This window comes from Schistocerca nitens, chromosome 2, assembly GCF_023898315.1.
Source record: "Schistocerca nitens isolate TAMUIC-IGC-003100 chromosome 2, iqSchNite1.1, whole genome shotgun sequence".
Classification (NCBI taxonomy): domain Eukaryota; kingdom Metazoa; phylum Arthropoda; class Insecta; order Orthoptera; family Acrididae; genus Schistocerca; species Schistocerca nitens.
In genome coordinates, this window is record NC_064615.1 from 476,977,486 (window position 1) to 477,265,843 (window position 288,358).

Here is a 288,358-nt window from a genome sequence, read left to right on the forward strand (position 1 = left end):
TTTTAATCCGCCAGGAAGTTTCATTTTGTATTCTGCTTGTATAGTGACTTTTGAATACAGTGACTATAGTTTTACCCTCCCATTTAAGAACGATGTTGATGTTTGTTGCTTTGATTCTACCTAAGTTCGAGTCTCGGTCCGGCACACAGTTTTAATCCGCCAGGAAGTTTCATTTTGTATTCTGCTTGTATAGTGACTTTTGAATACAGTGACTATAGTTTTACCCTCCCATTTAAGAACGATGTTGATGTTTGTTGCTTTGATTCTACCTAAGTTCGTATTTATTACATTCCAAACTGATTTAATTTTTTTGTTACCTTTGTTTCTGTTGATGTATGTATCGTTGCTTGTTTTTCATGCTACTGTATTTACTTTCTTATAACTTTTCTGTAATTGTTTACGTACTCTTTCAGAACTGGATTTTGCCTAGCTGATTTGATTAACTTTCTAAATTTCTCTGAAGATTTTCTTATCCTCTGTGTTATACAAATGTTAGTTCTGGTTGTACTTTAATCTTCTTAAAAGAGAATGCAGTTTCGTAGTTATGTTTGTAACAAGCTAAAAATGACTCAAATTTCATATCTGCGTTGTCATATTTATCCAAATCTCAGTTTGAATTTTTTTAATGATGAATTAAAAATCCTAATTTTGTCCTCATTTATAAATCTTCTGTGAAAGTATTTCTCGCTTTTCCTAGAATCTGTGCTGATTACATTATTTACACTAAATTTTATTGCTTCATGATCTGAGAATCCCGTGTCAGTCACTTCTACTTTATGATCAAAGGTTTGCAAGTCAAAAAATATGGACAGTGGGTGATAAATTGTGTGAATATAACAAATTATTCAGTTTAGATATGATCCGACAGGTTATTTTAAAGTTTACATTGAAATCACCAACCACAATAATATCCTTTTTAAAATTCCTTGAATACTGCTCGAAAACGCCATAAAGTTGCCTGATGGGGATCGGAATATGCACACAATGATTATTTTGGGTTCTTTAACTTTGCAAACAAAATACTCAAACACTTCTTCAATGTTATCTATGTTACTGAAATTAATTTCTTTGCATTTAACTCCTTGCTTAACATATATACATGTTCGACCATAAAAGTTTCTCTGCAGAAGCTACTAACAATTTCAAATCCTGTTATTCTATCAGTACGAGCTTGGTTTTCCTTTAAACATTGTTGACTCGCACATAAAACTGAAATATCCTGTAGCTCATCAGGCAAAAGTACTTCTCACTCAGCAGTCTTATTAGTTATACCCTCAACAGTCTGGTAAAATATAGCTAGGGAACTGTCGCACTGATCACCTTAATTTTTGGTTGCTGCTTGCCTTCAATAAAAATTCCTTATAGTAGCCTGGCGGTGACACTCTTCTTTTACTTGACACGCAGGTGGTTTTTACTTTCCTGCTTCAGGTTGGGTCGTTGATACTGTTGTTGCTGGTGACTGTGGTGTAAACTGTACTGTTGCTTCTGAAGATAATGACTACTTTGCCTACTGGAAAGTAGGATCTGTTAGAGTAATGGGATCACTCTCCGTGCACCTACCTAATTGATTTATGATATCTTGGATTTAATGGCATAGTAGTGTCTTACCCTTAGATGTAGACCATGTTGTGTAAAGTGTTCACTGTCAAGGGAATCTACAGAAAAGAAATGTGAGTTCGGGAATGTTTTAGGAATCTCTTCAAACTCTATTGGCCTTGAGAATTTCATCATTCACAATTTAAGTGGCTATAAGGTCGTGCCTGTGAGGAATCCCAATGACAATTACTGGTGTTCTCCTAGTAGAGTTCAGAATTTCTTTCAAATTTTTCATGGTTTTGAATAATTCGTTTTTGTACATATCATCAGCAGACCCAGTAATCACTGCACATTGTAACGAACTGGAGATATTTTCAGAATTGATGTTTTATGTGATTCCTGCCAAAGGTGTCCAAGGTTTTACAATGGAAGCGGCACTTACGTGAAAATCATCACGTAAGATTCCAGCAAGGCCACGTGCATGGCTGTCAGAGTATATCATTACGTTATATCTGGAAATTTGCGTACTGAAATTCGTATTTATCTACACATGTTTGTTTGTAAAGTTTGCTGTACCTGAAGGTAGCTCTGTCTTCTGTACACTCCATCTATTGAACACTGTGTTTTTAGACACATGACAGTATGTTGACCTATTGCGTTCAGTAGATATTTCAGATTTCTCAGTATTCATTTCTGTCTTAACGACTGTTTACTGATGAATGAGACATGTTTTCACACTGTTTGCTATGCGCTAACTTCATTGACCTAACATGTTCAGGACTGTTGTCATTAGTAATGACGTCTAAATTGCTACAAGGGCTTTGCATCATTTTTCAAGCATTAAGAACACTGTTCATACATTTGCTCATGACACTGTAGAAACGTCTATACATTTTCCGTTTGTCCACTGGCGAACATTCAGTTGCGGATTGACTACCTTTGCATGTAAACACGCCTCACTCATAGTTTGAGTAATTTAAGTTAACGTCACCAAAACAACCTGTCTGGTACCATTTTTGTGATATAGAACATATTCAGATACCTGTATGAACAATTTTATGACATAATATCGTACACTTTATAGACACCAAGAAGCAACTTTCACTGAACAATTTACAGAAACATCAATGCTGGACGCCAGATCCATTTCATGACCGAGCGAGGTGGCGCAGTGGTTAGCACACTGGACTCGCATTCGGGAGGACGACGGTTGAATCCCGCATCCGGCCATCCTGATTTAGGTTTCCTGTGATTTCTCTAAATCGCTTCAGCCAAATGCTGGGATGGTTCCTTTGAAAGGGCCCAGCCGACTTCTTTTACCATCCTTCCTTAACTTAATCTGATGAGATCGATGACCTCGCTGTTTGGTCTCTTCCACCGAATTCCGCCCCATTCATCCATCCATATCATAGCGAAATGACTAAGAAGTTTCAACCATTAGAAGATTATTATTGCATCCATGGGGCTAATGTTTTGCTCAGTTAACACTGTGAAGTCTTCGTCAGATCAGATTATTTGATTTATTGTTCTCTCCAGAAATTCATACTGCTAAGGATCTTGTGTCAGGTTCAACCGGCAGTCGTTACTGAATAAGATCTCAAGGCTACTGGACAAGTTATGAAATTGGAAGTCATTTTCCTTCATGAATTACGCAATAATTGTAATAAACATGGAAACGTAAATATTGTGATATGCTTTACATATTCACTAGTTTTTCTATACCTGTTCATTAACAAAACAAATCATACACTGATCGCAATATTGCATCTAAGCTGTTCATAAATGGAATATTACTGAAACCCCAAGTTATTATTAGCGTACCCGTTAGTAGGTGTTTCTGCAGCATGTAGAATAAGCAACATGCGTAATAAGTATGACAGTAATAAATCAATCAAGCTTCTTTTAGTTCAAATGGTTGAAATGGCTCTGAGCACTATGCGACTTAACTTCTGAGGTCATCAGTCGCCTAGAACTTAGAACTAATTATACCTAGCTAACCTAAGGACATCACACACATCCATGTCCAAGGCAGGATTCGAATCTGCGAACGTAGCGGTCGCTCGGCTCTAGACTGTAGCGCCTAGAACCGCGCGGCCACTCCAGCCGGCAAGCTTCTTTGATTGGTATTGTCTTACCAACTAAGCTTTTCATGTTTGCTGGCAAATAATAGAAAATTTGTGAACCAAAATAACCGCATAGCCTATATAAATTTATTCTTATTCATGTAACTTATTCCGTGAATTTCTTTGGTATAAGAAAAAGTGATATAATGCGTTCGTTAAAATTCATGTGGGAATAAATATCTGAGAAGCAGTAATTGTTATTCACAATTGCTGTAACGCGCTTCTGCAGAACCTTCTTGGATTAATTTCTACAAACAATTCAGTTTACAAGACATCTAGACTCGGCAACTTTTGCTTAGCTTTAAGAGTTACACAAATTACAGTTATGTATTATGTCACGGAATAAAATAAATTTTAAGGCACCTATATCTGGGAACATTCTCATTGTTAACAAAGATTAATTTACGCCACACAGCAGTTCTATCAAAAGCTTCTCCAAAATGAAGTGCATTGTTGCTCAGTACGCTTAATTCCCGTCGAATAATCGTATAGGTAGCTGAATTTTTAAGGAATATCAATTTCATGGCCTCCCATTATGCTTAATTTGCAAGTTTCTGTTAATTTTGTTGCTCCCAAAAGGCGCTGTCTCGCCTTAAATACGACGCCAAACACCTGAAATCTGACTTAATACTTTGTTCCAATATCTTCGTTATCAATGGTCGTAAGGTACCCAGCATAAAAAGTAATGACACTGTAAATATTTCTCAGTGGTTATGACGCGTGCTGCTTTCCCGAAGTTATGAGGCAAGTTTAAGCTGTGGGCGCAGACATTCGTTCTCCGTTCCCGGTTTTATGAGCTGCTTAAATTCTTATTCGCCCTGTTTTGCGTCGAAATGAGTTTTTGTCTCCGAACGGGGCCGTAAAAGTAACTTTCTTATGTAAAAGGTAGAAGTTGATACTGACTCAGAAACATCGGCGGCAATTTGATAGCACGTTTAGGAATCCGGTAGCCAGCTAACTCAGTGAGAACGTTCTCTCAGATACCAATAAGTAGATCGGTAGAATCATCTGCCTGAGCCGTAAAGGAAGTTTCCCCCAGGCACCGGATCCCTATAAGAGCAGGTCGCTTTCATTGACGTCAGAGAAGAGAGCACCAGAAGCAGCCAGTGCAGCTTGTCGTCAAACCTCCATTTCTATCACCTTTTTCTCCGTCATCGTCCATAGCTCCAAACGGTTAATGTTATCAAAAAAAAAAAAAAAACACACAGCGAAATCTGCCGACATGTTACAGACAAACGGGGCGAATAATTTTACGAGTTTCTTGTTACTAATTACGAACTGAAATTCTGGCGTCATCCTGATATCACACACTTCTTTATTGTTTTGTCACCTTTTTCAAGTCTATTTTCATTATGTATGTCATTTGAGTATGTCTGGATGGTGAAACATTTATAAGTAGCCCTTCTATTGGGACATCCCATATGAATTCTCTTACAAGCTGCAGTGTCTTTCCGCCGGGAAATCACTGATTTAAGACAATTCAAGACATGTGGTACTAGGCGAGACGCGCCCTTCTACCAGTGCAGGGAATTACAAAAAGCTGACTTCTCCAGAAGACGACCAGAGCGTCACTCATCGAATCGTAGCGGAATTTCAACGCAGCTAATGTGGAGGAAGTCCGAGAAGTTTTTGTTTGCTCAAAAATATTTTGGATCACACGCGTGACATACATGGTTTGTGTTTTACTAGCCGCAAGCCTCTTTCCTTGTACATGTGACCAGAGGAATTAGTTGCGCATAGCCAGCTATGTAAAGGACGTTGCTGGCTCACTGTATTTCAGCAGAGCACGGTTTAACACTACGAACGGGGACACTGTTGGTTGTGCGCACTGTTCAGTTTGTCAAAATTTCTCTAATGGTCATTTAAAGTTCAGAAAGTGCACACATTGTCAGTTTATGGCTGTCAATTCGCGTACCCTGCAGCAACACTGTTGAACGTCCACTGTCGTCAGTCGCAAAAAATTCGAGATCTGCTAGAGGCAGCTGGCAACTAGGAGCACTGCTGACTATCAACAACTGTAAGTTATGGCTTGTAGGTACACTGGCGACAGTGGAACATAACTGTACGCTGATCTTGCTGGAGGCCAATGGAAGAACTGAATCGATACGACAGAACACAGCTGTCTTCACATGAACAATTTGAAAACTCTATGTCCGTCACGAGCAGCCGTACAAACCAGTCAACAACGTGGTGTGCAAATTAGGTTAGATCAATATAACCGTGCGTTCTTCACCAACGAATGCATCGTTCGTCTGGCATCTGTAGATCGTCGTTGATCGTCGCATCTTATACAATCAGCCCTACTGGTTGATGTTCTGGGCTGGTATCATGTACAAATAACAGATGACTCTCACCAACACCGGGAGTAATTTGAGAGCTGTCCAGTATCGAGACATGTTCCTCCAGTCTATTGCCCAGCCCTGCAATCGAGGTTTCGGTGAAGCGTTGGACTTTCAAGGCAAAAATGAACGAGCACATCGCGTCCAAATCCTGACCTTCATCGAGAAGACAGGAATCAACCGAACTGAATGGCCTACGTTATCTTCTAACGTGAACTCGATTGGCCATGCTTGTGACCACGATAAACTTATACTGCGTCGTTGCAGGAACCCCACTCGATCACTGGCTGAGTCAGGAAGGCCGCCGTTGAGACGCAGAACTCGCTTCACCAGCAACGTTTAAGTTACCTTGCTGACTGCACGTCAGTTAGTATCCACGCTTACAATGAAAAAAACATGTTGGAGAAACACGATATTCAGTATTATCCTCATACAGACTTTGTTTTCCGTTGCTTTATTTTGGTCATTGCTAAATTTTCATTTCACATTTCTAAGTTATTTGTAAATATACAGGTGGCGTCTGAGCTGCAGTGCGAAAATTCGTTCTGGCATCTGGTACCAGTTCTACACAATATAAAGTACTTGAAAACGACCAGTTCTCTCTTTTAATGGTTTACTAATTGTATTGACGTACATATGGACATGATCGCGAACGCATTTCTGAATAGTTTGATGATTCTTCTACGTCTACATCATTCTACATTTACATCTATAACTGTACTCCGTAAGTCACCTTACGGTAACAGAAAGCACTTCATATATCTCTCACTCTTACTTCACCGTTTTCGTGTTTCAGTCGACAGTGCTCCACAGAGAAACGAGTGTTGGCAAACCTTCGTGTGGCTTCGAAGCGCTCTAACTTCACTCTTTCGTCGTATTTTTCTTTTTTTTTTTTTTGGGGGGGGGGGGGAATATGTAGGTGGAAATATAAATGGTGGTTGAATCTCTACAAATTTATGCGCGTTATTAAATGACGCGCAATGCACTGATCTGCTGTCCATTGTATGTTCTCTGTTTTGCATTGTTTTTCTTAAGAAGCTCTTTAGTGCTCAAATACGTTTCTCACAGGGGAATAAGTATTTGGAAATCAGTTAAAATTGCACTTCAGAATGTATAGGCTACCTGATCGAAACTATCGGGACACCCCTACCAGTGGACATTAATGTGGGGTGTGTCCACACTGCCGCTCGGGATTACCCGACCGGTCTTAACCGCTGCAGTCATGGACTGTGCGGCTGGTCCCGGCGGAGGTTCGAGTCCTCCCTCGGGCATTGGTGTGTGTGTTTGTTCTTAGGATACTTTAGGTTAAGTAGTGTGTAAGCTTAGAGACTGATGACCTTAGCAGTTAAGTCCCATAAGATTTCACACACATCTGAACATTTGATTTTGGTCCACACTTTGCCTGAACGTCGCTGCGGACACTCTGTATTACGTGTCTGAACGTTTATTGGGGAATGGCAGCCGATTTTCCCTCAAGAGCCGAAACCTGAGAGGGTAGTAGGACGCTGGGGCCTGCAGTGAAGTCGACGTTCTAACTCTCCTCGAAGTCATTCCATTGCGTTCAAGGCAAGTCCAATTCGGGAATGTTATTGTCCACAAGTCAATGTCTCTCATATGCTTTTTTATACCACGATGCATTGTCATGCTGATAGGCTCACCGTCTCCGAACTGTTCCGCTACTGAACCCACTACACAACGTTTTAAAATATGATCATAGCGTGCCGCATTTAGTGTTTTCTGAAGCGAAGGAGGGAGACCACGCCGTAAACACGAAAAATAGCCCATACCGAAACACTGCCCCGTCCGTACTTCTGTGTTGGCACGTCATCCTAGCATTCGCGAAACTCCATCCATTCCATCGAATTTCCACAGGTTACAGCGTTATTCATCATCCCAACTCAGTCATTTCCAAACATCCACTATCCTGTGGCGTCGCTCTTTACCTCACCTCTACCGTCTCTTAGCACTGGCTGCTGATATGCGTGGCTTTCACTAACAGAGCGTTTCCTCACGATATTGAAAAAGAACAGGAATTCTGAACTGCAGAAACAGTACAAGCTGCGGACGTGTCTATTTACAGTAGAGTTGGAACAACATAGGTCATAGACTATCGTTTGGGAAAAGTTTGTGTGTGTGTGTGTCTGTGAAATAAGAGTGGGCATGCTTTAGTTTTATACGTCATCTACAGCCTATTGCCAGTGATAAGTAATGACAACCTTTTTGATTTCCATATAGAAGACGGTCGTGTATTATTTCCGGCCAGGTAGTAGGTCATGCCATCCTTACATTGTGACAAAAATTTGAACTAAATTTGCATAGTATAACTCATTTGAATGCAGAGAGAGATGTTCATTATTTTCATGTAATCTGCACAAAAAGACAATTTTCAGAACGTGCATTCCTTTAATGAAGTTGTTTAGCACTCCATCAGAAAGTGGAAGCCAGACGTGGGACCTTTGCTTTTCGCTGGCAAGTCCTCTACTGACCGATCTATTCAAATTCGATTAACTTCAGCCTTCACTGTTAAATGTTGGGGGCGCTGATTTCGGGTATATAAGCAGTGACGCCAAACGCTCCAAGACAATCACCTGCGCACTATACGTTGAGTTGCGGTGTAAGTAGATTTTGTGAAGGTATGTTGCAGAAATTAGACTGGAAATATACTGCGAGAAGAATTTGACTGAGCACTGAAAGACGTAAGTCGAGACAAGGCCACGGGGGTAGACGACATTGCGTCTGAACGACTTACAGACTTGGGAGATCCAGCCGGGCAAAATTTCTTTAACAGCATGATGCTACTGCCCTCAAGCTAAGAACCAGTTTGCCACTGTTCGCAAAAATACAGTTTGATTTGGTTAACTGGTCCAATCGAAGCCCTGGCCTTACATCTTTTGAATATAATTACTTTGAATGTTATTAGATTCGGTCGAACTCTTGTCAGAGTTATCTACTTCCTTGTGTATATAAAATCTTACAAAGGAGGCATACACGCAACTGGTAGCCGCCTTTGTTCGTCTTTAGCCGACCTGAAGTACAGTCTGTCAGATAGGAGCGTGGTCGGCACTAAACACAGGTGGTGTGTAATGCCGACAACCCAATAAATGGAACCTTTGTCCTTCATGTAATGTCCACAGAGCACTAGCGTACTTTGAATACTTCACCAAGATACATAAGAAGAAACAAGAATGCAGCACACGCGTCGCTTTTGAGGCTGTGTCTCTGTAGCCACGTAAGAGGACCGAAAATGGGTCATGCCGCGGCGCCTAAATATATGGAGAAATCAGACTCATTTGCACAAAAGTTGGTAGAACACTATAAATTGGTTATACAAGTGGATGACATTGACAATGCGCTGCACTCATGTCTCTTCTTCTGTATCTCAGCATTCAAAGTAAACTAATGCTTTATGGACACTGCATGAAAAACACAGTTCCCTCTATTGGACTGTGAAAGAACTAAGGCGACATCTTTTACCATCTGTGTGTAATGCCGACCAGGCACTTACTTAACAGACTGTCCATACTCACATGCAACAAACGTTACTGCAGTAAGATCCGCTTCACAACCATTTACGGGTCTGTCGAATACCGTACGATAGCGCCAGCCGTCCACATGTGCCGTTAGCGGAACCGGCTAAGATGTCAGACACAATTCTGCCCGCACTGCATTTGAGGCCCGTAATGTTCCGGGAAAAAACAATAATAACTTCAATAATTATAGCGGAACATTCGAGGCGAGGTATAACTGAGTTATGATAAGAAGCGATAAAGTGGACATTTACTTATCAATACATTCACACACGTACTAAAAAATTACCTCAGTTAACTCACTACACTTATAATCATTCTCCGTCATTTGTACTGGGACAGCATTTTGGGTCGTATCCACCACACAAATCATGAAAAACATAGTATAGACTTGCACGAAGCACATTTTATGCGTGATACGCACGTTTGGTTTCTAATAACTTCATCAACATTTTAAGAAAATGACTGTCAGAAATAATTTGTGACGCAGGCCACGCATAATTCAACTTATGTACCAATAGCGGAACTACTGACTAATACAGTACCAGGGAGTAAAGAGTAATGAAACCTTCACGAGATGATATTTCTCTCTCGCTCTGCAAATCTGAACCTTGCATGGGGGCTTAATTAAATGAATTGAAAATAATTTTAAATTTTTGCTTTAGTAGCTGTCTGTCCGTTTACGAAGTCTCGTAAACGGTTGGCCCTGACTGTTATTATTACGCAATCTGACTGCTTAGAACAACAACAAGGAATGAAATGGAAATTTTCATTAACACAATTAATTAATTAAGTCCCCAGCAACTATAAAACCTACGAAACCAAAGCACAAGTGTAACTGTTCTGTGTGTGGGAGTATGACTCAACGTACGCATCTGGCACGGTTCTTCTTCAACAACACAAGAAATTTTAGATATCATTTATACTGAATTAATTAAAGAAAATAGAAATACCATAATTACTCAAGAAAACCAGAATTACACTCTAATACAAGAACACAAGCCAGATGCTTTGTTGACTGAACCTGTAATGACGCATTATTTAAAACATGGAAATAATGAAAAATAAATCAAGTTTCGTTACCTTCATATATTGACCAAAATCACTCTATACAGTATATCTCCACACCGACTCGCTATTACCACATCTCAACAAGAACTTTTCAGTACCACATCTCAGCAAGCACTCCCTACTAGCACATCTGAACACGAACTGACTACTACGAGCTCTCCCCAAGCACTGACCTCTAGCACATATCAATAATGACTGCCCGTGGAGGCGGCGGAACAATGCTCTCTAGCGATCTCTGGCGCTGTGGCTCAGTGTAGCCACCTTTCATATGCCCTTCCTCCACGGCTAGAATTTGATGGTATTTTTGCCAGCATTGGTGGTGAAAATACCACCAAATTCGTCAAAAAAATACAGACAAAAATAAAAGATAATATTAATACGTAAATATCATATAACTAGATAAAATTTTGGCTTTGCACTGACCTTTCAATAACCTATTATATAGAATACAGTAAGCAATACAAATTTTTTCATACATTTGACTTTACATAACAGTTTACACAAGTATTATGTGGTTAAACAGTTCAATCAATAGCGTCAGCAATGACGAATATGTGCAGGTAAGAGTCTCATAACTTTTCACAAACAGTAATACACAAAAAATTAGTTTATACAAATATTCACATAAACGCTTTCCATAGCTCAAGAATAAGCAGTTGACAGTTCCAGCAGTAGCACCCAGCAATGGTCAACAGGTGCAAAACCAACAAGTGACATTTTTTTAGTAGAAACAGTCCATCAGTGGCACCCAGTAATGTTGAATAGGTGCAGACACCAACAAGTAACACCATTTCAGTAGAAGCAGTCCATTAGTGGCACCAGCAATGTTGATCAGGTGCACACAGTAACATGTGACTTCATTTCAGTAGAAGCGATCCATCAGTGGCACCCAGCAATGTTGAGCAGGTGCAGACACCAACAAGTAACACCATTTCAGTAGAAGCAGTCCATTAGTGGCACCAGCAATGTTGATCAGGTGCACACAGCAACAGGTGACTTCATTTCAGTAGAAGCAATCCATCAGTGGCACCCAGCAATGTTGAGCAGGTGCAGACATCAACAGGTGACATCTTTTCAGTAGAAGCAGTCCATCAGTGGTACCAGCAATGTTGAGCAGATGCACACAGCACAGGTGACATCTTTTCAGTAGAAGCAGTTCCATAAAATCTAGTATCACTGATCACACTGTTCATCAGAGTTTATAAGCAGAAATTAAACATGTCCTAGTGGCACCAATCATGTAGAGAAGGTACAAGTAACAGTCCATAATTTTTTTACAATCACTGATCACACAGTTCATCAGCAGAAATTAAACATGTCCTTGTGGCACCAATCATGTAGAAAAAGTGCAAGTAACAGTCCATACTATTCACCATAACTACTGAGACAGTTCAGTCATGAACAATAGTTTGAATGCACATACAATTTCTTTAACAAATTATTATCAATGCTCTTACACTAAACATACAAATCATAATAAACACACAAATGATATCAGGTAATTGTCACATTATCTATTACAGTACACAATAACAGTTAACCTATAATATTTATGGGTGTCAGTGCAAGCCACAACAAACAAGTGAAATAATATTTAGGAGATAGGTTGGGATCACTTCTCTGGGATTATAAAAGGAAAACACACAAAACACACTCACTCATCTTTCATCCACATTAGTGCTACTGTGTAACTGAATAGTGTTAACTGTGTAAATGCAATTCTGTCAAAATTTTATGTTCATCATGTGTATCAAGTAGTAGTGGCAGCAATGTATAACAGTCAATAATAGTTAGTCAACGTCATAGTCATCATGTCAAGACCAATGTTTGCCAAGCCAGATCAAATTGTACTGTTGCTGAACAACTGTCAGTGAGCCAAGATATGCAAATACTTCCTCTCTTCAAAAAAAAAAAATGTATACTGCTTATTGATTTAACAAAGTGTGTGTATAGACAATCTTCCTTCCACTTTAGTGTTCTAGTCTGCCATCTTCATCCTCCTTGTTCCATATAAACCAACAAAAACAATATGCTCCTCATTTACTTTACCTCTTATCCACCAAAACTCCAATAATCATCAACTTCACATAATCTCAATACCTCAATAATACGTCGATACATATAAACCTCAGCACCAATATCATTTCACTTCCATAACAACTCTTTCCTCTAGTCAGTCTCCTCGAACAAGTACAGATAAAATCCTAGTGCAAACTTCAGTTCATCATCCCATGCAATCCGAAGACACAGTGTCCACACACAACCTCTGTATAATCCATCTGACCCAAATCTTCTACTCATTATAAATTATAAGATACATTTTGGTTCCTTGTCCATCATTAAATAAAAGAAATGCATACATGACCTCTAACAGACTTTAGTTCGAATAACTCTCAGTAATTAAGTACGATTACGGAGTGTGAATGATCATAATATTTCACAGTGTGTACACCACTTCAAGAATCATAGCAGAAGCAAACATGTGGAGTATTTTTTGTGTCAAGTGTCACTTCCTATTTCAATTGCTCACGAAAAATGCAGTGTAATACTGTCAATGGTCTAAACCTAGTTTTGGTCTGTCATGTCGTTAGCTTCCTTCCTATTAGCATAAATTTATACAGCTTCCATAAAACCTCAGCTCATGTGACTTCTATGACTTTCTTGCACCAATGTCGTTCGTAGAATTACTGCAGTTCATTTTCTTATCTTAAAATATAAGGCACTAAGCGTAAGCAAAACATGCAATAGCGAGTAAATATACCAGTAGAGAACAGAATGTCAACAAGTGGATGCAGCACAATTCCTACAACGAGGCTCTGCCAAGCGAACAATCTATAATTAATACCACAGTGTAACCTAAACTCTATGTTCGTACACTGTACATCAGCATTGCTATATTCTAAATTGAAGAGTAGTTATGACAACAAAACAGAAATGTGTAAATATGCAATCCATACGCACAGCAGCAAACATGCCTTACACAATAAACAGGTCATTAGCATCACATCAGCATAAGCAAATAAATGTTCATATGTAATCTTAATAAGTAAACATGAAGGCGCAAGCAGATAAATCACAAAGTATAACCTACATACATAACCACAGTCAGCACAATTAATCAGATGACAATTATAATTTAAATAAATAACCACAGCAGGCACATAATAGAAAAATATGACATCAGTGAAAAAGCAGTGCAGCCAAGCGATGCATAATATATACAAATAACAACCCTGTTCATTAATTAATCATTGTCAAAATCAGTTAATGTGCGTAAGCACGTCGCTTCACTAGTAAATTCATAGAACATGAAATTAGCACAAAGTATGAATCACGTAATCGCGAGCAGCAAATTACGTCTAAAGTACGTACCTAAGTGAATTTATATTACCTGAAAAATAAACTCAATTAATAGTTACCCTTTTTAGTTTATTACTTTTTTCTTCTTCAAAATTACATTCTTCCTGAAATTTTCTCCACAGTAAGTCGTCTTAACGTCGGACATGCACAGAATTTACCTGAAGGTCTTAAATATTTTACACAACCGTATCCTGAAAAATACTGAACGTTAATAACATAATTTTTGAAGTCCTTATAGCTTTATACAGAATTTAATCCGAGAAATTAGACTGTGTATTTGTTTACGGCTGTCAGTGCATTCACACTGAGCGCTCGATCAGCTGTAGGCGCGTGACGTAGGAAGTGATTGTTTGCGGTCAACGACTGCCTTGTGCGGCGCGCAGACTTCATTGTTGCTTTGAGTATCTGCCGCCGCCGGAACACGGCGCGGTATCCTTGTATTCTCTGCATGTTTACATGTAGCTGTTAGTTTCTCTAAAGTATGTCATTCCACAAAAATTTTTACGTTCGATATGTGATGTATTCCCTTAGAGCGTCGAGATTTAAGAGTTTCTACTTCAACAGTGTTATCATGAATAATTTTGCGAACTCTATATGGACCGTTATAAAGCAGAAAAAAATTGCGACATAAGCCTTTTCCTTTATGAGATAAACGGTGGGACTTAATTAACACCTTCTGGCCAACTGACAAGATTTTTAAACGACCAGGACGCTTAGCTGATTTCTCTCTTCTAGCAGCCGCCGATGCAATATTTTGTAGAGCCAGGTTGACAACTTCAGAATGCCGCAGTTTCCGTGAAGGCGGAAAAGGAACGATTTCAGAAATGCGATTTGTTGGTACTTTATTTTTTAATATCAATAGAGGCGGTAAAGAAGTTGAGTCATTAGGAAGTTCATTCAGAATGTTTTGAAAAATATGAAGATACTGATCCCAAGTTCTGTGATTCTGATGACAATAAAGACGGCACAATTTATTGATTTCCTTCATCCACCTCTCTGAAGCATTAGATTGAGGGTGAAAAAGTGAAATGAAAATTGGTTTAATCTTCCGACGCCGTAGAGTACGAAGCCAAATTTTAGAGCGAAACTGTGATCCATTATCTGATATAACCTTATCAACATGACCAACTTCTTTAAGAAAATGTTTGATGAAAGCGTTAGATACTGAACGAGCTGTTGCTTTGCGTAACGGTGTAAAACACACATATTTTGATGTCAGTTCCACTGCTACGAAAATGTACGCAAAACCATTAGTAGAACGAACCACTGGACCGAACAAATCGACTGCAGCCATCTCCTTTAATTTCGCTGGAATGATAGGAAACAACGGTGCTCTGTGAGAAACAGTTGGCGGCTTAGCCATTTGACATAATTTGCATTTGGCAAGAACAGATCGAATACGTTTTTCCATATTATTGAAGTAGCAATTTTCTCGCAATTTATGAAAGCATTTTCTGGGACCAAAGTGCGCATAACTGAAATGTGTAAACGAGGTGTGGCCAAATCATCCAATCTAACAAAGCGTCTAAGAAAATTACAGACACCAAGTAAACTACGAACATCACGTTTTGTGGAAGGAACAGCATAATTACGAATAGCATCTAGTTTCTCTGTATCAGGAAGAATACCTTCTGTAGGAATAATGTGACCGAGAAATTTCACCTGAGAACGACCAAATTCAGATTTTTCCAAATTCACTGTAATGCCAACTCTTGCAAAAATATGTAATAATGAATCCAAAATTTTGTTGTGCTCACTCCAAGAACGTTTAACAATAAGAATGTCGTCAACATATGAAGTAATATTGTCACGAAGATAAACAGGTAAAATTTCGTTTAAATTACTAATAAATGCAGCAGAAAATATAGTGAGTCCAAACGGTAATTTCCAAAGTCACTTTTGGGTAAAACAGTCATATCCGGTTATTCTTTACCTACTGTCTAGATAGATGGATAGTAGAAGAATTGTTTATATAGATGCAAAGAATAGTGAAAGAGTAGGCAGCGGTGCTGAAAACTAAAAGGGAAATAGCACCACTACAGCTCGGGGCCCTATGCTCGCTACGGCACATATTCACTTAGAGTAGTGAATCCCCTGAGGACTTTAATAGCTGCACATAATTTCCAGTTTGTGACACTGTGGCAAATCTGGCGGAAGTGCGCACGTAAATCGATCCAACCATGAACATGGACGTATCTCATTCTTAGAATTACGAAAGATCTCAAATTTCCGAACAGTCAAGAAGTGTTTATAGTCAAAGTTTTCGCCTCGTGGCGACAAAGACCTACCGCGTCTGTCCCAGTTTGAATGTCGATTATTGTCAAGTTCGCGCGCCTGGCGCTCTCTTGTTGCGTCCCGTAAATGAAACAAATTATCTTCTTCAAAGCCCTCTGCTATCTGTGATTCTAAATTTCTTCTGCTGTCTTTTCCTACGATTTCACCTTCGATTTGTTTGACTTGCTTTCGTAATGCCTCTACTTCCCTTTTAACGCGTTCATTAAACTTTCCCTGATTTTCAACATGCTTATTTATGTTCTGGTACTCTTCGGTTTCTGCAAATGGTAATGGAGCTGTATCATCTGAATCTCTATCCCCATTTAAACTAAGATTTGTCAATTTATCTGAAATCTCCTCAACTCTTTCCGATAAGTCACCTAATTGCTCTTTCTGTTTATTTACGTCTTCCGTAAGTGTCGCAACTCGGGTTTCAGTATTGTCACATTTAGTAGTTAACTGTTCACACTGTTGCGTTAAGTTATTTATTCTGTCATTTGGTACGGATTCCTCGATTCTCTCAAATATTTCTTCCTTATCGTGTGCACGTTGTAAATTTAACTCTGAAAATTTTTGTACTATCACGCGATCTCTCTCTTCCTGTTCTCTATCCTGTTCCCTTTGTCTAATCTCTACTGCAATTAATCTATTATTGTGAGCATTCAAAATCGGTTGTACTTCTTCTCTGATTTCTTTCTTTAATTCATCTTTCATATTTTTGAAACATGTCCCTATTCGTGAGTCTAATCGTGTTTCCATTGTTCCTATCTCAGTTTTTAATTCAGATCCTAACTGTGATCCCAGTGAGTCAAACCGTGTTTCCATTGTTTCCATCTCTGTTTTAATTGTTCCTATTTGTGATCCCAACTGTGACCCCAGTGAGTCTAACCGTGTTACCACTGTTTTTAATTCAGATCCCAAATTTAATATTACACCCATCAACTGCTCCGTATTAACTTGTTCGAAATTCCTTTCGCCCCTAACATTTCCCGCAAAACCAGTTTCGTTCGTCATAGCTGTAAAGCTATCTGTGTTCAATACTATTCCCGAATTTTCTATCGTTAATCTCGTATTCTGAGAATTTTCTGATTGAGAAAAATTTTGAAATGGTTCCGGACTATTTTCCCGACTTATTACATTGTTTTCAACTCCATTATTCATCATACTGTTGTCCTGTGTTGGCGAGTTCGCCATGTCGACAATTTCGTCATTCTCACTATTCATCATTTTTGCCTTTTTCATTGACCGCGTAATCATTTACAAAACATACAAAACTCGTCACTATATGAAAATTACACACAATGACACTTTATCTCCAACAATACCATTCACACGAAATGTTTCCCTCAAACACGATTAATCGAACAATTGAAATAATTGCACTAAATTGTCAAACCCATAGACAAGACAACAACAAAAATTTTGAAAAATACCATTAGAAGAATGCCAATTACCAAATCTACACATGCAATATAGACTACAATTACTAAACTACAAATTACTACAACAATACTACTGCCTACTATTTTTACAATCAGAAGAATTCCAAGGGACGATCCTGGCAGGGTCGCCACGTGCATGGGGGCTTAATTAAATGTAATGAAAATAATTTTAAATTTTTGCTTTAGTAGCTGTCTGTCCGTTTACGAAGTCTCGTAAACGGTTGGCCCTGACTGTTATTATTACGCAATCTGACTGCTTAGAACAACAACAAGGAATGAAATGGAAATTTTCATTAACACAATTAATTAATTAAGTCCCCAGCAACTATAAAACCTACGAAACCAAAGCACAAGTGTAACTGTTCTGTGTGTGGGAGTATGACTCAACGTACGCATCTGGCACGGTTCTTCTTCAACAACACAAGAAATTTTAGATATCATTTATACTGAATTAATTAAAGAAAATAGAAATACCATAATTACTCAAGAAAACCAGAATTACACTCTAATACAAGAACACAAGCCAGATGCTTTGTTGACTGAACCTGTAATGACGCATTATTTAAAACATGGAAATAATGAAAAATAAATCAAGTTTCGTTACCTTCATATATTGACCAAAATCACTCTATACAGTATATCTCCACACCGACTCGCTATTACCACATCTCAACAAGAACTTTTCAGTACCACATCTCAGCAAGCACTCCCTACTAGCACATCTGAACACGAACTGACTACTACGAGCTCTCCCCAAGCACTGACCTCTAGCACATATCAATAATGACTGCCCGTGGAGGCGGCGGAACAATGCTCTCTAGCGATCTCTGGCGCTGTGGCTCAGTGTAGCCACCTTTCAACCTCGATTTCTCGAAAGCGCTGGAGAAGCACGTCGTACTTGAGACAAATGCGACCCGTAACGGATTCCTCTTCATTTCAGAGTATCAACTGCTACCAACGTCCTCAATTATTCGCTGGACGTATTCCAATCTCTGCCTTCCTCTACAGTTTTTACCCGCTACTGCTCCCTCTACTACCATGGAAGATATTCCCTGATGTATCAGAGGATGTCCTACTGTCCTCTCTCTTCTTCTTGTCAGTGTTTTCCATACATTCCTTTCCTCACCTATTCTTCGGAGAACCTCCTCATTCCTTACTTTAAAAGTCCAACTAATTTTCAACATTCTTCTGCAGCACCACATTTCAAATGCTTCGACACTCTTCTGTTCCGGTTTTCCCAAAGTTCCTGTTTCACTACCATACAGTGCTGTGATCCAAACATACATTCTCAGAAATTTCTTCCTTGAACTGAGGCCTATGTTTGCTGATAGTAGACTTTTCTTGACCATGAATGTCCGTTTTGCCAGTGCTAGTCTGCTTTTGACTTCCTCCTTTCTCCGTCTGTTACTGGTTATTTTGCTGACCAGGTAACAGAATTCCTTAACTTCATCTACTTCGTGATCACCAATCCTGATGTTAAAGTTTCTCTCCGTCCTCATTTCTGCTACTTATCATTACTTTCGTCTTTCTTCTATTTACTCTCAATCATGCATGTACTCATTAAACTGCTTATTCCATTCTGCAGATCCTATAATTCTTCGTCAGTTTCGCGAGTACAGCACTCTCATCAACAGATCTTGTCATTGATATCCATCCACCTTGAATTTTAATTCCACTCTTGAACATTTCTTTTATTTCCGTCGTTGCTTCTTTGATGTATAGATTGAAGACTAGAGCAGAAAGTCTACATCCCTGTTTCACAATCTTTTTAATCCGAATTCTTCATTCGTTATCTTCCACTCTTATTATTCTCTGTTGCCTCTTGTACACAATGTATATTACCCGGCTTTCCTTTCAGCTTATCCCCATTTTCCTCAAAAATTCGAACATCTTGTACCATCTTACGTTATCGAATGTTTTTTCCAGATCGAGAAAGTCTAAGGATGTGTCTTGATTTTTTAGTCTCGTTTTCATTAACAACCTCAATATCAGAATCGCCTCTCTGGTGCCTTTACCTTTCCTAAAGCCAAACAGATCGTCACCTAACACATACTCAGTTTTTATTTCCGTTTCGCTGTGTACTATTCTTGTCATCAACTTGGATGCATGAGCTGTAAAGCTTATTGTATTACAGTTCTCGCGCTTGTCGACTCTTGCAGTATTCGGAATTTTGTGGATGATTTGTTTCCAAAACTTTGGTGATACGTCGTCAGTCTCATACATTCTATACACCCACGTGAATAGTCGTTTTGTTGCTACTCCGCAAAATAAGTTTAGAAATTTCGATAGAATGTTATTCGTCCCTTCTATCTTATTCGATCTTAAGCCTTCCAAAGCTATTTTAAATTCTAATACTGAACCCCTATATCTTCTATATCGACTCTTCCTCGTCATGGAGGCCTGCATGTACTCTTCCCACCTACTTGTTCTCTCAACGGTATTTAATAGCGGAATTCCTGTTGCATTCTTAATGTTACCGCCCTTGATTTTAATTTCACGGAATATTGTTTTACTTTCCTATATGCTGAGTCAGTCCTTCCGGGATTCATTTCTTTTCCGGTTTTTTCATATTTTTCATACAGAAATTTCGCCTTAGCTTCCCTGTACTTCCTATTTATTTCATTCCTAAGTGACTTGTAGTCCTTTCCTTCTGAATTTCCCTGAATGTTTTTGTATTTTCTTCTTTCATCGATCAACTGAAGTATTTCTTCTGTTACCCATGGTTTCTTCGTAGTTAACTTCCTTGCATCTATATTTTTCTTTCCGACTTCTGTGATCGCCCTTTTTAGATATGTCCAGTCTTCTTCAACTGAACTGCCTACTGAGCAATTCCTTATCGCAGTATGTACTGTCTCAGAGAACTTCAAGCGAATCTCTTCATTTCTTAGTACCAACGCATCCCATTTCTTTGCGGATTGATTCTTTCTTACTAAACTCTTAAACTTCAGCCTACTCTTTATCTCCGGCATATTTGTCGGTGTATATTTGTTCCTCCGATTTTCCTTTCCTTCGACCTTGAACCCCAGTTCCAACCAGTCCTTCCGAATTTCAACGACCCACTTGGTTGTTGTCTTTCCCCTTGTCCTCCCTGTTGTTTCCCACACTCTCTTCGTCATTCTGTCCATACTCATCCTAAATTGATGTCCAGCAAACCTTGCCCTTTTGAGTCTGATTTCCCCGGATATTGTTCTCATGTTCCGGTACAATTCTTCCCTAGGTCTTCACATCCACCTCTCTCCACCCCTTTTTTCTCAGTATTTTCTGTCACTGAAGTGTGGACAGCTGTCACTGAACTGTCCACAGTAACTCACTCTCTGCCCTACCTCTCTATTCATAACGAGTCCTACTACCGTTATATCATTTTCCGCTGCTGTTGATATTACTCTGCACTCACCTGACCATAAATCCTTATCTTCTTTCGATTTCACTTCACTGACCCCACTATATCTAAACTGATCCTTAACATTTCCCTTTTGAGGTTTTCTAGCTACCCTACCACGTTCAGACTTCTGACATTCCACGCCCTGACTCGCAGAACGTTAACCTTTCGTTGGTTATTCAATCTTTTTCTCATGGTCACCTCCCCCTTGGTAGCCCCCTCCTGAAGATCCAAATGGGTGGCTACTCTGGAATCTTTTGCCATTGAAGAGAACATCGTGACACTTCTCAGTTACAGACCACATGTCCTGCGGATACACATTGTGTGTCATTAATGCAGTGGTCTGCACTGCCTTCTGCATCCTTATGTTGTTCATGATTCACCACCTACACCGCTGCAAAGCGAGCAGTGTGCCTTTTAATTGAGGCAAGTATTACGTTGTGCAGTGAGTTTATTTACACTACTGGCCATTAAAATTGCTACACCACGAAGATGATGTGGTCCAGACGCGAAATTTAAGCGACAGGAAGAAGATGCTGTGATATGCAAATGATTAGCTGTTCAGAGAATTCACACAAATTTGGCGCCGGTGGCGACACCTACAACGTGCTGACATGAGGAAAGTTTCCAACCGATTTCTCATACACAAACAGCAGTTGACCGGCGTTGCCTGGTGAAACGTTGTTGTGATGCCTCGTGTAAGGAGGATAAATGCGTGCCATCACGTTTCCGACTTTGATAAAGGTCGGATTGTAGCCTATCGCGATTGCGGTTTATCGTATCACGACATTGCTGCTCGCGTTCGTCGAGATCCAATGACTGTTAGCAGAATATGGAATCGGTGGGTTCAGGAGGGTAATACGGAACACCGTGCTCGATCCCAACGGCCTCGTATCACTAGCAGTCAAGATGACAGGCATCTTATCCGCAGGGCTGTAACGGATCATGCAGCCACGTCTCGATCCCTGAGTTAACAGATGCGGACGTTTACAAGACAACAACAGAACAGTTCGACGACGTTTGCAGCAGCATGGACTATCAGCTCGGAGACCATGGCTTCGGTTACGCTTGACGTTGCATCACAGACAGGAGGGCCTGCGATGGTGTACTCAACGACGAAACTGGGTGCACGAAGGGCAAAACGTCATTTTTTCGGATAAATCCAGGTTCTGTTTACAGCATCATGATGGTCGCATTCGTGTTTGGCGACATCGTGGTGAACGCACATTGGAAGCGTGTATTCGTCATCGCCATACTGGCGTATCACCCGGCGTGATGGTATGGGGTGCCACTGGTTACACATCTCGGTCACCTCTTGTTCGCATTGACGGCACTTTGAACAGTGCACATTGCATTTCAGATATGTTACGACCCGTGGCTCTACCCTTCATTCGATCCCAGCAGGATAATGCACGACCGCATGTTGCAGGTCCTGTACGGGCCTTTCTGGATACAGAAAATGTTCGACTGCTGCCCCGACCAGCACATTCTTCAGATCTCTCACCAATTGAAAACGTCTGGTCAATGATGGCCGAGCAACTGGCTCGTCACAACACGCCAGTCACTACTCTTGATGAACTGTGGTATCGTGTTGAAGCTGCATGGGCAGCTGTACCTGTACACGCCATTTAAGCTCTGTTTGACTCAATGCCCAGGCGTATGAAAGCCGTTATTACGGCCAGAGGTGGTTGTTCTGGGTACTGATTTCTCAGGATCTATGCACCCAAATTGCGTGAAAATGTAATCACATGTCAGTTCCAGTATAATATATTTGTCCAATGAATACCCGTTTATCATCTGCATTTCTTCCTGGTGTAGAAATTTTAATGGCCAGTAGTGTATTTAAGCGTGGTCCTGTGACACTCTGTCTGTGTTCGCCACCACGCAGTGCTCGCACCTGACCGTGCAGTTCCCCGGCGACTGTGCAGCGCGGATTACCCGGACGCCCGCAGTGCGGTGTTTGCGAGTCCTCGGGGGCGCCCCTACCAGTCCCCAGCCGCCAGCCGCCAGCCGCCGGCCGCCGGCCCAGACGCCGCGTGCGCTGCGGGGGCAGCCGCCGATGACGCAGGCGGGCCGGCAGGCGCGCCCACCGCCAGTAAACAGCCTGTTTACGCCTACTTACGACCGCCTCGCCCGTAATCTGCCTCCGCATCGATCCAGATCACAAACACCGCCGTCTGCTCCACGGAGGCCGTCCGTCTCGCCGCGAGTCAACACGTAACTTAATGAACGCCGCGCGCTTCTCCACACTGCCTGAGTCATCTGACACCAGCCGAGTTTATTCCAACATGCAATGGACGAGCCAAAAATAACGGCCGATTGGCTCGATGATATGTTCGTCTATAGTGTTCACCTTCCTATTTCGTGAACGGTTTGAGATACCAAAACAATATTTTCGGCAGTTAACAGTATGCCGTAACGACAGATAATTTTCTAGTCTTAACTATGTATCAGTCGCAAGAATTTTATTTTTAAATAGAACGATATACTTCTTTACAATATTTGAAATCTCTTGTCACGACCAGTGTAGTGACATAGCACTTGCTAATGTTGCTGTAGAAACTTTTCGCAACTTGTGTCTCTGGTAAGCGCTGGGAAACAGAGCCGATGTGGCTGAAATCCGCTATTGTGGTGGAAATACCTCCAAACATTCTAGGCCATTTTATGAAACCTTTTGGTTGTTTGCTTGTTTGCTTGTCTGTACTGTGGAATGCAGGGCCCACAAGAAATACGTGCCCTGCAATGAACTTGTGATGTCACGTTATTCACCTGGTCCGCCATACACCGCGAACGCCAGGCTCCGTGCAGGGCCCAGGGAAAATCAATACGCCAGTGAAAAGGTACCGACTTAAGGTCTTAACTTCATCGTGTGTTATAGCGGTATTTAAAAGTGTGTTTAAGTATTATTAAACTCATCTGGAACGATAACTGTCTCTACGCCGAAGACTACCGCTGGCACTCCTAATATCTGTAGTGTCACATTCTGTGGCACACGCCTCATGGCCCGCATCCCTGCCTGGTCACACGTAGAACGTATACGACGTGTGTCGAATAGCCTGCAGTCAGTGTGCGTACGCGTCTGCCTGTGTAGCCCTGTGATCAGCCCATCTTCCTCCCATGCAGAGCATCCAGTTCAGTTCCCGGCACTCCCAGGAATTCTTCCTTGTGGGAGAAGTGGAACAGGGTGCAGTCAGCTTCGAGATACTAATTGAGGAGCTACTTGAATGAGCAGTGGTCTCTGCAAGGTCTGAAAAGTGAACAATAGACGGGAAAATGATGTCCCGACCCTATGCCCCTCCAAACCGTATCTCCGTAACTCCGTACAGAGGATGACAAGGCGGCCGGTCGACATCACGTGGCCTTCAGTGCCTCATCGCTGAATTTAATTAAGTAGCTTTTTATATGATGACTCAGCTGTGCTCCAATATTATGTGCGAGTAAATACGCACACCGATGTGGAACTCAGAGGAATAATGTCAGAAAAGGAATCTAACATGATTTCCCTAGCCGATGCACCAGGCAGTTGCTCGAATTATCAGGACTCTTGTGCCTTTCGGCAGCTTGCGTGTCACACAGAGAACGAACAAAGCTGCAACAGACGCATCACGCGAAGTAACTGTTTTGTCTACGGCGTTTAACACAGTGGTGTGAAACGTATCGCCAAGCAGTGCCGGATAAGCCAGACGAGTGCCATGCGCATGCTGCGTTTAAATGAATTGCGAAATTTTAACCTTTCTTTACACTAGACCTTCGAAGATTGTGTTTACTAACCTCCTCTGGAATTTATCGGTTTTGTCTTTGACGCCTGAGATTGAATAGAAAGGAAGAATCGGATGTTACAGCCATGCGATGACGAAGATGACAGGAAGCATAAGCTCGTACTGACGGAGAGTGACGTGGTACGATCACCGTGACTTTTCAAAGGCAACGAATCTGACATTTCCTCATAATATTTGAGATAACCACGGAAAGTCCAAATCTGGAAACTTATATGCTTTGTGATGACGAACCACTCTAATGTCAGTTTACACAACATTCACTATTGGGCAGATCCAGCAATAACGTCCATGGAGCGTTAACGTTGGGTGAGGTATCCTAAGAAATTTCGCTGTTGTCTATTCATTTATCCCAGATCTTGAAACAGAATTACGTACGAACACTATCTAATACACACTCCGTATTATGATCCAGAAGAGATGTCTCTGGATTAGAACTGCAAATTTTCTCCCAAAATGGCTGTCCAGCTGCCTCCTATTGCTATGGTGCAAATATCGAACAAAGAAAAAAAAAATTCGAGCGTTGGAGAGTATGAAACGCAACCATAAAATATTTTTCCAAGACCTTATGTATGACCCCTCTTGATTTCTGCTTGTCAGGGGCGCTAAACAACCAAGTCCCAACCACGCGAGATGATATGTGTTAACAAGTAGCCACGATGTGTGCCACTCGATGCTCCACTGGCACCATCTTGTCTGGTCATCTGTCTCTCTAACGGTGACTGGAGATGTGCACTGCAGCGGAAGGGAAAAAGTTTCAACATCTGGTGAAGTGAAGCATAAGATCACGACTCGTATAAGGAAACTGAAAATGTCGTAGGTAAATTATTAAGACGAAAACGTTTAGTTCGTGGCCTTTGGTTTGCCATTCAATTACAACTACGAATATTTTTTCTTATCCGGAAGCAGCTATTTTGCGAAAGAGCGCATAAATCCTACAAGTCTCCGGGGATAGACGGATGAGATGACATTTCAACAACGCGGAACCGAATGTTAATTTCCTCTGTCCACAGTGCGGCTTTACTAATTCTTTTTCTTCTGAAGGACGGACGTGAGAGGTGGCATTGGTGTGTGTGTTTGTCCTTAGGATAATTTAGGTTAAGTAGTGTGTATGCTTAGGGCTCAAATGGCTCTGAGCACTATGGGACTCAACATCTTAGGTCATAAGTCCCCTAGAACTTAGAACTACTTAAACCTAACTAACCTAAGGACATCACACACACCCATGCCCGAGGCAGGATTCGAACCTGCGACCGTAGCAGTCCCACGGTTCCGGACTGCAGCGCCAGAACCGCTAGACCACCGCGGCCGGCTGTGCTTAGGGACTGATGACCTTAGCAGTTAAGTCCCATAAGATTTCACACACATTTGAAATTTTTGTTGGAAATAGTTTCTGACATGCTAGCGTGCAATATGCATGTGACCATTATCATGGATCAGATTGTCACTCGCTGTACAAATGACAGCACCGCGAGCCGACTGCAGATGGCTGACGGACGGATTGGGAGGCGTGCCACGTTTCCAGTCCGCAGAAGACGAAGTCCAGTCGTCCATGCGTGCAGGTCTGCTGCCGCTGCAGTCCCCTAGCGACGATACACCACTGTAGGTGGAGTAATATACTCCATCATGAACTACTACCCACTCAAAGCTGTGGCCACATAGCGTGGTTCAGGACCCGCTCAACGCTGAGTTTGACCACATCCCATCCATTGGCCCCACATATGCATCACTACTGTGCCATCCCGCTCTATACCACCCGCAATGTCGCAGTATGAGAAACAGATTTCCAGGATACCGTCCCATTTTGCAAAAAAAAAAAAATTGTTCAACTGGCTCTGAGCACTATGGGACTTAACTTCTGAGGTCATCAGTCCCCTAGAACTTAGAACTACTTAAACCTAACTAACCTAAGGACATCACACACATCCATGCCCGAGGCAGGATTCGAACCTGCGACCATAGTGGTCGCGCGGTTCCAGACTGTAGCGCCTAGAACCTCTCGGCCACCCCGGCCTGCCTCCATTTTGCACCCTTGCGACTTGTCTGCAGATAATACGAGTTTTGACGGCAGTGTAGTATACCACTCCGCTCTTAAACGGTTGCACTTCCCCACTTCGGTTGCCGATTATTCACTGATTTAGATCGGCGTAACGATAGCATTTCTATTCAAACAAGACAGGATGATGCTTTGCTGCGTAGAAGCTGTATCTCTTAAGTTTAAATGGACAATGATACCAATTCACTGTGTATCGATTTGTTCAAGTCTTTGTTTAAGGGTATCACAGGTTTCACGAATTGTAACAGCGGGTTCAAACAAAATTTATATTGACACAGCCCACTTCCATTTACAATGATACCTTATATTTTATACTTACTTACGTGAGGAGTTTTCTTTAAAATTAGGAAAGCCTCTCACCTGCTGGTGACATTTAGTGAGATATGGTGGGAACCCTCCCTATCACGTGAGGTTTACCACGTAGCCTGCTTAAATACGTAACAATCATATTTTTATTCCTTTTGAAGATTAATTATAACAATTTAATAAAACTATGTTTTATTTAAAATGTCCATTAAACAGTGACTTTAACACGCGATTAAAAACACTATTTTAAACGTGCCTACTCCGAGTAGTATTCGCACTTACAGAGACAGGGGGTCAAACAGTCTCCACGAAAACAGTATTACCCGTTTTGATGGAGTCCTAAAAAAACTGACAATTAATTGGTATTTTATATGCTGATCAGCCAGAACATTATGACCACCTACCTAATAGCAGGCATGTTCGCCTTTGGCACGGATAACAGCGGAGACGTGTCGTTGTTTGGAAACAATGGGGCCTTGGTAGGTCGCTCGAGAGAGTTGGCACCACATCTGCACACACAACTCACTTGATTACCGTAAATTCCGGGGAGGGGGCGATGAGCTCTGACGCCAGGTTCAATCGCATTCCAGATTTGATAACCTGGTTCAGATCTGTCAAGTTTGGGGGGAGGGGGCAGCACATCAATCCGAGCTCGCCATTGTGTTCCTCCAACTACTCCAACACGTTCCTGGCCTTTTGACATAGGCATTATCTCGTTGAAAAATGCCAGTGCCGTCGGGAAACATGATCGTCATGAAGGGGTGTACGCGGTCTGCAACCAGTGTACGATACTCCCTGGTCGTCGTAGTGCGTTGCACAAGCTCCGCTGGACTCATGGATGCCCACCTGAATGTTTCCTAAAACGTAACGGAGCCGCCGCCACCTTGTCTCCGTCCCGCAGTACAGCTGTCAACGAGCTGTTCCCCTGCCAGACGACAAATTCGCGCCCTTCCATCGGCATCATGACGAAGGTATCGGGATTCATCAGCCCAAGCAACGCTCTGTCACAGCGCCAAAGTCCAGTGCCGCTGGTCACGTGCCCATTTCAGTCGTAGTTCCCGATGTCGTGGTGTTAACATTGGCACGTGCGTAGATCTTCGGCTGCGGAGACCAATCGTTAGGAGCGTTCGGTGCTTGTGTGTTCAGACACACTTGTGCGCTGTCCTCTTGTCCAGTTTTACCAAGCTGGCCAGCCTATGACGTCCTACATCCGTAATGAGGCGTGTCCATCCAACCACAAGACGTCTGGACGTTCTTTCATCTTGGTTTCACCGTGCATTGAAGACACTCCTCGGGCACCCAACAAGTCATGGAGATTCCGTGCCGAGCTTCCGGGTCATCACAACCTGCCGTCGGTCAAACTCAGAAAGACAGCGCAGCGCGCCTTCCCCACTCTACACACGGACGGCACGCTGACTGACACTACGGGCACCTGGACGGGTTTATGTCAAAGTAGATGAAACACGTATGTATTCATCACCAGCGATGGCGAGGCATGACAGAATCTCTGACCAGAGAGTTATTTATCGTGGCTAGTCTGCGCTTGACCGCGCGAGTGTTCAGTTGCGTGTATCGAGTCGGCAGGAACAGTTGCGAGTTGTACTCTGTCAGTAGTGGAAGTCGGATACAGTTGCGTGTACCGAGTCGGCAGGAACAGTTGCGAGTTGCACTCTGTCTGTAGTAGAAGTCGGATACAGTTGTGTGTGGCGAGTCGGCATGCGTCCGCGGTGTGCTCTGCCCACGAGTCTGGTCAGGAATGTGGTGGACGATATGTATATTATTGTAGAAGGTAATGAAGCAGCATTGCGCTCAGCTAATAACGTATGTTAATTGTAATTAATTTGTTCAAAAAAATGCCCCAATAATAATTTTTTGCGCACATCTAGTAATGTATGGTAATTGTAATTAATTTGTTCAACAAATGCCCCAATAATAATTTTTTATAAAGTAAATCTTTTAAAGAAAAGTAATCGTTTCAATTTAAAGAATTTTTCCACTCTTTTGAAGAAAAAGCATTCATTTCAATTTAAAGAATATTTTCTATGCATTTCCTCCAAGAATCAAAATTAAAAATAGGCCAGCATTGCACGGAGCTGTGCCGAAAAATAAGAGCAGATATAGATGCAGTGTTACTGAGGTAAGAATTTATCAGGTTTAATTATTTCACAGGGCCGAAGGTCAGCGCAGCTGCCCTTATAAAATTTATCAGGTTTAATTATTTGTGTTCAGATGTTACATTCAGTTCATGGTTCATTATTTAATTAATATTATTGTGGGTTTAATGAGCAATCATCTTAACGTTAATTTTGTGGGGAGTTTACATTTGGGCCATTATTATTCTTTAATTTTGCAAGGAGGTTACGCTTGACTCTCATTTTTATTATTCAGTTTTGTGCGAAGACAACATTTGACACATTTTTTTTATAATCATTGACTTCCAATTTCTTGCGGGGAGGCTACATAGATCGGTGGCCATAACGTTCTGGCTGATGAGTGCATACGTTAAATGTCACTGCAACTTTACTTTCTTTGCAGATCAAATACAACATTGTTTGTACCTTCGTTTGAACTCAATGTCTACGTACCTCTTCAGTCTTTTGCTTTACATGATTTGGTTATGTAACAGAATTATTGTGCCTGATTTTGGGCCTGTATGATGTCGCACGTTTGTTGTAACTCTTCAGTGTTAGTCTGTAAGCAAACTCTAATTTTCTGTCTCCTTCTTTGATTGCCTCTCCAGTCTATTGGGTCGGCACCATTTTCCTTAGCATTGAAATTTGTCAGTTCTTTCAACTTTCCCATGTTTTACATCCAAGCATCCGTCCCTTTTTGACCGTGTTTCATATGAATATTCTGTCTTTTCATATGAGACTTTGAGACCAGTTTTTACAGCGATTTCATGCAAGATCTCCAAAATTGTTTGAGCATCGTTCCTATATCTAGCTAAAAGGGCAAGGTCATCGGCAAAAGCTAAACATCTGACTTTCTAGTTGTACACTTTCTGGTCAAGGTGTATTCCACTTGCTCCGTCCAACTTCAAAGCTTCTTCCTAGGTTATCTTTACTTTTCTCCAGAATGGTACTGAAAAGTATTGGGGATAATTCTCCTTTACTGACCCCTGTTTTTATTTCAGAGGGCCCAGAGATTTGTCCAAAAAGCTTAACTTTCGTGATGACGTCTGGCGGAATTTGTTTTACGTTCTTAAACAGTCTGCGACTAGCGAGTGTCATATTACCCAGAGCGTTCCTCTGGTCTGCCGTTTTAAAGTAGAATGACATCACAGAAATCAATTTGATTTAGTTGTCCGAAACTGAAGTTGCTTATGAGAGAGAAGTGTATACCTCCCTGTGTGCGCCCTTCGTGAAGAGAAGTACCAGGGGACCGAGATCTAAACTGCTTTTTGATCTTTGAGTCGCAGGAGAATAACGTCGTTTCGTCAGCTGACGGAACGCGCCTCATCAGTTTCGGCACGAGTAAGATCAGTGTCATTTGTTTGGATGAGCGCGGGACTGCGGCGCTTTGCGAGAAATACTGCTGCCTTTAGATGCGATGGGGGAAGCAGCTGCCATGTTCTTCCCTTTAGATTGTTTCAGCTACTCAGAACGATCGTAAAGAGGAAAGACAGAATAAACTCCCCCTCAGATATGGTGCTAAACTATTCATTCAATTTCTAGTGATAATCACTATCTTTGCAACATACACTCCTGGAAATTGAAATAAGAACACCGTGAATTCATTGTCCCAGGAAGGGGAAACTTTATTGACACATTCCTGGGGTCAGATACATCACATGATCACACTGACAGAACCACAGGCACATAGGCACAGGCAACAGAGCATGCACAATGTCGGCACTAGTACAGTGTATATCCACCTTTCGCAGCAATGCAGGCTGCTATTCTCCCATGGAGACGATCGTAGAGATGCTGGATGTAGTCCTGTGGAACGGCTTGCCATGCCATTCCCACCTGGCGCCTCAGTTGGACCAGCATTCGTGCTGGACGTGCAGACCGCGTGAGACGACGCTTCATCCAGTCCCAAACATGCTCAATGGGGGACAGATCCGGAGATCTTGCTGGCCAGGGTAGTTGACTTACACCTTCTAGAGCACGTTGGGTGGCACGGGATACATGCGGACGTGCATTGTCCTGTTGGAACAGCAAGTTCCCTTGCCAGTCTAGGAATGGTAGAACGATGGGTTCGATGACGGTTTGGATGTACCGTGCACTATTCAGTGTCCCCTCGACGATCACCAGTGGTGTACGGCCAGTGTAGGAGATCGCTCCCCACACCATGATGCCGGGTGTTGGCCCTGTGTGCCTCGGTCGTATGCAGTCCTGATTGTGGCGCTCACCTGCACGGCGCCAAACACGCATACGACCATCATTGGCACCAAGGCAGAAGCGACTCTCATCGCTGAAGGCGACACGTCTCCATTCGTCCCTCCATTCACGCCTGTCGCGACACCACTGGAGGCGGGCTGCACGATGTTGGGGCGTGAGCGGAAGACGGCCTAACGGTGTGCGGGACCGTAGCCCAGCTTCATGGAGACGGTTGCGAATGGTCGTCGCCGATACCCCAGGAGCAACAGTGTCCCTAATTTGCTGGGAAGTGGCGGTGCGGTCCCCTACGGCACTGCGTAGGATCCTACAGTCTTGGCGTGCATCCGTGCGTCGCTGCGGTCCGGTCCCAGGTCGACGGGCACGTGCACCTTCCGCCGACCACTGGCGACAACATCGATGTACTGTGGAGACCTCACGCCCCACGTGTTGAGCAATTCGGCGGTACGTCCACCCGGCCTCCCGCATGCCCACTATACGCCCTCGCTCAAAGTCCGTCAACTGCACATACGGTTCACGTCCACGCTGTCGCGGCATGCTACCAGTGTTAAAGACTGCGATGGAGCTCCGTATGCCACGGCAAACTGGCTGACACTGACGGCGGCGGTGCACAAATGCTGCGCAGCTAGCGCCACTCGACGGCCAACACCGCGGTTCCTGGTGTGTCCGCTGTGCCGTGCGTGTGATCATTGCTTGTACAGCCCTCTCGCAGTGTCCGGAGCAAGTATGGTGGGTCTGACACACCGGTGTCAATGTGTTATTTTTTCCATTTCCAGGAGTGTATTTCCCGGCTGACTCTTAATTCAACTACTGCCACGGGGTGAGGAGAAAGAACAAATCCTGGTGATACCAGCATTATGTGTATTTAGATGTTCGATTAATCTGAATGGTTTGCAATGTTCCAGCGATTCTATTCGAACTCTATGCTGATGTACCAACAAGGACCATTTTCGCAGATAAACATGCAAGTACGTAATGGATGTTCAGTTTCTCAATGTAGTTCGTCGCACTCACACGTTATACATCCGCTGTAAGAACAATTTCATGCATTTACATTTTTGGTGGCCCACAATATTGACTGGCTAAATATTATGACGATACGTTGCATACAACTTCCACAGATATTGTTTATCATGTAGTCAAGACTACGTAATGTAGCCAAAATCGTGGGTAAAATTGAAATGTAGTTTGTTTATTAACACTTTTCTTTTCACTAATTAAATATGAAATATGAATCGGGATTGGAGGTGACGATCCTATCCTTCTTTTTTAGTATTTTAGGTCCCCGTTAATTAATAGCTGGTAGTTAATAAGCGAACTATTTTTTATGCTGGTGCGTTGTTTGTATCAGTTATCCCCGCAACCGTCCAAGGATAAGATTCTATTAATGTTCCGCGCACACGCGTTTCACAATTCTATAAAATGCAGAATTACGTAAACTATAGCTTTCCGTTGCGCACAACTTTCGTGGGCTCCACAACGATAATAGTTTACCAAGAGTATTTTTCCCAGCTAATACAAAGTTCGAATTATGTTGTCGGATTCATTTTCACCTCACCCGACAGTAAACGTCTCTGATCACTTCGTCACACGTAATGCATTTTAAACGTGCTTGAAGAGTCTTTAAATAATCTGCTTAACGAATTTCGCAGTCACGTACCACTTTTTCATCGACTAGCCCGATCGCGATAGCTGAAGGTAGAGAGCTCAATAATGTGTTACATGCTCTTTTATATGTATTAAAAAACAAACGCGCCCCTGTATCTTTCTGTCCCGCTTGGTCTTTGCTACTTTGCCTTTTATTACTTTTTATTATATTGCTTCTTAGTAATACTGTGCAGTTATTAAAGTTTCGTATTACTTTCACCTTTTTAATTCTTCCCCGATGACGCTAATTGACACGCCTGCCCGCAAAGTACCGATATACATGGCTCTGTGTGTGCGCATTTCTACGCATTTACCAGACTTGACTCACTGTGGTAGTTCAGTAATAACTCTGGGTCGCCGATCTTGGTTCTTTTATGTCTACGTTTGACTTCGTAGTGGCGCTCAGCCGGTGAAGTTACGTAGCGGTATTTGACAGTGCCTTGTTAAGTGGATCAGCAGCAGTTGCATTTCTGTCTGCCTCGGTCTGAGGTCTGCTGCATGGACTGTACGTCTTATTAACATACGGACTGTCACATCAGCCCAGCGCTAAGATACTCTATTCCAAGCTCGCCTGGTAGAACTTTTTAATAACTGCATACATAGACAGTAAAATTAGTCTGACGTCGTTTCACTTTGCTGTATACATTAAATCCCACAGTTTTAGCTTTTTCGTTACAACCAGTTGTCTTTCCGCTTATTTCTTAACACTACTGACGTTACATTCCTTGGAGAGCAGGTCTCTGTTGTGGAAGCTGAAGAGTAGTGTGACCCACGGACGGCTGCCACAAGAACACTATTACGGTGCGACACCGCCGTAATTCAGCGGGAGAATTCTTCCTCTCGACACTTGAAGGAGCGTTACGTGATCCCAGCGACAGCCCAATAACTGCTGTCACCGCAGGCGACGCCCGGCCGCAGGGGGAGCCCGGCAGGAGATGACAGGTCGCGGCCTTCATCCCGAGAGCGTCTCTGGCGCGCGCGTCTCTGGGGGCGTCAGCGGGGCTTCCTGGGGGATGTGCCTGTCACTTGTCATCAATCGACGGCGAGAGGACGCTACAGCGAGAATGTAAACAAACGCTACTGACGTGCCTTACATCCATAGTTTTTAGGAGTGACATCTGCCTCAGAAACATTATTATACTATTGAATATCTGTTCGTTTTTCTGAGTAAGACCATTGTCAACAGTTAGAATAAAAACTAGTTCATGGAAACCACATTTAACACGATTATCATGTCGAAAAAATAAAGTTGGTTCTTTTCAGATGCGGTACATGCACGTATACTTGTCCACATTGACATTCTTACTTGTCACACCATGCTGCTAGAAGAGCTAAAACAAAATGGTACAGCGCACTGATACGGTCAATTCTTCTTCTGCCTTGCGTTTTCCCATTCCTCTGCGGGGTCAGCATTTGTGTTTATGTTTGTCAATGTTAGCAACAGTTGGTGGCCAGATGCCCTCCCTGTCGCCACTCTGTTAGCCCCATGGCATGGAATCTGTGTATCCCATATGTCTGCGTCTAGCTTAAATCTCATTTGAAGTTTGAGAAGTTTTCTGAATGTTTGACTAGCGTGAATATGAGGCAGAACTCGGGTACCACTCAGGTATTCACCTGGTAGGACATGGAAATTCGCGTAAAAAATCACATACAAGCAGGCCAGCTCACCAGCCCTCGTTGTTAATCCGCAAGGCGCAACCGATCCGGGATAAGCTCACCTCCTCGAATGCCGGAAGCTGTAACGCGCTTTTTTTTTTAAAGATTTATTTAATCCAGGAAGCGAGGGCAAGAGGGCAGGGGACGCCTGCCGAGACCCGACAGCAATGTCCCATTCCCAGCCTCCCAGAGCCAAGAAAGGAAAGGTCTTACAAGGTAAATAAATAAAGCTCTCTTGATCCAGTATATATAAAGCTCTGTTGTCCTGCCCTCCTTCTGGGCCTTAAAAAAATAGTGCGTTAAAGCTTCCAGCATTCGGACAGGCGAGCTTCCCCTGGATCGAAATTGCCTTGCGGATTAACGACGAGACCTCGTGAGCTAACCCACCTGAATATCGTTTTTTACGCGTTTTTCCACACCCCACTAGATGAATATCTGACTGGCACCCACGTTTCGCCTCAGATACACTCTATGCAGACACTGCAGACGCCTGCCGAGGCCCGACAGCAATGTCCCATTCCCAGCCTCCCAGAGCCAAGAAAGGAAAGGTCTTACAAGGTAAATAAATAAAGCTCTCTTGATCCAGTATATATAAAGCTCTGTTGTCCTGCCCTCCTTCTGGGCCTTAAAAAAATAGTGCGTTAAAGCTTCCAGCATTCGGACAGGCGAGCTTCCCCTGGATCGAAATTGCCTTGCGGATTAACGACGAGACCTCGTGAGCTAACCCACCTGAATATCGTTTTTTACGCGTTTTTCCACACCCCACTAGATGAATATCTGACTGGCACCCACGTTTCGCCTCAGATACACTCTATGCAGACACTGCAGACGCCTGCCGAGGCCCGACAGCAATGTCCCATTCCCAGCCTCCCAGAGCCAAGAAAGGAAAGGTCTTACAAGGTAAATAAATAAAGCTCTCTTGATCCAGTATATATAAAGCTCTGTTGTCCTGCCCTCCTTCTGGGCCTTAAAAAAATAGTGCGTTAAAGCTTCCAGCATTCGGACAGGCGAGCTTCCCCTGGATCGAAATTGCCTTGCGGATTAACGACGAGACCTCGTGAGCTAACCCACCTGAATATCGTTTTTTACGCGTTTTTCCACACCCCACTAGATGAATATCTGACTGGCACCCACGTTTCGCCTCAGATACACTCTATGCAGACACTGCAGACGCCTGCCGAGGCCCGACAGCAATGTCCCATTCCCAGCCTCCCAGAGCCAAGAAAGGAAAGGTCTTACAAGGTAAATAAATAAAGCTCTCTTGATCCAGTATATATAAAGCTCTGTTGTCCTGCCCTCCTTCTGGGCCTTAAAAAAATAGTGCGTTAAAGCTTCCAGCATTCGGACAGGCGAGCTTCCCCTGGATCGAAATTGCCTTGCGGATTAACGACGAGACCTCGTGAGCTAACCCACCTGAATATCGTTTTTTACGCGTTTTTCCACACCCCACTAGATGAATATCTGACTGGCACCCACGTTTCGCCTCAGATACACTCTATGCAGACACTGCAGACGCCTGCCGAGGCCCGACAGCAATGTCCCATTCCCAGCCTCCCAGAGCCAAGAAAGGAAAGGTCTTACAAGGTAAATAAATAAAGCTCTCTTGATCCAGTATATATAAAGCTCTGTTGTCCTGCCCTCCTTCTGGGCCTTAAAAAAATAGTGCGTTAAAGCTTCCAGCATTCGGACAGGCGAGCTTCCCCTGGATCGAAATTGCCTTGCGGATTAACGACGAGACCTCGTGAGCTAACCCACCTCAATATCGTTTTTTACGCGTTTTTCCACACCCCACTAGATGAATATCTGACTGGCACCCACGTTTCGCCTCAGATACACTCTATGCAGACACTGTTCAGAGAAGTCACTAAACTCTCCCAAAGATGTAAACAACCATGCATGAGCAGCGCCTTTAGACAGAGAGGGTCCGACAGCCGATCAGTTCGTCATTCCACCAGGAAGTAGGTACATGGCTCGTGTAGCCTGTAGTTCAACCATGCCTATGCCACCATGTTGAGTAATGCTCTTCGTGCAGCCACAGGACAACGTGTTACTACTCAAACTGTGCGCAGTAGGCTTTATGATGCGCAATTTCATTCCCGACGTCCATGGCGAGGTCCATCTTTGCAACCACGACAGTATGCAGCGCGGTAGAGATGGGCCCAAAAACATGGCAAATGGACCGCTCAGGGTTGGCCTCACGTTCTCTTCACGGATTAGTGTCTCATATGCCTTTAACCAGACAATCGTCGTGTTTGGAGGCAACCCGGTCAGGCTGAACGCCTTAGACACACTGCCCAGCGAGTGCAGCAAGGTGGAAGTTCCCTGCTATTTTGGGGTGGCATTATGTGGGGCCGACGTACGCCGCTGGTGGTCATGGAAGGCGTCGTAACGGCTGCATGATATGTGAATGCCATCCTCCTACCGATAGTGCAACCATATCGGTAGCATATTGGAGAGCCATTCGTCTTCATGGACGACAGTTCGCGCCCCCATCGTGCACATCTTCAGCATAACATCGCTCGACTAGAGTGGTCAGCATGTTCTCCAGACATGAACCCTACCGATCAAGCGTGGAATAGATTGAAGAGGGCTGTTTATGGATGACGTGACTCACCAATCACTCTGAGGAATAATCCGGACAAACAGTGCCTTGATGAACTTGGATAGTATGCGAGGATGAAGTCTGGCATGCATCAATGCAAGAGGACGTGCTACTGGGTATTAGATGACCACCACCTCTTAAGGCCTCGCTGTATGGTGGTATAACATGCAACGTGTAGTTTTCATGAGCAATAATAAGGGCGGAAATGATGTTTATGTTGATCTCTATTGCAGTTTTCTGTACGGGTTCCGGAACTCTCGGTGGTGGGCCGGTCATCCAGTCGTTCGGGGGTCTGGACCCATCTAACCTCACCCAGGCTGTGTTACCACCTCCTAGGCTTGGCGGAACACGCCTCGGAAGACCAAGAGGCGCGGCAAAACACACTGGACGACTTGGGGCAGGATCCCACGACGGCAAACCAAGCCACCGACACAGGGACACAGTTGGTGGCGTGCCCCTGAGTTCTGGGGAGTAGCAGCGGCAGGCGGGCGCAACATGTCGCAGCCGAGGCTAGCGTCACGTCGCATCCGCCCTACACCGCCTCTCAATCCAGAACCTGGAGGGGAGAGGTGTAGTGTCCCCGATTGCGCAGCTCCCCCTGCGCCATGCACCCTTTACTTTCGCTTTGGGTTGGGAGACATTTAACGTCGTCCAGGACGTGAGAAGCTACAGGAGCCAGACCGCAGGGCTCTGGGATCGTCGTCTGACTTACCCTCATGCCCTCGCCCGACTGCCAAGCTCTACTCAATGGAGACAGGTGGCGTGTCTCTCGTAACGCAGCTTCCCCTGCGCCACGCACCCTTTGCTTTCGCCTCGGGTTTGGGGCGTTTAACGTCCTACCTTGACGGGAGTTTGTCCTTTCTTGACACAACGACAACCCTCACCTTTCCACAGCTGGGAGATGTTATGAAGTTGTGATGATGTTGAATTAATGATGTTATGACCCTGGTCGTGTGTTGTGGAGTTTGACATCATCGAGACGGTGCGGCACTCAAACCCGAGTTACGTTCCCCGGAGGGCCTCCACACGTACTGGGGGATAACGGCCGACCATGTCACACCCACCGCTTTTGATAATTCACGGTGGGCCGGTGCGGATCAGTGAGGATTGCACCCAGTTAAGGGTTCAAATGGCTCTGAGCACTATGCGGCTTAACTTCTGAGGTCATCAGTTGCCTAGAACTTAGAACTAATTAAACCTAACTAACCTAAGGACATCACACACACCCAGTTAAGCGCTAGCCTTTTAACGTCATGCATGGACGGCCCTTCCCGTGTTAGCTTCACCCCATCTAAGGGGCTACCGAGCGCCGGGGCCACGTCAAGGCCACGGGATAGAACATTACGGTCCCCGCCCCACTTAGGTTCCTCTGAGCCACAGACTACTTCAGAACAATCTGAAGATTCCCGGGAATCAGGGGGTCTCCTGGCGGTTTTAACCCAGTTATGGGAGGCAACACACCTCCACCAGGTGGCGCCACGCAGACCGCTTTCCCGTGCGACGCATGGTTTCTCAGGTGGAACTATAAATCGAAAGCGATTTTGCAGAACATAATACAGCACCATGCCCTTCAACTAGTTGACGGCGTTTGTTCTGGCGGTGGGAAAGTAAATAGTACCTGTGCGTAGGAGTTCGTCCGGCATGATAGACTCTGGCTGTCGTCGCGACAGGGGCGCCAGCATGTGTTGTATAAGACCCCAGCAGCTGCCCGACGCAGCACATGTCAAGCTGTGCGTGTCCGAATCGACGACGCAGTACAGGGACAAAGGGTGGTCCGCAAGATGGATGGATTGGAGTCGCTGGCATATGGCTTATTTGCTCGGCTATCACGGCGGGACGTTGGTAAAGTGAAATATTGCGCAGTATTTCGTTTCCTGCGTTAGAAGGGAAACAACGGTGCAACAATCCGTGCTGAGTGCTGGTGGAAGTGTTCGGAGACAATGCATCATGATGTGGCGCAGTGGTTACAAGGTGCAGACGCTTCCTTTGGCGTCATACATGCCTGAATGATAGAAAATGAAGTGGCAGACCATGTCTCTGTGAAGAACTGGGAATTGCTAGAGAAATGCATGCACAAATGTTTGAAGATCGGAGTACCACAACAGAGGCGATACTGGGAAAGGTGAAAAGCAAATGTGAATCAACTGGCAATATCTTGCCCTATATTTTGAACATAACAAACTTCACCGCCTTCTGGGTTTGGCGATTGCTCATGCCCATTAAAAAAGCATGCCGAATCGAAGCATCAGCAAAACTGTGTCTGTTCCCTCTGCAAGCCACCTTATGGTGTGTTGCGGGGGGGGGGGGGGGGGGGGGAGGTTACCTTTTATACCACTGTCCACTGTCACTTCCCCATTTTTCTGTTCCAGTCGCGTATGGTTCGTGGGAAGAACGATTACTGGTAAGCCTCCGTGTGCGCTCGAAACTCTCTAATTTTATTTTCATGGCCTTCTCGCGAGACACACGTAGAAGAAATCAATACCATTTCGTGATGCAGAACACATTTATTGCAGCTTGTGGTACTGAAGTTGACTGTGCATCTTCGTGACGCTTCCGCGCATACTAAGTGAGCCTTCAACGAGACGTGCTGCTCTTCTTTGGGGCCTCTCTGTGTTCTCTATCAGTACTATCTGGTAAGGATCGCATACTGATGAGAAATATTCAAGTATTGGTCGAACGACTGTTTTGTAAGCTACCTTCTTTGTTGATGGACTAAATTTACTGTGGATTCTTCCAATGAATCTCACGCCAATCTAAATGAGTACTTCAGCTGCGTAGTCACCACAGAAGAATACTAAATGCATCACAATGACTCCGAGAGAAAGGAACAAAGTCAGCGCCGCCAAAGAATGCCATGAGCCAGCTATCATTTGAAAATTTGATACTGAGTGTTTTTGGGACTGCCGTGGTGTGGTGTTAGCAGGTTATGCTCGTAAGGGGCAGACTCCTGAAGGAGCATGCTACAGGTATCTCCTGACCGGGTTACGGGAAGCTGTCAAGACAAACCGTCGCTGGATACTGTAGAAGGGGTTGGTTTTGCCCAGTTTTCTCAGGTAAAGAAACCATTTTATGGCAGGCATTTGCAGAATGACAACGAGTTGATTTTCGTTGTGTGACATTCCCTGAACAGCGAAAACGATTCTTTCGAATAAGACGTCCTTTAAGTTATCCATCGTGTCACAGGGAAAAAGTGGGTCTCACTGAACGGACGGAATGAACAGAAGGAGATACACCATCACGAAGTTTCGTGGTCTTACCATCATTTTTCAAGGTGATATTTAAAACTTTGAGACTGCCCCTCGAACGCTGTAGCTGAGGTCGAAAACACAACTCAGTGCCGAACGTAATTGATAACGCTGTACATAACTGACATTATATACTAACATAAATAGTGATACATCAGCTTTTTAACCGTTGTACGCCGGTAGCTAGAAGTACTTGTACGTAAACTCATTAAAAGGAACGTCTAGCCAATATCTAAGTACTAATATCATTATGTCATCTTTGCCGGAAACTTGTGAAGGACATGCTGCCTCAAATATGACCGTGTTACAAAACCATTGCTGCGCTGAATGCAACCCTCTGGCGTATGACAGTATGTCACCAGACAACTTGCCACGTATTTAACAGCGTTCAGTAATTCGTACTAAAGAAGTAAATTAAAAGCAAAGGAAGCCAAACTGCTCATAAGACCACGTGACGATCTGCACACTTCAGAATAAACTAACAGTGATACGTAAGTGTGCAGAGAACCAGTTTTTCCAAAGATGGAGCAAGCACCAAGATCTTGCTTTAGTTGTATCTCATAGCTTCAGAGATATTATGTAAAATCGACTTGTTCCTAATAATGCAATTGCCCGCATCTCGTGGTCGTGCGGTAGCGTTCTCGCTTCCCACGCCCGGGTTCCCGGGTTCGATTCCCGGCGGGGTCAGGGATTTTCTCTGCCTCGTGATGGCTGGGTGTTGTGTGATGTCCTTCGGTTAGTTAGGTTTAAGTAGTTCTAAGTTCTAGGGGACTGATGAACATAGATGTTAATAATGCAATTACAAACACATTTATGAAAACGCTTGTTGCTTATTGTTTAACGTAAGTTAGGGTTAAGTTCCCATTAACCAGAAGCTTTTGTTGAACACAGCAGTGGTATTTATGGGCATTGTCCTCCTGGATGGGGCATGTTCTTGACATGTCTCCGACCTTTTAACTGACTTAGCCACGAAGTTATAGGGGACCAGCTATTTTAAGTGGCCACAGAATCAGGGAGCAGGGCGGCATTTTTCACATTAAGGAATATTTCCAGAGGTGAAAGAAGCGAAAAGTGATCGATGAAAGTCACCGAATCGCGAGGGGCACTCAACCACTCAGCCATTGGGTCACATACACCATATAACTGGCACACACTGAGGTGACAGACGTCATGGGATGCCCCCTAACGTGGTGTCGGACGACGGTTTGCTCGTTAGTACAGCAACTAGACATGGTGTGTCCGCAGATCGTGGTCTTGAGCGTAGTGTTGTTGCGTCTGGATCACAGGATCCCGGGTTCAAGTCCAGGATGGATCAGAGATTTTCTCCGCCCGGGGACTGGTTGTCTGTCTTGTCCTCATTATTTCATCACCATCCGGGAAAGTGTCGAGACTGGACAGTGAACAGATTGGGGCTTTGTACGGGTGCTGATAACGATGCAGTTGAGCGCCCCACAAACCAAATATCATCATCGTCGACATGGTGCGGAGTCAACAAGTTGTTGAAAGTCCTTTGCATAAATACTCAGCCATTCTGATTCTTCAACCGTCCATGATGCGAAAGTGTTGACGGTTCAGGATTTTTTGCACGAACTGACCCGGTTACGTGCCATTAATGTTCAATGGGATTCATATCGGATAATCTGGGTGGCCAAATCATTCGTTCGAACTGTCCAAAATGTTCTTCAAACCAGTAGCGAACAATTGCGGCCCAGTGGCATGGAACATTGTCATCCATAAAAATTACATCGTTTAACGGCTGCCAGTGGTCTTCAACTAGCCAGACATTACCATTTCTAGTCAACGATCGGCTTAGTTGGATCAGAAGACCCTGCCGATTTCATGTAAATACAGCTCACACCGTTATGGAGTCAACACCAGTTTGTACATTATCTTATTAAAAAGCAGACTGCATGGTTTGAATTCCCCTACGATTTACGAAATGGAATGTCCCAAGCGTCTAGCTCCAACTATCATTCCGCGATCAAAGTCTATTAATTGCCGTAGTGCAGCTATAATCACGTCGGAAACGTGTCCATACGAATCACCTGAGAACGAAGGACACCTCCACCAATGCACTGCCCTCGTGAAGGCGATACTGCCGCCATTTGTATATGTACATATAGCTATCCCATGACTTTTGTCACCTCAATGTAATGAGTCACTATAAAGAAGGTATAACTTTTTTTTTTCTTTTTCCAGCAATTTAAAATATCACACTTGGAAAGGTGCTTGCTTCGCAGAGTGTAAGGCCTCGAATACTCAACGTAAGGAAGTGTAAGGAGACACAATCATCAGTGTCAAAGTATTCCGTTCCTCGATTCCTTTCTCGGCTTCATTTACTAACAAGAAATGCGACATAGTATGTCAGACACAAGAGAACAGACAAATTAAGAGCATAACATGAAGTATTTGACCTAGAGGCCGGTTCATAATGGAGCAGAAATTCGGTCAGGTGGCGAATGATTTGGGAGCACTACTAAACCAGAAAACAGTTTTGGCAAAGTGTGGGTTTACACTCGGTTTAGTTAGTGGTCGGGGGTCGACTATTGTGAAGTGTTCACTGGAAGATGGTTTAAGTGATTTCCGTATTCAGGTTTCGGTAACGCCCTATAACATCCTAACCCATTTAACATTTTGCGTATATACTGTCACATCCCCAACTTCTGACGTCATTGAACCCATTATTTTCTTCACCTTTATGGCGTAGGTAGCGCTCATTAGTAAACCCAGTGGCATAATGTTGATACTTTTAATGTCACAACACAGATACGATCAACTCATCGTAGTAATATGTTAAAAATGTAAAAATATAAAAATGGCACTCTGATATTTTTGATTTTCTCTCTAGTTCCCGTTAGTCGAAATTCCAATTTCGGCATTGCTAACTCAGCGACTGCGGATGCCTTACTTGCTTTATTATTGTAAATAGGAGATTTCACAGTACGCAACAATTTAGCCATGTTACCAACCGACAAGAAAAATCCTGACCCAGGGATACAGTGTCAAGATGATGTTACCACATGCATGGGTGTCACCAGCCAACGGGACGTCAATCGTGAACTGCCAACGTGCAGTTTGCCAGGTAAATAAATACGTTGTGTGTGGTCTTCCGATTGTGAGAATTGTGGGGCGTACAAAGTAGCTAACATGGTTGTTCAACAACAGTTCGATTGGCCAGAAGAACAATATGAGCTGGCCAATCGGGTGGGTGGACACGACCAAGAAGACACCTCTGGAGAACGCTCGGAGATAGCTTCAGAGAGACGTTGAGAGAGGAAAAGGGACATTTTATGGTTGATGTCTGAGATCCACTGCTGTCTAACGTCGGCCATACAGTGCCGCCCATACAGCGCCTACAGCGCCGGCCGCTGCCAAAAACACGCACTGCCAGCCGCATTCGCGCCGTCGGACACTAGCATGCCTGCTCGCTGCCTAAATGCCACCATAAGACGTCGCTAGCCAATTCCATTGCGCCTACAGTGTCGCCGTCAGCAGCCTGGCCATTACCTGGTGATGACATCACAGTTGTCTCAACGAAGTCCGTCTTCCAGTTCCGTTTCTCCCTTCGCAACCACGAGTCAAAACTCTGCTAAATACCCAGGTAATTTTGTTACTGATAACGGGCAAACGACTATTTCGTTACATTCATAAGAGTAACTTTTAAATTTTACTTGTAAAATACACAGAGACACAGACAGAAAAAGTCATGGAATAACGATACGCTCAAATACAGGTGGCGGTAGTTTCGTGTACAAGAGGTATGAAATGGCAGTGCATTGGCGTAGCTGTCATTTGTAACCAGTTGATTCATTTGCAAATGTGTCGACGTGATTTTGGCCGCACGACGGGCATTAAGAGACTGTGAACGCGGAACGGTGTTTGGACCTGGACGCATGGGACACTCCCATGTTGGTCCAACTCACCGGTTACAAATATACCAGAAAACCTCTCAATTGATTCAGTGTGTTTTGCTTAGTCCGTTTTGGTGAGTTCCTAAAAACCCCAACAAAAGTTTAGAATGGGACGATGGGTCGCATAAATTTTCTGCACACAGACTCCTTCGTAGATGAGCTACAGTTTTCTAGACCCCTCCCAAACTATATTCGCCTTTCCTACAACGAATCTTACTTGCTCTTTCCGTTTCATGTCGCTTTGCAACTTTATTCCTAGATATTTAATCACGTGAATGATCACTAACAATGTATTTGAACATAACATTATTATTTCTTCTACTCATATGTATTTTCTTCTATTTTCTCAACATTAGAGAAATCTGCCAATCTTAATGCAAACAGATATCCAGCTCAGTTAATCTTGTTCGCCCTATTGCCATTTAAAGGCGGCACTAGAGCGTCATCAGTAAACAGTCGCATACTGCTGTCCACCCAAACCCTCAGATATTTAGAAGCAAGAGCGGCCCTATCAGAATCCACAGCGGCAGTCCTCACAACACTTTGGTCTCCGATGAAGCGTCCTCGTCCAGGAAAACGTAGTGGTTTCTAAAAAAAGTCATCGAGTCACTGATGAACCTCAGACTCTGTACCGCATGCTCGGACCTTCGTTAACAGTCTGAAGTGTAGCACTATGTCAAAGGCTTTCCGGAAATCTAGGAATATGGCGAAAATCTAGGAATATGCAATCCTCCTATTGCCCTTCATCTATGGTTCGCTATATATCGTGCGAGAAAAGGACAATCTGAGTTTTGCAGGACCGATGTCTTCTAAATTCCAATTGGTTTGTGAATAGATGCTTTTCTTTCTCAAGGAAATTTATTACATTCGACCATAGAATATGCTCAACACCTCCGCAGCAAACCGACGTTAAGTATATTCGCCTCTAATTTTGGGGCTCTGTTTTTTTTTTTTTTATTCAATGAATTGCGTCAAAGCAAATTCGTTTCTTTAAAGAAGGCACTGTGAAACGCGTCTGCTGTCAGGCGCCTATCAATCCGTGTATTCACGAACGCATCGGTGAGCACTTGTCTGTCTCAAAGAACAGTTAGTTATTAGTCTGCTAGAATAGCTTATCTTTGGGTGGAAACTGTAAGGCACTTCTCAGTGTCACCTAAACTTTTAAGTGAGTCAGCCGATAGAAAGACTTGGAGGCAGATCATTTTCGCGAGGCTGCATCGTCAGCGGAAAATAGGGTGTACTCTCTTCTGAGGCTTGGTGCCGCGAAAATCGGCTGATCTGTTTAGTGTAGACGCTTCGTCTTGTGGTGGTAAAATAGCCACACTGAAACGACTTCGTTCTAGATTACGCTGTGGTGGTTGCTTGTTTGCTAATTTCCGTTGCATCTGAGTGATTGTGCTTCATGGACCATCAGATTTATTGAAGCGAGATACTTAGCAGTAGTATTTTACGTGGATAATTTCAGGCCTTTCTTCGAGTTCACCACTTCTTTAGAACACGCGGAGATCAATATCCAATTTTTATTCAGTACTTTGAGCTAGCAAAATTCTTATCTGATTGCTTTTCAAGTCAAAAAAATAATATTATGGGAGTTAATGCTAACATACGAGGTATTTTACATTGTTTTTTGTGTATGGGTGGTCATGTAAAGACACGTGGTCAGTTGAAACATGAGATTTTATATTCAGTTTCTGAACAACATGTATTAAGTAATCATGTAATTTGGGATTCTCACGTAATTATTTTTTACTGCTCTGTACATTACTCTATACTTCCATACGTGTTCGTTTAAGAACTACGTTTTTGATTACGGTATGTTGGTAATTATTACTTCGGACCGTCTGATAGGAACTGAAAAAATGTAGATCAGAGCTAAACATAACATGACAGGTACATATAAAAAAACGTGCATTGAATATGATAAATGTTATGTTGGGCAAAATGGAAGGAACTTAAGAACCGATATAGAGAACGTATTAATGCCACTGAAGCCAATCCCTCGGCATTCAGTGTTCATTTAAAGAAAATACAAGCGTTCTACTAAGGATATTAACAAAAACATCACTATCCTCCCTGAAAAGGAAAAAGACAAATGATTAAATATTCTAGAAGAACTGAGAACATACATCCACAACACAAAACAACAGAACAACATACTTAATGAACAAAGAGAGTTTCGGAATGAGGTGTATATACAAAATTACAGCAGTGTTTTAATCGAATAATTTTGGTTTGGACTCTATGTCCTCCTAGTAAAATTGTCTAATTTGACGTGATATGTTGGATTATTTTGCAATTTTGTACCTTTTGTATATTCTACCTTCACATATTAACTGTCGGAAAATTGTAATTTACATATATGAATGCATGTTAGAGATGTATGTAAATATGGTCTTACAAATAACCAAAGATAAATAATGTAGACTCTTTGATCTGTCAGTCGCATGCTTACGCTACACGACAGTGAAGTCAAACGTGATAAAAAATTGGCACTGCCTACGATTTGATAACACTAACATACATGACAACCTGCATACTATGTGACAGCACAAATTTTGTATTCTTTCGTGTTAACTAATAAGAACGTGGAAACTTTTAACATTGCAGTGCGTCAGCAATTGTGAATAATTTAATGATTATAAAGAATCCGCCTCGATATCACAGTGGATAACTCAACACTGTCTATCATCACACGCATGTACTAGCCTGAAACTTAGCGTCTAAGTACATCGGCAATGGCTAGTAAATCACATATTTATGAAATCTTACAGCTAGTTACAAAATCATATTTACATTCCTTAATCTACTGTGACTCAGCTGAAAACTTAAACTACCAGCTTGGATTTTTCAATTGGTTACTAATCAGTTACTCTTAAATCATTTAATCAAAATTAATTACATATTAATGACAACTTTTTTAACGACCTCTAGGTCAGGCAAAAGCATCGCAACATGGCACATCCTTAAGTCTTACACTCTATATTTACATACTGTACAAATTACCCATTCTGTGGTATTAATCAATCCTTGGTTGGTACAATTTCAAGTCTACAATTTTCCGTATACCTAATAGTTTTCCAGAGCTTGGATACTCTAAGCAATAAACATTTGTGTGAGGTATACCAATGACTTTATATGGTCCATTATAAACAAACTTAAATTTAGAGATTTCATTGTATATCTCGCTCGATTTCTCATGAGATTTTACAAGTACTCAGTCTCAGATTGCAAACTTAGCAAAACGCGCTTTAGCGTCATGACGACGTATGCGAGCATCGGCTTTTAGCTTCATTATTTCTCGCAAATGATCTTTTTTCACACCAATACTAATGTCAATCCGTGGAGGGAATCTGATTATCTCTTCCACTTAACTTTTACTTCTGTCATCTAACAAGATTTCCTCTTTAATTGTTCCCCCGTATTCGTCATCAAGGGGTTCAGATTTGGTTTCCACTTCCGATTCCGAAACATTTTCTAAAGTTTGGAATTCCATTTCTGCTCTTTGTTGCGTTTCGGCGGTCGCGTCTTTCATGCTAGCCGCCTGTCCCAGAACAATGGGTTCCGAGGTACGCGTTTCCCACTGTTCGACCGATTGTTCCGTACCCAAGTCTACCAAATTCTGGTAATTGTTGCCTTCACTCATTTTACCAATTTTCAATATAAATGCCAAATCTCAAATCTAATTAGGATTCCTCCCACTACTTATTCTCGTTGACGTAACGCGCTGTTCGTAACCAGTACTTTGTTACGAGATTTCCACAATGCAAAATTCGTGTCCAGAACAACCTCAAATCCGAAGATTGTCCTGTCACGGTCGCCACGTGTAACCTCCTCCTCACTTATCGACCTTAATGACAGTGAAAAATTAAACCGCGTGTACCTAATGGAAATTTGGGAAAAGCAATCGTCACCGAAGTTAATCTGTCGATAAAGAGGGAGGAAAGGGTTACATCCAAATGAAAGGAAAAATGCAAATGAAACTGGTGGAAATTAATTTTGAAAAGGTGTAAAGTTAATAAAGAAAGTAAATGTGCGGCCGTTACGTTAACAATTAACTAGCGGTAATTAGTTATTTGAGATTTGGGGGAAATTACGGTCGCCAGTCCTATGGACAATTAGTATAGTAACTGAAAAAGAAAGGTTATTACACATATAATTAGCACTAGAAGCGTGGCAACTGAAGGTTGACACGTGTAGTGTGAAAACTGAAAGTTTGTCGGAAGTAATAAATTTCGCTACACTCTGACTTAATTTAGCATAAGAATTAATAAAACCGGAAAATTGAAAGTTAGTTTAGTGACAGAAATTAATAGTGAACTTTGTTTCTGAAGCACATCGAAATTCAGTAAAATACGGTTAGTCTTGGGCTACCTCAACAATCATTTCAAAAGCTACTTGAATCTACGCAATTTAGAAATAAGAGATTTAACTTTGAACTTGAATTAAATGATCCTGAACAATTAACAATAGTAAAATTTAGTACGTACCAAGCTGAGCTGCAGTCACAGGTAAGCTAAAATACGGTAACAAAACTCGCACTCTTAATTTGTGCTTGTGTAATCTAAATGTTGTAGCCAGCTATGAATACCTTAACTGAACTTAGAAATTAAAGCAGTGAAATCGAATAATATTACTTTAATGCTGGCGTTTGAATTTCAACGACACTCGGGTTCATTCCGGAAAAGGAAGGGACCCTGCTTCGTAATGCAATTGGGACAATGAGCAACATAGGTTCATGCTACGTTGCTGTAGTTTAGTGAGAAAAATTTAACAGTTTGAAAAGCTGAGGTCTGCCATACAGTCCTAAAACTTTACGTGCTACCATTCTTCCTTGTTGGTTGATTGAAGGTTTGAAGTCGTCGATCGAGGAGGTGGTGACAGTCACTCATTGTCGGCCGTCGCTGTTGCAGAAGCTGGATATTGGCGTGCCTTCTTCTCGACACGGTCTCCAGCCGAAACGGGCTCTTGATGTGTGCCAGCTAACGCTTCCCGTCCGCGACACCATGTCAGAAACTAACGTAGCAAGTCGAGCGCAATTACATGCTGCCAAACCCCGAAAGCGCGGCAACTCGCGGGAGCGTCACACAACACACCTGCTCCACTGCCCTCCTCCAGCCAGACCCTCTCTGCTCTGCCCGCGCTCCACGCGGCAGAGTTAACACTACCAAAGATCCTAAACAATTTGGTTCTTCACACGACCTATCGATGTATTCGTTCGATAGCATAGTTTTCCCTAGGCAGGACCCAGCGTAAAAATACAAATAATATTTAAAAAACAAACCAATTATACAGCGACATAAATTCATAAATAAATATATACATTCAAATAGTAAAACAATTACAATATATAAAGACACAGAAATGTCATATCTTCAGGTAATAAAATAAGGAAAAAAATTTATAGTACAATAGATGGAAATAGGAGAATATTCATTTCCGGCGTTACAAATGCGAGACAGCTTTCCTAATGACCCAGGTCGAATACCATTATAAACTTGAGTGTCTTAATAAAGTGAATCATGGACGGTGGGAAAACCCAGAAGGAAGAGAACTGAAATGTTTGGGATCTGGTATATCACAAGGATCGTGGAAAGTAAGCGGACCGGTTAGAAATCAAGAGATTCTTCACAGAATCGGCGAGGTAAGGAATATCAGCTAAGCGCTGACTGGTAGAAGGGACAGCATGATGGGGAATGTGTTAAGACATCGAGAAATAACTTCCATGTTAGTAGAGAGAGCCGCAGAGGCCAAAAAATCTACAATTAACTGAGGATTCCGGGTTTATGTGCTAATCCGAAATTAGCCCAGCACAGGAAATCGTGGTGACCCGCCTCAAACCAGTCAAATGACTACAGATAAATAAATGAATAAAGTACAACCACCTCATGCCGTCCCAGTTGCCAACATATCTGTGCGTTTGGGGATTAAAGGGCAGATGCCCATATGGAAAAAGTCTCATCATATTTGAGGCCTGTTGGATGAACTGTAACAAGATTAAAAATTAGCCCTGTTGGACGCTGCACTTCTATCAACAGCACTAAATAAAATGCTATCCCTCTTATCCTAAGAAAGAAATGATTATTAAATGAAGACCCTAAGCTGTCGATAGGCGTTGAAATACATCAAAGGGGACAGTTGAAAATGTGTGCTCCGACAGGGACTCGAACCTAGCATCTCCTGCTTACATGACAGACGCTCTATCCATCTGAGCCACCGAGGACACAGACGATAGTGCGACTGCAGGGATTTATCCCTTGCACGCTCCCCGTGAGACCCACATTACCAACTTCATAGAGTACATTCGTAGTGCCCCTGCCCATTACACTCATAACTCGCGGCAGACAATCTTACCGAGTCCCGTAAGAGTTCGGGCAAAGCGTGTGCATCCACACAGAAGAAGGTCAATGGCCGGTTAGCCTTAACTATATGAAGATGGTATCCGTGCACACGTATTGGCCGAACTCTTACAGGACTCGGTAAGATTGTTTGCCGCGAGTAATGAGTGTAATGGGCAGGGGCACTACGAATGTACTCTATGAAGTTGGTAATGTGGGTCTCACGGGGAGCGTGCAAGGGATAAATCCCTGCAGTCGCACTATCCTCTGTGCCCTCGGTGGCTCAGATGGATTGCCCTCCGTAATAAAAAAACTGAATCAACGGCGCAACACTGAACTTGAACTCGTGTCATGGGACATCCGCAACGAACAAACGCAACGAACTATATCGAACAAATGAGATCAAAAAATAAATATGGATAGAGCGTCTGCCATGTAAGCAGGAGATCCCGGGCTCGATTCCGAGTCGGGGCACACATTTTCAACTGTCCCAGTTGATGTATATCAGCGCCTGTCGAGAGATAAGGGTCTTGATTTAATTATCATTTCATTCTAAGAGAGCTGCACGTTCACAGATGGTATCTGTTCTTTCGGGCAAGTCACTGACACTTTTGTTAGTAATCACTGCTTCACATACAAGACAACACAATGACACAGCAATAATCTACATTAATTGATTAACAGTGTAGGTTTAGATAAAAGAAAGTGAAATATACGCTTTCTTCCATTCCTGTCAGAATATAAAACATTTTTTGTACTGATTTCTGGAAAACCGATGCAGTGATCACACATACAGATTTGGTGTAAACTTGTGAACTGTTAAGCCGCGACAGAACGATGTTGCAGCCTTTTTATGGAACATACCGTTAATTTTTCTGATACTCTGATTCTTCGTTAGACTCAAGCTGAAATGACTGAATTGTACAACTTCAATTATTGTTACGCAACTATAACTAACTTTATTATTCCAGCAGCAAACAGTAACTGGACGATGAGCGTACAATGATAATACGTTGAAAGCGCTGGATTGAATTTCTGATGCATATTTCGAAATAAAAGAAAAAAGTGACTCTATGTGACTGGTTCAGAGATGCAATATTAATTGGACTCTTGACTACAGAGGGCAGTGTTACAGCGATAATATTCGTATTCCTCGATCTTTTACATCAGTTTTCCAAGCGGTCTTCAGAAACAGTTGCTGTAAAGACTATCCATTCTGTCGACGAAGAGACAACATTTACTTATAATTCCCCTCCGGACTCGGAACGCCGGCTTTCTCTCCTGAATTTCTCAACGGACTGAGTCAGCACTCAGCGGAGATAGGAATGTATTTCCATTTTCCCTTTTCTTCTCCAAACAATGGTAACCTTTCGATCTGATATTACCCTACAGTGGCTCTCACGAAAGTATCAAGTTTGCTTACTGCTACGGTCTTGCAGCGGAAATTAAATGAAAATGCTGTTTCTTCCGTTATCCAAAACCTAAATATTTACGTCTTGATTCGAATGTTACCTACAGCCACAAACAATTTGTAGTTTTCGCTTCGGGTGACTACCTACTGCACATCAGATACATTGTCTCTACAGAGATTTAATAGAGATCGCACTAGTACAGAGCAAAGATACATTACATATCGAATAGTGAGTAAAAGAAAATAAAGAGAGATGGGAAGCAGAATCACACTACTTTGTGTAAGACATTTGCTTAATGTGCTTCTGGCTCTCTCCGATGACATCAGCTCACGTACTTCGCAAGTTCCTGCTTTATTTTTTAGTGGATGGCGCGGAATGTATCGATGGCTTTCCGGAGGCCAAGGAACACATTATCAATTCATGGTCCGTTATCTCGTCCTGTGTCTTATGAAAAATCCCTGAAAGCTGGATTTTTAACGAATCCGTGTTGGTTCCTACAGATAATCAAAGGATCTATGTGGTTACAGAGACATTTTCAATTCTCAAACGTATATATGCACACTCGAGTGAAAATTTGTGCCAAGGCCAGAATTCGAACCCAGTCCTCCTTCTCACTAGGCAGGTGTGCTAACCACTAAGATACCCTAGCACGTTGGCTTTGCACAGCTGCGCCGACTAACACAGCACTCCTCCCTACTCAGTCCAAATTCCCACTCACGCTGAGCCCACTTGGTACGTGCATCATAGATTTTTGAGATTTAAAAAGGTCTCTGGAAGCATATAGTTTCATGTGATGAAAAGCACCTGTGCCTGCGTTTCAGGCAGGATCCCTCTTTTCATTTCACGCTGAGATGCTACTCCAATACAGTTGGAGACTCTTTGAAATTCTGTTCGAGTTTGGAGATACTACCTAGTGGCCTGAGGCGTGAATGGAGTACTGCGAGTGCTACTCTCGGTCATGTGGCCCATGCAGAAGAAAAGATCTGCGGTGCGACTGATCACTGGCGGCGCGTGGGTTGCGGCCAGATGGCCGGTTGGAGGGTGACCATTACTTTTCGGTCATCTGAAGAGCTCTACTCTACAAAATCCATGCTCGCATAACCCATGTGTGTTGTTGGTTGCTCGCTGAGTACGCACAAGCCATCGACACACGATATCTCCCGCCCCTCAATGTTCATCTCGACGTCCCTGGAAGGGGCTGGATCTCCACTGGTGGCTGGGGTAGCTGGAGGGAGGAGAGAGGGGGGCTGATGTCCGCCTCCATAGATGTTGGCGCTGATGTGGCGTGTGGAGTAGCTGAGGGCTCCTCTAGGGAGATGCCAAGTGATGGAGCTGAGATTGGCTGGCAGTGTCCGGAATGGGCACTGTGGAGGACTCTGCCTCTTGTGCTTGCAGCAACTCTGTATCTTCAAGTGTCAGCTCACCCATGTCCAGCCCAAAAGATTGGAAAGGACTACAGGAAACCAATACTGCCGGCCTTGGGTTAAGAATAGGACCTACATGGGATCTTGGAAAGAGATATGGTGGCAGCTGGCTCACAGTGATTGATGTGTTTGGCCACGGAAATATTTTGCTGGAGCTCACCTATCCTGAGGAGTAGAAAAATAAGAAGCCAGATAGAGGTGAGAACCTCGCCCAAAGTGTGATGATGGTGGAGCTTGAACTGCTGTAATTTAAACGTACAATCAAAGCATTTGGCTAGGCCATTAGAAACAGGGTGGATGGACACAGTGTGTATCATTACTACGCTATTTACTCCGCAGAAAGGAGAACTTACCATGGACACCATGCATGACATCATTTGAATGGTGTCCCCTGTGGATGTGGCACATATGTGTGAGACATAGGGGAAACCACTGCAGACATCTATGGTGATTAACCAGGAGACCCCAGAAGCTAGGACAGGTGGTAGCAGCGTCTTGACAGTGATCACTGTAACCAAGCCCCAACAGTAGACATGTTAGCTGGCAAGGTGCCTGGTGGGCACAATGCCCCACTGCCCTAAGTGTAAGAGAGACAACACATGCTGCTGGAGGGCCTCTAGGATCACGACCCTGGTGCAGTCATGGTCCACCTCCAGCAGGAGAACACCATTGCTGGTGAAGAGCTCATTCCAGTGATATCAGTGGGCTTTGTTCCCCAGGTGTCGCAGCTGCTTGTGGTCTAGCTGGCAACTATGTTGCACCAGATGGAGGACCTCATAGATCACTGGGTCCTCAGCACTGCCGCTTCAAAGGCAGCTTCAAGGCCCAGGAGCAGATGCAAGAGGAGGTGAGCATCAGCAAATTGGGTCACTGATTGGTAACGAGTATCTCAATTGTAACTTGAAAGAAATAGACACCCCTACTGAAGGCAGCATGTCATTTTGGTTGGAATATTTTCTGAACACTTTGTAAAGAGAGAGTAAGGGCTTGTAGTCTGTGAATAATGTGAAACTGTACCTGTAGGCACAGTCGTGAAACTTTCTTAGGCCAAATATGATTGCTAGAATTTCTATCTGACTGTAGCTCCGCTATGCTGCAGAGAGAGTCTTAGACGCAAATGCAGCTGGTTGCTCCGCCATTTCAATCACTTGTGAAGGGCTGCCCCCAACCCATAGGCCTATGCATCAGTTGTCAAGATTAGAGGTTAGGTGGAGTCATACACTGTGAGGTATGTGAAATGGTGGAGGGCTTATTTCAAATCCAAGTAGACTTAACACATACTGGGATCCATTGCCACTGGAAGTATTTGCACCGCCTCAATATACTATGGGTTTGCGTGGCTGCCTGACACATTAAAAACGTGACGCAAGTATTCCACTTGGTGAACCAGAAAACAATATTTGTCTGCATTGCATTTGAGGCTGGCCTGTTGAAGGTGCAGGGGTTGTCAGTGCGAGTAGATTGGGCATTAATGGTTTCCTTAAAGTCTCCACAAGTTTGCAATGCATAGTTTGGTTTTTTTCTACAATAATGATGGTTGTCGCCCACTAGCTGTTGCGAATGGAAGTGTGAATACTGTCGTCCAGAAACAGCTATAGCTCCGGCCTAATTTCGTCTCTGAGTGCGAAGGGAGCATTTCTGTCTTTCAAGAACTTCAGTGTTACTGGTGGGAGAAGAGGCACACGTGCATTGACAAACAGTTAAGGTTTGTGCGGACACTAAACTACAATTGTAAACAAGGTCTTCTAAGTAGGAGTTGGTGCCCAGCAACTTGACGGTGGGGGTGCAGTCGTGGATTTCTAAGCCAACAGCGTTGAATAGATACAGACCCAAGATGCTTCAGGGGCATCGAAAACTAAACTCCTGGCTGTGAGAGTGTGCAAATGCTACTGAACTTGGACTGTAAACTGTCTAAAGTTCAATCAATTACAGCCTCTGTCGCAAAAATTAAGTCTTTCGACCTGGTTTCGACACTTCTATGAGTGCCTTCATCAGAAATTAAACATTCAAACTGTCCTCTAACGTAAGTACAAAAATTATGGGAAAATTATGTTATATGCAAATGTAAGTACTGACTAACAGTACAAGAAAGAAACAGTATTTACATGCCATGTATAAAATAAATATCAAGCTACAAAGCTTTAGTCACTATTTTTTAAAAAAAAAGAATACATGGAAAGGGAGCCACTAAGGGCTGTTCACACATGTCAGGCCACAGATGGCAACAGACTGAGGTGCCCGCAATAGCAACTGCGGGCTGGTTAACATTATACCAACAGTGCCATCTAGTAGCCGGCCATATAAGTAGACTATTTAACATTTAAAATACAGACAGAAGAATGTTAAGATGAACATTATTTAGTACATGAAGCAATAGGTAATGTTTTATTTGACAGCAGCAGACATTGTAACTTCTTGTCTATGTAAAAGCTTAGAAATATAGTTTTTTAGACTGAAAACTGACTTTCTGATGAAGGCACTCAAATAATTCTCGAAACTAGGTCAAAAGACTTAATTTTTGCGACCGAGGCTGTAATTGCTTCAAATTTAATTTGTAAACGGTCGCTGACCTCGCAGCCATGTTTAAAACTTTATGTAAACTGTCTGTTGACTTCATTGCTGTAACTACACTGCGAATAGTCCAAAGATTGAAGGTGAGGAGTCCCCACTTGGTAACAAGATTGCCAATCTATTATGGTTGTGGAGGACCCGAAGTGTATCTCCATCTCGATGGGCACATTGTTGATAGCTGCTGTGAGTGATAGAGATTGCTCTTTCCAGTGATGTACAGACTGAATGTAGGATACGTCCAGAAATAAGGTCGACACTGTCTTCCGTCCATGCGTCCAACAGTCCATACACGCACACTCAACAATCATTTTGAGTGCTGCTTGGTAAACTTCATCCCAATGTTCAGATTTATTTGTTGAAGACTTAAGGTCTGAAACTGAGTCCGTGATCATATTATGGCACTTTATTTTAAAGGTCCGCCTTAATCACACAAACTTTTACGCTGCACTATTGCCGGGTGTCGGCTACTGCCATCTTCAGATCATAAAATATTCTGATGGAGGTATCAATGTCAAATTATACATGTAGGTAGATTTCCCGCAAGAGGTGCACTTAACACACTGCTAGTGGCTCTGGTGTCTTTGGCGCCTAATGAAACACTGGCTGCAGAAAGAGGGCTGTTGAGGGTATCGTCTTCCCGCTTAGTCTTTACCTGCATTATATGAATCTGACCGGGACGGGGGGCGTGATTGGGGCTGAAGGCGATGCATTGGTTGAGTGGCGAACACTTGCGATAGGTCCTTAAGGGTGGCTGACGATTCGAGAGACTGTTCAAAAGCTCTAATAATAGGGACACATTTTTCTAAGGAAAGGATTTTCAATTCAAGGAGATACATGTATAGTCCTTCATTACGAGCATGCACGAGGATCACGTCCCAGACCAAGAAAGCCACTTACGGTTACGTAGAAGATTACTAAAGGGGGCAGTCGCAAGATAAACCTTGGAAGCAGGTGATTCATTCGCAGTCAGACCCCCCATTAAGTTCATGGCAGCTGATGAATTTCTACTGAGCTGCCGCGACGTGCACCTGGTAGTCAAAGTATTCAAACAAACAGAACTTTAATCTGGCATACAGCAGAGCATGGAGTTCGACATTTGCAGTTGGTAGTAAATGTCTGGGCTCACGAATGCCAGAAAGAAAGCGTGTTGCTGGGTTTAACTGTGATGCTGTGGGCTAAGAAATACGGTTCCATGCACACAACATTGTTTTCCAACAGGTTCGACCTTCTAGTCGAACTGCTCGAGTGGCGGGACTGCTGCTGGGGAGTCTTTGCCCATAGAGTGGATCCTGGAGAGGCAGTTCTTAGAGCTCTGGAGGCGACATGAAGATGGCTGACTGCCACTCAATGAGGAGTTCGTGGGTGCTCTGCAGCTGCTCCAGCAGTAACAATACTTGGGGACAGACATTCCTCGGTTTCTTCATGCTGCGGTCTGAAGCGCTGCAGTCATGGACTGTGCGGCTGGTCCCGGTGGAGGTTCGAGTCCTCCCTCGGGCATGGGTGCGAGTGTTTGTCCTTAGGATAATTTAGATTAAGTAGTGTGTAAGCTTAGGGACTGATGACCTTAGCAGTTAAGTCCCATAAGATTTCACACACATTTTTTTCTTAATGCTGGAAAAAATGTGACAAAAGTAGGACTTGTACCAAAATACTATGTACTGTGAGACACTGACTCAAATCATCGCCAACTGATATGCCCGTGAGACGCCTGCGCTAGCAGGACAGAGCGGATTAGGTTGTGGAAAGAGGCCAAAATGAGCTGTGGTCAGTTGCACTCAACATACAAACTTTATTTATCAACACACAGTGTTACAACAAGGATGCAAAACACTCAAAACTTTAATAGACCTCCTTTGATTAACTTTAGATCGGCTGTAGGCCACACCCAAAATCCAAGACACAAGGCTAAAGCAAGAAATTGAAATACAAGGTTCTTCTGGAGGTTTCACCCTTTTATATTTTCTAAATCTTCAATCTAAACAGGCTGAAGGACTTAGCAATTTAATTTGAATGGAACTTGGCTGGAGGCCGCATATTAAGCAATAAGAAGATTTACAATCAAAAGGCAGAAGGCCTTGTCTTAAAAAATTTCATGCCAAAGGGAAAGACAAGAACATCAATTTAAGAAAAATTAAAAATCGGCTGAAGGCCACACATCAACCAGATAACGAAAACTCAAACAGGGAAGTTACTATGTAACAGACATGGAACGGCGCTCAGAAGCCCGCATCTCGTGGTCGTGCGGTAGCGTTCTCGCTTCCCACGCCCGGGTTCCCGGGTTCGATTCCCGGCGGGGTCAGGGATACTCTCTGCCTCGTGATGGCTGGGTGTTGTGTGATGTCCTTAGGTTAGTTAGGTTTAAGTAGTTCTAAGTTCTAGGGGACTGATGACCATATATGTTAAGTCCCATAGTGCTCAGAGCCATTTTAACCATTTTTTTTTTTTTTGGGCGCTCAGAAGTTTCCACAGGTCGGCCTGGAATTGAAAGACTAACGTCCGTTTAGGCAAAACAGGCAGCCTGACCAACAACTTCTAAATCGGAAGGTAACCCAACCGACAGACAGCCGACGAACCAACCAGCTACCTGATTTCGGTCACCAGACCAAAAACACTACAACCAAAATGCCAAACAGACCAGTAAGACTAGTCTTCAAATATTGGTTTGTTAATAAGCCAAGGCACGATAACTACTGACATACATGAACATCGCAACGGCTGTGGAACTACACGCCTTGGCGGACAGCACCAACACGGTAAGAAAACATTCACTCGCTGCTCTGTCGCAGCCGACCAACTGGCTACTGCAGTACGCAGACAGCATTACAGCATTTAAAGCATTGCTCAGTCGAACTGACACAGGGTACACAATGTTGCACGAAACACTGCCACAAGAAACTCGAACACTCGTAAAACGAATCACTGATGAACAACTAGACAAATCACCAGCGGACACAAAGACATACCCGAAGGACGTTCGGTGACGAAACACACGTCGTCTGACCAGACGACCGACCAACAACCAACCAAGGTCGTTGGCACTCAAACCATGTGCGTCCGCTGTCCGTCGGGAACTGGGAGACACGGCGATTCGGGCACACTGGCTCGGACCCAATCATGCAGAGGTAACTCTTGCCCATTGACCACGACGCCTCCGCTCAAGAAGGAACCGAGCCACATCCACCAAGGTGACCCAGTGACGAGGCCCAGAAACGGTCAAAAGACCAAACATACATTGCCGAAAGAGGCGACCAACTGAACGACCGACCAACGGTAGATGCCGCTGCCACCTCAGTCCGTCGGACAGTTCATCCTGCGTCGCGAGCGGTCGGTGAGTACTGGCTGCCGCGCCTCCCTAGCGCTCCGTCCCCGACTGCTGCTACGTGCCGACTGCACTTCTGCCGCGTTCCAATTCCACTACTCCAGGTCCGATCTCCAACTGACTGCCAGACGCACGAGCCGGGAATACTATCGGCCGCCCAGAGATGGTACGACAGTGCACTTACCGATACGCGCTGCTGCTGCCGATCACGGGCAGACAAGACAGCAATTCAGTAACACCAGTAACTGAAATTAAAACCACGAGGTGGCCGTACGGTAAAAACAAGATGTTAAATAAAGATGGCACGAACATGAGCCACGCACGGCTCAGTTCGCTTAAAGGAGTGCAGGAAAAGTGCCCAGTCATAAAATGAATAAGACATTTATTGTAAAACATATAAACGATCATCTCTGATGGGAGGTAGTTTGGAACACAACTGGAAACAATTCACTCCTCGAATATTCAAAGAACAATAACAATATCTATAGGCTTAAGGCCTGATAATGCCGCAGTAGATCGATAGTTGCGACATCCAATGTCCATACGCTAACCGTGCCACAAATTCCTGAGAGGACGAACAAGAAGGAATGCACAAAAGTTTAAGTCCAGCGTACTACCGATGAAAAACAAAGACAAACATTACAAAGTGCAATTGATAGCAATAGCGTTGATCACGTCTCCTCGTTGTAGAGTCCACGACTGGAGTAGGTCCACAATTGGCAGGTCCTGGAGGTGAGGGTCGACATAGCGGCGGCTCCAGAGATCCTGATTGTGGAAATACTTTTACAGTGAGGGGGTGTGGGGGTGGGGGTGGCCCTGAAAACTCACTTGGAGTGAACTGAACCTGCTGAAGCTAGCCGCTGTCTTACAGCTCTGACAACAGTTTATAAGCCTGGACGATCTTGCCACGTAGTGCATATTCCTTAAGCTCAAGGAAATGTAAGTCTGGGGTGCTGATTCAGGACTGTACGAACGATTTGGTAAGACAGTGCAGCTAAAATTGTAATTGAGTTCTATGGTCACAGCATCATTGTAGGGACTGCCGTTACTGTGTTGCATGCAGAAGTTTGTCTTCTTCTCCAGCCTGACTCCGGAACTTCAGGCTTTCAAGCTAGTCAGCGCCGTGTTGTGACGTCCTGAATAGGCAGTTACTTTACGCTCCAGCCACGCACAGCCTGTCCCAGAGAGCTGTGTACATTACTTTGCCTGCAGATAGCTGTGTCTTGAGAGTCTCGTATTGGTACTGCATGCACCGTCTTTTGGACTGCAGCTCTGTGCTCATAGAGGTGATGGTATTCAGAAAATTATCACCTTCAGTCCCGCATTGCTTAGACAGGGCTCGAAAAATTTCCATTCAGTAGTGGTTCTGATTTTGAGTAAATGTCTGTAGGATCCATTCCTCACACTGCCGCAACAAAGATTGCATAACATCTCGTGTAAGACAATACAGCCGACATTCAGCTGTGCGCACAATTCGTTCGTGGTAGCCCGCCAATCAGCGCAGTTGATGCAGACTTTGTCTTACCAGGGATGGTAGCTGAACATAGTCTAACGAGCATAGCTTGTTGTGCACATCCTTTTCATCACTACTGAAACACAGCACCCACCGCCTCATACTACTCATGTTTACCCCGATGGTCTCCAGATGTCTTTAGAAAGCGTCGTGATAGGCGCACTTGTACAGCACTGAGAAATTCAATGAAACATCTTTGTATTTATATGCACTTCACTGTCAGACGCCATTTAGGAACGCTCACTTGCTGTTGTTATCTGTCGCAAGACCACGAAACAATAGGACATTAGTGAAAAAGTCTCAAAATTAACACTAACATAACGTTTCTCCGACACTGAAAGTCAACATAGAGAAATAGGAATATTAGTATTAGACTGACAGTTGCATTTTGTTTGTACTGACATAATCACGTACGTTAGCTCGCTTAATCTCCTTACTAATCACCAAATTCCATGTCCTGCACGTATTAAGTTAACTGCGTGATCACATCATGAAGACCGGCTGCGGGGTGGGGTAAGATGTCTGCTCAGCACCATAGACGTCTGCAAGAGGGGGTGGGGGGGTGGGAGAGGTAATGTGGATGGGAGCACTCTTCATCTTCCCCCCCCACCCCCCTCACGTGAATCTCGCATATATGTTTTACTTAGACACACTAACCGCAGTGGTTCCCAACAGGTGGTCCGCGAGCTATGCCAGAGGGGTCCGCAAGAAGCTATTAGAATAAAAAATATATGTTAAATATATTTGGTATGATAACAATTTTTTTGTTTTGGCTGCTTCCTGCATGAGCAGAGCTTTAGCGAACGCTAACTTCTGACTCTTAATTTGGCTTTTTTAGGCCCTTGATAGTGTGATAGTTCCCGGGTTCGATTCCCGGCGGGGTCAGAGATTTTCTCTCCCTCGTGATGGCTGGGTGTTGTGTGTTGTCCTTAGGTTAGTTAGGTTTAAGTAGTTCTAAGTTCTAGGGGACTGATGACCATGGATGTTAAGTCCCATAGTGCTCAGAGCCATTTGAACCATAGTGTGATACGACAAGGTACCAATCATGAGGGGATCCCCGAGAAAATTTTGTTGGGAACCCCTGGGTGGAATAGTTTGACGTGAAAGCTACTCTTAAGCTACCTCCAGTGGAGAAGCTGGAGGTCGGAATGACAGTAAGACTGCTGTACCGTGAGTGAGCCGGTGCACGTCTCGGCTGTCGGGCGGCGAGTAATTACGGCTTCGGGTGACGGCGCGATGTGCCGCGCGGGAGTCAAAGAACAGAGGGGCGCGTGCGGGGGCGGCGGCACCTGCGGCTGCTCCCCCGCGTATCGCCGCTTTGATCACGAGCCGAGGCGCCGCGGAGAGGCGAGGCGCGGCGCCTGATTAGGCAGGGCCCGTGCCGGGCCTGCAGGACGGCCGCCTGTCATTGGCCGTCGCTTTGAGGAGCGGCTCTGCTCGGCTCCTCTCGATGGCCGCCGGCGCCCTGCAGCCAGATAACTCACTTCCGCCACACGAGCCGCGCACCACTCCGCTTCTCCTGTCCCACAGGCCCGTCACAGCTCCTGACGCACTAATTCCTCCAACCATCACGGCGTATGCCGCAATGAGTCTTGCAGTTCTTTCTCCCTGTTCATTCTCTCCTAGAATTCCGGTATGTGACCTGCCACTTGTTTGTGGTAATGTTGTCTGGTGTCACCACATTCACTTGACCAGACTTTGAAGACAGTATCTTGCAGGTGATCAGCCTGCATAATATTCTTCCTAAAACTCGTCGTTTCGACCACCCTATTCGGATCTTCCTCAGAAGTCTTCCAGAGTTCCTGTCTCGCTGAACACTGAGGAAGATCCCCACAGAGTGTTCAGAAACGTAGAGTTTGTAGGAAAGGTTGGCCTAATCAGAAGCCTTATCGTCTTCAAGGGTGACTGAGCACTCAGGAAGATTCCAATAGTGTGTTCAAAATGTCAAGCTTGGAGAGGAATAGTACACACTATAATCAAGAAATTTGTCGCGTTCGCATGTGACGGAATACTGAGAAAGTAGAGGATTTTAAACGTCGAGTTTCTACAATAGACTTGTATTAATAATGTTCCTTCCTGAGTACCTGAACACTGGGGAAGATCCCAGCACAGGGTTCAAAACGTCATGTTTGGAGAAAAGGATGTCTACCAATCAGCAGCCATTGGGTGTTCCTGAGTGGTCGAACATTGGGGAAGACCCGAGCAAAGGTTTTGAAACGCCGCGCTTGGACAAGAACAGGATGCGGACTAAGCAACAGTCTTATGTTATTCCCATTTGACGTAACACTGAGGAAGATCCCAGCAGAGGTTTTGAAACGCTGAGTTTGTAGGATAACATGAGGCCTAATCAAAAGCCTCAGAGGTTCCCAGAGGTGGCATTACACTGAGGAAAATGCCAGCGGAGGGTCCAAAAGGTCGAGTCTGTAGAATAGGGCGAGTCGTAATGAGAAATTTCATGGCGTCCCGTGGCAGCGGAACACTGAAGAAGATCCCAACTCGGAGTGCGAAAGGTCGAGCTTGGAGAGTAGTAGGACGCGGCCCAGTCGTTCAGAAGATTTTATCGTCAATAGTGGACAGAAGGCCAGCAGGCTTACATAAAAAACAACTGTTCTTCTGTTCTCTGCTGCCATGTTTGTTTACTCATAACAGTTACGTAAAGCAGCCTGTGAGAAAGTCTGCAAGACCGGAAAGCATTTTTGAAAATTACAATTCTCACTAACTGACCATCTAAAAGAACGCTCAAGCAGACTAAAACTACAAGTACTGCTGATACGGTGGCAACGTGATCTACAATCCACACATATTCATATATTTTAGATCAGTATTCACCTAATTACCGATTCTAACACTAGACATTCATTACGCCTTCCTTTTAGCACCCTGCTAAACTATCAAAAAAAAAAAAATGTTCAAATGTGTGTGAAATCTTATGGGACTTAACTGCTAAGGTCGACAGGCCCTAAGCTTACACACTACTTAACCTAAATTATCCTAAGGACAAACACACACAGCCATGCCCGAGGGAGGACTCGAACCTCCGCCGGGACCAGCCGCACAGTCCATGACTGCAGCGCCTAAGACCGCTCGGCTAACCCCGCGCGGCTGCTAGCCTCTCCGACCTGGATCCTACACCAGTTCGCGAAGTTACCTATCCTCCTCCAGCATCTAGAACACCTTCGCCGTCACACATCTTCCCCTAAACCTGAGTCCCAACATCACACTTTTTCCTCCAAACTTGAGAAATGCACCTCCATCAGCAGTTCCCATCTTTCTTGCATCTCCCATCGCGTCCTACAGAAACTGCAACCACCTCCCTCTATAACACCTCGAGATAATCTGAGAGATCTACCTCCCATGTCAATTACCTCGCCCGTGCCCTCCCAATGGAAGCCCTCGAGCATATGTAAACAATGGCGTCACATGGTTTTGGTCCTTATGTAAATAAATCATGCACGTGCGCTCTTGCTAATGTAAACAATGACGTCGTTTTGTCTAAGACTAGAAGTTACGTCTGTGGCTCCAAACCAGTGAACAGGCAACTGTGGTGAGTACTGGTACAGTGCACCCCTGTGTACTTTGATTCCCGCACGGCACCCGAAGCCGTAATTTCTCGCTGCTTGAGACCCAAGGCGTGTATCGTCTCATTCACTCACGGTACAGATCTAACCGTTATTTTAACCTGCAGCTTCTCGCAAAACTACGGCTGTTGACTCCTGTCATGACAGTTGACCAGGTCCTGGAGGAAACATCTAAATCTAATACAAACGCTGCATTTGACCTATACATCAACGCAAAATGACCGCTTCAGGAATCAGGAGTTAACTTGTAAACAGTTTTCATCGAATAGGTATCCACAAATCATTCATTGTGTTGTTCTTGTGGTCTTCAGTCCTGAGACTGGTTTGATGCAGCACTCCATGCTACCCTATCCTGTGCAAGCTTCTTCATCTCCCAGTACTTACTGCAACCTACATCCTTCCGAATCTGCTTAGTGTATTCATCTCTTGGTCTCCCTCTACGACTTTTACCCTCCAATGCTAAATTTGTGATCCCTTGATGCCTCAGAACATGTCCTACCAACCGATCCCTTCTTCTAGTCAAGTTGTGCCACAAACTCCTCTTCTCCCCAATTCTATTCAATACTTCATCATTAGTTATGTGATCTACCCATCTAATCTTCAGCATTCTTCTGTAGCATCACGTTTCGAAAGCTTCTATTCTCTTCTTGTCCAAGTTATTTATCGTCCATGTTTCACTTCCATACATGGCTACACTCCATACAAATACTTTCAGAAACGACTTCCTGACACTTAAATCTATACTCGATGTTAACAAATTTCTCTTCTTCAGAAATGCTTTCCTTGCCATTGCCAGTCTACATTTTATATCCTCTCTACTTCGACCATCATCAGTTATTTTGCTCCCCAAATAGGAAAACTCCTTTACTACTTTAAGTGTTTCATTTCCTAATCTAATTCCCTCAGCATCACCCGACTTAATTCGACTACATTCCATTATCCTCGTTTTGCTTTTGTTGATGTTAATCTTATATCCTCCTTTGAAGACACTGTCCATTCCGTTAAACTGCTCTTCCAAGTCCTTTGCTGTCTCTGACAGAATTATAATGTCATCGGCGAACCTTAAGGTTTTTATTTCATCTCCCTGTATTTTAATATCTACTCCACACTTTTCTTTTGTTTCCTTTATTGCTTGCTCAATATACAGATTGAATAACATCGGGGAGAGGCTACAACCCTGTCTCACTCCCTTCCCAACCACTGCTTCCCTTTCATGCCCCTCAACTCATATAACTGCCATCTGGTTTCTGTACAAATTGTAAATAGCCTTTCGCTCCCTGTATTTTACCCCTGCCACCTTTAGAATTTGAAAGAGAATATTCCAGTCAACATTGTCAAAAGCTTTCTCTAAGTCTACAAATGCTAGAAACGTAGGTTTGCCTTTCCTTAATCTTTCTTTCTAAGGTAAGTCGCAAGGTCAGTATTGCCTCACGTGTTCCAATATTTCTACGGAATCCAAACTGATCCTCCCCGAGGTCGGCTTCTACCAGTTTTTCCATTCGTCTGTAAAGAATTCGTGTTAGTATTTTGCAGCTGTGACTTATTAAACTGATAGTTCGGTAATTTTCACATCGGTCAACGCCTGCTTTCTTTGGGATTGGAATTATTATATTCTTCTTGAAGTCTGAGGGTATTTCGCCTGTCTCATACACCTTACTCACATGATGGTAGAGTTTTGTCAGGACTGGCTCTCCCAAGGCCATCAGTAGTTCTAATGGAATGTTTTCTACTCCCGGGGCCTTGTTTCGACTCAGGTCTTTCAGTGTTCTGTCAAATTCTTTACGCAGTGTCGTATCTCCCATTTCATCTTCATCTACATCCTCTTCCATTTCCATAATATTGTCCTCAAGTACATCGCCCTTGTATAGACCCTCTATATACTCCTTCCACCTTTCTGCTTTCCCTTCTTTGCTTAGAACTGGGTTTCCATCTGAGCTCTTGATATTCATACAAGTGGTTCTCTTTTCTCCAAAGGTCTCTTTAATTTTCCTGTAGGCAGTATCTATCTTACCCCTAGTGAGATAAGGGTCTACATCCTTACATTTGTCCTCTAGCCATCCCTGCTTAGCCATTTTGCACTTCCTGTAGTTCTCATTTTTGAGACGTTTGTATTCCTTTTTGCCTGCTTCACATACTGCTATTTTATATTTTCTCCTTTCATCAATTAAATTCAATATTTCTTCTGTTACCCAAGGATTCCTACTAGCCCTCGTCTTTTTACCTACTTGATCCTCTGCTTCCTTCACTACTTCATCCCTCAGAGCTACCCATTCTTCTTCTACTGTATTTCTTTCCCCCATTCCTGTCAATTGTTCCCTTATGCTCTCCCTGAAACTCTGTACAACCTCTGGTTCTTTCAGTTTATCCAGGTCCCATCAACTTAAATTCCCACCTTTTTGCAGTTTCTTCAGTTTCAATCTGCAGTTCATAACCAATAGATTGTGGTCAGAATCCACATCTGCCCCTGGAAATGTCTTACAATTTAAAACCTGGTTCCTAAATCTCTGTCTTACCATTATATAATCTATCTGATACCTTCTAGTACCTCCATGATTTTTCCGTGTATACAACCTTCTTTCATGATTCTTGAACCAAGTGTTAGCTATGTTTAAGTTATGCTCTGTGCAAAACTCCACCAGGCGGCTTCCTCTTTCATTTCTTAGCCCCAATCCATATCCACCTACTATGTTTCCTTCTCTCCCTTTTCCTACTATCGAATTCCAGTCACCCATGACTATTTAAAGTTTCGTCTCCCTTCACTATCTGAATAATTTCTTTTATTTCATCATAGATTTCATCAATTTCTTCATCATCTGGAGAGCTAGTTGGCATATAAGCTTGTACTACTGTAGGAGGCGTGGGTTTTGTGTTTATCTTGGCCACAATAATGCGTTCACTATGCTGTTGGTAGTAGCTTACCCGCACTCCTATTTTCTTATTCATTATTAAACCTACTCCTGCATTACCCCTATTTGATTTTGTATTTATAACTCTGTATTCACCTGACCAAAAGTCTTGTTCCTCCTGCCACCGAACTTCACTAATTCCCACTATATCTAACTTTAACCTATCCATTTCCCTTTTTAAATTTTCTAACATACCTGACCGATTAAGGGATCTGACATTCCACGCTCCGATCCGTAGAACGCCAGTTTTATTTTTCCTGATAATGACGTCCTCCTGAGTAGTCCCCTCCCGGAGATACGAATGGGGGACTATTTTACCTCCGGAATATTTTACCCAAGAGGACGCCATCATCATTTAACCATACAGTAAAGCTGCATGCCCGCGGGAAAAATTACGGCCGTAGTTTCCCCTTGCTTTCAGCCGTTCGCAGTACCAGCACAGCAAGGCCGTTTTGGTTAGCGTTACAAGGCCAGATCAGTCAATCATCCAGACTGTTGCCCCTGCAACTACTGAAAAGGCTGCTGCCCATCTTCAGGAACCACACGTTTGTCTGGCCTCTCAACAGATACCCCTCCGTTGTGGTTGCACCTACGGTACGGCCATCTGTATCGCTGAGGCACGCAAGCTTCCTCACCAACGGCAAGGTCCATGGTTCATGGGGGGAGGTCATTGCTCTATAGGTCATGTAAATTACCAGTTTGCTTCGTTACTTGTTTCTAACAAATGATTTACAAATTTACGGCTTTATTCTATGAAACACTGCGTTCTTATACACACATGGTCATCAGTCCCCTAGAACTTACAGCTAATTAAACCTAACTAACTTAAGGACATCACACACATTCGTGCCCGAGGCAGTATTCGAGCTTGCGACCGCAGCGGTCGCGCGGTTCCAGACTGAAACGCCTAGAACCGCTCGGCCACTCTGGCCGGCCTGAGAGTGGACACTGCAGCAGACGCTTCGCCATAAACATAAATAAATCACCTTAGCTATGAGTGCAGTCAGCGGACATCACTGTCTGCATGTTCTTATTGTAACCAACGTGAGATTCTACTCACTGGTGTCACGGAGCAATTGGAACGTGTATCATGTCATTAGTTCAAATGGTTCAAATGGCTCTGAGCACTATGGGACTTAACATCTATGGTCATCAGTCCCCTAGAACTTAGAACAACTTAAACCTAACTAACCTAAGGACAGCACACAACACCCAGTCATCACGAGGCAGAGAAAATCCCTGACCCCGCCGGGAATCGAACCGGGGAACCCGGGCGCGGGAAGAAGCGAGGACGCCATCGCACGACCACGAGCTGCGGACTCATGTCATTAGTCATCAGAATATTAACCAGTGATGAAATATCCGCTCTATTTGAATCCCAAGAAAATAGGTACCTTCTCACGAAGTAATTTAAGGTGATATCTAAATTTACCCAACATACAAAAATTAACTGCAGAGCTTTCATGCACGCAGTAGTAGCACACAAGTAAGTATTATGTCTTGGAAGCGTATACTTCATTTCCTCTTCTCATACTGATGCCCTTGTTTTAGTATGAAGTGAGAAAATAAACACAAAACCTGAAGTTTCTGGGAAGCTTGTAACTCATTTCTTCTTCTCATATCATAGCTTTTGTCTCAGTATGAAGAGAAAAATAAACAGTGTAGGGTTCTGAAGCGCCACATGACACCGGTTCTTATCGTAGACCCTATCGGAAACGCAAAAAGCTGGGAGCTCTTCATTCTTTTGTGCAACAGTCTGTTTCCTTTCATGCTTTAATACCGCTCGCAGATTCTTATTTAAGGACTTGCGTGCATCAAGTTCTTCAGCAGAATGAGCCTGATGTTATTGTGATAATTACGGTATGGAAAAAATTCAACAAAGACGATTTCCCCTAGAGTAGTGAAGATATTTGCGCATGTCTGTATTCAGCAGTGACTGCCAGCTGCCACAACACTTTATACAGAATTCGTGCTGTGAGGGCACTTCAGACTTCATTCAGTAAGTCGTCAGGAGACGTAAAATTAACGTCGCTTTCCGAGTCATATTCAGTCAAAAATGAGGTGTTATTAAGGTAGTTGTGTGTTCTAGCAATTACACTTTGATAATTCCCATGTGAGTATTCCGATAGCCAAAAGAACCCGTTAGTGTGAAACCATCGGGAATTACATTAATATCAAACTTCAAGAAGTCGAGACAATACGTGGACTCTTCTCTTCGCTGGGTAACCTCTTACTGTTATTTAGGCATTTTCTCTGTCCTAGGCGTAATGCAAATGGAACTTCACATCCATGAGGCGCTTCCGCTATTCTTGACAAACATCAGCAACTTGTAATCACTGCGAGTAACAACTGTGTGATGATAACGGTACACGCTGTCATTGGATGTGGTGGTATGCTGTCAAACTGCTTACAGTAACATTAATGGTGGCGCACATAATCTAGCGATGTGGTGGCGTCGTCGCTTCTCTTTATTTGGCTTCAGCTTGAGTTATCTAATTTAACGATGATATACTCCATTCACGAGCTGCTAATGATACAGTATGACTACAGAAATCATCGTGCGGGTATTACATTAATTCTACAACGAATTTCTTGACAAATATTAGCATCAGCTATGTAGCTGAAATGACTCACTACACAGGTACTCTATGTTGCACTTGGTTAAGTGATCAGCTCGCTGCAATCCTGCTTCTGCTGTTCTTAAATTATTGTATACTGACCATTCGTTATTTGACTAAATATGCGCTACAATCTGATTCGCATGCATGTAACACGGGTTAGCGCCATCACAAAGCAATGACTAAGGAATGTTTGCCGGTGAAGTCCCATTACATTGATGGCAAGACAAACGCTCGCAAATCACCTGTATTGCCTCAAAAACAATTGCATCTTAAATATAGCAGGACAGACGTCCACATTGTCACAGGGCACTGAAATACAGCAACGACGGCAGATGAAAATTTGTGCCCGACTGGGGTTCTAATCTGGACCTCCTGCTTATTAGGCAGACGCGCTGACCATAGCACTACCTGCAGGATCTATCTACACAAGTTCCTCATTAGACGCAAATTCCCATCTTTGCCGTATACCACATGCGCGGTACCCCTCGTACATTATACCACTCGCTCGCAGCCACACTGTATTCCCTCGAGGGTTCGGACGATGACGTGCTCTAGCACTGAAAACTTTCTATGGCCCGTCGAGACGAGAATAATTATACAGGATGTTCCAGGAGGAATAGTAAATATTGTAGGAGGCGGTAGTATAGAGAAATTGCAGAAAAAATATCATATAACATATATCCAATTTTTATCGAGTACATACAGCTGGGTTCAATGCATTTTCGTTTCGTTTGTTGGTCCTTACGGGACCCCGTTGTCTACAATTCCTTCAAAACGAGCTTCCACGATTACTGGAAGAGGTTCCTTTGGGTGCAAGAATGCGTATGTTCCTCCAGCATGACGGGGCTCCTGCACATTCTATTCTTCAGGTGACACATCATCCAAAAATAAAATTTCCAGGAAGATGGATCAGTGGACGTGGGCACTTGTCTTGCCTGTGGGGATAGTTGAAAGCGAAGTCGACAAAGAAAAAGTAAACCCACGAGCCGATTTGATAGTATGGATTATGAATAGTGCAGCCCTCCTAAAAGAACGCAAAGACGACCTCAGAAGAGCTACCTATGATGTTATCAAGAGAAGTCAAAAGTGCATTGAAGTTGGTGGGGGAATGTTTGAAAATCAACTTTGAATGTCATTTGCCTTTGCTTTGAGTTTGTTAGGGTTACGTACTAACAGCTGGGAAATACCATGTATATGCATATATGTGTGGTGTCTGTTCTTTCGGACATGTACGAAGGAAAAGACAACGCGAATCCGGATTCGAAAGTGGTCAGTCACAAATTTTCATCTGCCGCCATAGCTTTATTTTAACGCCCTGTGACAGTCCGGGCATCTGTCCTTCGATGTTTAATTGATTAACAAGGCTGTCTGTTTCGATTCGTAGTGTCTGTTCTTTCGAACATGTCTCAAAGAACAGACACCACACACACACACACACATATATATATTGTTGTTGTTGTGGTCTTCAGTCCTGAGACTGGTTTGCTGCAGCTCTCCATGCTACCCTATCCTGTGCAAGCTTCTTAATCTCCCAGTACTTACTGCAACCCACATCCTTCTAAATCTGCTTAGTGTATTCATATATATATATATATATATATATATATATATATATATATATATATATATATATATACAAAGTTGGCGCTAATAGCATAGGCACATAGAGAAGACACAAGACACAGATCTGTAAGTCCACGGTACTGGTGATAAGTTGAGAAAACCGTCCCGAAACACATGTGCTAAAAAACGCCACTGTTTCCTGCGCATGTACCCCGACATCGATATGGGATATGATCACCATGCACACGTACACAGGCCGCACAACGGGTTGGCATACTCTGGATCGACTGAGTAGCTGCTGGGGTATAGCCTCCCATTCTTGCACCAGTGCGTATCGCAGCTCCTGAAGTGTCCTGGGGGTTTGATGACGATCAGCGATACGTCTACCGAGAGCATTCCAGACGTGCTCGATGCGGTTTAGGTCTGTAGAACAGGCAGGCCACTCCATTCGCCTGATATCAAGGTACTGCTCTATGATGGCAGCTCGGTGGATCAGTGCGTTATCATCCATCAGGAGGAAGGTGGAACCCACTGCACCCCTGAAAAGGCGGACATACTGGTGCAAAATGACGTCCCGATACGCTTGACCTGTTACAGTTTCTCTGTTAAAAACATGCAGGGGTGTACGTGCACCAATCATAATCCCACCCCACACCATCAAACCACGACCTCTATACAGGTTCCTTTCAAGGACATTAAGGGGTTGGTATCTGGTTCCTAGTTCACGCCAGATAAAAACCCTGCGAGAATCACTGTTCAGACTATACCTGACAGGTCCCTTTCAAGGACATTAAAGGGTTGGTATCTGGTTCCTAGTTCACGCCAGATGAAAACCCTGCGAGAATCACTGTTCAGACTATACCTGGACTCGTCCGTGAACATAACCTGAGACCATTGTTCCAATGACCATGTACTGTGTTCTTGACACCAGGCTTTACGGGCTCTCCTGTGACCAGGGCTCAGTGGAGTGCACCTTGCAGGTCTCAGGGAGAATAAACCATGTCTGTTCAGTCGTCTGTGGACTGTGTGTCTGGAGACAACTGTTCCAGTGGCTGCGGTAAGGTCCCGAGCAAGGCCACCTGCAGTACTCCGTGGCCGTCTGCGGGCTCTGATGGTGAGACATCGTTCTTCTTGTGGTGTTGTGCACTGTGGACGTCCAGTACTGTAGCGCCTGGACACGTCTCCTGTCTGCTGGAATCGTTGCCATAATCTTGAGATCACACGTTGTGGCACACGGAGGGCCCGTGGTACGACCTGCTGTGTTTGACCAGCCTCCAGTCGCCCTAGTATTCTATCCCTCATAACGTCATCAATATGTGTTCTTTGAGCCATTTTCAACACACAGTCACCATTAGCAGGTTTGCAAACGTCTGCACACTTACTCGCTGCACCGTACTCTGACATGCACCAACACACCTCTGCGTATGTGGGCTGCTGGCAGCGCCACCGTGCGACGACCGCAGGTCAAATGCACCGCATGGTCATACCCCGAGGTGATTTAAACCCGCATACCGCCCACCAGAGCGTTGTTTCATTATGTATCAGCATTATCCTTAATTTATGAACATGTCGGTCGATTTTTTTACACTGCGACCAAAAGGTGTCTCAGTTGTCGGCAACAAATTCCAGCTGTGATGGACACACCTTTGGGGAAGAATTCGAAGTGCAAAATACACTTGGAGCTATCAGATGGAATGTTCACATTACTCTTTGCTCGAGTTTATGTCTTTTGGCAGTGCTCAGCCTTTCATTTCATCTTGGGAACGTAACGATAAAGGCATAATATTCGTAACCAGTAACAGTACTACATAGGAATGCTCAATGAGCGACCTAATGACGTTCAAGCAAAACTGCAATAATAGTCACTCTGTTGATTTTTGTTGTTTCAAAGTAGAGCATACAGTATTCCTGTACCAAACTTCTGAACCTTGCCTGTTGAATGCAAATGTCGCATGATGGTTAAATGGTAACCCATCACTTATATGAGTAGTCGAGACTTCCTTAATGTGGAAAATAATTCATGCCAGAACGATCTTTGTTGAAACAAGAATATCTTTTTCTGGAGTATTTTTCCCAACTCCAAACACAGTTCAAGTCTTTCAAGCTGCCTCCTCTGCATTCATCCCTCTATTATACCAAAAGTAAATATTGTGTTGTAGGTGTTACACTTTTTCCCACTTGCGACCCAATTTTACAACGCTCAACCGTAGTTCATGATTTTCAGGTATGCAATATCCAATGTTTAAATACAAGTCGATAGCTAGAACTTCAAATTCGAAAATGACAGTTAAGACATACAATGACAGCGTCACGTGGCGTTCACCTGGGCGGCGCCCGATTCCAGGCGGCGGGTGGAGTCTGGCCGGTGGCCGGTAGCCGCAGCAGCGCGAGGAAACACTCGAGCATAAGCTGTTCTGATCGCGACGCAGCCACGAGCTGTCCTGCGGAATTGTTTCTGGAAGTATTTGTTATTACTGGTGGGTACAATGTGAAGCGAATTATCTTCGATAGTCAATGAGGCTCATAACTTTAGACGAGGGCCGAAAAAGAGATACGGTTGGACGCGAACACCCTGACTATAAGTTTAGAATGCATGACCACGGGCTCACACAAAGCGACAACATCTCGGAAGTAGACACCACTTCCTCCTGACATTTCCAATATCTTACTGTGTTGCCAGATTGAGCAAATGGCGGGACTCAGCGTTGTCAGAGGCGGTCGGTTTTATTGGCCACCTTAAGTGAACGACTCGGACTTAGCCTCTGTGGCGGCCGACCGGCGGTCAGTTTTTATGTCTAAGACTGCACATCGACTATGTGTAAATTGATCTGGAATGAACATATACTTGGAGTTTTTTATAACTACTACAGATGTGAAAGGGAATGTTCCACCGTTAAATACTGTAGGTAAGAACTTGGGAATCATTTATCAACAGCATTTCAGTTATGTGACGTACGTTCCTGTTTGCAGTATGTGAAGTTCAAGATGACAGTCGGCCCGAGTGGCCGTGCGGTTCTAGGCGCTAAAGTCTGGAACCGGGTGACCGCTACGGTCGCAGGTTCGAATCCTGCCTCGGGCATGGATGTGTGTGATGTCCTTAGGTTAGTTAGGTTTAATTAGTTCTAAGTTCTAGGCGACTGATGACCTCAGAAGTTAAGTTGCATAGTGCTCAGAGCCATTTGAACCATTTTTCAAGATGACACATACATATTTTTGACATGAGTGGCGGTGAAATGACGCAACAGTGAGTAGTGCAATTTAATGAGCGTAATTTATATTTCAATTTTTATTTCTGTTGCTTGCTCCTTTTCTAATATGAGCTTTAAGTAGTGATTTCATCTATCGAACAGAAACTATGCGCAGGAGATGTGTCGCTTATTTTTACTGCTGTGCAGGAGTGATCTCTCGAGTGCTATTCTTGTACAAACTAACCGTGCCATCGTAAATCTGTGTGTGTGTGTGTGTGTGTGAGAGAGAGAGAGAGAGAGAGAGAGAGAGAGAGAGAGAGTTGAAAAGCATTAGACATTTCCAATTCTATACGCAAATTTTGCATGAATATTGAAGGGGGTGGGGGGGAATTGGTGGAAAGTATGGGCTGTCGTGCTGATGAAGGAATGTATGCTTTCTGCAGTTCCCGTCTAAAAGTTTTCACTCAGATCGGTTTTAGACCTGTATTAAGTCTAGCTATCACCTTCATGGTATATATCAGTTTCTATCTTCTCTAACATAGTAATGTCTACAACTGTATTTAGTTATTCCTCCAATATTACATTTAATAGGTGAAGTTTCCCCATGGGTCACATATGCTGCTTTAAGACTAGGTACTGTATCTCTTGTAAGGAGTGTGTGTTTTCAATGTAATGGAGAGTTCTGACACACTCCTGACACTCTATACACCTGTAGCAAATTTGCGGTAATTGTCTCCTGTTGAATGACGATTTGACCAAGTTAAAAGTTTTCTAGATCCTACATTATGACCTATTATCATTATCATAACGTTAACAGGCGCATTGATAGAGTTAAACATGGCCACAGGGCCACGCCTGTGCCTAACAGGTAACCATAACGTCTATAGAAAACCGGGACAGCTGCGACAAGAGGTGCGTCTGATTCACGTTAACGCACATCCCAGTATCGCAAATGTCGTAACGCAGAAGTTACGCAAATTAGGTACACTCGAGCATCCGCCCTGTGATTCTGCTCTTCACATGATATTATGACGCCTTCGGTCTATTATAGCTTTGAAGGGTCGACGATTCCTGTCGGATGAAGATGTGCAACAGGCAGTTACGAACTTGTTCACCAAACGATATCTTCAGCCAGGTGCGTCGGTGGGATGGTTGCCTCAATGCTCACCACTATTTCGCCTGATTGGCATACTGATTCTGGACTGTACGGCCCCCAAACTGAAACTTTTTGTTCACAGTACTGCGTACCCTTAGTACGTGGTAGGACTTTCGCTGCCCTTACGGGTTCCTGTACCTCTGCCAGAAAGACTTGCCATTGTGAAAGCTGCTGCACAGTTCAAAGTGAAACGGGCAGAAACGAATGCAAAACCAGTGAAACCTCCTAGTTGATGCAGGCTGCCTCAAAACGTGATTCCAAAAGTTTCCACTAAAGTCCGAACTCAAAACCAATTTCGTCGACAGCACGCTGGTAAACAGCCCATTTCACAGTCTGAGACATACGCTATAACAGCATTCCAGGGTTTTAGTAGCGATGTTCAAATGGTTCAAATGGCTCTGAGCACTATGGGACTTAACATCTGAGGTCATCAGTCCCCTAGAACTTAGTACTACTTAAACCTAACTAACCTAAGGACATCACACACATCCATGCCCGAGGCAGGATTCGAACCTGCGACCGTAGCAGTCTCGCGGTTCCGGACTGAAGCGCCTAGAACCGCACGGCCACCGCGGCCGGCTTAGTAGCGATGTATTCTAAGTAATGGAAACTCCTCCTTCGACCAAGAAGTGGCGGTTCTCTCTAGCGGTTCCGCTTATATTGGTCTCTTCTGCACCACAGGATGACCCGCGAGATAAAACTGATGGGTCTTCTGGTGCTCCCATCGCGGTTCAGTTTCTCCGCACTAACGCTAAGTGTCCCATTGCAGCGGAAGTATGATTGAGCACCTCCTGTCTGAAATCCTGTGACCTTCCAAAATCTCTCAATCGGCGTCAGAGTCTCTGCTATCTTCGTAGGATGCTAGAAAGTCAGTTCCAAGACCGAAGGAAGCCAAGGTTATACGACCTACAAGTTAGCAATGCATTGCGGTGCTCAGACAAGCTTTTGGTTTGTGCTGTCGTCCGAAGAACGATGGTCCCATGTCGGAGTTTGTACCTCACGATGAAGCCACAAGTAAGGACAGTCGCCGCCTGACGCAGCAAAGAGTGAAAGACACGCCGTCAAGAGTATCTGTAAGCCGCCGCTGTTTGAAGAGTGCTTACGTCAGAGCGCTGTGCCGCTCAGAACCACTCTGCATTCATCGCTTACGACGGCACCGTTGTCCTACTTCAGATCCAGCACTGCGAGTTCTATTAGATGCAAGAACTATATCGAAGTTAATAGTGAATTGTACCCTGACATGAGACTTTCATTCAATATAGTGTCAAGTGATAAGCTATAGAGTACACAAATAAATGACATTCCGATGGACGTGCATTGTTTCCATGTTAACTATTTCAGATTGTTTCAGCGTTATTACAAGTGGCCATCATCCGCATCAAGCACAGAAATATTGGTTTTGTAAATGAAAACTGCCTTTTTGTTTCTGCAACGAATTTTGTTCCTTCCAAAAGCGTTTCGCCTTTTACTTTAAGGTATCTTTAGTGGAACAGTTATTCCGAATTTTTGGATGAAATCTGAGTTTTCTTTCATCTGGCACTGTAACTTCACTTACGAAACATAAGTACATTTTCTCGTTACGAACTTCCTTCTTCACAATTTTCACGTTCTTTGCGTTAATTGCTGTGGAGCACTATTATTTTTCTGTCACTAGTTGCACATATTTTGGGAAAACTGTATTTTAAAGTTCTAATTAATGTGTTTTCAAAACACACACTCACACACACACACACACACACACACATCTACATCTACATAAATACTCCGCAATCCACTATACAGTGCGTGGCGGAGGGTACCTCATGCCACAACTAGCATCTTCTCTCCGTGTTCCACTCCCAAACAGAACGGGGGAAAAATGACTGCCTATATGCCTCTGTACGAACCCTAATCTCTCGTATCTTATCTTTGTGGTCTTTCTGCGAAATATAAGTTGGCGGCAGTAAAATTGCACTGCAGTCATCCTCAAATGCTGGTTCTCTAAATTTCCTCAGTAGCGATCCACGAAAAGAACGCCCACTTTCCTCCAGAGACTTCCACCCGAGTTCCTGAAGCATTTCCGTAACACTAGTGTGATGATAAAACCTACCAGTAACAAATGGTTCAAATGGCTCTGAGCACTATGGGACTCAACTGCTGAGGTCATTAGTCCCCTAGAACTTAGAACTAGTTAAACCTAACTAACCTAAGGACATCACAAACATCCATGCCCGAGGCAGGATTCGAACCTGCGACCGTAGCGGTCTTGCGGTTCCAGACTGCAGCGCCTTTAACCGCACGGCCCTACCAGTAACAAATCTAGCAGCCCGCCTCTGAATTGCTTCTACGTCCTCCCTCAATACGACCTGATAGGGATCCCAAACGCTCGAGCAGTACTCAAGAATAGGTCGTAATAGTGTTTTAGAAGCGGTCTCCTTTACAGATGAACCACATCTTCCTAAAATTCTACCAATGAACCGAAGACGACTATCTACCTTCCCCACAACTGCCATTACATGCTTGTCCCACTTCATATAGCTCTGCAATATTACGCCCAAATATTTAATCGGTGTGACTGTGTCAAGCGCTACACTACTAATGGAGTATTCGAACATTACGGGATTCTTTTTCCTATTCATTTGCATTAATTTACATTTCTCTGTATTTAGAGTTAGCTGCCATTCTTTACACCAATCACAAATCCTGTCCAAGTCATCTTGTATCCTCCTACAGTCACTCAACGACAACACATTCCCGTACACCACAGCATCATCAGCAAACAGCCGCACATTGTTATCCACCCAATCCAAAAGATCATTCATGTAGATAGAAAACAACAGCGGACCTACCACACTTCCCTGGGGCACTCTAGATGATAACCTCACCTCCGATGAACACTCACCATCGAGGACGACGTACTGGGTTCAATTGCTTAAGAAGTCTTCGAGCCACTCACATATTTGGGAACCAATCCCATATGCTCGTACCTTAGTTAGGAGTCTGTAGTGTGGCACTGAGTCAAACGCTTTCCGGAAGTCAAGGAATATGGCATCCATCTGATACCCTTCATCCATGGTTCGCAAGATATGTGAAAAAAGGGCGAGTTGCGCTTCGCAGGAGCGATGCTTTCTAAAGCCGTGCTGATGCATGGACAGCAACTTCTCTGTGTCAAGGAAATTCGTGATATTCGAACTGAGAATAAGTTCGAGAATCCTGCAACAAACCGATGTTATTTGGTCTGTAATTTTGAGGATCCGTCCTTCTACCCTTCTTATATACAGGCGTAACCTGCGCTTTTTTCCACACACAACACACACATACACACACACACACACACACACGCACACACACACTCTCTCTCTCACACACACACACACACAGAGAGAGAGAGAGAGAGAGAGACAAACGCATATACTTCTTTAGGTTGGCAACATACACATGTTGTTGTTGTTGTGGTCTTCAGTCCTGAGACTGGTTTGATGCAGCTCTCCATGCTACTCTATCCTGTGCAAGCTTCTTCATCTCCCAGTACCTACTGCAACCCACATCCTTCTGAATCTGCTTAGTGTATTGATCTCTTGGTCTCCCTCTACGATTTTCACCCTCCACGCTGCCCTCCAATGCTAAATTTGTGATCCCTTGATGCCTCAGAACATGTCCTACCAACCGATCCCTTCTTCTAGTCAAGTTGTGCCACAAACTTCTCTTCTCCCCAATCCTATTCAATACCTCCTCATTAGTTACGTGATCTACCCACCTTATCTTCAGCATTCTTCTGTAGAACCACATTTCGAAAGCTTCTATTCTCTTCTTGTCCAAACTGGTTATCGTCCATGTTTCACTTCCATACATGGCTACACTCCATACAAATACTTTCAGAAACGACTTCCTGACACTTAAATCAATACTCGATGTTAACCAATTTCTCTTCTTCAGAAACGCTTTCCTTGTCATTGCCAGTCTACATTTTATATCCTCTCTACTTCGACCATCATCAGTTATTTTGCTCCCCAAATAGTAAAACTCCTTTACTACTTTAAGTGTCTCATTTCCTAATCTAATCCCCTCAGCATCACCCGATTTAATTTGACTACATTCCATTATCCTCGTTTTGCTTTTGTTGATGTTCATCTTATATCCTCCTTTCAAGACACTGTCCATTCCGTTCAACTGCTCTTCCAAGTCCTTTGCTGTCTGTGACAGAATTACAATGTCATCGGCGAACCTCAAAGTTTTTACTTCTTCTCCATGAATTTTAATACCTACTCCGAATTTTTCTTTTGTTTCCTTTACTGCTTGCTCAATATACAGATTGAATAACATCGGGGAGAGGCTACAACCCTGTCTCACTCCTTTCCCAACCACTGCTTCCCTTTCATGCCCCTCGACTCTTATAACTGCCATCTGGTTTCTGTACAAATTGTAAATAGCCTTTCGCTCCTTGTATTTTACCCCTGCCACCTTCAGAATTTGAAAGAGAGTATTCCAGTCAACATTGTCAAAAGCTTTCTCTAAGTCTACAAATGCTAGAAACGTAGGTTTGCCTTTTCTTAATCTTTCTTCTAAGATAAGTCGTAAGGTTAGTATTGCCTCACGTGTTCCAACATTTCTACGGAATCCAAACTGATCTTCCCCGAGGTCCGCTTCTACCAGTTTTTCCATTCGTCTGTAAAGAATTCGCGTTAGTATTTTGCAGCTGTGACTTATTAAACTGATAGTTCGGTAATTTTCACATCTGTCAATACCTGCTTTCTTTGGGATTGGAATTATTATATTCTTCTTGAAGTCTGTAGGTATTTCGCCTGTCTCATACATCTTGCTCACCAGATGGTAGAGTTTTGTCATGACTGGCTCTCCCAAGGCCATCAGTAGTTCTGATGGAATGTTGTCTACTCCCGGGGCCTTGTTTCGACTCAGGTCTTTCAGTGCTCTGTCAAACTCTTCACGCAGTATCTTATCTCCCATTTCATCTTCATCTACATCCTCTTCCATTTCCATAATATTGTCCTCAAGTACATCGCCCTTGTATAAACTCACTATATACTCCTTCCACCTTTCTGCCTTCCCTTCTTTGCTTAGAACTGGGTTGCCATCTGAGCTCCTGATATTCATACAAGTCGTTCTCTTATCTCCAAAGGTCTCTTTAATTTTCCTGTAGGCAGTATCTATCTTACCTCTAGTGAGACAAGCCTCTACATCCTTACATTTGTCCTCTAGCCATCCCTGCTTAGCCATTTTGCACTTCCTGTCGATCTCATTTTTGAGACGTTTGTATTCCTTTTTGCCTGCTTCATTTACTGCATTTTTATATTTTCTCCTTTCATCAATTAAATTCAATATTTCTTCTGTTACCCAAGGATTTCTATTAGCCCTCGTCTTTTTACCTACTTGATCCTCTGCGGCCTTCACTACTTCATCCCTCAGAGCTACCCATTCTTCTTCTACTGTATTTCTTTCCCCCATTCCTGTCAATTGTTCCCATATGCTCTCCCTGAAACTCTCTACAACCTCTGGTTCTTTCAGTTTATCCAGGTCCCATCTCCTTAAATTACCACCTTTTTGCAGTTTCTTCAGTTTCAATCTGCAGTTCATAACCAATAGATTGTGGTCAGAATCCACATCTGCCCCTGGAAATGTCTTACAATTTAAAACCTGGTTCCTAAATCTCTGTCTTACCATTATATAATCTATCTGATACCTTTTAGTATCTCCAGGATTCTTCCAGGTATACAACCTTCTTTTATGATTCTTGAACCAAGTGTTAGTTATGATAAAGTTATGCTCTGTGCAAAATTCTACAAGGCGGCTTCCTCTTTCATTTCTTCCCCCCAATCCATATCCACCTACTATGTTTCCTTCTCTCCCTTTTCCCACTGACGAATTCCAGTCACCCATGACTATTAAATTTTCGTCTCCCTTCACTACCTGAATAATTTCTTTTATCTCGTCATACATTTCATCAATTTCTTCATCATCTGCAGAGCTAGTTGGCATATAAACTTGTACTACTGTAGTAGGCGTGGGCTTTGTGTCTATCTTGGCCACAATAATGCGTTCACTATGCTGTTTGTAGTAGCTAACCCGCACTCCTATTTTTTTATTCATTATTAAACCTACTCCTGCATTACCCCTATTTCATGTTGTATTTATAACCCTGTAATCACCTGACCAAAAGTCTTGTTCCTCCTGCCACCGAACTTCACTAATTCCCATTATATCTAACTTTAACCTATCTATTTCCCTTTTTAAATTTTCTAACCTACCTGCCCGATTAAGGGATCTGACATTCCACGCTCCGATCCGTAGAATGCCAGTTTTCTTTGTCATGATAACGACGTCCTCCTGAGTAGTCTCCACCCGGAGAACCGAATGGGGGACTATTTTACCTCCGGAATATTTTACCCAAGCGGACGCCATCATCATTTAATCATACAGTAAAGCTGCATGTCCTCGGGAAGAATTACGGCTGTAGTTTCCCCTTGCTTTCAGCCGTTCGCAGAACCAGCACAGCAAGGCCGTTTTGGTTAATGTTACAAGGCCGGATCAGTGAATCATCCAGACTGTTGCCCCTGCAACTACTGAAAAGGCTGCTGCCCCTCTTCAGGAACCACATGTTTGTCTGGCCTCTCAACAGATACCCCTCCGTTGTGGTTGCACCTACGGTACGGTCATCTGTAACGCTGAGGCACGCAAGCCTCCCCACCAACGACAAGGTCCATGGTTCATACACATAAACAAATCAAATAGGAAGCTTCATTAACCTACGGTAGTTGCGACTTGAAATCACTGTTTTCGGCAAAATATCAACAACTAGTGACAGAAGATTAATAGTGCTCTACAGCAATTAGCGCAAAAAACATGAAAATTGTTAAGAAGGAAGTTCGTAACGAGAAAATGTACGTATGTTACGTAAGTGAAGTTACAGTGACTCGATGAAAGGATAAACAGATACCAGCCAAAAACTCGAATAACTACTCCACTGAAGATACCTTGACGTAAAAGGCGAAACGTGTCTGGAACAAACAAAATACATTGCACCAAGGAAAAGGCGATTTTTGTTTGCTAAACTAATATGTATTAAAACTGATATAATATTTTGCGTATGTTGTAGTATCTGCTCGACGTTGTCCAGAAGTGAATCTAATCTTGCCGGATCGCACCACAGTGCAGAAGCGAAAGTCTCAAGTTGTTTTTTCGTCCGGCAGTACAGAGTTCGTTCAAAAATGGCTCTGACCACTATGGGACTTAACATCTGAGGTCATCAGTCCCCTAGAACTTAGAAATACTTAAAACTAACTAACCTAAGGACATCACACACAACCATGCCCGAGGCAGGATTCGAACCTGCGACCGTAGCGGTTGCGCGGTTCCAGACTGTAGCGCCTAGAACCGCTCGGCCACCCCGGCCGGCAGTACAGAGTTGATAACGCTTTTATTTTTTTGTAGCTCTCCCCCTTTCACCAACTGAATGTCAACGACGTTCATTTATACGGCGTGAGAAGCGACGTCTTTCAAACTCGTAATTAGCGAAAGGTTGCAGTGCCCAGTACAAAAGTACAAACCGCCAATGCAGTGTAATATCGACGGTTACAAAACAACAGACGCGCTACGTGTGTGTGTGAAGGGGGCAGGGTGGGGGTGTTTGTGTGTGTATGTGTCTGTACGTTTGTGTGTGAACCGTCTCTTGCTGCAACGAAATAACGATCGGGTCGCGTGCTGCTAAATTTCTCGCATCGTCGCTTGGCAATGCCAGTGACAATGAGTCTACTTTGGCGGCGGTATAAATACGTGCGTCGCGGCGCGCTGAAATTAGACGGCCCGAGTAAACGCGGTCCCGCAAACAATTGGCGGCGTGGTACGGCGAGGACAGGTGACGCCCACGCCGCCCCTCCCCTGTTTATACGCCGCGTCCGGCGCGGCCGCGTGTCTCGCATCACTCGGCACTCAGCCGCCTCGCACTTTGGCAGTTCCAGGCGTCGCTGCCAGCCGCGTCAAAACGACTCGCGCGCCGCCTGTAATCCTGCTTCGTAATGGCGCGACTCGCAGGAGAGATATTCTGTAACAGCCGCGACTTCTATTATGAGGTTCTGACTCTGAAACACCCCGGACCATGTTATAACATCTTTCATTAACGTGTTACGTAATTTCAATCATCACTAAACATTGCGAATACTTCCTAAACGGATGATATAACGACAGTAAATTTTGTTTAAGCTGTTAATATAGAGTGGTGTAGCTAGTGTTAAGACTGCGCCCAAAAATGCCGTTCAGTTCCCTGTGGAACAGTCTTGAGGTCACCGATTCTAAGAATTACGGTTCTTATGGGCATACAAAAGGGTCAGCTAGGTTAACTTACACTGAGATGACAAAAGTCATGGAATACCTCCTAAAATCGTTGTACAGAACATTCTCCGACTTCTCCCCGATCGTTTTAGAGTAAAATATCAAGTTTCGACGATTACATCTATCGTCTTCTTCAGGAGCAACTGACTGTCAAACTTGCTGCTGAGGTGCATTATATAGCCCAAAGACGGCTTCTGACTAGTCAGTAATTCGTTATGCTGTCGCAAATGGTGACAACGTCTGTACTGCTTGCACCACTGCTCCCGCCATAGGATGAACATTGGGGCGAATATCCCTGGCTCCTCTCTGCATCGAGAACTCGCTTCCCTGCACCGCTACGATTATATCCGCTGTCACGGTTGAAGATTTGCTCGCATAAGTTACAGAATCCCAGTATGTAGAGGCCTGGGACAAACATTTTCTTTCGTAAAACAGTTTTTTTTTAACAACTGCAGGTTTTCCAGTCCTGGATTTTTAATATGTCGTTGATGTTTCGCACAGGGGTCGGAAACGGTGCGGCTACACTGACCGATGTAATTGCTACCGCACTCACAACGGATGTTATAAGCCCTAGGGGTACTTAGGCCGAGACTGTCCTTAACAGGACGTAGCTTCTCCTTTACCAGTTTAGGAGGTCGGAAAATAGATCTGATACCTCCTCTTCCATCTCCTCAAATTTCCACCTCGTTGGGAAGGGAGTGAGACAGGTTTGTAGGTTATCCCCGATTTTATTTAATCTGTGTATTGAGGTGGGAATTTGAGGAGATGGGACCTGTATAAACTGAAAGAACCAGAGGTTATAGAGAGCATTAAGGAACGATTGACAAGAATGGGGGAAAGAAATACAGTAGATGGATAATGGGTAGCCTTGAGAGATGAAATAGTGAAGGCAGCAGAGGATCAAGTAGGTAAAAAGACGAGGGCTAGTAAAAACGTTTGGGTAACAGAATATATATTGAATTTAATTGATGAAAGGAGGAAAAATAAAAATGCAGTAAATGAAGCAGGCAAAAAGGAATACAAACGTCTCAAAAATGAGATCGACAGGAAGTGCTAAATGGCTAAGCAGGGATGGCTAGAGGACAAATGTAAGGATGTAGAGGCGCATATCACTAGAGGTAAGAGAGATTAGTATCTCTCTACAGGAAAATTAAAGAGACCTTTGGAGACAAGAGAACCACTTGTGTGAATATCAAGAGCTCAGATGGAAACCCATTTATAAGCAAAGAAGGGAAAGCAGAAAAGTGGAAGTAGTATATAGAGGGGCTACACAACGGCGATGTTCTTGAGGACAATATTATGGGGATGGAAGAGGATGTAGATGAAGATGAAATGAGAGATACGACACTGCGTGAAGAGTTTGACAGAGCACTGAAAGACCTAAGTCGAAACAAGGCCCCGGGACTATACAATATTCCATTAGAACTACTGACAGCCTTGGGAGAGCCATGCCTAACAAAACTCTACCGTTGAAGAGAAGGAATACAATCCGTGCCTTATCCCGTGAATGTGCAACATTTTCACGTTTCCTTGTCTTGGAGAACGCTGACTTCATATCACGTGCCCCATAGTCGTTCTTTCGGAACACATACTTCAGATGAAACTTCCTGACAGATTAAAACTGTGTGCCGGACCGAGACTCGAACTCGGGATCTTTGCCTTTCGCGGGAAAGTGCTGTACCATCTGAGCTACCCAAGCACGACTCACGCCCCGTCCTCAAAGCTTTACTTCTGCCAGTATCTCTTCTCCTACATCCCAAATTTTCACAGAAGCTCTCCTGCGAACCCTGCAGGACTAGCACTCCTGGAAGAAATGATATATCCTTTCTTCCAGGAGTGCTAGTTCTGCTAGGTTCGCAGGAGAGCTTCTGTGAAGTTTGGAAGGTAGGAGACGAGATACTGGCAGAAGTAAAGCTCTGAGGACCGGGCGTGAGTCGTGCTTCGGTAGCTCAGATGGTAGAGCACTTTCCCGCGAAAGGCAAAGGTCCCGAGTTCGAGTCTCGGTCCAGCACACAGTTTTAATCGGCCAGGGAGTTTCATATCAGCGCACACTCCGCTGCAGAGTGAAAATCTCATTCTGGAAACATACCTCAGATGATTAATTTCGGAACTCAAGTGGTCCTGGTCGGAAACAGTTTTTGCTCTGTGTTTTCTGCGAGGCATGTTTCCACGGATTCTTTAACAATGGAGCACTAAAAAGACATTACTGTGGTCATAATACTAGTTTTATCACATTCCATTGAATATTCAGTGGACTTGCTGGGTTGCAAAAGGCGAGTGCAACGTGATGTTCGGGGCAGCCTTCTTTCACAGTGCTTGTGGTCTGCCCAGTGCAAGCCATAACACATCTTGTAAATTCCGGCCATCCGCAATAACAAGCCGTCCTTCACTGATCATAAGAAGTCTGCCATCTTAGATGGTGGACGGAATTTTACGGAGGATTCTCGCTATTTTAAATGAAATATTGACCACAATAGGAAGAAAAGCTAAAAATTTGGCCGGCGCGTTCTCCCCTTCATCCACTTCCTGATTCTTGATTTTAACTGACAGCGCCCTGTTAACCTGATGGGTGGGATATCCATTTTTTCTTAACTCTGTCTTTGGGTGGGCGAGCTGTTTAAGCAAACTATCTAGGTCTGAGACAGTGTGAGCTCCATATATGAGTGTTTAAAGCACGCTCATAGTTTGCGAAGTCTGATGGCAACTTGACACTTGCAAATGCAAATCCGTATAAATGAACTAACGATACACTGAATGCCGCAGAGAGACACCTTTTTTCGGCAACCAAGTCATTCGGGAAAGACAGAAAACCTTCTCACTTTATGTTATGAACAGAGTTGAAATGGTGAAGAAATTCCATCAGTTTATCTTCTCCAAGAGGCCGCACTGTGAAAATATCGTCCATATACCTCCACAACACAGTTGGTTTCAGGGCCACCTGCTTCAAGCGCTCTCTTCTCAAAATCCTCCATAAAAAGGTTGGCTACCAAGGGAGACAGATGGCTGCCCATGACGACGCCATCAGTCTGTCAAATTATTCTTGGTTGAACATAAAATAGGTTGAAGTTAGAGCATACCGAAACAAAGCAGTGGTATCCACTTGAAACGTTTTCCAATCAGTGCCAAAAAATCTGCAAGAGGAACTTTTGTAAAAAGTGATTCCACATCAAAGCTAACTATTAGGTCAGAACTGCTTAGACGAAGACTCCCCCCCAGTCGACTGATAGAAGTAGCCAAGTTACAGATGTGATGTGAGCAGTTGCCCATCAACAGTCTCACTTGTAGGAGTTCCACTGTTGATCGCTACTGGACGTAATGGAACATTTTCCCTGAGTTATTGGAAGGCCATACAGTCTTATTGGTACACAATCACGTAGTCTCAATGTCTTTATGATCTCCTGGGGTAAGGAAGAGGAATTCAGTAATGCATAAGTTTTGAATTGCACACGTGTAGATCACAGCCAACCGTGCTATAGACAGTCGTAGAATCACTTAGCAGAGCACACATTTTATCATTATACAAACTATGAGGTATCAAAATGGTTACATTACATTTGTGAGCTTTCAGTACCACTACGTCAGGGTCCTCTCGTAGATTTCGTTGTCCAGCCCCTTCTGCACAGGAAGTTACTACGTTGAGGAAGAGCTTCCAAAAGAGCATGGAAAATTTCCTCTCTTACTTCGCCATACAGCTTCTTCAAAAAGATGGTGCTCCAGGTGTAAGTGGACTTAAGGGACTCAATTCAAGCTATGACCAATCGACGAAAACTATGAGCATACTTAAAACACTCGTACATAGAGCTCACACTGTCTCTGCCCTAGATAGTTTGCCTAAAGAGCTCGCCATCCCAAAGGCAGAGTTTAGAAAAAATGGATGTTCCACCCGGAAGATTAACAGGGTGCTGTCAGTTAAAACCACGAATCTGAAAGTGGATGAAGAGGAGAACGCACCGGCAAAATCTGTAGCTTTCCTTCCTTTTGCGGACAAAATTTCGTATCAGGTGGACGTGATTTTCCGTCCATCATCTAAGATTGCAGACTTTTTCGATCAGTGAAGGAAGATCGGAGTTTACAAAATATCTTGCCAATATGTTATGAGTTACATAGGATAAACTACACGCACTGTGAAATTGTGGTTTTAGGACATCATTTCCATATGTGTGACTTAAGAGACATGGAGATACGTGACAGAGTCACAGGTGGCTTATAAAACCAAAGAGGTGTAGACGTATCTGAAGGTGTACAGATCAGACTTCTAACCTGCCCGTGCTTGCCTGTTAGCCATGTAGGCAAGCCGCGGCTCATTTTCAACGGAACGGGCAGGCTGCTTTAGTCCCACCCAAGGCAAGTTACGCCCAACCCAAGCAGGCTTAAGTAATCTTGTTTGCCTGCCTGTCTTCCTGCGATGGTACGCTGTCTAGCAGTTTATTCTGTACACTTTCACTGTAGCGTTATATGTAGTTCTCGGAAGCCGACTAAAAGTCTTTTTCTTTTACCCAAATATCGTAAGACGAGGCTCAATGAAATGTACATTAATTTTTGGTCATCGTAGGCGGGAAAATGGTGTATTTTATTTGTCTTTTTTCCCTTTTCAGCGTATTTTGCGCTTATTTATTTATTTCAATATAACAGTTATCTCTGCAGCTTCGCCCTCTTTCGACTAGTACTGTCTGTTCTCAATACGAACCATCATCAGGTCATGTCTAATGCATGTTTCCTGTAGTAAGCAGAGCCATAATTCAATGCCAACTATAGTAAAATTTTGGAAGTCTAGTTTCTGTAACCCTAGTGGGTGCCAGCGAAATATGACCTCAGTTATACCAACTTTAATTACTTTCTCCAGGATGTGCTGCGAGTTCACTGAATTCATTCTAAGTGACCAAAATTGCTTATTAACTCTCCAAAAGTATTTTAGCAAATACGAAGTTTTCAGAATTCATATTACGTTAATCTAAGAACTACATGTCTGAAGGAAGCAGCTTTCTTTGCACTACATTACATACCACCAGGACCTGGTTTTTCATATCCACTGAACCATATTTATGTCCTCTGTCAATCAATGTTTGCCCATTTCAGGTCCTTAGCAAATTTCCACATACCTGTCAGACACTAAGTCTATGTCCTCTTTCAAAATATTTATGGAGTGAGGAAACTATTGGTCAAATTTAGAAACATGTCCTAACAAATTCTACATCTACATCTATACTCCGCGAGCCACCTTACGGTGTGTGGCGGAGGGTACTTATTGTACCACTATCTGATCCCCCCTTCCCTGTTCCATTCACGAATTGTGCGTGGGAAGAATGACTGCTTGTAAGTCTCCGTATTTGCTCTAATTTCTCGGATCTTTTCGTTGTGATCATTACGCGAGATATATGTGGGCGGTAGTAATATGTTGCCCATCTCTTCCCGGAATGTGCTCTCTCGTAATTTCGATAATAAACCTCTCCGTATTGCGTAACGCCTTTCTTGAAGTGTCCGCCACTGGAGCTTGTTCAGCATCTCCGTAACGCTCTCGCGCTGACTAAATGTCCCCATGACGAATCGCGCTGCTTTTCGCTGGATCATGTCTATCTCTTCTATTAATCCAACCTGGTAAGGGTCCCATACTGATGAGCAATACTCAAGAATCGGACGAACAAGCGTTTTGTAAGCTACTTCTTTCGTCGATGAGTCACATTTTCTTAGAATTCTTCCTATGAATCTCAACCTGGCGCCTGCTTTTCCCACTATTTGTTTTATGTGATCATTCCACTTCAGATCGCTCCGGATAGTAACTCCTAAGTATTTTACGGTCGTTACCGCTTCCAATGATTTACCACCTATGGCATAATCGTACTGGAATGGATTTCTGCCCCTATGTATGCGCATTATATTACATTTATCTACGTTTAGGGAAAGCTGCCAGCTGTCGCACCATTCATTAATCCTCTGCAGGTCTTCCTGGAGTACGTACGAGTCTTCTGATGTTGCTACTTTCTTGTAGACAACCGTGTCATCTGCAAATAGCCTCACGGAGCTACCGATGTTGTCAACTAAGTCATTTATGTATATTGTAAACAATAAAGGTCCTATCACGCTTCCTTGCGGTACTCCCGAAATTACCTCTACATCTGCAGATTTTGAACCGTTAAGAATGACATGTTGTGTTCTTTCTTCTAGGAAATCCTGAATCCAATCACAAACCTGGTCCGATATTCCGTAAGCTCGTATTTTTTTCAGTAAACGTAAGTGCGGAACCGTATCAAATGCCTTCCTGAAGTCCAGGAATACGGCATCAATCTGCTCGCCAGTGTCTACGGCACTGTGAATTTCTTGGACAAATAGGGCGAGCTGAGTTTCACATGATCTCTGTTTGCGGAATCCATGTTGGTTATGATGAAGGAGATTTGTATTATCTAAGAACGTCATAATACGAGAACATAAAACATGTTCCATTATTCTACAACAGATTGACGTAAGCGAAATAGGCCTATAATTATTCGCATCTGATTTATGACCCTTCTTGAAAATGGGAACGACCTGCGCTTTCTTCCAGTCGCTAGGTACTTTACGTTCTTCCAGAGATCTACGATAAATTGCTGATAGAAAGGGGGCAAGTTCTTTAGCATAATCACTGTAGAATCTTACGGGTATTCGATGTTTCCAAATGAGTGTTTAGTAACTTCTTACGCAGTTTCCATTGTGAGACACCTACCGATTTATCTGACGGTGCCTCATAAACTCACGACAGTTTTTTCCTACTGGACTTGTGTTATGTTTCATGAGTGGTATACATTCCCCAGTTCTTAATTTCTCGTCAGTTTCCTTTACGTTTGGTTTGTTTATTTTGTTGGTCCCACCGTTGTGGTAAATGAGCTGCAGTGAAACTACCAACTCAGCCATGTAGTTGGCTAGTTATGCTGGACTGACACTGCAACCTGTTGTCAGGTGCAGCATGCGGAGCAGGTCCCGTGAACTTTGCCAAGTTGGCCTGCTTTAACCATTGTGCTTCAGTGCACATGTACTCTTCTGTCTCCATTGCAGCAAGCTGAGCTGCTTTAATGGTTGCATCAGAGACAGGGCCCAGAAGGCTAGAAGAGAAATTGTACACATCTGGACGTATCCCGTGCACGTTTGTTTCAGTAACCCTTGGAATTATTGGTCATCGAGCTAGTATTGAAGGGTTGCTTCAGAAAGTGGACGTGACAGGAAGGACGCATCACACATTTAATTATTCTTCAGGCACTTTGCATGAGATCGAAACCCTGGAGACGTATTGTCCTTGAGTCCTGCAGGGAGTGGTACAAGCATCAGACTGTTTTGCAAATAAAAATAATTCCAATTTTTATAAACGCTTTTGCATGTTTATTATTTATCATGAATTGCAAAAGATAGCAATTAATAAAAACCATTGCGAAAACCGTAAGTGTAAGCTTTTGAGGACACAAAAAACACAAAACATAAAAGCTACATTATTTAAAGATAACGTCATTTAAGTGGTAGCCATTCCTCATATACGAGGCCTGTTCAGAAAGTAAGCTCCGATTGATTGCCAAATTGAAACCACAGTGAACATCAGAAATGTTTTACTTGTAACAATTAGCTATACCTTTCAGCTACTTCTCTACGTAGTCGCCGTTCTGACTTAGACTTTTGTCATAGCGTTGTACCAACTTTTCAATAGCCTCATCATAGAAGGCAGCCGCCAGTGCTTTCCGCCAATTCTCCACGCTGGCCTACACCTCGTTGTCTGTGTCAAAATGTTGTCTTCAAAGACAGCGGTTCATGTGACCAGAGATGACACTCAGGGGGAGACAATTGCGGACTGTATTGTGGGTAATCTCACATTTCCATTTGAAAACGATGCAGGGTCATCTTCATTGCCCCTGCAGAATGCGGCTGAGAATTGTCTTGAAGAAGAAACAGCACGACAGTTATGTAATGTTAGCTGTATAGCTTCAGGCGAAATTTCTCACTAGGCCCTCGTACTTGGCGGCAGACACTATTTTCTAGACATCTTTACGCACTCACTGCGAGCTCAGAAATGAGAAGAGCGACGTGATGCTAACTGGGGTTATACTAGAGACACTACCCAACACATCTGTGCAAAGCTTTATCGGATTTTCATAGTCGTTTCCATTTCGCGACCGATCGGAGCTTACTTTCTGAACGCCCCTCGTATATTCCACAAGTCTCGCAGCAAAACTGGCAAACTCCGTACACAACATTTCCTTTTATATAGACTCATTCACTTGTATAACTTCTTTCAAGCCTTATAGTGCACGGGCTTCGTTTGTGCACACTTTCGATTCGAGGTAACCCGACAGGAAAAATCACACACACAGAGGTTGGGGGAGGGGGGGCGGGGGGGGGGGGGGGAGACGAACGAGCCAAGCAATGTCGCCGTTGCGAGAGATGACGTGGCCACTAAATTCGCTCCTATAGTAACCTATTTCATGATTTGTTGTGTGAGTAGTTGCTTCGTCTTGCAGGAACAAAATCTTTTTCATACCAAGACGTTTTCTTTTCAGTTAAGAAAGTGTCCGATATTCTCAAGTAACGTTCTTGGTTTACCGTGACTGTTCTCCCTCGCTCCTCAAAAACCTGCAGGTCGATAACACATTTCTTAGTAATCCTTCACGACACTGTGAATTTGGAATATCCAGGGGGCGTTCGTGTAACTCTTGTGGGTTTGTGTCCGACGAAAAAATGTTCAAATGTGTGTGAAATCTTATGGGACTTAACTGCTGAGGTCATCAGTCCCTAAGCTTACACACTACTTAACCTAAATTATCCTAAGGACAAACACAGACACCCATGCCCGAGGGAGGACTCGAAACTCCGCCGTGTCCGACGAATAGCAAAAATTTTGTTTGTTAGCATATCAATCAAGGTGGAAATGAGCCTCATCACTCATTAGAAGAATTTCGTCGTCATACATCACACCAGTCATTCTTTCGTAAAATCTCTGACGATTGGCGTAGTCAAATATTAAGCTTCTGAATAATAGCGCCGCACGGAATTAGCCGAGCGGTCAGGGGCGCTGCAGTCATGGACTGTGCGGTTCGTCCCGGCGGAGGTTCGAGTCCTCCCTCGGGCATGGGTGTTTATGTTTGTCATTAGGATAATTTAGGTTAAGTAGTGTGTGAGCTTAGGGACTGGTGATCTTAGCAGTTAAGTCCCATAAGATTTCACACACTTTTGAACATTTGAATAATTGCAGTTTTATGTTATTGAAAGAGCAGCTCCTCGTGTAGTATTCTTCGCACTGAGCAGTCAGGCATTCGAAGATCAGCAGCTTAACTACTCACGGATCGAAGCTGGCTACCAGTGATCAAGGCTTGTCTCGCGTGCTCAAGGTTGTCTGGTGTTCTGACTGACCTTGTACGTCCTTTAGGCTTTTGTCGTAATGTTGAACTAGTTGATCTGAAGTTCTTGACTCACAACTTAATCGTTTTACGCGATGGAATTTCTCCCCAACCACTCACATGAAAATACAGGGTGATCAAAAAGTGAGTATTAATTTGAAAACTTAATAACCACGGAATAATGTAGATAGAGAGGTAAAAATTGATACAGATGCTTGGAATGACATGGGTTTTTTTTAGAACCAAAAGAAAAAAAAACAAAGTTCACAGAACGTCCGACAGATGGCGTTGGACAGCAAAACTGCTACCGTGACGGGTGACAGGTACGCGGATATGTTACATAATCGCATCATCCCCAGCCTGGCTGATAAACACCTGCTGAAACGTACGATGTTTATGCATGATGGCGCTCCACCCCATCCATATTGCTAGACGCGTGAAAGATCTCTTGCGCGCGTCGTTTGGTGATGATCGTGTGCTCAGCCGCCACTTTCGCCATGCTTGGCCTCCCAGGTCCCCAGACCTCAGTCCGTGCGAGTATTGGCTTTGGGGCTACCTCAAGTCGCAAGTGTATCGTGATCGACCGACATCTCTAGGGATGCTCAAAGACAACATCTGACGCCAATGCCTCACCATAGCTCCGGACATGCTTTACAGTGCTGTTCACAACGTTATTCCTCGACTACAGCTATTGTTAAGGAATGATGGTGGAAATATTGAGCATTTCCTGTAAAGAACATCACCTTTGCTTTGTCTTACTTTGTTATGCTAATTATTGCTATTCTGATCAGATGAAGAGCCATCTGTCGGACATTTTTTGAACCTTTGCATTTTTTTTTTTTTGTTCTAATAAACCCCCGTGCCATGCCAAGTATGTGTGTCAATTTGTACCTCTTTATCTACATTATTCCGTGATTTATTCAATTTTTCAAATTTATACTGACTTTTTGGTCACCCGGTATATGACAAACTGGCGTATGACAAGAGCAGAATCACCAGTTTTAAAATACGTCTCAACGACGTACGATGCTCACTGGACTACTGCCCCATGGCAACTGAAACTGCCTCGAGTAACCTTGAAAACTCCGTGCTCCTCACCACCCCCCTCCGCCACGCCACTGTGCACGAACTTAAACCGTCAGGAATTTCTTCCGCTCCGTGTATTAGGAAACTAGAAATAAATATGATATTTTCGGTCAATTTCATGAGCGTTCCCCGTTAACAGGTAGCTACAGTACGTTTCGGGCTGTGTGATACGACGCCTGCGCCCGTGTGTTGGCGCGCGGGTGAGCGGCACGGCAGGGGACTGTGAGCCGAGGCGTCGGCCGTGAAGCGAGCAGCCTGTGGCCCCGGCCCGGCCAAGCCGCTTCATTGAAATCGGCGACGGTGGCGCCGACGCGGGCAATAGCGGCAGCGGCCCGCGCCTTCACCTCCTACCCCTCTCACCCTTCTAGCCACCACCCCTTCCCCGGCAGTTCCATTTGCATATTTGGATGGGAATCGAGCGCCGCCGTCTGGGCCGCCACTTGTGCCGGTTTCAATAACTGCGCTGGCGGCGCGGCACGGCGCGGCACTGAGCACAGCCAGCAGCTTTTCACTTGAAAAAGGAAAAAGGCGGGCCAGGCCGCTTCCCCGCCACACTCTTTCCTCCTCCCCCCCTCCCCCTCCTACCACATCCTCCTCCTCAGCTGCCGCCGCTGCGCAGTCTTCCGGTTAGGGATTACAACCAGCAGCGCCGCGGCTTTGTGAATTAACCGCGAGACTAGGCGCGTTCCTCTCTCATTATTCTACAACTCCCGTAGACCGACTGTACTGCCGGCTCTGCGATGTACACACACACACACACACACACACACACACACACACACACTTGGAGTTCAGAGACCGGATCACAAAACAGAGAAACGAATATCAGCCTGCTTTGTTCAGCCGTGTAAACTACCCTAGCCGGCGGAATCATTTGTCACGTGAGCGACTCTAATTCGTGTAACAACGGACCCTGCACATCCTTCCTGTTGCGCAAAGGAAGAGGTGACATTACGGTTTAACCTCCCTTCGGCTAGGAGATCATTGGAGTCGGGGCACAAGCTAGAATTGTGAAACGATAAGGAAATAAATCGGCCGTGCTCTTTCAGGGGAATCATTCCAACATTCACATTAAGCCGTTAAGGGATATCACTGGAAATCCAAATCAGGGTCTTTTTATTGAAATTCTCTTCGACGTGAAAATTAATAGCAAGATCAAACGACTTCAACTGGTAAGAAGCCATGAACATGACGAAAAAAAGACACCCTACAAATGTACTGAACAGTGTTAAAAGAAAATACGCTACGGTCGCAGGTTCGAATCCTGCCTCGGGCATGGATGTGTGTGTTGTCCTTAGGTTAGTTAGGTTTAAGTAGTACTAAGTTCTAGGGGACTTATGACCTCAGCAGTTGAGTCCCATAGTGCTCAGAGCCATTTTTAAAAGAAAATAAGTGATTGTACAGGGTGGTCCATCGATCGCGACCGGGCCGAATATCTCATCAAACAAGCGACAAACGAAAAAAATTACAAAGAACCAAACTTGAAGGGGGAAACCAGATGGCGCTATGGTTGGCCCGGAAGATGGCGCTGCCATAGGTTCAAATGGCTCTGAGCACTATGGGAGCTGCCATAGGTCAAACGGAAATCAACTGCTTTTTTTAAAATATTAACCCCCATTTTTATTACATATTCGTGTAGTACGTAAAGAAATACGAATGTTTTAGTTGGGCCACTTTTTTCGCTTTGTGATAGATGGCGCTGTAATAGTCATAAACATATGGCTCAAAATTTTAGACGAATAGTTGGTAACAGGTAGGTTTTTTAAATTAAAATACAGAACGTAGGTACGTTTGACCATCTTATTTCGGTTGTTCCAATGTGATACATGTACCTTTGTGAATTTATCATTTCTGAGAATGCATGCTGTTACAGCGTGATTACCTGTAATTACCACATTAATGCAATAAATGCTCAAAATGATGTCCGTCAACCTCAATGCATTTGGCAATAAGTGTAACGACATTCCTCTCAACAACGAGTAGTTCGCATTCCATATTGTTCGCACATGCATTGACAATGCGCTGACGCATGTTGTCAGCCGTTGTCGGTACAACACGATAGCAAATATCCTTCAACTTTCCCCGCAGAAAGAAATCCTGGGACGTCAGATACGGTGAACGTGCGGGCCATGGTATGGTGCTTCGACGACCAATCCACCTGTCATGAAATACGCTATTCAATACCGCTTCAACCGCATGCGAGAAGTGTGCCTGACATCCTTCATGTTGGATGTACATCACCATTCTGTCATGCAGTGAAACATCTTGTAGTAACATCGGTAGAATATTACGTAGGAAATCAGAATACATTGCACCATTTAGATTACCATCGATAAAATGGGGGCCAATTATCCTTCCTACCATAATGCCGCACCATACATTAACTCGCTAAGGTCGCTGATGTTCCACTTGTCGCAGCCATCGTGGATTTTCCGTTGCCCAATAGTGCATATTATGCCGGTTTACGTTACCACTGTTGGTAAACAACGCTTCGTCGCTAAATAGAACGCGTGCAGAAAATTTGTCATTGTCCCGTAATTTCTTTTGTGCCCAGTCGCAGTACTGTACATGACGTTCAAAGTCGTCGCCATGCAATTCCTCGTGCATAGAAATATGGTACGGGTGCAATCGATGTTGATGTATCATTCTCAATACCGACGTTTTTGAGATTCCCGAATCGATATTCATGTATCATTCTCAACACCGACGTTTTTGAGAATCCCGATTCTCGTGCAATTTGTCTGCTAATGATGTGCGGATTAGCCGCAACAGCAACAGCATATGCTTACTACCTGAGCCCCCATCTTACTGTTACCCGTGTAGTAACCACAACCAACAGCGGCAACGCCTTGGGCTGCGGATCGGAGCCGCCAGGCGGGGAAGCCGCCGGCGGTGGAGCACGCACCACCGGGTAAACACTGGACGAGTCGGACGACAGACCAACGACAACTGACAACAACGGACCACGACCGACTATGAGCGACACAACACGGAAGAGATAAACAACGGAGGCTTGTGGAAACCACAACACCAAACGTAAATCCACTCGGAACCAGAGCCAGGCAAATGTCAACAACGAGCAACGACCAGAACGCAGTACCGCCGAGATAGCAACGAAATCCAGAGCGAGTACCAGACTGGCTGGACTAGGGTTTTTTTTACTTTATTGTATTTCAGTCTCCCATCGGGGCGGGCTGGCAACAGCATATGCGCTGCTCTTCAGCCGAAAGACATAGAACAAACAATAGAAGACATTTAAAGGTAACAAAGGAGAGAATATGGTGAACATAGACATAAAAAAGTGGGAACATTATGGAAGGCAATAGACAAAAAACGGCGTGACTGTAAATTGGAGATAAAAAACTGTTTAAAAGTAGCACACACAAAAAGCCACACACTGCGACAGTTAAAAGAACACAAGGCACAGTATGACTGGAGCATAAAAGGTATCGACGGATGGCGTACCACATAACAAACACTGACGGCGAACCTCAAGGCAGTACACAATTAAAATCACACCTCTTGATGCACAGGAGAAACAGCACTAAACACAACACTGATGTGGCACACTGACGATGATCAAAATGGAGGATCTGCCAGGTGCAAGGAGATGAGGGAGACCGGAAGAAGAGAGGGAGGGGAAGAGAGGGTGGAGATGAGCGGGGGGCGCGCTGAAGAGGGCCAGGTAGGGAGGGATGTGGGAAGGAAAGAGGCAAGTATGGAGTGCAGGGTCTCAGGGGGAGGGGGAGGGGGTGAAGGAGGAAAATCCGCTCTGGGAGAAGGAGGGGAGAGGAAAAAGGGGGCCCTGGGGAGGGGGGGGGGGAACAACGCCAGTTTATAGTTGGAAGGAAGGGTAGATGTCACGGCGAAGTTCTTCATCTGGGAGGGGGAGGCGTTGGAAATTGCCCTGATGAAGGAGAGGGAAAAAATGGTGCCCGTGGTCTAGGGGTAGCGTCTTTGATTCATAATCAAAACGTCTTCAGTCCCGGGTTCGATCCCCGCCACTGCCTAAATTTTGATAAATAATCAGCATTGGCGGCCGAAGGCTTCCGGCATAAGAAGTCAGCCTAATTCTGCCAACGGCCTTGTCAAAGAGGGCGGAGGAGCGGATAGAGGTTCGGGGCACTGTCTTGTCCTAGGGGTGGGAAATTGCCCCTAAAGGCGGAAGAATCAGCAATGACCAACGACATGAGGATGCAGAAGGCAATGGAACCCACTGCATTAAAGACACGTAAAGACACGTAACGTGTATCCACAGGACATGTGGCCTGTAATTAAAGAAGTATCATGATGATCTCTCCATTGGCAAAAGATTCCGGAATAGTCCCCCATTCAGATCTCCGGGAGGGGACTGCCAAGTGCGAGGTTACCATGAGAAAAAGATTGAATAATCCACGAAAGGATAACGTTCTACGAGTCGGGGCGTGGAATGTCAGAAGCTTGAACGTGGTAGGGAAACTGGAAAATCTGAAAAGGGAAATGCAAAGGATCAATCTAGATATAGCAGGGGTGAGTGAAGTGAAGTGGAAGGAAGACAAGGATTTCTGGTCAGATGAGTATTGGGTAATATCAACAGCAGCAGAAAATGGTATAACAGGTGTAGGATTCGTTATGAATAGGAAGGTAGGGCAGAGGGTGTGTTACTGTGAACAGTTCAGTGATCGGGTTGTTCTAATCAGAATCGACAGCAGACCAACACCGACAACGATAGTTCAGGTATACATGCCGACGTCGCAAGCTGAAGATGAACAGATAGAGCAAATGTATGAGGATATTGAAAGGGTAATGCAGTATGTAAAGGGGGACGAAAATCTAATAGTCATGGGCGACTGGAATGCAGTTGTAGGGGAAGGAGTAGAAGAAAAGGTTAAAGGAGAGTATGGGCTTGGGACAAGGAATGAAAGAGGAGAAAGAATAATTGATTTCTGTAACAAGTTTCAGCTAGTAATAGCGAATACCCTGTTCAAGAATCATAAGAGGAGGAGGTATACTTGGAAAAGGCCGGGAGATACAGGAAGATTTCAATTAGATTACGTCTTGGTCAGACAGAGATTCCGAAATCAGATACTGGATTGTAAGGTGTACCCAGGAGCAGATATAGACTCAGATCACAATATAGTAGTGATGAAGAGTAGGCTGAAGTTCAAGACATTAGTCAGGAAGAATCAATACGCAAAGAAGTGGGATACGGAAGTACTAAGGAATGACGAGATACGTTTGAAGTTCTCTAACGCTATAGATACAGCAATAAGGAATAGCGCAGTAGGCAGTACAGTTGAAGAGGAATGGACATCTCCAAAAAGGGCCACCACAGAAGTTGGGAAGGAAAACATTAATACAAAGAAGGTAGCTGCGAAGAAACCATGAGTAACAGAAGAAATACTTTAGTTGATTGATGGAAGGAGGAAGTACAAACATGTTCCGGGAAAATCAGGAATACAGCAATACAAGTCGCTGAGGAATGAAATAAATAGGAAGTGCAGGGAACCTAAGACGAAATGGCTGCAGGAAAAATGTGAAGACATCGAAAAAGATATGATTGTCGGAAGGACAGACTCAGCATACAGGAAAGTCAAAACAACCTTTGGTGACATTAAAAGCAACGGTGGTAACATTAAGAGTGCATCGGGAATTCCACTGTTAAATGCAGAGGAGAGAGCAGATAGGTGGAAAGAATAGCTTGAAAGCCTCTATGAGGGTGAAGATTTGTCTGACGTGATAGAAGAAGAAACAGGAGTCGATTTAGAAGAGATAGGGGATCCAGTATTAGAATCGAAATTTAAAAGAGCTTTGGAGGACTTACGGTCAAATAAGGCAGAAGGGATGGATAACATTCCATCAGAATTTCTAAAATCATTGGGGGAAGTGGCAACAAAATGACTATTCACGTTGGTGTGTAGAATATATGAGTCTGGCGTCATACCATCTGACTTTCGGAAAAGTATCATCCACACAATTCCGAAGACGGCAAGAGCTGACAAGTGCGAGAATTATCGCACAATCAGCTTAACAGCTCTTGCATCGAAACTGCTTACAAGAATAATATACAGAAGATTGGAAAAGAAAATTGCGCTAGGTGACGATCAGTTTGGCTTTAGGAAAAGTAAAGGGACGAGAGAGGCAATTCTGACGTTACGGCTAATAATGGAAGCAAGGCTAAAGAAAAATCAAGACATGTTCATAGGATTTGTCGACCTGGAAAAAGCGTTCGACAATGTAAAATGGTGCAAGCTGTTCGAGATTCTGAAAAAAGTAGGGGTAAGCTATAGGGAGAGACGGGTCATATACAATATGTACAACAACCAAAAGGGAATAATAAGAGTGGACGATTAAGAACGAAGTGCTCGTATTAAGAAGGGTGTAAGACAAGGCTGTAGCCTTTCGCCCCTACTCTTCAATCTGTACATCGTGGAAGCAATGATGGAAATAAAAGAAAGGTTCAGGAGTGGAATTAAAATACAAGGTGAAAGGATATCAATGATACGATTCGCTGATCACATTGCTATCCTGTGTGAAAGTGAAGAAGAATTAAATGATCTGCTGAACGGAATGAACAGTCTAATGAGTACACAGTATGGTTTGAGAGTAAATCGGAGAAAGACGAAGGTAATGAGAAGTAGTAGAAATGAGAACAGCGAGAAACTTAACATCAGGATTGATGGTCACTAAGTCAATGAAGTTAAGGAATTCTGCTACCTAGGCAGTAAAATAACCAATGACGGACGGAGCAAGGAGGACATCAAAAGCAGACTCACTATGGCAAAAAAGGCATTTCTGGCCAACAGAAGTCTACTAATATCAAATACCGGCCTTAATTTGAGGAAGAAATTTCTGAGGATGTACGTCTGTAGTACAGCATTGTATGGTAGTGAAACACAGACTGTGGGAAAACCGGAACAGAAGAGAATCGAAGCATTTGAGATGTGGTGCTATAGACGAATGTTGAAAATTAGGTCGACTGATAAGGTAAGGAATGAGGAGGTTCTATGGAGAATCGGAGAGGAAAGGAATATGCGGAAAAGACTGATAAGGAGAAGGGACAGGATAATAGGACATCTGCTAAGACATGAGGGAATGACTTCCATGGTACTAGAGGGAGCTGTAGAGGACAAAAACTGTAGAGGAAGACAGAGATTGGAATACGTCAAGCAAATAATTGAGGACGTAGGTTGCAAAAATGGTTCAAATGGCTCTGAGCACTATGGGACTCAACTGCTGTGGTCATAAGTCCCCTAGAACTTAGAACTACTTAAACCTAACTAACCTAAGAACAGCACACAACACCCAGCCATCACGAGGCAGAGAAAATCCCTGACCCCGCCGGGAATCGAACCCGGGAACCTGGGCGTGGGAAGCGAGAACGCTACCGCACGACCACGAGATGCGGGCACGTAGGTTGCAAGTGCTACTCTGAGATGAAGAGATTAGCACAGGAAAGGAATTCGTGGCGGGCCTCATCAAACCAGTCAGTAGACTGATGACCAAAAAAAAAGAAGGAGATGGAGGGTGTGGAGGTGGAGAGAGGGATGGATACAGCGATAGAGGCGTGGCCACGGGCGGGGGTTGAGAGGAAGGAGGAAACCAGAGGGTGGGGGGCATCAAGCCTGCGGACAATGTAAAGGTTGCGGAGATGTTGGAGGAACAGGCTGGACTAGGGTTTTTTTTTATTCCTTTATTGATTTTTAATTTTCCCCGAAGGGGGGGGGGAGTTGGCAGCAGCTTAGTACGCTGCTCTACAGCCTACAGACTTTTATTTTAAAGAACGGATGAAGAAAAGAAACAAGAAAAACAGGCGATAAAACGGTGACGTCAAGTGAAAAATGGCGGAAAAATGCGGAAAGTTAAAACAGAAAGCAAAAGGGGTTGGCAACGTTAATAAAAGACACAGGAATCAGACAAGTAACATAGTACACACACAATTAAAAAAAAAAAAACACGGCGACAGTCTGGTTTCTGTTCGCAAGAGATAAAAGGCACACCCAGCGACAGTATGATGGCCGTTCGCAACACTTCTGGACTAGGGTAGAGCGGGTCCCTATATTCGAAACCGGAGGGAGCGGCTATTGACCGCTGTCTGCACGTGGCGTAGCGGTGGCGCCCTCGCTGCGTGAGAGCCGCTGCGCGGAATAGCCGCGGCGGAGGCGGAGCCCTCTACGGGCTGACCACGTCCATTTGTTCTGCAGCGTGTTCGACTTCTGCGGCGGAAGGCACTAGAACCCGCTCCTGTGAACGGGAACGCGTTATGCAGATCTTGGTGCCTCTCGCGTCCATCTAGAAAATACACTCCTGGAAATGGAAAAAAGAACACATTGACACCGGTGTGTCAGACCCACCATACTTGCTCCGGACACTGCGAGAGGGCTGTACAAGCAATGATCACACGCACGGCACAGCGGACACACCAGGAACCGCGGTGTTGGCCGTCGAATGGCGCTAGCTGCGCAGCATTTGTGTACCGCCGCCGTCAGTGTCAGCCAGTTTGCCGTGGCATACGGAGCTCCATCGCAGTCTTTAACACTGGTAGCATGCCGCGACAGCGTGGACGTGAACCGTATGTGCAGTTGACGGACTTTGAGCGAGGGCGTATAGTGGGCATGCGGGAGGCCGGGTGGACGTACCGCCGAATTGCTCAACACGTGGGGCGTGAGGTCTCCACAGTACATCGATGTTGTCGCCAGTGGTCGGCGGAAGGTGCACGTGCCCGTCGACCTGGGACCGGACCGCAGCGACGCACGGATGCACGCCAAGACCGTAGGATCCTACGCAGTGCCGTAGGGGACCGCACCGCCACTTCCCAGCAAATTAGGGACACTGTTGCTCCTGGGGTATCGGCGAGGGCCATTCGCAACCGTCTCCATGAAGCTGGGCTACGGTCCCGCACACCGTTAGGCCGTCTTCCGCTCACGCCCCAACATCGTGCAGCCCGCCTCCAGTGGTGTCGCGACAGGCGTGAATGGAGGGACGAATGGAGACGTGTCGTCTTCAGCGATGAGAGTCGCTTCTGCCTTGGTGCCAATGATGGTCGTATGCGTGTTTGGCGCCGTGCAGGTGAGCGCCACAATCAGGACTGCATACGACCGAGGCACACAGGGCCAACACCCGGCATCATGGTGTGGGGAGCGATCTCCTACACTGGCCGTACACCACTGGTGATCGTCGAGGGGACACTGAATAGTGCACGGTACATCCAAACCGTCATCGAACCCATCGTTCTACCATTCCTAGACCGGCAAGGGAACTTGCTGTTCCAACAGGACAATGTACGTCCGCATGTATCCCGTGCCACCCAACGTGCTCTAGAAGGTGTAAGTCAACTACCCTGGCCAGCAAGATCTCCGGATCTGTCCCCCATTGAGCATGTTTGGGACTGGATGAAGCGTCGTCTCACGCGGTCTGCACGTCCAGCACGAACGCTGGTCCAACTGAGGCGCCAGGTGGAAATGGCATGGCAAGCCGTTCCACAGGACTATATCCAGCATCTCTACGATCGTCTCCATGGGAGAATAGCAGCCTGCATTGCTGCGAAAGGTGGATATACACTGTACTAGTGCCGACATTGTGCATGCTCTGTTGCCTGTGTCTATGTGCCTGTGGTTCTGTTAGTGTGATCATGTGATGTATCTGACCCCAGGAATGTGTCAATAAAGTTTCCCCTTCCTGGGGCAATGAATTCACGGTGTTCTTATTTCAATTTCCAGGAGTGTATAACCTGAAGATGCCTAAATAAGGCGAAACGCGTCGTTGAAAAATTAAAAAAAATTAAATTAGTACCAAGACTGTTTTTAACCAATACTAGAAGTTCTGCCCAAAAGTATCGCCATCTCTCACGCACTTCAACTTCAGAGTAAGTTACCAGCACCACGACATTTCAAATGCACACTATGATGCACCTATTATCCGGGCTGCAGCAGAACTGTGTCACTAGGAAACGGGAACATTATTTTGATCTCTGCTGACAACGAGCAGCTCTTGTTGTGTAGTGGTGTTATCGTGGGACAACATGTGTAACTTACCTTCTGAAGTCCCTATGTTTGTGAGTTAGGATAAGAGTTGAACTTAGTAATAACAAGTGGAGCCTCATATTCTGGTCTTTAAACAACCCATGTAAACGAATAAAACAGTTTCAAGCGTCTGATAACTTGCAAAGAGTTAATGTGTTAAATATTTGACGTCAAGCATGTAAGCGAGAATAAGTTCAGAAAAGGTTTGAAATTATGTTTAACGCTTGTTGAAAGTTGCTAAATGCTCTCATTATCAAACCCTCTATGTCCATTGCCTGGGTAATTTGCGGTCCGTTTTAAGCGATTTCGATGTTCATGACTTATTATATCTTGTACTATGCATCATACAGTTTTCGGTACATCCGGTGGCGTATGTGGATACTGTCTCCAGAATGGCTTGCGAACGAAGTTACTAGTAAAGAAATAATGAATTAAAACCTCATGACATGAATTTTAGTCCATGGTCAGAGAAAATATAGTTTGTGAAAGATGTCATCGAGAAAAATTTCTGTAAAGGTTTTGTAAAATGTATGATGTTTCTCGCTAACTGTTTTCTTTCTCAACTGTACTCTGGGTAAATTGCGCGCCGTGAATTACCCTGCCTCGTCATATATATACGCAGTTTCTAATTGTAATATTTGACTTGCTGTGTTAAATCCTTAACATAAGACTATGCATCTAGATAACGCCACTTTAAAATTTTTCAACTCGAACAATATTTATATGAAATATTGAAAAAAAAATCTGTTGTCTGTGGAAACCGTTAGACAGGCAACCTGCAGTCTGGATCATGCACCATGAAACGAGTTAGCAGTTTAGTAACATACATACGCTACTACATACATACATACATAATTAACAGTGCAGTGTATAATGCAATATATTGTGTTCATAGGCAGTTGAAGTAGCTGCATCCGTCTGTTTAAATTTTGGCTCAGACGCCATATTCATATGCATATTACAAAAACGTATGTGTGTATGCATTTATGTATGCAGATCTCGTAAACTACTTGACCCAACTGAACCAAACTCGGTACATGTATCATATACTGTCTGGAAGAAAGCCCTGTGGCGGTAAGAAACAACTACCTACCAAAGAGGTTGGGATGGCGGTAAGAAAAGTGTAGCCCACGACGCACAAATACCCAGATTTTTGCAAAACTTTTTTTCTCACTGACAGCAACCCCTCCCCCCCACCCCCCTCCTAACAAAATGATAAAAAGGAAGAGGAAATTTTTCGCTTACTGGGCACTAGTTTCTTACACCAAAACAAAAAAAATTGTCCACTTAACATAAGCTCTAAAACGTAAATCTTAAGAGCTCTGAACACTTGTTCATCTTTGCTGGTGTGAAACACATCTCTTCTACTGGAGAAAGCGCTTAATGCTCTTAAGGTATGCACTTTAGGACCCAAGTTTAATGATATTTTTTTTCCTTGTTTTTGTGTAAAGTACCTGTCCCCAAATTTCTAAATGACATCGTAACACACCCTGTATATCTGCAAAATTATATCATTGTACCACAAGACGTTCAGGAGATAAAACGTCATAAACATTGAGCTGCCCTAAACCGGCAACAGCAAGGCGAAATTTGCTAGAGATACAGGGAAAATGTGTGTGAAATATGTTAAATATACGTGAAATACCACATGTACGTACGTAAGTGAAGCCGCGGGTAAAAAGCTCCTCCTAAAGCCCTGGGCCGATTTCATCTCTGATTTGATACAAGTGTTAGTTACTACCTCGAAATACTGAGGAGGTAAGAACCGCCAATCTCCTACTGGGGTGCAGGTGATGAACAGAGAAGAGTTGGGAAGGAGGATTTGGAGAGACTGAGAGGTGTAAAGAGGAGAAGGACACAGATGGGGGGAGAAGCAGATGGGCAGAGAAGAGAAGAGAGAAGGAGATTGATAGAGAGGGGGGTGAATATCACATGGATAGAGCAGGAGAAATGGGCAGAGAAGGGGAAAAAGGGAATGGTAGATATAGAGAGGGGGAAGGAGGACAGAGGGAGGAGGAAGGAGATGAACAGAGAGAAGGGGAAGAAGGACTAATAGAAAATTGGAATAAATGTGTACCTGGGCAATGCTGGGTACACAGCGGGTAATTAAAAATAAATAAAAAAACCTTGCTGCGGTGATAGCAGTGAGTCTGTAGTGGTTTAAGAAATCTGTACAGCTTGCCGCGAGATTGGCCCGTCTGTTAGGAAACAACAGCGCCAGATGGCGAGGCGCTTGTGAGAGCAGGCTAGTAGCCGGGGGCGTTCCCCGTAATCTGCTGTGAAGCGTGGCAGGGCGGCGGTTATGAGGGCAGAGGGTGCAGGCGGGCGCTCGCTCCGCACAGTGGCAGCGAGCAGAGGCAGCAGCGGCAGTTGTCCAACCCCCACTCCCTCCCTCAGCCACCCACTCACCGCCAGTTCCCGCCCCGCTAAACTCGCCCGTTTCATATCTCCACACCTCCGCCTCCGCGCAGTTTCTCGCCACACGTGTAAGAGCCTGTTATGAAAGAGATATGCGCAGCTCTCCGATACGCAACTTTGAAGCTTCAGGTGGCCGAAATTTAGTTTGCATTTTCAGAAAACTACCATCACTCTGACCTAATTTTCTTAATACTGAGCAATAGTTACATTATGACAACCTCGAGTACCGTACACACCGAATTTTTTTCTTTAACGATGGACATATAGTACAAATACAGTATATTTGATTACAGAATAGATGTATAACAAGATGGATGAAAGAAATTTGTTATTGGCGTCATTGAATAGAGAAATATATAGACCAGATAAACTCATGTCCGTAACATTAGTAAGCTGGCGATCCACGAAACATAATTGCATCAAGAATACCGAAATCTATGCGGACAACACAGAAACACGTAACATACATCATACAAGGAAAATCTGACATACGCAGTGCGGTACTGCATAGTGTACATGCAACAGACATTGTGGGCAGAGGTCATGAATAGACATGTTCTGACATCTGCTGGGTTGGTGCGTAAGTTCGCACCGTTTTTCCATAAGTTTAATAAACACTACAGCAATTGGTTCACTCTGGCTCGTTCGCTTTACATTTTGAGATAGTCGTTTAACATATTAAAGCTTCATATTGCCTGCCTGAAGTTCATTCATCTTTTCGAATGTCTTTCCTGCATTCTGATTTCAGGCTACATGTCCCACCTGATTTAGCAGTCCTGGCTTACAGATAATAGTACATAGTAGAACTTAGGCTCCTGCTTTCTTATATATTCCCCGTCTTTAGTCCGAAGACTGGCTAGCTGGAGCTCTCAGCACTAGTCCATCCAATGTAAGCCTCTTCGTCTCTGCAGAACTATTGCAACCCACATTTATTCGAACCTCCTTGTTGTAATCAACCCTTGGTCTCGTTCTACAACTTTTATCCCTCCCGTACCCTGCTCCTATACACTTCCCTACATTACCACACTGACGAGTCCTTGACGCCTCAAGACGTATCCTATCATCTTTTAGCCGCGTTACGGATTAAATTTCTTTTTCCCTAGTTCGATTCAGTACATTCTCATTAGTAGTCAAACCTGCTCGTCTACATTTCGGCATTTTTCTACAGCACTGCATTACAATACTTTTTGTTATCTTCTTGTCTGAAGTATTTACTATTCACGTTCCACTTCCGTACAAGACTTCCCACTATGTAAACACCTTCAGAAATGACTTCCTGACACTTAAGAATATATTAGATGTTAATAAATCCACCTGTTTCAGAAATGCTTTTCTTGCTATTGCCAGAGTGCAATTTACATCCTCTTTACTTCGGCGATCATGAGTTATTTTACTGCCCAAATGGAGAAGGTCAGCAGCTACAACTTTGTCTTACTTCTTGTCTACACTACCTAACAAAAAGCCGAAGTATCCATAAGACATAATCGGATGTCAATATAAGTACGTATCGTACAGTCCATTGGCAGGTATGTAAATGATTCGAGTTGCAAATTCCCTGTGACAGGTAAAACAGCCACCAGAGAGCATTAGCATCCTTTGTGTTTAGTGTTGTTACCATATATGAGTGGTCTGAACTGCGTCAGATGTTGATGATCACTGTTACGGACTCGAACATGCAGCTTACTCGTGTGTGTCAACAACTGACTACATTACCGGGTTATAAGCCCATTTGGCGGGCTTGGCTTGTCGCATAGTGTAATGTACAGGTTTTCAGATGTGACAGTCGCCCGACGTTGGACTGCATGGGAAAGTGAAAGCATGAGTAATAGTAGTCAAGGGTCCGATCGACCACGCCACACCACAAGGAAGGATCATTGTATTGCGCACCAAGTATATTTGCGCCTGCCATCCTGCCGTCCAGCAAAAGTAATGGACTGAATGCAATATTCTGTTCATCTTGCACTGTTGGACAGAGGCTAGTAGGAGCCACACTAGGGGATTAGTGAGACATGTGTAGGCTACAGTTAATACTACGAAACAATCGGCAACGTTTGCAGTGATTCCATCAATGAGAAGCATGGACTATGGATGAATGGGGTTACGTTGCGTACAGCGATGAATCGCGGTTCCGAACTAACAAGATTACGGTCGTCAGTATGTACGGCAGCAACATGGTAAGAGGTCCCAGTCCTCCTTTGTTTTGGAGAGGCACGAAAGAGTTATTCCTGGCGTCATAGTGTGAGGAGCCATCAAATATGACGTCAGGTCATGACTGATAGTTACAGAGAACTCTGACGGCACAACAGTACTTCACAGACATCCTGTGTCATCTATTATTTCTGATCCAGCAACAACATGGTGCCATATTTCAACAGGACAACACTCGTCCAGACATGGCACGTGTCCCAATGAACTGTCTGAGTTATGTCTAGGTACTGCCGTGTCCGCATGATCCCCAGATATGTCTTCGATAGAATACGTGTGGGACGACCGCTGACGTCAAAGCCGTCTAAGTGAAAGTATTCAGGATATCAGGGACCAGTCAAAAGCTGTGGACCAGTTTGTGTCAGGGGAGGATGTAACGTCTTTATGACACTTTACAATAGAATCAGTGCGTACTTTCAGTCCAGAGGGGGTGCAACGTCATACTGAAAAGTGGGTTCCTACTGACAAGTTTTTTGTAAATCACTAAAATAATATCAAATAACCTCTCAACCTTTGAAGTTTCATTCCGTTTCCTCCTCCCCTTCTGTGCGCTTCACTTTCTTTGTCAGGCAGTTTAATTGAGCAAAATCCATTACCCTTTCTTCACTTCTGTTTATGTTCATCCTTGCCGCAGAGAAGCTACAGCTGAAACTTGACGATCACTTCCAAGGATACGTCGCGTAGGCCGAGCTGCTCGCAACAGCGACGCAGGTAGGCATCCGGGATTCATTCCAGTACAGTGTGGTGTATGAGCTACTACCCGTCATTCCATTCTCCGTATTGTATTCGAACCTGCATTGTACCTACACTTTCTTCTTCCCATTATTGGCTCTCATTCATAACTCTGCTCTCGACGAATCTGGCTTTGTTTACAAAACACGTGTTCGTGTTAGGAGACAACAGAAAACTATCTACGACCGATGACTAGCATTCCGGTATACCTAGTATTGTTTGCACCATGTCGCGTGTCTCACTAGTCTCACTATGACACTGCACCTCTCCCCCCCGCCTCCACCCCCCCCCCCCCCCCTTCCGCTGGATGCGTAGCAGTAACTGTTTCAAAACTGACTCATAGAACTCTGCGCCTGCAGTATTACTTGCAGCGAACAAGAGTAAAACGTATATCGATGATGTTTCGTCGAATGGTTCGCAAGCTGACGCTGACGCTTGTTGATGGCCCAACATTGAAATCTGCAGAAATTTGCGGAAGGGTTGCACTTCTGTCACGTTGAACGATTCTCTTCATTCGTCGTTGGTCCCATTGTTGCAGGATCTTTTTCCAGCCACAGCGATGTCGGAGATTTGATGTTTTACCGGATTCCTAATACTCACGGTACACTCGTGAAATTGTCATACGGGAAAATCCCCACTACATCGTTACCTCGAAGATGCTGTGAGCCATCGCTCGTTCCCCGAATATAATACCACGTTCAAACCCACTTAAATCTTGAAAACCTGCCATTGTAGTAGCAATAAATTATCTAACAACGGCGCCAGATACTTGTTGTCTTATATAGACGTTGTCGACCGCAGCGCCGTATTCTGCCTGTTTACATATCTTTGTATTTCAGTATGCATGCCTATATCAATTTATTTGGCGCTTCAGTGTATTTTACAACGTCATGAGACGGGAACATCAGTCTGACTAAGATAATAAAAATGGAAATTTCAGGTTAACTTCTGATTTGTTAAAATGATTATCATCAGAAAACTTCACACGGATTAATACAACTCAAACCATCTGCTGCACTTAATACAGTGACATTCTGCTCGATTCTTCAGTTGACAGTTCGACAATATTTAAAAAAACCACAGAAATATCAACGATGTTTGGTGACAGAAACAACGACTTGCTAACTTCCGATAGGGGATCAAACTTGGGAGGTGAACGTAGTCAGAATGCTGTAAATTGATCTCACTCTCTTATTTTGCTACACGTTTCGCTGGAAAACCTAAGAGTGACACTGTCTCCACATATGACATCTAACTGTGAGGAAAACAGTAACAGCTTATCTCGTATCGCTGAGCAGAATAAAAACAGAGGAGAAGTTTGCACATTTCGTAATTAATTTAAGAAATATAGCTACCTCTCACAAGGTATGATGGTGTGGCCACTCTCATTACAAATTCCAATATTATTCATTCCTCTTCGTACCGTCACAACTGAGATTCCACTACTGAGATGGCTGATTGGGCACAGCCGGGAAGTTAACAGAAAAAGAAAGTGAAAGGCAGCAGAATTTCCAGACTACAGCCTGTCTGACAAGAACGACTATCGAAAGGCCTCTTCTGACTCCGTGCCGCCTGCCCTAACAAACTCAGAATAGGAGACACTTCATAGATGCAACCGCTCAGCGCCAACTACCTCACAACACCATGAACTGCTTTACAGCCCACATCTGTCCAAAACAGACTGACCGACTTCGTACAACTGACTCTCCTCCTTCGTTTCAAATTCTACGTTCTCATGTGGCCCTATCCGTTCAGTGGCCGATCTACCGATTCCAAGGACCAAAAGGAAAATTTAAGTACTTCGGATGTAGCAATATCGAAATTTATTAAAGTGCAATCGGAAAATAGAAGCTAAGAACTCTCCCGTAATCCCGTACTTCATCCAGATACAGGATGGCTGAAACAACAGATACCTTTCAACTCTCGTATCAAATAGCGACTTGTACAACAAAAAAAATACACCAATGAAGTAGAAACATCTCTAATATATATATATATATATACTGGAAATGGAAAAAAGAACACATTGACACCGGTGTGTCAGACCCACCATACTTGCTCCGGACACTGCGAGAGGGCTGTACAAGCAATGATCACACGCACGGCACAGCGGACACACCAGGAACCGCGGTGTTGGCCGTCGAATGGCGCTAGCTGCGCAGCATTTGTGCACCGCCGCCGTCAGTGTCAGCCAGTTTGCCGTGGCATACGGAGCTCCATCGCAGTCTTTAACACTGGTAGCATGCCGCGACAGCGTGGACGTGAACCGTATGTGCAGTTGACGGACTTTGAGCGAGGGCGTATAGTGGGCATGCGGGAGGCCGGGTGGACGTACCGCCGAATTGCTCAACACGTGGGGCGTGAGGTCTCCACAGTACATCGATGTTGTCGCCAGTGGTCGGCGGAAGGTGCACGTGCCCGTCGACCTGGGACCGGACCGCAGCGACGCACGGATGCACGCCAAGACCGTAGGATCCTACGCAGTGCCGTAGGAGACCGCACCGCCACTTCCCAGCAAATTAGGGACACTGTTGCTCCTGGGGTATCGGCGAGGACCATTCGCAACCGTCTCCATGAAGCTGGGCTACGGTCCCGCACACCGTTAGGCCGTCTTCCGCTCACGCCCCAACATCGTGCAGCCGGCCTCCAGTGGTGTCGCGACAGGCGTGAATGGAGGGACGAATGGAGACGTGTCGTCTTCAGCGATGAGAGTCGCTTCTGCCTTGGTGCCAATGATGGTCGTATGCGTGTTTGGCGCCGTGCAGGTGAGCGCCACAATCAGGACTGCATACGACCGAGGCACACAGGGCCAACACCCGGCATCATGGTGTGGGGAGCGATCTCCTACACTGGCCGGACACCACTGGTGATCGTCGAGGGGACACTGACTAGTGCACGGTACATCCAAACCGTCATCGAACCCATCGTTCTACCATTCCTAGACCGGCAAGGGAACTTGCTGTTCCAACAGGACAATGCACGTCCGCATGTATCCCGTGCCACCCAACGTGCTCTAGAAGGTGTAAGTCAACTACTCTGGCCAGCAACATCTCCGGATCTGTCCCCCATTGAGCATGTTTGGGACTGGATGAAGCGTCGTCTCACGCGGTCTGCACGTTCAGCACGAACGCTGGTCCAACTGAGGCGCCAGGTGGAAATGGCATGGCAAGCCGTTCCACAGGACTACATCCAGCATCTCTACGATCGTCTCCATGGGAGAATAGCAGCCTGCATTGCTGCGAAAGGTGGATATACACTGTACTAGTGCCGACATTGTGCATGCTCTGTTGCCTGTGTCTATGTGCCTGTGGTTCTGTCAGTGTGATCGTGTGATGTATCTGACCCCAGGAATGTGTCAATAAAGTTGCCCCTTCCTGGGACAATGAATTCACGGTGTTCTTATTTCAATTTCCAGGAGTGTATATATGGTGGTCCATTGATAGTGACCGGGCCAAATATCTCACGAAATAAGCATCAAACGACAAACGAAAAAACTACAAAGAACGAAACTCGTCTAGCTTGAATGGAGAAACCATTTGGCGTTATGGTTGGCCCGCTAGATGGCGCTGCCATAGGTCAAACGGATATCAACTGCGTTTTTTTAAATAGGAACCCCCATTTTTTATTACATATTCGTGGAGTACGTAAAGAAGTATAAATGTTTTACTTGGATCACTTTTGTCGCTTTGTGAAAGATGGCGCTGTAATAGTCACAAACATATGGGCCTCAATTTTAGACGAACAGTTGGTAACAGGTAGGTTTTTTAAATTAAAATACAGAACGTAGGTACGTTTGAACATTTTATTTCGGTTGTTCCAATGTGATACATGTACCTTTGTGAACTTATCGTTTCTGAGAACGCATGCTGTTACAGCGTGATTACCTGTAAATACCACATTAATGCAAAAAATGCTCAAAATGATGTCCGTCAACCTCAGAGCATTTGGCAATACGTGTAATGACATTCCTCTGAACAGTGAGTAGTTCGCCTTCCGTAATGTCCGCACATAGGGACATTATATATGTTTGAAGAAAATACACGCAACTGTGTTTCGTTCAAGGTCCAACGTGGTAGTTATTCCTGGTTCAGAACTTGGTGTATGTAACATTCTCTGTGGCCCATGAAAGACTGTGAAGATGAACGACAGTAGCAGTGACGGGGTGTCTTGTGGCGGTGGTGTTGCAGATCAGCTTCTTCCTGACGTCGTACGTGCTGCCGCTGCTGCTGATCGTCAGCCTGTACCTGCGCATGCTGATGCGGCTGTGGCGCGCCGGGGCGCCTGGCGGCCACCTCTCCGCCGAGAGCCGGCGCGGCAAGAAGCGCGTCACGCGCATGGTCGTCGTCGTGGTCGCCATCTTCGCCGTCTGCTGGTGTCCCATACAGGTGAGCACGGCACCGCCTCCACTGTCATGTACTGCCACTTCATCGAGTCTCTCACTGCGGAACACGAGCGCTTACAGTTACTCTGAGGGCAGTAGGAAGTGCTATGCCATGAACATCTTGACCGAATGATGCCAAACTGATACCCCAATATTATTTCATCCTTACTACATAAGACTAACATTACAAGCAGCGCGCTGTTATTGAATTCTCGTGCGCAGAAAAAGAAACCGTGAGGAGCATCCATAAACGTTTGAGTGCCGTGTATGGCGATGCTTTAGTTGATAAAAGTGTGGTATCGATAGCAACGATGCCACGGCATAGGTTCGTAAGTTGGCACTACGAGTCACCGACGACAGCGCACTCTAGCCGGAGCGGGAGAGCTCTACGAGCTCCGCTCCAGTTTCAGCCCATTTGATCAAGAGCAGACGGCCGGGACACTCAGCTTGAACTTCGCACCTCATTGCAAAGTTATGTAATATGTTTGCATATGTTTATACACTGGTAAAGGTGCTTTAACTGTATTTGAAGTACCGACGTGTTTATCTTTTCCTGCTCCTACCCACGCGCCGCCTTCCAGGCGGGATACAAAAAAGTACAGTTAGGCGATGGGTAAATAAAGTTACAGCATAAGGAAATGCAGAATCAGAGCTACATGATCAGCCACGCTCGGGACGTCCTGACACAGCCACTGCTCCAGACACGCTGAATCGTGCAGATGCAATTATTCGTGCCGACTAGCGCATCACAAGTCGACAATTGGCTCTACAGTAGTCGGTCAGCATTGCACGTGCATCTGCACTGACCGAAACTCTCAGATATTCAAAGAGGTGCTCACGATGGGCTCCACGAATGCTCACAGCGGACCACAAGATTGAAAGAAAGGGCATTTCTACTGAATTGTTGGAGCGTTTTGAGACCGACGGAGAGGTCGTTCTGTCACGGATCGTTACGGGGCACGAAAACTGGGTGCACCACTTTGCGCCGGAAACATGGCTCCGCCTACGGGACAAGAGCTTTTACAACGTTGGTGTACGGTCATAGAAGGTGATGGAGACTACGTAGAAAAATTGGACGTGGACGAGACATGTTGATGTACATTGCCACCAAATTCTGACTCTTAACAATAAATACGTTCTGAGAAAAAAAAAGTGTGGCATTACTTACTGAACGACCTTCGTAACTACATCATGCCTACTCTGTGTAACTTGAATGGATTTTTGGAGACGTAGATCGCAACGCAGAATGCCCAGACGACGTTCTAGGCACCTTATCGCCACCTTTCAGTCATAGTCATGGCTACCATTTGCTTGCATGTAACGCGAATCTTTCGCCCAGGGCAAAGTTCCAGGCAACTGAGTAAAAGCGCCAGTTACTCCTGTATATAAGGAAGGTGAAAGAACGGACCCTCACAGTCACAGGCCAATATACGTAACATCCGGTTACTGCAGAATTCTTGAACACATGCTGAATTAGAAGGTAACAAAATTGGTTGAGACAGGAAAGCTTCTTGCAATTTTGTCATATGATGACATGGTTGGAGACCGTGCCTGTTGTTTGAAGACAAATGTCGATGGTGTTGAGACAGCAACCAACCACGAATTTATTTTCAGTTCATTTATTCAAAGGGTACCGTTACCGGTCTCGAATCGCTACGATTCATCTTCAGACGGTTTTCATGCTTTCATTACAACGTTTTTTTTACAGATTAATTGTCCTAAGATATAAATAGTACATAATTATAAGCACGCCACATAGATGGTTCCATTTCAGATTTTCATTGGATGTTGTTGTTGTTGTGGTCTTCAGTCCTGAGACTGGTTTGATGCAGCTCTCCATGCTACTCTATCCTGTGCGAGCTTCTTCATCTCCCAGTACCTACTGCAACCTACATCCTTCTGAATCTGCTTAGTGTATTGATCTCTTGGTCTCCCTCTACGATTTTTACCATCCACGCTGCCCTCCAATGCTAAATTTGTGATCCCTTGATGCCTCAAAACATGTCCTACCAACCGATCCCTTCTTCTAGTCAAGTTGTGCCACAAACTTCTCTTCTCCCCAATCCTATTCCATACCTCCTCATTAGTTACGTGATCTACCCACCTTATCTTCAGCATTCTTCTGTAGCACCACATTTCGAAAACTTCTATTCTCTTCTTGTCCAAACTGGTTATCGTCCATGTTTCACTTTCATACATGGCTACACTCCATACAAATACTTTCAGAAACGACTTCCTGACACTTAAATCTATACTCGATGTTAACAAATTTCTCTTCTTCAGAAACGATTTCCTTGCCATTGCCAGTCTACATTTTATATCCCCTCTACTTCGACCATCATCAGTTATTTTACTCCCTAAATAGCAAAACTCCTTTACTACTTTAAGTGTCTCATTTCCTAATCTAATCCCCTCAGCATCACCCGATTTAATTTGACTACCTTCCATTATCCTCGTTTTGTTTTTGTTGATGTTCATCCTATATCCTCCTTTCAAGACACTGTCCATTCCGTTCAACTGCTCTTCCAAGTCCTTTGCTGTCTCTGACAGAATTACAATGTCATCGGCGAACCTCAAAGCTTTTACTTCTTCTCCATGAATTTTAATACCTACTCCCAATTTTTCTTTTGTTTCCTTTACTGCTTGCTCAATATACAGATTGAATAACATCGGGGAGAGGCTACAACCCTGTCTCACTCCTTTCCCAACCACTGCTTCCCTTTCATGCCCCTCGACTCTTATAACTGCCATCTGGTTTCTGTACAAATTGTAAATAGCCTTTCGCTCCCTGTATTTTACCCCCGCCACCTTCAGAATTTGAAAGAGAGTATTCCAGTTAACGTTGTCAAAAGCTTTCTCTAAGTCTACAAATGCTAGAAACGTAGGTTTGCCTTTTCTTAATCTTTCTTCTAAGATAAGCCGTAAGGTTAGTATTGCCTCACATGTTCCAACATTTCTACGGAATCCAAACTGATCTTCGCCGAGATCCGCTTTCTACCAGATTTTCCATTCGTCTGTAAAGAATTCGCGTCAGTATTTTGCAGCTGTGACTTATTAAACTGATAGTTCGGTAATTTTCACATTTGTCAACACCTGCTTACTTTGGTATTGGAATTATTATATTCTTCTTGAAGTCTGTGGGTATTTCGCCTGTCTCATACATCTTGCTCACCAGATGGTAGATTTTGTCATGACTGGCTCTCCCAAGGCCATCAGTAGTTCTAATGGAATGTTGTCTACTCCCGGGGCCTTGTTTCGACTCAGGTCTTTCAGTATTCTGTCAAACTCTTCACGCAGTATCTTATCTCCCATTTCATCTTCATCTACATCCTCTTCCATTTCCATAATACTGTCCTCAAGTACATCGCCCTTGTATAAACCCTCTATATACTCCTTCCACCTTTCTGCCTTCCCTTCTTTGCTTAGAACTGGGTTGCCATCTGAGCTCTTGATATCCATACACGTGGTTCTCTTCTCTCCAAAGGTCTCTTTAATTTTCCTGTAGGCAGTATCTATCTTACCCCTAGTGAGACAAGCCTCTACATCCTTACATTTGTCCCCTAGCCATCCCTGCTTAGCCATTTTGCACTTTCTGTCGATCTCATTTTTGAGACATTTGTATTCCCTTTTGCCTGCTTCATTTACTGCATTTTTATATTTTCTCCTTTCATCAATTAAATTCAATATTTCTTCTGTTACCCAAGGATTTCTATTAGCCCTCGTCTTTTTACCTACTTGATCCTCTGCTTCCTTCACTACTTCATCCCTCAGAGCTACCCATTCTTCTTCTACTGTATTTCTTTCCCCCATTCCTGTCAATTGTTCCCTTATGCTCTCCCTGAAACTCTCTACAACCTCTGGTTCTTTCAGTTTATCCAGGTCCCATCTCCTTAAATTCCCACCTTTTTGCAGTTTCTTCAGTTTCAATCTGCAGTTCATAACCAATAGATTGTGGTCAGAATCCACATCTGCCCCTGGAAATGTCTTACAATTTAAAACCTGGTTCCTAAATCTCTGTCTTACCATTATATAATCTATCTGATACCTATTAGTATCTCCAGGATTCTTCCAGGTATACAACCTTCTTTTATGATTCTTGAACCAAGTGTTAGCTATGATTAAGTTATGCTCTGTGCAAAATTCTACAAGGCGGCTTCCTCTTTCATTTCTTCCCCCCAATCCATATCTACCTACTATGTTTCCTTCTCTCCCTTTTCCTACTGATGAATTCCAGTCACCCATGACTATTAAATTTTCGTCTCCCTTCACTACCTGAATAATTTCTTTTATCTCGTCATACATTTCATCAATTTCTTCATCATCTGCAGAGCTATTTGGCATATAAACTTGTACTACTGTAGTAGGCATGGACTTTGTGTCTATCTTGGCCACAATAATGCGTTCACTATGCTGTTTGTAGTAGCTAACCCGCACTCCTATTTTTTTATTCATTATTAAACCTACTCCTGCATTACCCCTATTTGATTTTGTATTTATAACCCTGTAATCTCCTGACCAAAAGTCTTGTTCCTCCTGCCACCGAACTGCACTAATTCCCACTATATCTAACTTTAACCTATCCATTTCCCTTTTTAAATTTTCTAACCTACCTGCCCGATTAAGGGATCTGACATTCCACGCTCCGATCCGTAGAATGCCAGTTTTCCTTCTCCTGATAACGACGTCCTCTTGAGTAGTCCCCGCCCGGAGATCCGAATGGGGGACTATTTTACCTCCGGAATATTTTACCCAAGAGGACACCATCATCATTTAATCATACAGTAAAGCTGCATGTCCTCGGGAAAAATTACGGCTGTAGTTTCCCCTTGCTTTCAGCCGTTCGCAGTACCACAACAGCAAGGCCGTTTTGGTTAATGTTACAAGGCCAGATCAGTCAATCATCCAGACTGTTGCCCCTGCAACTACTGAAAAGGCTGCTGCCCCTCTTCAGGAACCACATGTTTGTCTGGCCTCTCAACAGATACCCCTCCGTTGTGGTTGCACCTACGGTACGGCCATCTATATCGCTGAGGCACGCAAGCCTCCCCACCAACGGCAAGGTCCATGGTTCATGGGGGAAGTCATTGGATGTGATTACGTGAAATGTCGGTTTGAAGTGTTTGTTTTCATTAGATTCGTCCAACAGATGTGAATACATTCCCACTGCATTCTTATCGTTGCATACGTAATTTTTTTTTCGCTAAACACTTTAGATTTGCCACAGAAAAGAATTCTAGCACACACCACATGTTTTGATACAATACAAAGTGCTTACAAACATATGAGTGACAAAGATGCTATGATATATCGTAACATCATGAAGATGTCCCATGTTTGGACAAAGATCATAAATTCACTTATGCAACTGAAACGCCCTTAACACTAGTACAGAGAGACACTGATTTTCTGAGCTTTAGAGCGAATACTGTTACATTAATTACAAAGTTGATAGTTTTGAGTACTGTATAGGTAAGACAGTACATTATTTATTTACATTTCGCATCATGAGAGTTGTAGTAACATATAAATTTGCTACTTGATCTGCAGATAGGCGTAGGAATATTATTTGCTTTAGAGGGTGGAAAATAATTTTTGGAAATTTTTCAGGAAAGGGGTGTTAGCTAACTCGGTTTGTTCATTAAGGATATATTCTGGGGTGCTGTTTTTGTGTATTTGTATTTCAATTTCTTCTAATATATTCATAGTGGCTCCTTTTCCTGCTAGATGTAAAATTTTTAAGTTGTTCTCAATGTTTCTCACTTAATGGTTTTCTTCAGTAATATGAGCTGCAAATACAGCTTCTGTCCACAAATCAGTACTGATTTAAAAAGCACTCCTTGCGACAAATCAGCTCGTCCTCTTCTAGCGTGATGTCCCACAAACCATGAATGGAGGGCCGCAGGCAGATTCCATAAGTAGTTTTCCGGCGAGCGTTTAACACGGAGCCCCTCTGCAGGCTGTTGACAAAGCTCCGAGCTTACGGATAATGTTCCCAGATAGGGATATAGGAGGCTGTAAGATGAACATCAACAAAAGCAAAACGAGGATAATGGAATGTAGTCGAATTAAGTCGGTTGATGCTGAGAGAATTAGATTAGGAGTTTTGCTATTTGGGGAGCAAAATAACAGATGATGGTCGAAGTAGAGAGGACATAAAATGTAGACTAGCCATGGCAAGGAAAGCGTTTCTGAAAAAGAGAAATTTGTTAACATCGAGTATAGATTTTAGTGTCAGGATGTCGTTTCTGAAAGTATTTGTATGGAGTGTAGCCATGTATGGAAGTGAAACATGGACGATAAATAGTTTAGACAAGAAGAGAATAGAAGCTTTCGACATGTGGTGCTACAGAAGAATGCTGAAGATTAGATGGGTAGATCACATAACTAATGAGGAGGTATTGGATAGGATTGGGGAGAAGAGAAGTTTGTGACACAACTTGACTAGAAGAAGGGATCGGTTGGTAGGACATGTTCTGAGGCATCAAGGGATCACCAATTTAGTATTGGAGGGCAGCGTGGAGGGTAATAATCGTAGAGGGAGACCAAGAGATGAATACACTAAACAGGTTCAGAAGGATGTAGGTTGTAGTAGTTACTGGGGGATGAAGAAGCTTGCACAGGATAGAGTAACATGGAGAGCTGCATCAAACCAGTGTCAGGACTGAAGACCACAACAACAACAGGTGAGCAGCTGGAAGACATTTTTAGTACCACAGCCCACTATGTTGTCATCGACAGCGAGTGTTCACCAGAGACAGGGGTACAGTCAGGAGAGCCCCAGAGAAGTCTGATAGGACCGCTCTTGTTTTCTACGTACATAAATGATCTGGCAGACAGACTGAACATCAATTTACGGCTCTTTGCTGATGACGCTCTGGTGTAGGGCAGGGTCATCCTTGAGTGACTAGGGGGATACTACATGACCTAGACAGAATTTCTAGTGGGTGTGCTGAATGGCAACGTGTTCGCAATGTAGAAAAATGTAAGTTAATTCAGACGAGTAAAGAAAACCATCATCAGTAACGTGGTGATTAGCACAGTCACATCGATTAATCATCTAAATGTAACGAGGTAAAATAATACTAAATGAAAGGAAGATGTCAGGCCGCTAATAGGAAAGGCAATGGTCGACTTGTTGGAAGGGTAATTGTAGCTCGTCTATAAAGGAGACGGAGCGTAGAACTAGTGTAACCCATTCCCGAGTACTGTTAGAGTGTTTAGTTATATAGATAATGGACTAAAAGAAAATAACAAACAAATAAATAATATTTTCGATCACCACCATATCGATTAAAAGAAGATATCGAAGCAATTCAGAGGCATCCTACTGGATTTGTTACGGGGAGGTTCGATCAGCACGCAAGTATTGTGGAAATGCTTTGTGATCACAAACGGTAATCCCCGAAAGGAAGACGACGCTCTTCTTGCGAGGATCTATTGCGGAAATTTAGAGAATCCGCATTTGAGGTCAACTGCAAATCGGTCCTACTTCCGCCAACGTACATTTCGCGTAAGGATCGCGAAGATACGACGCGAGAAATCAGGGCTCATATGGAGGGTTATAGACAGTCGCTTCCCTCTCGCTCTAATTGCGAGCGGAACAAGAAATGAAATAAGTAGTGATAGTGGTACGTGGTACCCTCCTCTATGAACCGTATGGTGGCTTGCGCAGTGTATGTGGAGATCTAGATGTAGGACATGGAGGCACTATGCCGACAGATTACATACAGTTGGCTGTAGTACTTTGTCTGCAGAACCAGTTGTGACGAGATGGAGTCGGAACACAGTGTGGCAAGAAAGTCTAAGTAGAGGTCTTTCCAGAAGGACTACGCCCTGAGAACATCGTAGAGTTGTTCTGATGGCTCTGACGAATAAACGGATGAGAAACGCTGAAATTCCAGAAGGGGTTATATGTGAAGTGTCGCAACGTACTGTCGGATACATATTAGTGGAAGATGCGCTTAGATCTCAAATTCCCATACGTCGTTTACTGCTGACAACGTATAACAGAGGCTGTAGTGCGAGAGTCAAAGGGACTTATGGCCTTAAAGTTCAGTCCCTTTCTCTCCAAACCAACCAGCAAACCAGAGTCAATTGTAGCCTTGAGGCGCACTCCATGAAAGGCAGCTTGCTATGAATACAGCAGAATGTTAGTTAATGCAGAAGAACACTCTAACGTTTCAATATAGCTTCATCAATGTGGTGCTTCACACAGTCACGTCGATTAACCATCAGATGTAACGTTGCAAACTGATAAGAAACGGAAGGGACATGTAAGATGGCTATTAGGAAAGGTAATGGTCGACGTCGCTTTGTTGGGAGGGAAAGTGTATCTCATCTACACAGGAGACTGAGCATAGAACGTTAGTGCTAGTGCTAGTCTTGCGCCACGTGAACATCGTGGGAGACTGCATTATAATACAATCCCACATGCGTTGAGTAGTTTGAGAACACAAGAGAAATACAAAATCTTCACTGATCAGATTGACACATGCTCCATGTATAAATTTATTGTATTAGTTCCTACTCAAACCTGAGGCTAACTTGACAACAACAAGAATTATGAAAGTCAAGAGAATCTCAAAGTAAAGAACACTTGTGCTCTTCAGTCCAAAGACTGATTCAGCTCTCCATGCTACTCTATCCTGTGCAAGCCCTTTCATCTCGAACTACCTACTGCAACCTACATCCCTCTGAACCTGCTTACTGTATTCATCTCTTGGTCTTCCTCTACGACTCCTCCCCACCCCCACCCCACCCCTTCACGCTTCCCTCCAGTACTGATTTAATGATCCCTTGAGCCTCAGAATGTGTCTTCTAGTCAGATTGTACCATAATTTTGTCTTCTCCAAAATTATTTTCAGCACCTCCACATTAGTTACGATATCTACCCATCTAATCTTCAGCATTCTTCAGTAGCACCGCATTTCAAAAGTCAGATTGTATCACAATTTTGTCTTCTCCCCAATTCTTTTCAGTTCCTCCACATTAGTTACGTGATCTACCCATCTAATCTTCAGCATTCTTCAGTAGCACCACATTTCAAAAGCTGCTATTCTCTTCTTGTCTGAACTGTTTATCGTCCATTTTTCACTGCCATAAATGGCTACACTCCATACAAATACTTTCAGAAACGACTTCCTGACATTTAAATGTACACTCGATGTTAGCAAATTTCTCTTCAGAAATGCTTTCCTTGTCATTGCCAGTCCACATTTTATGCCCGCTCTACTTCGACCATCGTCAGTTATTTTGCTTCCCAAATAGCAAAGCTCATTTACTATTTTAAGTGTCTCATTTCCTAATGTAATTCCCTCAGCTTCACCTGATTTATTTTAACTACATTCCATTTTCCTCGTTTTGCTTTTGTTGATGTTCATTTTATATCCTCCTTTCAAGATACTGTCCATTACGTTCAACTGCTCTTCCAAGTCCTTTGCTGTTTCTGACAGAATTATAATGTCATCGGCAAGTCTTAAAGTTTTCGTTTCTTCTCCCTGGACTTAATTTCCTACTCCAAATTTTTCTCTTGTTTCCTTTACTGCTTGCTCAGTATACAAAGTGAATAACATCGCGTATAGGGCACAACCCTGTCTCACTACCTTCTCAACGACTGTTTCCCTTTCGTGTCTCTCGATTGTCAAACTGCCATCTGATTTCTGTACAAATTTTAAATAGCCTTTCGTTCCCTGTATTTTACCCCTGCCACCTTTAGAATTTGAAGGAGAGTTTTGCAGTCAACATTGTCATAGCTTCCTCTAAGTCTACAAATGCTAGAAACGTAGGTTTGCCTTTCTTTAACCTCTCTTCTATGAGCAATCGTAGGGTCAGTATTGCCTCGCGTGTCCCTACATTTTTCCGGAATCCAATCTGATCTTCCCCGAGATCGACCTATACCAATTTTTCCATTCTTCCGTAAAGGATTCGTGTTAGTATTTTGCATCCGTGACTTATTAAACTGATCCTTCGATAATTTTCACGCCTGTCAGCATCTGCTTTCTTTCGAATCTGGATTATTATATTCCTCTTGAAGTCTGAGGGTATTTCGCCTGTCTCATACATCTTGCTCATTAGATGGAAAAGTTTTTTCGTGGCTGGCTCTCCGAAGGCGATCAGAAGCTCTAACGGAATGTTATCTACTGCCGGGGCCTTGTTTCGACTCCAGTCTTTCAGTGCTTTCTCAAATTCTTCAAGCAATATCATATCTCCCTTCTCATCTTCCTCTAAGTCCCTTCCCTTTCCATAATATTGCCCTCAAGTACATCTCCCTTGTACAGACATATATACTCCTCCCACCCTTTTGCTTCCCCTTCTTTTAGGACTGGTTTTCCATCTCAGTTCCTGATATGCATACGGGTAATTCTCTTTTCTCCAAAGCTCTCTTTAATTTTCCTGTAGGCAGCATCTATTTTACCCTAACTGATATATGTTTCTACATCCTTACATTTGTCTTCTAGCTGTTCCTTTCTCAGCTATTTTGCACTTCCTGCCGATCTCATTTTTTAAACGTTTGTTTACACTTTCGCCTGCTTCATTTACTGCATTTTTATATTTTCTTCTTTCATCGATTAAATTTATCTCTTGTCTTACCCAAGGATTTCTACTAGCCTCCGTCTTTTTACCTACTTGATCCTCTGCTGCCTTCACTATATCATCTCTGAAAGCTACCCATTCATCTTCTACTGTATTCCTTTTCCATGTTCTTGTCATTCGTTCTCTGATTCTCCCTCTGAAACCTTCTGCAACCTCTGCTTTTTTCAGTTTGTCCCGGTCCAATCTCCTTAAATTCCTGCCTTTTTGTAGTTCTTCAGTTTTAACCTGCAAATGTGGACACGTGTGAATTTTGAGTACGTCTTTTTGGCATAGCCCATTTTCAGAATATTAACCTTACGAGAACATAAACTGATTTATACTCAGCCGTAAAACGCGAAGTCCTGTCCAAATGTTCCGTGAGTGTGGAGAAAACAGTTCCAACCAAGAAATATATTTTTCATAATACTAGCAAAAAGCACCTTCACAGGTTCAATATACACTCCTGGAAATTGAAATAAGAACACCGTGAATTCATTGTCCCAGGAAGGGGAAACTTTATTGACACATTCCTGGGGTCAGATACATCACATGATCACACTGACAGAACCACAGGCACATAGACACAGGCAACAGAGCATGCACAATGTCGGCACTAGTACAGTGTATATCCACCTTTCGCAGCAATGCAGGCTGCTATTCTCACATGGAGACGATCGTAGAGATGCTGGATGTAGTCCTGTGGAACGGCTTGCCATGCCATTTCCACCTGGCCCCTCAGTTGGACCAGCGTTCGTGCTGGACGTGCAGACCGCGTGAGACGACGCTTCATCCAGTCCCAAACATGCTCAATGGGGGACAGATCCGGAGATCTTGCTGGCCAGGGTAGTTGACTTACACCTTCTAGAGCACGGTGGGTGGCACGGGATACATGCGGACGTGCATTGTCCTGTTGGAACAGCAAGTTCCCTTGCCGGTCTAGGAATGGTAGAACGATGGGTTCGATGACGGTTTGGATGTACCGTGCACTATTCAGTGTCCCCTCGACGATCACCAGTGGTGTACGGCCAGTGTAGGAGATCGCTCCCCACACCATGATGCCGGGTGTTGGCCCTGTGTGCCTCGGTCGTATGCAGTCCTGATTGTGGCGCTCACCTGCACGGCGCCAAACACGCATACGACCATCATTGGCACCAAGGCAGAAGCGACTCTCATCGCTGAAGACGACACGTCTCCATTCGTCCCTCCATTCACGCCTGTCGCGACACCACTGGAGGCGGGCTGCACGATGTTGGGGCGTGAGCGGAAGACGGCCTAACGGTGTGCGGGACCGAAGCCCAGCTTCATGGAGACGGTTGCGAATGGTCCTCGCCGATACCCCAGGAGCAACAGTGTCCCTAATTTGCTGGGAAGTGGCGGTGCGGTCCCCTACGGCACTGCGTAGGATCCTACGGTCTTGGCGTGCATCCGTGCGTCGCTGCGGTCCGGTCCCAGGTCGACGGGCACGTGCACCTTCCGCCGACCACTGGCGACAACATCGATGTACTGTGGAGACCTCACGCCGCACGTGTTGAGCAATTCGGCGGTACGTCCACCCGGCCTCCCGCATGCCCACTATACGCCCTCGCTCAAAGTCCGTCAACTGCACATACGGTTCACGTCCACGCTGTCGCGGCATGCTACCAGTGTTAAAGACTGCGATGGCGCTCCGTATGCCACGGCAAACTGGCTGACACTGACGGCGGCGGTACACAAATGCTGCGCAGCTAGCGCCATTCGACGGCCAACACCGCGGTTCCTGGTGTGTCCGCTGTGCCGTGCGTGTGATCATTGCTTGTACAGCCCTCTCGCAGTGTCCGGAGCAAGTATGGTGGGTCTGACACACCGGTGTCAATGTGTTCTTTTTTCCATTTCCAGGAGTGTAGTTCATGAGCCTTGAAAAGGATTTCTACCTCTCTTACACTATATGGTCCTGATCATTCCCACGTTGACGTACATTTGATGGTTGGTTTATCGATTTAATAAACGTTACATAATTGGACTGGATGAACATTAGACTACAATAAAGAGCGAACGGAAACAACAAAATGAATCAGATTTTTACATGACCCTTGCCAGTCTGTAGCACCCTGAGGTTCTGCACGCTGTGAAGGCAGACGCCGATAAATCCTAGAAACGAATGACAACGCACCACGCTATCCCTTAAAACTTATGGCAAGAGAAACCGCTTAAGATGACTTTTCCATCGCTAATCATTGTCTCAGCAAAAACCTTGGTGCACCAGTGCATCAACGACCTAGAAATGTATCAGGTACAAGTATGTACGTGATGGAACGATATGAGAAATGATGAAATAAGCGAAGATGAAACAGACTTATTATGCAGCGAGAGTTTTACCATTTTTCACTGAAACATCTGTGGATTTCAACAACTTACTTCCGAATTCGTTGTTTTAATTCATACTGTTCTTCTGTAATCCCTGTACCCTCAACTCTTATGGTAGACCCACACAAAAAGTGCATAAACTTGCTAATGGGCGCTAAAACTATTTGTAGCGCATCCATCCTAAACAACAGTAATAAATTCTCTAATGTCGGAGACAGTGGAACATCATACATCCTGAATGAGAAATTCGCTCTGCAGCGGAGTGTGCGCCGATATGAAACTTCCTGGCAGATTAAAACTGTGTGCCCGGCCGAGACTCGAACTCGGACCTTTGCCTTTGGCGGACAAGTGCTCTACCATCTGAGCTACCGAAGCACGACTCACGCCCGCTCCTCAGAGCTTTACTTCTGCCAGTATCTCGTCTCCTACCTTCCAAACTTTACAGAAGCTCCCTGCGAACCTTACGGAACTAGCACTCCTGAAAGAAAGGATACTGCGGAGACATGGCTTAGCCACAGCCTGTGGGATGTTTCCTGAATGAGAATTTCACTCTGCAGCGGAGTGTGCGCTGATATGAAACTTCCTGGCAGATTAAAACATTGTGCCCGACCGAGACTCTAACTCGGAACCTTTGCCTTTCGCGGGCAAGGTTCGCAGGAGAACTTCTGTAAAGTTTGGAAGCTAGGAGACGAGATAATGACAGAAGTAAAGCTGTGAGGACCAGGCGTGAGTCGTGCTTCGGTAGCTCAGATGGTAGAGCACTTTCCCGCGAAAGGCAAAGGTCCCGAGTTCGAGTCTCGGTCGGGCACACAATCTGCCAGGAAGTTTCATCATACATCCTTGTGATAACAGGATTATCTAACGTTTACCGCACTGCTGTTACTAAAACCCTCGCAGTGTGCCACACTGCATCAACACAATGTCGTACATTCCACTTTACGGAGATAATTCGCTATCAAAATCCCGTGGGCTGTGGCCAGGCGATGTCTCCGAAATAGCTTTTGCTCTAGGAATGCCCGGCCTACGAGGTATGTAAGTGAACTTCTGTGAAGTGTGGAAAATGGCGGATAGGTGCTGGCAGGGTTGAAGCTAAGCGGCTATAAGTAGTTCTCTTATGGAAATTGGTAGGCGTACATCTATAGTTATTTTAGCGATTTCATGAGCTTCTATTGAGACGTGCTGTCCTGAACTGTGATCCAGCATGTGCGTTCCCGGCCTTAACTCGCATGATACCTTCAAACACTAATATGTATACAGTGCATAGATGGAGTACACTAGAAATTCATTAAATGTCTGTAAAACTGAATTCCAAATGCCTAACATGTGCATTATTATATAACCTCCTAGTTGAAAGTGAGTCTCACGTGGTCATCAGAGAAAATGCGGGCAATACAGATGCTCCTCGAAACATCTGAATGCACACAGCACATACTGAGTCTCACATATGGTCAAAGCTCGGTCCGGAAAGGGTATCCAAGCTACTTAACGAAAGAAGTGCCGTCAAGCAATACTAAACTATTATTCCAAAACCATGGATCCAATTTAATTAATATTCACGAAATATGAATCGCATATGAGTAATCTATATACAGATGAAAACAATGTTTTTAAGTTGGCAGACACGGGTTATAATTCTGCAGTGTATCTCCCTCCTGCTGGTCATGTCCTCATTTTGACTCATGTGGTCGGCCCGTGCTTTGACACATGCGGTTGGCCCGTGCTTCGACCTTTGGTGAGACGACCAGTTTGTTGAAGTTGGCCGCGCGGAATTAGCCGAGCGGTCTCAGGCGCTGCAGTCATGGACTGTGCGGCTGGTCCCGGGAGAGGTTCGAGTCCTCCCTTGGTCATGGGTGTGTGTGTTTGTCCTTAGGATAATTTAGGTTAAGTAGTGTGTAAGCTTAGGGACTGATGATCTTAGCAGTTAAGTCCCATAAGATTTCACACACATTTGAACACATTTGTTGAAGTTGCTCAAAACAACGCCTGATGCTTTTCCTAGTTGGTGGCAGAATCAAAGATAAAATGCCCTCTGTGCTGAAACTGCTCACTCACTTCTTCAAAACTTGAAGTGTGCTGCACGAGCGCCGCCTAACAACTGATGCGCACTGGCTGGCAACGGGCGCGAACACGATCGCTGTCGTTTACACCTCGTTACCATTCTATCGGTGGTAAACGAAACTTTAGATCCTCTTTTTTATCACAAAGGTACATAAAGTATTCATTTACAATTTGTAATTCATTAAATACAAATTAATTACATTGGATCCGTCCTTTTGAGTAATCATGTATAGTCAATACCGAACTGGCGAGAAGGACCTACATAAGTTCAAAATAAATTATGACACTTGAATAGCACAGTCCTTATGTCCAGCAAATATTGATGTGCACTAATTTCTCCCTCTATTATCCCACGTGGCTCTGACCATATTTAAGGCGAGAAAGCAATGATATAAAAAAACACCAATTTGTAGTAGTAAAGCATACGTGTATGGAAAGTAGGGGGAAAAAATGCTACCTACTGCTACGTGCAACAAGGAACAGTATTTAGCATCCTTTGGATTCTACTTCCCTCTTAAGTACACTTTACTCTTACAAGTTCGTGATTTTAAGTTCCAACTGCCTTTTCTGCAAAACCATCTTCTTCCATTTCCCTCAGGTCTGCTGTAACTTCTTTAATCCATGACATTGATGTTCCTGGGTTTCGATCAAAAACGTTAAAATCATTTTTGTTATTCATTTCTCATCTACCCTTTTTGGTGTTCATAGAATACAACTCTTCTCTTCCTCATTCGTTCCAGTTTTTCATAAACTTATGTATTATTTCTTAATTTCCCTTTGTCATATTTGACTCAAACATTTTTCTGGTTATTTCGTTTCCTTCTTTTCTATTTCACCTAATTGTTTGACTTTATCTAACGAAAGGCATTCTGAAGCACAAAGGGATTCTGATCTAATAACAACGTTGTACTGTCGGAGTTTTGCGTTTATGGACATAGATTTCTTGTTATGGAGATTCTTTCTTAATTGAGTAGCCACCTCCGATTTCCTGTCATCCCTAAGTTAGCTTCTTTGTTCAAAGCATCTGGTTGTATTATTTCACATGAATATTTCAATTTTGTAGTCTTTTTTATTCTCTCATTATCAGTTTCCATGTATTTTGGTGGCTGCTTCGCATCTGCCATCTACTCTCTTTCTTCAGAAGATATTCATAGGCCTGCTTTTCAAGCTGTCTCTTGTAGGAGATTCATCCGCATTGTTGCATCTTCAGAGATTCAGCTAAGATGACAAGATCGTCGGCAAAACTAAACAATAAATACACAGGTTATCCCCTTTTCCCCCTACTGCTGTTTTTTAATTCCTTCTTCTTCTTTTCTAGTACACAATTCAAAAGTAGTGGGGACAATCCATCTTCTTGTCTTACACAAGCTTTTATCTCAAAAACTTTGGAGATTCCGCCTAAAAATTTACTTTTGCACTTTCTGATTGTAAATTTCAGATTAAAAATTTGTTCCACACAGGATCGACCTTTCTCAAAACCTCCTTGGACTCTTCTAACTACTGTTTCATTTGATTGTCCTCTCTGTTTTGTGATTCTTTTAAAAGAATTTTGTAACTCATTGCAAGGAGGAAAATTTCTCTATAGTTGTTGGGGTCAGTTTTCTCTCCTATTTTGTGGACTGGGTGAATTAATGCTGTCTTACAATCTTGTGGTATAGCTTCTGTTCCCCAGAGTGTTTGAAAGATTTCATGTAGCTCCTTGACTGTTCCAAGAACTGCAGTTTTCCACATTTCAGCATTTACTAAATCTTCCCCTGGGGCCTTATCATTCTTTAAACCTTTAATGACACTTTAATTCTCAGTTTGTGTAAGCGCATCCTCGATTTTGTTCTTGAAATTTTGGCCTTGGTTTCCCACAGTTTAAAACCAACTTGAAGTAGCTTGCAAATATTTTTCTTGGTTGTTTAGGGCGAATTCTCCATCTTATTTCCTTTCCAGTCTGCACGTTGAAATGCCCTAGTACAATTTTAACGTTCTTCAATGGAACCTTTCATGGTTCGTGTTCCATTGATTCCCAGAAGCTTTCCTCTTCTTCTGTATTCCCTTTAATGTCCTCATTTATTGGAACAAGGCAGTTTGTTAAGGTAGAAGCGGAGAGAAAGAATTGAGAGCCCTTCACTTGCAGGATAAAAACCTATTATCGAATTAACTATTGTTCTGCTTACCACGATTCCTGTTCCTAGATGTGGAATGCCTTTTCCCATTGGATTCTAGTCTTTCTTTCCATTCAGAATCCTGTATCCCTATGATTCTATCATCAGTAGATATAGCTTCTTGAAGAGCCAAAAGTAGTATTTTCTATTCGTCTAATACTTTAATATCAGCTTTTCTTTCTCTAGTTTCAAAAGTGAATATTTGTTTAAGATGCCAAATAAGAATTTCCTCTTTGTTCTTGATTTTCCCATAGGGTTGCACGTTGCTCCAGGATTATGATGCGCTGGTTGCACCAGTTCCTGCGATGCAGGATTTCCTTCGTAGCTTACCTCCTGGGGTAGTTGCATTTGCAGAAATATCCGTCATGCATAAACTATTTGATCTTCTTGTTGGGGAACTGGTATATGCCAATTCACATCTAAAACAGAGACTCAAGAGTGTAATTACAGCCACCCCTCACATGGAGTACTAATGCTGACCAAATGCCGCCCGATACGGGAACAAAGGCGTTTGGATTTTAGGTTGAAGCTTTCATATTGCCCCTAAAACCAAGGTTGCCTCAGCGCCAGTTATGCCGTACCAATGATTTTCATCACCGTTTTCACTGCCGTTGAGGTCTCCATTGTTAAACTAACAAGCGGACCGCACTAGGTACTATCACTGGCAAGGAGAACAAAGGGTTTTTTAAGGAGTGTTACTCCTCCCCCTCTCCTTTCTCAACCGAGCTTGCAACGCCATCGGTGGAGATTTATTTGTATTTATTAACAGCAAAGTGACACGTGATTTACACGGCGATTATTTTCACGCGCACATACTTAATACCTTCGCAAGCACGAAGTTCCCCAAACACTGGGGATAATTACCACGTGAGGGAAGGAATCCATCTTATATTTGCAGATAAACTTTATTGTACTGCTTGTCAAACTCACCGGTAAATCATTAAATATAGTAAAAGTAGAGATACTACAACTATCTTACTTACAGTTGGTTTTAAGGGAAATGATCACGAATACGTAAAAACAATAATTTGTGCTTAAGTAATCAGTTTTCCACCATTTTTCCTTAATTCTTGGTTGTCAAATTTTACAAATTCTGGAAAATTCCACTGAGTGAAAGTTTTATTGGAAAATTGCGTTGGAAACACCAAACTGCACAAAGTGAACCCACGTTCCTCTAAATATTTGCCAGCCCACAGCAGTATACGGCGCCGCATGGTGGCCGATGCAGACGCCACCGATTCCTGAAACAAATGCCAGCACACTAGGCCACCTGAAGCTCTTAAAGACCGAACGAAACGGCCAAAACTCAGTAAACAACCGCGAAGAAGTCTTACATCGACTAAGTTAATGTGCCGTTGTGCGAACGAACTATTTCATTCCTATAGGCTTAGAGAGGTAGAAATTCATCGAGCCTTAACTCCTTTGTGATAGAGAAATCTCAGCGATGATAAAAATAGGGAAAAGAAGAAAAACTCCTTCCAAAAGCGTTACCTACGAATGGCAAGACTCGATACTTTGCCCGGCACAGTGTTTTATTCTTCCAAGAATTTTCAGTTTGCACGATAATTTAAGGTGGGCCTCAGTCGAAAAATTAGGGCGGCGGTAATGAATGATGTGATACAGGTGGACTGATCACTGTAGAAACTTAAAGTGCTATTATAGAAAGGCTGCAAAATAAAGCTAGATGCATACTGCGAAAGATAGGCTATGTGCGGTTAGACCTCAGCCCACGGCCATCTGAAAACTTCGACCTGTAGAGTAACGGGGATCGGCTGACGTTGAGTCGTGATAGCTTGTAGAACTTTTCGATGCAGCGGATCTAACTGCCAGATGTGCTACCTCTCTGATCTCCAGTTCTCGTTACTATGATCAGTAGCGAACGGAGGAGCCAGTATTAGCCGAGTCTGAACAATTTCTTTGTGATTAATAACAACGCTCTAGAGGTGGGAAAGTGGGACACGAGGAAGATGTGCAGAATCAAGATAGGTAGTGCGTTTTCCAGCATTCTTTCTGTAGGAGTACAAAAGAACGGATGTAAGATGAGTTACTGTGTCTTCCAAACAGTGAGCAAGTATTATATAATGCCTATCGTCAACATCGCACTTATACTTTAGGAAGTGTCAGTGAATTATGTAAAGTGACATTCTTTAAAATCGCGAAGGGCAGGAGAAGATCTTGCTACATAGCCTTTCGGAGTCATTCAACCTTTAAATCAAACATATCATTCGCACAGATCGGATATTAGGCTAAATTAGCCAATACAGAAACAAATTAGTTAGATTTGTTGGAACTAGGCAAGATATAAAGGCGAATAAATGTTACCCTTTAGTTATTTTTTACTTTCAACCTTTTGTATTCAAACAATTAGTGTTTCCGGGTAGTTAAGACTTTCTTCTAGAGGACTATGTATCACAGGAACAAATGAACTTCAGAAAGTCTTTGTTGTTAGATAAGGGCTCATTAGTCACGGGTACTTAACTTTTCCTCTCGCTTGAAAGTTTCAAATATTCGTAGGGATTTTAGATTAATTAAGCCCTCCTGTGAGTGTTCCGCAGAGTTTCATGGTCCATGCATTCTAGGAGACAATATGGCTGGTAACATTAACTGCCGTGAAATTTTTTCCAAGCGAACAAAGGGAGAGTCTCCGGGGTAATTAGTGGCAGGAAGTAACTGTGCAAGTCTCTCTGTTTCTGCACAAATAGTGAAATCTGTATCTATGTGCCCGTGCTTGTTGTAGTACAGAATATCTTCCATCTGTAACTTCCCCCTCCTTTTTCCCCTTTACGGAGCTGACTATTCTTTGACGCGTCAGGATGTGTCCTGTTCTTTATTTCCTCGAGAATTACTCAATCTACCCATCTCATAGTCGGCATTCTTTTATAGCAGTACATTTCAAAAGCACCTATTCTACTCTTCCATGAACTGTTTTTCGTCCACATTTCAAGGCTACACTCCAGATAAAAACCTTAATAAAATACTTAATAATACATTTCTATTCGACGTTAACACATTTCTCATTTTCAGAAACACTTTCCTCAGAATTGCGTCTCTATTTTATATCCACTATATTACGATCATCGTTTGTTATTTTGTTCCCCAGGTAACGGTACTTATCCACTAATTTTAGTGGATAAGTACTATTGCCTCAGCATCGCTTCGTTCCATTCTCCTTGTTTTACTTTTGCTGATATTGATTTCATAACTTCTCTTCAAGATATTACCCATCCCCTTTAACTGATCTGCGGACTCTGTTTTTCTGTCTCTGACAGCCCTGCAATGAGTTCAGCAAACCTCAAAGTTTTTTGTTGCTTTTAGGTGAACCCATTCAACCATCTACATACGTAATACGCTTTAAGCCGTATTCCTGAAGTTTAATTCCCTTTCCTAATTTCTCCTCCTTTTCGTTACTGCTTGCGTAATTTTCAGACTGAATAACAGCGGGGAGGCTAAAACGCTGCCTTCTCACCTACTATTTCCCTTTCATCTCCTTCCACTCTTATAACTGCTGTTTCTGTACAAGATGTAGATAACATTTCAATTCCCGCCTTGTAAATCTGCTGCCTTCAGAATTTCAAAGAGTATGTTCCAGTCAATACTGTCAAAAGATTTCTCCAAACCTAGAAATTCTGCAGATATAGTTTTATCTTTCTTCAGACTATCTTATCAGATAAGACAGTACTGCCTTGCATGTTCTCACATTACTCCAAAATCCAAACAGATCTTCCCCACGGCCAGCAGCTGCTAATGTTTCCATTCTTCTACATAGAGGGTAACTCAACTGCTCCTACCGATGACATTTTATGCAGGCCTACATGACAGAACAATTTTGTTGGCCAGAAAACTCTGCAGATTTGTAACACATGGTCAGAATCTCGCTGAATAACTGGTAAAATATACGAAAACATCTTAGAGCTATTGCACAAATATTGTTTATGAAACTAGTTTAGCTCATTAACGCAGCTTGTCATATATTAATGTTTTCATTGGGTTGTATACCGGGAAGTTGTTGTATCCACGCTTCTCATTTGTTATCTGATGATGGTGATGACGATATTTGGTTTGTGGGGCGCTCAACTGCGCGGTTATCATCGCCCGTACAAATTCCCAACCTTTGCTCAGTTCAGTCGCGCCACTTCCATGAATGATGATGAAATGATGAGGACAACACAAACACCCAGTCAACTCGAGGCAGTCGCATCATCTTCAATTTACTTTCTGAAATTTCTTCATTTCTGCAATTCACAACCAACACTTTAGCATCAGAGTCCACACCTGTCCCTGGAAATGAAGTGCAACATAATATCTGATTTCAGTATCTCTGTCTCGCTGTCATAAAATCTGCCTGAAATCTTCCTGCATCATATCTCTACCACGAACAGTACCTTATCTCTCGATTTGTAAACGAATTGTTAATAGTGATTAAATTTTATACTACATTCAGCCTTACGATCTGAATAATTCATCTCATCATATACAAAGTGTTCGGAAATTCCCGTTACAAATATCTCGGACTTACAGGGAGGAGTGAGTAGGAGCACACGCCCGAAAACGTACTGACTCCGTTCTACGACGGTTTCATTTCAGATGCGTAACGCGTCCACGTTTGCTGAGGGAAGGAGAAAAATCTGAGAGTTGCTCGTCCCGTTAAGCAGTAGGGTAGGCAGGATGACGTGTATTACGTCAGACGCTCACCTGATGTCACTTAACGCCTGCCTTGCTGTGAGACCTATTCAATGCCTGTGCATCTCCGAGAGAGAGATCTGGCCGCTGTACTGGAAACTGAAGAGACACCACGTGGGCAGCAGAGTGTGTACCAGAACATGCTCCGTAGCTCCAATGTCTGTAACAATGCTGGTGATCGCCACATCGAGCTGCTGTTGTAATGCATCAGCAGTGTTCTGTACCTGCAGTATGCTGGGGTCATTTTTATATTGGAATAATGTAAACACATAATGTTTAAGTGTTAATACAAACAAATGTCTTTAAGTTGTAAATGGATGTTTCGTTATGATTCCTTTCGAAGTGTTACCTAATAAGCGTACTGCGTCACGTCGGACTTAATTTCTCAAGCAGAAGTGGATAAGTTAAACATATGAATTGCAACCATCGTAGAAAGGAAACGGCACATGGATTTCTATTCAAAATATTATGTACTCACTCTTCTCTACAAGTCCTGGAAGTTTGTAACGGGAATTTATGAGTACCCTCCAGTACTTCAATCCTTGATCATCTACGGAGCTGTAAGGCATGTGTGTTTGTACTACTGTGGCCGGTGTTGGGTTTGAAACTGTTTTGCCTATGTCCAAGCGTTCACTATTTTCCTAATTTTCTCCTACAATTTCTCCTATTTGATTGTTTGTTCAAAACTCTATTCTCACCTGACCAGAAGTCCTGTTCTTTCTACCACCAGACTTCAGTAAATTGCGCTATATCTCATTTCAGCTCAGCCAGTTGTCTTTTCAAATTCTCACGTCTACATACCCGATTAAGGGACCTTAAATTTCATTCTGCGTCATGTAGAACGTCAGTTTTGTTTTTCTTGATGACAGCGTCCTCCTGAACATTCGGATCTGCTGGAGATCTCGTCTATCTCAGAAATGTTCTCCGGAAATGTCACGGCTGTAGGGTCCCCTTGCTTTCAACCGTTCGTATTACCGTCATAACAAGTCCACATTGATTAATATTATAAGGACAGATTAGTTGGTCATTCAGACTGTTGCTCAATTAAGGGCTGCAGCTTTGGTATGGGCCTGGGTTTAGCTTTCAGGCAGTGCCTCATCCCATCTTGAGAAGACATTATGCAAAGAAATACAAGACCTGCGACATCGCACCCACGACACACATGCAGAGGGCATTCATGTCTCTCCTCACAGGTTAAACAGGGTCTTGTGTTCAAGATTACCGAACGCAGAAATAATGACCTAGTCTCAATGAGGAGTTTTTTTTGTTAGACGCAGAAACTGCACTGAAACGGATATAATGACAATAATGATCACTTATTCAATTTTTCCTCATTAAATTAGTTAAATATCATACTATCGCAAAATAACTATACACATGGAGGTGTTGTTGTCTAAAACATAAATTTTTAAAAGACAAAATAGAATTTTCAGTGAAATAGTTGTTTCTTTGGAATAATATGTTCAAGAATCCAGCAGAATATAATGTGATATCGTGAAAATATCGGCTGTCAGTAAACTACCATGCTGCCCTGCCAGCAACACGTCAGTCAGCTTCATATGAATCGTACACGTGAAAATGTTTGAAGTCTTGAAGGATACTGGAATGGCGCACTCAGGGGAAAGGAAGATAGTTTAGTAATAATTACATGTCTATTTAATGTTTATAGAAGTACAGAAAAACTGTGGAACACAAATTTACTTAATGAGAACGACTGCAAACAAACTTGCGGCATTTAATCTCATAAAAAAATTACATAAGAACCCCACTCATAAATGCAGTACTCTTAAATACCCGTTATGCAAGGTAACGAATCACATTGGTAGAAATAATAGCATTTTATACGAATCAGTTGGGAGCAGAATACTGCTGATACTCTACACTGGGTCGTGTCGGACCTCCTTTTGCCAGGCGTGGCGCAGCAACTGGACGTGGCATCGACTCAACAAGTTATTGGAAGTTCCATGCAGATATTTTGAGCCGTGCTGCGTCTATAGCCGTCCATAATTGCGAAAGTGTTGTCAGTGCAGCATTTATAGGAAGATCTGTGTGGTAAAATCATTTGCTCGAACTGTCCAGAACGTTCTTCAAACTAATCGCGAACAATTGCGGCCTCATTACATTGCACGTTGTCATCCATAAATGTTCCATCGATGTTTAGGAGCATGAAGTCCATGAATGGCTACAGATCGTCTCCAAGTAGCCGAACACAGCCATTTCCAATCACTGATCGGTTCAGTTGGACCAGAGGACCCAGTCCATTACATGTAAATATTGCCCACACCATTATGGAACCACTACCGGCTCGCATAATGCCTTGTTGACAACTTGGATCCATGGTGTCTTGGGGTCTGCCCAACAACCCCACCATCATTTCCTACCATCTGAAATCGGGAGTCATATGACCAGGCCACGGCTTCCCAGTCGTCTAGGGTCCAACCGATATGGTCACGAGCCCAGGAGAAGCTCTGCAGGCGCTGTGGTACTGTTTGCAAAGGCACCCGCGTCGATAGTCTGCTGCCATAGTCCATTAACGCGAAATTTCGCTGCACTGTCCTAACGGATACGTTTCTCATACGTTCCAGGGGTTATTTCACACAATGTTGCTTCTCGGTTAGCACTGACAACTCTACGCAAACGCCGCTGCTCTCGATTCTTAAGTGAAGGTCGTCGACCACTGCGTTGTCCGTAGTGAGAAGTAATGCCTGAAATTTGGTATTATCGGAACGCAGTTGACACTGTAGACTATGGAATATTCAATTCCTTAACGATTTCCGAAAGGGAACGTCCCATGCTTCTAGCTCCAACTATCATTCCCCGTTCAAAGAAAGTTAATTTCCGTCGTGCTGGCATAATCACGTGGGACACCTCTTCACTTGAATCGCCTGGGTGCAATGACAGCTCCGGAGCACTGCCCTTTAATACCTTCTGTACCCGATGCCACCGCCACCTGTATGCATGCATATCGCTATCCCAAGACTTCTGTCACCTGAGCGTATACATACACATCAAAAAACAAATGTTTGCATCAGCTCGGTTCCGAGAATTCTGAAACCTGTACAGAAAATTGAAATAGAGATCAACATAAACGTCATTTCGGCCCTCTTTATTGCTCATGGAAACCACATATTGCATGTTGTACCACCATACAGCGAGGCCTTCAGAGGTGGTCGCCCAGATTGCTGCACATGCCAGTATCTCTAATACCCAGTAGCACGTCCTCCTGCATTGATGCATTCCTGTATTTGTCGTGGCATACTATCCACAAGTTCATCAAGGCGCAGTTGATCCAGATTGTCCCACTCCTCAACGGCGATTCGGCGTAGATCCCTCAGAGTGGTTGGTGGGTCACGTCGTCCTTAAACGGCCCTTTTCAATCTATCCTAGGCATGTTCGATAGAGCTCATGTCTGGAGAACATGCTGGCCACAATAGTCGAGCGATGTCGTTATCCTGAAGGAATACACAAGATGTGTACGATGGGGGCGCGTATTGTCGTCCATGAAGACGAATGCCTCGCCAGTATGCTGCCGATATGGTTGCACTATCGTTCGGAGGATGACATTCACGGCTGGTCCCGGCGTAGGTTCGAGTCCTCTCTCGGGCATGGGTGTGTGTGTGTGTGTTTGTCCTTAGTATAATTTAGGATAAGTAGTGTGTAAGCTTAGGGAATGATGACCTTAGCAGTCCCACAAGATTTCAAACACATTTTTAATGACATTCACGTATCGTACAGCCGTTACGGCGCCTTCCATGACCACCAGCGGCGTACGTCGCCCCCACATAATGACACCCCAAAACAGCAGGGAACCTTGCTGCTCTCGCTGGACAGTGCGTCTAAGGCGTTCATCCTGATCGGGTTGCCTCCAAACACGTTTCCGGCGATTCTCTGGTTGAAGGCATATGCGACACTCATCGGTGAAGAGAACGTGATGCCAATACTGAGCGGTCCATTCGGCATGTTGTTGGGCCCATCTGTACCACGCTGCATGGACCTCGCCATGGACGCCAAGAGTGAAGTTGAGCAACATGCAGCCTATTACGCACAGTTTTAGTCGTAACACCACGTCCTGTGGCTGCACGAAAAGCATTATTCAACATGGTGGCGTTGCTGCCAGGGCTCCTCTGAGCCATAATCCGTAGGTAGCGGTCACCCACTGCAGTAGCAGCCCTTGTGCGGCCTGAGCGAGGCATGCCATCGACAGTTCCTGTCTCTCTGTATCTCCTCCACGTCCGAACAACGTCGCTTTGGTTCAGTCCGAGACGCCTGGCCACTTCTCTTGTTGGGAGCCCTTCCTGGCACGAAGTAAAAATGCGGACGCGATCGAACTGCGGTATTGACCGTCTAGGCATGGTTGAACTGCAGACAACACGAGCCTTGTACCTCCTTCATGGTGGAATGACTGGAACTGATCGGCTGTCGGACACCCTCCGTCAAATAGGCGCTGCTCATACATGGTTGTTTACAACTTTGGGTGGGTTTAGCCACATCTGCCGGCCGTAGTGGCCGTGCGGTTCTAGGCGCTGCAGTCTGGAACAGCGAGACCGCTACGGTCGCAGGTTCGAATCCTGCCTCGGGCATGGATGTGTGTGATGTCGTTAGTTAGGTTTAACTAGTTCTAAGTTGTAGGGGTCCCATAGTGCTCAGAGCCATTTGAACCGGTTTTTTAGTCACATCTCTGAACAGTCAAAGGGACTGTGTCTGTGATACAATATCCACAGTCAACGTCTGTCTTCAGTTCTAGGAACCGAGGTGATGCAAAACATTTTTTTTGTATGTGTATAATTTTTGACGATAGTGTTTAAGTATTACTACTACATTCCGTTTAGAACTACTTTGAAAACGAAGAGGAGAATTTAAAGTTACTTAGACAGTGAACTGGATAGAGGTGGAGCATTAGCTGTGTTTTAAAAACGTGAAAAACGTAGGATATAGAGGGAGAAGTACTGTTGTAGGAAGCCGGCATTAGGATGATAGCCACGGCATTGTCAGTGGAAGAGTGTCGGTATCCTATCCAGCTCATATAAGTATATCTAAATGAGAATGGTCCAAATGAGATTTGAACACTGCTTTTTTCCAAATATGAGTCCAATGATTTAACCACAACACCTCACGTAGTCACCTGTTTTGGAAGTTGTCCTGTGTTGATCGACGCTAACTAGCAAAAAACTGGAGGACATTAAAGAACTAGCAGCAAAAGAAAAAAGGGATAAGAGGTTAGGGTTTAATGTCATATCGAAGATAAGATCATTGGACACAGAGCACTAATTAGGATTTGGCAAAACAGCATAAAGAAATCGACTGTGGCCTGTTGAAAGGATCCGTTTCAGCACTCGCCTTCTCTTCAGAGAAACATTATACGTACTGGATACTTGTGCACAGCTACATACTGCCGGAATATAGCCCAGCGTCTCACTGTTTCTTGAAGTAAACTGATCCTGCGTAGATCCCACTTTTCATATTATCTAAAATAGGTGGTTAGTCCTTGACGCCAAATACTACGCTAATCGCCCGTCCTGTGTCAGAACCTAGAATGCTTATCGCAACGTTACGCTTGTTGAAGAATCGCAAGGCGCGTAGTCACCGTTATGTCTGTTGCACGAGTGAATACCGATAACGTCTAGACGTGCTCATCTCTTGTGCTATCTCTTTTCATGTGTCTACCCTGACAATGTTGTTGATCGTTTGCGGTGTAATGTCTCTGGTCGCACTGACATTCTGTGTAATTTATTACCTTTGGCGCTCCATCGGTGTTAGTATTGACATGTTGAAGGACACCTTTGCCAAGACAGTAGCAGTGGCACTTCCCACTTGGCGCAAAGCCACGGGAGTGAGATACGTTTCGCTACGGTCGCAGGTTCGAATCCTGCCTCGGGCATGGATGTTTGTGATGTCCTTAGGTTAGTTAGGTTTAACTAGTTCTAAGTTCTAGGGGACTAATGACCTCAGCAGTTGAGTCCCATAGTGCTCAGAGCCATTTGAACCATTTTGAGATACGTTTAATGACCCTTGGCTGTCACTTTCTCACGATATCTGTGCATCAGGCTTCAAAGCAGTGGGCACGAAACCAGTCGTCAGTGTTTTCCCGTCGAAAGACCTTTTCTCTTTTGCGACCAGGTAGTTTCTAACTTCTTCTATTGCATTTGAACTCTGGCTCTCTGTATTTCTAAGCAGTATTCTGTTGTTTACTACAAAAAGTCTGTATTCATTTCTGTCATATCCTCCTTTGCATCTTTCAGCCTGTTAATTTGGCGCTTCTGCTTTCCGTGTATTCTAGGGTTCCATATCGACTCCCTTTGGTGCTACGTGTTTGACGTAGCTCTAGACCCTCTCTTTTTCTTAAGGATATTCTAAGTTTTTCAGTTTTCTTATATTGCTCCCCTATAGTTCCTTATTTTATTGTAATTTCTAATTCTTGCTGGCTCTCTAGAATCGTCCTCATAATTTCTTTCTTTTTATTTCCAAATTTTCTAAGTTTGTTTAACAGGAAAAATTCGACGGCATTCAAATATTTTGGTTTCATCACTGAACCGTAGTACCTGAGTGTTGTACTGATTAAAATTGATATTTTGTTATAAAAATTTTGGCCTAAATAGTACACAGTTTCAAATACTTTTCTTGCTCTTTCCATTACTGCAGCAGCATATTGGTGTTATCCATTGCTTTAAGTACTTAAATTTCGGCCTTGTGTTACTTATAATTGGTAAGATATATTTGTGTAAGGTCTGTTTTGTTCTATATCTTAGTTATATATTGTCAAATAGTATTTTAATTCTGTCTTTTCAGTGGTCCGCTTGTATCTTGGTAGTTTGTCTTCTGCCAGTATTACCATGTCATGTGCAAATGCCAGATAGCCGATTTTTATGTTAGAGCATCGTAATGTTATTATTGTTATTATTATCATTAGTGTTATTATTGTCGCCATTCAGAAAGGACAATGTGACCAAGTGCACTACGACAGTGCAGAGGTGAAAATAGTAGAGAAACAGAGACAGTTCCAGACATAATAGACATCTTTAGAGAAGAAACAACGGCTTTACAAACCAGGCCATCTCAGAAAGAAAGAAAGGAGGACTGTTTACGCTCAATCGTCACTTAAGATTGTCGGTTTCTTAAACATAATTTTACAGTAATTGTTTCCAGTTGTGATTCGTATCGGTTACTACATACTCCGCAAGTTACTGTAGGTTGCGCTGCACACCTTTTGTCCTAGCAGAACATGCGATTTTCTGTACTGTTCCGCAAGCGCGCACTGAGCAATGCAAAATAATTATTTATTGCCATGATCCCTGTGTGAGATACACGATGATGACGGTACAAAGTTCCCGCAGTGTTCCTCCAGTACAGGTTCCACAAATTCACCCAATAGGCTTTCGAAAGAACTATGTCACCTTTCTTTCAGTGATTCACGTTTTAGTTACCTAAGTATCTCTGTTACAGTTTTATATGGGCTATGCTGACCTTTTATGATTCTAGCAACACATCTCTGATTTTGTTCAATCTCTATTGCCATGCCTACTTGATAATCAAGAGGAACAATACTCTAGAGAAGATTCGTTTTCAATTGAAAGTGACTGTACATTGAGTAGCGATTCCGCAGGTGTGCTATTAACTACATGTACAGTTAAAAAATTACTATCACACTTGGAGCCGTGAGTAGAGCTTACCGATTTTTAGTTGATGTAAATAGAGCTTCTTACGTTAGCGCAGATAATGTGAGAATATTTTTTATTTATGATGTCGCTGCTGGTTTGTTGCCTGCAGACCTTGTATCTACGCTGCCAGGAAAGAATGCAGGGCCATTAAGTAGTATGTTCATGGCATTGCAATATGTGCGTACTGAGGGGTTGTAGTGTTAGTAATGCCTTGGCCACAGCCATCGGCGATCAGATGCCGCTCAGGAGGCCACGCTGTGAATCTTTTGGCACTGCGGGCAGTAACGGTGCTGAGCTTAGAGATGAACAGTGTTTGCAACATTCATTCTATGGCACAACAAACCCTCAACGATAAGTACATACACCCGTCGAACAGCTTCAGCCATTTGAACAGGGTCACATTGTGGACCTGCGGCAAACCGAATGGACACATCGACGGATTGCTGCACATGATTGGCACATTGTATCGGCGCTGTGTCGGTGCTTTGAGCAGTTGTCTGAGGAACATTCCCACACCTGAAGACCAGGTCCTGGACGTCTGCGTAGGGCAGACGCACGTCAAGATCGACGCATTGTGGGAGTAGAGGTGGCCGACCGATCATCACCCAGGGACGAAATCTGGCCAGATGTTGCACCTGCTGTGTCATCAGGGACCATCGGGAACCGTCTGATAGCAGCAGGGTTAAGGTCACGTGTACCTCTGGCTGGGCTACTACTGACACCACGACATCGTGACTCCTCTGGTGGTGTGAAAGAGTTGAATGGAGACTGGAATGGCACTCTGTTGTCTACAGTGATGAGAGTGGGTTCTGTCTGTATGCGAGTGATGGACGTACACGTGTACGGCGTAGATCCAGTAAGAGGTCTATTCTGAAGTGTATTCGTGCAAGACACACACGTCCCACTTGAAGCGCCATAAAGTGGGGGGAGGGGACGGGTTAGGTATAATTTACAACTCGCGGTCACATTTAATATTTCTGCATGGTAAAGTAACCAGTGCTCACAACATTGCACAAGTTGCTACCCCCGTGCTATTGCCATTTCTTCGACAGGAAGGTGATGCGCTTCTCCAGCAGGACAATGCACGTCCACATACGGCTGCCGTGATGCAAGGTGCTCCTCGTGTTGTACACCGCTTGACCTGGCCAGCACGATCCCCAGATCTCTCGCCCATTGAACTTATGTGGGACACGACGCAGCCATAACTTACTCGCTCTACAGGCTCTGCAACAACCAGCATGGAATTGCAACCAAAGGCTCGAGATGTTTGGGGAATTCTACAGCAGAATGTCGTTCCCCGCCTTTATGATCATTTGCACGCGAGGATACACACACGGATTGGCGCCAGAGAGGCTACAATGTGTACTCGTTGGGCACCAGATTCTGTGTGTCTCATTTGGTCTGAATTTGTTATCATAAACTCCTACAATGTTGAATTATCTATCATCTCACTCGTCAGCGATACAGATAGCTGTACCGTAGGTGCAACCACAACGAAGAAGTACCTGTTGAGAGGCCAAACAAACGTGTGATTCCTAAAGAGGGGCAGCAGCCTTTCCAGTAGCTTCAGGGACAACAGTCTGGATGACTGACTGATCTGGCCTTGTAACACTAACCAAAAGGGCCTTGCTGTGATGGTACTGGGAACGGCTGAAAGCAAGGGGAAACTACAGCCGTAACTTTTCCCGAGGACATGCAGCTTTATTGTACGGTTAAATAATGAAGGAGTCTTCCAGATGTAAAATAGTCCCCGATTCGGATCTCCTAGCAGGGACTACTCAGGGAGATGTCTTTATCAGCAGAAATAAAAGTAGCGTTCTACGGATCGGAGCGTGGAATGTCAGATTCCTTAGGTTACAAAATTTAAAAACGGAAATCGATAGATTAAAGTTACATACAGTGCAAGTTAGTGAAGTTCGGTGGCAGGAGGAACAAGATTCCTGGTCTGGTGGATACGGGACTATACATACAAAATCAGGTAAGGGTAATGCTGGAGTATTTTTAATAACAAATAAAAAATAGGAACGCTGATAAACTACTACAAACAACACAGTGAACCCATTATTTTAGCCAAGATAGACACAAAGCCCACGCCTACCACTGTAGTACATATTTATATGGCAACAAGCTCCGCAGATGATGAAGAGATTGAAGAAATGTATGATGCGATAAAAGAAATTGTTCAGATAGTTAAGGAAGATCAAAATTAATAGTTATTTCTTGCCTGGAATTCGATAATAGGAAAAGGAATAAGAGGAAAAGTAGTAGGTTAATATAGGCTGGGGGTAAGGAATGAAAGAGGAAGCCGCCTGGTATAATTCTGCACAGAGCATAACTTAAACGCACCTGACACTTGGTTTAAGAATCATGAAAGAAAGTTGTATACGTGGAACAGGCCTGGAGATACTGGAAAGTTTCAGATAGATTATATAATGGTAAGACAGAGACTTAGGAACCATGTTTTAAATTGTAAGAAATTTCCAGGGCCAGATGAGGACTCTGACCACAATCCTTTGGTTATGAACTGTAGACTGAAACCGAAGAAACCGCACAAAGGTAGGAGTTTAAGGAGTTGGGTTCTGGATAAACTGAAAGAACCAGAGGCAGCAGAGAGTTTCAGAGACAGCTTTAGAGAACAATTGACAATAACCGGGGAAAGAGATACAGTAGAAGAAGAATGTGTAGCTTTGGGAGATAAAGTAGTGAAGGCATCAGAAGACGAAGTATGTAAAAAGACGGGCACGAGGGCTAGAGGGAATCAATGGGTAACACAAAAGATATTGAATTTAATTGAATAAAGAACAAAATACACTCCTGGAAATGGAAAAAAGAACACATTGACACCGGTGTGTCAGACCCACCATACTTGCTCCGGACACTGCGAGAGGGCTGTACAAGCAATGATCACACGCACGGCACAGCGGACACACCAGGAACCGCGGTGTTGGCCGTCGAATGGCGCTAGCTGCGCAGCATTTGTGCACCGCCGCCGTCAGTGTCAGCCAGTTTGCCGTGGCATACGGAGCTCCATCGCAGTCTTTAACACTGGTAGCATTCCGCGACAGCGTGGACGTGAACCGTATGTGCAGTTGACGGACTTTGAGCGAGGGCGTATAGTGGGCATGCGGGAGGCCGGGTGGACGTACCGCCGAATTGCTCAACACGTGGGGCGTGAGGTCTCCACAGTACATCGATGTTGTCGCCAGTGGTCGGCGGAAGGTGCACGTGCCCGTCGACCTGGGACCGGACCGCAGCGACGCACGGATGCACGCCAAGACCGTAGGATCCTACGCAGTGCCGTAGGGGACCGCACCGCCACTTCCCAGCAAATTAGGGACACTGTTGCTCCCGGGGTATCGGCGAGGACCATTCGCAACCGTCTCCATGAAGCTGGGCTACGGTCCCGCACACCGTTAGGCCGTCTTCCGCTCACGCCCCAACATCGTGCAGCCCGCCTCCAGTGGTGTCGCGACAGGCGTGAATGGAGGGACGAATGGAGACGTGTCGTCTTCAGCGATGAGAGTCGCTTCTGCCTTGGTGCCAATGCTGGTCGTATGCGTGTTTGGCGCGGTGCAGGTGAGCGCCACAATCAGGACTGCATACGACCGAGGCACACAGGGCCAACACCCGGCATCATGGTGTAGGGAGCGATCTCCTACACCTGCCGTACACCACTGGTGATCGTCGAGGGGACACTGAATAGTGCACGGTACATCCAAACCGTCATCGAACCCATCGTTCTACCATTCCTAAACCGGCAAGGGAACTTGCTGTTCCAACAGGACAATGCACGTCCGCATGTATCCCGTGCCACCCAACGTGCTCTAGAAGGTGTAAGTCAACTACCCTGGCCAGCAAGATCTCCGGATCTGTCCCCCATTGAGCATGTTTGGGACTGGATGAAGCGTCGTCTCACGCGGTCTGCACGTCCAGCACGAACGCTGGTCCAACTGAGGCGCCAGGTGGAAATGGCATGGCAAGCCGTTCCACAGGACTACATCCAGCATCTCTACGATCGTCTCCATGGGAGAATAGCAGCCTGCATTGCTGCGAAAGGTGGATATACACTGTACTAGTGCCGACATTGTGCATGCTCTGTTGCCTGTGTCTATGTGCCTGTGGTTCTGTCAGTGTGATCATGTGACGTATCTGACCCCAGGAATGTGTCAATAAAGTTTCCCATCCTGAGACAATGAATTCACGGTGTTCTTATTTCAATTTCCAGGAGTGTATGTACGAGAGCACGCTCAAAACTGATGCTCTTACTTTTGTATCTGGAAACGTGTAAGGCTTTTAAAGTAGAAGACTTTAGTAACACATTACATTTTTATTCTTCTTGTCTATATACACTACTGGCCATTAAAATTGCTACACCAAGAAGAAATGCAGATGATAAACGGGTATTCATTGGAAAAATATATTATACTAGATCGGACATGTGATTACATTTTCACGCATTTTGGGTGCATAGATCCTGAGAAATCAGTACCCAGAACATACACCTCTGGCCGCAATAACGGCCTTGATACGCCTGGGCATTGAGCTTGGATGGCGTGTACAGGTACAGCTGCCCATGCAGCTTCAACACGAGTAGTGACTGGCGTATTGTGACGAGCCAGTTGCTCGGCCACCATCTACCAGACGTGTTCAATTGGTGAGAGATCTGGAGAATGTGCTGACCAGTGCAGCAGTCTAACATTTTCTGTATCCAGAAAGGCCCGTACAGGACCTGCAACATGCGGTCGTGCATTATCCTGCTGAAATGTACGGTTTCTCAGAGATCGAATGAAGGGTAGAGCCACGAGTCGTAACACATCTGAAATGTAATGTCCAATGTTCAAAGTGCCGTCAATGCGAACAAGAGCTGACCGAGACGAGTAACCAATGGCACCCCGTACCATCACGCCGGGTGATACGCCAGTATGGCGATGACGAATACACGCTTCCAATGTGCGTTCACCGCGATGTCGCCATACACGGATGCGACCATCATGATGCTGTAAACAGAACCTGGATTCATCCGAAAAAATGACGTTTTGCCGTTCGTGCACCCAGGTTAGTCGTTGAGTACACCATCGCAGGCTCTCCTGTCTGTGATGAAGCGTCAAGGGTAATTGCAGCCATGGTCTCCGATCTGATAGTCCATGCTGCTGCAAACGTCGTCAAACTGTTCCTGCAGATGGTTGTTGTTTTGCAAACGTCCCCATCTGTTGACGCAGTGATCGAGTCGTGGCTGCACGATCCGTTACAGCCATGCGGATAAGATGCCTGTCATCTCGACTGCTAGTGATACGAGGCCGTTGGGATCCAGCACGGCGTTCCGTATTACCCTCCTGAACTCACCGATTCCATATTCTGCTAACAGTCATTGGATCTCGACCAAAGCGAGCAGCAATGTCGCGATACGATAAACCGCAATCGCGATAGGCTACAATGCGACCTTTATCAAAGTCGGAAACGTGATGGTACGCATTTCTCCTCCTTACACGAGGCATCACAACAACGTTTCACCAGACAACGCCGGTCAACTGCTGTTTGTGTATGAGAAATCGGTTGGAAACTTTCGTCATGTGAGCACGTTGTAGGTGTCGCCACCGGCGCCAACCTTGTGTGAATGCTCTGAAAAGCTAATCATTTGCATATCACATCATCTTCTTCCTGTCGGTTAAATTTCGCGCTTGTAGCACGTCATCTTCGTGGTTTAGCAATTTTAATGGCCATTAGTGTATTTATTTCTCAAGACAGTGATCCCAACGAGAGAGCCGGCCGCGGTGGCCGAGCGGTTCTAGGCGCTTCAGTCCGGAACCGCGCGACTGCTACGGTCGCAGGTTCGAATCCTGCCTCGGGCATGGATATGTGTGATGTCCTTAGGTTAGTTCGGTTTAATTAGTTCTAAGTTCTAGGGGACTGATGACCTCAGATGTTAAGTCCCATAGTGCTCAGAGCCATTTGAACCATTTGAACCAACGAGAGATCAATTTGCTGATACCGTTCCGTTGACTTTGTTCACGGTCACTCCACCTCACCTCCGCTCGCATCACTTCATCACTATCAAGGTAAAGACCTCGAAGGTATTCTTTAAATTTTCGAAACAAATGAAAATTGGATGAGACGAAGTCGGGACTATGTGGAAGATAGAGGACAGTGAACTCAAGGCGTCTGTTGCAGATGTCGCAGCGGTCGTGTGTAGCCTGGCGTTGTCATGCTGAAGGACTGGGTGCTCCATGAGTGGACGAACTCTTCGGATTCGTGATTTCAGTTTCCGAGGATCGCTCACCCACCGCCATTTGTACGTTACAATTCGGAGCCCTCTAACGGCAGAGGGTTGCAATTTCCTCTAGCAAGGCGGAAAAATCGACCGAGTAATACTCATAAGTTGTAATGCCTCAGCCGATATAAAAAATTCGGAGACATTACTTTTCAACTCGACCTCCTATGTATGCGCAAAACGACGAAGCATAAATGTCTACAGCAGAAAAAAGAGGCTGTAGAACCATGCATGTCTACTGGAAAGACAGTTTCCACCTATTGGAAAATCAAAGTGAGCTTTCGACGAAAGAGAAGCAGCTGTTTCAGTATTAAAAGCTACTAGCAAAAGAAGGGAAGGCTGAAAGATGGAATATATTGAAGGCCTGTACAAGGGAAATGAACCTGAAAACAGTATTGTAAAATGGGAAGGATAACCAGGTAGAGATGAGACATTTGATGGTGCGAGAAGAATTTCACAGCGAACAGAAAGATGTAATTCGAGTCAAGGCCCTACAGTAGACGACATTACCTCCGAATTATTGAGGTCCATGACAAAGCTATTTACCCGGTGCAGTAGATCGGTGAGACAGACGAAATACACTCAAAGAAAAGGTAATAATTACCATTCTAAAAAAGGCAAGTGCTGACGAGTGTGAATCTTACGGAACTATTAGTGTAACACACTAAGGCGACAAAAGTCATGGGATACCTCCTAACATCGTGTCGGACATACTTTTGCCCAGCGTTGTGCAGCAACTTGACGTGGCATGGACGCAACAAGTCTTTGGAAGTCCCCTGCTGAAATACTGAACCATGCTGCCTCTATAGCTGTCCGTAATTGCGAAAGTGTTGCCGGTGCAGAATTTTGTGCACGAACGGACTCTTCATTACGTCGCATAGGCCGCGGGGGACGGGGTAGCCGCGTGGTCTGAAGCATCTTGTCACGGTTCGCGCGGCTCCCCCCTCCCCCCCCCAACCCCTCACCAACCGTCGGAGGTTCGAGTCCTCCCTCGGGGCACAGGTCTGTGTGTTGTCCTTAGCGTAAGTTAGTTTAGGTTAGATTAGATTAAGTAGTGTGTTAGCCTAGGGACCGTTGACCTCAGCATTTTGGCCCCATAGGAACTTACGACAAATTTTCAAACTTCCTATGTCGCATAAATGTTCGACGGCTCGTTAAACCATTCACTCGAAGTGTTCAGAATGTTCTTCAAATTAATCTGGAACAATTGCGGCCCAGTAACATGGCGCATTGTCGTTCATAAAAAATCCATCGTTGTGTGGGAAAATCAAATCCATGAATGGCCGCAAATGGGCACCAAGTACCAAAACATTTCCAGTCGTTGAACATTTCCAGTCGATGATAGATACAGTTGGATCAGAGGGCTCAGCCCATTCTGTGCATACACAGCCCACACCACGATGGAGCCACCACCAGCTGGCACAGTGCCCTGTTGACAACTTGCGTCCACTGCTTCGTGGGGTGTGCGACACACGTGGTGAACTCGGAGTCTTTCGCGACGGCATACACGAATAAAACGTTCTCGGTTTTCAAGACGCGTCAATTCGAATAAAATCCTCGAGATTTCGATTACCATATATTACTAAAGACACACAAAAGAAGTGTTCCTCTGAGGCCCATTGTTAGTGCAATCAGTTCGCCCACCTCCAGACTTTCAAAACATCTGACAGGTTTATTAGCACCACAATTGGGACACTGTGAATAGCACGTTGTCAACTCGCAGAAATTTGTTGAGATACTCAAAAGAATGAAAATAGGCTAAAACGACCTAATGGTCAGCCTGGACGTTGTACTTTTTACTAGGGTGCCAATACAAGATACGCTGGATCTTTTGGCCCAACATTTTCCATCTGAAATCATTAAGTTGTTCAGTCACGTCACGAGACGTACGTTTTGTACTGCGCTAAATATTATGAGATGACGGACGGCACAGCCATGGGATCACCACTGTCTCCAGCTGTCACAAATTTCTTCATGGAGCACTTTGAGGAGTAGGCTCTGCAAACTGCGACATTACGGCCGTCTTGCTTTCTACGATGCGTTGATGACACCTTCCTGATATGGGCTCATGCTGAAGATACAATACAGCAGTTCGTCGATCCCATGAATGGTGTTCATCCCAACATTAAATTTACTGTCGAGATCGACAAGCACGGAAAGCTACTATTCTTGTTTTGGTTGACCGGAAGGCAGGAGACCAGCTTGGTCATTCAGTGTACCGGAAACCAATACACATTGATCGGTACTTGAACGCCAATACTTTCCACCACCCTGTACACAAGAAAGCGGTCCTGAACACGTTCGTTCGTAGAGCCAAGATTGTCTCTGACCAGGACCACCTGCAGTCTGAATTGCAGAACTTAAAACGTCTTTTCGGGGAAAATGGATACAACAAAAGAGACATCGCAAACGCTTTCAAGGGCAGCCGACGGAAGACACCAGGTGAATCAGTAGAAGAGGCCAAACGGACTGCATTCCTGCCGTACTTTGGAGAAACTAGTAGCAAGTTAGCACGTCTGCTGCAGAAACATGGGCTAAGACCAGTGGTCCGGCCCGCCCCCAAGTTACGAGATACACTCCTGGAAATGGAAAAAAGAACACATTGACACCGGTGTGTCAGACCCACCATACTTGCTCCGGACACTGCGAGAGGGCTGTACAAGCAATGATCACACGCACGGTACAGCGGACACACCAGGAACCGCGGTGTTGGCCATCGAATGGCGCTAGCTGCGCAGCATTTGTGCACCGCCGCCGTCAGTGTCAGCCAGTTTGCCGTGGCATACGGAGCTCCATCGCAGTCTTTAACACTGGTAGCATGCCGCGACAGCGTGGACGTGAACCGTATGTGCAGTTGACGGACTTTGAGCGAGGGCGTATAGTGGGCATGCGGGAGGCCGGGTGGACGTACCGCCGAATTGCTCAACACGTGGGGCGTGAGGTCTCCACAGTACATCGATGTTGTCGCCAGTGGTCGGCGGAAGGTGCACGTGCCCGTCGACCTGGGACCGGACCGCAGCGACGCACAGATGCACGCCAAGACCGTAGGATCCTACGCAGTGCCGTAGGGGACCGCACCGCCACTTCCCAGCAAATTAGGGACACTGTTGCTCCTGGGGTATCGGCGAGGACCATTCGCAACCGTCTCCATGAAGCTGGGCTCCGGTCCCGCACACCGTTAGGCCGTCTTCCGCTCACGCCCCAACATCGTGCAGCCCGCCTCCAGTGGTGTCGCGACAGGCGTGAATGGAGGGACGAATGGAGACGTGTCGTCTTCAGCGATGAGAGTCGCTTCTGCCTTGGTGCCAATGATGGTCGTATGCGTGTTTGGCGCCGTGCAGGTGAGCGCCACAATCAGGACTGCATACGACCGAGGCACACAGGGCCAACACCCGGCATCATGGTGTGGGGAGCGATCTCCTACACCTGCCGTACACCACTGGTGATCGTCGAGGGGACACTGAATAGTGCACGGTACATCCAAACCGTCATCGAACCCATCGTTCTACCATTCCTAAACCGGCAAGGGAACTTGCTGTTCCAACAGGACAATGCACGTCCGCATGTATCCCGTGCCACCCAACGTGCTCTAGAAGGTGTAAGTCAACTACCCTGGCCAGCAAGATCTCCGGATCTGTCCCCCATTGAGCATGTTTGGGACTGGATGAAGCGTCGTCTCACGCGGTCTGCACGTCCAGCACGAACGCTGGTCCAGCTGAGGCGCCAGGTGGAAATGGCATGGCAAGCCGTTCCACAGGACTACATCCAGCATCTCTACGATCGTCTCCATGGGAGAATAGCAGCCTGCATTGCTGCGAAAGGTGGATATACACTGTACTAGTGCCGACATTGTGCATGCTCTGTTGCCTGTGTCTATGTGCCTGTGGTTCTGTCAGTGTGATCATGTGATGTATCTGACCCCAGGAATGTGTCAATAAAGTTTCCCCTTCCTGGGACAATGAATTCACGGTGTTCTTATTTCAATTTCCTGGAGTGTATGTTGCGCCCTGTTAAAGACGACATTGCTCTTCGAGTGTCCGGCGTGTATAGTGAACCCTGTGAATGCGGCAGCATGTACATCGGATAAACAATTCTCACGAGTGCGGAGCGTTGTACTGAGCACAAGCGCCATATAAAACAAAGGAAGCTTGACAAGTCGGCCACAGCGGAGTACTGCCTAGAAAACGGACATAAAATACAGTTCGAAAATACAAAAGTGTTGGCTCATGCATCTATATATTGGGACTCCGTTATAAAGGAAGCGGCCGAGATTCGTTTAACAACAGGGGTACACGCTCAGCAGGGCATGGGGGCAGGCGTTGGGCATCGAAAGCAAGCAAAGACAGATGCGTGACGCGAGAGTGGCAGTTTCAAACGTGGCGCCTGCCCCTGGCGCCACCTGACGCCACCTGACGTCACCAGTGCTGCCACGGGCAATAGGTCCGCTAATTGCCCGGGTCGACTTACGCGCGCTCCACGGTGGGTCTATCTGATGGGCTGCTGATGATGTCATCATGCCTATACAAGCGAGAAACCGTAGCAGCCCCTGCAGTCAGTGAACTCCTGACGACGATGGCGGAGACGGTCATCGAGAGCTCGAGGATTTTATTCGAGTTGACGTGGCCTGAAAACGGAGAACGTTTTATTGATACGTGGTGAACCCCACTATCAGCTCTTACTAACTGAAATCGGGACTCATCTGACCAGGCTATGGTTTTCCAGTCATATAGGAGCAACCAACAGGCTCACGAGCCAAAGAGAGGCACTACAGGCGGTGTAGAGTAGTTAGCAAAGGCACTCGCGTCGGAAGTCTGTTGCCATAGCCAAAGTGTCCTAAAGGATTCGTTAGTCGATGTCCAACATTGATTTCTTCGGTTATTTCACGCAGTGTTGCTTATCTGTTAACACTGACAACTGTGCACAAACACCGCCGCTCTCAGAGGTTATGTAAAGGCCGTCGGCCACTGCGTTTCCCATCGTGAGAGGTAAAGCCTGAAATCTGGTATTCTCCGCGTACTCTTGACACTGTGGATCCCGAAATAATGAATTCCCTAACGATTTCCGAAAAGGAATGTCCCCTGCGCCCAGCTCCAACTACCAGTCCGCGTTCAGTCCGTCACTTTTCGTCATTCAGCCATAATCGCTCCTGACTACAAATGACAGCTCCAGCAATGCACTGCCCCTATACGCCTCGTATATGCGATACTATCGCCATCCGTATATGCGCATTTCGCTAGCGCATGACTTTTATCACATCAGTGTAAGTCATACCGAAAACAGTAATATGAGTTACTTACAGAACTACTAGAGAACTAGTAGACGTCGAACTCGAGGAAGTTCAGTTTGGGTCCCACAGAAATAGAGGAACACGTCTGGCAAAACTGACCTAGCGTTTTATTTTAGAAGATGCATTGAAGAAAGCAAATCTTCGTTGGCAGCATTAATAGATTTAGAGAAAGTTTTAAACAGTCTCTACTGGACTACACTATTTGAAATCCATAAGGTAGCATGGATAAAATATAGCAAGTGAAAACTTATTCATAACTTATGCAGTAACAAGTCCGTAGTTATAAGAGTCTAAGTACGTTCAAGGAAAACAGAAGTAGAAAACCGAATAAGACACGGTTGCAGCTGATCCTCGATTAATTCAATATGTAGACAATGAGCAACGTGTAAAAGAAATCAAGGAGAAATTTGAAAATTAAATTAAAATTCAGGATGAAGAAATTAAAACTTTGAGGTACGCTGATGACATTGTAATTCCATGGGAGACGGAAGAACACTTGTAACAGCAGCTTAAGAACATTGTTAGTGTTTCGAAAGGAGGATATACGATGAAAAACAATACATGTAAAACAAGGGTAGTAGAATACACAAAGACAATAAAAGTAAAACAAGGGTAGTAGAATACAGACAGATTTCATCAGGCGATGGTGAAGGAGTTAGATTAGGTAATGAGACACCAAAAGTAGCCGATGAGTTTTGCTTTGTGAGAAACAAAATAACTGACGGTGATCCACGTAGGGAGGATGTGAGGTGTAGACAGGCAATGGCCAGAAAGGCGTTTCTGATGAAGAGAAATTTGTTAACATAGGTTTTAAATTTAAGTTATAGGAAGTCTTTTTCGTTAGGTATTTTTTCAGAAGTATAGCCTTTTATGGATCTGAGACGTGGACGAAATGCAATTCAGACAAGAAGAGAATGAAAGTTTTTAAATGCCGAAGATTAGGTGGGTAGACTGAATAACTAACGAGGCAGTACTGTTTCGCACTGTTTGAAAAGAAATTTGTGGTGCAATCTGTCTAAAAGAAGGGATCGGGTGATAGAACACATCCTGAGACATCAAGGACTCGTCAATTCGCAAATGTGAAGAGCTGTTCGAGATAAAAGTTGTGAACGAAGACCACATTTGTCAGGTTGCATTGGGTTCATGTGGCAGTAGTTATGCGGAGATGAAGAGGCTTGCATGTGGTATAATAGCGTGGAGAGGTGCATCAAATCAGTCTTTACACAGCAGACCACAAGCAACAAAATGTATTTCTTCAGAACTTAGATACTGTACTTTCAATAGTCTTGTAATTTACGTGTTTCAGCATTTCTGAAAATTTAAAGTGTATGGGTGTGAAACAGTGGTCGAATGTCATTTTGGGAAATAAATCATTATTAATGACCTACAAAGGCATTTTTAAAGCGGTATCTATGAAAGCTGGTATTTGACTTCTAAAGAAATAGATTAATTAAGAGAGTTGGAAGCGATACTTTGTATCAACAGTATTCATTTCGTTCGACAATGGTGAAATGCCGAAACACACAAGGAGGAAATAAAATAACAAATTTTTTGGTCAAGACTACGAGTTTCATTATACGTGCAGAACATCACCATCACTTCTCAATGCATTTTAGCAAGAAGTGTCCAATGAAATATATATAGGTTTCGAGTAAAATGAAAAACAAGGAATAAAGAAATTCTTATGGCTATTGACGCTTTATATGATTTTTGGCCAGAATATTACAAGAATATTGAAAGTACAGCAGGTCAGGTATTGAAGTGTGGATACATGGACGAAAAAACAGATAGTCTATATTGACAGGTGTGGTCCACTTGGCGGCGCAGTTACGACAGTGTGGAAAACATCAGGTTATGAATTAAGTGATGTGTTTACAGCAAGACTGTTAGACGCAGAGAAAAAAACAAGTAAGATACAGAAGTGGGTACGTATTAAAGTAGCAATGATCTCAATACCTGTTCTTTAGGTAATTTCATATATGACTGATTCGTTCACTAGAAAAATACTGCCGTTATCTTTGGAGGTACTTGACCATAGATGTTATAAATACTGTTATACGAGCTACTTAATCTCTGACATAGGCCTGTGATCAGCCAACTACATTGAACGTAAGTTATCATATTGTAACCTGAATATGTTCTATTAGGTCAATTTAAGATTCTTTGCTGTAATACCTTGTAAATTCCACAGTATCTGACGATGCTCTTCTTAAATCGAGCGAAACAGACTGATAACAAATATTCATTGCAATTGTGGTTGTCTTACAAACTCAGCTTACGATATTTATCAGGTTACTCTATGGAATTCTGATGTTTGAATATATCCATTTGATCATCAATCTGACACTTGTATCAAGTGTATTAATTAACGATTGAAGAGTGTGGAATACAGTTAGGGGACAAAAATACCACGAGAAGAAAAATCGACTGTACCGTCGCGATTAATCCAAAGTCCTTCTTACGTCACCATCAGCTTATTTCTTGGCCCACCAGGATGTATTAGTGTGCAATACCCTGTGCCAATAGCACTAGTAAATTATACAGACTTAAGCAAACAGCGCCCGTGTCGCAAGAGAAAACGACTACTTTCTCTTTAGTTTCGATAAGGTACATCATTATACACATGCAAAGAACCGGCATATTGTAAGCGACAAGATAAAAGCTGCCTGATGTCTCATCTAGCCACCACGACAATGTCGTGAGGAAAAAAAAGCACTTAATGGCAACCTTTTGGGGGCAGGCCCTCAAGGGAACTTCGAGGGCATTGTGATGTCAACCACTTAATTTTCACAAAGCCTTGCAAGGGAAAACAAGAATCGCCGTCTATTATGAAGCTCAGACTATTAGAAGGCTTCTCATGCTTGTCTTGAGGCACGCTTAATTTCTTATTAGCGCACTGAGAGAGCGTTTACCTTAGTGTGACTAATTTCGTAGCGTCAGATTCCTAACCGCGACAAGAATATCAGTGTGTCGCACCTGTGATTCATCACGTCGCTCGTCGCAGGCCGTAGCGCTTGTTTGCCTTCGTCTTTCGGGTGACCCATCAGTCACGCCAGTGTAAGCTTCCAGAAATTGAGCGCTCAGCTCCGTCCACAGCTGCGAGGCTCTCCCTCTGTCCGCAGCTGGCGCTGACGTCGGAACTAGCGGACACGTCACTGTTTGCGACATACAGGAGACGAACAACAGTTTACATGTTCTCGAAATTTTCGTAACACACGAGCCCCTCCCAGAAAACGAAATCTCTTGCACCTGATCCCAGTTTAAGACAGGTAAGCTTTGCCTCTGTAAATTACTCCCTGAGAGCGTCTAGTTTTCATATAAATTTACATTACTACACTTGTCTAAACAGATATCCGTATTATATTTTCATAAATCAGCTATTGTTTCGAACACGTCCTTTGCTCTATTGTACCAAAACAATATCTTCTGATATTGGCCCGCATCCCGTGGTCGTGCGGTAGCGTTCTCGCTTCCCACGCCCGGGTTCCCGGGTTCGATTCCCGGCGGGGTCAGGGATTTTCTCTGCCTCGTGATGGCTGGGTGTTGTGTGCTGTCCTTAGGTTAGTTAGGTTTAAGTAGTTCTAAGTTCTAGGGGACTTATGACCACAGCAGTTGAGTCCCATAGTGCTCAGAGCCATTTGAACCATTTTTTCTGATATTGTTGCGGTCTTCCGTCCAGAGACTGGTTTGATGCAACTCTCCATGCTACTCTATCCTGTGCAAGCCTCTTCATCTCCAAATAACTACTGCCATCTATATTCTTCTGAATCTGCTTAGTGTATTCATCTCTTGGTCTCCCTCTACGATTTCTACCCTCCACTCTTCCCTCTAATACTAAACTGGTGATCCCTTGATGCCTCAGAACGTGTCCGACCAACCGATTCCTTCTTCTAGTCAAGTTATTCCACAAATTCCTCTTCTTCCCAATCTTATTTAATACCTCCTCATTAGTCACGTGATCTACCAAACTAATCTTCAGCATTCTTCTGTACTACCACATTTCGAAAGCTTCTATTCTTTTCTTGTCTAAACTAGTTATAGTCGATGCTTCACATCCACACATGGCTGCACTCTATACAAATACTGACACTTAAATCTACACTCGATGTTAGCAAATTTCTCTTCTTCAGAAACGCTTTCCTTGCCATAGTCAGTCTACATTATATATCGTCTCTACTTCGACCATCAGTTATTTTGCTTCCCAAGCAGCAAAACTCATCTACTACTTTACTAGTCTCATTTCCTAATATAACTCTCTCAGCATTATCTGAAATAAATCGACTACATTCCGTTATCCTCACTTTGCTGTTGTTAGTGTTGATCTTATATCGTCTTTTCAAGACACTGTCCATTCCATTCAACTGGTCTTCCTGGTCCTTTGTTGTGTGTAACAGGATTACAATGTCGTCGCCAAACCTCGAAGTTTTTATTTCTTGTCCATGGATTTTAATTCCTACACTAACATTTTCTTTTGTTTCCTTTACTGCTTGCTCAATATACAGATTGAATAACATCGGGGAGAGGCTACAGCCCCGTCTCACTCCCTTCCCAACCACTGCTTCCCTTTCATTTCCCTCGACTCTTATAACTGCCATCTGATTTCTGTACAAATTGTAAACAGCCTTTCGCTCCCTGTATTTTACCCCTGTCACCTTCAGAATTTCGAAGAGAGTATTCCGGTCAACATTGTCAAAAGTTTTCTCTAATTTTACAAATGATAGAAACGTGGGTTTGCCTTTCATTAACCTCGTTGCTATGAGAAGTCGTAGGGTCAGTATTGCCACGCGTGTTCCAACATTTCTACGGAATCCAAACTAATCTTCCTCGAGGTCGGCTTTTACCAGTTTCTCCATTCGTCTGTAAAAAATTCGTGGTAGTATTTTGCAACCGTGGCTTATTAAACTGATAGTTCGGTTGTTTTCACACCTGTCGGCACCTGCTTTCTTTGGGACTGGGATTATTATATTCTTTTTGAAGTCCGAGGGTATTTTGTCTGCCTCATACATCTTGCTCACCTGATGGGAGAGTTTTGCCATGGCTGTCTCTCCCGAGACTATCAGTAGTTCTAGCGGAACGTTGTCTACTCCCGGGGGATTGTTTCGACATAGGTCCTTCAGTGCTCTGTAAAATTTTTCAACCAGTATCATATTTCCCATTTCATCTTCATGTACGTACTCTTCCATTTCCATAATATTGTCCTCAAGTACATCCCGCCTGTATGGACCCTCTTTCGAACTTTCTGCTTTCCCTTCTTTTCTTAGGGTTGGTTTTTCATCTGACCTCTTGATATTCATATAGGTGGTTTTCTTTTCTCCAAAGCTCTCTTTAATTTTCCTGTAAGCAGTATCTATCTTACCTCTAGTGATACATGCTTCTACATCCTTACATTTGTTTTCTAGCCATCCCTGCTTAGCCATTTTGCACTTCCTGTCGACCTCGTTTTGAGACGCTTGTATTCCTTTTCGCGTGCTTCATTTGCTGCATTTTTATACACTCCTGGAAATTGAAATAAGAACACCGTGAATTCATTGTCCCAGGAAGGGGAAACTTTATTGACACATTCCTGGGGTCAGATACATCACATGATCACACTGACAGAACCACAGGCACATAGACACAGGCAACAGAGCATGCACAATGTCGGCACTAGTACAGTGTATATCCACCTTTCGCAGCAATGCAGGCTGCTATTCTCCCATGGAGACGATCGTAGAGATGCTGGATGTAGTCCTGTGGAACGGCTTGCCATGCCATTTCCACCTGGCGCCTCAGTTGGACCAGCGTTCGTGCTGGACGTGCAGACCGCGTGAGACGACGCTTCATCCAGTCCCAAACATTCTCAATGGGGGACAGATCCGGAGATCTTGCTGGCCAGGGTAGTTGACTTACACCTTCTAGAGCACGTTGGGTGGCACGGGATACATGCGGACGTGCATTGTCCTGTTGGAACAGCAAGTTCCCTTGCCGGTCTAGGAATGGTAGAACGATGGGTTCGATGACGGTTTGGATGTACCGTGCACTATTCAGTGTCCCCTCGACGATCACCAGTGGTGTAGGCCAGTGTAGGAGATCGCTCCCCACACCATGATGCCGGGTGTTGGCCCTGTGTGCCTCGGTCGTATGCAGTCCTGATTGTGGCGCTCACCTGCACGGCGCCAAACACGCATACGACCATCATTGGCACCAAGGCAGAAGCGACTCTCATCGCTGAAGACGACACGTCTCCATTCGTCCCTCCATTCACGCCTGTCGCGACACCACTGGAGGCGGGCTGCACGATGTTGGGGCGTGAGCGGAAGACGGCCTAACGGTGTGCGGGACCGGAGCCCAGCTTCATGGAGACGGTTGCGAATGGTCCTCGCCGATACCCCAGGAGCAACAGTGTCCCTAATTTGCTGGGAAGTGGCGGTGCGGTCCCCTACGGCACTGCGTAGGATCCTACGGTCTTGGCGTGCATCCGTGCGTCGCTGCGGTCCGGTCCCAGGTCGACGGGCACGTGCACCTTCCGCCGACCACTGGCGACAACATCGATGTACTGTGGAGACCTCACGCCCCACGTGTTGAGCAATTCGGCGGTACGTCCACCCGGCCTCCCGCATGCCCACTATACGCCCTCGCTCAAAGTCCGTCAACTGCACATACGGTTCACGTCCACGCTGTCGCGGAATGCTACCAGTGTTAAAGACTGCGATGGAGCTCCGTATGCCACGGCAAACTGGCTGACACTGACGGCGGCGGTGCACAAATGCTGCGCAGCTAGCGCCATTCGACGGCCAACACCGCGGTTCCTGGTGTGTCCGCTGTGCAGTGCGTGTGATCATTGCTTGTACAGCCCTCTCGCAGTGTCCGGAGCAAGTATGGTGGGTCTGACACACCGGTGTCAATGTGTTCTTTTTTCCATTTCCAGGAGTGTAGACATTACCTTCAAGCATTACCGTTTGTTTGCCCACACTCTGTAGAAGACTGATATGAGCGTCACGTAGCTCCTTCATAAATGTAACCTGCTCCCCGTACCGGTGTTGTGATGTTTGTTTATCAGAGGTGCGGCTTGTGCTCGGCAGGTGATCCTGGTGCTGAAGACGGTCGGGATGTACGACATCACGACGGCGAAGGTGATGCTGCAGATCGTGTCGCACGTGCTGGCCTACATGAACTCGTGCGTCAACCCCATCCTGTACGCCTTCCTGTCGGACAACTTCCGGAAGGCGTTCCGGAAGGTGATCTACTGCGGGCCAGCGGGCGGCGGCGGCGGGGCGCAGCGGGGGCGGAGCGTGGGGCAGCGGCCGAGGGCCGATGGCGCGGCCGCGGGGGCGGGCGCCAACGGCGGCGACGCGCAGCTGCGGCCGCTGCACGCGCACACCGCCAACGGCACCAAGACCACGCGCGCCGACGCCTCCACTGACGACCTGCTCTGAACTCCCACCAGGTGGGTGCGCCCCTCATCTCTGGCACACACTCAACCCGTCCTCTGCAGCTTAGCAGTTCATCTTCCTCCACGTCCCTCCACACACGTGCCCTCTAGTATACACTCAGCTCATTCTCTGAAACTTAGCAGCCCAACTCCTTCCACGTAATTCCGCATACGTAACACTAAATTAGTGGCACAGTGGTTCGATCACTCGACTCGTACCCAAAGAGAGCGAGGTTGAGGTTCCTTAGTTGTGTCTTCCTTGGGTCCTCTAAATCACATGAGGCACGGGACGAAATAACCACAACGGACAGTGAAAGGAAAATTAGGGTTTAACGTTTCATCGACAACGAGGACGTTAGAAACGGTTATGACACTATGGAAATAGCCCAACAATGTTTCCCTTCATATCTGTAAAGTAGGAGAGAAGAGGTTGAACTGTGAGTGGGATCTCGTAAAGCTGAAGGTGCCAAGGTACTCTGTATAGGGACCGACACTTTTCTTGATATGTAACAATGATGTGCCGCTAAACATCACGGATAATTCATCAGTTTTTCTCTTCGTAGATGACGCAAGAGTTATTGTTAGGAGGGCTAATGATGTGCACTGTGAAACAAATGATATATCCACTAATATCATTACGCAACTTTCAGACAGCAGATTACACAAAACTGCAAACAAATCGTTTCCTATCACGAAGCTCTTGTAAAAGAGGAATTTTAGTGTCACAGGATGGCCAGTCGGTAAAGTCGATTTTCTTCGGAAGAAATTGCTACATTCACTCTGTGAACACTTTCTTAAGCATTATAGAGAATGGTGCGCACGTTTGAGGAAGTCTCATTTTCAGTAGGGTTCGATTATAACCGGTAAAAAGTCCCACCTATTTACATGGAAGTTAGAAGGTTTACTTGAGGCGCTGTCCTTTCTCTCTGAGCAAGACTTCCTCCCTGTAGTTCAAAACGTTACTCTTTAATGTTTCATTTGCTCACATACCTACTGTTTTGACATGTTTTATCAATTTGTTCAGGTAGTGAAGGGAGACGAAAATTTAAATAGTCATGCGTGACTGTAATTGGACAGTAGGAGAAGTGAGAGAAGGAAACGTAGTAGGTGAATATGGACTGGGGCTAAGAAACGAAAAAGGAAGCCGTCTGGTAGAATTTTGCACAGAGCATAACTTAATCATAGCTAATACTTGGTTCAAGAATCATAAAAGAACGTTGTATACATGGAAGAATCCTGGAAATACTACAAAATATCACATAGATTATATACTGGTAAGACAGAGATTTAGGAACCAGGTTTTAAATTGTAGGACATTTACAGGGGCAGATGTGGACTCTGACCACAATCTATTGGTTATGAACTGTAGATTAAAACTGAATAAATTGCAAAAACGTGGGAATTTAAGGAGATGGGACCTGGATAAACTGAAAGAACCAAAGGTTGTACCGAGTTTCAGGGACAGCATAAGGGAACAATTGACAGGAATGGGGGAAAGAAATACAGTAGAAGACGAATGGGTAGCTCTGAGGGATGAAGTAGAGAAGGCAGCAGAGGATCAAGTAGGTAAAAAGACGAGGGCTAGTAGAAATCCTTGGGTAACAGAACAAAAATTGAATTTAATTGATGAAAGGAGAAAATATAAAAATGCAGTAAATGAAGCAGGCAAAAAGGAATACAAACGTCCCAAAAACGAGATCGACAGGAAGTGCAAAATGGCTAAGCAGGCATGGCTAGAGGACAAATGTAAGGATGTAGAGGCTTATCCCACTAGGGGTAAGACAGATACTGCCTACAGGAAAATTAAAGAGACCTTCGGAGTAAAGAGAGCCACTTGTATGAACATCAAGAGCTTAGATGGAAACCCAGTTCTAAGCAAAGAGGGGAAAGCAGAAAGGTGGAAGGAGTATATAGATGGTCCATACAAGGGCGATGTACTTGAGGACAATATTATGGAAATGGAAGAAGATGTAGATGAAGATGAAATGGGAGATACGATACTCCGTGAAGAGCTTGACAGAGCACTGAAAGACCTGAGTCGAAACAAGGGCCCGGGAGTAGACAACATTCCATTAGAACTACTGACGGTCTTGGGAGAGCCAGTCCTGACAAAACTCTACCATCTGATGGGCAAGATTTACGAGACAGGCGAAATACCCTCAGACTTCAAGGAGAATATAATAATTCCAATCCCAAAGAAATCAGGTGTTGACAGATGTGAAAATTACCGAACTATCAGTTTAATAAGTCACAGCTGCAAAATACTAACATCAATTCTTTACAGACGAATGGAAAAACTGGTAGAAGCCGATCTCGGGGAGGATCAGTTTGGATTCCGTAGAAATGTTGGAACACGTGAGGCAATACTGACCTTACGACTTACCTTAGAAGAAAGATTAAGGAAATGAAAATCTACGTTTCTAGCATTTGTACACTTAGAGAAAGCTTTTGACAATGTTGACTGGAATGCTCTCTTTCAAATTCTGAAGGTGGCAGGGGTAAAATACAGGGAGCGAAAGGCTATTTACAATTTGTATAGAAACCAAATGGCAGTTATAAGGGTTGAGAGGCATGAAAGGGAAGCAGTGGTTGGGAAGGGAGTGAGACAGGGTTGTAGCCTCTCCCCGATGTTATTCAATCTGTATATTGAGCAAGCAATAAAGGAAACAAAGGAAAAGTGTGGAGTGGATATTAAAATACAGGGAGATGAAATAAAAACCTTAAGGTTCGCCGATGACATTGTAATTCTGTCAGAGACAGCAATGGACTTGGAAGAGCAGTTTAACGGAATGGACAGTGTCTTCAAAGGAGGATATAAGATGAACATCAACAAAAGCAAAACGAGGATAATGAATGTAGTCGAATTAAGTCGGGTGATGCTGAGGGAATTAGATTAGGAAATGAGACACTTAAAGTAGTAAAGGAGATTTGCTATTTAGGGAGTAAAATAACTGATGATGGTCGAAGTAGAGAGGATATAAAATGTAGACTGGCAATGGCAAGGAAAGCGTTTCTGAAGAAGAGAAATTTGTTAACATCGAGTATTAATTTAAGTTATAGAATGAAGGCTTTCACGACCGGGTGACATGGCTGTTGATATACTTTCCGGGATGTGAGGTCGTGGTCCAAGAACTTTTCTGCTCCTTACGTTTCGTCCAGAACTGCGCTGGACTTCCTCAGAGGCGCTGCTCTGCTGAGTCTTGCCGACTGACTGGTCGGGTGTCTGAGAGCGACTTATATATTGTGAGCCTCTGAGGAAGTCCAGCGCAGTTCTCGACGAAACGTAAGGAGCAGAAAAGTTCTTGGACCACGACCTCACATCCCGGGAAGTAGATTAACAGCCATAGATTTAAGTGTCAGTAAGTCGTTTCTCAAAGTATTTGTATGGAGTGTAGCCATGTATGGAAGTGAAACATGGACAATAAATTGTTTGGACAAGAAAAGAATAGAAGCTTTCGAAATGTGGTGCTACAGAAGGATGTTGAATATTAGGTGGGTAGATCACATAACTAATGAGGAGGTATTCAATAGGATTGGGGAGATGAGAAGTTTGTGGCACAACTTGACTATAAGAAGGTACGGTTGGTAGAACATGTCCTGAGGCATCAAGGGATCACAAATTTAGCATTGGAGGGCAGCGTGGAGGGTAAAAATCGTATAGGGAGACCAAGAGATGAATACACTAAGCAGATTCAGAAGGATGTAGGTTGCAGTAGGTACTGCGAGACGAAGGAGCTTGCACAGAATAGATTAGCATGGAGAGCTGCATCAAACCAGTCTCAGGACTGAAGACCACACAACAACAACAACAACATCAATTTGTTCATAAATTTCCTAATCAACATTCAGTTTAATGTTGTGACGAGTTCAATGACCGAGTTACTTTGCCTCGCATGGCCACATGGAACCTGATAAAGAAATAAATTAATAATGTCCTCATTCAGCGAGGAAGAGACTCCACGAATTTCTCAGGTACGTTCAGGCTGTAGTCACTCAGTTATGAGAAGATTTCGTAGAACCGGTAAGTTTCTGGAATGATGATGTTACGTCCCATCTGTTATTCCAAATAGTCCCAGACGTTATCAACGACATTAAGATCGGGTGATCTAGTGAACTAGTCGAGGTGCGAAAGGGTGCTGGAGTCTCCGAAGACCAAAAACATAAACGTGCTCCCCTGTGTGTGAACCTGCTGTCATCCTGAATGACGGGAGAGCCCGTAGCAAACTCATAACGAAGAAGTAGAAGAAAGGCCATCTGTTGGTCACCGAGAATATTCAAATAACCACGGTAGCTAACTCATGTTAGGAAAGAATCCGCAAAACATCACAGAGCCACTTCTTGCTGATCTAAACGCTCCACACGACTGTCATTAAACGCCTCATTGTACAGGCAGTGCATTTGACATCTTGCATTATTTGAAAAGGCATGAAATCGTTACTCACGTGGACACAACCAGACGCTTGCAGTCATCTAATGTCCAGTTTCTGTTGTACCGTAATGACCATATTCTGTCAAAAAGTACGCCAGAGAGAAAGTCAGTTGCATCAGAGCCAGTCACAGGCAGGCAAGGGTGCTATGCAGTGCAGAGCAAAAAACGGGCGGCAGGCATTGCGAAGCAGAGGCAGCTGGGCGCAGTATAGCAACAAAAAATGGCTCTGAGCACTATGGGACTCAACTGCTGAGGTCATTAGTCCCCTAGAACTTAGAACTAGTTAAACCTAACTAACCTAAGGACATCACACACAACCATGCCCGAGGCAGGATTCGAACCTGCGACCGTAGCGGTCTCGCGGTTCCAGACTGCAGCGCCAGAACCGCGCGGCCACTTCGGCCGGCAGTATAGCAACAGCCGACGCTGCAGTACGCTAGGGGAAGGACAGAAGCCTTTCCCCGCTTACCACAGAAGTGTTTAGAGTACATGCCTTAAGACCTAAACAAACATGGTTTGAATCGCATAAGCACTCAGCCACTCGAGTACTAACATATTCTCGGCGTCAGTACCATAGCCTACACCACGAGTCTATAACACCCAGAGCGACATTCCGGAATGCAGTACGGGGTCTGCTGTTCGACCATGGGATGCGGCAGCCTGCCCTGTTTTATGAGAGCAACTGCCAACGGAGCAGAGAGCTGTTTGCTCGCTGGAAGGAGGTCATGGTCCCCTTCGTGATATCGTCAGTTGTACTGCCGCACTGTCATCAATCGCAGCTGGAGACCTCACTGACAGTGGCATTCGAGTGATGTCACACTCGGCCTCGCTCTTTGCGTTGTCAGCAATGCCAGATGTCTACTGTTTCGCATGAGAGGCAGTTGGATGCCTCCATTAAGCTGTTCCTGATGTACTGCGGCCAAGGGCTGGAATAAGGAAGTTAATTAAACAAATCTACAATCGTCCTAATGTCTCATTTCACTCTCCATGTGTACAATTCATGGGTCGTAGAATATTGGTGTCAGATCCTTGACGTCGCCTTCTTAGAGCAACGTCTGAACCTACAGCCTACGGAAGGAGAGTCCAAAAAATTTTAATTGTATTTTTGACAGTCATGTATTTTGTGAAGTATATTTCATTGTGAGTAGAGAAACAGGAATTTTTCTAGTATTAGAGGTAATTGAAGCCTGTTAGATGTGCGCAGTGTAATCATAAGGACCATTCAGTGCCATGTACCGAATCAGTTCCAGTAAAATGATATACATGCAATCGTTAGCAATATATGGCTAGGCAACACCGGGTGTCGAGATGGCTCGTAATTAGGAGTAAGAATTAAGTTAATGTATCTTATTTTCTTTTCTTGTGAATGTTACTTCTCAAAACGAGTGTTGTCGAGGACAAAATTTCGACAGAACCAGAGACACACGTTGTGTGTCAGAGCTGTAAGCAGTACACACATTATCAGAAAAAGTAGCACAGTTAGCAGGTGATGATACAGAGCTGGGTACGTTGGTTGAAACAGAATCGTCACATTGGGGTGTAGTTTTGTCAGTCGCAAGTTAAATTGCTCCTTTTTTCTGGTAAGTCAACTGAGGTAGTGCAGACCTTTGTAGGAGTCCTTGGAAATCTGGCTCCGATGGAAAGTGGGTTTGATAAGGGATTATTGAGTGTTACAAACTGAGACTAACAGGCGAAGCTAAAACTTATGTAGGATATACAGAAGCCATTAATGGAGCCACAACCTTCAAATAATTTATAGAGGGGTTAATTCAGAGATATATGAAACTAAATACTGCCAGACACGATTGGGAACATTCAGGGGTAATAACTAAGAGAAATATGGAAACCGTAGAACGATTTGCGGATAGAATAAGGTCTCATACGTCGGATTCAATTGGTGATAGAAAGACAGAGCCAAGTGTTTTGGATAGCCTCTTGTAGACCCTACAGAAGGATCGTCTTACTGTAACTATTCTACATTACAGGGTCAAACTTCGAATATTACACACTTCTTCCACTTTACGCAAACGGAGTAAATCGGTTGGTTCTTTTTCACTAGATGTGATCTACAGTGTATCTTGAGGGGCGTTGTGGAGGAACCATTGCGTTCATGGGCGGCTCCAGAGAAAACCGAAAAAACTTGATTCTTGGTCTACCAAAACCGAGCCGCAGATTCCAAGACGGCTACGCACAGCAAACGGCTGAAATTTTTGTGATGTATTCCTAAGATTAAGATAATTCTCATTCATTGTTCCATCTCATTTGCATATTTTCAATTAGATTAAATGTTTTGATCGCTATGGATCATCTACAGATCTAAGTAGTTGCGTCAGCAACTCATCTTGTCTATTCACAACTACTTATCAGTGCACTGTATTCCTAAGATCTCGATCTCGAGCAAGCTTGAAAATTTTCGTGATAGATTTATCCATTACTGAAACACAGAGGTTTGAAGTTAGCCAAGTAGTACACGTAAAATGCGCACGTACAATCCGGTGTTTATAAAGTGACGTAGCATGGTGAAATAAGCTGTAAAGTGTGTATGTTACCATCAGAAGGTTTTTGGGAATCCCATGTTGTAGTACTGAACAACATGAAAAATTTTTGTACACTTCAAGTCCGGTCTGAGTTATAAAATTAATTCTGAAGTACTTTTGTTTCACATAAGTAAACTTTAAAATTTTACTGATTCATAAAGTTCCTTTCATATAACTCTCTTTAAAGGACTGACTGAAAAATAGAATACTAGCTTCCTCTTTCTACCTTCCTTAACACTTTTAAAAATTGTCCCAAAAATTTTCGCACGCTAATATATTCGAGCTTTTTTATGCTGAGAGAGACACAGTGCCAGGGGGAAAGAAATGGAAGCGTAATAAATACTGGAAGAGAATATACAGTGGTTGTGAAATAGAAAGAGCAAAGAAGAGAATGTTTTGAACGAATGCACGCACTTGTAGTGGGACGTAGCCGACAATAACAGAATAGTATCTGGAAAAGAATGAAGGAAGCAGGGAGGTTGTGGAAGGTGGTGAGAGCCAGTGATGAGAGACAGAGTCTTCGACATTGACAACGAGGAAGAGAGAGATAGTGCCAGAGAGAAGTGACAGCGTCAGTGGGAATGAATGAATAGGTAGTAGCAATAAGAGAGAGCAATAGGGAGGCAGTGACAGTGGGAGGTGACAGTATAGAAGTAGTCGTAGTGGTAGGCCAGAACAAACGAAACTATGGCTGTGAGGCAGGAGACAGTGGCACAGATACACAAACAGATAATGGCAATGAGTAGGGCTGAAAGAGTGAGTGAGAAAGGGCAAGCGAGGGTGTATGGGGATGAGTGACTTACAGAGACGGAACAGTGGGTGTGAGCGAGTTACCGTCAGGTGAGTTTGCGGGAGTTAAAAAGAACACAGATATGTTCGCATGGCAGAATTTTCGGGAAAAATTTTAAAGGTACTGAGGGAGGTAGAATGACACAGCTTGAACCACATTTTTCAGTCAGAGTCTTTTACATAAACAGGAACATATTCGCATTTCTGCGCTCCGATAGGAGCATTTTTTCGCGGGTTAGTTTATTGACGAGGAATGCAATGAGGGTCCACGGTGGACAGACATGTCACTGCCGCGTCTCAGGCTGTTACAACTCGACGGTAATCCAATACAGTCAGAGCCGCTTTATATCTACACAGACGTGAAGATCATGGCCTAGATCTACACCCCTTCATCGTGAGCACAATTAATTAGTGCAATCCTACTGCTTTGTAGTATCAGGCAGCCGAAGTAATAAGCCAGTCACTTGAACGTAGGGATGCCACATCGGCAGGATAAGCCGACTGACAGTTGATCACTTAGGACCCTTTGATACGGGAGGTCGTGCACGTGGCTGCACCGAGCGGAGCGGCTTCAGTGAGCTGCTCTTCGGCACACGGACCAAGAGTTACCGCCCACTGTGGCTTACAAATCATGTGCGAGCTGAACTGCCGCCTTTCGGCAGTTAGTTGTAGGAAGTACTTGTGGTCGCTGCAAGTGATGTCATCATGAAGAAACACTAAATACGAAAAAGAAAGACTGGCTACCACCTAATAAGTAATTCTCTCTTAAATTTAAAAGTTTTCCATTGCTTCACAAGAGATTTAGATCAGATGCTAAGAATTAGCCATGTATGCCGCATCCCAGTAACATTCTCCGCACATTAACTGAAAGAAGAGGACATAAATCTGAGGAAACATACAGCAGTGAAACAAATAGTGGCCGCTCTGAACTGGGTACCAAATAATTTTTTCTGTTATAAAAACCTTATCGTAACAAATCGTTTTCTATAGATATAAAAAAAACCATGAACCATGGACCTTGCCGTTGGTGGGGAGGCTTGCGTGCCTCAGCGATACAGGTAGCCGTACCGTACAGGCAACCACAACGGAGGGGTATCTGTTGAGAGGTCAGACAAACGTGTGGTTCCTGAAGAGGGGCAGCAGCCTTTTCAGTAGTTGCAGGGGCAACAGTCTGGATGATTGACTAATCTGGCCTTGTAACACTAACCAAAACGGCCTTGCTGTGCTGGTACTGCGAACGGCTGAAAGCAAGGGGAAACTACGGCCGTAATTTTTCCCGAGGGCATGCAGCTTTACTGTATGGTTAAATGATGATGGCGTCCTCTTGGGTAAAATATTCCGGAGGTAAAATAGTCCCCCATTCGGATCTCCGGGCGGGGACTACTCAGGAGGACGTCGTTATCAGGAGAAAGAAAACTGGCGTTCTACGGATCGGAGCGTGGAATGTCAGATCCCTTAATCGGGCAGGTAGGTGAGAAAATTTAAAAATGGAAATGGATAGGTTGAAGTTAGATATAGTGGGAATTAGTGAAGTTCGGTGGCAGGAGGAACAAGACTTTTGGGCAGGTGAATACAGGGTTATAAATACAAAATCAAAGGGGTAATGCAGTAGTAGGTTTCATAATGAATAAAAAAATAGGAGTGCGGGTAAGCTACTACAAACAGCATAGTGAACGCATTATTGTGGCCAAGATAGACACGAAGCCCACCCCTACCACAATAGTACAAGTTCATATGCCAACTAGCTCTGCAGATGACGAAGAAATTGAAGAAATGTATGATGAAATAAAAGATATTATTCAGATAGTGAAGGGAGACGAAAATTTAATAGTCATGGGTGACTGGAATTCGGTAGTAGGAAAAGGGAGAGAAGGAAACGTAGTAGGTGAATATGGACTGGAGGGAAGAAATGAAAGAGGAAGCCGCCTGATACAATTTTGCACAGAGCACAACTTAATCATAGCTAACACTTGGTTCAAGAATCATAAAAGAAGGTTGTATACATGGAAGAAGCCTAGAGATACTGACAGGTTTCAGATAGATTATATTATGGTCAGACAGAGATTTAGGAACCAGGTTTTAGATTGTAAGACATTTACAGGGGCAGATGTGGACTCTGACCACAATCTATTGGTTATGAACTGTAGATTAAAACTGAAGAAATTTCAAAAACGTGGAAATTTAAGGAGATGGGACCTGGATAAACTGACTAAACCAGAGGGTGTACAGAGTTTCAGGGACAGCATAAGCGAACAATTGAAAGGAATGGGGGAAAGAAATACAGTAGAAGAAGAATGGGTAGCTTTGATGTATGAAGTAGAGAAGGCAGCAGAGGATAAAGTAGGTAAAAAGACGAGAGCTGCTAGAAAAAAATGGCTCTGAGCACTATGGGACTCAACTGCTGAGGTTATTAGTCCCCTAGAACTTAGAACTAGTTAAACCTAACTAACCTAAGGACATCACAAACATCCATGCCCGAGGCAGGATTCGAACCTGCGACCGTGGCGGTCTTGCGGTTCCAGACTGCAGCGCCTTTAACCGCACGGCCACTTCGGCCGGCTGAGAGCTGCTAGATATCCTTGGCTAACAGAATAAATATTTAACTTAACTGATCAAAGGAGAAAATATAAAAATGCAGTAAATGAAGTAGGCAAAAAGGAATACAAACGTCTCAAAAATGAGAACCACAGGAAAATGGCTAAGCAGGGATGGCTAGAGGACAAATGTAAGGATGTTGAGGGTTGTCTCACCAGGGGTAAGGTACATACTGCCTACAGGAAAATTAAAGAGACCTTTGGAGAAAAGAGCTCAGATGGAAATCCAGTTCTAAGCAAAGAAGGCAAAGCAGAAAGGTTGAAGGAGTATATAGAGGGTCTATACAAGGGCGATGTACTTGAGGACAATATTATGGAAATGGAAGAAGATGTAGATGAAGATGAAATGGGAGATATGAATCTGCGTGAAGAGTTTGACAGAGCACTGAAAGACCTGAGTCGAAACCAGGCCTCGGGACTAGACAACATTCCATTAGAACTACTGACAGCCTTGGGAGTGCCAGTCCTGACAAAACTCTACCAGATTAATGTGTTGAATTTAGAATTCATTTATGTAGATTTTTTCTACAAATAGTATTGACACTTTATGATTTATTTATGTTTATTTTGAATTTTCTTTTATTGGTGAGCAGGATATATGAGACAGGCGAAATACCCTCAGACTTCAAGAAGAATATAATAATTCCAATCCCAAAGAAAGCAGGTGTTGACAGTTGTGAAAATTACCGAACTATCAGTTTAATAAGTCACGGCTGCAAAATACTAACGCGAATTCTTTACAGACGAATGGAAAAACTAGTAGAAGCCGACATCGGGGAAGATCAGTTTGGATTCCGTAGAAATATTGGACCACGTGACGCAATATTGACCTTACGACTTATCTTAGAAGCTAGATTAAGGAAAGGCAAATCTACGTTTCTAGCATTTGTAGACTTAGAGAAAGCTTTTGACAATGTTGACTGGAATACTCTCTTTCAAATTCTGAAGGTGGCAGGGATAAAATACAGGGAGCGAAAGGCAATTTACAATTTGTACAGAAACGAGATGGTAGTTATAAGAGTCGAGGGACACGAAAGGGAAGCAGTGGTTGGGAAGGGAGTGAGACAGGGTTGTAGCCTCTCCTCAATGTTATTCAATCTGTATATTGAGCAAGCAGTAAAGGAAACAAAAGAAAAACTCTGAGTAGGTATTAAAATCCATGCAGAAGAAATAAAAACTTTGAGGTTCGCCGATGACATTGTAATTCTGTCAGAGACAGCAATGGACTTGGAAGAGCAGTTAAACGGAATGGATAGTGTCTTGAAAGGAGGATATAAGATGAACATTAACAAAAGCAAAACGAGGATAATGGAATGTAGCCGAATTAAGGGAATTAGATTAGGAAATGAGACACTTAAAGTAGTGAAGGAGTTTTGCTATTTGGGGATCAAAATAACTGATGATGGTCGAAGTAGAGAGGATATAAAATGTAAACTGGCAATGGCATGCAAAGTGTTTCTGAAGAAGAGAAATTTGTTAACATCGAGTATAAATTTAAGTGTCAGGAAGTCGTTTCTCAAAGTATTTGTATGGAGTGTAGCCATGTATGGAAGTGAAACATGGATGATAAATAGTTTGGACAAGAAGAGAATAGAAGCTTTTGAAATGTGCTACAGAATAATGCTGAAGATTAGATGGGTAGATGACATAACTAATGAGTAGGTATTGAATAGGATTGGGGAAAAGAGAAATTTGTGGCACAACTTGACTAGAAGAATGGATCGGTTGGTAGGACATGTTCTGAGACATCAAGGGATCACCAATTTAGTATTGGAGGGCAGCGTGGAGGATAAAACTCGTAGAGGGAGACCAAGAGATGAATACACTAAGCAGATTCAGAAGGATGTAGGTTGCAGAAGTTACTGGGAGATGAAGAAGCTTGCACAGGATAGAATAGCATGGAGAGCTGCATCAAACCAGTCTCAGGACTGAAGACCGCAACAACAACACGATATGAAAAAGTAAATTAACAAATAACCTAGTTTCGTGAAATTTTCTTTTCGAACTTTGTAGCTATATAAGTACTGCATCTGTTTACAACATAATGAAATCAAGTTTATCAGTGGCGCAGAACTGGCAAATGACCCACAGTGTTTTCGATTTCTGGAGCGCGCCGATGGTAACGTTCAGAGTGTGCGTAGTATTTCCTCTATCTGTGGATGGATGGAGAATGGTTAGGTGACTTTCTTCCCCTGCGGTTCACTTCTCCTGTGGAGACAAGATGTCAAAATCTATGTTACGTATTCTACATATTTGTTTACAATCTTGACATATCAGGTGTGGAACACTACTACAGTATCGGTGTACTCGTCACTTCCGCGATGAAAATACCTACATCGAGTACAGTTTTCGCTACCGTGAGACACGTACAGAAGACCTTTACCATACTGCAATCTACCAATCAGCGGTCGACAACAGAAGAAAAGAGCTGCTGATTTAAAAACGTGTACCGAAACCGCAGTCAAGTTCGCGGTTCTAGTGGCGTATCTCTTGACAAGTTGCACGAATGTTACAGATTAGATTAGATTAATACTTGTTCCATAGATCATGAATACGACACTTCGTAATGATGTGGAACGTGTCAGGTTAATAAAAGATGTCTGTACAAGATATTACATCACACAACATATTGCATGACACTAATGTTTAAGTTGTTTTTTTCCCCTTAATTTATATCTAAAAATTCAGCCAATGAGTAGAAGAAGTTGTCATCTAGAAATTCTTTTAATTTATTTTTAAATGTTAGTTGGCTATCTGTCAGGCTTTTATGCTGTTTGGTAGGTGACCAAAGACTTTTGTGGCAGCATAATTTACCCCTTTCTGTGCCAAAGTCAGATTTAACCCTGTATAGTGAAGATCATCCTTTCTCCTGGTGTTATAGCTATGCCCACTGCTATTACTTTTGAACTGGGCTGGATTATTAACAACAAATTTCATAAGTGAATATATATACTGTGAAGTTACTGTGAGGATCCCTAGATCCTTAAATAGATGTCTGCAGGATGACCGTGGGTGGGCTCCAGCAATTATTCTGACTACACGTTTTTGAGCAATGAATACTTTTCTACTCAACGATGAATTACCCCAGAATGTGATGCCATACGAAAGCAGTGAATTAAAGTAGGCATAGTAAGCTAATTTACTGAGATTCTTATCACCAAAATTTGCAATAACCCTAATAGCATACGTAGCTGAACTCAGACATTTCAGCAGACCATCAATGTGTTACTTCCAGTTTAAGCTCTCATCAATGGACACACCCAAAAATTGTGAAAATTCTACCTTAGCTACAGACTTCTGTTCAAAGTCTATATTTATCACTGGAGTTGTGCCATTTACTGTACGGAACTGTATATACTGTGTTTTATCAAAATTTAAAGAGAGTCCGTTTGCTGAGAACCACTTAATAATTTTGTGAAAAACATCATTTACAATTACATCACTTAGTTCTTGGTTTTTGGATGTTATTACTATACTTGTATCATTAGCAAAAAGAACTAACTTTGCATCTTCATCAATGTGGAATGGTAAGTCATTAATGTATATCAAGAACAGTAAAGGACCTAAGACCGAACCCTGTGGGACCCCGTACTTGATAGCTCCCCAGTTTGAGGAATCAGCTGTTGTTTTAACATTACATGAACCACTTATTTCAACTTCCTGCATTCTTCCAGTTAAGTATGAATTAAACCATTTGTGCACTGCCCCCCCTCAAACCATAATGATCTAGCTTATCTAAAAGAATTCCAAAGATTTACACAATCAAAGACCTTTGAGAGATCACAAAAAATACCAATGGGTGATGTCCGATCATTCAGATCATTCAATATTTGATCAGTGAAAAGCCTTTCTGAAAACCGAACTGACATTCTGCCAGTACTTCACTTTTACAAATACGGGAGGCTACTCTTGAACACATCACCTTCCCAAAAATTCTTGATAGAGCCGTCAGAAGAGAACCGAGGACGGGCTCTGCGCCTCTCGTGTGAATTGACGCGTAAGGCTCAGTGCAAAACAAATCGCTTTGGCTCTGTCCACATGGATGCACTATCTCCTGTGTAAAAGGATCCTCATTATAAGCATTTCGTCTACTGCTTCACGCGGGTTTTTATTTGCCAATATTAGCTTTCACACTGAAACAATGACAGGTATTTGCTTAAAAATGTTATAGACAGTATTCATAAAAATATTTTTGAGGACATTTAAAATCCAGTTTAACGCAGTACTTGTGAATTTATTGTGTTTGACTAATCGCATGTCATCAGCAAATTTTGTTTTAAATATCAATATAAAACATAAAACTGCTGTTCCATTCTATCCTTTTAACGTGACATACAAATCCCGAATGTGTAACGCGAATTAATAATACATTTCTGGCCATTAAAACTGCAACAATAGGAAAGATAACAAATAACGAGATTTTAGTTCTTCTCCCTCCACGGAATGACAACCGCCTTGCTGCGGTGTTAACATCAATTCCCGTCAGATTATCGAAGTTAAGCACTGTCGGGTTCGGCTAGCACTTGGATGGGTGACCGTTCGGGTCTGTCGAGCGCTGTTGGCAAGGGGGATGCACTCCTCGTGAGGCCAATTGAGGAGCTACTTTACTGAGAAGTAGCGGCTCCGGTCACGAAAACCGACAACGGCTGGCCCTCCGCATCGGCATTCATTTACGCCTGTTGGTTGAGGATGACACGGCGGTCGGTCGGTACCGTTGCGCCTTCCGAGGCCTGTTCTAACGGAGTCTAGTTTAGTAGTTCAGCCTCTACAACATATACGCTGTTTGACTATTATAGGTACAAACGAAAGGGGCTGGCAAGCACAGCTCCAAAAACCAGTATGTTCACCGACACGACGTACGAGGGTCCATTACAACCATCGTCACCTGACAGCTACCACAACAAGCCATATAAATCGCTCTACCAAACTGGCTATAGATGTCTCTTGATATATTCTTATGCAAAATACAAACAACTGATTATTCGCATAAAAAGTAACATTATGAATTTTAAGCATTAATGCTCATGGCGCAGTTGAAACAAAACACTTTAGGACTAACAAAATTAATCGTGCTCACAACGTGCCGTTACCAAGTAGAACAGCTCTGCTTAACGCACACGCCCGCACACCTGCATGTCATCGATAAACAACCACAACTTGTCATACTACAAGCAAAGTCTTCCGGCCGAGGTTACCCGAGCAGAAAATGTGGCTAGCGAACGCACACAATACATCTCGTGCATAACACACAGTGCAATGTACCAACTACAAAACGACCAACACGTGTCAATACCCCTTTCTCTGTTTCCACTGCGATTGCTGTCCTTCCGGTCGGAAAAAATACACCACTGCTCAACCACGCTATTGTGTCCACACAGTGGTGATTCCCTGCACGGACCGTAGTGACGACCAGCTAACAGGACCATAACACATCAGATTCTGCAGACCGTAATCTACACCTATGCTCAGAACTTGCTCGTTCCTATCTTTAGTTTCCTCATCGCCACTGTAGCATCCTCGTTTGGCACTGTAGGATTTTGTACCGTAGAAGCAAGGGAGAGGATGTTAAAACTTTGCCGTCCGCACGTCTCGTACAAATGTATTCACTTGCCGCCGGCAGCGCTATTTCGGATTATTTGGCTTGTCGCCGGCCGTTCTTGACATTATCGGGAGGTTATAAATTGTTAAGTTTTACTAATCTCGTCGTTAGTTCTCATAAGTTCACAACCCTGTTCCCCGACTTTCATAAAATTTCGAAGATATACATACGTAAATAAATACAAAATTTGTTTGTTTCATATATTTATTTGCATTGTCTTTGGTACTTAGTACTTCTCTTTCGTATGATATGTAGCAAAACAGTCTCCAAGATGTAACGCAACTCCACAAGACTTGCACATTAAGTTTGTTGTCTCCTTTTCTTTTTTTTTGGAACATACACGGCAGTTCCCTCGTTTTCGTTTATTCGTTTCGGAAATAAATATTTGCTGGTGTTGCTTTATGTGACCGGAAAGTCTGTCAACCGGATCATGATGAGACGTACGCGACGTAGTGGCAATCCGCAAGTTTTGCTCAGAAGCAGGTACATGGTCTTTAGCCACGAATCAGACACTTTCAGTAAAAAATCGTGAAATAGGAGACTCTTGTGGTCTGTATTGAAATATTGCCATGTACGGAACGCATTAAATAATGAGCAATTAAAGACGTATATCCAAACCTTTTTTGTGCATTTTATAGTTTTTCTGTATATACGGTAATAACTTAATTATTGGTCAGCCCGACCCACTCCTTTCATGTATTTGTTGTAGTGTAATACAACTTTAGCTTTTTTGTTGTGTAATTGGTTTTTCTACGTTTTCTTTGAGTGTCAGTCAAAGTGATAATATGTATTGTAGATCACTCGTACCGTTTTAGTTTTCGATGCTCTCCATGCCTGTGCGAGTGCTTCACCTTTCCGTTGATGACAAGCTTCAAACACATTGACTTTTGCGCGCTTTAATTTTTCCGGAAATCCTATATTTTGCCGTATCGTTCCACAAACTCAAATTTTCTTTTCAGGTAACTTCTCTGCAAGTTCTACACTGTTATAATAATAATCCATGTAGAGGTGATGACACTTTCTATAAGAAGGTGTCAATAGATCCATCACTGTTTTTCTAGATGGTTCAAATGGCTCTGAGCACTATGGGACTTAACATCTGTGGCCATCAGTGTCCTAGAACTTAGAGCTACTTAAACCTAACTAACCTAAGGAGATCGCACACATCCATGCCCGAGGCAGGATTCGAACCTGCGACCGTAGCAGTCGCGCGGTTCCGGACTGAGCACCTAGCACCGCTCGGCCACCGCGGCCGGCCATCACTGTTTTTGCTAAAGGCTGTCCAGCGCCGCTGTATATCAAAATGAGGAAATGTATCCCGTTCTCGAATCAGACAGCATCCTAATGAGTATGCCATATTTCATAATTTTCGACGCATTGTAAATTTAACCGTCCACGCCACGGTATCATTGCTTCATCAATTGAGATGTTTTGACTTGGATGAAAGGTTTCTTTAAACTTTCTGGAAAAATAATGAATTACGAACTACACTTTGAAAAGGCGGTCGGCATTATCCGGTTTATTGTTGCTATCGGAAAAATGTCAAAATGATAATATTTGTCTGAATCGATTGCGGGACATCATTTTGCGAAATATCGGTGTGTCTATCAACGGATTCGTTGACCAATAATCATCGATCCTTGTTTTTTTTTTCTTTTTACAATTCCAATAAGGAAAGCGAGCCCAAACTACTTGCTAAATTTGGGTCCCGTAAATTTGGCATTTATTTTTAAATCCAGTTTCCTTCTATAGCAATTTTTACTGTAGTACTTGTTGGTTTGGTTGCTATATCTTCAAATAGATCGTTCTCAATATACAAATCTACGATATCCTCAAAGTTCTGTGTATCTTTGGGAAATATGTTTGGACCGGGAGATCCTTCAAATTTAGTCCTCGATAAATCAAAGTCTGACCACTGTGTACTGTCGTCTTCTTGTGATTCATCCGAATCAGTTGGCAACCGTAGCGTTCGGCGAATTCTTCTTGGACGTATTTCGCTATCTTCCGACCATTCTGCTTCACTTTCTATTTTTTTTTTTTTTTTTTTTTATATTCAATGTCTTCTTCCCACTTGGCCAAGTCGTCCGAAACGTCAGACAAGACGTCCGGGCATTCATCGTAAATAATCGTATTGTGTCTGTCGTTCTGCCATGATTAAAGGGCACGTACTTGTTGACGTGTGTAACTTATTGTTACCGAAACAAAACACCAACAGAATGCAAAAGATACTTAAGTGCTGTCGGTCGCCTGCCACTGCGCGATAATATGCTCATACACCACTGTGATGTCGCCGGCCGTTGACCGCTATTTAGCGCACACCACTGTGGCGTCGCCAGACGGCATAGTGTTAATATGAGTGGCGGGTATCTTCTTTCCACAGCACAGATGCACTCGTGGATTAACACGTTCTTTATTTACATGAACTATAAATGTTTAAACTTTAATAATGTCCATGTGTCTTGGTACAAGCTCTTCAATCATTGTCCTCTTGCAGACAATATCGGTAATTGCTATAATCTGACGCTGTGTGCTGTCATAGCCTAAGCCTGCTCTGCGAATGAATGACAGACGCCAAACTAGAATGAGGAATGAGTCAAGGAATGAGTCAGTGAGAGTCACTGAGCTAGTCCTGGGCTACTGATGATTTGATGACTGGGCCCCTCCGGTCAGCGGGTGAAATCTGAATACTTGCTGTCGAGAGGCCGTTGGCGGCACGTTGCTTGTGAGTCTGTTTTTGGCCTCTCTCCCGATAGGCGCGCTTGATACAGCGCCTACTATAGATCTTCGCGCTAGCTGACGTGTATGCTGGCGACAGTTTATGCCAGCATGCTATCCGTGCAATGACTGACTGACTCCAACACCATCAGGCTCATCTTCCCGTACGGACACGGACGTGCTGCAGGCTTGACCCCTGCTTCCACCGCAGCAGCGGCGGCGACCTCCGGAAGGTTTGTTGATTCCAGTTGTTGCTGATGACTGACGACTCCGCTGACCCTCCTGGCAGCCAGGTCGTCATTTCGGCTCTCATGACAATCACGTGTCCGCACCGTCCCTCCTCTCATGACTTCACTGCGACACTCTGTTAAAAATTACTGTCTGGAGTTGGAGAAAACAACAGTACCATTCGACATGGCGAACTCCACTCGTTTCTTTTCATTATTTATCTAGATACCTAAGTATTGGCCAATAGTATTTCAGCAACCAAAACTGTGGCCTCCCAGGTCCCCAGACTTGATTTTTTTCTTGACTTTGGATATATTTAAATGCTTTGAAGAACGTACTGTCCAGGGCAATAATCAGCCGTCCTCTGTATCACGGTAGATGGCATCAGCAGGGGCAACACGAGATCTTACATTATTTTGTTGGAAGATAACATCGTCAGATCTCAGAATACAGCTACTATTCTGAATAGGCCATAAATGTAATAGCCAATGTCTAATTTATCGACTACACTAATCAGAACTGACAATCTTCTCGATGCAATAACTTACCAACAGCTGTATGTTTTGTAGAAATTTATTTTATTTTATGAACTTCTATGTGCTACCAGTTTCGGCATTACATTGATGCCATATTCAGGCCCCACTCGTCATAGTCGTAAAATCGCTATACACGGAAGGAGCCATATAACTGGATCCGTGAATCAAATCGTTATGTAACAGCTCTTGGTGGCCAGGCGACACAGTCTGTAAGCAGTCAGTTTGTAAAGCTCTTTCTCTTGAATAAACCATCCATTTTTTTTCTGAAACTGTAATAATTTGTTTGTCTGTACGGGTACATCTACACATGTCTCATTCGGATAATTCCTTAGAGGTGAGTCGCTTTTCTCTTCCGTTCTACATGCACGTGATTACTCTGCTATTCACAATAAAGTGCCTGGCAGAGAGTTCAATGAACCACCTTCAAGCTGTCTCTCTACCGTTCCACTCTCAAACGGCACGCGGGAAATACGAGCACTTAAATTTTTCTGTGCGAGCCCTGATTTCTCTTATTTTATCGTGATGATCATTACTCCCTATGTAGGTGGATGCCAACAGAATGTTTTCGCAATCGGAGGAGAAAACTGGTGATTTAAATTTCATGAGAAGATCCCGTCGCAACGAAAAACGCCTTTGTTTTAATGATTGCCACTCCGATTCACGTATCGTGTCTGTGACACTATCTCCCCTATTTCGCGATAATACGAGCTGGCCTTCGTTGTACTTTTTCGACGTCATCCGTCACTCCCACCTGATGCGGATCCAACAGTGCACAGCAATACTCCAGAACAGGGCGAACAAGCGTGGTGTAATCGGTCTCTTTAGTAGACCTGTTACACCTTTTAAGCGTTCTGCCAATGAATCGCAGTCTTTGGTTTGCTGTACCCATAATATTATCTATGTGATCGTTCCAATTTAGGTTATTTGTAATTGTAAACCCTAAGTATTTAGTTTAATTTTCAGCCTTCAGGTTTGTGTGACTTATCGAGTAATCGTAATTTAGCTGATTTCTTTTAGTACTCATGTGAATAACTTCACACTTTTCCTTATTCAGGGCCAATTGCCACTTTTCGCACCATACAGATATCTTATCTAAATCATTTTGCAAGTCGTTTTGATCATCTGATAACTTTACAAGACGGTAAATGACAGCATCATCTGCAAACAATCTTATACGACTAATCAGATTGTCTCCTATGTCGTTAATATAGATCAGGAGCAACAGAGGGCCTATAACACTTCCTTGGGGAACGCCGTATATTACTTCTGTTTTACTCGATGACTTTCCGTCTATTACTACAGAGTGTGACCTTTCTGACAGGAAATCACGAATCCAGTCGCACAACTGAGGCGATATTCCGTAGGCACACAGTTTAGAAGACGCTTGTGAGGAACGGTGTCGAAAGCCTTCTGGAAATCTAAAAATATGGAATCAATTTGACATCCCCTGTCGATAACACTTATTACTTCATGAGTATAAAGAGCTAGTTGTGTTTCACAAGAACGATATTTTCTGAAGCCGTGCTGCCTATGTGTCAATAAATCATTTTCTTCGAGGTGCTTCATAATGTCCGAATACAGTATATGTTCCAAAACCCTACTGCAACTCGACGTTAGTGATATAGGCCTGTAATTCAGCGGATTACTCCTACTTCCCTTTCTGGGTATTGGTGTGACGACCAATTTTCCAGTCTTCAGGTACGGATTTTTCTGTGAGCGAGTGGTTGTATATAATTGCTAAATATGGAGCTATTTTATCAGCATACTCTGAGAGGAACCTGACTGGTATACAATCTGGACCGGAGGCCTTGCCTTTATTGAGTGATTTAGGCTGGTTTGTTACACCGAGGATATCTACTTCTATGTTTCTCATGTTGGTAGTTGTTCTTGATTGGAATTCAGGAATATTTACTTCGTCTTCTTTGGTGAAGGAGTTTCGGGAAACCGTGTTTAGTAATTGTGCTTTAGTGCCACTGTCATCAGTGACTTCACCGTTGTTATCGCGCAGTGAAGGTATTGATTGTGTCTTGCCACTGGTGTGCTTTATGTATGACCAGGACCTCTTTGGGACTTCTGCCAGATTTCGAGACAGAATTTCGTTTTGGAAATTATTAAAAGCATCTCGCATTGAAGTACGCGCCATATTTCTAACTTCTGTAAAACTTTGCCAATCTAGGGAATTTTGGGTTCTTTTAAATTTGGCATGCTTTTTTCGTTGCTTCTGCAACAACGATCTGACCCGTTTTGTATACCACAGGGGATCAGTACCATCACTTCTTAATTTATGTGGTATACAAGGTAAGTCACCTAACATTACCGCTTGATATATTTCGTAAACCACATCAAATACTGACCAATCGATTCCACAGACCGAACGTGAGGAGAGGGGCTAGTGTAATTGGTTAATACACACCATAAAAAAATGCACGGAAGTATGTTTTTTAACGCAAACCTACGTTTTTTTAAATGGAACCCCGTTAGTTTTGTTAGCACATCTGAACATATAAACAAATACGTAATCAGTGCCGTTTGTTGCATTGTAAAATGTTAATTACATCCGGAGATATTGTAACCTAAAGTTGACGCTTGAGTACCACTCCTCCGCTGTTCGATCGTGTGTATCGGAGAGCACCGAATTACGTAGGGATCCAAAGGGAACGGTGATGGACCTTAGGTACAGAAGAGACTGTACCAGCACCTTACGTCCACATGCTAACACATTTTTATTGGTATTTTTCACTGACGCACATGTACATTGCTATGAGGGGTGAGGTACACGTACACACGTGGTTTCCGTTTTCAATTACGGAGTGGAATAGAGTGTGTCCCGACATGTCAGGCCAATAGATGTTCAATGTGGTGGCCATAATTTGCTGCACACAATTGCAATCTCTGGCGTAATGAATGTCATACACGCCGCAGTACATCTGGTGTAATGTCGCCGCAGGCTGCCACAATACGTTGTTTCCTATCCTCTGGGGTTGTAGACACATCACGGTACACATTCTCCTTTAACGTACCCCACAGAAAGAAGTCCAGAGGTGTAAGATCAGGAGAACGGGCTGGCCAATTTATGCGTCCTCCACGTCCTATGAAACGCCCGTCGAACATGAAGTCAAGGGTCAGCCTAGTGTTAATTGCGGAATGTGCAGGTGCACCATCATGCTGATACCACATACGTCGACGCGTTTCCAGTGGGACACACTCTATTCCACTTCGTAATTGAAAACGGAAACCACGTGTGTACGTTTACCTCACCCCTCATGGTAATGTACATGTGCGTCAGTGAAAAAGACCAATAAAAAGGATTTAGCATGTGGACGTAATGTGCTGTTCCAGTCTCTTCTGTACCTAAGGTCCATCACCGTTCCCTTTGGATCCCTACGTAATTCGGTGCTCTCCGATACACACGATCGAACAGCGGAAGAGTGGTACTCAAGCGTCAACTTTAGGTTACAATATCTCCGGATGTAATTAACATTTTACAATGCAACAATCGGCACTGATTACGTATTTGTTTATATGTTCAGATGTGCTAACAAAACTAACGGGGTTCCATTTAAAAAAACGAAGGTTTGTGTTAAAAAACATATTTCCGTGCATTTTTTATGGTTTGATTTAACCAGTTACACTAGCTCCTCTCCTCACGTTCGGTCTGTGGAATCGATTCGTCAGTATTTGATGTGGTTTACGAAATATATCCAGCGGTAACGTAAGGTGACTCACCCTGTATATCTCTCAATTGCTGCCGATACTATCTCTTTGAAAACAGAGCATTTTTATCAGCTTTTTTAAATAGATATACTTTGTGTTTCTTTTTTATGGTTGTAGGTGTTACGGGATTCACCCCTGCAGCAACGGCCTTGTGGCCGCTAATCCCTGTATTCGTCACAATACCCACTATTTGTCCAGGATTATTTGTTGCTAAAATGTCAAGTATGCTTTCACAACAATTTACGCTTCGAGTGGACTCATGAACTAATTGTTCAAAATAATTTTCTGAGGAAGTCTAACATTCTGTGTGGTGTCTGTTTGTTCTAAGTCGTGTCTCCCTACCACTTTCGCGCAACGACGCTCTGAGCGTGTTTTTTAGGGAATTGACTAGTTTGAACCTGGGACCTGTTGCTGGTAAGGAGACGCCAGACCACACATGACGTGTAGAGTTCAGAAGAGTTCAATGAAACTAGCGATGATATAATCAAATACTTATTGATTTCAGCGTCAGCTCCACTGCTCCCCCTGTAAAAGAATCTTAATACTAACTAAATTTAATGGAAGGGTTTCAAGGCTTTCCTATTTTTAGTTAGCTGGTACAACAAAGTCGAAAAAGCAGTTAAGATTACCATTGGCATTATTATTCTACTCACAAAATATTGTTCATAAATTGTACTATTGATAAAAGGAAATATTTTAATACAAGATGATAAAAACCAATTGCGTTCAACAAAAATGTGAACGAATATTCCATGAATGGGTTTCCAAGTTCTATAATGAATCAAAGGATGACCTATGCCATATCACATCTATAATCTAGGTTTAAATTAAGTTTCATAAAAGAGAAAACTATCAAATAGGTCTACAGTGACCCTCAATTACCTTTAATTACTTATTTAACTTGTTGTAAATTACAGTGGCTGATGTGGCTTCTCAATAATTATATAACAGAAAAATCTTCACTCTACAGATTTTAACTTCAAGTAGCACGAAGTTTAATTGACGATCAACACTAGTATTACGTAAAAAGGGGATCTAAGAGCTGAGACTTCTGCAGTTCTGAGTGAAGCCTTATGTGCTCTTACGCAGCATCGCGTGCATTCATTACCTTGTCGGTGGTTAGGCAGCGTCAGGGGCGGCGGGCGGCGCAGCTCCACACACCTCGCCATCTTAGTAGCAACGCTCTCAAACTTCTCCTTACTACAGTTTACCGAAGTTGGTTTAAGAAGAAGGTATCTGGCTGTGTTTTCAACTGACCAGTCAGCCTCCCAATGTTAACCTTAAGCTCCGCCTACAAAAATTCTGTCTATCCAATGAGAAACGTAATTCTTTTCATGGTGGGGCAATGTTTTTAATGTTTGCTATGTAACTGAGACGCGTATAGTCTCACGCTAAAACTTGCAGCTGGTGTGGCCCTTTTAGTGTTACCGTAAGATCTATACTGTTCTTCTGGGGGGCTCTATCTTTTAACATGGGCTGGGGGATAGCCCTCCTGGCGGTCGGCTGGCGACGTGGGTGTCCGTCCCTTATCGTAGGGCCTTCTAGCCTACAATGTTAACCTTAAGCTCCGCCTACAAAAATTTTGTCTATCCAATGAGAAACGTAATACTTTTCATGGTGGGGCAATGTTTTTAATGTTTACTATGTAACAGAGACGCGTATAGTCTCACGCTAAAACTTGCAGCTGGTGTGGCCCTTTTAGTGTTATCGTAAGATCTATACTGTTCTTCTGGGGGGCTCTATCTTTTAACATGGGCTGGGGGATAGACCTCCCGGCGGTCGGCTGGCGACGTGGGTGTCCGTCCCTTATCGTAGGGCCTTCTAGCCTACAATGTTAACCTTAAGCTCCGCCTACAAAAATTCTGTCTATCCAATGAGAAACGTAATTCTTTTCATGGTGGGGCAATGTTTTTAATGTTTGCTATGTAACAGAGACGCGTATAGTCTCACGCTAAAACTTGCAGCTGGTGTGGCCCTTTTAGTGTTATCGTAAGATCTATACTGTTCTTCTGGGGGGCTCTATCTTTTAACATGGGCTGGGGGATAGACCTCCCGGCGGTCGGCTGGCGACGTGGGTGTCCGTCCCTTGCCGGCCGCGGTGGTCTCGCGGTTCTAGGCGCGCAGTCCGGAACCGTGCGACTGCTACGGTCGCAGGTTCGAATCCTGCCTCGGGCATGGACGTGTGTGATGTCCTTGGGTTAGTTAGGTTTAAGTAGTTCTAAGTTCTAGGGGACTTATGACCACAGCAGTTGAGTCCCATAGTGCTCAGAGCCATTTGAACCATTTTGTCCGTCCCTTATCGTAGGGCCTTCTAGCCTACACAGCTCTGCTCTCGGCTTCTGTTCTCGTTTCTCCCCTCGGAACTCCGTCTGTTTCACGGTGGGAAGGTATGACATGCATTTAGGCGTTCTTGTGTTATTCTGTGGTATTCCATTTGCTCACTCGTTGATCGTATTACTTTGGTTAATTTAATGTCAGGATTTATTCGGAGCTATGTGACATATTGCCGGATTTGCTATCATGTCAGGGTTTTCATGGAAGGTGTTGGATCTGCCTGACACCTTACAGAAGCATTCAGTACAATTTCGGATGATGTTTTATGCCTGCCGCCGGCTTTAGACGTATAATTTTTCCAGCATATCGAGGGTAGATTAAAGTCACCACCGACTATAACTGTATGAGCAGGGTACTTATTTGAAATGAGACACAAGTTTTCTTTTAACTGTTCAGCAACTATATCTTCTGAGTCGGGGATTGTGTTACAGAGTTACAGTGTTACAGTGTATAATCACTTCCGGCATTTCTTAACTTCGATTATTGGCCCAGGACCATTGGATCCAACGCGGCAAGGCCTCTGTCATGGATACACTGATATTCTACTGATTTGTATACATAAGTAAGTAGTACATTCAGTGTCAGTTTGACATTTTTTGAATGCCGCCTTCATGGTGTTACTATTTTAATGGCGAGCAGTAAATGTAGAATTTTAACCCTTTCGTGAGCCGTGGGAAACATGCTTCCCACTACAATTAATTCGCTCCTAGTCCCGTGGGATTCACAGTTTCCACCTCTGTACGGTGCTACCACCTAGTGAACAGGGTACTACTTCCAATCGGAAGTTCCCGCCGTTTTTGCTGTACCTTCGCGCAGACGCATTGTATAGCTGAGTGTTGCTCTGTAGAGGAGCCTTTCAGTGCTGTTTGCGTGACGTTTTGTGATTTTTTTCCTCAAAGCTATAGTACAAGGTAAATACTTTTGATTTACCCAAATTTATGAAAGAAAACATAAAATTGGACTAGGAGAATTCCAGTTTGAAACAAAAGGAGCCATTTCTGCAGTAAAATGGATGGGTAACCATCCAGTCACTTTCCTGTCCTGAATTCATGACCCATGAGAAACAGCCACAGTGAACAGGAAAAACAAGGATCGTACTAGTACAGAGATTTCTTGTCCTGAAGTTGTGGCAGAATACAACAAAATAATGGGTGGTGTCGATAAGTTTGATCAATTACGAGAAAGGTATGCTGTTGGCAGACGTTCTGTAAAATGTTTGGTACAGAATATTTTATTTACTGGTGGACGTTGCTGCAGTGAACAGTTTTATCCTGTGGAAAATAAGTAAAAGAGAAAGTGGACAGCATGTTCAGCTCTCATACAGGATCCATCTAACTGACCGCTGGCTTCTCATCCCAAAAAAGGCGTGGACAAAAACCTTTCTGGCAAAAAAGGGTGAAGTACCTGAAGATTTTCGTCATGTGGCTGTAGGGGAGCATCGACCCATTTTAGGAGAAACCTACTGGACGTGCCGTCATTGTAGTACCTAAGCTGCGGAAAAGAGCACTCGCTGTGTTTGTTCATATTGTCAAATACCATTTTGCATAAAACCATGTTTCAGAAAATTTCATGGCAAGTAATTGTGAACAATCATTGTAACAAGAGAAGTAAATTTATCAAATAAATATGACATATATTGAAAAATTTGTTTTTGTCATTTAACTCCAAGGAAGGGCAGTGGGAAGAATACTTCCCACTTTGTTGTGTGACGTCACTTTCACAGTTGGAGCAAATTTGATATTCTGTATGATAAATACACCTATTGTTAACTACTATCTGCTCTCCATTCATTAAAAAAAACTGCTCAATAATTTTGCCCACGAAGAGGTTAATTTGGGTGAAGCACTGCTAGTGAAAATGTGTAAGAATTCCTTCGTCGTACAGTGAGGATGGCGTTGCTTGTTTGCAGTTGTAGAGTGACGTGGCGGCCGGCGCAGCCCCCGACGGTTTCCTGCTGTCGCCGCGGCGCCCTCGGCCACAGCGTCCAGATGCCGCCCCACCTGGAGCCGCTGCGGCACACAGCAGCCGGCCGCTACTCCGGGACACAGCCACCAGCTCTGACCCTGCTTTCACCGGCGCGCCGGCGTGTTATCGCTGGACGCTCGTCTCTCGCCACTTTGCCACACCTCACGCCGCCTGTCCGCCCGCACACCAGTCCAGCGACGTACTGCGAGGTTGCTGCCTCGTTAGGCTCTGTCACAAATGGCGGTCTCAGTTTCCCCAACAACAGTCTTAAACAAAAGTTTGTCCATCAGGCCGCTTTTCTCTGTCCAAAATAGGCCGAAGTGAAATTCGAACATTTCATTGTAATCTCACTCATCTTTCTTCTTACCCAGCATAATGCCGCTGACACATATCGTGTAACCACTTATTATGTAGATGAAGGCTACAGTTCACTAAACACTTCCGAGTGATAACCCAATAAACGCTCTCCCATCCGAAGAGATTGCTATATCGAAGGAAATCATTACAATTACCAGCATGCAGCGTACAAACTATTTTAATATGATAATATCAACAAAACCAAAAATTTTAAGTTATCGTATCCCTTTCCCAGGAATAAATGAATTTATTCTCACAACATCAATGATGAATCCGCTATAGTTGTAAAAATTACTTATTTCTAAAAAGAAAACAAGAACCCGGTTTCGGGACCTGTATCCCGTCTTCAGGTGTATATTAAAATGTGAGCCAACAAAGGGTGCATAACTAAGGTTAACATAGGTTAAAAAGTGTTAAAATAGTGCATCCCTAAGTGCCACGATCCAGGGATGCATTATTTGACCAGGTTTTAACCTATTTGAACCTCAGTCATCCATCGTTTATGGACTCACATTTTAATATACATATGAAGACGGGACACAGGTCCTGAAACTGGGTTGTTGTCTCCTTTCTAGAAATAAATAATTTTTACAGCTCTGCCAGATTTTATCATTGATATTGAGTATCAGTAGATGTGGATGGAAAAAAATTCATAAAAGATGGAATAAATTACAGCGAAATGTCCAAAAAATACGTTCATTTATCAATTTGGAATCGGTGACGTTTCCTTTCAAGAATTCGATCACAGCTGTATTTTAAATAAAGTACTTCGCGAATCTTCGATCGCTGAAATTGCTCCTGACATTACGACTGAAACTATTCCACCCTGTTGAATGAACGAATATTAAAGGAAGGTAGCTTGTCGGCCAAATTATTAGAACCTAATTTTGAAAAATACTGGTAAATGTTAAAAAATGAAAATGAAATACTCTACAACTAAATAAAGACCTGTAGAAGTCGACATTACGAACTTCTTACATTATTTTTAAACGATGTACATTTCCATTGTGACGTACGGCGATGGGGTTTGTGACGACCATAATGACCAGTGGCAGTGGTTACAGGTAGAATCGGAAAATGAGAAACAAAACTGCAGTTCCTGTTTGCCGGCGAAAGACAGCGAAGCATTATCTTCACCTCTATCCCTATTCATAAATATAATAATCTCACCACAGCCACAATTCTCATAAAGTTGAATGATATGGAAATGAAGACATTTTTATCCAGTCAGTAAAGTTTCACTCTATGGTACAACTCTTCAGATGGTACATTACTTGGAGGCGCAAGTAATAACTATTCGTGCGAAACGTGAAGCGCTGTAGGGACAGTGAGGAAATTACACTTCTAGAACTGTGGAGAGAACTCGTAGCTCCCACAGGACTCCTAATGGCACATGATAACTACTATTTTACTACGTAACTAATATTTAAGGGAAAATACAAGAGTATGCAGTGTTTAGTTACCGGGATAACTAATAACAAACTCACTAGTACTAGCGACTTATCGGTGTACACTGCATACACTGGCTTACAAATTTGTGTCAACACTGTTTTGAAACGGAGTGTGCTTGGAGTTTACACTCCATAACTGGCTACCGCATTTCTGCATCAGCTAGCACCAATGCACACATTACTCAGCTCTAAGCGTTGGACTGCTGTGTTATTAAAATATCGTCCGTATCACACGAAGTGAACAAACAGCAGCACCTGTGAAGAGCCCCGTCTACTTTTTCCTGAAGTTCCCACCACATCAAAGAACTTCACTCACAAAAACTGTCTTTTGTGTCGTTTTGTGTGATTTTTATTTATTGCGAATATATAAAGTGCAGTGTTCCTCCCCTTTTTCTTCAGCTGTTCCATCTGCGATTTTTAGCGTCCTCTCGATACGTGCAGCAGTGTCGGAGTCAGCCTCTGTATGCCGCCAGACTCCACGATGACAAGTGTCAGGAGAGTGTGCGGGCGGATAGGCCACAGTGCGGCGGCCCCGTCCACAGTGTGGAGCGCCGTGGAGTGTGGAAGCGCCAGCCAGCCAGTCCGCGTGGGCCGCGCCCGCCGCCCCGCCGCCCCCGCCGCCCACGGAGCCGCCCCGAGCCCCGGGCAGCCCCCTCCGGCCTGCGGGGGTGGCAGCAGCCGGCGGCGCGCTGGCCCACTTCTTGTTGATGTTGTTGTCGTTGTTGTTGTTCACTTGTAAGCTGTAAACATGTAAAGCTTCAATAAAGGTATATTTCGTGTTTGTCATACCCAGCCTCATACGGTTATTTGTCGTAGAGACTAATAGTATGAAGATGTCTCAAAAACTAACAGCATTTCCAAAACAGGGTACGCCTGACGAAGATTATATTTTACAACAACTCCAAGAATAGAAACTAGATACTTTGAGAACGTTTTTAGATGCTGACAGAAAGAATCGCTTCCATAATGTGGAGGATAGTGAAGAAAGGATGCCTTAAGCACTGTGTACAGTTTAAAAACAGCAAGCGCCTATAAGCTCCATATAGGGTGTATACGGTTAGGAACTAATGTAGTAGTAGAAGTATTAGTATACAACCTCAGTTGTCAGTCGCTTCGTAGATCACTATTGATTATATTAGGTATTTTATTGTCTTTTTTCCTCTATCGATCTTACTTCCATACACAAATGTTGTTTGCAAGTAAATGTATCGCTAAATGAGTGCTAAATCGACGGGTCTAAGGCTCTAGGCAAGTACACTGCTTTTATTAAGACGCAGACCGCCTAGTATTTTATCAATAACCAATTAGGGGACGTGGGAGTGAGGACATGTGACTGTCTCCATTGTCTGCATGAACGGGGTCGATGCGAATAGCCCGCAGCGGTGGCCGAGCGGTTCTAGGCGATACAGTCTCGAACCGCGCGACCGCTACGTTCGCAGGTTCGAATCCTGCCTGGGGCATGGATGGGTGTGATGTCCTTAGGTTAGTTAGGTTTAAGTAGTTCTAAGTTCTAGGGGACTGATGACCTGAGAATTTAAGTCCCATAGTGCTCAGAGCCATTTGAACCATTTTTGATTGCGAATATTTACTCTCCCTTGTATTTAGCATCTACTCCGAGGCAGAAGGCTTAGGTCATCTGCCGCTGCTCCCTTGGATATTGGCTCTGCTCCAGAGCAGCCGGTCTTAGCTCAGAAATATTCCTGTTCCTTTATAATTTCTTTTAATTTTGGCCACCCACCCCTGTCCGTCAAGAAACTGTAATCTGAAATTACTCCATTGTTGCTGGAGAGTCTCAATATGCAGAATGAGTCGCGTAAGACGTGACCTTACCTTTACACCTTGAACGGTTCCAGATATCGAAACGAAGTTTTCGCCAAATTATATTAGTATTTTTGTATGTTATACAGGATTTTAACTCTTGTATAGATCGAGATATTGAAGCAAGTACGATTTTTTAAAAATAAAATGATATACTTTTATTAATGGCACCCGAAAGCGCTTGAAAAGACGAGTACTGTGATATAACTTATTAATGTTGATATTGAAACTCTTCTCAAAAGAATTCGAGAAATATTCTAAAACTGAAACTCAGAACTCTTCGAATGCACTGCACAACTAGCAGCAACTGTGTTGTCTATCGACAGGTCATTTCTCCTTTAACATATCTTGCATACAGATATCTACACCAATGAGGAGCAGTCATAAATGCTGCTTTTATGCGGCGAATATCAAACGAATGCTGCCGAACTGGTATTGGAAAGCTGCCTGACGCAAACTGTAGCTGTTCCGAAAAACGTACGACATTGCTGTTTCAATATCTCGGTTGATACAAAAGTTCAGAGCAGTATCCATGCAAATCATTAAGTGTCCTTCAGTATACTATCAACTGCGGAAAACATCAAAATCTCTCATTTTCTATTTGCTCATTTTGGTCATGGTTTTCCCTTAATCTGTTATAATTGTTTGTACGAAATTCACGATTTCCTCTCCAGTGATCTTCATCCTCAACCCTTTCTAACAAAGCTGAAAAACTTCTATGATCACTTCCTACGTATCTTTTGGAATCTTCAGGGAGTTTTTTTCCGAAGTTCCCATACTATTTCAGATTCAGTTCGTCTAGTCTTCAAGTTAATTAGTTTTCGGTACCAGGTCTTACAAAATTCTTTCATAGATTGTCTGCCTCCAAGGTCATACAGCCTGGTCAGTATAAATTCGCGCCACAAATGGTCTTGTTTCTGTTCTGACCAATATTCTTCATTGAAATTCTGTTTAAATTATTCAAAAGACATTCGTTCGGTTTCCAAATTAAGCCCCCACCTTTTAGCGTCTCCTGTTAATGCACTAATCATTACGTTATTCTTTTCCTGATCTATCAAGTATTCAGGAAAATTCCTTTCACAATTTTTTGTGAAATAAAGAGGATACCACCCGTTGTGTCTTTTTACGGGGTCGAACTTTTCTTCGTCCTCTAATAATTTGCTGCAAACTACTCTTTCAGTAACTTGGGTGGGTCGTTCCTTTATTTTGCTTTCCAAGTCGCACATTTTGCCTTGGATTTGAGAAGGGTGATGTTCGCAATTCTTTTCGCATGTGGTTATTTGTTTACATAACTCTCTTTTAGTTTCAGTCACCGATTGTCTCACTTGAGCAAACTCGGTGTTGCATTCGGTAAATATTTCGCATTTAATACCGAATACTTTTTCATCAACTTTCATTACGACTAGGGGTTCTTCTTGTTCCTGAATTTTTAGTATTTCAGAATCAAATCATTCGTTGATGTCATTAATCTGTCCTTGGACGTTAGTAACATTATTGCTAATAGCATCAACTTAAGATTTAAGATTTCTAATCGCATTACTCACAACGCCTACTTTTGCGTCCACCTTTTCAATTTGCTTACTAATTTTTGTTCCTTGCATTTCGATCTGCTTACTAATTTGATTATTAATGTCACTTCCCTGTGCTGCAATTTCGGCTTCAGCATTTTGAACAATTCTATCATATCTGTTGACTTTTCACTTTTCGGTTCTACTGCATTTTCGCATTTAAATTCTACTTCCTTTTTTTTACTTTTAGTGACTCAAACATGTCCCTTGACTCATTCGCATAGTCACTGTCTTAAATTACATTGCCTTCCTTGTCACCGAGCGAGGTGGCGCAGTGGTTAGACACTGGACTCGCATTCGGGAGGACGACGGTTCAATCCCGCGTCCGGCCATCCTGATTTAGGTTTTCCGTGATTTCCCTAAATCGCTCCAGGCAAATGCCGGGATGGTTCCTTTCAAAGGGCACGGCCGACTTCCTTCCCCGTCCTTCCATAATTCGATGAGACCGATGACCTCGCTGTCTGGTCTCCTTCCCCAAACCAACCAACCAACCAACCTTCCTTGTCTTATTTGTGCGACATTCATGGCTTGTTCGTTTACGTTAAAGTGAAATTCTATATACTCTTGTTTTCGCCTGGCGGCATCTATGAGTGCACTGCTCCAACTACGGCCAGCCAGCGCATTTCGCCCACTCCCATCCTGCTTGCCTTGGTTAATTTGCAATTTTTCTTCCATTTTAGTTAGTATTTTATTTTGATATCTTTCACTTCCAAGCTCCAACTTTGGTATTTGAATACGGTATAATGATACCCTCTGGGAGGATTTTTACAGATTTAACCGTGAAATGCCTAAAGGATTTTTGCTTATCAGACTTGAAATTAAAGTTACGTAAAAACATAGAGAGTGTCAGATCCAATTTAGATCATGTTTTTAACTAATCAAATTTATTCAAATGAAAAGGAACATGGTTGCCAGCGTAATCAGGCATAGAAACGTGGAACAATTCTTTTAGAGAAAAAGTAAATAGTTTTGGCGGAAAAACACCACCTTTACTCCTATCTTAATGAAGTGCAATGAACCCTGTCACAAGTAGAAAAATGTTATAGTGGATAAAAGCAGTTATTGTGAGATACTCAAGTTCTCACAAACACAAATGATACTTTAACAGTCATCAACAGTAAATACTTTGCCAAACCTGAAATATTTCATCATCTTAGCAATTGCAGTTCATTACTAAACTAGAAATGGACATGCGCCTAGTCTTGTTTCAGCAGATATTTTCTACACAGCACAAATTTAATTAAAATTCACTTGCATTAAGATTCACACATTCCTTAGTCAGCAATGTTGAAACTGTTTTTGTGAATAAGTGCACTCATAGTAGCTTTACCTTCAGTAATAAAAACGGTAAATAGGGGCTCCCAATCTGATAACCCTTTTTATCACACAATGGGCACAAAACTCAACATAAATTTTAAAAGCAGTTGGTATATTGATTGATCAAGTAACTTTATACATTTTGAACAACTTACACTGTGGGGGCCTTAATCTTGACTGCTATAATAAAGCAAACTGGACACACTTCTCTGAAGCAATTTAAAATCAGTAAACTTTGGTAACACTTTTCATAAATTTGACTCACCTTATATGTCTTATCAACAGTTAATGCAGCACATATTTTTACCAGATATCGTATTTCAAAGCTACCTTTGAAAACATTTACATTAACTAACCTCAACATAACTTGTTAACTGTTCGTCATAAAGGCAATCATTTACTTTTATAGCCAGACTTTAAGCAAGTAATCTTTAAAACCACAAAAGCAATTCAATTACTAGGGAGGCTTTCATAAAAACAACACTTACTTCCTCCCTCAACTTCAACAAAACCTGCAGTAATTTTAGGCAACTTTTTGCACTCAATTTCAAGCAAAAGTAATCAAACACTTGTTTTTGATTATCAGTTCTCATACTCAGGGCACTAGGAAATCATTGTCCAAAAGGAGAGGATCCTAAGTGGTATCATGATAGGAAACAATTCAAGGTAGGTACACGAATTTAACATGAGTTACCTTATATTTGCACATACATAATGTGCTGATCCAATACTTTACAAAAGTTCTGACTGCTGTGACTGCTGTGAAGTGATTGCGCAATGTTGGTGGTGAGTACAAAACAACAGGTGGACTTACCGTTGGAAGTGATATGCTCTGTTATTTTCTTGGCCACGATCATCAGCTTTTATGGTAATTTCCAGCAATAGAGCAATGTTTTAGAGCCATTAATCCACTGAGGCTTTTCCATAATATCTCCAAGCACTGAAAGCCTCACTTGTCACCTGCACAATGCATCCAATTACCAGCTGCCGACTGTACGGTTGCTAGTCTCCGACTGACTATTGCTCCACCTTTCCCTTGCACCAACCACATTTTGCGCGCACTAACTCACTTTCGTTTCAGAAGGGAAGCACACCAAGTTTTCATTTATACAATTCAAAAGTCCTAAGTGTGAATCAGCGTATACATAATTGTATATTCATACCTTTCACAAAAGCCTTTTGCACATATTAGTAAACCAACAAAAAACTACATATAATTAAAGTCATCCTCTTCCAAATGATGCAAAGTGTTTTAACGGTAAAGAGAAAACATAGTGCATATCTTCCTACATACTTACAGCATATCAAAGATTACATACCAAACAAGACATACTTTATATAAAGCATAATCAGTCAGATGAAAAATGTTTACGATCTTAACTATGGTGTTACACGTTGTTTGTTTGTCCTGCCAGAATCAACAATTCCTCTCATCTGGTCATACATTAGAGGTCGTTATTTCAATTATTAATATCGGCTTACCAAGTAAAAATGTATGTGGTTCCAGAAACCTTTCCAGATCTCAGATATCTATGATATATACACTGAAGTAGCAAAGACACTAATATTCAAATACAGAGATATGTAAACAGACAAAATATGGTGCTGCGGTCGGTTGTTGTTGTGGTCTTCAGTCCTGAGGCTGGTTTGATGCAGCTCTCCATGCTACTCTATCCTGTGCAAGCTTCTTCATCTCCCAGTACCTACTGCAACCTACATCCTTCTGAATCTGCTTAGTGTATTGATCTCTTGGTCTCCCTCTACGATTTTTACCCTCCACGCTGCCCTCCAATGCTAAACTTGTGATCCCTTGATACCTCAAAACATGTCCTACCAACCGATCCCTTCTTCTAGTCAAGTTATGCCACAAACTTCTCTTCTCCCCAATCCTATTCAATACCCCCTCATTAGTTACGTGATCTACCCACCTTATCTTCAGCATTCTTCTGTAACACCACATTTCGAAAGCTTCTATTCTCTTCTTGTCCAAACTGGTTATCGTCCATGTTTCACTTCCATACATGGCTACACTCCATACAAATACTTTCAGAAACGACTTCCTGACACTTAAATCTATACTCGATGTTAACAAATTTCTCTTCTTCAGAAACGATTTCCTTGCCATTGCCAGTCTACATTTTATATCCTCTCTACTTCGACCATCATCAGTTATTTTACTCCCTAAATAGCAAAACTCCTTTACTACTTTAAGTGTCTCATTTCCTAATCTAATCCCCTCAGCATCACCCGATTTAATTTGACTACATTCCATTATCCTCGTTTTGCTTTTGTTGATGTTCATCTTATATCCTCCTTTCAAGACACTGTCCATTCCGTTCAACTTCTCTTCCAAGTCCTCTGCTGTCTCTGACAGAATCACAATGTCATCGGCGAACCTCAAAGTTTTTACTTCTTCTCCATGAATTTTAATACCTACTCCGAATTTTTCTTTTGTTTCCTTTACTGCTTGCTCAATATACAGATTGAATAACATCGGGGAGAGGCTACAACCCTGTCTCACTCCTTTCCCAACCACTGCTTCCCTTTCATGCCCCTCGACTCTTACAACTGCCATCTGGTTTCTGTACAAATTGTAAATAGCCTTTCGCTCCCTGTATTTTACCCCTGCTACCTTCAGAATTTGAAAGAGAGTATTCCAGTTAACGTTGTCAAAAGCTTTCTCTAAGTCTACAAATGCTAGAAACGTAGGTTTGGCTTTTCTTAATCTTTCTTCTAAGATAAGTCGTACGGTTAGTTTTGCCTCACGTGTTCCAACATTTCTACGGAATCCAAACTGATCTTCCCCGAGGTCCGCTTCTACCAGTTTTTCCATTCGTCTGTAAAGAATTCGCGTTAGTATTTTGCAGATGTGACTTATTAAACTGATAGTTCGGTAATTTTCACATCTGTCAACACCTGCTTTCTTTGGTATTGGAATTATTATATTCTTCTTGAAGTCTGTGGGTATTTCGCCAGTCTCATACATCTTGCTCACCAGATGGTAGAGTTTTGTCATGACTGGCTCTCCCAAGACCATCAGTAGTTCTAATGGAATGTTGTCTACTCCCGGGGCCTTGTTTCGACTCAGGTCTTTCAGTGCTCTGTCAAACTCTTCACGCAGTATCTTATCTCCCATTTCATCTTCATCTACATCCTCTTCCACTTCCATAATATTGTCCTCAAGTACATCGCCCTTGTATAAACCCTCTATATACTCCTTCCACCTTTCTGCCTTCCCTTCTTTGCTTAGAACTGGGTTGCCATCTGAGCTCTTGATATTCATACAAGTGGTTCTCTTCTCTCCAAAGGTCTCTTTAATTTTCCTGTAGGCAGTATCTATCTTACCCCTAGTGAGACAAGCCTCTACATCCTTACATTTGTCCTCTAGCCATCCCTGCTTAGCCATTTTGCACTTTCTGTCGATCTCATTTTTGAGACGTTTGTATTCCCTTTGGCCTGCTTCATTTACTGCATTTTTATATTTTCTCCTTTCATCAATTAAATTCAATATTTCTTCTGTTACCCAAGGATTTCTATTAGCCCTCGTCTTTTTACCTACTTGATCCTCTGCTGCCTTCACTACTTCATCCCTCAGAGCTACCCATTCTTCTTCTACTGTATTTGTTTCCCCCATTCCTGTCAATTGTTCCCTTATGCTCTCCCTGAAACTCTCTACAACCTCTGGTTCTTTCAGTTTATCCAGGTCCCATCTCCTTAAATTCCCACCTTTTTGCAGTTTCTTCAGTTTCAATCTGCAGTTCATAACCAATAGATTGTGGTCAGAATCCACATCTGCCCCTGGAAATGTCTTACAATTTAAAACCTGGTTCCTAAATCTCTGTCTTACCATTATATAATCTATCTGATACCTTTTAGTATCTCCAGGATTCTTCCAGGTATACAACCTTCTTTTATGATTCTTGAACCAAGTGTTAGCTATGATTAAGTTATGCTCTGTGCAAAATTCTACAAGGCGGCTTCCTCTTTCATTTCTTCCCCCCAATCCATATTCACCTACTATGTTTCCTTCTCTCCCTTTTCCTACTGACGAATTCCTGTCACACATGACTATTAAATTTTCGTCTCCCTTCACTACCTGAATAATTTCTTTTATCTCGTCATACATTTCATCAATTTCTTCATCATCTGCAGAGGTAGTTGGCATATAAACTTGTACTACTGTAGTAGGCATGGGCTTTGTGTCTATCTTGGCCACAATAATGCGTTCACTATGCTGTTTGTAGTAGCTAACCCGCACTCCTATTTTTTTATTCATTATTAAACCTACTCCTGCATTACCCCTATTTGATTTTGTATTTATAACCCTGTAATCACCTGACCAAAAGTCTTGTTCCTCCTGCCACCGAACTTCACTAATTCCCACTATATCTAACTTTAACCTCTCCATTTCCTTTTTTAAATTTTCTAACCTACCTGCCCGATTAAGGGATCTGACATTCCACGCTCCGATCCGTAGAATGCCAGTTTTCTTTCTCCTGATAACGACGTCCTCTTGAGTAGTCCCCGCCCGGAGATCCGAATGGGGGACTATTTTACCTCCGGAATATTTTACCCAAGAGGACGCCATCATCATTTAATCATACAGTAAAGCTGCATGTCCTCGGGAAAAATTACGGCTGTAGTTTCCCCTTGCTTTCAGCCGTTCGCAGTACCAGCACAGCAAGGCCGTTTTGGTTAATGTTACAAGGCCAGATCAGTCAATCATCCAGACTGTTGCCCCTGCAACTACTGAAAAGGCTGCTGCCCCTCTTCAGGAACCACATGTTTGTCTGGCCTGTCAACAGATACTCCTCCGTTGTGGTTGCACCTACGGTACGGCCATCTGTATCGCTGAGGCACGCAAGCCTCCCCACCAACGGCAAGGTCCATGGTTCATGGGGGGGCGGTCGGTAACGCCTATATAAGACAACAAGCCTCTCGCGCAGTTGTTGGATCGGTGACTGCTGTTAAAATGGCATGTTATAAAGATTTAAGCGAGTTTGAACGTGCTGTTATAGTCGACGCACGCGCGGTGGGACACAGTGTCTCCATGGCAGCAATGAAGTGGTTTTCCCGTACAACCAATTCACCACTGTACCGTGAATATCAGGAATCCGGTAAAACATCAAATCTCCGACATCGCAGTGACCGGAAAATGATCCTGCAAGAACAGGACCAATGATGTCAGAAGGGAATCGTTTAACGTGACAGGAGTGCAACCCTTCGGCAGATTTCAATGCTGGGCCATCAAGTATCAGCGTGCGATTCACTCAACGAAACATCATTCGATATGGGCTTTCGGAGCCGAAGGCCCACTCGATTATCCTTGATGACTGCACAACATAAACCTTTACGCCTTGCCTGGACCCATAAGATGGGCATTGGACTGTTGATGACTGGAAACATGTTGACTGGTGAGACGAGGCTCTTTTCAAATTGTATCGAGCTGATGGACGTGTACGGGTATGCAAACAACCTCATGAATCCATGGACCCTGCATGTCCGCAGGCGTCGGTTCAAGCTGGTGGCGGCTCTGTAATGGTGAGGGAGTGTGTAGTTGGAGTGATATGAGACGGACCTGGACAATTCCAACAGACAATGCGACACCCCACACCCCCAAAGTGGCTACAGAGTGGCTCCAGGAAACACTCTTCTGAGTTTACGGATTTATGGACACCCCTGCGGGATTCATGGTGCCAGTTCTCTCTAGCGCTACTTCAGACATTAGTTGAGTCCATGCCACGTCGTATTGTACCACTTCTCCGTGCTTTCGGGGGCCCCTACACGATATTAGGCAAGTGTACTAGTTTCTTTGGCTCTTCAGGGTGAATACAAACTGAAAAGGTGAATGAAAATTTGTGCCTATGCAGGGATTCGAATCCAGATCTCCTGCTCATTAGGCAGATGCGCTAACCGCCACGCCATCCTGGCATAGTGACTTTGCGTAACTGCACGAACTACTCTAGTAGCCCTTCCTCCTCAACCCAACTTCCCATTCACGCCTGAAACCACTTAGTATTCCCCCTACACTCGAACAGCATTGCAAAGGGTCTCCAACTGTATTGAAATAGGACCTCAGCATAGAACGAAAAGGGAGATCCAGCCTGAAACCAGGAACAGGTGTTTTAATCAAACGAAACTGTATATGGTCCCGAGACCTGTTTAAGTCTCAAAGATCAATGATATTTATACTCTTCAAGTTTACGGGAAGTATCAATTGGGCTGAGGCTTGAGCGGCAATTTGGGTTGAGGAGGGAGGCGTGCTAAGGCAGTCCCCGCAGTTGTGCAAAGCCACTTTACCTGGGTGGCGTAGTGGTTAGAGCATCTGCCCAGTGAGCAGGAGACCTGGGTTCGAAACCTGACCGTGGCACAATTTTCATTCGTCGCTTCATTCTGCATATATATTATTTTCTCATCGAGAACTTTTCTTTACGCTATAAAAAATGCCAAGATTTTTCTTCTTTCTTCCGAGAGCCGTGAACCATTTGTCGTTCCACTGTTCGTTCATTTGATGTCTCCTTCCGTATTTATGTGTAAGTGTTGCCAACCTAACATCTGCTCTTTTCTGTTCTTTCTTTCTCTCTCTCTCTCTTTCTCTCTCTCTCTCTCTCTCTCTCTCTCTCTCTGTGTGTGTGTGTGTGTGTGTGTGTGTGTGTGTGTGATTTTTATGGCATTTTTACTGCAGAGATACTTACATTATGTTCGGAGACTGGGAGAGAGGAGTTGTGGCTAGCTGTAGTGGGGATTGCACAAGTTGGATGTGTGTTGAACAGTTATCAGAGATTGGTAAAGAATTCTAGGTGTTCACACGTTTCGATTTTTGGTTTAGAAGTTATTTGTAGTGGTTCAGGGAAGAGTGAGAGGAAAGTGATTGTGTGAAACTATAGTGATTATATAGAAAGGCTTAGCTGAACAGATGCTCGCACACGCATATGCGCTAATGCACGTACACAAAATACACACACACACGCACACACACACACACACACACACACAAATAAAATAAGAGAGAGAGAAGGAGATGAACAGTCGTTAGGTTGGTAACATATACACAAATAACAAGACGCACCTAGTGAACTAACAATAGAACGACAGAAATCTTTCGCAGGTCTCGGAAGAAAAGTCTGCGGTTCTGCCCAGATAAGTAGTGACATTTCACAATATTTGGCTACCGTAGTATGAGAATTTCGAGAAAATAAGCTCTCAGTGTGAAAATGTGGCAATGCTTCATAAGTGAAGCTACGTGCGATATCTAACCTATGATCAGATTAGCAGAAACGCAGGTTTCGGCAGGACAGTCGAATATCAGTGAACGACACTTTATTCGTGTAAAAATTACGCCGTGAACTATTTTCTAACCAGTAAGTATCGCAAATAAAAATGTAACTCGATTATTCCAGCTTAAATCCACAGAAGACGCCTTAACACCGAAGGTGAAACGCATCTGGAATGAAAGTAATTATACACTATAGGAAGGAAAAAACGATTAGTTATATCTTTGTTACGGAAAATTACTCTATCGCCGCGCGGGATTAGCAGAGCGGTCTAAGGCGCTGCTGTCATGGACTGTGCGGCTGGTCCCGGTGGAGGTTCGAGTCCTCCCTCGGGCACGGGTGTGTGTGTTTGTCCTTAGGATAATTTAGGTTAAGTAGGGTGTACGCTTAGGGACTGATGATCTTAGCGGTTAAGTCCCATAAGATTTCACATATATTTGTACATTACTCTATCATCAAACTTGGACTAACGATGGTCATCAACGTATCCTCGGGATGTTACGTAAGAGACGACGGGACGAATCTTTAGGTCTGCTACGTATATAGAAACGTACAAACACCGATCTGGATCTAGGCGTCTCTAGCAATAAACATTAGTCAAAAACAAAAACTGTGCTGAGGTCTCTTGCCCAAACAGCTCGCACACTAGAAGAGCCTAATCGAAAAGCTACTACAGCTGCGAATAGTGTTTCAAAGGATTGGATGCTATGGTGGAAAAGCGGGCTCTGCGACCAAACTCATCTTCTGCGGCAAAGTAGAAACCGAGAAAGAAAACTAAAAACGATGATCTTTATCGGCCCCATGATGCAATCTCCGGTACAAATACTAGGCTCCTAAAAAAACATTGCCCCAACGCATTTCACACTCTTCAACAAGGATAAAAGGTCTGTTATAATGCCAGATTTGACCTACATTTTCTAAAAGCCGCACCATTGTACCGTATGGTAAAAGGGACAGAATACCAAAAGAACAAAGGAGCAGAGCATGGAAAATCAAGATCACATCAGACTGATACGACCAAAAACAATAATGTCATTCAAGCACTACCTGAAGTGACCCATGGGCAATGTAATTAACGAGTCTAACGCAAGAAGGATTGCTGCCAACCGTTAACTGGACGTAGGATTCAGTTTCTTACAGTTTAAGACTCCTTTCAATAAACCTCGTAATGATGCCGCATGGAAGGAGAAAAATGGAGAATATGCGTCTTCTTCTTCTTCTTTCGTTTCACCCTCTTTAGGGTTCGCTGGATCAATCATTTCTTTGTGCGTTGTTCTTTTCTTAGGGCCCAGTATTTCTTCATTCTTTCTGATCTTCTTCTCCTCTCTTCTTCCGTGATGAAGGATTTGGACTTTTGTGTGGATTTGTCTTGGAACCTTATGTTTTCATCTTTAGTAATTAATTTAGCAGTTCGATCAATAAGTGAATTTTCTGAAATATTTAATTCCACTAGGTCTTTCTCAGTTTCTTTAAACCAGTTGGGCTTCGTTTTTCGGTTACGGAAGAAGTCAAAGATTTGTTTAGTTAATCTGTTGGAATTCATTCTGAGAAGATGACCATAAAAATTTATTCTCCTTTTTCCCATAGAATCTGAAAGTTTTTCAATTTTCTTGTAGAGAGTTTCATTTTTGATTTATATAATCTTATTGTCTTGAAATTTTGGCCCAATGATTTTTCTTAAAATTTTTCTTTCCTTTACCTCAAGTTTCTCCATTTGGCCTTTGAAATTCATGTTAAGTGTTTCTGCTGCATACAGTGCTTCTGGCTTAATCACTGTCTTGTAATGTGTAATTTTGGACCCCCATGAAAGGGATTTTTTGTTGTATGTATTTTTTGTTAGTTGGAATGCCAATTCAAGTTTATTTTTTCTGGATTCCATTGCTTTGCTTTCCCCAGCATTCCAAGTAATCCATTCTCCGAGATATTTGAATTCTTTTAGTATTTCAATCTTCTGTTCTTGAACTTTGAGGTATTTACATGAGTGCTAGATGTTTGTCAATATCTTAGTTTTTTCAGAGGAGATGTGAAGACCAATTTTAGCTGCTTGTTTCTTTAGTTCAAGGATTTGATCCCGTGCTTCTTCCATTGTTTCAGCAAACAGGGCCATATCATCTGCAAAAGCAATGCAATTTACTTTAAGGTTCTTCTTTTTGCAACCCAGTCTTATACCACTCTTAATATTTGTGTTCCACTCTCTGACTACTTTCTCAGGCGCACAATTGAACAGCAACGGTGAGAGCCCATCGCCCTGTCGCATTCCCGTTTTTATTTCAAAGGGTTCCGATAGTTCGCCCATAAATTTAACTTTCGAAAATGTATTTGTAAGGGTCGCTTTTATAATATTAGTTGTTTTCTTATCCAAACCCATTTCTTCCAGGACTGATAACAGAGATTCTCTATCAATCGAATCATATGGTTTTTTGAAATCAATGTAGGAGATTACGTATGTCTTTGCCCTTGATTTTTGGTATGCCGTAATGTTTTTGAGGTTTAGTATTTGTTCCGAACATGATCTGCCCTTTCTAAAACCTCCCTGGTATTCCCCGATTTGCGGATCCAATTGCGGCTCTGCCCTGTTCAAAAGGACTTTAGAAAGAATCTTGTACGTTATATCCAGCAGTGATATTCCTCTGTAATTGTTGGGGTCTGTCTTCAAACCTTTCTTGTGGATAGGGTGGATGAGAGCTGTTCTCCATTCTGCGGGGATCTGCGTCTTCTATGGAATATCGAAACGAAAAAAATGCACATCAAAGGTTTTAACGGTTACCGGGAGCCCATCTCGTGTGAATGTAGGCCCCCAGCACTTACGGCCTTCAGAGGAAGGTTAAACGACCCAACACATCAGCCTATGTCTGGAAGACGTATAGCCACCTTGTCCTTGAGCCTCGAAGTAGCACCTGATTTTCAATGCAGACACTTCATCATCATCAGCCACCGTACTGGTTCAAATGGCTATGAGCACTATGGGACTTAACTTCTGAGGTCATCAGTCCCCTAGAACGTAGAACTACTTAAACCTAACCAACCTAAGGACATCACATACCTCCATTCCCGAGGCAGGATTCGAACCTGCGGCCGTAGCGGTCGCTTGGTTTCAGACTGTACCGCCTAGAACCGCACGACCACTCTGGCCGGCTGTAGCGCCTAGAACCGATCGGCCACTCCGGCCAGCGCCACCATACTATAGCGGTCAACCCATAGGCCGTCCAAGTTCACAGAAGTTCAGTGTGATGTAGTGGCGCTGAGAGTCATCTCGGCGTCACGTTGGAAACTCGGCTACCGTCGCGCCATCACGTCGAGCAACTGCAGGAGGCGGCGCTGGATTTTTTGAAGAACCTCCACCTGTTACTAAACCCAAGGTCAGTGTTACCAGAACGTCTGGCGTCTCCCTGTCCAAGCTGCGGTCGATCCTGCAATATGCAGCCAAACTCAGGTGAGGCACTGTGGATTCAAATATCCAGTTCATACTGTGTGGCTAGAATCGTGCACTGCGTCTGACAATATACTTTCCAAGGTATTACCTCGCTGGGTGGCTACAGCAAGTCACAATAGCTCCCCCATCCCAGCCCTCACCCCCATCCCTCCCCCACTCCGCTGGAAGCATTTTGAGGAGTCAGCATGATTCTTTTACAAGAAGTTGAGGCAACCCCAGAACCTCCACAACCACACGACCACCAGTCACTTGGACACAAATTCCATCGTAGCACCAACACCACGTGGGTGGACTGCTAGCACTAGAGACATCATCTTCTGAAAACAGAAGAAAAAGGAAATATTACCAATGCCAGCTAAGAAAAACAGACTTCAATCCAACCAGAGATATTAAGGAAGATCCTTCATGCATTCTATTGCTCCAGTGATACCTCACAGTCTGTTTGGAATCCAGGCAAAAGGTAAATACAAAACCACTTCCTGGAGCTTTTCTCAAAAGACCACTATATCAGTCGTTGTAATATTGTAACTCACACAAAATGAAATTGTCAACTCAATAACTTCAAAAACGTACTACCAGTCGATCACACCGCGAAATGCTCAGAAATCACACTGTTCACGAAGTTGTACGGATGTTGGGTTTTTATAATTACTCGAGGAACAGGTGTTGTTTCTTCATGGTTAAGGCTGCTGGTATATCGGAGTATTTCCTTTTTCACACTATTTGACCTTTTGGAGCTATGTCTGAAATGATGGGAGCTTAAGAATACACAGTTACGAATTGCGTATAAAACGCTAAGCTAACAGAGGCGAAAACTGTGATGCAGTGCGCATGTAAGGAAATGAACGAAATATAATAGCAAATCAAGTGTCCACGAAGTTGTACGGATGTTGGGTTTTTATAATTACTCGAGGAACAGGTGTTTTTTCTTCTAGTGTAGCTCATGTCATGCACAGGACAAAAAGTAAATTTGTAGGCTCTACACCCAGCTTCTGCTATACGCTGGAGATTTAAAATGTAAGTTTGGTTTATAACACAAAATGTGCTTCTTCAACCTGAATAGAGAGGAGCGGAAACAGAATTTATATATGTATAGAATTAATGATGCCGCTACTTAGGAACCTTCGTAATGCTGAAAAGGTGAAGCAATTGTGTCTTTTCGAATACAGAGACGGAAGGTGAAGTTTAAGTCGCTGTGGACAGGGAGAGAGCACCGACTGTAAGATATCCAGATACATTGAAAGGCCCTCGGCGAGGCGAGAAAAATACTGAAATATTGGAACCACAAAGGACAACGCTGCAGAGAGAACAGTATAATCCCATTGAGCCGATATGGAGATGCGGTGAAGTCAAAGATTGGAAATCGTCAGTAGTCATCCCAACGTACAAGGAGAACAACGAAAATAATTGTAGCAATTAAAAAGGATTTTGCTGCTGAGAGTGCAACACAGTGTCCCTTCACTTAATACTTTGAAATAGAATAAAGCTATTGAACACGCTGCTAGGCGGAGAATATCAGGCATGAATCGTATAGAAATAGCAACTAGAGATCAAATATTTACCATGAGGTAAAATGCTACCAACGTTGGTCAGAAAATCAACCATCAGAAACACCAAGGCAACAAAAGTCATGAGATACCTACCAACGGACCTCCTTTTGCCCAGATTAGTGCGGCAACTCCACTGGCATGGACTCAACAAGTCGTTGCGAGTCCCCTGCAGAAATATAGCAGTTCATACTTGCGAAAGTGATTTTGTGCACGAACTGACCTTCAGACATGTCCCATAAATGATCGGATTCATGTCGAGCGCTCTGGGTGGCAAAATCATTCGCTCGAATTTTCCAGAATGGTCTTCAAAACAATTGTGAACAATTGTGGCCCAGTGTCAGAGCGAACTGTCATCCATAAAAATAATGGCTGCAAATGGGCTCCAAGTAGCCAAACATAATCGTTTCCATCAATGATCGATTCAGTAGGAACAGACGACACACCCCATTCTATGTAAACACAGCCCACACCATAATGGAGCCAACACCAGCTTGCGCAATGCCTTGTTGACAACCTGGACTTTTTGGGGGCTGCGTCACACTCTAACGCTACTATCAGTTCTTAGCAAAACGAAATCGGAACTCATCTGACCAGGCCGCGGTTTTCCAGTTGTCTAGGGTCCAACTGATGCCAACGGCCTTACCGCAGCGGTAACACCGGTTCCCGTCAGATCACCGATGTTAGGCGCTGTCGGGCTGGGCTAGCACTCGGATGGGTGACTATCCGGTCTGCCGAGCACTGCTGGCAAGCGGGGTGCACTCAGCCCATGTGAGGAAAACTGAGGAGCTACATGATTGAGAAGTAGCGGCTCCGGTCTCGGAAACTGACATACGACTGGGAGAGCAGTGTGCTGACCACATGCCCCTCCATATCCGCATCCAGAGACACCTGTGGGCTGAGGATGACACGGCGGCCAGTCGGTACCTTTGGGCATTCATGGCCTGTGCAGGAGGAGTTTAGATTTTTGTTTAGGGTCCAACTGGTATGGTCATCAGCCGAGGAGAGGCGCTGTAGGAGATTTCTTGCTGTCAGCAAAGACACTCGCATCAGCAGTCGTCTGCTGCCATAGCCCATTAACGCAGATTTTGCCGCACTGTCCTAACGGATACGTTCGTCGCCCGTCCCACATTGATTTCTGTGGTTATTTCATGTAGTGTCGCTTGTCTGTTAGCACTGACAACTCTATACAAACGCCGCTGCTCTGGGTCGTTAAGTGAAGGCTGTCGGCCACTGCGTTGTTCATGGTGAGAGGTAACACCTGAAATGTGATATTCTCGGCACACTCCTGACACTGTGGATCTCAGAACATTGGATTCACTAACGATTTCCGAAATGGGATGTCCTATGCATCTAGCTCTATGTACACTCGACAGCAAAAAAAGTGGGTCACCCCTGAATTCCAACGTGTAGGCTGCACCTGAATGTATGCAACCAACAAAGCATATCTGTATTGCACATAGTCGCAACCCTCCACAGTACAGTCGTTGTAAGATACACAATGGGTACCACTAGAGACTACTAGAGAACACCAGTCTTTATGACAGTCCGTCCAGATGTAAAGTAAACCACTATAGTACAGAAGAGATCAGACAGTCCTTATCGTTTGTAAACTAAACTTAATTACAATAAGTGACATTTCAAATGTTATGGGACAACTAGTTTGTCACATAAATCGTTCAGTAATCCTTAGGCACAATTAAATATTTGAGACAGTATATGGATTTATAAAGTTGTATGGCAATTGGAAACAAGTTCTTTGCTGTCTGAAAGGATTACCCAACACATGCTGAACGTCGTTCAACGTTCAACGGGGAGTGGTTTCGCATCAACTTTATGTAATACTAAGCAGTTAAAAAAAACGTGAATAACGGCGGCAATGACTCTACGGAAATCCCAACATTAACAGCGAATCACAAGTAATATCATTGTTCACATTACTCATCGACAGTTACTTGTACACGAAGTTGTACTTTAAATGACATGACCAACGTCTTCGTTCTGGATCCGGATGCAAACCCAGAACGTAAAGCCATTATTAACCAAGCAAAGCTTTGTGCCTTATCGAAACTCGATCACTAGGCAGAAAGAGACATCAAATATTGACGTTTGCACCAGTATCAGTTATCAATTCTCAACTTGAACGTAAATGACGATAATGTTTGTACGAAAGCAGGAACCCTAACATGACAATTACCTTCTTGATAATTAACCTCGAAAGACGTTGTATAGTGTTGTATTGTCAAGGAATAAAGGATGCACATGTTTAAAATTGAAATGCCATCATGTAATGCTGGAGACAAGGATGCGAACCCAGCACCTATTCGGATTGTTGAATAAGTACGTAAAATCAGAATGTAGATATCACAGTTTGTCACCAGTAGTGGGGTTGGAACCTTAAATGACGACTGAAGTTGTATTGCCTGACCGGGATTCGAACCCGGCGCCTACCGCCGTCGTTGTCTAACCAGGAACAGACGAGAAATGCCCAATGTTGGTTCACCATCAGCGAGATGTGCACACGTTTAACTAGAAATAAGGTGACGAAAACGTCTATGCTGACTGAGAGTCGAACGCCGCACACATGGTTATGAAGACACGTTAATAATCAACTTCATATTCAGTAGTAGCTAGGAGAAGCATGTTTAGATGCAAACCTTAAGGCCTTACTCATCCCTAGTAACGTGTTGCCTAATATCTGCGATATCATGATGTTAACTTACAAGTGGATTGACTGCCGTAAAGAGCAATGTTCACTAGTAGTCGTGTATCATTGAGATGTAAATGAAGTGCCTCAGCAGAAAGTAATTTCCGTCGTGCAGCACGTATTGTTTCAGAGACACTGAGAACATGTTATAAGTGCACAAAACGTGTATTATATACTAACAAGGGAACCTCCCCATCGCACCCCCCTCAGAATTAATTATAAGTTGGTACAGTGGACAGGCCTTGAAAAACTGAACACAGATCAATCGAGAAAACAGGAAGAAGTTATGTGGAACTATGAAAAAATAAACAAAATATACAAACTGAGTAGTCCATGTGTAAGATAGGCAACATCCAGGTAGCTGTAAACCCATGAGCGCCGTGGTCCCGTGGTTAGCGTGTGCAACTGCGGAAAGATAGGTCCTTGGTTCAAGTCTTCCCTCGGGAGAAATTTTAATTTTTTATTTTCAGACAATTATCAAAGTTCAGGCACTCACATATAATCAACTTCGATCTCCAAAATTCCAGGACATGTTCAGATTTGCTTGGACATATGCAGGATTTGACGGTCTACACACGGAAAAATTTGAAAACGTTAAAAACATATGTTTTGACAGAGCACAGACAAAACTGTGCGACTGTGAAACTGTTGCATTCATTTGTTGCAGTTTATGTGACAAACTCTTATGTTTTCACACTTTTTTTGGGAGTGATTATCACATCCACAAGAAAACCTAAATTGGGCAAGGTAGAAGAATCTTTTTACCCATTCACCAAATGTACAAGTTAAGTGGGTCGACAACATATTCCTGTCATGTGACGCACATGCCGGCACCAGTGTCGTATAGAATATATCAGACGTGTTTTCCTGTGGAGAAATCGGTTGACCTATGACCATGCAATCAAATGTTTTCGGTTTCCATTGGACAGGCACGTCCTTTCGTCTACTAATCGCACGGCTTCCTCGGTGCGGTCGCAAAACACAGACACTAAACTTATTACACTGAACAGAGACGTCAATGAACGAACGGACAGATCATAACTTTGCAAAAATAATGAAAGTAAACGTTTCACTCTAGGGAGGATTTGAACCCAGAACCTCTCCTTCCGCAGATGCTCACGCTAACCACGGGACCACGGCGCTCCTGAACTCGGACTCTCCTAGATGTTGCCTATCTTGCACATGGACTACTGAGTTTGTATATTTTGCTTAGTTTTTTTCATAGTTCCACACAACTTCCTGTTTTCTCGATTGATCTGTGTTCAGTTTTTCAAGGCCTATCCACTGTGCCAACTTATAACTAAATCTGAGGGGGGTGCGATGGGGAGGTTCCCTCGTAAGTATATACTATTATTTGGAGAAGCTGCCGCCAAACCTGTTTACTTTCACATTCCGCTCAGTTGTCGTGGTTGAATACAGGTTTTCCTAAGGCTACATCTAATGCACAGCGCTTACAAGAAAGTATAGTTTCCTGTGTCATGCTATTGCCAGCTAGGTGAAATATTTTGTGGTAGCTATGTTTAAAATGAATGTATTTTTGAAAGTATTGTTCGTCAAATATTTGAATAAATCGTCAACTGTAGGTGTGCCTGCACATGTTATACCATAATAGCTGTAGCTACGTTAGTTTGTACTACAGACTTGGGTAGATTAGGTGTAACTTTTGATCCTTCAAGGGGTGATCGTGGCCCTGCGGCCCGGGTCTGTACTAGCCGCGGCTCGCGAGCTACGGGCCAGCCAGGCTGGCCGAGGCGAGATGGGGGGGCCAACAGCCCGGGACAAGCCAGCACGGCTGCGCCGCATGCCTCTGCCTCTGCCGCTCCCTTTGACGTAAATATGTTTACCTCCTCTCCTGGAATCAGTATAAGAGCGGCAAGCAGAAATACACATCAGGCTGTCTGCCGTAATGGCTCACTGGGAGAGGTCTATTCGAGGTAGAGTCAAAAAATGGTTCAAATGGCTCTGAGCACTATGGGACTTATCATATGAGGTCATCAGTCCCCTAGAACTTAGAACTACTTAAACCTAACTAACCTAAGGACATCACACACATCCATGCCTGAGGCAGGATTTGAACATGCGACCGTAGCGGTCGCGCGGTTCCAGACTGAAGCGCTTAGAACCGCTCGGCCACTCCGGCCGGCCGAGGTAGAGTCGTAAGTCTCATTGAGGAAGGAGGATGTTCCATCAGAGAAGCTGGCAGGCGGTATGGCGTACCACATGAAACGTTGTTCAAATGTTCAAATGAGTGTGAAATCTTATGGGACTTAACTGCTAAGGTCATCAGTCCCTAAGCTTACACTCTACTTAACCTAAATTATCCTAAGGACAAACACACACACCCATGCCCGAGGGAGGACTCGAACCTCCGCCGGGACCAGCCGCACAGTCCAGGACTGCAGCGCCTTAGACCGCTCGGCTAATCCCGCGCGGCCCACATGAAACGTCCCCTTTGAACAATTATACAGGACTGTGCTTAACCTGACACACAATATTTTTAGCGCATCGCAATTTGACTGTCAATAATCCCTACAAAAGAATGGCCCTGACTAACATTAACCTATACCTTTCACAAATCACTTACCTCACCAAAAATCTTCGTTACTCGAACTACTGCAATACAGCGAGCGCCACTACTGCCAGCTAAATAAAAGATTCAAACTACTGAAGGCACTAACTACTAATAGGCATAGTTAGCAAATGAAAGATTTTAATAGAGAACAAACAATGTATTTACCTTAATAGTGTTGAAAAATCATAATATACATAACAGATCATGACATACAGTCTTACAAATTTCCAAACTGCGCCATCTCTCTCCCCACATCCACCACTGCTGGCGGCTCACCTCCAACTGCGCAACGCTACGCGCTGTTCACAGCCAGCTGCCTAACACTACAATGGCGAGTATTACAACAATGCAAAACAGCCACAGACTGCACACAGCACAGCCAGTGATTTTCATACAGAGGTGGCGTTACCAATAAAAAAACCTAAACAGCCTACTTACACACATACCACTGAAACGAGATGGTGGATGTCTGCCTTGAAAGAGGCACCACCATCAGGGCTCCTGGCGCAGGCAGGAAGAGAGTGATCTGGCAGCAGGAAGACAAGGACCTAGTGTCTAGGAGCAGAGAAAATCCCTTTCTGAACGCGAAGCAGTTGCGGCTGGAGATCAACTTCCCCGGCTCCAGTGACACGATTCGCCGAAGGCTGAGGGACCCTGGACTGCATGCACGACGATCCGCCGTGAATCAAGAGCTCAGCGAAGACAACGTTTTATACCGGCTAGCATTTGCGGAGCTCCATCTGAGGGTGTCGTGGGACAACGTCATTTTCACTGATGAGAAGGTGTTTTCCACCAATAACGACGGTCCACGAATCGTTTTCAGGCCTCAAGGGACTCACCATCGACGCGAATATGTAACCACGACGAGAAGAAGTGGCCGGCTATCTGTTACATGCTGGGGTTGGAATTCTCCTAGACGGGCAGGAATTCTTCACAGGATGGAAGGAACTCTGGACAGCGTGCAGTATGCCCACATATTGGAAAATGTGATGCTTCCATCAGTGCGAATGCTGTACGCAGAAGGGGACGTCACATTGGAGGAGGACCATTCTCCCATTCACAAGTCTGCATTTGTTCAGCACGTATTGTCTTTTCTCTCTCCCAAATCCACGATTGGCGTCAACGTCATGGACTGGCCGCCACGGGCGGCTGATATGAACTCCATGGAAAACATGTGGGCTGAGGTCGCCAGAACATTAACAGAGAACTGGCCACGAAACCAACCAACTACTCCGGACGCTCTTTGGGACTGCGTCCTGGAAGCCTGGGAGGAAGTTGCTTCTTCAGGCTGTTGCGTCCGACGGCTTATACATTCTATGCCAAGTCGCGTGATAGAAGTACAAAATAATGAAGGATTCTGGATAAAATATTAGAGTTCTTAAAATGTTTTGTTATGTCTTCTTTTTCGTCATTTTTCCTCAAACTTCAAATGGCTCTGAGCACTATGGGACTTAACTGCTGAGGTCATCAGTCCCCAAGAACGTAGAACTACTTAATCCTAACTAACCTAAGGACACCACACACATCCATGCCCGAGGCAGGATTCGAACCTGCGACCGTAGCTGTCGCGCGGTTCCATACTGTAGCGCCTAGGACCGCTCGGTCACTTCGGCCGGCCATTTTTCCTCATTGGAAGCTAGTGGAAGATCGCGTGGCAACAGAAAAGACACAATATGGGTTAGCTTTCCTTTGAGTTGCCCTTTTAATTCAAGTGGGTTTCTTTTGAATATACTGTTTGTTAAGTATTCTATTTTGATTTCATTTATACTATGTCTACATACTTACAAACTAATCAGCGTAGATGGACTCTGTCACAGTTGTTTTTGTTATTACAAATACGTCTCTCTCTTCCCCTCCATCCAGGAATACACCCTCCGTCCTCCACACAATACGCCAACGATTTCATATTATGTTTACTCGCTGCGCGGGATTAGCCGAGCGGTCTTAGGCGCTGCAGTCATGGACTGTGAGGCTGGTCCCGGCGGAGGTTCGAGAGCTCCCTCGGGCATTGGTGTGTATGTTTGTCCTTAGGATAATGTAGGTTAAGTAGTGTGTAAGATTAGGGACTGATGACCTTAGCAGTTAAGTCCCTTAAGGTTTCACACACATTTGAACATTTATGTTTACTCGTTGTTAATATCTCTTCTATTCTCTCTCACACTCTCTCTCTCTATCGCTGCAAGTGCCCTTCTATTACACTCCCCCAAAACTTTGTAAACAAAAACTAGCGGTTTCCAATGACGCTACATTTTCTCTTTTAATTGCTGCTGTCTTTACTCTGTATCATTCCTCTCACCACCTATGAAACCGTATTCGTTGATCTCCCCTTCCCTGTAACCCATTCTTCGTTCTGAGAACAGTCCTTCCTTATCTCTCGGTCCTAAGATAAAACGAACTGTGCCACACGTCTAAATAAGCAATATTTTGCAAGCATTTCACGCTTATGTTTTGCACTTCTGCACCTCAATCCATTCCCAGATCCCGCCCTCCTTCCTGTTACGCGTCCCTTGACATCTGCATCTACATCTAAATGAATACCCTGCAATTCATAATTATGTGCTTGGCAGGGGGTTCTGTGGTCTGGTGGATTAATCTTGTATTGAGGTGTAAAACATGTTGGTTCACATCTCACGTCGGGCGTAAATTTTTAACACACACAAGTAGCTCTCCTTCACCCCTAGTAACGCCAAGTGCAGAACGCCTGTAAGCTCCGTAGTTCAATATCCGCAGTAAAGATAACATCCCTTCGCTGCCAACTGGGCATTCGTTTGAGCTGTGACAGATGGAGAAACCCCGTAAGGCAGAGACTCTGTCACCAGCAAGCCGTCGTAAACTAGAAAACGTATTTCATTTTAATGAACCAATGGCCATGTAAGTTCACAAGGGTCTTACTTGATTTGAAACTGAGACGTTGAAAATTGTGGTGCTGGACTGGGATTAGAATTCGATTTCACTATGTTCCCGAAGATTGCAAACTCTTCTAGGCGCCCTCGAAAGGCACCTATCTGGTTTCGAATCCTGATCAGCACAAAATATTCATTATTTCATTTCAAGCCCTAGCATGTGCACTCCGAACTACTGGTGAAAAATAGTTGCATTTTCAACGTCTCTTCGTGCGTTGTCAGCTGTAACGTGTTCGTTTCAACTCACAGCCACATGATGAGCGTTTTATCACAACATTACAAGATCAAACGTTTCCTTACAGCTTTTCAAGTTCAAACATTCCTCTCCATCCTACTGGTGAAAACGGATTTGGGTTTGACGTTGTGTTCGTTGTGATCACCAACGACGACATGTTGTGGATTCAACTTCTAGCCAGCAGAGTATTTTCCATCACATCACTGACAGTACAAACATGCCATTCCTAGCTATTATTGGAAAAGAATTTGATAGTTAACGTTTCTTCATGACCACGTGTGCGGGGTTTGAATTCCATTCAGCACAGAACTTTTCGTCGCCTGATGTCTAGCTAAACATGCGCCCATCTCGCTACTGGTGAACCAACAACAGCTGTTTATCGTCTGTTCCTGGCTAGAAAACGACGGTGCTAGATGATGGGCTCGAATCCCAGTCAGGCAAAAACAATTCTATCGTCAATGAAGGTTCCAGCATTTCGCTATTGGTGAAAACATTTGATATTTAACTTCTGATTTTATGTACAGTCGTGCACAAAAGTATCCGAACGACCTGAATTGCATTTCACCTGATTCCCATGCGACCTACATAACGCAGCTGTCTAGCAGGTCCTCTAATCGCTCCTTGGTACAGTCGTTTGACTATTGAAAATGGTCACCACTAGAAAACACTGCTCTGTATAGCAATAACTCAGGATGTAAAGTAATACCACGATACTAAAAATATCAGGGAACACCTCATCACGGGTAAGACTGTCCTTAAGCCTTGTAAGCTCGCATTTATTGCAATAACTGACATACCTGAAATGTTAGCACTCTCATTATTACGTCAGATAGGTAATGCACGTAGTAAGTTAGTCGTATTCATGATTTCCTCTTCAAAGTAACATACCTCTCCGTATCCTCCTATGACACGAGCACAGGATTTTCCTCCTATAACGCTACAGAGCTGTTCCTAGCACAGCTGAGAATTGGCAACATCGTCACAAACATTTGGCAACACTGTGGCAGTGCAATTACTTCCGCGTATGGTACTGAACTGACTCGCTAAATTCACTTGATATTCCCTTTCCATTTGAATGACTCGTGGTATATAATCCTCACGTAGACTAAGACACTGAGACAGAAATTTCAATTTTTTTGTCTTAAGAAATACTATTCTTCACATAAGTGACAACTTTTAACATCTTTCACGATGCGTTATGAGGCTGAGCGATCAATATCATGACGAGAGCGGAGTGCTGGCAGCAGCGTGTCCGTAGCCCCGTGGTACCGCCCGTGTCTCGTGTTCCACCGGTTAAGAAAATCGTCAGTTCTGACTGTTGTAGGGGCAGAACGTGCGAGCTTTTTTTTCGTGTATTATTTCATGGAGCTGCGAATTCCCAGAAAAAATTCTGTAACAAAATCAGAAGAAAACCTTTACACATCAAATCCTCTTGGCAGCTCGACTCAGTAACTTGTGTTAATGGTCGTAGATCTCGGCTTTCTGACTGCCAAGCTGCTATACAATACAAGCGTCTCTGAAGAAATTCGAATCGACCGTCATCGATACGAAATTCAATAATGTTCTTCACTTAAGACTCCCATGCCACGGTAATAAGTATGAAGGAAATAAATTGATTAGCAAATCGTAAGAAAATACTTTCAGGTCATAGTGCAATGGTGAAAAACTTACAATGCTGCACAACAGGTAACGCCTCTTTCCGCTGCTGACAAGCAAATTTAAGGGTTTCTAGGAATACGTAACTTTATTTATGAAATACCACGTTTGCATACCTGTTTAGTATGACACAGCATACCGTTTAAACACAGACCCAATCGAAATCTAAGTGAATAGTGTTTTACTAATTCGTGCAGATAGAGGCACGCTTTTGTACAGATACTCAGTTTTGTTAAAACAGACTTTCGTCGTAAGGTTATCGTGGGTAGTTTCATTTCCTTTCTTACAATACAGTGCACAGTTTTCGTAAGGTTTCTTTTAGTGTTGTTAAAACAATGCTAAACATGAGAGAGAAGTTAATCATCAACGATATATGCGAATTCTCTGATGTTATCTATAACAGTCTGACAATGCACATGCAGTTTATTGATTACATGCATGTAGAAAAATTGTTCTGAGTTAAAGCTGTCAAACAAGGTTTGAAGAAGAATAAAATGCCACTACCAGACCACAGCTAATGTAGAAAATACTTTTCTGACTATTTTGGCACGATGCGCTCTCCCCATACATAATACAAAAGCTTCGAGCGCATCTGCTGCCTGGCCGTCTATTAAACCTGAAAAGAACAAAATGACGCAGAAGTTAGCCTTTTTTCCACATGCGACTATTTTGGGTTGAGAAGTGAAGAGAATTATGTTCAAAGTTCCATTAAATTGAATACTTTAGCAGACAGCAGAATTGCGTTTAAAAAAAATGTAGTAGCGAATGTAATAGAACACGCGACGTCTTATCATCAGTGCGCAACGCTTACCGATACGCTACTAGCTGTGACGTAGGTACAGCACCTCTGGAAGTGAACAACAGTTCCTCCAGAACTTCGGCATCCCACAGTGCTGTGAGTTAATGCATATAGCCGGATATAGACTTCTGAGAGACGGACAGTTACAGCATTTATTTTGCACTGCACGATGGTTTCAACAAACAGATAGCGCAATAGAGTAGCTCAAATCGAAAGGAACACTTCCTATTTAAATTTCTGCATCCTACACTGTTGGCAGTTCTGTGTAGGTGGCAGTTACGTTATTTTATTTCGGTGATTACAAAATACAGTCGAATGTATGCACTGGGTAGCCAAGGCAGCTAGTTCACGGCGATTCGGTCAACCAAGTAAATGAATGTACTGAACATCCTGCAAACCACTACAGGGAGCCTGTGTGACGGAATTCTCATCTTGTGTGCCGCAACGGTGTTATGATAGAGAAATGAGCCGTAGAGAAGTGGTTGTGGTGGTCTGTTGGACTGATGATGGTTTCATATGCTGTTGGTCTCGGTTCGATTCCAACTTCTGCCGATGGTTTTTGATAAGGAGAGGTAGATTCTATTCTCTTCTGGCTACGCCAAGTGAAGAAGGTATAATGGCACTGTGGTCTGAAAATCACATTAAACATGATATTCCTTCTCTACCAAGTAGACGTTAGGTGGAACCACAATAAAGTAAGGAGTGGCGACGTGTAGAAACTCTATCACCAGTAACTTTTCTTAAACTAGTTATTTATTTCTAGTGACGAAACAAACACTGTGTATGGTCACAGGACATTTATTCCGTCTTTTATTTGAGCTTCTGTATGTCGATAAAATTGGTTCTGAACTGGGAATTCAACTCAGACCGCCCCTAACGCGGAATTTGATCCCTTCGTGACAATACAGCTCGACTACAACTTGTTGTTTGTTCAAAACTGCAGATTCCTTAACATCTCCACATATTGCGCATGAATGGGTTGGAATCCTGGCCCAGCACTAAACTTTTCACTATGTATTCTCAAGCTCTAGCATGAGAACACCTATCTGCTGGTGGATAATAATTTTTATTTTTAATGCATTTTCGTTCGTTGTCAACACTAACGATATCTGACGTTTTTGACTCCCAATGAGACACAGAACTATTTGCGAGATCACTGTAAGTTCAGGGATGTTATTCCGAGCTGCTGGTGGTGAAAAATTCGGTAAGTGTCGCCTCTTTGTGTGTAGTCAACAACGATATGTTTGGGGTTCGATTCTCTGTCAGCACTGAACACTTCGTCATATTATTTCTAGTTCAAACATGCTCACATGTCGCTGCTGGTGTAACAAATCCATACTTAACGTTCCTTTTCTCTAGAATATAACAGCGATATGTGCCGGGTTGGAGTCCTGGAAAGGAAAAATTAATGTTTCGTCTCGTCATTTCATTTAATACATCTAGCTACTGGCGAGAAAATCCGATATGTCAAAGTTGATTGTGCTTCGATAACAATCCGATTAGGTTCTGGGTTCGAATCCCTGTCCAACACAAAGCTTTACCTCACTGCATTTTCCAACACAAAGTTTTACCTCACTGCATTTCAAGTAAGTTACTTGTGAAGAAGCAGTATGTAACATCTCTCGTAGTTCGTTAACAGGGACAATAGATGCTGGGTAGGTATTCGCGACCGTTAAAAATGTTTACGTTATGTAATTTAAAGTTGATATTTGTTAACTGATACTGTCTAAAATCGAGGTATATCACTCTCTCTATGCCTAGTCAGGAATGACTGTTAATTTCCGTCAGTCACGAAATCTTAGTTTGCATGACCTGGGTTTGAATCCATATGCAGAACGAGTCGGTTCGTCGTGTCATTTGAAGTTTATACCTATTCTCAACTAGCTGCTCGTGAATAACGTAAATTTTTAATGACATTTTGTGTTAAATAACAAGTATGGTATGTTACTTTGAAGAGGATATCATGAATACGATGAACTTACTAGGTGCATTACCTATCTGACGTAATAATGAGAGTGCTAACATTTCAGGTATGTCAGTTATTGCAATAAATGCGAGCTTACAAGGCTTAAGGACAGTCTTATCCGTGATGAGGTGTTCCCTGATATTTTTAGTATCGTGGTATTATTTTACATCCTGAGTTATTGCGATAAAGAGCAGTGTTTTCTAGTGGTGACTTGTTGGAACCATTTTCAGTAGTCAAACGACTGTATCAAGGAGCGATTAGAGGACCTGCTAGACAGCTGCGTTATGTGGGTTGCATGGGAATCAGGCGAAATGCAATCCAGGTCGTTCGGATACTTTTGAGCATGACTGTACTTCGTTAACAATCCGATTAGGTGCTGGGTTCGCATCCCTGTCACAAGCTTTATATGGTGGAATTTCAATTTTAAACATGAGCATACCTTGTTCCTTGTCAATGACACCATATTAAACGTCGTTGGGCGTAGTTCTCAGGACGGTAACTGTTATGACAGGATTTCCAGTTCAGTACAAACATTTTCGTCATTTATTTTCAGGATCTGAATTGATAACTGATACTGGTGCAAACGTCTATACTTCACGTCTCTTTGTGCCTAGTTATCCGGTCTCAATAAGGCACAAACAAAGCTTAGCTTAGGTGGCAATGGCTATAGGTGCTGGGTTTGAATCCAGGTCCATAACGACGACGTTGGTCATGTCATTTAAAGTACAAATTTGTGTACTTGTAGCTGTTGATGTGTTACGAGAAATTACTGGTGATTCACTGTTAATGTTGAGATTTCCTTAGAGTGCTTGTTGCCGTTAATCGCATTTTTCTACTGGTTCGTCCAATATCCAGTTTCCAGAGCCACTCGCCGTTGAGCGACCTTCAGCACGTGAATGGAAAACCTTTTAGAAAAAAAATGGCTCTGAGCACTACGGAACTTAACATCTATGGTCATCAGTTCCCTACAACTTAGAACTACTTAAACCTAACTAACCTAAGGACATCACACAACACCCAGCCATCACGAGGCAGAGAAAATCCCTGACCCCGCCGGGAATCGAACCCGGGAACCCGGGCGTGGGAAGCGAGAACGCTACCGCACGACCACGAGATGCGGGCGAAAACCTTTTAGAGAGCGAAAAACTTTTTTCCAATTGCCGTACAGCTTTGTAACTCCATATATTATCTCAAGTATTTAATTCTGACTAAGGATTACTGTACGATATATGTAAAATAATCCGTTTTCTCAGATCTTTTGGAATGTCACTTGTTGTAATTAAAGTTAGTTTATGAGTGTTATGGGGTTTCTCATCTCATGTTTTATAATATGTTTTGTATGACGATATTAGTTGACGCTTAGACTGACTGCCATAAAGTCCTTTGGTCTCTTAGTAGTCTCTTGCGGTACCCATTGTGTGTAGTCAAACGACTGTACCCCACAGGGGTTTTGGTGTTTAGAGGACCTGCAACACAGCTACGTTATGTTGGTTGCATTCGGCAGTGACCCACTTTTTTGCTGTCAAGTGTACCATTCTTGTTCAAGGTCTGTTACTTCCCGTCGTGCGGTAATAATCATGTCAGGAAGCCTTTCGTATGAATCAACTGCGTATAGCTCTGCCAATGCACTGCTGTTTTACACCTTGTGTACGCCATACCATCGCCATATGTATATGTTAATATGGCTATCCCATGACTTTTGTCACCTCAGTGCATTACAAGCTGGAGATGTGAGTTTGGCTAAGGGAAGAAAAAATACCAGAGCACCTGGTTTAACAACCATAACATAAGGGTGAAGGTAAGACAGCGAATTATTAATGCATGCAGGGAGTACTTCAGCATGAAACAGATAATGACATAACGCATGCTCCCCAGAGAAACCTAATCAAAGCATGTAGTGCCATGCCAGTACTTCCAGTTCGTTGATGCAACAACTAAACATGATCTGAAAATTGAAGACAGGAAGATTTCGATGGGCAAGAAATGTGGTTTCCATGTCTGAACACACTAGAGTCAATGCATTAATGGTGGTAAGGAACGTGGCCGCTTGGCAGAACCAGGAAGTGCTGGATGGACGAAATCAGAAATGAGTGGCGACAGATGATACTGAATCGAAGTGAATGCAAACAGTACAAAAGCACAGTCACTAGAGGCAAAGTGTGATACCAGTGCCGATAAACACCCATTAAGTGAGACAGTAAGTATTTATAATTCACTGGCTACGATTCGAGTAACATAGCGACTCACATTTGTCTGGATCATGTATGTTTCATCAAGCAATCAAAGATAGTATCAATAACGTTATACAGACGTGTTACTGAGAGGGTCCAAGACTGTGGAGTTCAAATGGTTCAAATGGCTCTGAGTACTATGGGACTTAACATCTGAGGTCATCAGTCCCCTATAACTTAGAACTAGTTAAACCTAACTAACCTAAGGACATCACACACATCCATGCTCGAGGCAGGATTCGAACCTGCGACCGTAGCGGTCCCGCGGTTCCAGACTGAAGCGCCTAGAAGCGCTCGGCCACATCGGCCGGCTGACTGTGGAGACTTTAAAGGATATTTTATGTCAGGTAGTACTGCTCAACTCCACTTACAGATGTGCAGTTAAGGATACTTTCTAACACATTGAAGTTCCAAAATGGGTTGAGGTTTATTGCCCAAAAGCAGTTGACAGCTTGTTTCCAGACACAACTGCCCTCAGTTAATTCGGTAGAATGATTAATCCGGCTGTAAAAAATAATAAATTTTTTTTGGAACATACAAGTTTTATCTAATTGAGACGACAGGCTGTAATTCAGAGTTGAAAATACGTTATCTTGACTCTGAGGAAATCCATTTTTCTATTTAGTCCATTAACTTCTCCATCCTTGGAATTCTAAAAAGGATGTTAGGTTCTATAGATTTTTCATAGTCTAGGATAAAACATAGTCTTTTGTTATGTTGCGCACGTTTCTAATAAAATACTATGGCCTACAGTGTGGTAAGCTGCCGTTGAGGTCTATGAACGCCGTTCCTGTACATCCGCGATGTGTTTGGTCAGGATGATTATTTGCTATGTATGTCCCAAGGCCTGTTTTTTCAGGAACCAGAAGCCGGTCAGTATTTTCCGTTAAGCCTTCACCTGACTTGTCTAATAGTTTCTCTTCGAAATTCATAGCTGTTTGAGTGAATGCAATTAGTACTTCGTCGTACTTTGAATAAATCAATGCTAAAATAAAGAAGGTAGAGATTACGTAACAAAAAGTGAAGAACATTCAACACTGGAAGTGGGACCAATCTATCGTCTCCGAATAAAAAATGTGGAATGTACACGACTTAAGAAAGATACAACGAAATAGAGGGGCGTTATTAGACAGAAGAAATTACAGAACCCAAATCTGAACAGTCGTAAGAAAAGTGGTCTTTGCAATAGTATTGTTTGAGGACAAGCTATTACACCGCTCTAAATAATCTTTGACATTTGACGTTTAACAGAATGTTGTGTACCAGCTGTAGATTAAAACTAAAGAAACTGTGAAAAATTTGGAAATTAAGGGGATAGGACCTGGAGAGGTTGAAAAAACCACAGGATTTGGCAATTACGCGACAATTAACTAGGACAGAAGACGATTGGGTAGCTTTGAGAGGTGAAATAGTCAAGGCAGCAGAACATCAAATAGGTAAAAACGTAAGGTCTAGTAGAAAACCTTGGATAACATAGGAGATATTGAATTTAACTGATGAGAGGACAAAATCTAAGAATGCAGCAAACGAAGCAGGCGAAAGGAAATTCAAACGTCTAAAAAATTAGTTTCACAGGAAATGCAAAATGAGTGAGCAGGAATGGCTAGAGTAAAACAAATGTAGGGAGTAGAAGCATACTTCTCTAGGAGAAAGATAGATACCGCCTACAGCAAAATTAAAGAGGCATTTGGAGAAAAGAGAAGCAGCCAAAGGAATATCAAGAGCTCAGATGGAAAGCCAATTATTAAAAAAGACGGAAATACATATGTAAACACACTCCTGGAAATTGAAATAAGAACACCGTGAATTCATTGTCCCAGGAAGGGGAAACTTTATTGACACATTCCTGGGGTCAGATACATCACATGATCACACTGACAGAACCACAGGCACATAGACACAGGCAACAGAGCATGCACAATGTCGGCACTAGTACAGTGTATATCCACCTTTCGCAGCAATGCAGGCTGCTATTCTCCCATGGAGACGATCGTAGAGATGCTGGATGTAGTCCTGTGGAACGGCTTGCCATGCCATTTCCACCTGGCGCCTCAGTTGGACCAGCGTTCGTGCTGGACGTGCAGACCGCGTGAGACAACGCTTCATCCAGTCCCAAACATGCTCAATGGGGGACAGATCCGGAGATCTTGCTGGCCAGGGTAGTTGACTTACACCTTCTAGAGCACGTTGGGTGGCACGGGATACATGCGGACGTGCATTGTCCTGTTGGAACAGCAAGTTCCCTTGTCGGTCTAGGAATGGTAGAACGATGGGTTCGATGACGGTTTGGATGTACCGTGCACTATTCAGTGTCCCCTCGACGATCACCAGTGGTGTACGGCCAGTGTAGGAGATCGCTCCCCACACCATGATGCCGGGTGTTGGCCCTGTGTGCCTCGGTCGTATGCAGTCCTGATTGTGGCGCTCACCTGCACGGCGCCAAACACGCATACGACCATCATTGGCACCAAGGCAGAAGCGACTCTCATCGCTGAAGACGACACGTCTCCATTCGTCCCTCCATTCACGCCTGTCGTGACACCACTGGAGGCGGGCTGCACGATGTTGGGGCGTGAGCGGAAGACGGCCTAACGGTGTGCGGGACCGTAGCCCAGCTTCATGGAGACGGTTGCGAATGGTCCTCACCGATACCCCAGGAGCAACAGTGTCCCTAATTTGCTGGGAAGTGGCGGTGCGGTCCCCTACGGCACTGCGTAGGATCCTACGGTCTTGGCGTGCATCCGTGCGTCGCTGCGGTCCGGTCCCAGGTCGACGGGCACGTGCACCTTCCACCGACCACTGGCGACAACATCGATGTACTGTGGAGACCTCACGCCCCACGTGTTGAGCAATTCGGCGGAACGTCCACCCGGCCTCCCGCATGCCCACTATACGCCCTCGCTCAAAGTCCGTCAACTGCACATACGGTTCACGTCCACGCTGTCGCGGCATGCTACCAGTGTTAAAGACTGCGATGGAGCTCCGTATGCCACGGCAAACTGGCTGACACTGACAGCGGCGGTGCACAAATGCTGCGCAGCTAGCGCCATTCGACGGCCAACACCGCGGTTCCTGGTGTGTCCGCTGTGCCGTGCGTGTGATCATTGCTTGTACAGCCCTCTCGCAGTGTCCGGAGCAAGTATGGTGGGTCTGACACACCGGTGTCAATGTGTTCTTTTTTCCATTTCCAGGAGTGTATATTCAGTATGTCTGTAAAAGGGAGATTAATTTGACGTCAATATAATAGAATTGGAAGAGGACGTAGATGAAGACGAGATGGGTGATACGCGACTACGAGAAGAAAGACATAATTCGAAACTAGGCCCCGGGAGTAGACAACATTCCGTCAGAACTACTGACATGCTTGGGAGAGCCAGCCATGGCAAAACTGTTCCATCTGGTGTACAAGATGTATTATACAGGAGAAATACCCTCAGGCTTCAAAGAGAATGTAATAATTCCAATTCGCAAAATTTTTAGAAAACCGGATGCTGAACGGTGTGAATATTACCGAACTATCAGTTTAATAAGTCATTCCTGCAAAATACTAACACGAATTCTTTGCAGAGTAATTTAAAAACTATTAGAAGCAGACCTCGGGTAAGATCAGTTTGGATTCCGGAGAAATGTAACAACACGGGAGGCAAAACTGATCCTACGACATATCTTACAAAATATGTTAAGGAAAGGCAATCCTACGCTTATCGCATCTGTAAACTCAGAGAAAGCTTTTGACAATGCTGACTGCAATACTGTCTTTGAAATTCTGAAGGTAATAGGGGTAAAATATAGGGAGCAGAAGGCATTTTACAACTTGTGCAGAAACGAAATGGCTGTTATAAGGTCGAGAAGCATGAAAGGCAAGTAATGGTTGATAAGAGTGAGACAGGGATTTAGTCTATCTCTGATTCTATTCAGTCTGTTCATTGAGGAAGCAGTAAAAGAAACAAAAGAAAAAAATTGGTTTAGGAATTAGCGTTCAGGGAGAAGAGATAAAACTTCGAGCTTAGCCAATGACATTGTAATTCTATCAGAGACAGCAAAGGACTTGGAAGAGCAGTTGAGCGGAATGGAAAGTGCAAGGGGATGTAAGATGAACATCAACAAAAGCAAAACAAAGATGATGGAATGTAGTCGAATTAAATATGGGTGATTCTGAGGGAATTAGATTATGAAACGAGACATTTAAAGCAGTATATGAGTTTTGTTTGTTGGCTAGCAAAATAACTGTGATGACCAAAGTATAGACGATATAAAATTTAAACTGGCAATGACAACAAAAGCGTTTCCTAAGGAGAGAAACACGTTAACATCGAATATAGATTTAAGCGTCAGAAACTCTCAGGGAAAAGTACTTCTATGGAGAGTAGCAATGTACGGAATGGAAACATGGATGGTAAACAGTTTAGAGAAGAAGAGTATAGAAGCTTTCGAAACTTTATGCTGCAGAATAATGTTGAAGATTAGGTGATTGGACAATGTAACTACTGAGGAGGTACCGAACAGAAGTGGAAGAAAATGAAATTTATTGCTCAACTTGACAGTTGACAGAACACATCCTGAGACATCAAGAGGTCACCAGTTTAGTACTGGAGGGAAAATGTGGGTGGTAAAAATCGTAGAGGTAGAGCAAGAGATTAATACAGTAAAAAGATTCTGATAGATGTAGGTTGGAATAATTTTTCAGAGATGAAGAGGGTTGCACAGGACACAGTAACAGAGAGACCTGCGTCAAAGTAGTCGTTCAACTGAAGACCGCAACAGCAACAACAACATGTATCCGATAATTCATTATGGTACATTACTTTTGTCTGTGTTTGAAGGTATTCAGACTCATCTGTCTTTTCTATTTGCACTAACTCAAATTTATGACCATAGAACAGTAAAACCTTCAGCGGAGCTGATGCAGAAACATATACCTGATAAATCTTGACAGGGAACTAAGCCTTTGTGCTCACTTTCTTCTATCTTAAATAACTAAATGATCACTGCAGAGGAATTGTAGTCATCTCAGTCACGTAGTGGCCCATCAGGGCAATTAAATGAATGTATAACATGGAATGACAGAGTGTGTTTGACACTACGGTTAATAGCTGGGGGCAATTAACAATTAGAACTTCGTTTTTTTTTTTTTTTTTCGTATCGAAGGGTAAGCCAGGAAGACGTGTCCATGGCGATGTGCGAGGGGACCCACGGCCGAAGTCAAAGCCGAGGCGGAACTGGCAGTTCTCGGAAGGCAGACAGACTCGTCCGGGCTGTCACAAAGGCGCACCGCAGCGCATTGTGAAGGCTCGAGGCAACCCTCGCCTTTGATGTTTTCAGATCCCTGGAACGCAGGTTGCTGGCGCACTGCAAGGCATTGACCGGCGCCTTGCATTACGCTACGCGACGTGTTGTCTGGTTTGGCTGGAGCTGGGCCAATTACGATACGACTTCAGGATGTTGCGGCCGACAGCCTGGCGCCCACTTAAACTGTCACTCTGGGGTGAAGGGCATTGTCTGCAGCGGGGGAGATCCTTGCGCGTTTCTCCGGCGCCAGGGTAGCATGGGAGCCAAGTGCCCCCCACAACGTTTCGGTCGCTGGACTTCCCTGCGCGCGTGGGATGATACAGCGGTGCGGCCGTTGACGTCAGAACTCGTTGTGGAGGTCTGCATACTTTTTGTCGGCAAACTTTCCCATTGGGAGAATACTCCATGCCGTGTCTATGAGGGAGGTCTGGTGAGTGTTGTAATTACAACATTGACGCGAATTGCCCGAGTTACTTGACAATTGGAGACGACAATTTTTGGCCACACTTCTCGGTGGAGTTTTGGTGGAAAGGGAAGGAGGGGAAGACTTCACATGGCATTCAGTGCAGGTCCGCCGGAGGGCACAGTCTCGGTTTCCGGGGCTCCCCAGCTGTGATTCTCCACTCAATTTGGCAAGGGTGCACCGGTCTTGGCAGGTACGCACTTTCAAGCAAACTCCACGTCACTCATTGAGCAGTACATTGGTGAGCATATCTGCGGTGCGTGTATATTGGTTATCTTTCTTTGAGGCACATAGTCTTGACTGCAGCGAGTCCATCTAAGCTGCAGCACTTGTATTTCACCCAATGTACGTTGTATTGAACGTCCAGCCGGAGGTTCACAATCTCTGTCAATTCAACACGTATTAGTCAGATAGCGTTCGTTGCGATTATTTTTTTGGGAGGCGACGTGTTAACGTGATCACCTCATACCCGTTTAACAACTTTGTCAATCGTCAGTTTCATCTGTTATCGTGACTTTCGTATGTGCTTGTTCTTAGTTATTGCCAATGCTCTATCCTTGTATGTACACATGTTTTATATCACAATAAACGAAGTCTGAGGAAAATAATATTTAATTTCAGTAGCTTCTTCTTCCCGATCGTTCACGAATTTATTAATTTTCTTGTGATTTGAGGATACGTTAGGTGGACAGGATTCTTACACTAAATTACCTAACTTAAGTGCACTGCTGGGGTCCACAGTCTGATTGTTAGCTTCGTTTAGTCCGTTGCGCGAATATTATCCGTTGTGAGCCTTAAGGGTGGTTCTGACGTGGGCAGCAGCTTTCGGGTCAGGTATCCCAAAACTGTAAGTTGCACTTCACCTCTTGGTATTAGCAAACGACCGTGGATATTTCGTAACCTTGATCTGTACAGGGGCCATGGGCTGTAAACAAATCTCGTGTAGGAAAATTGCAATGAAATCAGTCTTTAGCACAAGCTCTAATTCCAGGGGTACAAGTAAAAAGAGCAGCCTAAGAGAATGCAAGTCGACAGTGAGGATTTGATATCTTGTGTAGCGGCAGTGTATAAGAAGCCCATCACGCTAAAGTGTAAAGCACTGCTCCATCATCAAACGCACAAGCAGCACTGCGACGATAACTCCATCTCCACTCCAAAACCGAGCGAGGTGGCGCAGTGGTTAGCACACTGGACTCGCATTCGGGAAGACGACGGTTCAATCCTGCGCCCGGCCATCCTGATTTAGGTTTTCCGTGATTTCCCTAAATAGCTCCAGGCAAATGCCGGCATGGTTCCTTTGAAAGGGCACGGCCGACTTCCTTCCCCGTCCTTCCGTAATCCGATGAGACCGATGGCCTCGCTGTTTAGTCTCTTCCCCCAAACAACCCAACCCCAATCCACTGCAAAAACCCCTCGCTACAACAGGCTCACTCGATTCAGTTCATAAAATTCATAGTTTAATAAGATGTTTTTGCACTTATATCTTTAACTGCACCTCACCCGTATGGCTGAAGGACATATATCCAACTGATTGCAGATTAAATCTGAAGGGTAATGAAAATCAATAAGGGAAGCCGGGCGTACAGCCTGTAGTCAGCCCACCGGTAACAGTGGCCGCCAGACGCATAGATCGCTATCGACAACGACATCGGTATATTGCAGAACGATTGTAATGCCGCCAACGTACATTTCGCTTAAGATCCGCGAAGACGTAAGAAGAATTAGAGCTCTTACTGAAGCACAAAGACATTTTACCATCGCTCCATCTACGATTGGAATAGGGAAGAGAACGACTGTACTCTCCGCCATGCACCGTGTTGTGCCTTGCGTGGTACGTATGTAGATGTAGATATCGAGCAAGTCATTGATTTTGTTCTACATACAATCAAAGTTATTATATGACTGAAACGATTTCATATATTCACTGTAGCTCATAGAAAAATCAAGAAGTTTTGTACTGTTGCTGCCGCACTTCAGATTTCTGCCATGAAAGCTCAGCAGTGAGCAGCGAACAGGCGCCGAGAAAGCGTATGCTGTGTTCGAAATGCATTCGCATCAGTAAGTCGTAACAGTCCAGCGACAGTTCAGAGCCGTTCAACAAAGATCCGCCAACTCGATTCGGCGATTATATGGGCAGTTTAAAGCCGCAGGATGCCTCTGCTAGGGAAAATCAATGGGTCGGCTTGCAGTGAGTGAAGAAACGGTAGACTACGTGCCGGCGAGCTTCGCACGTAGCCCACGGAAGTTGACAAACAGAGCAAGTAGAGAGCTGCACATACCACAACCGACCGTTTGGATGACCTTACGTAAACGACTGAAGCTGAAGTCTTACCGCTTGCAGTAATTGCTACAAGCCCGTGTAACCTCCCTCTTACTAATCGGCCTATCCTGCTTGCGATGTAAAATATGGCCGTGAATCGCGTGTATGCCTAGTGGATTTTTTCTAATTGTATAAGTTTATCTTTCCCGAAGAAGTGATACCGATAAGTAGGAGAAAAGTGTACAACCGACCCTTTGGTGGAAGGTCTATTAAAAATAAAAGTAATTAAACCGAACAGGGCTATAATTTGGAAAATGAAAGTTATTTTGTGCATTCACTCATGAACAACACTGAACAGAAAGGGGTACCACTGATCATGAATCCAAAAGTTACACTTGCCGCCGTTGGATCAGCAGCTGCCAGCAGCAAGTCATATACTCCTAGCTCACTTATTTGTTTCATAGTTTAATTCTAAATTTCTTTGCGTGGTTTTGGATACTTGCATTGTTTACTTCATAAATTTCTGGCGTATTATAGTATTTGAGAGTTGTAGCATCTCGTTTTAGTACCTGAATAGTATAATCCGCGTAGTCGTTTGTCTTCTGTTTTTGTTTTGAACGGCCAGTGTCGATTGGTCACAGCCAGTGTGCTCCCTGCCGCCGTTCGATAAGCAGCTGCCAGCAGCATGTCGTATACTCCTAGCTCACTTATTTGTTACATAGTTTCGTATAGGAGCTGTAATTTCGAGTTTTAGTTACTGTAATCGTAAATTCAGGCAGATTGTAGCACAGTCGTTAGGCATTTGTACAGGTTAGTTCATACATTCTTTGCATGTTTCCCTTGCGTTATCTAGGCATGGACTCGTGTTTCAGTAACTGTTGTTCAACATCGATTAGAATGGACAGGGACTGTGATTGCTGTGTTCGGATGAGGGCTGAGTTGGCATCCCTTCGCTCACAGCTGCAGGCGGCGCTGACTTCGGTCGTGCAGCTTGAGGCTGTTGCCAATGGGCACCACTGTGGGGAGCCGGACTTGGGTATCACGGGGATGTCAACCTCGTCCCGTCTGTTCCCAGACTGGTCTGCCGCTGTGGTTGCCCTGGTTGCAGCCCGCAGTGCGGCTGAGCCCTCGCCTGTGGTTGATTGGGAGGTAGTTCCAAGGCGTGGCAGGCAGCGAAAGACGTCCCCAGAGGCTGATCAGAAAGCCTCCCCGGTGCGTCTGACAAAAAGGTTTCAGGTACTGTGTCTGGCTGAGCCAGATGCAGCTGCCTGCCCTGTTTCACAGGATGATTCTCAGCCTTCAAGGTCCGGGCAATCGCAGGGGGTGGGCTTATTGGTAGTTGGAAGCTCCAATGTTAGGCGCGTAATGGGGCCCCTTAGGGATATGGCGGCTAAGGAGGGGAAGAAATCCAGTGTGCACTCCGTGTGCATTCCGAGTGGAGTCATTCCTGATGTGGAAAGGGTCCTTCCGGATGCCATGAAGAGCACAGGGTTCAGCCAGCTGCATGTGGTGGAACATGTCGGCACTAATGACGTGTGTCGCTCTGGAGCTGAGGAAATTCTCTCTGGATTCCAGCGGCTATCTGATTTGGTGAAGGCTGCCGGTCTTGCTTACGAGATAAAGGCAGAGCTCATCAACTGCAGCATCGTTGACAGAACCGACTGCGGACCTTTGGTGCAGAGCCGGGTGGAGGGTCTGAATCAGAGGCTCAGACGCTTTTGCGACCGTGTTGGCTGCAGATTCCTTGACTTGCGCCATAGGGTGGTGGGGTTTCGGGTTCCGCTGAATAGTTCAGGAGTTCACTACACTCAGCTGGCGGCTACACGGGTAGCGGAGGCTGTGTGGCGGGACTGGGTGGTTTATTAGAAGGCCTCGGGAAAGTACGGGATGGGCTGCAATCTCAAAGGGTGCATGGCAAATACAGGACGTACTTGGATCAAGGAACAGTCGGAATTGTAGTTGTAAATTGTTGTAGTTGTGCTGGGAAAGTCCCTGGGCTTCAAGCGCTAATAGAAAGCACAGAAGCTGAAATCGTTATAGGTACGGAAAGCTGGCTAAAGCCTGAAATAAGTTCTGCAGAAGTCTCAGACGGTGTTCAGGAAAGATAGATTAGGCAGAATTGGTGGTGGAGTGTTGGTGTCTGTCAGTAGTGGTTTATCTTGTAGTGAAGTCGAAGTAGATACTCCGTGCGAATTGGTATGGGTGGAAGTTATACTTAACAGCCGAACTAAGTTAATAATTGGCTCCTTCTACCGACCCCCAGACTCCGATGATGTAGTTGCTGAACAGTTCAGAGAAAATTTGAGTCTCGTAACAAATAAATACCGCACTCATACGGTTATAGTTGGTGGGGACTTCAACCTTCCCTCGATATGTTGGCAAAAATACTTGTTCAAAACCGGTGGTAGGCAGAAAACATCTTCCGAGATTGTCCTAAATGCTTTCTCCGAAAATTATTTCGAGCAGTTAGTCCACGAACCTACGCGAATAGTAAATGGTTGCGAAAACACACTTGACCTCTTAGCCACAACAATCCAGAGCTAATAGAGAGCATCAGGGATTAGTGATCACAAGGTCGTTGTAGCTAGGCTCAATACCATTTCTTCCAAATCCACCAGAAACAAACGCAAAATAATTTTATTTAAAAAAGCGGATAAAGTGTCACTAGAAGCTTTCCTAAGAGATAATCTCCATTCCTTCCGAACTGAGTATGCAAATGTAGACGAGATGTGGCTCAAATTCAAAGATATAGTAGCAACAGCAATTGAGAGATTCATACCTCATAAATTGGTAAGAGATGGAACTGATCCCCCATGGTACACAAAACAGGTCCTAACGCTGTTGCAGAGGCAACGGAAAAAGCATGCGAAGTTCTGAAGAACGCGAAATCCCGAAGAATGGCTAAAATTTACAGACGTGCGAAATTTGGCACGGACTTCAATGCGAGATGCCTTTAATAGGTTCCACAACGAAACATTGTCTCGAAATTTGGTAGAAAATCCGAAGAAATTCTGGTCGTATGTAAAGTAGACAAGCGGCAAGACGCAGTCAATACCTTCGCTGCGCAGTGCCGATGGTACTGTTACCGACGACTGTGCCGCTAAAGCGGAGTTATTGAACGCAGTTTTCCGAAATTCCTTCACCAGGGAAGACGAATGGAATATTCTAGAATTTGAAACACGAACAGCTGCTAGCATGAGTTTCTTAGAAGTAGATACCTTAGGGGCTGCGAAGCAACTCAAATCGCTTGATACGGGCGAGTCTTCAGGTCCAGATTGTATACCGATTAGGTTCCTTTCAGATTACGCTGATACAATAGCTCCCTACTTAGCTATCATATACAACCGCTCGCTCACCGATAGATCTGTACCTACATATTGGAAAATTGCGCAGGTCGCACTAGTGTTTAAGAAGGGTAGTAGGAGTAATCCATCGATCTACAGACCTATATCATTGACGTCGGTTTGCAGTAGGGTTTTGGAGCATATACTGTATTCAAACATTATGAATCACCTCGAAGGGAACGATCTATTGATACGTAATCAGCATGGTTTCAGAAATCATCGTTCTTGTGCAACGCAGCTAGCTCTTTATTCGCACGAAGTAATGGCCGCTATCGACAGGGGATCTCAAGTTGATTCCGTATTTCTAGATTTCCGGAAAGCTTTTGACACCGTTCCTCACAAGCGACTTCTAATCAAGGTGCGGGCCTGTGGGGTATCGTCTCAGTTGTGCGACTGGATTCGTGATTTCCTGTCAGGAAAGTCGCGGTTCGTAGTAATAGACGGCAAATCATCGAGTAAAACTGAAGTGATATCAGGTGTTCCCCAAGGAAGAGTCCTGGGACCTCTGCTGTTCCTGATCTATATAAATGACCTGGGAGACAATCTGAGCAGTTCTCTTAGGTTGTTCGCAGATGATGCTGTAATTTACCGTCTAGTAAGGTCATCCGAAGACCGGTATCAGTTGCAAAGCGATTTAGAAAAGATTGCTGTATGGTGTGGCAGGTGGCAGTTGACGCTAAATAACGATAAGTGTTTGGTGATCCACATGAGTTCCAAAAGAAATCCGTTGCAATTCGATAACTCGATAAATAGTACAATTCTCAAGGCTGTCAATTCAACTAAGTACTTGGGTGTAAAAATTACGAACAACTTCAGTTGGAAAGACCACATAGATAATATTGTGGGGAAGGCGAGCCAAAGGTTGCGTTTCATTGGCAGGACACTTAGAAGATGCAACAAGTCCACTAAAGAGACAGCTTACACTACACTCGTTCGTCCTCTGTTAGAATATTGCTGCGCGGTGTGGGATCCTTACCAGGTGGGATTGACCGAGGACATCGAAAGGGTGCAAGAAAGGGCAGCTCGTTTTGTATTATCTGATAATAGGGGAGAGAGTGTGGCAGATATGATACGCGAGTTTGGATGGAAGTCATTAAAGCAAAGACGTTTTTCGTCGCCGCGAGATCTATTTACGAAATTTCACTCACCAACTTTCTCTTCCGAATGCGACAATATTTTGTTGAGCCCAACCTACATAGGTAGGAATGATCATCAAAATAAAATAAGATAAATCAGAGCTCGAACAGAAAGGTTTAGGTGTTCGTTTTTCCCGCGCGCTGTTCGGGAGTGGAATGGTAGGGAGATAGTATGACTGTGGTTCGATGAACCCTCTGCCAAGCACTTAAATGTGAATTGCAGAGTAATCATGTAGATGTAGATGTAGATGTAGAAAGGAAGTAATTAACTGTCGCCAGCCCACTAGAGCAATTTACATCCAAAATCCTGTACAAGATAATGGGAAAGAAAAACATGTATTATTAAACACTGACGTGGCAACTGAAGGTTGTTGTGTTTTTTGACACTAATTTTAATGATAAAGAAAACTGAGAAGTCACTCTTACCTTATGTTTGGCATTAAATTTTGAAAAAGGCAATGGAGTAATGATTTGAAAATGTGCAATTAAACTGTACGTTAATACTGAACTTCGTTACGTGAACAATGACTTTCAGTGACCTCAGCATAACGTCATCAAAGAAATTTAGAAAAAAAGCACTTTTCACTTTGCTGTTACTTATTTTGCAAATTGGATTTCATATTATTGTCTGAACAACTGAGCCTTTTTTACTGACTTGAACAGAATTAAACACTAGAATACGTACCAAACCAAACAGCTATGTGCTCCAAGCTATATGTAAAATAAATAAAACTTCCACACTCTTAATTTGTGCATTTCTTTAGATTTGGATTTTTTCCAGTGATTGATTCTCAAACTTGAAAAATGAAATTGCTTTACTTTAGTCATATACTGAAGCCTCTGTTGTACAACAGTTAATTGAAAGTAGACTTAGGCTAAAATTCTTAAAAGAGAAATTATTCATTAATAAACCGGCTGTAACTATTCAATTTGTTTCTTACGACACTCAGTTACCATATTAGAAAAAAAAGGAACAAGGATCCCGCTTTGTAACAATGTCTGTGGGCAATGAGGACACAATCGCCATGAATTTAACTGATTAATATTTAAATAAATTTTATCAATCAAATCACATTCAGGTGTGCTGCTGGATTAGCCATTAATACTTTCTACCAATGAACAGTCTTACTTCAGTGCTGTGCATACGACGAAACTCGGAGCTGACGACGAAACTGTGTTTGCTGGAACTGCTGCTGTTGTTGAAGAGTCTGCAGCTTGTGGTCATGCGGTAGCGTTCTCGCTTCTCGCGCCCGGGTTCCCGGGTTCGATTCCCGGCGGGGTCAGGGATTTTCTCTGCCTCGTGATGACTAGGTGTTGTGTGATGTCCTTAGGTTAGTTAGGTTTAAGTAGTTCTAAGGTCTAGGGGACTGATGACCGTAGATGTTAAATCCCATAGTGCTCAGAGCCATTTGAAGCATTTTTTTGTTGTTGAAGACAGTAGCGTATTGTGGACCCACGGCTAATTATAGGAACGGGCAATCGTAATTAATACAGCCTCTTCCGCCGGTCCATTGTCCGTACTCCTGCTCTAGACATCTGGCTGGCGAGCGTACATGATGCCGCCGAAAATGGTACTCTCTACTGCGAGAGCATTAACACCACATTTCCGCACACTACAAGCGCTGGAACCCGTATCTACCTCTCTCCGCGCGCTCTGCGCAACAACTCCCTACCCAAAGATTTTACAACGCACAAGGACTGCTGTTATCGTTGCTACTCGACGTAAATATCAATTCCTTTGGCTTTTTCCCAGAGCTTATAATTTTCACAGTAAAACACAGATAAATACAATGAAACGTTAACAGACTTCTAACTAAATGTACACATACAGTGAAGCAATGTCTTTACTTATTAAAAGAAAGCATTTAAATTACAAATATTTACATACAATTAAAAAAAAAAAGTTATATATCGGTAGCCGGTGCCATACATCCCGCATTTTCGGTGTTACACCCTGACTCCCGAAGACAAAGTGAGACGCTTCGAATTTTCAGCACGGTTGCAATAGCTTCGGGAAGAGAGTGGGTATTGTGAGAAACTCTTTTTCAGTGACGCATAGACATTTTTTGTGATTTTCACAGTGGACAGCCACAATGTGCAAATCGGAAGACGAAGAATCCCCTCGGTATCGTGCAGCACATTCGAGATTCACCAAGAGTTTATGTGTTCTGTGCAGTCTCATGATTTAAAGTTTACTACTGTCTCTTAATTTTAAACGAAAAGACCGTTAAAGGACATCTGTATCTGGACATGCTGGTTAGCTGGCCCACGCCTCAGCTGGAGACTGACAGTGTGGACTTCATCTATCGCCAGGGTGGCGCTCCACCCCACTTCCATCACGATGTTCGTGAATTTTTAAACAGGAAATTGAGAAACCGATGAATCGGTCAAGGTGGGGTTGATGATCAGCAGTTCAAGTCACGACCTCCCACGCGATTTTTTTGTTCTTTTTTGTGTGCAGTTACTGAAAGCTTCAGCGTTTATGCCTCCTCTACCAACAAAGCCACCAGATCTGCGAATTCGCTTCAACAGTGCTTTTTAATAGGTTGATAAGGACGCGTTGCTCCGAAGGGCGTGGGAAGAATTTGATCTACATCTACATCTACTTGATTACCCTATAATTCACAATTAAGTGCCTGGCAGAGGGTTCATCGAGCCACTTTCAAACTATTTCTCCACCTCTTCACTCTGAGACAGAGCACAGGAAAAACAAACACTTAAATTTTCCCGTGCGACCTCTGATTTCCCTTATTTTATTATGATTGTCATTCTCCCTATGTCGATGGGTGCCAACAGAATACTTTCACGTACTGAGGAGAAAGTTGGCAGTTGAAATTTCAAAAGATCCTGCCGTATTGGAAAACACCTTTGTTTTTTGACTGCCACCCCATTTCGTGTATTATGTCTATGGCACATTCCCCTACTTCGCGATAATACAAAACGAGCTGCCCTTCGTTGAACTTTTTCGATGTCCACCGTCAATCCTATCAGATGCCGATCGAATACTGCGCAGCAATACTGCAGAAGATGACGGTAAAACGTAGTGTAAGCAGTTCCTTTAGTAGATCTGTTACATTTTCTAAGTATTCTGTCAATAAGTCCCAGTCTTTGGTTTGCTTTCTGCATCTTGGTGATCATTCCAGTTTAAGTTATTCGTAATTATAATTCGGAAGTATTTACTTGTAGTTGAATTCATAGCCTTTAGATTTGTGTGATTCATCTTGTTAGCGACATTTAGCGGATTCCTTTCAGAACTCATCGATCACTTCACAGTTTTCATGTTCGAACCTACCAGTAACGTATCTAGCAGCCCGCCTCAGAATTGCTTCTATGTCTTCCTTCAATCCAACCTAGTGCGGATCCCAAACACTCTAGCAGTACTCATCAGTAGGTCGCACCAGTGTCCTGTATGAGGTCTCCTTTACAGATGAACCACACTTTCCTACAATTTTCCCAATAAACCGAAATCGACCATTCACCTTTCCTACCACAGTTCTCACATTGTCGTTCAGTTTCATACAGCTTTGCCGCATGACTCCCAGATATTTAAACGACGCGACTGTATCAAGCAGGACACTACTAATGCTGTATCCGAACATTAAGAGTTTGCTTTTCCTACTCCTCCACATTAACAAATACTCTTCTTCATTTAGAGTTAGTGCCATTAACCACACCAACCAGAAATTTTGTCTAAATCATCTTACATCCTCCTGCAGTCACTCAGCTTCGACACCTTTCCTTACACCATAGCATCATCAGCAAACAAGCGCAGATTGCTGACCACTCTGGCCGCCAAATTATTTATGTACGTATAGAGAATAATAGCGATCTTGTCACACTTCCCTGGGGCTTTCCTGACGATATCCTTGTCTCTGATGATCACTCGCCGTCGAGTACAACATACTGGGTTCTATAACTGAAGAAGTCTTCCAGCTACTCACATGTCTGTCAACCAGTTTAAAATGCTCTTACTTTCTTTTAAGAGCCTGCAGTAGGGCACCGTGTCAAACGCTTTCCGGAACTCTAGAAATATGGAATCTGCCTGCTGCTCTTCATCCGTAGTTCGCAGTGTATCACGTGAGAAAAGAGCAAGCTCAGTTTCGCACGAGCGATGCTTTCTGAAACCATGCTAGTTCGTTGGCATAAGCTTTTCGGTCTCAGGGAAATTTATTGCATTCGAACTAGGAATATGTTGAAGGATTCTGCAGCAAACCTATATTAGGGATATTGGCCTGTACTTATGCGGGTCCGTTCATTTGCCCTTCTTATTGACGGGAATCAAACGATGGAATGTTTTTACGATTCTCCAGCGTAAGAAATTCCTTGATCGTGAAATTCAAAAGTTCGGATTTCGTTTTGCTGTCTCCAATTGCCACGTCAGATGGTCAACAAGTGACTGAATGGTATCCTTAGACTCATTTAGCGATTTTACATACCGTACGGTCCGACTTTTCTCTGGTTCTCTGCCATATCTTTTGCTAAGAGATAACGGTGATAGTAGTTGTATGCTTCGCGTGTAAGGCTTCTCACAGACTCACGAATCTCTACTAACCTTTTCTTGTCATCCTTTGTGCGCTTCCTTTTGAACAGACAGTACAACGGGCTCTGCTTCCTCGGCATTTAACGACTCTCGTTATTAAACCATGGTGGGTATTTTCCGTCCTTAATCCACTTACTAGGTACAGTACTAACTGGAAGTAAGTGATGTCAGTTCACTGTCTAAGTGAGATTCTAACATCTGCTTATGTGCTCTTTCTAGCAGAAACAGTCTCCTAGCCGTATTCATTGATTTATTAATTATCATTACCATAGTTGCTATAATGATATCATGATCGCTAATCCTCGTTTCTATACTGACGTTGTCGATAAGGTCTGCCCTATTTGTAGCTACAATGTATAAAATATTTCCATTTCTTGTGGGCTCCCGAATTAGCGCTCAAGACAGTTTTCAGAAAACATGTTCAAAACTTTTTCGCATGACTGTCTGTCTGTACACTCTGCAATAAATCCATAGACATGCCAGTCTATACTCTGTGGGTTAAAGTCACCTCCAACTAGTAATGCATTATCTCAATATTTACGCGCTGCTGACCATAGACATTCTTTGAATTACTCTAGGACCGTCACAGCAGTATCGGGTGGCCGGTAAAAACATCCAATAATTAGCCTGTTTTCACCTAGACCCGTTATACACGACCAGATAACTTCACTGTCACATTCAACTTCGACCACAATAGATGCAATATTTTTATCAAGTACGATGAACAGTCCCTTCCCTATAGCCTCTAATCTGTCTTACCGATATACGTCCCATGACTCGCTAAATATCTCAGAGCTCTCCACTTCGGGTTTCAGCCAGTTCTCGGTCCCGAGAATAATTTGAGCTCTATAAATTTCCTGGAGGGCAGTCAATTCGGGAACTTAGTTACGAATACTGATATAATTTTGACACTCGAAGTATCTTTACTCTGAAAGTGGCCAGACTTCCGTCGCTGCCTATCGACTGATGAATGTTCATCGAGTACCTCAAACCACCACATAGCCTAATAAATCCGCATGTGCACTCCACAAATAATCTGCTGCCAGGACGGCCGCCGTGGCCGAACAGTTCTAGGCGCTTCAGTCCGGCTGCTACGGTCGCATGTTCGATTCCTGCCTCGGGCATGGATGTGTGTGATGTCCTTAGGTTAGTTAGGTTTAAGTAGATCTAAGTCTAGGGGATTGATGATCTCAGATGTTAAGTCCCACAGTGCTTAGAGCCACTTTAACCATCTGCTGCCAGAGTCACTGCTTCCTTTGTGTAGTGCACCCCTGACCTATCAAGTGGAGTCCTACAAAACCCCAATCTAAATCTGCAGCTAGGACCGTCACAAATCCTTTGGTTGATGCCCTCAACTCGGCTCCTAACTAAAGAACCCCAATGTACTCTGCTCCGCTTGCACCCCACACGTGAGGCCAGCAGCCTTCACCACTTCCGCGAGTCACCTGTATGAACTGAGGACGGCCTCAGAACCGGTGCGACAGGCGTCGTTGGTGCCTACTGGAGCCACAACTTGCAGATGATTGCACCCTGCGTGCTGGCACATCTCAGGTGAGGCCACCAGGCAGACATACCGAGTGCACATTGGCTCTCTGTACAGATCTGAATGCTATCTGCCTAAGCGGCCTCATAGCGCGCCTATGTTGGAGTTCCTGATAAATAGTAAACCTCTTCCCCCTTGTATCTGTTCCGACCCTGCTGGAGGAGCGGCCACCTGTCCACTGACAGGGTGAATGGCCACACGACCAGTCTTCACTTTGGTCATCCGCCTCCAGCAATATTACATTTATTATTGATGTAGTACCTCCAGATGTCCAGAACCGAATATGTTATGTCTTTTTAAAACTGAGGAGAGATCATTCGTAGAAAACCAGCCAGTGATACTTTTAAGAACTTCGTTTACCATTTTTTCTGTTTCTGTACATATGCCTAGATTTTTTACAGTACTGGTATCATCTGGAAATGGAACTTATTCTACTTGTTGTGTACTAGATGGAGGATCGTTTACATACATGAGGAACAATAGTGGACCTGAGACAGAACCCTGTAGAACCCCATTCATGATTTCTCTCCAGCCAGAATTATGTTCCTGGACTACATCACCTGAATTACCAAGAACAACTTCTTGCATTCTGTTGGTTAGAGATGACACTATCCATCGGTTGGCTCTACCATCCATCTCATAAAAAGTCAATTTATCTAGGAAAATACTGTGATTCACACAGTCAAATAGCTTAGACAGGTCACAGAACATACCAACCGGCGCTATTTTGTTATTTAATGCTTGTAAAATCTGATGAGTGAAAGCGTAAATGGCATTCTCAGTAGAGCAATTCTTCTGAAACCCAAAATGTGATTTGCTAAAGATACTATTGTTGCTAAGGTGAGATACTGTTCTCCAATACATCATATATTCAAAAAGTTTGGAGAAAGATGTCATCAGTGAAACAGGTTGGTTGTTATTGTCATTCCTTTTATCACCTTTCTTGAAGAGGGGTTTAACAGTGACACATTTCAGTCTCTCTGAAAATCCTGCCTTGAGTTCGTTATACATTACATATTTCAGGTAATATTGGGCTTATTACAAGGGAACAAATTTTTAGTACTCTATTGGAAACAGCACCAAAGTCAGATGAGCTTTCATTTTTGAGAGAATGTATAATTTTCTTATTTTCAGAAGGAGAAGTTGGTGATACATATATGACTGAATTTTACGCAAGTTACAGTTTCAACATAATGCTGTGACTTTGATCTTGAACTGTTTGTCTCTATACTTTCTACCATATTTAAGAAATTATTATTAAATGCATATGCTACCTGTGACTCATCATCAACAGCCCTTCCATTCTGTCCAATAGCGATGTTGTCCTGTTCTGTGGCTGTCTGTCCTATCTCTCGTTTCGCTTTATTCCGTACAGCCTTATATCTGTTGTCGGAAACTCATATTTCTGGCATTATTTGCATCATCTTTGATGTTCTAATAATCTTTCTTAGTAATTTTGAGTTATTTTATTTTATTTATCGTATCCAAGACATCATTTTACAGAATCTTTAAAGTTATAATAAAGAGGAAACATAAGACATAAAGCAATACAATATATGGTAGTGAGAGAAGAGACGATTAAATAAAGTAAAGTACAAAAACACAGAAAAAGATGTTCATTTAAAAGAGCTGGTGTGATTCTGTCTGGGATTAAAATCTTTATATCCCATTCGAAGCCCAGTACGTTGCAGCTTGTACAGTCCTGTCATGTGCTGTTAGTAAATCCTGCATCGTCGAAAGTTCGTCCAATTCCCTGCAGACTAGTAGATATCGTGGATCTTGAAGTTCTCCACAGTCGCAGAGCTAGTCTGTACTAACATAGCCCCATTTCTTCAGGTTTACTTTGCGTCGTGATACACCCGATCTTAATCTATTCAAGGCTTTCCAAATCCTGTGTGAAAGTTCGAAGCCGGCTTTAGGTTCTTCCCTGGAACTGTTCCCTGGTCTTCCTGGTTTCGAATTTCACCACAATTCTTCCCGTCGTGCTTTAGGTGGTAAAGGGGTTTGATCAGTTGTTTGTAGAAAACTCTTCCATGATTGAAGTCTTTTAGGTTGGGGACGGGAGGTGGTAGTGTCCAAACATTGGATGCCTGGGATCTGTTTTTCGTTTTTGTTTCTCGATTTCTGCTGCTGTTCTCCTTCTGATGTCTAGAGTAGCTGTGCCCGTAAGTTGGTACAGCTGATTTGTGGGAGTTGGCCGGAGGCAGCCTGTTATGATGCATCCTGTCTCATTCAGAGCTATGTTAGTAATTTACAGTAGTTTTTGTAGTGTGTAAATACTGCAAGATCCCTACTTGTTCTTGCCAAAAAATACATTTCTCTATTCCAAATTCACAAGATAGTTTAATCCCTCTAGTGATCCATGGATTTTTACATGGCTGTATAGTGTCCTTTCTGATTAGATTATGAGGGAAGTTATTGTCAAATAATGATATGAATTTATGATGGAACTGATTAAATTTTATGTTAGCATTTGGTTCATTATAAATTGCATTCCATGACATCTGTAAACCATTCTTAAATCTTTCAAACTCTTCCCCGAGTCTGCTCAGCTGAATACAACTTGTTTCACGATGTAGATATCTACTTGCTTTTCAAAGAGTTTATTTGACTGGACAATTCCGGAATGTTGTTCATAACAATTCAAACCATATTAATCCCTAATCACTTTTACTTGCTGGTATTCTGCACTCTTTTGTGTCATTGTTCCCGTTTTCTCTTGCTGTCCCCGACGTTTCCAGTTATCGTCATTAACTCTCTTTAATGAATTGTTCCGTATGAACACAGAACGGGAGTGCCGTAAAGCATTAAAACTTGTAATATGCAAAACATAAGGACTACACATAAACCTCCTCCCCCTCCTGTGCACCTACATAATTGTAATTTTCTCTTCAGTAAGTACATTAACCAACTGTCGCTCGTGTCTGTTGTCAAACGATAACTCCCGTTTTAGAAAAAAATGGTTCAAATGGCTCTGAGCACTATGGGACTCAACATCTGAGGTCATCAGTCCCCTAGAACTTAGAACTACCTAAACCTAACTAACCTAAGGACATCACACACATCCACGCCCGAGGCAGGATTCGAACCTGCGACCGTAGCAGTCGCGCGGTTCCAGACTGAAGCGCCTAGAACCGCTCGGCCACCGCGGCCGGCCCGTTTTAGAAAGCTTTTACGTTTTTTAGCTAGAGGTTCCATACAAAGCTACATTTTTCAAGCAACTTTCTTCGATATTATCTACACTCTATAAATTAGTATGACCATCAAAGGAAACGTATATTCCTTGACCCAAAAATTTTTCAATATGCAATGGTTACAAGCAGTTTAGCAGTACATAAACGACATCTCTCCTACCAGCGCCTCGACATAATCATCGCAAGTGAGTAACCAAGGCGATATATATATATATATATATATATATATATATATATATATATATATATATATGGTGGGACAAATAAAAGTGGACCGGACGAGTGGATACGACTGGACGTGTATGTACGCGTAAAAAAACACTCCGTGACGCGCACATCACGTGTACGCGCGTACTCCCCCCACGTAATCCACACCGGTTCCTCGAAGCACATTTACACAATCTTCACACCTGACAGAGTTGTTAGCAGAGGTCAGTCTGGTCGCGGCCCTAGCTGGCCACCCACGTCACGTGATCTGTCAGCGCGCCATTATTTAGTGTGGGGAGCCCCCAAGTCAAAGGTGTATCGCGACCACCCTCACAGTCTTCATGAATCGCGGCAAAACATTTCGGATGATATTCCATCTATTGCAGAATTCCAGCTTCGATCCGCCTTCAGTAACTTGCTGACCAGGGCCCAAAAGTGCCGAGCGTTGAATGGTGGTCACTTTCAAAATCTGCTACACCCAGATTAGTACTGTATTTCCTTTCTTTAGCTTACGCCTATTTTTCTCAGAATTACGAACATCTTGCACAATTTTACATTGTCGAATGGTTTTTCCACGTCGACAGATTATGAACCTGTCTTGATTTTTCTTTAGTCTTGCTTCCATTTGCAACCACAATATCAAAATTCCTCTCTGATGCCTTTACCTTTCCCAAAGCCACGCTGATCATCATCTAATACATCCTCAGTTTTCTTTTCCGTTTTTCTGTATATGATTCTTGTCACCAACTTGAGCTGTTAAAGATTGTTGTGCGATAATTCTCGCACTTGTCGGCTCTTGCAACCTTCGGAATTGTGTGGATGATATTTCTCCGAAAGTCTGATGGTATATAGCCAGACTCATACATTCTACACACCAACGTGAATAGTGGATTTGTTGCCACTTCACCAATGATTTTAGAAATTCTGATGGAATGTTGTGTATCCCTTCTGCCTTATTTGATCTTAGTCCTCCAAAGCTTTCATATGTACTGATTCTAATACTGGATACGCTATCTTTTTTAAATCGAACTACTTCTTCTATCATATCAGACAAATCTGCCTCCTCACAGAGGCCTTCAATGGGTTCTTTCGACTATCCGCTATCTCATCTGAATTTAACAGTAGAATTCCCACAGCATTCTTAATGTTACCGCCCTTGCTTTTAGTTTCAGAGAACGCTGTTTTGACTTTCCTATAAGCTGAGTCAGTTCTTCCGACAGCCTTTTAGTTTTCGATTTAGTCACATTTTTCACGCAGCTCATCGCCTTAGTTTCCCTGCATCGCCTATTTATTTAATTCCTAATATATTGTGTTTCTGTATTCCTGAATTTCCCTGACCATTTTTGTGCTTCCTTCTTTCATCGATCAGCTAAAGTATTTCTTCTGTTACCCATGGCATCTTCACAGTTACCTTCTTTGTGCGGATGGTTTTTTCCAACATCCGTGATCGCCCATTTTAGGGATGCCTATTCATCTTTAACTGAATTTCCCGCTGAGCTATTCCTTATCGCAGTATCTATAGCCTCAGAGAACTCTAAGCGTTCCTTAGTACTTCCGTATCCCACTTGTTTGCGCATTGATTCTTCCTGACTAGTCTCTTAAACTTCAGCCTATTCCTCATCACTACTTAATTGTGGTCTGAGTCTATATCTCCTCCTGACCATGAGGTAACCTAACAGAAATCTTCCCGTATCACCCGGCATTTTCCAAGTACACCTCCTCCTCCTGTGATTCCTGAACAGAGTTTTCGATATTACCAGCTGAAATTTATTACAGAGATCGATTAGTCTTTCTCCTCTCTCATTCCTTGTCCCAATTCCTTATTGTCCTGTAGCCATTTCTTCTCCCTTACAACTGCATTCCTGTCCTCCATGACTATTACATTTTCATCTCCCTTTAAGTACTGTATTACCCTTTCAATATCCACATATACTTTCTGTGTCTCTTAACCCTTTGGCTTTCGATGTCAATCTGAATACCTATCGTTGTCGGTTTGTTGTCGATTCCAAGGAGAACAACTGTATCACTGAACTGTTCACAGTAACTCACTCTTCGCCCTACCTTCCTATTCATAACGAATACTACTCCTGTTATACCATTTTCTGCCGTTGTTGATATAATCCTGTACTCATGTGACCATAAATCATGCCTTTTCCCCATTTAACTTCACTGACGCCCACTATCTCTAAATTGAGCCTTAGCATTCCTTTTTTAAATTTTCTAGCTTCCCTACCAAACTTCTGAAATTCTAAGCCCCGACTAGTAGAACGTTATAATTTCGTCGATTAATCAGTGTTTTCCTCGTAGTCTCCTCCTCCTTGGCATCCCCTCCCGGAAATCCGAACGAGGGACTATTCCGGAATCCTTTGCCGATGGAGAGATCATCACGACACATTTTCAACTGCAGGCCATATGTCCTGTGGATAAACGTTAGGTGTCTTTAATTCAGTAGTTTCCATTGCCTTCTGCAACACATGCCGTTGATCATTGCTGATTCTTCGGCCTCTGGGGGCAGTTCCTCACCCCAAGGGGGAGAGAGTGCCCTGAACCTCTGTCCGCTCCTCCGCCTCCTTGACAAGGCCGTTGGCTGAATGAACGTGGCTACTTTTGCCGGAAATCTTCGTCCGCCAATGCTAATGATTTTCATTCAAAGTTTAAGCGGTTGCGGGGTTCGAACCCGGAACCGAGGACGTTGTGATTACTAACCGAAGACGCTACCTCTAGACCATCGGTGCGCGTAAGTCAAAAACTCACAATAATCACGGTTTTTACTAATTAATGTATCTATGTTAAGAAAATGTTTAAAATACTATAAATATTGCTTTTTTAAAATTATTTTCTAAAGAGCTGGTGTTTGGTAGCATTGCCTGCCCACCCCTAGTCTATTTATCACGAGAGAGCAGAATCGACGATAAGGAGAAAGAAACGGAATTGAAATTTAGCATCAGGCCGGGTAGTATCGCTTTTCTCTGAGTATGCCAGTTTAATAAACACCAGTCGACCAGCCAACAGATTCAGTAACTGCCAATGTTTTGAAAGTCAAAGGAAGATTTCCACGCATATGCAGAACCTTCGTCGAATTTTATCATTACACACTAGCCAACGTACAAAACTCAAGTACAGAATCCACGCAAAATCAAAACTGAAAGTAACTTCATTCCTTAAAATTTTAATAACATACTGATATAATCTGATCAGGTTCTCAACGGTGAAACTTGTTTGAAACAAAGGTTAAGAGTAGCATTTGGCAAAAAAAAAAGTCGAGTACTTGTATGGATGTAGCTACAAACTAAAATGTACTTGAACTTAGCAAGCAATACTCACAGCTTCCATCCAGAGCAAACCAACTCAGGCCACTGCTTAGAATGTTTCCCAAACAAGTTGCGGCATGAACATGTTGTTTTCATAGTGTTAGTCGACAAATCACATTCCATAGTGTCACGAATGAAGGAAAAGAAAAGTATTTTCTGCAGACATTGCTCCGCACCTTTTATTAATTCGGCAAATGGCTTCAAATGGCTCTGAGCACTATGGAACTTAACATCTGAGGTCATCAGTACTTAGAACTACTTAAACCTAACTAACCTAAGGACATCACACTCATCCATGCCCGAGGCAGGATTCGAACCTGCGACACTAGCGGTCACGCGGTTCCAGACTGAAGCGACTAGAGCCGCTCGGCCACACCGGCCGGCAATTCGGCAAATGTCATCATGAAATAGTGAGAAATTCGGTGTAAGGACAACATTATATATTGACAGTTGCTTATTGATACTCCGTTTATTGGAAATAATTGCCAATGAAGAGTATTATTTACATAGCGACTTTCTGAGTGCTTTTTGATAACATATGTTAGAAGCACCATTCGTTCGCATCTTAAGTGTAACAATGTCTAATACTACTTAGAAAAGTATAGCAGAGATGATTTTAGTATCAACAGTTTTTAAGGATTATAAAACCCAAAGTTCATACTCGTAAGACACTGTCATTACAGTCTAAGAGTAGTATTCGAGCCATTAGAACCACAACAAAAACTGTATGTATGGCTACCGCAACGCTGTGTGTTATTTTACTGGATATGTTCAGAACGATGTCTGTTAGCAGCAGTGTAGTGCTGCGTGCTACTGCATAGAATTTGAAACGAAACGTCCGCAGAGCCTGCTGCAATCAAGCATTTCGTTTCACATCCTGCAGTCAGTTTGTGCTTGTAAACAACATGGTTCAGCTTTCCTTTTTAAGAGAATGTTGTGGAGTCACGTCTGCGGAATGTGCTGGACATTATTGCAAAATCCAGCGTCCAGGAAAAAAAAAAAATTGGTCACTGTAGAACCCCCTGCACTATGCGTGTGGTCACCATCTTACTGGGCTCACGTGTTTCATTTAACATTGGTCGAAGAGACTGGGTTTGAAAATAGATATTTTCTCACAAATGGTGGTTTTGATGATTCCGTTCTCCGGGCCACCTATTTACACTACACATCACAGACGTTCCGCTTAACGATAACGACGCAAACGTGTTTCTCCTGTAGGTGCACGTAACTCAGTGATTCTAATACAGTACACAACCCTTGTAGAGTATAATGGCAATATCTCATTTGTTTTCTTCGCCTGGAAATTTGCAGAAAAAGTAATCGGAATTCAAATCACCCATAGTAACATTTTGTCAACCACTCTGTCTACTTCTATCTTTAAAAGCAGTACTTCATTAAAGAACTCTATTGAAAAATATTTGCTTTAATAGTTGCATGCATTTCCGAAGGAACACTGTATCGGTCTTCTTAACAACAAAGGCGCTGCAATATCGTATTTATCCGACGATATTAGGCAGCGTCTGTCAACTAAAACTGCCCCACCCTGTACGGGAATTACGTAATGTGTGTACAAGTACAGGTTGTGACGCAGGAACGACGACATATGGAATATTGGCTATGGCTGTGAGCCGGCGCGGATTGCCGAGGCGGTTAAGCCGACCGCTCGCACAAACCAGGATATCCGGGTTAGAGTCCCAGTCCGACACAAATTTTCATTTCCCTCATCCCCTTATACAGTTGACGGTTGTTCGTATTCGCAACTGCGAATAAATTCCGTAGATATTCCAGAATTACTTGCCAACTGCACTTACGGTTTAACTGCCGGATGCGATTTCTACTGTGTCATTCGAAATAAGGATCAAATCCCAAATCCGAACAAGTGCACTGAACTAGAACTCCTCGTGCACGGATTATGCCGATCTGACGCCTGGGAACAACTACGCGGCAACGACCTGGAATATACAAACATCGTCCGCAGCTCGTGGTCGTGCGGTAGCGTTCTCGCTTCCCGCGCCCGGGTTCCCGCTGGGTCAGGGATTTTCTCTGCCTCGTGATGACTGGATGTTGTGTGATGTCGTTAGGTTAGTTAGGTTTAAGTAGTTCTAAGATCTAGGGGACTGATGACCATAGATGTTAAGTCCCATAGTGCTCAGAGCCATTTGAACCATATACAATCATCAGTGCTGATTCGGTAAGCGCATTAAAAAGGATGTGTGTCTCACCAGAGCTTAATAGCAAACAGCAAACTGTGGCACTGGACACATTAATATCTCTAATCACTGTGCCTAATTTGCACCGTCAAAAACAGAATGATGGTTGTATTACGCAAGACCGTAATAGCAATTTAATATTATCAGCTGTTCAAGACAGAAATATTTCTGGGAAAAACAGACAGTAGGATGTTATTGTCAGTGTTCTCGATAGTTATACAAAGGTGGAAACATTCTTAGTACAAACTTGAAATATACAAAGCCGAAGTAACGAAAATCAAAAGATAGAACATAAAAGGCATTATTGTTAGATACAGACGGAAAGGCGCCGACGAAGATGAAACTGCGTCCCTTTAGCACATTTTACTATCAGCGTGACGGCACAACGCCATGATGATTGAATAAGTCTAGGACGAACATGGACAACTGTTACATACACTGTACGATATAGTCTCATGCGCACGCCTACTTCCGTGATGTTTAGCAGCAAAAATATCTTTCGATGCACACTACGCTTCAAAATGCTTTTTAAAGAAGAGCCGGCCGGGGTGGCTGAGCGGCTCTAGGCGCTACAGTCTGGAACCGCGCGACCGCTACGGTCGCAGGTTCGAATCCTGCCTTGGGCATGGATGTGTGTGATCTCCTTAGTTAGGTTTAAGTAGTTCTAAGTTCTAGGGGACTTATGACCTCAGAAGTTAGGCCCATAATGCTCAGAGCCATTTGAACCATTTTTTTAAGAAGAAAACAACCGCACGCCAGATAGAATCATTGTTGAAGAATCCTTCAAGGACAAGAAACTCAAAGTATCAGCTTTCAGAGCACAGACAGGAAAATCACAGGGTCGTGATGGTCTTACCGGTGAATTTTACCATCATTTTTGGAACATTATCAGAGCAACACTACTGCAACCGGCGTATCACATGTGGTATACTGACCAAGTATCCAAAGAACAGGAAGAGAAATTTATAGTTGTAATACCCATTGATCCTGCTCAAGGCGCTTGACTTTTATTGTCGTGTCTATGAAATATTCTGAATAATTCCTACCTAAGATAACACTCTGAGTTTGTATAGTAAACATTTTTGATTCAAAGGAGGTCGTTTCATGCCTAAGCTACCCCTCCTGGCATATTTTATGTTGCGATCTGTCTACCTAAGTCACGATTATGACAATGAGAGAGTATTTACTGCAGCAGTATCTTGTCTGCATAGATGTAATGTGTTCACATTCTAAAACGCTTGGTGCTTTCGAAATCAATTCCGATTTATCTGCAAAAGCAGTATCTTATTGCTTTCGTTACTATTTTATTTGAGCTGCTATATATCACAAATCAGTGACAGATCTTTAGTGTGGGGAGCCCTCAAGTCAAAGGTGCATCGCGACCACCCTCACAGTCTTCATGAGCCGCGGCAAAACATTTCGGATGATACTCCATCTACTGCAGCAGTCCAGTTTCTATCCGCCTTCGGTAACTCGCTGACCAGGGCCCAAAAGTGCCGAGAGATGAATGGTGGTCACTTTCAAAATCTGCTTCACTCAGATTAGTACTGTATTTCCTTTCTTTAGCTTACACCTATTTTTCTCAGAATTTCGAACATCATGCACCATTTTACATTGTCAAATGTGTTCACACATTTATGGCACAAGACCGAATGTAGATACAAACCGTTTGGGGTCAACAGTACGCAGTATCTTACAGCTGCTTGACATTTTTGGCAATTTCGTTTTGCACACATTTCTAGTTTTTAATTAAATGAAAGAACACGTCAATCTTTATTTATCTCCACGACGCGTCCATCATCAGGTGGATTTACATTCGTTAGTATGACATTCGCGTGTGTGTTGTGTTACGATTTTTTGGAAGGAACACTGCCTAATGGAGAAACAAAACACTATTTCAGAACATGGTTTTGGGTTTCTTTTGACAAAAAATTAAACGCATATCTAACGGTAAACATAAAATAAGTAAAATAAAGTACCTCCAATGGTCACAGGTTACTTTCACTGTCGTAACGCATCACATGTACACCGTCATATCTTGTAAACAAATATGGCGCCTGGAAACTATTGGGTGCAAAGATAGTATAGCAGAAGAGAAAACATTATCACAAAGTACAAAGTATATATATCGTAATAACTTTAGTACAGAATAAATTTTAAAGGATTTGGAGACGTTTGTTTTGAGGCGTCGAATACATGCGTTGGAATAAATACTTAAAGTGGTATATAAATCCGATTTTGATCAGTTAAAATTGCTTAAACTTCATACTCGTTTATACAGGTGAAACATTACAAACTTTAAATACAATAATCATATTGACTACAGTGGTAAAATTATACACAAATAACAATTTTGGTTGGAATTCATGGATAGATCTGAAAGGCTGGAGGCAGAGGGGATAAACAGAAAGAGAACATGACAGGGGGAGAGAGGGTAGAAAGAGCGATTGAATGAGAGCTAACTTTACAAGGCAAGGGGTGTTAAGATTATATCTGTTACGGGTAATAACTGCCTAAAGGTTGGGGTAATGCATTGGTTAATACTTTAAAATATGCAGATGGATTTACAATTTGTGCCAGTAGTTGATGTACATATAGTTTCAAAATGGTTCAAATGGCTCTGAGCACTATGGGACTTAACATCTGAGGTCATCAGTCCCCTAGAACTTAGAACTACTTACACCTAACTAACCTAAGGACATCACACACATCCATGCCCGAGGCAGGATTCGAACCTGCGACCGTAGCGGTCGCGCGGTTCCAGACTGAAGCACCTAGAAACGTGTCATTTAAGATAGATTACGGTTGTTTTGTTTGGTGTTTGTATATTTGGAGTGTTTCAACGATGTCTAGTTTTCTGCCTTTTGGCTGGATGTGTAGGATGCTGATACTTGTGTTGTTAACATGGTGTTTTGTTTCATGCAGGTGGGTGGCTACTGCTGATGTGTGGTATTTTTTGTTTTTTCGTGCTGAATAAATATTGTAACAATGAGCCCACAAGCATCTTGCCTTAGATCACAACCAACGATACACAAAAATAGGATCCCCATCAGGCCTATAGTGAACTGCAGGAACAGCCCAACATTCAAACTAAGCAAAATGCTCTTGAAAATTCTCAAAGAAGCATACACATTCAATAATGGCAGGTCGCTTAAAAACACAACAGAATTTACATAACATGTCAAAAATCTGATGGAGCCTCATTTGACATACAGAAACTTTAATCCTTTGTGGCAAAAGATCCCACACTACAAATAATCAATGCCGAAGCCAGCCGCGGTGGCCGTGCGGTTCTAGGCGCTTCAGTCCGGAACCGCGTGACTGCTACGGTCGCAGCTTCGAATCCTGCCTCGGGCATGGATGTGTGTGATGTCCTTAGGTTAGTTAGGTTTAAGTAGTTATAAGTTCTAGGGGACTGATGACCTAAGATGTTAAGTCCCATAGTGCTCAGAGCCATTTGAACCATTTGAGCCAATCAATGCCGACCTACAAAACCACAAAAAAATCCCTTCAACTCACATTATTGAACTAATGGGCCTGTTTGAATTACACTTTCACACAGCTATTTTAAATGTAACAATGAAATCTACAAACAGATGGTCTGGAAATGGGCTCGAATCGCTCCAGATTGCTAGCTGAAATATTTATAAGTAACTTAGAAGACAAAATCCTGAAGTCCAATAACCACCCCTTCAAAAATATCATCTACTACTACAGGTATGTATATGATACCATCATTTTAATCAAAGGCACTAAATATGGCATCGGTGAGTTGAACCAGTTATTCAACAACTCCCACAAAAACATAAAATTCATAGTTGAACACCAAACAGATGACAGTATAACCTTCTTACACGTTACCATTAGAATAAAGAATAACAGACATCAGTTTGAAAAATGGTTCAAATGGCTCTGAGCACTATGGGACTCAACTGCTGAGGTCATTAGTCCCCTAGAACTTAGAACTAGTTAAACCTAACTAACCTAAGGACATCACAAACATCCATGCCCGAGGCAGGATTCGAACCTGCGACCGTAGCGGTCTTGCGGTTCCAGACTGCAGCGCCTTTAACCGCACGGCCACTTCGGCCGGCCAATCAGTTTGAAATTTATTGGAAGCCTACCACAACAAATACCACAATCCACAACTCCTCTTTCACACTACAGCCCACAAAATGGCAGCATTCCGGTACATGATCATCATAGCTATCCAACTACCACTCTCTGAAGACAAATGTGATCAAGAAATTGAAATAATGAAGCAAACAGCTATTGCAAATGGTTATAACAGCTCCATAGTAGACACCCCAAAGCAGTCAATAATTGCAAGGCAATCAGGACACAGTTCGTCTGCCTCTGTCGCTATAGGGCGCGACATGCGCACCGTGGACATTTCTTGTAGTCATCACTCAACAAAAGTTATAACATTTTGTACTACATAGTGAGTGGTAAATGAAGCTTTCGACAAAGGGCGAGGAAGCGCGGCGCTGCCACTGGGTGGCAGCAAGTGGGCTCGAAGTGCTATGGCGCACATTGCGTTCAAAGCCAGCCGTGGAATCTTTCTCAAAAATGTTGTTGGGCGGAAATGTTACTACCGCCGTGACAGAAAGGAACAGCTATTACTGGTGTGTCAGAAAGTGAAATACATTGTAGCTGTGCCACTATTGCCCTCAGGACTTCAGCATTCAGACGAAAGGCGCTATAAAACTATAGGCAAAGAGCGATTTCGGCCACCAGACGTTGCATTCAGACAACGAGCGGTTTACTGCTTTTATTTTATGTTTTTTTTGAGAAGATTATGTAGGTTTATTTATTTTATTAACAAAAGATCCTACGACCATCAACGCGAGTCTCCGAGTCGTCTTCTCGCCTGTTGGCAGGGCCTTCCTGCTATTCAGTCCATAGGGGATCATTGTGCGCCAAGACTCTCCTGCAGTAACAGCGTCTCACACCCGGACGCCCCAATGAACCTAAATAATTAGCGAAATGGTTCGTGAAGTTCGTGTGGCGGCTGAAAGCCGCATGTGTCGTCATCAGTAGGGACCAAAAGCCGAGTGTGAATTTGTGCACATCACGAAATGTGCAGTAAAGAGCGATGCCTTCTAGCCAGTTAACAACATTCGTCCTGGTTGGTGGAAAATATACTCTCTCGGGGTGCTATACGTACATCGTCAGGGGAGATAGACTCCGGCAATTGCAGCAAGAGTCTAGCCAGCATGGGTTGCGTAAGCAGCCAGCAGTCGCCGCTCAAGTCACAAGTCAGGCAGTGCGCTTCCGAATCAACGAATGAGGATCTCGGACGCAAGGAAGGTCGTCAGACAGATGAATTGAATGTAGCCGCTGACGAATAGCTAACTTCCCGTTCGCAGCCACGCACCACAACTAACGCACCGTTGTTAGAAGAGGAGGCTTGTCTACTGCTCACCACACTGTGTTCCAGTTAACTTCGGGGTGCCGGTGTGCGACTATTTTGATGCGTGGTCGCTGTTGGTAGAGGCGATAATAGTCTCTCGTGCTGGACATGGGTGTCGACGGAAGGTTCGCTCGTAAGTAGCTGAGATCGACCAATAACTCTGTGACGTGGGCGAGTGCCAGTGAAATGTGTCCCACAGAAACCGATGGTTGTAGAGAGCGTGGCGCCACTTCAGCTATCACGGTGCCCATCAGATCGGCCTGGCCAAAGGTCCATATGCCGCGCATAGGGTTGAGATGAGCGATTGCGCACGGTTATAGACATGAATTAAATCGATAGCCTGCCCTGTGCGGCTGTGTCAGGATGGCGTTTCGGACTTTACAATCGAGACTGGCGCTCACGGAATGTCCAAATGCTGCCATCGCAGCCGCCAGTTTTGAGCCAAGATGGGTGCTGACACAACCTGTTGGTGGGAGCATGTCCATTCGACGCAATTTTTTGCTCTGCATCAGAGCGCGTGTCTGGTGTATCAATTCAGCAGCGTACATTGCTGGAGAACAGCATCCCCAAACATTTGGGTGTGGGCACCTAGTAAAAAGGTAAAAAGGCACCTCTGTTGTTTGGAAAACCCTCCCCCCCCCCCCCAAAGATTCATGCGTTTAGTCTTCTTCTTATTGATGACGGTCCCAGCGTCCGACCCGTACTGGCGTAGCCACTAAAGCGCCATGTGTATTTCATCCCCGGGTCTGGCCAGGAACACCACATCATCGGCGAATGCCCACCATAGGTCACGTCCCGTATGCTAATCGCCACCGTAGACCATGCAAAGGTGGTTCGAGTGATGCCGGAAATAATATGCCTGACAAGGTCGCACTGACCGTCCAACAACAATGTGACCAGACTAGTAGTTATTCACCATCACGTGGGAACGAGCCCCGTGGATCACTCCTGCGGACTCCGGAGAGAGGCCACGCCTTTCAAAAGTTCGCGTGGGAATCCGTGGTCGACTCGGTCGAATGCGTGATCCAAATTGACGGCGAGAAGGACGCGCCATATTTTGCAGGCCGCCGTCAATGCTATTATGTCGCGGTATGCTCCCTAACGCTGTATGAATGTTGCTGCCACTACATAAACAGATCTGATCAGTGTGGATTGCTTTCCCAAGAGCGATATTTAGATGGCCGCGTAGGATGTAGTCGATGTTGAGGAGCGTGAGTGGACTGAAGTCCTACCACGTACAATCACCAATCGGTTTCAGTACCGGTATCTGGGTGCCGACTGTGAATTCCGTGGGGACAATGAAATTAAGGCGGATCAGTTCTTGAAACATCTGCAGCCACTTGTCACCCATACGGTTATAAAATGTATGGTAGAATTCCTAGATATATGTTCGGTGCACCTCATGTCAACGCTGATGTCAGCTCGTCGGATGTGTTGGGCAGCAGCAGAGCGCCATCAAGTGCCACGTCTCTAGGGGCGGAAAACACTTCTTCATAATCACATACGTCATGCGGATCTTCCATGTACCGGGCGAGCGTGTGCGCTATGTCCGTCTCTGTCACGGCGCGTTTTACGCTCTCGCACGCACGTAGACGCCAAATATCCACATTTTTATTAGAAAGCAAACAATACCGCTCTGGCCGTAGAATTTTTTAAAATTAAAACCGGTTTCGCGCCAATTTACGCGGATCAGTTGATATAAATTGTGTCTAAAACATTACTGCAAGCCGAAGTGGCCGTGCGGTTCTAGGCGCTGCAGTCTGGAAACGCGAGACCGCTTCGGTCGCAGGTTCGAATCCTGCCTCGGGCATTGGTATGTGTGATGTGCTTAGGTTAGTTAGGTTTAACTAGTTCTAAGTTCTAGGGGACTAATGACCTCAGCACTTGAGTCCCATAGTGCTCAGAGCCATTTGAACCATTTTGAACTAATGACCTCAGAAGTTGAGTCCCATAGTGCTCAGAGCCATTTGAACTATGTTTTTTTTTTTTAACATTACTTCACACTGTTCTGAAACCTCTCCCCATCCGTCATGTCACGGATAAATTAAAATCCGCTAGAAGCCTTTTGTCAAATTGATAAAGAACGGGGAGGGGGTGTCTCATATTGTTAACTGGAGGTGATACGCGCACGGCCATAAGCGGCTTCAGGACAGCATAAAATAATGTTGTAGACACAAGTTATATCACCTGAGGATGCGCGTAAATTGGCATGAAATCTGTTGTGCTTTTAATTAAAAAACTGTCTACACCTGGAGCGGTATTGTTTTCCATCTAATAAAAATGTCTTTATTAGGCCGCGGTTTCGTTTCTTCACATTCGCCATCCCATTAGTATACTGCTCTTATACGAAATCTCTTTATGTGTCATGGCAGTTGATTAATATTTGCAAGTGTTCGTTTACGAGTGACCGCTTTCTCTTATACTTCAGTTATTTGATTATGTTTAATTATAACGTATTCCTTGATTCATATAAATTTTGCTTGCTTGGGATTATTGCACGGCCACTAGACTACTAGACACTCCATCCATAGTGTTATAAGCACGGCGCCGTTAAGCTCTCGTTCGCTTTACTGTCAGAGCTATCCTCTCCGCTGCACTCATAGAGTGGTTGAAGCCATCTTAGTTGCCGGGCTCCCTGGGACACGCCACTGGCCCCGGTGTTTGGGAGCAGCGTTCCGGGCACCGCTGCCGCCCGCCAGCTCAGCACAGTGTAATGAAGTCAGGGGCGGCCTGCGGATTTCGCTGAGCACAGTCCCTTGTCTCCGTTCCACTGTGCCGTAGCAATTTTGTGAGCTGGGGCAGACATCCGCAGCCAACGGAACGCAGTGTTTTCTCCAGCCACTAATATTTGCAACTCTTGCAAATAATCTACGCCCCTCGCTTCTGAAAAAGTAAACTTGGATATCTTGTACAGTACCCCACATCTAAGAATATGGATATTTATTTTGTCGAACACGTGTGTTATACTCATGCATTACTTGATGAAAAAGAGCTGATTTTTCTGTTAGAAAGTGGCAACTATGTGTAGAGAAATGAAGGACTCTAAATGGCATTCATCGCTGTCCCGGTGTAGTTTACCTCTAACTTCACTCAGTTTACAGAACCTGCTGTTATTCCTGTGATGTGTGTTGGTCCATATGCAGCACACCTGCGTAATAACAATGATGATTATGATGATGATGGCATGACTTGTTTTGAGTGCTCGGCATCTAGCTTCTTAAAGCCCATATTAAATTAGCTTGCGACAAATGTGGCTACAAACACTAAAAATAACACTGTTTAATAAATAATGAAAAATAACTCCCCATCGCACACGCGCGCATACACACACACACACACACACACACACACACACACACACACGCACTAAAACCCCGAACGATATACATTCTTAAAAGCCTTGGTAAAATAAGATAACAGCTAAAACCCAGTCCCATTTGAGGAAGTCGTCACATGGCAGCAGGACTGCTCTCTCCACCAACGTATCACCAAGAGCCTGGCACTGTCGGTTCCCGCAGTGTTACACTTCCGCTACGCAAAGCGTGGTGTCTACCACTTTTTAAGGAGACCGTCGCAGACGCGGTAATTTCACCTGCGTCGAGAAAAGTACGTACCTCCGGCCGTAATTACCGTGAAGAACATAATTTTGAGATGTTTAGAAGCCCTAATTATTTCAGAATTTTTACATGATTTTGGTAGTAGATACAGACTTTAAACGCCATACTTGTAACGAGTGAAATCTTGACAAGAAGAACCTTATACACTGTTGATGTTGTTGTGGTCTTCAGTCCTGAGAATGGTTTGATGCAGCTCTCCATGCTACTCTATCCTGTGAAAGCTTCTTCATCTACCAGTACTTACTGCGACCTACATCCTTCTGAATCAGCTTAGTGTGTTCATCTCTTGGTTTCCCTCTACGATTTTTACCCTCCACGCTGCCCTCCAATGCTAAATTTGTGATCCCTTGATGCCTCAGAACATGTCCTACCAAGCGGTCCCGTCTTCTTGTCAAGTTGTGCCACAAACTCCTCCCCAATTCTATTCAATACCTCCTCATTAGTTATGTGATCTACCCATCTGATCTTCAGCATTCTTCTGTAGCACCACATTTCGAAAGCTTCTATTCTCTTCTTGTCCAAACTATTTATCGTCCATGTTTCACTTCCATACATGGCTACACTCCATACAAATACTTTAAGAAACGACTTCCTGGCACTTAAATCAATACTCGATGTTAACAAATTTCTCTTCTTCAGAAACGCTTTGATTGCCATTGCCAGTCTACATTTTATATCCTCTCTACTTCGACCATCATCTGTTATTTTGCTCCCACCGGCCGCAGTGGCCGAGCGGTTCTAGGTGCTACAGTCTGGAAGTGCGCGACCGCTACGGTCGCAGGTTCGAATCCTGCCTCGGGCATGGATGTGTGTGATGTCCTTAGGTTAGTTAGGTTTAAGTACTTCTAAGTACTAGGGGACTGATGACCTGAGAAGTTAAGTCCCATAGTGCTCAGAGCCATTTTTATTTTTCTCCCCAAACAGCAAAACTCCTTTACTACTTTAAGTGCCTCATTTCCTAATCTAATTCCCTCAGCATCACCCGACTTAATTTGACTGCATTCTATTACCTTCGGTTTGCTTTTGTTGATTTTCATCTTATATCCCCATTTCAAGACACTGTCCATTCCGTTCAACTGCTCTTACAAGTATTTTGCTCTCTCTGACAGAATTACAATGTCATCGGCGAACCTCAAAGCTTTTATTTCTTTCTATGGATTTTAATACCTACTCCGAATTTTTCTTTTGTTTCCTTTACTGCTTGCTCAATATACAGATTGAATAACATCGGGGAGAGGCTACAACCCTGTCTCACTCCCTTCCCAACCACTGCTTCCCTTTCATGCCCCTCGACTCTTAAAACTGCCATCTGGTTTCTGTACAAATTGTAAATAGCTTTCCGCTCCCTGTATTTTACTCCTGCCACCTTTTGAATTTGAAAGAGAGTGTTCTAGTCAACATTGTCAAAAGCTTTCAGTAAGTCTACAAATGCTAGAAACGTAGGTTTGCCTTTCGTTAATCTTTCTTCTAATATCAGTCGTAAGATCAGTATTGCCTCACGTGTACCAACATTTCTACGGAATGCAAACCGATCTTCCTCGTGGTCGGCTTCTACCAGTTTTTCCATTCGTCTGTAAAGAATTCGTGTTAGAATTTGCAGCTGTGACTTATTAAACTGATAGTTCGGTAATTTTCACATCTGTCAACACCTGCTTTCTTTGGGATTGGAATTATTATATTCTTCTTGAATTCTGAGGGTATTTCGCCTGTCTCATACATCTTGCTCACCAGATGGTAGAGTTTTGTCAGGACTGGCTCTCCCAAGGCCGTCAGTGATTCTAATGGAATGTTGTCTACTCCCGGGCCCTTGTTTCGACTCAGGTCTTTCAGTGCTCTGTCAAACTCTTCACGCAGTATCGTATCTCCCATTTCATCTACATTCTCTTCCAGTTCCATAATATTGTCCTCAAGTACATCGCCCTTGCATAGACCCTCTGCTTTCCCTTCTTTGCTTAGAACTGGGTTTCCATCTGAGCACTTGATATTCTTACAAGTGGTTCTCTTTACTCCAAAGATCTCTTTAATTTTCCTGTAGGCAGTGAGATAAACCCCTACATCCTTACATTTGTCCTCTAGCCATCCCTGCTTAGCCATTTTGCACTTCCTGACGATCCCATTTTTGAGACGTTTGTATTCCTTTTTGTCTGCTTTATTTACTGCATTTTTATATTTTCTCCTTTCATCAGTTAAATTTAATATTTCTTCTGTTACCCAAGGATTTCTACTAGCCCTCGTCTTTTTATCTACTTGATCCTTTGCTGACTTCACTTCTTCATCCCTCTGAGCTACCCATTCTTCTTCTACTGTATTTCTTTCCCCCAATCCTGTCAATTGTTCCCTTATGCTCTCCCTGAAACTCTCTACAACCTCTGGTTCTTTCAGTTTATCCAGGTGTCATCTCCTTAAATTCCCACCTTTTTGCAGTTGCTTCAGTTTTAATCTACAGTTCATAACCAATAGATTGTGGTCAGAGTCTACATCTGCCCCTGGAAATGGTTTACAATTTAAAACCTGGTTCCTAAATCTCCGTCTTACCATTATATAATCTATCTGATACCTTCTAGTATCTCCAGGATTCCTCCACGTATACAACCTTCTATCATGATTCTTGAAACAAGTGCAAAATTCTACCAGGGGGCTTCCTCTTTCATGTCTTACTCCCAATCCATATTCACCTACTATGTTTCCTTCTCTCCCTTTTCCTACTATCGAATTCCAGTTATTTTCATGTCCCTTCACTACCTGAATAATTTCTTTTATCTCATCATACATTTCATCAATTTCTTCATCATCTGCGGAGCTAGTTGGCATATAAACTTGTACTACTGTAGTAGGCATGGGCTTTGTGTCTATCTTGGCCACAATAATGCGTTCACTATGCTGTTTGTAGTAGCTTACCCGCTCTCCTATTTTTTATTCATTATTAAACCTACTCCTGCATGACCCCTATTTGATTTTGTATTTATAACCCTGTAATCACCTGACCAAAAGTCTTGTTCCTCCTGCCACCGAACTTAACTAATTCCCACTATATCTAACTTTAAACGATCCATTTCCCCTTTTAAATTTTCTAACCTACCTCCTCGATTAAGGGATCTGACATTCCACACTCCGATCCGTAGAACGCCAGTTTTCTTTCTCCTGATAACGACATCCTCTTGAGTAGTCCCCACCCGGAGATCCGAATGGGGGACTATTTTACCTCCGGAATATTTTACCCAAGAGGACGCCATCATCATTTAACCATACAGTAAAGCTGCATGCCCTCGGGAAAAATTACGGCTGTAGTTTCCCCTTGCTTTCAGCGGTTCGCAGTACCAGCACAGCAAGGCCATTTTGGTTAGTGTTACAAGGCCAGATCAGTCAATCATCCAGTCTGTTGCCCCTGCAACTACTGAAAAGGCTGCTGCCCCTCTTCAGAAACCACACGTTTGTCTGGCCTCCCAACAGATACTCCTCCGTTGTGGTTGCACCTACGGTACGGCCATCTGTATCGCTGAGGCACGCAAGCCTCCCCACCAACGGCAAGGTCCATGGTTCATGGGGGGAGGGGGGGGGACCTTATACATAACAATCACTTTCGAAGGTACCATTACTGTTCGAGGTATTTTGGTAAGCAAAAACAAAATAATATTTGCTTGAGATTAATAGTTTTTAATATCAGGTGCTATAAGTTTAAAGTTGTTCTCCAGACGGTAAAATGTCACTTGTTTCACAACAATTAACAAAATTTGGCGTTAATTATTAGTAAGGGCAGGCTTTTGATACGCTTAGAGACCTTTCAGGGGTCTATACGTGAATTTCCATTTTTACATGATTTTTTGTAAAAAATGGTTGCTTTCACGCAGTTTCCTATCTCGTGAAGAGCGGAGCGCTGCGGTGGCTGCCTGCAGGCAGTAGCTTATTCCTCATGCCAGCGCCACAACTTTGGAGATAAAACGTCAGATGGCAACTGATTTAAATCAGACTATAAAATTTCCAACCCATGTGCTGTTTCTGTCCTCCCGACAACCATTTCTTTTACGATATCTGCACATTTTTTCTGCAGCCACTTCGCTTTCGCTTCCCTACATCTCCCATTTAGTCCCTAAATGACTTATTACGTTGTATTCTTTCCCTCCCCTTAACGTTTTTATTTTTTTTACTTTGTCCTGTTGTCGATCAGCTGAAATTTTTCCTCGTTACCCAAGATTTCTTGGTAGTTACCTTCCTTTGGCCCGCCCGGTTGGCCGTGCGAATCCGCCCGGCAGATTTGTGTCGAGGTCCGGTGAACCGGCCAGTCTGTGGGTGGTTTTTAGGCGGTTTTCCATCTGCCTCGGCGAATGTAGTCTGGTTCCCTTTATTCCGCCTCAGCTACACTATGTCGGCGATTTTTGCGCAAACAAGTTCTCCACGTACTCGTACATCATCATTACTCTACCACGCAAACATAGTGGTTACACTTGTCTGGTGTGAGACGTTGTCCGCAGCTCGTGGTCGTGCGGTAGCGTTCTCGCGTCCCGCGCCCGGGTTCCCGGGTTCGATTCCCGGCGGGGTCAGGGATTTTCTCTCCCTCGTGATGACTGGGTGTTGTGTGATGTCCTTAGGTTAGTTAGGTTTAAGTAGTTCTAAGTTCTAGGGGACTGATGACCATAGATGTTAAGTCCCATAGTGCTCAGAGCCATTTGAACCATTTTTTGTGAGATGTTCCCTTGGGGGGGGGGGGGGGGGGGAAGTCCAGCGGGGGCCGAACCGCACAATAACCCTGGGTTCGGTGTGGGGCCGCGGAGGGGTGAAGTGGACTGCGGTAGTCGTTGGGGTTGAAGACCACTGCGGCTGCGGCGGGGACGGAGCCTCTCCCTCGTTTCTACGTCCCCGGTTTACAATATATACATACATACATACCTTCCTTTACGCATGTTGGTCTATCCACGTCTTTGCAGATTGATTGTTGCGAACGACGCATAAGCTTCAGTATTCTCTTCATCATAACCAAACTGCGATCGGATTCTATAACTGAGTGCGCCTTACAATCCAGAATCTAATTCCCGAATCTCTGTCGAGCTATGATGTAATTAATGATGATGATAATTGGTTTGTGGGGCGCTTAACTGCGCGGTCATCAGCGCCCATACGAAGTCCCAATTTTTTTCACACTCCAATTTTTTACATCAATCCAGCCACTGGCACGAATGATGATAATGATAAAATGATGAGGATGGCACAAACACCCAGTCCCCGGGCAGAGAAAGTCCCCAACCCGGCCGGGAATCGAACCCGGGACCCCGTGATCAAGCGGCAGCAACGCTGTCCACTAGACCACGAGCTGCGGACATGGTGTAATTAAGTTGGAATCTTTCCGTGTGTATACTTCCTGCTCATGTGACCTTAGCCAAAGTATATTACAGAACTCAATTAACTTGTCTGCTCTCCAATACCTACTACCGAGCCAACATTCTACATCTACATTTACATTTATACTCCGCAAGCCACCCAACGGTGTGTGGCGGAGGTCACTTTACGTGCCATTGTCATTACCTCCCTTTGCTGTTCCAGTCCTGTATGGTTCGCGGGAAGAACGACTGCCGGAAAGCCTCCGTGCGCACTAGAATCTCTCTAATTTTACATTCGTGATCTCCTCTGGAGGTATAAGTAGGGGGAAGCAATATATTCGATACCTCATCCAGAAACGCACACTCTCGTAACCTGAACAGCAAGCTACACTGCGATCCAGAGCGCCTCTCTTGCAGAGTCTGCCACTTGAGTTTGCCAAACATCTCCCTAACGCTATCACCCTTACCAAATAACCCTTTGACGAAACGCGCCGCTCTTCTTTGGATCTTCTCTATCTCCTCTGTCAACCCGACCTGCTGCGGATTCCACACTGATGAGCAATACTCAAGTATAGGTCGAACGAGTGTTTTGTCAGCCACCTCCTTTGTTGATGGACTACACTTTCTAAGGGCTCTCCCAATGAATATCAACCTGGTACCCGCCTTACCAACAATTACTTTTATATGATCATTCCTCTTCAAATCGTTCCGCACGCATACTCCTAGATATTTTACAGAAGTAACTGCTACCAGTGTTTGTTCCGCTATCATACAATAAAGGATCCTTCTTTCTATGTATTCGCAATACATTTGTCTTTGTTAAGGGTCAGTTGCCACTCCCTGCACCAAGTGCCTATCCGCTGCAGCACTTCCTGCATTTCGCTGCAATCTTCTAATGCTGCAACTTCTCTGTGCATTACAGCATCATCCGCGAAAAGCCGCATGGAACTTACGACACTATCTACTAGGTCATTTATATATAATGTGAAAAGCAATGGTCCCATAACACTCCCCTGTGGCACGCCAGAGGTTACTTTAACGTCTGTAGACGTCATTCCATTGATAACAACATGCTGTGTTCTGTTTGCTAAAAACTCTTCAATCCAGCCGCACAGCTGGTCTGATATTCCGTAGGCTCTTACTTTGTTTATCAGACGACAGTGCGGAACTGTATCGAACGCCTTCCGGAAGTCAAGGAAAATGGCATCTACCTGGGAGCATGTATCTAATATTTTCTGGGTCTCATGAACAAATAAAGTGAGTTGGGTCTCACACGATCGCTGTTTCCGGAATCCATGTTGATTCCTACAGAGTAGATTCTGGGTTTCCAGAAATGACATGATTCGAGAGCAAAAAATCATTTACAATCATTTGGAACCTTCCGTTCCTCTAGAGACTTGCGGTACACGGCTGTTAGAAGGGGGGCAAGTTCTTTCGCGTACTCTGTGTAGAGTCGAATTGGTATCCCATCAGGTCCAGTGGACTTTCCTCTGTTGAGTGATTTCAGTTGCTTTTCTATTCCTTGGACATTTATTTCGATGTCAGCCATTTTTTCGTTTGTGCCAGGATTTAGAGAAGGAACTGCATTGCGGTCTTCCTCTGTGAAACAGCTTTGGAAAAAGGTGTTTAGTATTTCAGCTTTACGCGTGTCATCCTCTGTTTCAATGCCATCATCATCCCGGAGTGTCTGGATATGCTGTTTCGAGCCACTTACTGATTTAACGTAAGACCAGAACTTCCTAGGATTTTCTGTCAAGTCGGTACATAGAATTTTACTTTCGAATTCAATGAACGCTTCACGCATAGCCCTCCTTACGCAAACTTTGACATCGTTTAGCTTCTGTTTGTCTTAGAGGTTTTGGCTGCGTTTAAACTTGCAGTGAAGCTCTCTTTGCTTTCGCAGTAGTTTCCTAACTTTGTTGTTGAACCACTGTGGGTTTTTCCTGTCCCTCACAGTTTTACTCGGCACGTACCTGTCTAAAACGCATTTTACGATTGCCTTGAACTTTTTCCATAAACACTCAACATTGTCAGTGTCGGAACAGAAATTTTCGTTTTGTACTGTTAGGTAGTCTGAAATCTGCCTTCTATTACTCTTCATAAACAGATAAACCTTCCTCCCTTTTTTCATATTCCTATTTACTTCCATATTCAGGGATGCTGCAACGGCCTTATGATCACCGATTCCCTGTTCTGCGCTTACAGAGTCGAAAAGTTCGGGTCTGTTTGTTATCAGTAGGTCCAAGATGTTATCTCCACGAGTCGGTTCTCTGTTTAATTACTGGAGGTAATTGTCGGATAGTGCACTCAGTTCTCCCCTAACTCCGATTGCTATTCATTCCACTATTACGATGTTCCAATCCCCCATGATTATCAACTTATCATTTTCCTTTACATACTGAATAACCTATTTAGTATCCTCATATAGCCTATTTTCTCCATCTTTTCATCCCCTGCTTATAACGTTGACGTATATACCTGAAATATTGTTGATGGCGTTGGTTTGCTGACAGTTCTGATGAGAACAGTCCCGTCACTTATCTGTTCACACTAACCCACTCCCTGTCCTACATTCCTATTCATTACGATCCCAACTCACATTATACCATTTTATGCCGCTGTTGGTATTACCCTATATTCGAATGACCTATTTAACGTCATTGACGGCCACTCTTTGTATATCGAACCTTTTGTCCTTTTGTCAGCTATTTATTTACACCATTATACAGAATCAAGTCAAACGTAATGGAGAAATGAGAGAATATTTCCAAACAGGTTATCAGAAGATTTACAGCACAAGGTAAACACATTTGACAATTGAATTAGATTCGCTGATGTGAAATGAATGGATGATGGGGATTAAATAAATGAAAATGCAGTGGCGTGTAACGATATTAGTGAAAATCGGGTCAATAATACTGTACGCGGAATATAAATTAATTTTGCGACTAATGAAAATCTGTGCCAGCCCGGGACTTTAACTCGGACTGCTTGCTTGTCACAGGCATGCGCCTTCAGCAGCTGGGCTGTCTTTCTTATTCATTCAGCCTTAGCTCCTAACTAAGTAACTGAACTTCTGTAGAAAAAATATTTTATTGTTCTTCGCAATTGAGATTCTTTTACAACCGTAATCTTGGTTAAATAGAAGTCTTCTAGACAACCAAAACATTTTAAGTACTATAAATTTTTTGCAGGAGCAGTCGTAACGTTTTGGTAAAGTAAAGTATTTATTCCATAACGAGTGCTTGTCTGCCATTTCTGTACTTTTCTTCTTTGCCAAAAATAAATGACTCGTGTGTGGGTGAAATATTTGCTTTGGGGCTAAATTTATTCTGATCAGCTCTTCCCGACTTGTCGTACCGTGCCATGAAGTCTTTGCTTTAGACCTAAAGTTTCCTGCAATCTCGGGGTATGTCTCGAGGAGGTTTCTCAATCAGTCTCTGCATTTGGGGTTTCGTTTCAGCTTGCTGTACTCTGTTTAAGGACAACAAGGGGTCGAAATCTGTGATTGCGCTTTATTTGCTGTCGTATATTATACAAGTTTCCCCAACAGCCAACACCAGGCTGTTATCCGTCCGGTTTAGTAACGGCATGTACGGCGGTTAGCGACGGCTCAGTGACAATGATGTTTGCCAGTATTTTTCAGAGTCAATTTTCGGGTTTCAAACTATTGCTTACACAGAAACCTCTGTGATCGGTTGGCTGTTATTGGCGACATTGACGAAATGAGGGCTGTATTAAATGCATGCTATGTGTTTTTTTCCCCTTTGCGGACACCGTTGATATGAAACGAAGTGCAGAAGTTGTGAAACATGTGGAATTAGTTTCCCCTATATATTTAGTGTAGTAAATGTCAAAAGCACTTAATCATCCATAATTTTAAAATGTTGCCTTCCATAATTGCTCCCGATTTGGGTGAATTTCCCAGTACTTGTAAATTTCATCAGAGAATATTTGATGCGAGTACACACAGCACCCAGATAGTTCGGTTCCTTTGTATAAAGATGATGGTAAGAATACTTAGCAAGACGATCCGAATAGAATTTATTTCACCGAAATATTCGACGTGAGCTTAGACTATTCGATTTTCATTTCCACTTCATGTGTTGAGAAATGCCTTTGTGTTTTCGTAGGCTGATGTCACCGAAATACCGAAAACGTGTCGTTTCGCTTCTCGTTCAAGATATCCTCTGATAAATTTGTGTTTGCTAACAAGCTGACAGAGATGGCTTTTCTTCGATGGACGGTTTAAAGTGCTCCCAGAAAGTCAGTCAGTTTTGGAGGTTACCTATAAAAGGTCTCCATTTTAGGGGCAAGCAGTACTGTGGAATTAATTCATGTGGCTACAAATGAGCGGTTATTCTGTATGCTAGAGTGTGGAATGGCTGCAGAAAGCTTAAGGTGAATACAGACTACTCTGACGTAACGTGGGAACACGTGGGTCACGCCTTAATGCGCGTGATATAAAAATGCAATACAGGGTTTTTGCGCACATATTTTTATTGAGCTGACGTGATGTGGGAATGCGTTGGATGATGTAGTCTGACGCAACACGTCTTATGACCCGTGTGAAGAATATCAGAAGGTCTAGATTTTTCGCCAGTAGTGGGAAGGCGTCAGAAGAGTCAAGTGGTTTCCCCTGTACCGTTTCCAGATAGTATTTGAAAATGAAGGAGACGTTGACTGAGTACGTTCGGTCAAATATGGTGCTGTATGACCTTACAAATCGCAAATATCGTAACCAGCATTCAAGGAAAGAGGCTTGGAACTAAATAGGAGAAAAACTTGGCATTCCAGGTTAATGAAAGCAGTTATTTTTTCCATATATTTTATTAGTTTGTTCTTTTTTTACAATTTATAATAGTTCAATAGGCGTTATATTTGATATTGATAGGAAAAAAGTACTAATCAATACCAAATAAAACCAGATATGAATATAACAGATATTTATTACATAAATTAGGTTATATGAATTTATAACTAAAAATAACACCCAAAATTGAAATTGAAACTACGTTATATTGAACTTAAAGCGGTCGGTTATAACGAATGCGCCGATTAAATACTCGTAAATAATACTGGACGTGCCACAGAGCAACTCTACCCTTTCGAATGGAGTCCCATTGCTAAGGACAACTTGCTGAACCGTAATTAGAAACGAAGTACTTTTTGAACTTATCTCTGCTGAAGGCCGCTTCTCTCACGAAAGTTCTACAAATGGGTTCGAGGTTGGCTACCCCATGAATGTGTTCACTTTCCATTCGGATTTGTTCCTCGAAAGGGGAAATATTCCGAATCATGCTGCGTAGACAGGTGGAAGCCAAAAATATTATATCGGCAGTTTCTAATTTAGTTTCAATAGGCTTTAGAAATATTCTCCAGCGCCCAGCTAAAATTCCGAACGCATTTTCCACTGTCCGTCGAGCTCTTGAATGGCGGTAGTTATATACCTTCTATTCGTCACCTTTAACAGCTGCTTTCCTGTATGGACGCATCAAATAGGTTTTAAGGGGGAAGTCTTCATATGCAACAATTCCATAAGGAAACTTTTCCTTTGCTGGTAGTAGCTCTTTGTCTTGGGGAACAGCGTATTTGTTGCTTTCAAATCTTTGTACCATCTCAGATCGCTCAAAAGTTGCTCCAACGCTACTTTTGCTGTAAGCTCCAACGTCAACAAGTGTGAATTTGTAATTTGCATCTACCAAAGCTTTGAAACAATGGAATATTTGCCTTTGTAGTTATAGTACAAAGAACCAGCACCAGCTGGACATCGGATACGAACGTGCTTGCCGTCCAAAGTTCTTATACAGTGTGGATAATTCCACTTCTCACCATAATCCTTGGCGACCTGTTTCCATTTCTTTATGTTTGGTTCTGGTATGTGAAAGGCTTGTAGAGTTTTCCAGATTACCTCGCAACTCTCTTTAACTATTTCTCCAATAATTGAAAACCCAATGCGAAAACAAAAACCCAATGTTCTGTAAGAATTTCCAGTTGCCAAGTACCTGTGAACAGTGAAAAAAGGCCCAATTATTGAAGTATTACTCTTTGCGTTGTCCTTTGGCAACTAGAAGAATAAATGAATAACTAATAGATAACTAAAGAGTAACCTATTATTCTAAACTAATTCCTCTGTTCTAGGTAATGAGTGTAAAGACAATTGGAATAATGCATACATCCAGACTAAACACAGTAGAGCTACAAAATCAGGTCAGACAGCAAAGAGTTTCAGCAAGTGGAAATTTGAAGATGAACTGACTTTTTTGGATCCTACTCTCGTAACAAGAAAAACTCTAGTAAATGCGGAAGACAGCCCAATAATGAAGATTATGATGGAACACAGGAAGAGAGTGGCTTATGTCTGATTGATGAAACAGACTCACAAGTGGTCTCGTCAGAAAATTCCCAATCCAACCCACCAAGAAACAGCCTATTGGAAAGTGGAATCCCTACAGTGGCGGAATCCCTACAATCGAATTGGCTTGTGGGGTTGAAGGGACCAGACTGCAAAGGTCATAGATCCCATCGACAATCCCACGGCCAATGTGTCAGATGCTCCAACAACTTTTACTCAACCTTCAGCGAAGCCTGTACGGCCTTATGTTGCCCGCTGCACCAGGTAACAACGTGGACGATGAATGCAAACTTTTTTTCCTCAGCATGGCGAAAATTGTGAAAACATTGCTTCCTGACAAGCAAATCAGAGTGAAGATGGAAGTGAGCAACATTGTTTTAGGGGCAGTGTTGCGAGCTGCAAGTGGGAGTTCATTTCGGGTGAACCCTGGTTACCACAATACTCTTAATAGAAATCCACCATCATTCCATCAGTCCTCCTCAACACCATTTCCTCACCAATCTGAACATAGCTAGGATTGCTCAAAAATTTTCAAGTGTGAGTGAAATTTTATGGGACTTAATTGCTGAGGTCATCAGACCCTAAGCCTACACACTACTTAACCTAAATTATCCTAAGGAAAAACACACACAGCCATGCCCGAGGGAGGACTCGAACCTCCTCCGGGACCAGCCGCACAGTCCATGACTGCAGCCCCTGAGACCGCTCGGCTAATCCCTCGCGGCCTTGGACTGCTCAACGGACTCAACGTCCTCCTACACTTGGCAAGAGAAACAGAAAGAAAACTTTACTGATTTGTAACTAGTTTTCTCGTGTATTACAAAACGCACTTTGTGAAAAGAAAATGAATAAAAACTCCAAAATGTCACTGTGATAATTTTTTTACCTCTCAGATATATAATATAATCTGTTAGTACTTACCTTAAGCAAACTGCAAGTCGTATCACAGCTAAAATGCTTTCCCTGAGTTGAGTGGAGCGTTTCTCTGTTATCAGACCAACCAAGCTCACGAAATGGTAGAATTCAGTTTTTGTCATTCCGTAGTACCACTTCAACCGCTCTTCATCTTCTGTTAGCTGAGGCATTAAATTTTGGAATTCCCCGAATTCGTCTCGCCCCACATTGATAGGATGCATCCATTCTCGAGACGAGCAAATGGATGCAGTACACACAGCAGCCATTTATTCTCCTTTTGTTCTTCTTCTTCTAGCATGCCAAAAATCCGGATTACATTCATGGTTGTAGGTTCAAAACAAACTGTCGGGAAATACAATGCACACGAAGTTGTTGTTTTATGTTGCTGTACGTCAGGCCAATGTGGACACCGCTTCATGTCTGACGTGGTCCCATAGTCACGACGGAGTAGTCTGTACTTATCCTTACTCTCAGTTCCCATCGCCGTCTTCTGAACAGCAGGATCTCAATGTTGTCTATATAATAATCCACTGCTATCGATGTCGATAATCATTGGCCAGTAAGAAATGGTAAATAACGCCATCATGAATAGCTCTATATAGACGCATCAGAGTGCTTACGTCTCTGCCTGAGCGACTTTCACACTGCTGTCTTTTCTCTAGCGAGGTTTCGTCATTAAACTCGTTAGTCTGCTGTCTCCCGAGCTGCCTTCCTTTTCAGACTGTTCGGCGTGTTTCGTCCGCCATTCTTGGTGTCGTTGCCAGCTGATACTAAAAGATTACGTCAAAGAATTCGACTGCTGGGAAGATTAGAGCAAAAATACATTTAATTTCTCAAGTATATTTTACTCTGTAGAGATACATGGTGACAATCATTGAACTATATGAAATAAAACCGTCATAACTTCTGAACAGTTTGTGTTAGGACGTTCAAACAGCACGGTCGGCTGCGGGACATGATGGGAATTAGCATGCGCTGCATGGTTTGGTTCAGGGATGGAGCCCACTTTCGTTTGGATGGGTTCGTCAATAAGCAAAATTGGCTCGTTTGGGGGACTGAGAATATGCATTTCGCGATCGAGAAGTGTCTTCACCCTCAAAGGGTGACTGTGTGGTGTGCACTGTCCACTCACGGAATAATCGGTGCGATTTTCCTTGATGGCACTGTGACTACCGAACTGTACGTCAAGGTTTTAGAAGATGATTCCATACCCATTTTCGATAGTGACCCTAATTTCGACTGCTTCATGCTAAAGGAGCTCGACCCCATCGATACAGGAAAGTTTGTGAAGTCCTGGAGGAACACTTTGGGGACCGCATTCCATCTCTGGGGTACCCAGAAGCCACTCACATGGGCTTCGATTGACCTCCACCATCTCCAGATCTGTTCACATCTCACTCCTTTTTGTGGGGTTATATTAAAGACAAGGTGTACAGCAATAGCTCCAAAATCATTGCTGAGCTGAAAACAGCCATTCAGGAAATCATCGATAGCATCGATCTTCCAACACTTCAGCGAGTCATTCAGTATTTCGCTATTCGTTTGCGCCACATCATTGCCAATTACGGCAGGTATACGAAGATGTCATAACCTAAGTCCGGACATCGGACTGACGTTTACATGTAGAATGATGTGGATGCAGGCTGTAGTTTGTAAATAATTTACGTTGTATTAAAACTCGGCGATAACTTTCCAAGTGATTTACTGTTTTCAACCACAGTGCCCTCATACACCTGGGTCCACATCACAGGGCACCACGATGCTGAGGAAGCACACCAGCGGCCCGTGCGATGCCATGCTATGTCGAGCCGGCCTTGTGCACCAGCGGAGTTGCGTCGTCGTCAGGATGCCAGCCGTTGGCTCAGCTGTCTGCGTCCCTGCCATCTCAGCGCCACTCAGTGTGAGCTGCAGGTGGCCAGCTCCGTCCTTCTCGGCGGCATGGCTGAGAATGCAGTGACAATGAGCGCCTGCGATCCGGCATCCAAATCTGCGGCCCTCGCCTCGGGATGCCTCCGATGTGTGTTGGAAGCTGGGACGACTGTCTGCGGTAGCGAGCCATGAAGTGGCCCACCACTAGCTGGCTGGCTACGGACCCTGCACGGGCCTCAGGGGGCCGTACCAACGACCTGCTGTGGACTGGAACGCTGGTGCCCCATCTGCTGCTGCGTGTAGCTGGTGCTATGACACGCCCTGCCGACCGGGAGAGCAGTCACACTTCAATGCCTTGTTAGAAAACGGCACCTATTTATAAGCGACTGTGCACCTCTGTTTTGCTAACGCAACGCTCCGAGTCTCGTGTGCACGACACCTGGGTTGTACAAGTGGGCCCCTTGTTCCTGTAACTTGCAACATGCAAACCGCTGCGTGTGCCTTCTCCGGCAGTTCTACACCCTGTGGCCTCTATTTGCCTTTGCAACTGCTGGTATGCGTAACTCACTGTAATCCAGTCCACACCTGGCTGTAACTTGTGCTCAGAATATTGAACAAAACTAACTTTCCCTATCCTAAACGGTGGTGCAGCTACAGTAAAATCATTGTCACCATGTACGTAAGGCAATAGACTGACAGCAATACAGCATATCTTTGAACTCATTACAAACAGTGTTAAATCAGCACATCCGTCAAAACTTTCAAAATGTCTCTCAGTGGGAAAATACGGCGATCAGCATCGGTCTCAGTCTGTAATGGTGCAGCTGTGTTGACGCAAACGTCCTCCCACGGGACGCGAAATCGCACGTGGACGAGTAGCTGCTGACGTCACAGTGTAGAATGCCACGTTCCACTACACTGCCGCGCGTGAAATGAAGAATGTGGCATGTCAGATTTTTGCCTCGTAGAGAGGAACGTGGCCAATGAGGTTAAACATCGTTTTGCGTCACAAGCAGAACGTACGACACGCCATATTTTATGACTTTGAGCATCGTATTTGGTGGCTTTTTTTTTCGCATAGAGCGCATGATGTAAACATATCTGTTTCAGAGCATCAGAAAACTGAGAATCTCTCGAATACGCATCGCTTTAGTAACGATTTGTTATAATCAACTAATAGGAAACTACATATCATCAGATAAAGCCTTCCTATAGTTGCTGATTTTAGTGTTGTAACTTGTGTGCTACGAAAGTATATTGTTTCAATGCTATGGCATAATGATAATCTATCAAAAGCGCATCTTTTTGATACAACTGGCGTATTAAATATCAATTAATGACATTTCTAGGTACATTTTTTTACACAGTGTATGCCATATACGGAAGCGCAGCTGTTCTGATGAAACTGTAGCGCACCTGGTAGCGTCTTGAGATCATGAAGTTTGCGTCCACCACACTTCCAATTGTTTTCACCTATTGTTTTCTAAAACAGTTCTGGGTGTTCCTTATTCATTTTATAGAAGTCTCTCACAAGTCGGTTTTATTTAGTATAAATAATGTATTTGCTGCAATTCTTGTTGAAAGGCAAACCACTGAAATGTTTCCCCAGTGGCTAGAAATCTTAACCAGACTGTCAGTCTGTGTCCACAAGTAAACATAAGTTACACATTGGACGTTCTTTCTATTATGAAACTTCCAGTAAAATATATATACATATCTCAGGGTTTATGGACTGATTCATGTTTTTATCTTGCCGGATAGTATTCTTTTCAATGATGGTGTGCAGCTTCGAAAAAAATCTTCTCTTCCATTCAAAGTGAATCTTGATCTTGAAATCTAGTTGATGAAGTGCGTTATTTCAGAGTGCTGCTGGTCAACGCAACATCATGAATATGTATATTACGCGTGCACAAACTGAAAAGTCGAGGACTGGTTGAAAATTCAGTTGAGTTGCTGGTAACAAGTAACTTCTTCTAGTACGTATGTCAGGCCTTTGTACAGTATTATAACTTCTAGTAGCATGTGTCTCAGACTGTTCTGCAGCGTTATGTGGTGTTCCTCTACCAGCGATTCGCTGTTCAAGCCGTGGACGAGTCCAGAATCTTCTTCGCGATTTTCTCCGCTCTTCTTCGAGAGTCGCTAACAGTGCCGATGCAGCTATTTTACACGCTTCCATTTTGGTAAACATACTGTGTGGTTTGCGAGCCAAATGAAGCCGACAACGGCTCCAAAAACTGCCTAGCGGTAGAAGAGTGCTCTTACGTGGTATAATCGTTGAAAGGGCCAGAGATGCACGGATGCACGGCCGTGTCTTAATAAAATACAGTGTAAAACCTAAAAACCAATTACAAACACGAAATTTAAAAATCATATCTCTTCTACTTAACGCTGCATATTTTAAAATAATTTTAAGCATTAATGTAGTCCATGCGCGTGGATTAGCATATGCCGCATATGATGTACATTAGATGCCTTTTCATTCTAACTATAAGGCCAGGAACGTGCACCTTTATAGCCGTACATATCTTCTCCTTCCACTGCTAGCACTACTTGCACATTTGGCTTCAAATCATAAAAACAAACTTCTTTATCATTATACACTGAAGCGCCAAAGAAACTGGTAGAGGCATGCGTATTCAAATACAAAGATATGTAAACGGGCAGGATACGGCGCTGCGGTCGGCAATGCCTATATAACACAACAAGCGTCTGGCGCAGTTGTTAGATCGGTTACTCCTGCTACAACGGCAGGTTATCAAGATGTAAGTGAGTTTGAACGTTGTGTTATAGTCGGCACACGAGCAATGAAGAGGGGATTTTCCTGTACGACCATCTTACGAGTGTACCGTGAATCCGGTAAAACATCAGATCTCCGACATCGCTGCGGCCGGAAAAGATCCTGCAGGAACCGGGCCAACGACTACTGAAGAGAATCGTTCAACATGACAGAAGTGCAACCCTTTCGCAAATTGCTGCAGATTTCAATGCTGGGCCATCAACAAGTGTCAGCGTGCGAGCCATTCAACGAAACATCATCGATATGGGCTTTCGGAGCCGAAGGCCCATTCGTGTACTGGACGTGTAAGCGTATGGAAACAACCTAATGAATCCATGTAGCTGGTGGAGGCTCTGTAAGAGTGTGGGGCGTGAACAGTTGGAGCGAAATTGGACCCCTGATACGTCTAGGTACGACTCTGACTGGTAACACGTACGTAAGCATCCTGTCTGATCACCTGCATCGATTAATGTCCATTGTGTATTCCGATGGACTGGGGCAATTCCAGCAGGACAATATGACTTCCCACTCCTCCAGAATTGCTACAGAGTGACTCCAGGAATACTCTTCTGAGTTTAGACACTTCCGCTGGCCACCAAACGCCCCAGCCATGAACATTATTGAGCATATCTGGGATGCCTTCCAACGTGCTGTTCAGAAGGGATCTCCACTCCCTCTTACTCTTGCGGATTTATGGACAGCCCTGCAGGATTCATGGCGTCACTTCCCTCCAGCACTACTTCGGACATTAGTCGAGTCCATGCCACATCGTGTTGCGGCACTTCTGCGTGCTCCAGGGGGCCCTACACGATATTAGGCATGTGTACCAGTTTCTTTCGCTCTTCAGTGTAATTCGCGGTATCACTGTCATTATCAAGTGAAAGATATATGAGCATTATAAAACTGTGCATTAAGTAATATATGCTTTAAATTCAAGCAGTATGCATCATTAAGTAACTTACGTAATAACGGGCTAACATTTTTTAAAGATATAAAGCACAACGATTTTTCATATTATGGGACAGTATGCATCATAAAAGAAGGAAACGCAGAATTTAAACGTTAAAACTACTAGAATCAGCACAGTATGCGTCAGTAAAAGATCATATCGTGGAACGCTATGTCGACCACTGGTGGTGCTCTTCTTTCGGTGCTCTTCTTCGGAGCTAACATGGGACCTTATGGTCTCGGAAATTCTGTCCGGGATCACACTTCGCAAGTTAGTAGTATACCTCAAGGGCGTCCACCCATAAAAGTTGCAAAGCGCACTAACCTGAAGATTCCGACGAAAACTGGATCATTTCATAAAAAAAGTGGCGATGACAGTTGATGATGCACTACTGATTGTGTTTTTATACTGTCTTCACGGGAATTTATTTCTAAATTATTTTTAAGTAGATAAACGCAATTTCGTATATGTTCGATTAGATATTTTACCTATCTATAAAAATAAATGTCTGAAGGTTGAACAAGAGGAGTACATTTGGAAGAATAACTTTAACAGCACATGTCGGTGATTTCTCGTCATTCTGAATGATTTCGTCAGATAATTCAGGTTTTTGCTTGTCCATCCAGAGTCAATAATTAATAGCAACTGTTCTTTCCCACATAAAACTACTTCCCACTGGGGTAGATATTCTTTCTTTTTTAATAGGCTGCATCCAGTTTTTGTAAAATTTGTAGTTTCCTCCTTTGTGATATGAACAACTTTAGTTTTCTAATCCAGAGAAAGATGGTCTATTTCTTTTCTTATTTTTCGTATGGTTCATATTCACCTGATTAGCTATAGTCTTCAACTTTTTCATAAGTTTCGTCGTCACAGCTTTCATTTTCATGGACAAGTTCATCATCAGTCACAAGTACTTTTCTCACCCAGCATGTCCATAACGCATTCATAAACTTCTTCAACCATCAATACTGGTTCACAACAAATTGACGCTGAACATTCTGGCGTAATCAAATTATTTTCAGCAAGCAAGCTTTCGTAATAAAAGACAGCATCTTTTAACCTCACCCTCGACATTTCACTGTATAATGAATCTTGACTGATTTCGTCTGCAGCTTCTGTTACTTTCGCGATGTCTTCATTAATAAAAATGTTCAATTCACAATATTTTTAAAATTCCTGTTTCTCAGTACAGAACGCTACAATCCCTGCGAAAATAAAAAATTAACTGGTGTATTAGTTCGAATTTCTAGAGGAATAAGGGTGGGTACAGATGTATATGTCGTACTGTGGCAGGTAAGGACCATTGGTCGATTAGTTCCGTGACGGTCTTGACACTACCTCACCATCTGCCTATTTGTAGGGCAACAGTCGTACTCGACTCTTCCATGTGGAAATCGGTTCCTCAAATGTGCAACAAATGTATTTAGCCTCTCCACAGCTTATAATACCATCAAAGATGTAATAATATTTTAATTACAATAGTAATTAAAGCTTTAATTTACCTCCATTAAAGATTTACTTGAAATTATTGTACCTTTTTAAAATGAAAATATTTGTTTTAATTCACATTTCATGTTAATTAGCTGCAAAAGTCATTTCAGGAATAAAATAAAATTATTTATGATTTAATTGATGGTATTTTATGTCATTAACTTTATTTAAAAGTTGTTATAATTTTTAAAACGATTAAAAAACAAAATATCAAGTTACATAAAGGTAGGCTCGAACCTGGACCGCCCATGTGGTAAGCGAGTCATCTCCAAACGCGCTATTTCGCATTGCTGCCGTAGAGTATAAATTTACAGGTAGATGGGCTGCGCGTAAAACTTTCGAGCCCTCCTCCTCGAAATCTTCTGGATAGTGAGCTTTATAATTTTTATGGGTGGTTACCCTTGAGATATGCTACTAACCTGCGAAGTCTCATCATGTCCGCTTGTAAGACCGAAAGTTTAATATTACATGTATGTATTTTTCCTCTTTTCACAAATTTATGCTAGGAACAGCGGTGGTGTCGAATTTTTGCTAATACTGATGCAAAGACAAATAGAACAAAGGAGGGAAAGGTACTTTTCATGGGTGTATACCACCAGCACCTAATTATAGTTATCAGACTACTAAAAAGCGCGTTATATGTTCATTAATTTTGAGACATAGCGTAAAAAAGAGTTAATACGTAGGGATAAGTTGCGTGACTGTTTAGCCACATATTGATCAGACAAGTGTTGGGTAAATTGAGTAGTGAATGGGTGTGCTGCCAGGCAATTCTCTGAATTCATACACATTTCAACAATTTTCAACTGCATTTAAGAATTATGTAGGAAAAAGTGGATTAAGACCGGGTAGTGGGGTGAAACCGGGTATCTTCTTTCTGACGTCGCTATTTCTGCCCGTTGACGGAGAGATAGGGGCTACACTCCACTTATCAAGAAGAAAAAGCGTGTTGTTGCTGTTGAGTCCACTGCATCTGTGAAGGAAAGTTTCTTTTACGGTGTCGACTGATTAATATCATTTTGTATTTAACTGCAATGATTTCATAGTTAATAGCCCCTGTAAAAACTGCGTTTAGTCAGGTATATAAGATGACTAGTATTTATACACTAGCAAATAATAGGGATGTGGTTCAACGATAGCGTGCTCTTATTTCGTTTTTAGAATCACCGCACTCGGCGTAAGACAGGATACATGGAGTGGACGTAAGACCAGGCAGTACGCCCCCCATCCCCTCGTCCCCACCCCATATAATAATGCTTAACAAACATTTGTTTTCGCCGTGTAAAATATGTAGAGAACTTACCAGAGGAAGACAAACAGACAATGTTGAAGGCAAGAGAGTACGGACGGGACAATGGACGACGTTTTATCGGCTAGGATGGGCTACTTGAAGGCTGCAAGAACCTTCAGTGTTCCACAAAGTATCTTAGAAGATTAAAAAAGGCCAGGAAGCGGCAATGCCTAATTGCCTAATTGTGTTTTCGGAACAACAAGAAAAAGAATTGATCGACCGTATATTAATTTTTGGTTTAACTTTGAAATATGTCCCAAGACGAACATACGATATTGCAACCAAAAATAATTTGAAGCAAAAAAATTCAACGATGAAACGAAGTTGGCTAGAAGGACGGGTTGGTTTCAACTGGGGAAAATGTGTTTGCTGGGCCGACGAAAGCTACAGTGGAGCATATGACGAGGATTGTTGCTTTACAAGTAAATTTTTAAATTATATTATTAGTCAAATTGTGTTTCTGCTGTTTTTCCGCTCACGATCTTGTTTCTCTGCCTAGTGATGACTGGGTGTTGTGTGATGTCCTTAGTTAGGTTTAAGTAGTTCTAAGTTCTAGGGGACTGATGACCATAGATGTTAAGTCCCATAGTGCTCAGAGCCATTTGAACCATTCACGATCTTGCTTTTCCGTATTTCCATTAAGTTGGTAAATGTACACAACTAGTGGGATAACACTGGGTGATTTGACTTTGTCTGTAAAAAATGGCTCTGAGCACTATTGGACTTAACTTCTGAGGTCATCAGTCCCCTAGAACTTAGAACTACTTAAACCTAACGAACCTAAGGACATCACACACACCCATGCCCGAGGCAGGATTCGAACCTGCGACTGTAGCGGTCGCGCGGTTCCAGACTGTAGCGCCTAGAACCGCTCGGCCACCCTGGTCGGCTGACGTTGTCTATAAAACAACCTATCATACAACAGTACTGAAGCCATGGTTTTTCAGGAAAAATGTATTGTAGCCAACTGAACAATGACTATTTTTACTCAATCTGACAATCTCTACGCTAAATAATTTGGTTCCAAAGGGCCTTGGAGTATTAGTAACCTGATCTAACCCCACTTTTCCCTAAGGCAGTCTGAGACATTACTTCCGCATTACACAGATCTGCCAACCATTATGTTTATTTTAAATCAGTCACAGTAGGGAAATCTATTGCTTATATCTATGACAATGAAAATGCTTGTGTGCAACTAATATTTCAGTTAGCCTAAGGGTGAGCTAAGATCAAACGTATATCATAAAGTAAAAACGGAACTATTTCGAGCCTAAAAATATTTCATATTGCGATAAACAATATTTTTTCTGAATATCATTAAAATTAGACGCTTTTCGGAACATTTTCACTTTGGCATAGTAGGAAACCATTTTTCAATTCAACCGAAGCCCAATTTATGAAAAAGAAATTCGGTAATACGATCGAGTACGGTACAAACTGGCGTGCCTCAAGGCTTCGCCTTGGACATCACCAACCCGCAACGCACCTATAGTTAGCGGGTTACCGTCAGCTCAACCCCTGCGTTCAGCCTGGTTTCCGCGGTATCCGGGTCGGCCCCCGGTCACCAGCCTGAGGGCGCAGGAGATAACAACAGGGGTCGCTCCACACACGAACCTCTTGTTGCATCCGCCGCAACTTACATAGTCAATAGTAAAATTGTAGCCTATCGCCGCGTGAGTATTTCTGTCCTCACAGGTCCGGCTACAACCACTACCGTCTTCGCCAGCCAGTGACTGATGTACTCTCACCGTTTGGACACCGCCTCGGAACGGACGTCGCCTTCGCCACACGGAGGACTGCGCTCCAGCGATCTGTGCTCTGAGACTTGGCGTTCTGCGCCGTGGACAAGTCGCGCTGCTCGTGAGATAGAACTCTGAATACGCACTTTGATTCGAAGATAGATTTTTCGCTGGCCAAGAGAATGTAATCTATGCACTCGACAAAATGCTTTCGTTTCGTTGAAGAGCAATTGTTTGTTACGAATGTTTATTTTACATTATGAAGAATAATTTCTGGAATACTTTTATTTTCTTTTGTTGCACAGCGTCATAAACAGCAGACTATTTTGTTCGAAGTTTACTTGTTCAAATAAAAAAAGTTTAATTACATCTACTTGCGATCTTGTAGAATTATTCCGTGTGAGGAATACATCACAAAGCCTACAAACTAGCGGTGGCTGAACCCTGTTTCCTTAAGAAGAAGAAAGAAAGAAAAGGAAAGAAACTACATTCAAGACGATATTTGTCACACACGAGCGATTTTTTCTTGCATTTACCTCTTCAAACAATTAATAACATTATGACTTAATAACAGTAATTGAAGACTGACCAGGAAGACACGTGGCTCGTATCCAAGTTAAACTGTAGGCCCCTTTCCCTGGCAGCACCACTGAGAAACGTTACGGACGCATAAGTCGTTGAAGTTGCGTCCGATAGAAAGACTTGCTTCAGGCTGTTGAGCCACACAGAACTATGAAATAATTATCTGTGAAAAATCCCTTAAAAACTGTATCCATTCAGATCTGCTGCGAAGGACAAAATTTGTTCTGACACACTGAAATTCTTCTCATCAATAAAACCGACCTACCTGTTGCATTAAATACATACTCGGTTGAGCACCATGTTTAAATGCGATATTTAATTTGTCTTCACTGGAACTGTATCGCCTCGTAAACATATCTGATGCCAGCAGCTGCCATCTAGACAGTGCCAGCAGTGTTTATAAACGTGCCTCTGTGAGAAAATACAGCATTCTTTACCAATAAATACTGAAAAAAAAGTTTTACTCTGAAAATAAACATGTAATTGTTTTATGCCGTCACAAAAGATCGTTAAACATCTGTACATTTATACTTCTAATCCGTCGAAACTCCATTGTATTTCGAAAGCATTATAAAATTCGTACCTTATTTAATGAATTACGGATCTATTCCTTTACTTTCGTTACTGTTTTGAGACGAGATAAATATTTTCGCATTGAGACGAAAAAGGACGCACAGCGAAGCAGTTACGCAAACTGGTTCAAATTGATATTATTGCAGGTATCGACTGAAACAGCAAAACTGTAAACATGGGAGTCCGATGTATAAATGCGTGACGCTGCAGTCCATTTTCACCACGCAACAGGCAAGGATAGTAAACAGGTCACATGTTGATATCAGGGCATAAATTCTTTGTGAAATTCCTTTCGTGTACTCAGCTGGACAGTAACTATATCTCACAGAGAGTAACGTAATCAATAAACGCAGATGTCAATATTTGGGAAAGGACGTGTAGTTGGGCTCTAAGAAGCTGATTGGATTAATTGACGAACAGCTCGACATTTGAACACATACGATGCCATTATTCGACGATGTTGGCAGGTATGGGTGAACCATGGCCGAACATAGCGTCAAGAAGGAAATGGTCGACCTACAGAGATGACAAAACGAGAGGACCGAGCAGTCGTCAGAGAGACATACAGAGCTCCGGATTCATTACTGTCATCGATCGGGCGCGCAACGGATGCTTCAGTGACCACAAAGACCAACAACAGACGGCTCACAACAAGGGGGATGAGATCGAGGCGTCCCTTGTGCCGACTACCCCCACCTCGGTACACCAAAAAGGCCGTTTGCAGTAGTGTCGGGCACATTCTGCGTGGAATCTCACTGACTGGAGTAGAATTGTCTTCAATGATTCGTCCAGCTTCGAACTGAGCCCCGATGACCAACGAAGACGTGTCTGGAGACGCCTCGGAGAACGGCGGGTTACCAACCTGACTGTGACCCGTTCAACAACCGGGAGCGATCGTCTGGGGTACCGTTTCATTTGATAGAAGGACTACTTTGATTGTCGTCTGCGGCATTCCTATAGCATAGACGTACGTTGACGATATTCTACGCCCCGTTTTGTTGCCATTCATGGCAAGCCATCCTGGACTTACAGTTGAGCAATGTAAAGTCCGCCCGCACACGGCGAGGGTTTCTATTGCTTGCCTTTGTGCTTGCCAGAGCCTATCTTGTCTGGCAAGGTCACCAGATCTCTCCACATTTGAGAACGTTTGAGCATTATGGCAGGTTATTCCAGTCAGCTCTGGGTTTTGACGATATAACGCGCCAGTCGGACATAATTTGGCACTATATCCCTCAGAAGGACACCCAACAACTCTATTAATCAATGCCAAACTGAAGAACTGCTTGCATAAAGGTGAGAGGTGGACCAATGCGTTATTGACTTGCTCAATTTGTGAAGCTTTTTCTCTTGAATAAGTCATTCAGCTTTTCTGATACTGTAATCATTTGATTTGCTGTGCATGTACATCACATCTACCGATTTCCGTCCCATTCGGATAATTCCTTCGTGCTGCGTCGCTTTTCCTTAATTTTTTCAGGCGTTTTTAGTGACCTCTGTTACTTCAGGTGATGGATGTTTGGAAGTCAGGCCCTATGTTTGTTGTGGATTAGCACGTAATTAACGTACGAAGTTGCCGAGGTGAAAAGGTCCATCAGTTTCGACCAAACTTTTGAAAAGTTTGTTTCGGTTTTACAAAACTTCCTCTTCAGTATATTTTCAACTGGGTCCTCTTTCCACAATGGCAGTTCAGTTAGTCGTAGCTGAATAGATCTAACAACTGAAAACCAACTCTTTCCACTGTGGGCAGGTAGCGAACGTGTTAAAAAGAATTCCTTTCAATTGTTTGTAATACCTCCACGATGAAACGCAGACGTGTTTGCCGACGGAAACACGAGTCAAAAGTCTGTACTTTCAGAATTCTCAGACGATAGTGAAGTGAAATTCTGAAGACGTGTGATAGTGACACTAACTGCAGAACACTTCAAATAAAACCCAACATTTTAAATTCTATCAGTATTTCTGGAAACAGAGAACAGTTCCTCTGGTAATTTGGAAATTCGTGGTAAGTTCGTATGGGACTAAACTGCTGAGGTCATCGGTCACTAGGCTTACACCCTACTTGTTGTTGTTGTTGTGGTCTTCAGTCCAGAGACTGGTTTGATGCAGCTCTCACACACTACTTAATCTGACTTAAACTAACTTACGCTAAGGACAACACACGCACCCATACCCGAAGTAGGACTCGAACCTTCCACGGAGGAAGCCGCGCGAACCGTGGCAAGGCGCCGTAGACCACGCGGCTATCCCGCGCGGTTCCTCTGGTAATAGTGGACGTTCTGTTAGATACTTGCAAATAATAATTTCCGAGCTAGATTGCTACTGAACGGTAACACGTAGCATGTCGTGGGGATAGAATAGGAAAATCTGTGGTGTATTCATACGCTCGGGACAGAATTTTTCCCGTCTACATACATTGTGTTCAACAGTCACATGACTACGAGGCGATGTAACATTTGTCCGAAAGCGAACAGCAGATTTTGAATGTTATTAGATCGCTAATACAGAGAGAACACGATAAAAGTTCCACGGATTTTGCACATGCGTGCCATAGGCATCTTAACATTGAGTTGATGCGTAAGTTCGTAGTGTTTCTGTTTTACATGTTGATATTCCGGTTGCTAAGGGTTTATTTACCGGTTGTCATTTTTTATTTTTAGTTCACTGTTGCTCTTTGAGTTTACATATTGTCATTTTATCATTTTGAGATAATTAGTGGGGCTATGGTCGCTAGAAAATGGAGACCCAAGTGAAGAATTCGGGACATTTCCGACATATTCTTCTGTCTGAGCTCAGTGGAGGGGTGAAATTAGCAGAGACAGCCACAAACGTCTCCACCGCGTGTCAAGACACGCCATTGGGCAGAGTACGACACGTTTTAAGGACATTCGTGCTGACATTAATGACCCCCCACGTTCAGGAGACCTTCGGTATTTGACGAAGTTCGTTGAAATGCATCAATCCACAACGATCCACGTCAGTGTACTCGAGAACTGACAGATGTAATGAACTGTGATCATCCAACCATCGTGCGACATTTTTCTGTACGACTAATAGTTTGTGCGTAACGAGCGACAGAATAGGAAAATGTAGCGTGGGGTTTGAAGGCAAGATATACTGAAGCGTCAGAGAAACTGGTGTAGGCATGCGTATTCAAATACAGAGATACGTAAACGGGCAGAACGCGGCGCTGCGGTCGGCAACGTATGTATAAGGCAACAAGTGTCTGGAGCACTTAGGTCGGTAATTACTGTTACAGTGGCAGGTTATCAAGATTTGAGTGAGTTTGAAGGTAGTGTTATAGTCGGTGAACCAGCGATGGGACACAGCAACTCCGAGGCAGCGATGAAGTGGGGAATTTCCCGTACGACCATTTCACGAGTGTACAGTGTGTATCAGCAATCCGGTATTTACATCAAATCTCCGACGTCGCTGCGGCCGGAAAAAGGTCCTGCTAAAACGGGACCAACGACGACTGAAGAGAATGATTCAACGTGACAGAGAAGTGCAACTCTTCCATAAATTGCTGCAGTTTTCAATGCGGGGCCATCAGGAAGTGTCAGCGTACGAACCATTCAACGAAACATAATCGATATGGGCTTTCGGAGCC

At 43.6% G+C, this 288,358-nt stretch overlaps 1 protein-coding gene and 1 long non-coding RNA gene across 2 annotated transcripts; both read left to right on the plus strand.

Moving 5' to 3' along the window:
- Window positions 1-62,400: 62,400 nt before the first annotated feature.
- LOC126235106 (allatostatin-A receptor-like) lies at window positions 62,401-162,955 on the plus strand (the record flags this gene model as incomplete). Its single annotated transcript, XM_049943841.1, has 4 exons — window positions 62,401-62,511; window positions 62,558-62,797; window positions 114,478-114,675; window positions 162,749-162,955. Coding segments are annotated over exons 1-4 (756 nt in total), but the record flags the coding sequence as incomplete, so codon positions are not given.
- Window positions 162,956-162,994: 39 nt separating this feature from the next.
- Window positions 162,995-193,134, plus strand: LOC126236393 (uncharacterized). Its single transcript, XR_007544904.1, has 2 exons — window positions 162,995-163,113; window positions 190,483-193,134. It is a non-coding gene; the product is annotated as an uncharacterized LOC126236393 (long non-coding RNA).
- The last annotated feature ends 95,224 nt before the right edge of the window (window positions 193,135-288,358 follow it).